General features: G+C 41.1%; 16 protein-coding genes, 3 long non-coding RNA genes and 3 other non-coding genes across 35 annotated transcripts; 11 read left to right on the top strand and 11 right to left on the bottom strand.

Annotated features, from left to right (window-relative positions):
- The first annotated feature begins 10904 nt into the window (after positions 1-10904).
- Positions 10905-50481, top strand: LOC147158468 (pleckstrin homology domain-containing family G member 1). Of its 2 annotated transcripts, none has more exons than XM_086061706.1 (17): positions 10905-11086; positions 26908-27482; positions 32538-32638; positions 33574-33643; positions 38013-38059; positions 41014-41164; positions 41420-41551; positions 42870-43052; positions 43125-43220; positions 43499-43585; positions 43751-43784; positions 43874-43966; positions 44034-44095; positions 44180-44371; positions 45275-45394; positions 45464-47213; positions 47828-50481. In XM_086061706.1, the coding sequence occupies exons 2-17, from the start codon at positions 27057-27059 to the stop codon at positions 48769-48771; spliced, it is 4488 nt and encodes a 1495-aa protein (XP_085917832.1). In that variant the 5' UTR covers positions 10905-11086; positions 26908-27056; the 3' UTR covers positions 48772-50481. The 2 variants fall into 2 exon arrangements, with proteins under 2 accessions (XP_085917832.1, XP_085917831.1); XM_086061705.1 differs by lacking the exon at positions 10905-11086 and adding an exon at positions 15872-16150.
- A 1635-nt stretch (positions 50482-52116) lies between these two features.
- Positions 52117-54470, bottom strand: sod2 (superoxide dismutase 2, mitochondrial). The gene is made up of 5 exons (XM_086060776.1): positions 54307-54470; positions 53559-53755; positions 53268-53384; positions 52602-52781; positions 52117-52524 (listed from the first exon to the last, which is right to left on the bottom strand). The coding sequence occupies exons 1-5, from the start codon at positions 54453-54455 to the stop codon at positions 52379-52381; spliced, it is 789 nt and encodes a 262-aa protein (XP_085916902.1). The 5' UTR covers positions 54456-54470; the 3' UTR covers positions 52117-52378.
- Positions 54471-56219: 1749 nt separating this feature from the next.
- Positions 56220-61620, top strand: wtap (WT1 associated protein). 2 transcript variants are annotated; one of them, XM_086060774.1, is made up of 8 exons: positions 56220-56431; positions 56897-56934; positions 57016-57071; positions 57548-57606; positions 57692-57810; positions 58156-58334; positions 60268-60422; positions 60525-61620. In XM_086060774.1, exons 2-8 carry the CDS (start codon positions 56905-56907, stop codon positions 61139-61141), a joined length of 1215 nt encoding a protein of 404 aa, XP_085916900.1. In that variant the 5' UTR covers positions 56220-56431; positions 56897-56904; the 3' UTR covers positions 61142-61620. The 2 variants fall into 2 exon arrangements, with proteins under 2 accessions (XP_085916900.1, XP_085916901.1); XM_086060775.1 differs by lacking the exon at positions 56220-56431 and adding an exon at positions 56506-56582.
- A 276-nt stretch (positions 61621-61896) lies between these two features.
- acat2 (acetyl-CoA acetyltransferase 2) lies at positions 61897-66032 on the top strand. The gene is made up of 9 exons (XM_086061113.1): positions 61897-62043; positions 62909-63043; positions 63116-63297; positions 63427-63544; positions 63619-63762; positions 64344-64460; positions 64525-64679; positions 65292-65402; positions 65470-66032. Exons 1-9 carry the CDS (start codon positions 61995-61997, stop codon positions 65638-65640), a joined length of 1182 nt encoding a protein of 393 aa, XP_085917239.1. The 5' UTR covers positions 61897-61994; the 3' UTR covers positions 65641-66032.
- A 71-nt stretch (positions 66033-66103) lies between these two features.
- tcp1 (t-complex 1) lies at positions 66104-69990 on the bottom strand. Its single transcript, XM_086061382.1, has 12 exons — positions 69853-69990; positions 69294-69379; positions 69078-69206; positions 68691-68788; positions 68505-68615; positions 68245-68426; positions 67892-68018; positions 67398-67573; positions 67196-67319; positions 66853-67045; positions 66602-66765; positions 66104-66456 (listed from the first exon to the last, which is right to left on the bottom strand). The coding sequence occupies exons 1-12, from the start codon at positions 69923-69925 to the stop codon at positions 66243-66245; spliced, it is 1677 nt and encodes a 558-aa protein (XP_085917508.1). The 5' UTR covers positions 69926-69990; the 3' UTR covers positions 66104-66242.
- LOC147158473 (small nucleolar RNA SNORA29) lies at positions 69504-69637 on the bottom strand. Its single transcript, XR_015091033.1, has one exon. It is a non-coding gene; the product is annotated as a small nucleolar RNA SNORA29 (small nucleolar RNA).
- A 224-nt stretch (positions 69991-70214) lies between the features above and the next one.
- LOC147158474 (uncharacterized) lies at positions 70215-72143 on the top strand. Of its 2 annotated transcripts, none has more exons than XR_015090880.1 (3): positions 70215-70585; positions 70698-70775; positions 70815-72143. It is a non-coding gene; the product is annotated as an uncharacterized LOC147158474 (long non-coding RNA). The 2 variants fall into 2 exon arrangements; XR_015090879.1 differs by having other exon boundaries at positions 70840-72143.
- A 1635-nt stretch (positions 72144-73778) lies between these two features.
- On the bottom strand, positions 73779-76777 carry LOC147158475 (uncharacterized). 7 transcript variants are annotated; one of them, XR_015090878.1, is made up of 6 exons: positions 76697-76777; positions 75618-76085; positions 75391-75511; positions 75222-75309; positions 74465-74764; positions 73779-74361 (listed from the first exon to the last, which is right to left on the bottom strand). It is a non-coding gene; the product is annotated as an uncharacterized LOC147158475 (long non-coding RNA). The 7 variants fall into 7 exon arrangements; XR_015090875.1 differs by lacking the exon at positions 76697-76777 and having other exon boundaries at positions 74465-74615; positions 74690-74764; positions 75618-76587; XR_015090876.1 differs by lacking the exon at positions 76697-76777 and adding an exon at positions 76271-76586.
- Positions 76778-77686: 909 nt separating this feature from the next.
- Positions 77687-82303, bottom strand: cipcb (CLOCK-interacting pacemaker b). Its single transcript, XM_086061690.1, has 4 exons — positions 81934-82303; positions 80882-81062; positions 80640-80806; positions 77687-80513 (listed from the first exon to the last, which is right to left on the bottom strand). The coding sequence occupies exons 2-4, from the start codon at positions 80991-80993 to the stop codon at positions 79743-79745; spliced, it is 1050 nt and encodes a 349-aa protein (XP_085917816.1). The 5' UTR covers positions 80994-81062; positions 81934-82303; the 3' UTR covers positions 77687-79742.
- Positions 82304-83692: 1389 nt separating this feature from the next.
- actr10 (actin related protein 10) lies at positions 83693-88098 on the bottom strand. The gene is made up of 13 exons (XM_086060488.1): positions 87896-88098; positions 87153-87225; positions 86889-86971; positions 86702-86810; positions 86497-86604; positions 86356-86423; positions 86185-86264; positions 85923-85958; positions 85780-85859; positions 85622-85695; positions 84786-84867; positions 84278-84479; positions 83693-84203 (listed from the first exon to the last, which is right to left on the bottom strand). Exons 1-13 carry the CDS (start codon positions 87970-87972, stop codon positions 84022-84024), a joined length of 1254 nt encoding a protein of 417 aa, XP_085916614.1. The 5' UTR covers positions 87973-88098; the 3' UTR covers positions 83693-84021.
- Positions 88099-88471: 373 nt separating this feature from the next.
- On the top strand, positions 88472-95166 carry armh4 (armadillo like helical domain containing 4). Of its 2 annotated transcripts, none has more exons than XM_086060490.1 (9): positions 88472-88660; positions 88692-88779; positions 90060-90557; positions 92010-92258; positions 92440-92556; positions 92624-92758; positions 93335-93366; positions 93445-93594; positions 93736-95166. In XM_086060490.1, the coding sequence occupies exons 3-9, from the start codon at positions 90080-90082 to the stop codon at positions 93808-93810; spliced, it is 1236 nt and encodes a 411-aa protein (XP_085916616.1). In that variant the 5' UTR covers positions 88472-88660; positions 88692-88779; positions 90060-90079; the 3' UTR covers positions 93811-95166. The 2 variants fall into 2 exon arrangements, with proteins under 2 accessions (XP_085916616.1, XP_085916615.1); XM_086060489.1 differs by having other exon boundaries at positions 88476-88660; positions 92007-92258.
- Positions 95139-101959, bottom strand: naa30 (N-alpha-acetyltransferase 30, NatC catalytic subunit). Its single transcript, XM_086060491.1, has 4 exons — positions 101007-101959; positions 98272-98395; positions 98077-98132; positions 95139-97989 (listed from the first exon to the last, which is right to left on the bottom strand). The coding sequence occupies exons 1-4, from the start codon at positions 101721-101723 to the stop codon at positions 97852-97854; spliced, it is 1035 nt and encodes a 344-aa protein (XP_085916617.1). The 5' UTR covers positions 101724-101959; the 3' UTR covers positions 95139-97851.
- Positions 101960-106815: 4856 nt separating this feature from the next.
- LOC147158480 (homeobox protein OTX2-A-like) lies at positions 106816-122011 on the top strand. Of its 2 annotated transcripts, none has more exons than XM_086060492.1 (5): positions 106816-106951; positions 116772-116806; positions 119581-119685; positions 119777-119928; positions 120821-122011. In XM_086060492.1, exons 3-5 carry the CDS (start codon positions 119589-119591, stop codon positions 121481-121483), a joined length of 912 nt encoding a protein of 303 aa, XP_085916618.1. In that variant the 5' UTR covers positions 106816-106951; positions 116772-116806; positions 119581-119588; the 3' UTR covers positions 121484-122011. The 2 variants fall into 2 exon arrangements, with proteins under 2 accessions (XP_085916618.1, XP_085916619.1); XM_086060493.1 differs by having other exon boundaries at positions 106891-106951; positions 116776-116806.
- Positions 122012-135545: 13534 nt separating this feature from the next.
- Positions 135546-137991, bottom strand: LOC147158481 (uncharacterized). Its single transcript, XR_015090677.1, has 3 exons — positions 137876-137991; positions 137550-137622; positions 135546-135670 (listed from the first exon to the last, which is right to left on the bottom strand). It is a non-coding gene; the product is annotated as an uncharacterized LOC147158481 (long non-coding RNA).
- A 285-nt stretch (positions 137992-138276) lies between these two features.
- On the bottom strand, positions 138277-142110 carry LOC147158482 (cytosolic 5'-nucleotidase 1A-like). Its single transcript, XM_086061893.1, has 6 exons — positions 141849-142110; positions 141519-141686; positions 140150-140279; positions 139954-140076; positions 139694-139878; positions 138277-139372 (listed from the first exon to the last, which is right to left on the bottom strand). The coding sequence occupies exons 1-6, from the start codon at positions 141960-141962 to the stop codon at positions 139010-139012; spliced, it is 1083 nt and encodes a 360-aa protein (XP_085918019.1). The 5' UTR covers positions 141963-142110; the 3' UTR covers positions 138277-139009.
- Positions 142111-148911: 6801 nt separating this feature from the next.
- On the top strand, positions 148912-159985 carry LOC147158483 (synaptotagmin-14-like). Its single transcript, XM_086060836.1, has 8 exons — positions 148912-149019; positions 150888-151703; positions 152817-152954; positions 153226-153464; positions 154173-154610; positions 154689-154869; positions 154997-155053; positions 156357-159985. The coding sequence occupies exons 2-8, from the start codon at positions 150926-150928 to the stop codon at positions 156686-156688; spliced, it is 2163 nt and encodes a 720-aa protein (XP_085916962.1). The 5' UTR covers positions 148912-149019; positions 150888-150925; the 3' UTR covers positions 156689-159985.
- Positions 159032-176472, bottom strand: extl3 (exostosin-like glycosyltransferase 3). Its single transcript, XM_086060835.1, has 6 exons — positions 176273-176472; positions 165486-168059; positions 164895-165022; positions 163927-164071; positions 163714-163842; positions 159032-161766 (listed from the first exon to the last, which is right to left on the bottom strand). The coding sequence occupies exons 2-6, from the start codon at positions 167619-167621 to the stop codon at positions 161557-161559; spliced, it is 2748 nt and encodes a 915-aa protein (XP_085916961.1). The 5' UTR covers positions 167622-168059; positions 176273-176472; the 3' UTR covers positions 159032-161556.
- A 258-nt stretch (positions 176473-176730) lies between these two features.
- Positions 176731-176803, top strand: trnak-cuu (transfer RNA lysine (anticodon CUU)). Its single transcript has one exon. It is a non-coding gene; the product is annotated as a tRNA-Lys (tRNA).
- Positions 176804-177764: 961 nt separating this feature from the next.
- On the top strand, positions 177765-177837 carry trnak-cuu (transfer RNA lysine (anticodon CUU)). Its single transcript has one exon. It is a non-coding gene; the product is annotated as a tRNA-Lys (tRNA).
- A 627-nt stretch (positions 177838-178464) lies between these two features.
- On the top strand, positions 178465-183853 carry riox1 (ribosomal oxygenase 1). Its single transcript, XM_086061156.1, has 15 exons — positions 178465-178630; positions 178920-179054; positions 179150-179301; positions 179455-179554; positions 179658-179771; positions 179852-179958; positions 180032-180139; positions 180686-180720; positions 180818-180996; positions 181896-182000; positions 182076-182217; positions 182291-182411; positions 182503-182602; positions 182679-182765; positions 182860-183853. The coding sequence occupies exons 1-15, from the start codon at positions 178544-178546 to the stop codon at positions 182917-182919; spliced, it is 1632 nt and encodes a 543-aa protein (XP_085917282.1). The 5' UTR covers positions 178465-178543; the 3' UTR covers positions 182920-183853.
- On the bottom strand, positions 183851-185065 carry ndufb1 (NADH:ubiquinone oxidoreductase subunit B1). Its single transcript, XM_086061157.1, has 3 exons — positions 184988-185065; positions 184112-184256; positions 183851-184025 (listed from the first exon to the last, which is right to left on the bottom strand). The coding sequence occupies exons 2-3, from the start codon at positions 184249-184251 to the stop codon at positions 183989-183991; spliced, it is 177 nt and encodes a 58-aa protein (XP_085917283.1). The 5' UTR covers positions 184252-184256; positions 184988-185065; the 3' UTR covers positions 183851-183988.
- A 216-nt stretch (positions 185066-185281) lies between these two features.
- Positions 185282-196470, top strand: cpsf2 (cleavage and polyadenylation specific factor 2). Of its 3 annotated transcripts, XM_086061155.1 has the most exons (15): positions 185282-185528; positions 185716-185889; positions 186160-186319; positions 186412-186517; positions 186666-186795; positions 186978-187093; positions 187481-187668; positions 187735-188025; positions 189167-189267; positions 189594-189797; positions 189867-190019; positions 190102-190324; positions 191849-192163; positions 193310-193444; positions 195045-196460. In XM_086061155.1, the coding sequence occupies exons 2-15, from the start codon at positions 185741-185743 to the stop codon at positions 195135-195137; spliced, it is 2364 nt and encodes a 787-aa protein (XP_085917281.1). In that variant the 5' UTR covers positions 185282-185528; positions 185716-185740; the 3' UTR covers positions 195138-196460. The 3 variants fall into 3 exon arrangements, with proteins under 3 accessions (XP_085917281.1, XP_085917279.1, XP_085917280.1); XM_086061153.1 differs by having other exon boundaries at positions 189594-190019; positions 195045-196468; XM_086061154.1 differs by having other exon boundaries at positions 185290-185419; positions 189594-190019; positions 195045-196470.
- Positions 196471-209474: the final 13004 nt, after the last annotated feature.

The following is a 209474-nucleotide window of genomic DNA, read 5'->3' on the forward strand; positions in this document are numbered from 1 at the left end:
AAAATACTATCAATTATATATTGTTAATCATAATTAATATGTTTTAGTCTACATATATTCGTCATTATCATAATTATTATGAATAATGATACTTTTTTTTGGGTGGGGGGGTTGAAAAAAAAAGTATGAATAATGAATGATACATCCTAATACAAGCTAGGAAAATAGATAATAGATGGTCCTTGGGGGCTACCTAGTGCCCATCGTGGGCACCATGTTAGGCTTGAGAGGCTGAAAATGCTCGTCATAATAATAAAAATAATAATATTAAGCGGGTGTTTTTTTTATGGACATTTTGGTCCAAATCTGCATTGTAGCATAAAACTGCACAAAAACGCACATTACAAACATATTTGTTGTTACTTTTTGGGAGGCTATAATCGATTAATGGCCTTTTTCTTGCTATTTTTTGATTAACTTCCTTCGAGCAATTCCCTCTAACTTGCTTTCAGTGAATCAGCCCAACTATGAAGACGGGTCAGTTTTGGGCTTTGGGCCTCAACGTCTTTGTGGTCTTGTCAGTATGTGCGTGGCTTGGCGAGGGGCAGCGGCCTCGCCCTAACAACAAACACAAAAGTAATTTATCTCCCCAGCATAGAAAAAAGAGAAACCCCCCTCCGCCAGCTTCCCTTAACTGCCCCGCCACCAATTCCTTTTTATCCAAGTCTCCCACACAGCAGCTGCTCCTCTCACTTTCCGCACTCCCTCGAACCCTCCCTGCCCTCCCCGCAGCAGCCGCACTATGATGCCTTTGTTTTATTGTTTGGCAGCGTTTTGGCGCCCCCCCCCCCCCCCCCCCCCCCCGTCTGGAGCATGACAGGGGTCCGACTCCCTCAGAGTGCGGATGCTCGGCAATAGCCGTCGGATTAGGAGCAGCGGTTGGCTTCTAAATGAGCTTTTGGGAAGGCGTTACTTTTTGGCTAGCCTTACAGCCACGCTGCCTCGACACCTGTTGATCTGGCGCAATGCTCTTTGTGCTGAGGTTGCACATGTTAATGATTTTTACCCGCAGTTGCGCAACTGCAGTCCATTTTCGGCTGCTCTACAGCAATTAAGTGCTTTAAAACTGAAATATGTCATAGGTTCACCCCTATTATTATTATTATTTATGCTAATTGTTCTATGATTTGCTTGCCCAGAAAAACTCAACAGAAACAAGACTCCGAGATCTGTTATCTTGCCTCCAACTTGTCGAACAACACTAAAATGCAAAATTTCATTTCCTGTTGCCAGATTTGGCGTCTTTTTTTAAATCATGCAGATTTCAGCCCATATTTGTGGCTCTGTAGTTATACATTTGAAGCGGTGGGCTGCTGTGTAAAAATAAATAGCACGCTGGTTTCCTGCACCTCCTTTACGCTTTCCCAACTCTGCGACGTCAACGTCTCGCCTGTGGACATGTTGGGACGATAACAATCAGAGCTGTTTACCCTTCACGGCCACTTTTCCTCATCGGAAATAACTCGGAGTAAATGGACAGAGAGAAGAGAGACAGAGCAAACTGAAATAGAGATAACCGCTTCATGGGGATTTGGCGCCGTATAAATAAATGCCTATTTTTATTTTCAGGACTTTTTTGTTATTTCCGCAGCATTGCTCCATGTGACTTTGAGTTGCTGTGACTGACTGTCAGACTGTCAGGTGGCAGAAGTACCCACACTCTGTACTTAAGTAAATTAGCCTAGTCGTGTTTAAAAAAAGAGTGTTAAAAATAGAAGTGTTGATTTCACGCCTATACTGAAAGGGGCAGTTTGCAATTAAAGGGGAAGTCAACCCCCCCCCCCCCCAACATTTTTTTTTGACAATAATATGTTTTATGCGGCCCAACTAGTCTAAACACAATATTTTGGTCAAAAGGCCAAACCCAGCAGTTTTTATCAATATCAGAAGGCGGCCATTTTGCCACTAGCTGTCGACTGAAAATGACATCACAGTTGCTCAGTTCTCAGGTAACAACCAATCACTGCTCAGCTTCAGAAAACAGGTGAGCTGCGATTGGCCGTTGTTTGAGTCCTGAGCAACTGTGATGTCATCTTCAGTAGACAGCAAGTGGCAAAATGGCCGCCCTCTGAGATGGATGTCTGGATTTTGCTGCATAACTCATATTTCACAAATGCAATATTCATTAGAATGTCATGCTTAGACTAGTGAGGTCACATATAACATATTATTGTCAAGAAATGTTTAAGGTTGACTTCCCCTTTAATTATTTTTGTCATATTTGTTCAAACTGTTATTATGAGCTGATATTGGCACTTAAAATAATTAAAATAATCTATGAAAAAATGTTGCACTGACATGTTATCTTGTTACCCCAGAAAAGCACATTAATCATAAAAATTGAGTGTTACTATATTACCAAAGGCTCTATTTATTTATTTATTGTAACATGTAGCGTATCTCTGCACCGAGGTGGGTTAGACACAGCGATGGTATTTTCACAGACAAGCACCAGCAGTGCCAATTTGGAGATATTTCACATTTTTAGCACCTGGGGGCACACACAACATATTGTAAAGATTTTTTTTTGGGGGGGGGGGGGTTGACCTCCCCTTTCAATTACATTCTCTTATTGAGCATTCACAGGCAAGATGTCATGTAGGTCAAGTCGTATTCAGATCATGTCTCGTGAGTGACACTGTTGTTAAAGTATAAAGGGCTAAATTTAGAATATTACTAACACAATACATGGTTGGCAAACTGATTCCTATTGCTTTTTCAAATTTTTATTATAAAAGCCCAAAGTAAAAGTTTTAGGCATACGCAACGTCCACAAATTTGAACCCACAACTGTGAGGCAGATATGCTCACCAATTTGGCAAATGTAAATTTGCGGATTAAAAAAAAAAACCTGTGATTTTTAAAAAAAAATAATTAAATTATTTAATGTAAAGTCAGAGTCAAATTTGTTTTGTTTTTATTGAATTTGTAAATATCTTCTTCAAATATGTTCATGCTCCCTGGTCCATGATCCTCCTTCTGCCTTAGTTTCAAACGTAGTGGGGTAAAAGTGAAAAGTAACTAATCTATTTCAGGACAGTTGCATCCCACCACTGTTGACTGTGCTACCGGTCTTTCTCGTTGACAGCCTTTCGAGCCATGAAGGTTACAGGCTTGTCCGGCGACTGCTCAACTGACTTCCTTTTGTATTAAAGCTGACGTGAAACAGGCAGGATCTAACGAGCTGTCATCTCTAACACTAAGCAAAATGCCCGACTGTGCCAGAACCCCCTAATGTTTCGTGTATGTGTTACATAGAAAGAATGTCTAACAGGTGGTATCAGCCATTGGAGTTTGCAACTCAGAGGTTGAACAAAAGCTGGGGATATTTTTGAATGCCGGCTTGTGTCTGGCTCCTGTCGTACTCTTTGTGTGTTTTATGTGCGTGTGTGTGTGTGTGTGTGTGTGTGGGGGGTGTGTGTGTGTGTGTGTGTGTGTGTGTGTGTGTGTGTGTGTGTGTGTGTGTGTGTGTGTGTGTGTGTGTCCGTGTGTGGTCAGCTCCGGACTGGCCATTGTGCCCTTGGCCCTCAACAGATGTGGTCTGAACAATGAGTTGGGTAAATAAAAGGAAGTGGTTTATAAATAGCCTCTTATGTCTGCATGAGTGGAGTTCTACTGCAATGCCGTGTATGCGCGTGTTCCTGTTTGTGTTGAATGGATTGTGCTGTAGAAAGTTGCACTGTATTGAGATGTCACAGGTGCAGTTTGTTTGAATATCAAGTAAGGTTTTCCTTTTCCAGAATTTCCAGAAATATGTTAGCTTTGTTGTGGTTGCTTTCGCATCGCACAGCATGACTTGATTTGTTTAGAAATGTCAAATGGACACTTCCTTCTTTTCCCTTAGCAGAGAAAAAAAAATGGCACTCCTAACCAAATCAACAGCACCTACTGAGGTATAGGTTGTTCTTACTGCATACCAGTCCATCTACCACATCATCAATCAAAGCGCTTGCAGCTAATAAGCACGTGTCCTCAAATAGATGCCTGATTGAGTATGTTGCTAACCAAAACAGCAGCACCCACCATGGCATATAAACCACTTCTGATTTGAAGTGTGAAGTATTTCTGGCTGTCACACATTTGGGTCATTTTGCTCAAACCCAGTCCAACTTCTCTATTATTAGAAATCAAAACAGCCCCTGCAGAAAAAGAGGAAGCAGATATGCGCTTGACCTCAAATCGATGCCCGATTAACCACGTTGCTAACCAAAACAGCAGTACTTTCCAATGCACGTCGTAAACAGTCTTTGAGTTAAATTAAAGTGTGGAGTGTAAATGGTTGCCACACATTTGAGTTACTCTGCGGTTTATTAGGACAACTTGCATGATAATACTAACCAAAACAGCAGCACCTGTTGAGGCATGTAAACAATCGCTCAAATTAATTTAAGTTTGGAGTCTTACTGGATGCCGCAGGTTTGGGTTGTTCTGGGGAATTCAGGCCAACTTTGTTTGTATTGTAATTGTATTGACTTGAATAAATGAGTTGCTTCGCCTCAAATAACAAGTCAGTTGCTAACCAAAACAGCAGCACCTCCAGAGGAATTTAAATGGTCTCTCAGATGAAAGTCTTACTGGCCGTCAGATTTCATTGTTGGAAGTGCCAGCCCTATTTTTTTATAGAATCCATCAAAGCATCATGCGCTTGAAAACAAATAAGTGCCTCACCCCAAATAATTGCTAACCAAAACAGCAGCACCTACAGAGACAAGCAAGTAGTTGTGCGAGTCTTACTTGCTGTCATGTTTCATGTACTAAGACATCCCAGCCCTACTTTTACGTTATCCATCATAGCACCATCCATATGAAATGAAGTGCCTCACCTCAAACAGACACCCAATTAACGTGATCGCTAACCATAACAGTAGCACCTTCTGAGCCACAGAAACAGTCTCTCTGATTAATTAAATTGTGGAGTCTGACTGGCTGACCAACACATTTGGGTCATTGTAGGGAATGACAGACCAATGTCGACATTAAAGCCTGTCAGAGCAGTGAAGCTTGAAGCCTCCAATTCAATAATAAAGACACAGGGGAACAATTCTGAAATTAAAGGCAGCCATTTCCTTTTCTATCACACACATTCCTGGAGCCAGGCCACGTGGACTAATGCACATCTTCCCTGGTAAACATGTTGACCTGCGCTCACAAGTATCCGTCCATGCTGTCTGAAAGTGCGCACAGTACCGCTTATCCTGTCTTGAGTGATGGTTTATATTTCACGCCAGTATCTCTCCCGGGCGGGCGTCCTAGATTGTGGGTTCTGTTACAGCTCCACGGAGACGTGTGTCCACGTACAATATGTGTGTGTGTGTCGCAGGTTGGGGGTCCGGGCCGGGCCGTCAGTGAGGCCGCTGATGGACTATATTAACAACACACTTCAGCTGAAATTCAATCGCGGTTAGTGAAGTGGGCAGTTATCTTAAAGACAGATAACAGCACAATGAAAGTACAGTTCGGAATCAGATATCTTGAGCCTGATGACCTTGTATTGGGCCCTATTTTCGTTCCCGGTACAAATCTGGCGCAAAGCGCGGTCTTACTGTATGCGTGGGCGGAGTTTTCTTTCTTTAGGAATTTTCATAGACGTTGTACAGGTAGATTTTGGCTTAACCGGTGCCTTTGCTCCCACCGACCGTTGTGGGATGGGATGTAGCCAAAATGCAAGATCTCCCCTTATGAATGATGTGGTCATGTGACGTGGGCAATTGGAGACTACCTTAACTCATTCACTCCCAGCCATTTTCACTGAAGCAACCTCCTTCGCTCCTGGCTGTTTTACTGTATTTTGACAGATTTCGCAAGGTCCACAGAATATTGTGTTCTATTGCTATAAAAACATGGAACTTACCAAAAGAAAGATTAGAGTCTCTTCTTTCATCATGAAAAAAAGTGTACTGTTTCCGTTTTGCAGCAATTGGCATTAGAATATAGCTAAGTTTTATCATTATCAAAAATCTGTTTAAAACAATGGGGAAAAGAGCTTGTTGTACCATGGTTGATCTCTTATTCTCTGCTGCCACCTGCAAGCCGTTTTTTGTAATAACTACCATTGCTTTAAGCGACCTCTTCAGGTAAGAGGCTGCATTTAAAAAAAACATTAAAAAACGTATACATATGTTTTTGGGACCATAGCAATATTTAAAATAGAAAGTTTTTGTACATTTTGGGGAGCAAATGAGTTAATTGTGTCCACGACAAAATGAAGTTGTTCCCGTTTTTACGCAGAGCCCATTGGCGCCAGTCTACCAAAATAGGGCCCATTCACTTCGTTACGTCAAGCAATTGGCATAGTAGTGGGAAATGTAAGATTCAGGTATAAATAAATAAATAAATAAATTGGACGGCCCTTCCTTCCAGAATTTACAAAGCAAAGTCCATAAAGCCATGCTAGGATGAGTTTGCTGTGAAAGAACTTGAAAGCCATAACCTAAGTAACCTAAAGCTCTTACTTGTTTTGGACTATGTTCACCTCAAAGAATTTCTTCCCTTGATCAGATTGGATTTTTGGGGGGGAGGTGGTCAGGTTTAAAGGGCTCAATGAAGATTTGAAAAGCCTTAGTTGAGGGCTCACCTCTAATTTTGGGCTCGCTGGCAACAAAACCCACCACTTACCTTATTATGCCGGCGGAGACGTGGCTCGGCAGTAAGTGAGGACTGATTGGCGGATAGCGCGAAGGCTGAGAAAAGAGGACGGCGACTGAAAGAAAGGGATTCGAAAAGGGCAAAATAAGGGGAGCATTACGAGGAGACAGACGTCTGACGGGGGAGTTTCTGAGAGGAGCCATTTTCCTTTGCTACTGTAAATAATAGCCCCCGCTTGAGTTGGACGGCCTTCACGGCTTCTTTTGTGCACTGTGACATCTTAGGTTCCCCAAAGAGTGAGAGAGCTGGGCTCGAGCTTGGCATGGGAACCGCAGAGTATTAGCACCATATGAGTATGAGGGAAAGTAAGCCTCCGCAGGTCGACGGGAAGCTGCCAACACACACTCCTGCCTCTTTATCCCACTAAAACCCACACAGGCAGGAGACCAACTAATAATTCACATAGCTGTACTCACCCGTGGCTTTATTAAATTCGGGTTCCAACAGTTCTGCCATCAAATTTGTTCTTAAATCCGTATTATGCACTCTTTCAAAAAAGAAGAAGAAGAAAAGATTGTGGCATTCAACAATGTCAATACAGTGTAGCCGCCAAGGGTGAAGACAATTCGTTCCGCGACGATTATGCTTCTTCTTCTTCTTTTTTTTTTTAATTATCTCTCACTTGTCCATTAGGAAGTTATGGAAACAGACATTAAAAGTTCAAGGGCCTCTATCAGCCCAATAAAAAATGAATTTTTGCCGTCTAAAGCCGTCTATGGCAGTGAATGTGTTAACTGCCGCCCAGAGGTGCCAAATCCATGTCCAGAAAGTAAAAACCCGGCCACAGTTTGGCTTTAGCCTCAGGTGCTAGTTAGCTAGCTAGCTAGCTAGCACACATGGTGCTTGTTTTCCTGCTATGGATCTAGCTAGCCAAACTGTGGCAGGGTTTTTACTTTCTGGACCTGGATTTACCACCTCTGCTGCCGCTATGCAAAAACCTGTCTCAATTTGTCATTGGCATAGATGTTTACAGAATACAGTATCAAACAAACTGCTCTAACTGTGCTAGTAACTAGTAAGCCTTCAATATAAGTCCAAACCTCTTCAGAGAACTTAAGACCTCCAAGTAGTAGAACAACTGCTTCAATTAGTGGCTTTTGATGGAACAACAGAGTGAATCAGTCATAAAATCATAAGCTACGAGTCTTTGTTGGCAGATCTGGAACACACAGAGGAAGGATGTTATGATATGCAAATGATATTTGATGGTGTGGTTTTAAAAGCGGAGCTGACACATGCTCCCCTGCTACGGTGAGTCCGTGTGTTTAATATTAAGATGAAAGCATGACATGAGTCAAGAATAACAAGGAGGCTGCAGTTGGACCACCAAACATGCTCTGGTCAGAGGTAGGTCTATACAGTGCGTTGAATATGCATTGTGCACTAGAACTGACGGACCTTGTATGAGGTCAATCAGACTGTGAGATCTTGAATCATTCGACGCAGTACCTATAAATCAAAGGTTGTTTTGAGGTTTATTACTTTATCGTGGCGAACTCATGACTCATGAAAGGTGGCCGCAGTACAAACAACGGCGACAAGGATCATACCAAGCCAGTAGAACAACAAAAGACGTCAACGTTTCCTGTACTGGTCATCATATGTCCGCAGGACGTCCGAGAAGACGGAAGATACCATCGCTGAAATCAATGTCGATGACGATTCACCTGCCTAATGATCTCGCATCCTGTTTGATAGCTTCATCTGTAAACAACTACATGAGACATGCAGGAAATAGGGTGGAGCGGTGGGGTGATTGTTCTTCCTGTTTTTTGCAGAAACAGTTTGCAGCAGATCATTTGTGTCGCTTGATGCTCCAAAGATTCATTAGTTGAAAGCAGAAACCGTTTTTCATTCATTGAGCAATTTAGAGTTTTTAATCAACCCAAGAAAGGGAAGAAGAAGATGACCCTTGATTGATAAGTTATAGAGAATAAATGCAACGATATGATTGGATGATCGGAGGTACCATTGTCTGCCTTTGTTTCTGTTTAAAAGTGCGAGGTGTTGAGTTACTTTGGCTCTATGTAGCTGTTTGTGGTTTTTCAAGGTTTGGGATAATAGCAGCCTGTCCCTGACCCGCATCTCCTCTGTTTACACTGGTCACTTCTACTCCAGACTGCAGCGGTCGATTGACTTGCTATGCTATGCTAAACTATGCGCTATGCGATTTTTCAGCGGTGTGTTTAAGAGGGCTTCCAGCAGTGAAGTTATCAAAGGTCAAGGTGTGACGCCATCTGCAATTGAGCAGTGAACATGTGTGCTTGTGTTTTTACTTGAAGAGCTGGAGCAAACATTGAGAGAAACTTTATCCGTGTCAGGAAGTTTTGCGTTGGGCGGGAAGGAACAGCAGCCACCGACTCCCATTGAGGGGACTTTCCTTCATCCTGCTCGGTTCAGAACGCAGAACAATGACCAGATGGCTCTCCCTCGCACACTCGCAATCATCACAAGCTTGAAAACACTTGATCACAGCGGGCTGCCTGTGCACCTTTGAGCTGGCTGATTCCTGATCTTTGCTAGCTGATATGACTTGGCTCTAAGCCAAGGTGGCAAAGCCAGGACCAGATAGTAAAAACCCTGCCACAGTTTTTACTTTACAAGATAAACGAGGTTCTTTACCTGCTGGTTAGTAGAACAGTGGCAGGGTTTTTACTTTCTGGATCTGGATTTGCTATGGGACAAAATACACAATATCAACAAAGGTATTGTTAGTCAATTAAATAATCAGGAATTGGACGAGACCCCTTATTGTCCCTTGAAGCTTAATTTGGGACTGTCCATTGACATGCCGGATTATTACATGCGTTTATATTTGTGGGAAACAATATGAGGAGCATCTTTTTCTTGTTTCAAGTCACAGTACTGCATGTTTTAGAAGTTTCCCTACTCTAACATACCTGATTCAAAGGATCTGCTCATCAGCAAGCTCTGCAGAAACCTGATAATGATCCTGATTATTCGATTCAGGAGTGTTGGGGAGCAAAACCTCAAAAACATGCAGGACAACGTCCCTCGAGGACTATTGGTTTAGAGCAATCTGCACAGACTTTGGGATATTTGTGTAATTAGATACTTTGACGAGTGACGAAGACAGAACCAGGTCTGGTGTGAAATATAAAATACTTTTCGGACGACACAGCAGAGTGAAAGAGGTGAGTTTTCTCTATTACAGCTCTTGCCAGGTCGACTTCATGCCCCAGTGATGGTGCCATTTAGTGACTCGGGGGAAAAAAAAGTATTTTGACTGGCAGGTCCTGTTAAAGGGGATAATAGGCCAAATGTCTGAAAGCTACTCTTACTCCTTTGCTTGGTGGTTTGCATGTCTGCCACACAGGAGGTTCGTGGTTTGAATCTGGGCTCCGGCATACGCTGTCCTGGTGACTCTGGCTTCCTCCCATATTCCAAACACATGCATGTTAGTTCTCAGGGCATTGAATTGGACTGTTTTGGTTGTATTGGAAATTGGTTTGCTTCTTCCATTCATACAACAAGGCTCATGTTAGGACAGCACAATCCTAGACTAGAGAGGTTAAACACAACCAGAACACTCCATTTCCGACTGACTCTTTGCCCTGAGATTGAAATGACCTGGATAAATGAGAAAATTCGTAAGATCAAGTTGTAGTGCCCCAAGTTCCCTGCAATTGCCTGGCATTCAGTCCGTGGTATACCTGACCTCTTCCCCAAAATCAAATGGATAGGCTCCTGCTCATCTGTAACCCTATAAGTACCAGTGGGTCTACAGCCAAATGTCATTATATAAGGTGAAAATGCAGGCATTTCAAAATAACACCATTGGTTCTTTAAATTCTTTGTGGGCCAATATCTTATGTACCCTTAAGTTTGCTGTTTCCAACCCCTACATAGTCAATAATCTAGAGTGGATGTCTGCACTCAAGTCAGAAATCAGTTTGGCAGCATGCCCTCCTTTCCTATCCTCTTCCACATGACTTGGAGCCATAAATCTAGACCACGCTCATCACATTTTGGGTCAGCTGTCCACCGCAGTCCGGGCTGCTCCCCGCTTCTTTGCGGCCATGCCCCAAGGGAGGACAGCGCGAAGACCAGTTGGTAAGACGAAGTGAGAGGAACGAATCTCGCAGCAATAATTGGTCAGGAAGTGGGCTGCTCAGATACGCAAGCTTCTCTCGCCCTGTCTCCCCCCGCCCCCTCCTCCGAGTCAGTGGGCAGTCAGTTTGGTTGCTTCGATCTAATCCATCCCCCCAACCATCTCCCTGACTCTCTTACTTTCTCACAGTGCCTCTCACTATAGGAGCTGACCTCATACAGGTGTAGAGCACAGATTGGATTGCCTTGACAAAAACCCCGTTTATTTCAACTTCGGACCCTCAACCCTCGGACATGGGATTAACGTGTAAAGGGATACTGAGGTACCGGCATCAGAGGCAAGGCTAGCCCTGGGAATGTTCACCCGGAGGTGAGTGACAGCTTGTCATTGTCTTTGCGTGTGATTGCGGGCTTACAGCACGAGGAGTGTTGTCCAAGTGCAAAACAACAAACTGGGCTCATCGAGTCAAGTCCAAGTATGATTTTACTTGGCTGATTTCACCAAAGCCACTTAGATTGTGTGTAATTGTGCTGGGAAAACTTTTCATTTTAGTTTAAATGCCACCTCTGCCTGCTCATTTAATTACACAGCTGGCAAAATACCACTTTGGATCTTTAGGTCAATGAGGTAAGACATATCGTCGGAAGACCTGTCTTGCTTTGAAGCTTATTAAAGTAAAAGGGCAATTCTGGTACGAATCGGAGTGCACACACGCCCCAATTTTGGTGAACTGGGGCAGCGAGCAAATGGGACACACACCAAGGGGACAGATTTATTGTGGCCAGCAGTGGTTGACACCATTGTGGCACATAGTTAATTAGAACATTGCATTCAACCACTGTGTTGTCAGTCATTTTTAAGTGAAATAATTGTGTAAATGTGTATTTTAGTGTATGTCACATGTTTCCCCTTGATGGCAAAAAGTCCCTCGCTCCCTGCTCTGCTGGACTCCTTTTCCTGCAGCGGGACCCTCGTCCTGCATTTTTAATCTCAGGCCAAACACAGCTTCCTTTACATATCCGCCACTGTATACTCTCAATAACTCACATGCACTTTTTTTTTTTTTGCCTTTCCTGGGTTGAGCTACATTATATCCATGGTGCCACCCTGCTAGTTATTATACATTATATACACTGTGTCTATTCCACCAGGACGGTTCCTCAATTTGCCGGACATTCTTTTCACTTCTCTTTGCACTCCTATTCTCTTTTAACTGAAACATCTTTGAGGAGGACGGCAAGACTCCCAAATTCCTGAACTTGTCTTGGCACTGTAAGCAGACAGCAGACAACCTTGGGGAATACCAACCGGGAATCCTGCAGCCCCGTAAAATCTGGGAAAAGAAAAATTGATCCGGAACTGAATTCCTTAACTGAACAAATTAACCCTTTATTTATTCTATGAATGGATTGAGTTTTCTAATGTCAACTTCAATTTCAGACAGAGCATGTGAGATTGAGAGAGTTAGTAATGGTTGTCCAGTGTTTACGTTTTAAGGGAGGCGAGTGGGCGAAGACAAGAGAGATTAATTAAAGATGGTGACAACAAAGAGCCCTGTGAGTTTTGTGTGTGCGCGCGTCTATGGCATGAAAACGAGTGTCTGCAGATGATCCATCTGGCCTGTGACAAGCACAGCGAGGGTCTCCAAGGGAGGGGGAAACTGTATATGAATGACCCCCCCCACACACACACACCACCACCACCCGCAAACTCGTGTCATTAGTCACAGTCTCGCTCATTCTTTGCATCCGTTCTTCTTGTGCCCTATTCTGACTCTTATATGTCGTATCGTTGCACACTCTAAAGCGTTCTCAAGAGGCTGCTTTAAGGCTTGTGTTTACTATGCTGTCCAAAGGTAAACACCGCATGTGTGTGCGCTGCAGTAAATGTTGAATAGGCCATGTGTGTGAATCCTGTCCGCTGCTTCAGAGCTAACACTGGGCCAGCGTGATGAGGAACGAAGTCGTTTATTGGCAACAAGCAATTGCTCGCTGTATCCTCACACCATGAAACTTTGCCTTGGGGATGAACGCTTGTTGTCACCATAGTGACCATGCTAGAACGACAGTTTAGCCAAAAAAAAAAAAAAGCCTGAGACTCAGTTCAGTCATTTTGAAATCTCAGTGCACGAAGGCGCCATTTTTTTACTACTTTTCTACTTTTAGGATTTCATTCAAGTTTGTTTTAAAGCCCTCAGTTTAAAAACTGAATAAAACCGAGGGACCATTGTGAATGGATCTTTGCACTTCTGGTGGATTATTTCTAAATTAACCTTTAGGGTTTTGGTAAAAATAGATGAATGAATGGATTAACTTTATTGTGACACAGAGCAACGAAATTGACTTAACACTACAGACTCAAACCTTTCAAGACACATGACAAATAATGACCAACAGAGGGAGACCGGACAGAAATGACAATCGGTACTCGCTTATCAGATCTTAGATAAGAAGGGAAGCCACGAAGGAGAGGGATAAGAAGAAAAAAACTAGCACACGTAGCACATACTGACATTAAAACAAAATCTCAAGACTTGTACGTATAGGGAATGGGGGGATTTATATCTATATCTAGAAATAGACAGTTGATAGTATATACAAGAGTTTAGAAATCTGAAACAACTAAACAAATTCAACTCCCAACAGACATAACCATCCAAAGTGGCATATGATCCTGAATAACTGTCTTTACGCTGAAGTTAGCTTTAGCTAACATGCCTTAGCTCAAGCTAAAATCGATATTAGATGTACACCCAGTTGATCAATTGCAATACGCGAAAAGTTCAATTCCCCAGCATTCACCAATTTGTCTACCTGTTTTTACGTGTTGTGAAGCTGTGAACCCATCTTTCAGGGAGCACATACGGGGCATCAGATAAGGCAGACCGCCGCTGCAATTCTCTGTCATCGGCTGGTCGCGCTTGGCTGAAGCCAGGCGTTCGGACTGTCGCCGCTGTATGTGTTTACCAAAGTTAGAGGTGCCCATTACGCTCGGGGGGGAGGCGTTTGGATTGGGAGAGGAGCTTTAAGGTCTTCGTGGGTCAGCGGACCCTCAGGCCATTAAATAAGGGTCGTGCTTCTTGGGGTACGGTGAATGGTTAAGAGGGGGCTTGATTATTGTATTGGTAGGGAGCTGGCTGGTGGCCCCATGCTGCTGGGACTCTCAGTCTTACCGTCGGTCCGCGTCAACACTTTGGCCTGAGACTATTCTGACACATCAGCTTCTTTTCCTCGCAGATTGCGCTGCTGTTGTCCAGCTGGTGCTGCCTAATACTAGATAGCACAGGTAAGCTAGCACTAGCTAGACTGATAGCTAATGCTAGCATAGTGTCCATATCAATTATGATCCTGATGTCACTCATTAGGCCCAGCCTCCTTTAACGTCACATACAGACACTACTTTTCTATATATGTACCTTTTGTTTACATTTGTTTTAGTGTTTTGTATTTTTGATCGGGTCTCTCATCATGGATGTTCATCTATTGCGAGCAGTTCTGGAACATATCCCCATGTGACAAATAGGAGTCCACTAGATGTTTCTGGAAGTTCCCTTTAATGCTTTTTAGGAACACTAAGGAACATTCAGTTTATGTTGATTATGGCAGCACCATATGGACAAAAGCGGTAATGTTATTTCTGAAGGCAGACCACATTTCCCATGAGGACAATCGCATTGCATTTTTTTATTAGCTCACACCAGCGAGTGAAATCCGGGCCAATGTTGATCCTTGACTGTCCTTCTCCAGGTATCTTCCATTTTTCTTTTTTCTTTTTTGTCTCCTCAGGCAAAACTTTTCAGTTGTTTCGCAGCTTCTGCCAAGAAAGCAGCAATCGTGCGTCGTCATTCAAATTGACTTCCGTCTTTGTAAAGAATGGGGAAAGGGGGAGGTGACGTATGCCATAAAGCAGTCAGCACATTTGTAGTTTTTTGTTTGGCAGTGTTCCTACCATCCTCCTCAAAGTTGCTTAGTGCCAGTAAAAATGATCCATTCAAATAGTTTGAAGTTGATGTTTCATCAGAAGAGTTATGAAAATATTTTATTAAGGTTGAAAAGTTCCTTAGTGCTACTTTAATACTCACTATCAAGATTTTACACTTTGTGGTTGTCTGCTAATACAAAGGTTGTTGGTTTGATCTTCAGTCCTGGTGACTATGTTGAAATATCCATGAGCAAGACTCTGAATGCTAACTGATGGGCGAATGTGATGCAATGTAAAGTGCTTTGAGCACCATATGGTGTAAGTGAAATTCAAACCATTTATCTTTTTTTTTGGTCATATTTTCGTATTTCTGTCTTTTTTAAGTTTGTGGCCATTTTTGCTGTGGGATGCATCTTTTTTTTTAAATTACAATTCAAACAGTACTTGGTCAACTAGACTCTCATAGTCTGTTTGTGATTTCAGTAGTAGAAGTAAGATGAATGAGTGGTTAGCACATCTGCCTCATAGTTCTGAGGTTGAGGGTACAAATCCAAGGTCTAGACATACTGTGCGGAGTTAGCATTTTCTGTCCATGCTTGCACGGATATTCTCCAGGGTCCACCAATTCTGGTCCTCGAGGTTCGGAATCGGTGAACCCTTCTCTTGGCTTTCAACCACATTTCAAAAAGACTTCAATTGGCCAATTGGTGTGAGTGCTTGATTGTCTATACACGTGCTGTGATTGGCTGCCGACCAGATCAGGTGTACCTCGTTACTTGTCCTAAGTCACCTTGATAGACTTCAGTTCACCTGTGACCCCAGTGAGGTTAAACATGGGTCCTCTCTCCTCCCTTCGCCCTAACATTCGTGTACATGATGCGTCTTGGCCTCCCGTGTCTTTTCTAACACGTCTTTGTCCTGGTTGAGTTTTCTTTTGATCTTGCACACACTCAATGCTGAACTTAGAGCTTTTGTTTGAGCCGGACTATTGATCAAGCGCTCCCACACGCAGACACGCCACGTAAAGCGTTAGAGTCTGATTGTACGCGAAGCCTCGAACGTTGAGAGAAAAGATGAGAGAACTTAATGGAGAACTCCTTCTTGTCATTTGTGGCATGGGAGTGCTGGGTGGGGAGGAGTCAGGGGGAGGGGAATGAGCCAGCAGGGAAGGAGCAGAGGCCATTCACGCACACACTCGGGAACACTTTTAGACACACTCGTGCGTGCGGTGGATGTGTTGCCCACGGGAGGGAAGGATGAAGAGCAGAGCGAGGAAGGGATCCCCCCACAGAACTGCACTGACCCAAAGGACACAGTAGCAAGTCGCCGTGTAAACGTTTGAGTGGAAGTGAGCTGAGCAGAGCATTTCCAGAGCGAAGGCATTCACTATGAAAGGAAGAATGTGGGTCATTTGAGGGAATCGACTTCTTGGAATACTCGGACTATGTGATGCAGTGGGGAAATCCTTCACTTGGGCACTTTTGAAACTTTTATTTGTCACCATGCCAACTGGTAAGCATAAAAAAAACACTCAATGCATGCGTTTGTAGATTGATTCCAAAGAAAAAGTTGTCTTCAAACTAAATTCATGCTGAAGAGCTCTGACAACTTTACATGATTAGTGTGTGATGGTGCAGTGTTGGTTTTTGCTGGTGTGTGTGTGTGTGAGATTTAGTCCTCAGTTGACAGTTGTGTGTGAAGTGGCTCCACAGCGTCCGGCCTGTTGTATGAACACGGTCCCTGCGTTTGTTTTCTTACGCAGGGCGTTCTCACAGGTTCAACTCCCGCTGAGTCATTTGGACCTGATGTGGATTTTGATTCCTGATTGAGAATACATTGGATTCGCCACAGGCCAAATATTTAGTTGAGTTTGTTTTTAACGCATTTGTGGTCCACAATTGTAATTGAGAATCTTTTCAGGGGGTATTTCTTTAAGTGAAATTTGTGCAGCTGTAGCGGTTTAAATACACATTTTTACTCCTATACTTTTGTTTTGTTTTGGGGGTGGGGGGGGGGGTGATTTAGGGAATAGTAGATTAGTAATCCAAAAATGTAGTTTCAGTCAGTTTGAGCCTTTTAAAGTCTACTTTGTGTGATTTAGATTTGTAGATGCTGTAAATGTTTGGAGTTTTGTAGTCAACGATTATCTCAGCAAACAAATAATTGTAATTTTTTCACATAAAAAAAAATGTCCATCCTTATTTTAAAAACACGACAATTTCAAACATAAATTATTAATAATAAAATAGGCAAAAATGTTGATCATTGTTTTCTAAAGTAAAAGTATTTTTTTATTTTGGTGCAAAACAAAGATAATCAGTCCGCTTTCTTTAAGAACTACAAAAATCTGAGAATATTCACTGCTGAGTTAAAATTCCAAACATTTGGAATTTTTTTAATTAAAAATGTATCTAAATGATTCATCAATCATCAAAAATGATTAGTGATTAATTTGATAATCAATTAGTTGTCAATTAAACATTTCACCTCTACAATTTAATAATTTTTTGATTTTTTTCATAACAATTATTTCAAAATACCATTTTAAAGAGAAAGTGTGTCGAATCTTTCCAATTTTCAATGTTAATTCATTTTAAAGGGACAGTATGAATTATTTAGCGCCATCTTGTGGTGAACTAACAATTAATTAATTAAAAAACATTCATTTCAATAATGTGCAAAAAATATGTTCTCTCACATCAACGTACAACTTAATCGTAATTCTAGTAATTGCTAATTATATTACATAGGTGGCGTCGCGCCTTACAGGAGGCTGAAATGTTTCGCCGCCATCTTTATGCTACGGATACCTGAAGGAGAAGAACTTCCCGAACGTACTAGTGCGCATGCTTCAAAACGCATGTGCTTCAAACTTGCATTCTATTAGTTCACTACTCGATAACACAAGCTTAAGTTGGGTGAAAATGCTGGTTGCTATGGCAAGAATAGAACCGATAACTCCAGAGAAGATGTGTATTAATGTGGAGGCAGTATTGCAAAAAAAGCAATAGTGTGCTCGCAAAATCAACTGAAATTTCACAAAATGTTTGTAAACCGATTCAATGTTACATGAGTCTCTGGGGGTCTGTAAATGTTGAATCAGGACATAAGTAGCGCCTAGCTTAAGTGATGGTGGGAAAAAGTTGGCTTGAGTGAGTGTAACATTGCAAAGTTCTCTAACCTATTTTTACTCGTATAGCGACAACAACCGCAAATTGCTGTATATGGGGGGTCAATAGGGGGCCCCGGTCCTTTTATGTACATGGGAGAAAGGCTCTCTGTCTAGCACTTTGAAACATAATGAATTTGACTGAGGGGAATAAAAGAGCAAAATCATCTGTTTTTCCAATGTAGTAATCAAAAGCATGACAACAGTTTTATGAGTTTAACGGCTTTCAACTCTGAAAGCCAATACACGCCAGCTTCCTCTCGCTGGGAGTGTTGGGATGCCATTCTGCAGCCTGTGACCCAAATTAGAGCCTTAAGGGTAGCCCAATTGGGGTAGGGAGCAGGGAGGGGGGTCTACAAATGGCAAAGCAAGGAAAAAGAGAAGGGGGGGGGGTGTAATTACTGTTTGAGGCAAAGTGTTTGGTTCTGAGGTGATGGAGACAATAGCGAGCCGTCCGTCCAACCCGCTCCCCCACCCATCTGCCCCCCCCCCCCCCCTCAATACATCAGGCATGAGTGGGTGAAGAACAAGGGTCAAAACGGAGGGCACGTCCCTTTTGGGATCATTTGTTCTAATCAATAAGCCTCCTTTGATGTGTGTGGAAAATGTCAGGCAGTGAGGTGTTCCAGCGGGCTGAAATCCAATCGGGTCAGAGAATGAGACGAGGGTCGCACGGGTGTCCCAAAAGGGCGGCCATCCCTAAAAATAGGCGGTGTAAGTTTGCGCTGGGATGTTTTCCTCACCCAGGGCTGCGGATTTCACCTGCATGTCAAGAACAAAAGTGAAACTTGTTGCAAGCGGATTAGGGAATTTATGAGTCATTGCACTTGTGCATGTTGACCTTTATTGTTCACTGCCAGGAAATTAAAAACAAAAACATTTGCAAATGATTAGCAGTAGAAGCTGTGTGTGTTTATTTTAACCACTTTTTGTGAGGCCGTTAAAACCACAGCACTCTATTGAGTCACACACTAATTATGGTTTTTTGTGCAACTGTATATTATAGTGGTTTTCGTGATTTTAATCTGTTCCAGAAAGTCTGAAAATGAAAGTACTGTCTACTTCCCATAGGACATTGGTTCTCAAATGGTGGGTCAAGGGCCCGAAAGTGGGTCATGGGGCCATTTGGGTTGGGTTGCGCAAAAATCATTTAAAACACCGTTTGAGAATATAATATACTCTGCATGTGTTTCCAGAGTCTATTTTTAAACAAAACAAGTTATTTGTTGCTGTTAACGTCTATAAAAAATAAGTTGAGATTTTGCAACAATTGGCGAATGTGGGTCTGGGTGACAATAGTTCCATTGACAAAAAATAAATTTGATTGAGAATAGCTAGGAATGGTCAATACTTTTTTTTTTTTTTTTCAGATCAATACTAAACTCTTGAGTAGACAGACGTTCCTTACAATTTTGTTTGAGATTTCCATAAAAGGATTACAAAAATAAAAACTTTCCTTAAAATGTTCTTAAAAAATTTGGGGGGGAAAAAACCTTTCCTTAAAACTTCCTTAGCATGGCAGTGTGTATGATAAATTTGTAAACCTATATTAGCATATACTTTATCCCCGTATAGCCTTTTCCTTAAAATTTCCTTAAATATTTCCTTTAAAAAATTAAAATAAAATAACTTTCCTTAAAATGTTCCTTAAAATATTTATATATATTTTTTAAACATAAGATTTCCTTTAAAAATTCCATTTAAAAAAAACTTTACTTATAGTTTCCTTTTATATATATATAAAAAAAAAAAAAAGTACAAACTTTCATTAAAATTACCTTTTAAAATGTACTTAAATAATAAATAAATGTCCTTTGAAATTTGCTTCCAGATACTTTGAAATAAGTCTGGGTATTAGACCGATACGGTTCCTGGTATCGGTTCTCGCCCGTCCCTAAGAACAAATATTTTACATACGAAAAAAATTATGTGTACAATATATATATATATATATATATATATATATGAATGAATAAATAATGGAGTGGATTAATTAATTTTTAACATCACTTTTATCTTTATTGAAGACACCTGATCACATACGGCGGGGAAAAATTACAGAGTGAAGTCTTTTTCATCCTTTGCTACAATTTTTTCATTGAATTCTATCATGTTTCGCGCCTTTTTTGTAATCAAATCTCCAGGAAATTTCTGTTGTTCTGTTGTTGTTGTTGTTGTTGTTGTTGTAAAAAGTAATCAAACGGTAAATATTGCACAATGCAAGCTTTTAGGCAACAACAACTCTCCCGGTCTGCTCGGCAAAACTCAAGCAACTTGGTTCAAAAGTCAGACCTTGTTTATTGATTATGATTCAAATCACAATTGAAACCCAAATATTTTTTGTTGTTTTCTACATAAAAATAAAATGTGTGGATTTATATGCTTTCATTAGAGAATTTCATATGGCTAATAAGCTCACACCATTATGTTAGTTTACAAATCAATTTCTAGGTTTTAAAAGTGGACGCATTTGTGTTCAAATAAAGTCAAAGAAAGTCTTTTTTGTTGTCTTTTGAGACACACAATGTGTGACATGTTTTTTTTATGGACCACCAAAATAAAATCCATTAAGTTGGATCAAGTCGCCGTTTAAACATCAAACCTTGCCAGTGTTCAATGCGCTCTTTCGCCCATCCTCCACAAGAAAACCTGTAACGGATTGCCTAGTCAGCACAGGTCTTTGTTGGGACAGATGATACGTTGGTCCATGTGGCAAACCCCGCCCCCCAAACTACAATCCCACCCTTGGCCTCTCCCACCTCTGGCCTCTCTCCTCTGTAAGGCCTCAGCCCCTGCGCGCCGCTGTGAAATCCTGAGTGACACTTTAAGGTCCTTAGCGTCAGTTGAGATCAAGTTTGCGTCTCTATCACGGGGGGCGTCTTGCTCATGACATCAAATTTGGACTTTGGAGAGTTCCGAAGCTATAAAAGGAGGGCTTGAAATTGCGGGATTGTCACGAGTGGGAGAAAGGAAACATGGGAGGAAAGACGGCAAAGGGAGTGGGTGGCGTTTGACCTTTTGTCCTCCTTTTACGTCTTTTCATCCTACTTTCATTCTTCTGGGCCTCCTCTTCTCCCGCTTGCACATATTCAGCATTTTTGTCATATGACGATATCTTTTCTTGCATGTCATATTTAGACGGTGAGCTCAGTTGGCCTAGAAAAGAGAATACAATGGCCACCAAGGTTGAATTAAACATCTGTGGAATGCACTCAGATCTATTGTTTATTAAAACAACAGTCTGCTGTAATTGAGTTTAATGTAGGCAAGTATTTCCAATCATCAATCTCTTCTTTTTTTTTTCATAGTGCTTTTATAGACAACAAGGCGCTCTAAGTGGCTAGTAGTCCAGCGACAAGCCTCTGTCCACACACTGGCTGTTACATCACAACCCCCCACCCCTACCTACCCACACTGTCTCTTCTTCTCTCTGTGATGTGCATGCACTCATGGCCAACAACAAGGCGCTCTAAGTTGGCCATATCAGCTGTCACTCACGGCTAACAACGAGGCACTCTTAAGTGGCTTATCTGCACCCCAGCTATCATGTCAGATTTTGTTTTTCTTCCCCACTTCCTTCTCTGCATGACATGCGTGAACTCATGGTCAACAACGAGGCGCTCTAAATTGGTCACGTTGAAAAAAATAATAATCCTTGCACCTCGTTTTTTCGTCTTTCTCTATGTAATGTACAGACGTGGCTGACAACGTGACACTCTAGAGAACAATCTGAATGGATGCATTTTGGGGGTGTGGCTAGCTAGCTAACTGCACGTCACATTTGCACCAGATGACCGCAGATACAAATGAAGGCAATCAAGTTCTCATTTAGTGGGGGAGGGGCGGCTCATACCGGACTCCAAAGTGCTGCACCATTTTAGCCACGCCCCCCAAAAATCTGAAAAACTAACCAGCTCTTTTTCCACAATTAAGAACTATGCAGTTCTCAGTCTTTGTACATTCTCAGTAGCTATTTTCAAACATGTATAATGTATTTAGAAACAAATGGTTAGTTTGATGAAAATGTGACTTATTTCCTATGAGGAAATGTGTAAAAATGTGGTTTAGCAGCGTCCCGGAACGGATTGTTTTCATCCCGCAACTTCCCTCTGTGCTCCATAGTTGGGTTTGCTGCCTTTTGATCATGTCTCATGTTCAGCCTTGTTTTATTTGGCTTTTTGTGTGTGTTGTTTTGTACCATATAATATTCAAAGGCAAACGTGGGGAGTGATGTTCTTGGACTGCTTAGCACTGTAGTTTAGCGGTTAGCTCGTGGTATAACATTGTGTCAAGTGCGACGTTTCCAACTTGCACTTGACCAATTTGCCATTCAAGTAGCCAGTGCAGCATCGTATAAAACTCTTTACCTAACTCACATTCGTTTTTGATATTTTCATTTAAAATGTTTCCAGCAGAGGCTTAACTGCTCGTCGCAAGATGCTCACAAACCGTCTGAAAGCGGGGCCGTAAAAAGACAAGGGTGCTCGCAGCTGTTTGCCGGCCACTCTGACAATAACGAGCACTTGCGGGCCGTAAAGCGTGACGTGTGACACAAGCGGATTGACTGGTGGTAAAGCTACGAGAGTCGTCCTCGATTGCAGCTATGCAGCGGAGTTGGCTGCTGACTTTATTGCACGGGGCCACCTGGGTTGAACTCTTGACTAAAATCACACAATGAAGCTCGTATACTTTACGAGAAATGACTGAGGCAGCACGGTGCGCTAGTGTTTGTTACGTCTGCCTCACAGTTCGAAGGTTCAGGGTTCGAATCTCAGCTCAAGTTTTTATGTTTTACCCTCATCTATCTAGAATTCAAATCTGACTTTCGAAAAATAATGTCTACTGTATAATCTAAATGTATGCATCTACATTAGGAAAAAATTGTGTTGGAATTTTCGATATCACCGATACCAAGTACAGATACCACTAGTACTTTTTATACATAAAATATTGCAAAAACAAAAACAATGACAGCTCATTTTAAATAGAGACATTTTTCCCCCAATATAGCATTTTTCTTCAAATTGCATGATCATTTCTAGTTCCTGATCATTAAAGGGCCACAAGAGGGTGTATTGGCCGCCGTCGCAAGTACAGATACCTTGAAATATAAGACCTTAAAGGTGCATTGTGTCGTTTTAAAAGGGTAATATTAAAGCTCTTTGTACTCGCACGCGCACCATGAACGAGCCTGACACAGATCCTGCAGTTACGCTTTGGGCCAGAGGTGGCAGTCGTGAGTATAAAAAAAAAAGTGACAAACTGCACAAAGGTCCTTTAAGGAATGAAGGTCTCTATTTAACAGTTTATGAATTTGTATTAAAAGAATGATTGTCAAAAAGTTGTTTTGTTAATACTCTACAGGCGTCTGTTGTTTTTCCAAATAACCGCCGCGATGTCAAAACAAAACCTAAATAAGCTTTTTTTTTTCTTTTTTTTTTTGTGAAACTCTTCTTTTGTCAATGCAGTGCTGCTTGATCTTCCCTCTTGCCGCTTTGGCTCTACAGGCCTGATGTTAAACATATTAAACTTGGCTGACTCGTCGTCATGACTCCAACCTGCTCCCCAAAACTCCCTCTGCTCTTTGTCTTTGTCAACTTAAATGAAAAGCAGAGATTGAAGCCCGGTTGCTGAGATGATTCACTCTGGTTTTTTTTTTTTTCTGGTGCGTGGTGGGGAACACACCCTCACACACACACACACACAGAGGGGGGAACAGTCCCAACCTGTATGACTTGCAACCTAATTAGAGATCATTTACATGGATCAGGTTGAACATAATCAGGCGAGGAGGTGACCAACGCTTACTTGTGTGTGCGTGCCTTCTTCTGTATGTGTACACGAGCCAGTTCACCCAGGAAACGTGCGGGGTGGGTCCCAAACATGAAGCTGGAAGGTGGGAAAGGAGGGCTTGGACAAACACAAGATGGAGCAATCTCTACTCATGTTTGGGTTTCACTGCAAAAGGAAACGCACGGTGTGTGCGCGCGCCCGTTGCCCACCTGTATCTCGATAGAATAGCTAATGTGAGGGTCATTATGCTTTTAACTCGGTTAGTCTTATCTCCTTGGCGATAAACTAGCTGTTACACGCACACATGCACACGCATGCCTTAGTGGAAGTGCATTGCGTCCAGCGATAAGCGCGAGCGTATTATACGTCTTTTTAAAAGAGCAAAGGAAATGGCCGGTTAGCCATTAATATCACGATTGGTGGCGATGTAGGCCTTTGTGCTTTGTATGCCTGCGTTGCTTATCAGAACGCGCCGTGTGTGTATCTTCATCCCCGCGATTCATTCTTATTGTCGGATGTGTAATTGTTAAAAAGTAGGTCACGCAAACGTTTGGACTGACTCGCGCATTGTTGCCAATCATGTTTTGTTTTGCAAAATACACTTTTATGTGACTGGATGCTCCAATTAACTCTTGTTTTACTTGGCTAGGAGAAAAAGAGAAAAAGATGCAATCAAAGCATATCGATATCCGTTTTGAATTAGGGATGCTTGAACTAGTTGACGTCATTTATAGTTTTCTGGAAACACTAATGCTATAATTCATTGCATTTATAAAGCTTGCCAACGTTTTATAATAGGATGCGGTAACAGAATGTGCAAGTCGACCCAAAAAGAGTTTATTTACAAAGTCTGAACATGGCGTTCTGATTGCATTTGTGAATTAAGCAGCAAAATCCACCCATTTTTATCCATGCCAGGAGCGGCCATTTTGTCACTTACTGTCAACTGAAAATGGCATCACAGTTGTTCAAGTAACAACCAATCACGGCTCACCTGTTTTCTGAGTTTGGTCATGTGACGCTTGCAAGCTTACCTGAGCCCTGAGCCACTGTGATGTCATTTTCAGTTGACAGTCAGTTTAAAAATGGCCGACCCCTGAGATGGATAACAACAAGTGGATTTGGCTGCTTAATTCATATTCCACAAATGAAATATTAACTCATTCATGCCCAGCCATTTTCACTGAAGCAACCCCTTCGCTCCCGGCTATTTTACTGGATTTTGACTGATTTTGCAAAGTTCACAGGACATTCTGTTCTTTTGCTATAAAAACATGGAACCTACCAAAAGAAAGATCAGGAAAAAGCATATTTGTATCCAAAAGTCTTGGTCTAATCTCGGGCTCGATACTCTCTGGTCTCAATATAGTCTTGGTCTCAGTTGTTGTTGTCTCTACTAAACAACACTACAGAAATGTGAAGAAAAGAAAATGCTCTGAATATTTTATACAAAATTCTACAACACTTGTTTGTACTCACTCTGCTCTAATCAAAACAAATGTTGACTCTTAAGACATCGTGCTGTAAAAGAAACCCTTTTGATGCCTCGAGTGATCAACCGATTAATCTACAATGCTGGTTTTAATCAAAAAACTTTGTTAAAAAGTCCTTAATATGCAGTTGATAGTGGAAAATCTGTCTAAAAATATCTGACGCATTTTCCGTAGCAACTTCACAATGTCAGCAGTTTTGCTTCAAGCTTGTCATTTGGCTGAGCAGTAGTTTGAGCAGTTGCTACTATCACTCCAACCCGTGATACTCAGCAAGCAGGACGGTTGCCAGAGCGTGCTTGAAAGAGGTGTCAGTGCGGCACAGAGCCCTGTGAGCTACCTACTAGAAAGGTGAGAGAGTGTGTGTGTGTGTACACTCGGTTTCTTTTGAGGCTGCGCTCCGTTTGCCGTTTGCCGTTTCATGTTTCTTTTCTTTCTTTCTTTCTTTTTTTTTTTTTGAAGGTGACTGTGATCTCGGTGACTTTGATGTGAGAAGCCCTCAGATGCTTGGCAGGTAGAGGGCGGTGCAAAGGGCATCGCATGTTGGTGTGTTACTGGAATATTGGACCTGTGGGGTTGAAGTGAGCCCCAATGTGGAGGAAAATTGGGCATTCTGATTGATGGTTAATTAGTTAGGTAGGTAGTTAAGCGCAGGGTTTCCCGAAGATACGATCAGTTTTCTTCTTCTTTTTTTTGTCATCTAGAATAAGTGGTTCGGAAAATGGATGGATAGAATGAACCCTACAAGGGATTCTTGGTTTGTCATGGTCCCAACATACTATCCGTGGTTTTGAGGTTATGTACTGCAGCCTGTGAACTTGGAAGAATCCATTGGATTTTAATGTGTAGCCAGTAGTTTTGTAGTTCTCGAAATCGGTCTTGGTCTCAAGACAACTTGAGACTACTTGCCTTGGTCTCGACCTCCAAAAGTCTTGGTCTTGTGTCGGTCTCGACCTCCAAGAGGCTCTGCCTTGTCTCGGTCTCGACCTTCAAAAGTCTCGGCCTTGTCTCGGTCTCGACCTCCAAAAGTCTCGGTCTTGTCTCGGTCTCGATAATGTATTGGTCTCAGTTGCTCTGGTCTTGCATGCAGCACTAGTAGCCAGATCTATTTTCACTATCAACATTGTGATCAACTGACACATCATGATTTATCAATCATTGGACATCCCTTCTGTTTTCCACTCAATGCTGACCCTTTCACAGAGAAGGGCCTCATAAAACTTCAGGGAGAACTTTGAAGAGGGGTTGGGGTAGTTGGGGGGGAGGGGGGGGGGGGGCGCTTGATCTGATTCATTTCATGACTGCTTTCACTTGAGCTGGCTTGACTGCGGGACTCTGGCAGTTGGTGATCCCATCTCAACGGCTCCATCCACAGACATGAGGCTGTGAGCCAGTTTGGCACCGTCCTAATGTGAAATCGCCACAAACACAAACCTGCCTGTCCTCGTGGAAAAGGGCCTTCCATTCATTGCCTTGGGCGAGCGCGCAGATTTAGACTGTATCTTAATACATCTCTTCATCTAAATGCTCTACATTCCTTTTAATGAGTGTATTATCTTTCTTGGCACGGTGGTGACTGTTGGCTCGTCCTGATAGAATTCTTTCAGTGGCGTCTCAAGGAAAACCATGACAGTTAGCGCTTCTCGTTTGGCGGCTGCTCAGCTTGCCCGTGGTCAGCTGGAATGTAAGGAATTACCTTGGTAAGCAGATCGCGTCTGTAATGAATATGAACGTGCTTTTGTTTTGGGTTTTAATGTAGTGCAATATTTGAGCTTTCAACTCTTATCACCTGAATGATTCTCATTTTTTCCCTACAGACGACTACAGCTATCTGCCTGATGCGTTGCCACCTGTACCTGAAGTCCCGGACTCTGGCCCAGTCCTGAGCTCCAGCGACATCCCCACCCGTTGCCTCCGCAACACGGCCTTCAGTTACGCCTCCTTGCGCTACTGCTCGGCCCACAGCATGGACTCCTCTCACGACAGCATCGAAAGGCCCGTCAGCTATAGCTCCACTTCTTCCTCCGCTTCCTCCCGGGACAGTCACTGCTCACTGGGCAGCCGCTCCACCCTTGTCCACACACCCCACTGTAACCCCGTGAACTCGGATCAGGACTCCGGGGCTATACGTTTGGAACTGGTTCCCGCCCGGCAACTGGGATGCGGCGAGGACAACCCCAGAGATGATGGAGGGATGGAAACAGGAAGGCAGCCAGGCAGGAAGGGCGCTGAACAGACACCGACGGATCACTCGGAAGCGGAGCTGGGTCTCGACAGGGGCATGCAACGGATCGGTCAGGTGCAAGGACCCAGGACGTATGTGGACCGTGTGGTTCAGGAGATATTGGACACAGAGAGAACCTACGTCCAGGACCTGAGAAGCATTGTGGAGGTAAGAAACACTTACTTCCCTTTTGTATATTGTTTGTAGAGGGTACCTGGTAGTCACACAAGCACGGGGACAACATACAAGCCAAGATTCAAACCCAGCACCTCTCAACTGTGACTTGTTTGAACCTCACTTAGGTCAAGGTAGCTTAAGTTCAAAGTGACGGTTGTAAATGTTTCAGTCCAGTAGGTGGTCGACTTTGTCCTTCTGAAGAGTGGGGGTCTTTGAATCAGCTGATAAGACACACAGACATTGTGCATTTCATCACACACGTGACACACAAATACACACGCCTACACACACATACACATTCTCTGCCACTTGTCTGTCAGAAACTTTCAACATAATAGGGTCACCTGTGCTCGCAGCCTACAGGTTCGGTTGAGTTACACGACACCGGTGCCTTTGTACTACAGGAACAGGCGCACATTGAAATCGTGCCCACACACACACACTGTACACACACATATTTAGACAAATGGGCTATTTTTTTTAAAGTCCCGCTCGGAGCTGAATGGATTTTGTTTGCCTCCTTTCAGAGATTTGGAGACTTTGGTTTGGATAGTCTGTGGTAGTTGGCTCACCTTTCTTGATCCTTCCTCATTTGTTATTGCCCCTTTCCTGCTCTCAAATGTTTTGAACAGATGTGATGCATGTTTTTTTTCATGTCTGTTAACCATTTTTGATTGAAGTGATAGTAGCATTAAATGTTTTGGTAAGCCCTTTTCCCACCTCCATGTCCTCATGGACAACTTCAGTCCTGGGCCAACAATGATTTGTGTTGATATTCTTGATGTGCTGTATGCATCTATATCAAAATCGGGACTGTCCGGAACCAGGATGTCTGGTCTCCCTAGCCAAGTGCCAAACACATCAAAACTGCGGCGTATTAATTTATGGAATCTCAATGATTAAAACAAAGATAACAACTAAAGAACATTCTTCACTTATCTTTTGTGCCTTGGACTGACGCCCTTTACCACAGAGTTGGCCCGTCAGAATCATAAGACAATGACGATTACTTTCAACAAACAGCCCAAGAGAATTGAGTCATGAGATTTAATCTTCACATCCCAATCCCGGTTTTCTATTTCCTGATACCTGATGCCTTGAAATTCCATGGTTAACCTCAACCTCCCATTCTACACTGGTCCCTTTTCACACAGAGAATAGTATGATTTGTGCATGCTGTGCACAAATAAACTGTGAAAATCCTTACCATTGCATCTCAGAAGTTCAGCTGATCGGAATCTGGCAATCGCTTCTCCTCAGAAACGGCAAACAATGTCTGACAAGGCTTGTAATCGATGGGATTTTAAAATGAGTTGATCCTCTCAAAACCAGAAGAGAAACTGTTTTGATTCTCACACTGACAGTGAATGCCCAGTTTTATAGACAGTCCAGTAGGTTGCCTGTTGTCAAAATCTTAACAGGAACTGCCAATTCCCAGAGGACGGGATGCGTAGTGGCATAGAACTTTCGGCGTCACACTTCTGATTGATGTTCCGCCTTCCCGTGCTCCTTCTTCCTTCCCTCCCGTCCTTTTCGGATGCAGAGGTGAGGAAAAGGCACAACTCGACAGGAGGCTAGGAAGAGGGATTTAGCTCTGAGATAAGAGTGTCTACAGCAGGTTAAGAAAACACAGAAGAGGGGCTTAAGAGCTGCAGTTAATCACCCTCTACTGCCTGCAGACCACCACTAGTCCACATTACCGGACCACCCACCCTTGGACTACCACTTTAAATGGCAGTCCATTCTTTAGCGGAACATGCTGTAAGAATATATGCACATTCTTGTCTCTTAAATGACAGTTCCAGTGAGGGCTTAATTGTATCAGTAGCAACACTAACATTCCCTGATGGTCACCAAAGCCTGCATTATTGCAACCCCTCTTCCATAATCCCCGAATCCATGCTGCTTCCTGTAAGCGAAGAGGGTGCGACAGGCTTCAGACAAATATTTACCCAGACTCCCATGGGCTCAGATCTCTCAGCAGGGGTGCGATGGTTATACCCTTGCTGCAAGCAAACTGTCATGTGGGCCTGTAGTTTCCTATCTCACAGTTTCTAAAAAGAAAATATTATGCTTTTGATCAGTATAAGTAAATCTGTTGTTTTTCCACCTTTTCCAGATTCTGATACTACCCCCAAAGCAGGGAACATGCAAGGTCGCCTCCCCACCACATAACAGATAAATTATCAGGCAGCGACAACTGCTTTCAACACAAAATGACAGGGGACGTGCATTTCTGGTTTTAAATGTCACATCCCCATTCTGGTGACTTTGTTTTACACAGGCACCCTCCTGCCTCTGAAACTAACTCCAAAGCAAAAAAAATTACCAGATCTCCTGGCAACAAAACATTGTCACTGAATGATGTTGCTGCCACCAAAGCTTGAGTTGTTGCTAGCTAGCAAAGTTCTTCTCACTTGGTGGAATTACTTAAGGTAAGATCAGAAGGAGCTGATGCAACAGCTAGCTAGGTAAAAAAAAGAGCCTTCCATTGCCTGCAATCAACCGTCTGTTGAGACTCCAAGCTAGGCATTGTTTTAGCATAAGCTTTTTTTCTGCCCTTGCTGGCAAATTGGTCACTTGACTGTAGAATGTGATCATGTCTTTTCGAGTTCACGAGGCCAGTTCCATGGCGCTTGTTTTGGTACCGGTAGTGTTTGGTCTCAGTTGTGCAGTGTGGTATCCATTAGGGATGGGCAAGAGAAGCCATTATGCCTCTTCTGAAACTGAGAAATTGCTGAGTCACCTTCATCCCTGCCATTACATGTACAACCGTTTGCACAGAAAAAAAAAAAAACTACAACCTTTGACTTTGGCAGGTATTATGAATGCATCTTTAGCAAGCAGGATACAATTTTGCCGGGTCAGCACTTCCTCAGCTAACACGATTAGCGTCTGTAATGACGCCAATCAGTCATCCATGATAAACCTATAATAATTTTTTTTATTTTATTTTTTTGCACTATGGCACATAAAACACATTGTGAGGCCTATTGAAGTTTAGAAATCACCTGTGACATTTTCACTGTTTACACTGGGAATTGTTAAGAGTAATGACTTCCTACAGTGCAGAGTAAAGTGTTTGGGTTGGAAACGAGTGTGCACTTGAGCAGGTTAATGGTTAACTCCAGAGAGCATCAAGTTAGTACATGTTGCGTCTGATGCTTTGCAGGGCGTGTACCTTCAGAGAGGTGCACGTGTTTAAGCTGCCCATTCTTGAGCTCAGTCAAGCTGGGGGCGAACGCGTTGAGTGAGGAGGTCAAGCCAGGTCACATCCACAACCCCTTGACTAATAGAGCATCACCTTACACATAACCTCCGACAACGAACAAAATCTTGACATGACTCCCACTGAAGTGACCTCTCGATTGACTTGCATAAACTGGATTTTAGGAATGACAACCTCAAAGCAAAATATTACTAAAATGGTCAAATTTTCTTTTGAAATGTTTAGTTTTTGCTTGGTAAATAGTTATCTTGTGACTGGGAAAGACACCTAGCGGTTTGGCTAAAAAAAAAATCATGATACTGTATATTATACAAGGTGTCCATAAAGTCTGGACAACAAAGAAAAAAGAGAAAAAATAAGAATGTAATTTCATTTATTTTTTTACTTTAGCCTCCCTGTTTTTATGGCGCTGTCTATTTTTAATCATCATGTTTTTAGTTCATACTGTGTTACTACTGACAGTAGTAGCACAAGTAGCTAGCGTCAACGCGGTTCATAAAAAGAGCAACTTTATCCATTGGGTTCATCTAAATGTAACTTCTTTGAGTATCATTATCATACATTGACTTGTAATGAGCAGACTAGTAAAGCCGGTTAATGTTTTTGGTGGACCAACTCGGAATACTCTCAAAATGTGTCCGCTTTAGCATTAGCATCTATGCTAAAGATACTGTTTAAGTTGTGAGTAGTGCTTATGGAAAGTGGTTCACGCTAAAAATATGATTTTATAACTAACATTACCAGCTAAAATTCACTGTCTAATGCAAAAATAAATCAAGGTCTTGATCTGTTAGCATCGCTTGCTAATGCAGTGTTGTTATTTTTGCGCTGAAATCTGCACTAAAATCCCTGTGGACATTGTTTGAACAAATTTTACTGCTTACTGAAATGATCAGTTTAGTTCAAGTCATGATGTTATGAGGATTATTGGCATCTTAATAAACAATTTAGCTCGTTAATGACTTTTCCCTACCTAAAAAAAAATTCAAAAAAGAGCTGCAGGACGTTTTCCTCATTGTGTGTTTGCACGGGTGAATTTGATCTCGTGTTTCAAACATTCTTTCAACATTAACTTTTTTTCTTTTTTTTTTACTTAAATTGCTTGTAGCAACAGATGCAATCAACGCTGAAACCCATCTGTCATTGAGAGCGCGATGAGCAAGAAAGGCAATGTTGCCAAAAGAAGCAGCAGCGCCTGTCAGATTCTGATTTGTATGGACTTTATTTTTATTAACTTTAATTACAGGCTACAGAGGGGAAAACGGCACATAAAGCGTAATGGCAAAACACGGGCTAAGACGGGAAATGAAACACAAAAAAATAAAAACACAGCCGCACTGGGATAGCTTTATTCATCGATTCCCTTGAAGTCTCTCTTTCTGAAACTGGTGTTAAATATCCCTAATTTATTGTGAGACGTCTGTGTTGGGTTGCGTAAGGTTGAAGTGAATGCGAAGGAGGCATGACTGACTTTAAAACTGGGACAAGTGGATGATTAACACCAGATGTGAAAACTTTTACTGCATGAATTTTTAGATTAGGAGTCAGGCGACATTGCAAAATTGATTACTTGGTTCAGATTATTAGGTGGCTGAGAGGAATTCCTAATGTCTTTTAAAGAACAGGGTGGGTCAAAGTAGTGGTTGAAGAAACTTGCCAGTGTAGTGGTTCAGGCCATTTAGCTTTATTTAGTCATCTGTGAATGACTCCTCTTGTGACCCTGAACAAAATTAGCGATACAGAAAATGGTTTAAAAAGAACTTTACTGAACCCGCATAAAAATTTCAAAACTAATCTGTTCCTTCTCTTCTTTGCAGGACTACTTGGAGAGTATTACCAACCAGGCCCGGCTGGGTTTGAGCTCCGAGGATAAAGGCTCTCTGTTCGGCAACATCCAGGACATCTATCACTTCAACAGGTACGGCTTTTTAACATGCACTGTCTTGAATTTTCTTACATTTTATTATCGTAAGAAGAACTATATCAGTAAATAAAAAACATTTTTAATCTGTTTGTAAAATTTGAAATATTTCAAAAATTTTAATTAATTTATTTATTTATAATTTAATTTTAATTTTATTTTGTATTCTTATTTTTAAATTTAAAAAAAATTATTGTTTTAATTATTATTATTATTATTTTATTGTATTTTATTTTTTTCAAATGAGTATATTTAAAGACGTACTCACTGTTATCCTTCAGGTTCAAGTCATCCAAAATCTTAAATCTTAGGAGATTAAATGATATTTCTTGGATCAAATGTCACCTAGGCAGATGTTAAATAGCTTATATCTATCAACAATTGTAGTAACTGATCATGAAACTGGACCGAGCCCCATCGCTGATTTCTGGGAATAGTGACGGACGCCTGCGCGTGTTTCTAGTCCGCCCCAGTCTGCATACTTGCCCCCCTTGTGACACTTCCCTAAACTGTGTTTTTTGTGAGGTTCCAAGGATAGTTGTGCATCATGGTGGTCTTTGGACATAAACATGCTGTCTTTTTTTCCTGCCACCCAGTCATTTGTCAGCTGTCGTGCAGCAAAAAGGGAAAAAAAAGGGCCAGTTAAAGGAAGCTTAAAAGCAGTTTGAAGCCGTGACCTCATGCTTTAGACATGAAACAATAACTTCAGCAGTGGGCCTTTTCCATTAGGGGATGGTTTTGTGAACGCACAGGAGCTGTGGGTTTCAATTCAAGGAAGTTTCTCAAAGGCAGCTGCCCTTAGTCCTAATTCCCGGTGTGACTTGTCAAGTCCGATACAATAGTCAGAAGCAATAAAGAAAAGCATGATTTTACGATTGTGTGATATGGGAACATGCCAGACACGTCAATCAATGGCACATGCTTGTTTTCAGGGATTTGCTTTATGACCTGGAAAAGTGCAATGCAGACCCCGTGGCCATCGCTGAATGCTTCGTATCAAAGGTAAAAATAATTGTGGGAATGCTTCATATGTTGTTGTGATTTTTATAAAAGTTCACGCCCCCCGGGGTATATATTGTATCATTTTACATTGTTTACAGTATTGGCACAATTTAACGTTAAATATCAACTTTTCCCCATTCATTTTCAATGGGACAGGCATTGCAATTTTTCTAAGTGCCCCTTTCCACGCCCACTTCCACACATACAACTTATCATCATTACCACCTGTTGGTGAAATGCATTGTCCAGTAACCAGATTTACCAGGAGGTCGCGGGTTCGAATCCCACCTTCGACTGTGCATTGCAAATATATCCATGGCCATTATGCTAAGTGATATACATGTATACCAACTGACTACCATATCAGGAAATGCATTAAAATGTCACTGAAATGATTAAATGCATGCTAGCTTCCAGCGTCAGATGACACTTTCAAAAATAAATATGCCATTAGCCATGAACAAGTCGAGTAAGCTCAATGGTTCAAATTAGCAATTTTGCAACTACTGTGATGTAGTAATATTATTTTTTTGGACTGGGTATTGTTTCTGTCTTGTTGCAACATTTGTGTTCAAATGTCCAATATATAAATGTATGCCCGCCTAGATGTTATTTGTTAGTTTATGGCGCTTCACTTATGTTAGCATTAAACAACGCTATTTGGCACTGAATAAGTTAATTATTTAAATGATTCTTTAATGAGATCCAAAACAAAAACACATTTTAGGAGGAAAAAAATGTATGAATTAAAAATATTACAGGATCCTTGATAGTGTCATGTGATTTTAAATAAATGCTCTTAATTGTCACAATAAAACATTAACTTTGGGAGCAAGTGTCATGTGCTGTATGATTTGTAACACTGGATTCAGTTTCAGTCAAATTACATCATGCAACTTCCAGTGTATATTCTTAATATTCATGTTGGGGGTGGGGGGGGGGGGCATAGGCTTATGTGTAAGCAAACGTTTCCCCTAATTTCTTTGTGAAAAGTCCAACATAGTTTGCACGTGATGTGTATCTAAGTAGGCGTACAATTTGACCTCAATCCAAATGTGGCTTGTTCTTTCGGTTGAGTGCTGTTCGAGATCGAGTATGTTTCATCACCTTCTCCACCCCCAGACAGACTTTTCCTAACAGGCACACTGTTAAAGTTGCTTGTTGCGGCCTGTTGCAGCACCTGCGTTTTGACACGCTCTCGCACATGTAAACTTTGGACAGATCGCGACAAACAGGCGATTTATGTTCCAGTTATTCCTGTGCCTAAAATGTCCTCAGGAATCTGAAGCATGTCCAACTCTGCTGTTTTTGTTTACGTCTTTCTTGCTTTTATGCGTCTTCCAACTGTTTCCCATAAAATCTCACATTACATCCCATGATGCCACATTCCGGCATTTCCCCCTGAAACGCGCCGTTAAAGACTGCGGCCGTCGCATACGCCGCCGCAGAGCCACCAGTCCGACCGTGGAAGGAGCAACAAGCTTCTTCCCTTTTGCGTCACCGGCTCGGTCCGCAAACATTTTGGCTATTGTTGTCAGGGGCTGGTTTGACTGCAGGCTCGCAGCGCCACTTCCGCCAGAAGTGTAAACAAAGCAACGCGCCCCACATGAGCATGTTTGCATTCACACATCCAGCTACTTTTTGTATATACACTATCTACCGAGGTCTTACGTTTCGAAAACAAATTCATCTCACCGCATGATTTATTTAGAAGTCGCTCTTCGAATGAAGCAGATGGTTGTGAAGATAAACGGCCTCTCTGTGACTAAAGCGTCAAAGTTGAGATAAGCGTGTGCCAAGAAAAATTGTTCAGATGAACTAAAAATCAGCACTTAACGTGACCATGTCTTTATTGGCCGTTAGTGTGTTGTTGTTATGGTGGTCGGACAACATTTGATCACATTTTCAAATCAAAAATAATCCTCACAAATGAAATGACAAAGATCCAAAGTTCAATGCTTTTCAATGAGCAGAGAGCAACGCTTCACCTCACCGAGGAAAAATGCTGCATTCGAGGAAAGTGGGAAATCAGATGAATCCAAATCAGATTGTGTCATTTCCGCCCTCAAAGCGTTCGAGGCAAATGTAAATACAAGACGATGTTCACGTGACACAACGTGATTTGGAATGACTGCTTTATTGTTTACATTTGCCTCAAACGCGTTGAGAGCAGAACTTGGGACGCTCCGAATGTGATAAATCCGACTTCAAACGCAGCACAAGACCGCCATTTTGACCTGTGACGTCATTTTGGAATTGTCAATAAGGAGCAAGTAGACCAACCAGGACACCTTGCGTTAGCGCTAATGCTAACATTCAGAATTGTATGTAGTGCTTGTTGTATAAACTTGTTCAAGACCTGATATGTTTAATGACTTAACTGAACTCATCGTTTTTGTTTGTTATTCCTTACTGTAATTTGGATGCTCTGAAATTGATGATTTAGAGGCTCTTTTTTTTATTTTAGGAGACTATTGTGTTAGCGGAACAACCAGGACAGTTGACATTAGCGCTTGTGCTAATGTTCTGAATTGTGTGCGAGGCTTGTGCAAACGTTTTCAAGACATGTAATGTTTACTGGCTTGTCTGACCGTTTCTTTATTTGTTCCCTGATTCTATGGTAACCCCTAAATCACTGGTCACAGTGAACGAGTAAATCAGCCAGGACCACTTGTGCTAGCACTCGTTCACAATTGTGTACAAGCTTGTTGTTATCTGAAAATGGATGATTCTGAGGCAATTTATTGGGAGAATGGAGTGATTGTTTTTAAAAGGAGGAATGTCTTGATTGTTGCTATGGCAACCCCAGGTTAAGCTAATCTTCAGAGTTGTGAACAAACATATTCACGACACTTTGTTAGCTCTATTGGTCTGACTTTATTAGTTTGTGACTGGCTTACTACAACTTTAAATTTGAATTGAAATGATGTAGCTTTTTGGTACCGCCATTATCCCAATAAGTGTAGGTGTGCTACCTTTTAAAGATGGCTCTCATCATTCAACAAGCTGTCTTTCGACAAAAATAGCTGCAATTAGAATGTTAACCTTTCTGCTGGTTACACAGGGAAAAAAAAACAAAAAAAACAGCTGTCATTCATGTTCGTTTAAAATGTATAGCTATAATTAGTTTTGTTTAACAATCTTAAATAAAGACATAAACACAAAAGTGCGGTTGAATTTAATGGCATGCATGCATGCATGTATGTCTGCATTTTCCCATACGTATGCGCCGCACAAATTAGTACTCTATCAAAACGTTTGTATGTCCTGTGGTCTATTCGCTAAAGCTCAGCAAGTGTGTATTAGCGCTGCGTGTGTGTGTGTGTGTGTGTGTGTGTGTGTGTGTGTGTGTGTGTGTGTGTGTGTGTGTGTGTGTGTGTGTGTGTGTGTGTGTGTGTGTGTGTGTGTGTGTGTGTGTGTGTGTGTGTGTGTGTGTGTGTGTGTGTGTGTGTGTGTGTGTGTGTGTCATCAAACAAAACTGCATGGCGGACACATCTGGTTGTGTTTAGGGCCCGGTCTGTGGTAGCAGACTACTGGAGACGAGGAGGAGACCTCTGCTCTTCAATTTAGCTCCTTTTTCCCATGGAGCATCTCAGGCTGTTCAATTACTGGCTTGAGGTCCTTCAAGTGAACGTGCAGTTCCCTACCAAGACAAAAATACAAGTATACGTAACTGGATGTCCGCAATGTCGTCTGTTTGGACATTGAGTGATATCTGATCATCTTCTGTGTTTATGATGTCGCTTCCTGTTCTCTGGCAGCATCCTGCAGCCTCCCCCCCTACCCCCCTCAGTGTGTCTTATGCAACAGTGGGGGGGTTCATCTCAAGGGCGGCAAGGGAGCGGGATGGGCAGACAAGCCCGTAGGAAACTTGGACAGACGTCCTTCAAGGCCAAACAGCATCTTCATATACCTACCACATGGGATGTTCAATACGATTATGCAGCTAAACTAGTTTAGTCGTGTCGAAAGCATAACCGTTCAGTCGTAAAAAATTTCAAATGCCAAAAGTGAAGCGAGATATTCAGATGAGCTGCCAGGAAAACTGGCGGCAGCTTTTCGATGAAGTCACGCCGTGTCTCACGTGCGTTTGATGTTGACGAAGGCGGCATGGGAGGTGAGAAAGGTCTCAATTAAAGGGGCGGAGAAGTCGAATGGAGAGCTTTTAAATCCTAGCACTCGCGGCTGATTTAAGAGAACCGTCGGCATTTTGAGCGTGAAGTGCCTCGCTCACATTTTTAAGTACAGGCTGATGAGGAAAATTACGCAGACGAGCCAAATTGTTTTAGTAGTAAGTCTCCATTTAAGTATAACTAAGGAACATTGTTTTCCTGTGACATACATCTAATTTTCCCTGTTTCAATTTCAGAGTGAAGAATTCCACATATACACCCAGTACTGCACCAATTACCCAAGGTAAGAATATAGTTTGTGTGAACTTATAATGCAGTGGAACATCTAAGGTTCAATACAATACATTCTGGGTCACACATCAAACTCCATTTTTGTTTGCATATTGAAACTGCATTCCCATTGGAATTATAATAACATAATTAGGTTATTTATTAAAACCCCTTTTTTTCAGACCGATAGCAGAGTGCTCAACTCCTGAGTAGTCATGACACCGATACCAAGTACAAATACCAGTAGTACTTTTGATTAGGTGTGTCAAAATTAGTGCGTTAATTTAAAGTTCCTTTATCGCCACAATTTTTTTTTTTAACGGGCGATTAATGACCGCACCTTACTTGGAAAGCATGTACTGCGGGAATTCCAGTCGCAACGCAGCAAACACGTCACAAAATCTAGCAGTAATAAATTTAATAATAATGCATATATTTGTGGAGACTGGGGTCAAGTTGTATTTTACAATTTTAAAAATGTGCAGAATATCACAAGTTACTTCATGTTAAAGATTAGATAGCGCTTAATATGAAAAGAAAAATGCACTGAGCTGTCACCAATGTCTTACAAATGCAATTATGCCATCTAGTGGCAGAAAAATGAACAACACAAATCAATATCACACTCGGTTTTTTTTTTGAGAACCGCATCTTTCGACACTCACTCCACTGAAACCTCACGTGGCGTCTTGCTTTTACAGCTCACGCTGTGTATTTGTCATCCTTTCTACTCATGATCCCGTTGTCACTGTCGCCCTGATCTCATCTCCGCATTTCTTCCCAGCGTCTCATATAACTCCACCGCATCAATGCGTTAGCTCCTCGCCAAATCCTAGTTGTCTGTTGCGCCTCGGGGTGGCTCCGCCGCACTACCCCCCCCCCCCCCCTCCCGCCTCGTTTTTTTATTTTTTTTATTCTTTCATTCACTGCTTATTGACAGACTTATAGCGCACGTTGCTGACAGAAGGGGGTATTATTGTTGTTATCTTATCAAAATGTTTTATTCTTCTCTGGGCGGGCGGTCCTATGGGGACGCCTGGTGTGAGTAACGTGACAATGTGCGATTGTTTAGTTCGAAACGTGAAGCTGATCTTCATGCCGAGATGCACTCGGGACGCACCTGGCCCTCAGGCTGCAATTTCTCCTGGTTTATGATAATACTTGCAAACAATTAACACACTTATTATTTTGTCTCATTGTGTAGCTTCTGTCTTTTGTGTGTGTGTGGGGTGGGGGGTGGGGGGTGGGGGGGCGTTTCCGCATGTCCACACCACAGCTGGTGACCCCGGTTTAGGACAAGAACACACAGACGTATGGGTGACGGTCACTCGCGGCTGCAGATGTATCGAGGTCATGTCGATCTCCAAGGTCGGGTTTCCTCCAAGAACAATGTGGAGACTGTACGGAGCTACGCTGGAATTTAGACGTGCAGAAATGCTCACACACAAACGGTTTTAGACCACTCGTGAGGGTCTTTCAGTATTTAACCCTCATCGGGCCTTCGTGTATCAGTTACATGTCGATCGATACGCGCACACCAGTGATTGGACACGTTCCATTTTCATTGGTTGGTCACATGCCACATAAATGATTGGAAGGTTTTACCACACAATCTTTTACATTTTGATCAGTAATTAATTGGTTGTTTTTTTTCAATCTTCATTTGGCAGTCTGGAAACGGTGATGGCCCAGTTTAATCCCACAATCCTTATTGATTAATCTGCATGTCAGTCATTGAAGAGATACTTGACACATTGAGTCATTTTTAGCAGTAAAAAGTAGGGGTGTCAGGCGATTAAATTTTTTAATCATAATTAATCGCATGACTTCAATAGTTAACTCGCGATTAATCGCACATTTTATATCTGTTCTAAATGTACAATAAAATATTTTTTTCCTAAGTTTTCATACTTTTGTTATTTTGTATGGTTGCATTTTTTTTAAAATAATTGATACAGTAATTCCATTTCATTCAAATTAAAAATATGTACTGTACTGTCAAAAAAACGAGTGTGATATTGATTTGTGTTGTTCATTTTTCTGCCACTAGATGGCATAATTGCATTTGTAAGACATTGGTGACAGCTCAGTATATTTCTCTTTTCATATCAAGAGCTATCTAATCTTTAACAAAGTAACTTGGGAAGTTCTGCACATTTTTAAAATTGTAAAAAAAAAAAACGTGACCCCAGTCTCCACAAATATATGCATTATTATTAAATGTATTACTGTTAAATTTTGACTTAGACGTGTCTGCTGCGTTGCGACTGGAAATCCCCAAGTACAGACTTTCATTTTTATTTATTTTTTATGCTTTTTGCAAAAAAAAAATTTAATTTTGATTTATTTTTAATATTAGTTTTAGTTTATATACTATATAACTACAAGAATGAATACTCTGGGAGGGAGAAGGAAAGAGGGGTGTCCATTTTTTATTAAATTTTTGGGGGATGTCTGCATTCAAGTTTCATCCCCCCCAAAAATAAAGTTTTATATATATATATATATATATATATATATATATATATATATATATATATATATATATATATATTTATTTATTTATTTATTTTTAAAAAACATTTTTTTTTTCATGGACATAAGTGTTTTTCACATAGCAGCAACAATATCTAGTGTTCAATTTGTTTTAAGCACTCTTGCTTGTTTTTTATCTTGTCACGTTTTTATTTTCCCTTTGTTTTAGTTCTTTCATTTTTGTTAACCATTATGACCTTGATCCTGCCTCCTCCGTCAATCAATGTTTAGTATTTTGTCTTAGAAATCTATTATACACATGCACAAGCACACGCAATTGCAATAAAATTGCAGTACTAATAATATACATCAATTGTGGTGCAGCCGTGATGTGTTCCGGGGCCTCCAACGCTCAGGACGTGCTGTACTGTACACTTGCCTCTGCTGTCAAATGACAGTCGAGTCCATAACAGCTGTGTTTTGACTGGGCAGGTCGGTGGCTGTGCTCACAGAATGCATGAGGAACAAGGCGTTGGCCAAGTTTTTCCGCGAACGCCAAGAATCCCTGCGCCACTCCTTGCCCCTGGGCTCCTACCTGCTGAAGCCGGTGCAGAGGATCCTCAAGTACCATCTGCTGCTTCACGTACGTCCATGTGGCAGAAAATCGGACACATTTCCTTCCAAACCACAAAAGCGGGGTTTCTGATTCTACCGCCAAATGTTGAGACATGTGGTACTCGCTGTGAACGTTCTTGTGGTTGTATGCCGTGCTGTAAATGGAAGAGGATGTAGCAAAATGGTCCATCCGTTTGAATGTGTTTATTTGGGCAAGCATACTGAAGGAGAAAAAAATTCAAGCGCTCACTTTAGCAATATGCACGTTTGTGTTTGTTTGTAGGAGATAGCCAACCATATGGAGAAGGACACGGAGACGTATGAGGTCGTGCAGGAAGCCATAGACACCATGCAGAGAGTGGCTTGGCACATCAACGACATGAAGAGGAAGCACGAGCATGCTGTTAGGTTGCAGGTATAGTAAACAAAAAGATTTTTCAAATGTGGAGCCAGCGCAATGTCCGATTCAAGTATTTCCAATGAGCTGATTTTTTTATTTTTTTGGGGTTCTATTGACTGATGTGAGTTGTGGGTTGGATTGAGCCAAGGCTGTGTTCCGCCCCACGTCTTACGCAAGTCACAGTTTTCCACTGGGCTAATGACGGCCTTGCATAAGGAGGGTACATAAAAGACCTGTTTGTTTCTTCTATCAGCTGGAAGCCAGAAGAGTCAAATGGATTCAGTAATTGAGGGATGCTTTGGGGTATCACGCCAATTTTCTCTCGTGTAGCATTTAGACTATCCAAACTGGCATATGTTGAATATATAGTCCATCTATAACAGGGGTCTGCAACTTGCGGTTGCCTCTTTTGTGGCTCCCTGTGGATCTCTAAAACAAATGAGTAAAAATGGATATATATTTTACATATTTATTTACATTTTTTAAGAAAAAATATTATTAAAATGTTGATTTTGATTTTTTTTTTAAGAATAAAAATTATTTAAATTTTTTTAGATAAAATATTATTCAGATTAAAAATAAAAAATAAATAATAATTTAATATCCCCCAAATGTCAAAAATTTGTCAGAAAATTGAGTGGCAAAAACTATAAAATCCCGAAAATGATCATAAAATGTACTAAAAATTGCCACAAAAAAAAAACTGGCATAAGAGAAAACATTTAAAAAGTAACTATAAAATGTCCAAAATCAAAAGAAGAAATCCTGATTACCATAGAATGTACACAAAATTTCCACCAAAAAAGTCAGAAAATTTATTTAAGAAAAAGCACCATAAAACCATACCAAACCATAAAATGTCCACACACAAAAAGAAGAAATCCCCAAAAATTACCATAAAATGGCCACAAAATTGCCAAAAATGTCAGAAAATTGATGGCAAAAAAGGCAGGGAAAAAGTGGGGGGGAAATAGCCATAAAATGTCCAAACACAAAAGAAGAAATCTCGAAAATGATCATAAAATGTACACAAATTTGCCCAAAAAACTTCTTCTTTTTTTTTTTAAAGGGAACTATGGAACTATGGAATATTTCTCTGTTATAATTTAGATCAAATTAGCTCTTGGGCCCTCAGTATTAACACACAGTTTCGTTCATCATAATGTTTCAAAGTTTTGCAGCTCAAGACAGATTTTTTGCCCAAAATTTTTTCTTTTGACAGTAAAGGTTGCTGACCCCAGATTTATAACCATGGATTTCCTCAACCTGTTCAAGAAACAGGAAAAACAAGACGTGACTTTGGACAAGCAACCATCATCTCCCGTCATTGCAGGAAATCCAAAGCTTGCTGACCAACTGGAAAGGTCCTGATCTGATCGGCTATGGCGAGCTCGTCCTCGAAGGAACGTTCCGTCTGCAGCGAGCCAAGAACGAGAGGACGCTCTTCCTGTTCGACAAGCTTCTGCTTATCACGAAGAAACGAGAAGAAACGTTCACGTACAAGGCTCACATCCTGGTCAGTGGCCGTCTCGTCATGTGACGATTTATGATGACTTTATGGTTTGTTTAACCTGATGACTTCTTGCAGTGTTGCAACCTAATGCTTGTGGAAGTCATCCCTAAAGAGCCACTGAGTTTTAGCGTGTTCCACTACAAGAATCCCAAACTACAACACACTGTCCAGGTACTATTATGTGCATAGTTTGCAGTAATGGCTCATAAACATTGTGGGTGTACTTAAGTTTAAACTTTTGCAATCAAAGACGTAATCCAAAGTGGGATGTTTTGCACAGACATGTCCTTCGAAGCTATTTTTCTTACATAACTCCTGTTTTGCACTAAAGCTAAAAATGTTCATCTATGTTGTGTAAGAAAGCAGAGTTTGTCCCAAACATATCTCCGCGGGATATTTTTTTTAAGGCCATGCATGCTATTATCTTCTCTGTTTGATGTCGCCCGCAGGCCAAGTCCCAGCAAGATAAGCGCATGTGGATCTTACACCTCAAGAGACTCATACTTGAAAATCACCCTGCCAAAATCCCTGCCAAGGTAACCTTATCCCGTGTCTTTCAACCCACCATAATTCAGTTTATCGCCAAGATTCAGTTCTATAAATTCTTTCCATTTTCTGTTATGGTTACAACCTTGGGATTTTAGTGCCACCTAGTGCCCAAGATTATGACTGTCTAACCTATTTAATTTCATCTTTTCTAGGCCAAACAAGCCATCCTGGAAATGGATGCAATGCGTAAGTGCCTGTCAATACAGCTTTTCATTTCATATTCATTTGTCATATGATATTTTTTTACATGAATGTCTGATATCTGTTATTTCCAGACCATCCTGGTTTTCACTACAATCCTGACGGTGACAAGAAAGATTCCCCGCAAACCAAAGAAGGCCCCACACCTCGCAGAGGACGACGAAAAGGTGGGAATTCCTTTGAGCAACTTTTGCAACCACAACAAAAATCTCAATGATTAATTTGTCTTCTCAGAACCGCTATCAAAATTACTGAAGAATGCCAAGCAGAATGCAGCCAACAGCGATGGGGAAAAGGTGAGCCAGAAACAAAGATTATCCATAGTTAAGAAACATGAGAAACCACATACACACACGCAATTTTCATTTCTTTCACCCTAGCGAACAAGTCTGGGCGCAAGCCTGCTCTCTCCGGTGTCCCAGCTGGCTCTGGGCACAATAGGCCGCAGCCGCAGTCTCATCAACCAATCACAGGAGTCTTTGGACCCGGCTGACCACTTCGAGCACAGCGATAGAGAGGAAGGGGAGGAGCCACACCTACAAGATGCGGATGACGAGGACGATAGCGTCCTGGTAAGACTAAATGTAGGGATGTTCAATACCACTTTTTTGATACCGATACTCAAATCTTCATTACTCACCGATACCGATACCAAGTGCCGATACCATTAGTACTTATGATACATAAAAAATTTTGACCTATATATATCAATTATAGCAAATTTCCTTAAAATTGCATGAAATTAATGGCAATTATATATTTTTTATTTGTTCATAAAAATTATTTTGCATAGAGCACACAATAAAATGAATGTAAAAAATAGATACATAAAATGAACAAATAATCCAGTGACCAGGAAGAAAAAAAAAGTCCTAATCAAAATTTGTGATTGTACAACTTCCTTTTAAGGAATACAGTGAAGTGCAAATATTTCAATTCAATATAATAATGTTTCAAGTCATTTAGTCATATCTACCATGTTAAGAATTCCTCAAGCTGTTTAGTCTGTGATGTTTAATTATATCTTGTTTTGAAATCCATACTTTTAATTTGGAAGGCTGCTCTGTATTTCCGTTTCCTGTTTCACATTCTCCATTTGTCATTTATCTCATAGCGGTGCAGTAGTCAATGACTATATACAAGGATCTGTCTGCACTACAGAGCTAATTAAATTGTTGAGTACAACTGAAGGCTTATGTGCTCTCTTACCCGTGGTGGTCAATAAACGCAAAATAACCATTTCAGCCTTTAGTTCCTGACCGAAAAACGGCCACAAGAGGGGGTCGATACCAGTATCGATATCCATCGCGAGTACCGATACCATGAAATGTGTCCAGGTATCGGCCCGATACCGATATCTGGAATTGGTACTCGCCCATCTCTAACTAAATGCTCACAACACTGTTCTGCTCTGTGAAATTAGGGTTATGGCATTTTCTTAGACCTGATACTAAAGCTTATGATTTTCCCTTCAGGGTGGTGGAAAGAGATTGCGAGTCCCAGGCAAAAGCAGTCGGAAGAGGCTGAACCCTCAAGCGTCGGTGGACAGTATAGAACAGTGGAAAACCTTCAACATGAGCGCTTCAGATCTTCAGGTATGGGACTGTTCAAAAACGATCAACTTAGCACCTCCATTGTCTAAATCGTCTTGTCCGTTCATTCAGAGAGCCAGAGAATCCTTTGTAAGAGACGGAAGTCACCACCCGCCACTCCGCAGGACATCTCGCGTGACGGAGGAACCTCCAGAGTCCCCGATCCCATCCGTAGTCGTGACAGATAACGATTCCGTTCGAAACATCTGGGCAGACCACCGCGCTCGTAGGGCCATGTTCCCCACCAGGCAGCGGACCATGCACCCCGATGACGACGACGACGACGACATCTACCAGATGTTTGTTCCCACCGAGCCGAGCGGACCAGAACCGGAGGCAGAGAGATCAGAGGCCCCCTCGTCTCCGAGGACGGCCCGGCCTTGCAGCTGGCACGTGGAGCAGCTCCCCTCTGTCCAGGTCGAACCTCCGTCCAGTGGCAGCAGGGTTTTGCGAAGGGCGAGCAGCGTAGGCGAGAATGCCACAGAGGCTCGGAAAAGTCCAGATGACGGCCAGGCCGGTCACAACTTGGAAGTGATTCATACAGAGTCGTCCAGCAATGACATATCAGGATCCTCATCAGCTGAGCAGCTGACAACGGATGATATCGAAAACGTGTACGACAACATCAGCTTCGAAGACCTCAAGAGAATGGGTCTGATCAGAAGAGATTCGGATGAATGCCAGTCACGGAAAGAACCTTCTGATGCACAGGGTTCTCAGAATCAAGAAGTTGGGGCACCAAATGTTGCAGATGTCATTAAATTAGACAATGGTTCCAGAGAGAACAACCAGTCCTCCACCCAGGAAGGAAGACCAGCCCAGACTCCTGAGCTCAAGATAGTAGAGGAGAACATCTATGACACCATTTGTTTTCGGGATCCTCCATCGATAGGCTCACAGGGAATCAATGCAGCAGCTCCCCAGAGAGACGTTCTAATGGCATCGGAGCAAGACTTAATTGGAAGCTTTAGAGAGTTTGTCTCACGGGAGAACCTCCTGCATCCCGTCCCGTGTTCTTCCGAACCAGACTACTCCTCCTCATCTGCTTCGTTGGCCTCCCAACAATCACCCAAAGTTGATCAAATGTCAGAGCATGTTGACGAGCTCTGGAATGACTTGGAGAACTACATCAGGAACAATGAGAAGAAAGCGGACCGGCTGCCTGCCGCCTTCCCAGTTAGCGCCGGCGAGTCAGCCAAGCAGGTGTCTTCAGTCAAAGGCAGTCCTACAAAAAAGAATCCTGTAGCCAGTCATCCTGCTTGTAATCCTAAACACCCTCCTGTGCACTCGTCGCAATCCTTCAACATCCCGGCCATCAACCTCCCTGACCTTCAAAGGGATGGAACCGCTGAAGTCGAAAATCCAAATCCTGTTCCCACTTCGCAACCCCTTCCCGTCGTGCCCGAGCCCCAGCCAGGCACAGTGAAGAGCATGCGTAACAGACTGGCCCGCCTCAGCAGCGGTAGCTTCCGACTAGAGGACGACGACCTTGTGGAACTTCCTCCAAAAATCCCTCCGCAGAGAGACAATGCCATCAAGGATATCCATAATTTGTTCCCGGCAGGTCTGGACTCGTCACTGGCCTCTTCTTCGCTCCTGCTGGGCGAGTCTGTAGACTTTCCTCTGGAACTTATGGACAAAAACAAGAGTCGTGTATTTTTGATGGCGCGGCAGTATAGCCAGAAGATAAAGAAAGCCAATCAGCTGCTGCGCATGAGGAGCATGGATCCTGGGGACCCTTGTAGTCGAGCAAGAGCTGACAGAAGGCAGAAAGACCTGGCGGCCATCCTGGAAGAAAAAAAGCAAGGGGGAGCTGCTATAGGTAACACAAATCCTTTAATTGCCACAATTAGTGTCTTGTCACCTCAGCATAAAAAGCACAAGGCAGAAGGATTTTTTTTCCATCACTGTTTGTGGGTTGGTTAGTTCCAAAACTTGGATGAGGGTCATTCAATGCCAAATCACCTAAAAAATCAGAAACCAAGCAGATATTGATTTAAATGAAACTTGGTGTACTTGTTGGTAGTGATGGCACAACATTAAATCTCAAATTTCAGGTCAATCTGAGAAAGAGTTTGGGAGCTACGGCCTGCCGAATTTTGACACGAAAATGGCAGTAGTTCCCAAACCCCTTCTTTGATTGACCTGAAATTTGAGATTTAGTCTTACGCCATCAACAAGTACAACAAGTTTAATTTAAATCAAAATCTGCTTGGTGTCTGATTTTTGGGTGAAAATTTCAGGTCAATCAGAGAAGGTGTTTGGGAGCTACGACCCGCCGAATTCTGTCACGAAAATGGCAGTAGTTCCCAAACCCCTTCTCTGATTGACCTGAAATTTGAGATTTAGTCTTGTGCCATCGCTATTAACAAGTACACCAAGTTTCATTAAAAACAAAAATCATCAACTGTCTTCTTCTCCTGTCTTCCGTCTTAGGCGCAAGGATAGCCGAGTATTCCCAGCTTTATGACCAAGTCATGTTCAAGGATTCTTCACACCACGCTCATCCGGGTCTTCCCTCGTCTCCGTCCATGCCTGAGACCTCCCTGGAGGAGGAATGGCTCCACTCCACCTACAGCAACGGCGAGCTCTCCAACTTCATGTCCTCCACCGGCGACTTGCACAAGACGAGGGCCTCGTCCACTCCTCAGCGCAGGCTCGTGTCCTCCTGCTCCATCCCGTCTCTCAAGACCGCCGCGGCCTCGCCGAGCAGCCCGCCATCCCAGAGATGGAGTTCCTGCATATCAGCTCCGAGCGAGAAAGAGGAGCACGTCTACAGTACCATCAAGAGACATCCTTCCTTTAACGCGCCGACTTCCCCATCTAGGAACTGTCAGTCGGCCAGCTCTCTGAATAACCAGCAGGCAGAGAAAAACAACCAGTCAGGACTTAAATGTAACGGATCTACTGTAGAACCGTCCACAGTAAAACTCCACGGTCCCAGTTTGGGCCATACCGGTCGCCAGAGTAGCCTTCCAGAGAGGTCTACCCACGGAGAATCAGACCTCACCTTACACGATGGCCAACACGTGGTGGTCCTGAACCGAGCGTCGGCTCTGAGCATCCTCGCCGCCACCCAGAACTACTTTGCCAACTTTAAGGACAACGGCGACGACGACGACTACGTGGAGATCCGCTCGGAGGACGAAGTGGAACCAGAGCAGGGCGGCTCGGGGGCCGGCTGTACCTACCAAAACCGGGGCCTGGTCCATTCGCGGAGTTTGCCTTGCACGCCCGTGCGCTCCAGTGACACGCTCAGATCTCTGGAGCGTGAGCAACTGGAGAAATATCTATGGAGCGAACCGCAGCAAAGTCAGCCCAACATCGTCCAGTCTCTTCGGGAAAAGTTACAGTGTCTGAGCTCCAGTAGCTTTGCCTGAATTGACCTCGCAACCAAAAGCTAACTATTCATAACATTACAACAAAAGGGATCCTGCTACGATTACTACTATACCAAGAGTTTACCCCACAAACAAAAGGGAATTCTACATAAGCCAAAACAGATCTTTTCTAACACCTAACATTGTAAATATCTATATTTTATGTAAAAGGCTTCAAAGCAAAAGACATAGGTTGTTAATGGTGAACAATGCGCTTTGAATCGTGCTTGCGAGCTGCCTTAGCACTTCAGATCTTCTCATGAAGTAATCAAAAGTATTCCATTACTGATTATTAACAGTCGAACCACGTCAATGGCCAAACCGGACAAGATCTGATGATCTTTGGGAGGATCTTGTCCGGCGAACCTCTTCAAGCTCTGTCTTTTTAATCCGCATTTTCAGCGCCTAGCCTACTGGTACATAGCTAATTTTTGAAAATTGTCCTTACGGCATTAAACACGCTTTACCAATTTGCACGTTTTCAGAATGGCTGTATTCAAGCTAGAATGTCACTTTGCGCATCTTTGCAATAAATGTAACACGAAAAACGCAAAATTAATTACATGTATAAGATTCAAACCTATTCGCCACCAATTATGCTTTAAAACGAGGAAACTTGCTGTTAATTTTCATTATAAATAAGAAACTTAAGGATTCATATTTATTTTGATCATGTGAGCGAAAGGCAACTGTATGTGATATGTAAATATCGCTTTTTTTTTTTTTTAACAAATTATGTTCTGGGACCATAGACTACACTAATGTATAATAGGGATGGGCATAATAATAGAGTAAGAATTGTGTTGACTACCAGTATTATGGAATTGATTGAGTTCTGTTTGAGGACAATATGACATCAGTTACAGCAAGTTAACCATATTTCGTATTCAACGTCCATCCAATACTAATATTTTCAAAATGAACGTTAGTTTCCTCCATAGTCGATGTAATGAGGTGTCCATCCCTACTGTACATGGCGTTATACTTAAATGGAAAGTGTTTGTTTATCATACACATGTATCACACTACTGATTATACATCCAAAGTTGAAGGGAGGTGTTGATTAAAAGTTTTTTTTTTATTAGTATGTTTATTAAGACAGCAGCAACTTTACGACAGACTACACACACACACACCATCTTATTTATTCTAAAGCATCCCTATGATATTTTATGACTATTCATTCAAGGGCAGGTCCATTACAGGTTGTAAATGAAAGACTAATGTATTTATTAAAAAGATTATTCTGATGTTTGGAGATGTTCATTCGCCAAATTCAAGTTAAATACTGTGAATTGGTAGTTTTTCTGTTTTGTTTGTTTTCTCATGCACTGCTTAATGCAAGTTCCAAATGTAAAGTTTAAAAAGCACAACATCATGGTCTACTGTTCCTATCACAACACATGCATCAGAAAATAAGTTAGTAATATGAAGTATGTTGGGGGTTTTTTTCATTGTACACGTTTGTCCTCCGCTTCACTGGTGGGGATTATTGGTCTTCATTGACTTTTTTTTTTTTTTGCACTTTTCTTCAAATGTCTACTTTGTAAACACTTTGTAAAGATGTACATTTTAGGAAAGTTATTCTTGTATGCTTTACACTGCTTTAATGTTTAGGTCAAGTGTACTGTATTTTTTTTTAACGACCTAGTTGTCATTGCTCAACGCAGCAACAACGTATTGGAGGTAATAAATTTCAGTCTAAACTATGTGGCGCTTTTTGTCCTTATTAAATAAAGGAAATTAGTTACTAGGACAATGACCCCCAAAAAACTAATGCCAAACATTCATGGATATTGGGCTATAGGAACCACTCCTGGGTATATGTCCCCAACCGGACACATTTACCGAGGTGAGGTGGGGGGGGGGGGGAACAATCACAGGGAGAACATGCAAACTCCACACAGGAGTTGAGCTGTTGAAACTTTTGACTGTGAGGCAGACGAGGTAACCACTACCTCACGAGCTGTGTAATGCACACATGTGTAATAATATGTTTTTTTCAAAATGGAACCTGCATGATGAGGCAGGAATTACTAGGTATTTTTAATTAATCAATAAAGACAAAATGTACAAATAATTGAAAATTGAATAAGGAAATACCACTAAATAACGACATAAAACGCAAACAAAAATATATAAAATTGAGCCAAATTCATTCATATGTAATTGTTGCGGGTTTTTTTTAAAAAGCTTTTTGTCACGTGGCATCATAGTGAACATAACCAGCAGGTGACGCACTGCCAAATTACTCCGATGAGTCGCCTCCACCAAGAAGCTCCACGAAGAAGAATGGCGCTGCTGGACGCAAATGCCCGGATGTATTAGGGCGTGCCCTGCTTGGATGCTGCAGCCATTCATATTGCGGCGGGGCGTAACCAGCCTTGAACTAGCATGGACTTCATAGCATGTATCCAATATTCCGAGTACATGAGGCAGAAGCGCTTGAACGGCTCCCGTCAGAACCATAAGTCCCATCACTTGTGTTTAAGAATGTTTTTTTTTTTTCATTCAACGCACCTCAAATACAATTGAAGCGCCACATGTACATTACATAAAACTTCGAGATACACAGATAAAAAAAGAAACAAAAAAAGAAAACTGAACAAGGGGCATTGTTACAATTAAATTAATTAAAATTAAACAAATCAGTCATTCAAAAAAAAAAAAAAGCATGGGCATTTTTCTGATCCATAAACCTTGAAGATTTTGCAGAGACAGGTCTCATTCTTCCAGTTAGCCATATTAGGATTAGTTTTGAAAAAACATTTGTGAATAAACTGCTTACCTATTACAAGAATCATTGACACCAAAGTCAATTTCCCTATTGTTAATTAATGTTCATTCCAAATTGTGTATCTTTCATTGACAGCACAGCAAATCGAATACCCTTGTGTTGCAACCAACATTGAAAATCCTTCCAAAATCTCTGAATTATATTACGAGGGGAAAAAAAATGTTCCAAGTCTTAGTTTCCAATTCCACAAAACACACACATCCCTTTTTCCATTTTGAATTTATGTTTGATATTCCTTAGTTGGGTAAATTTTGTTCAAAAATTTAATTGGACTTTATCTTGAATGGGATCAGAAAAAAATCGATTACATCTTATCTCAATTTCATCTTGTGTTAAAAACCTTTCAGAATATAGTTCCTTTTTTTTGTATATGTGTTTACAGTAAATCAGACTTTTGGGGATTGGTGAAGCACAACAAGTCTTCCAGTAGATGGCAGAAGGTACAAACTTTCACGTTTGTTTTCCTTCCATGTGGACAAAGCAATCAAAATTACTTAGCAGGTTAAAAGGAAAGCTGGTGGAGAATCACACACCCAACAACAAACGACTCTTTGATTCCATGAACTGTATTTATCGCAACAGATTCTGACATGTAATGATTGCACCACTTTATGTACAGCCACCACAATTCACGTAAGCAGACAGTTTTTGACATGAAGTCACTTTTTAGACAGGATAACGACCTGTGGTAAATGCAAATTAATGTAGATGCGGAGTGTTCATGATCAAGAGCCTCAAGGGTCTTAATACAAAAGTGCACAAATTATCTGCAATGATTTTATTTTCCCATCCACAATGAGATGGCTGAGTCTATTTCTTGGCCGTCTGCAGACGCTCGCTCACATTCTCCCAGTTCACGACATTCCAGATGGCCTTCACGTAGTCAGGCCGGACATTTTTGTACTGCAGGTAGTAGGCGTGCTCCCATACGTCAACACCAAGTAGAGGGATGAGGCCTGAGGGTGGTCAGAAGGAGTTTATGAAGCATCTGCTAAAAGAATTGAGGAAAAAACGACCGAGCGTGATGACTGACCTGTGGTCGCTTGCAGAGGATCCTGGTTGGCGCAAGCTGCAATGCTAAGTTTTCCGGCCTGTTTGTCGTAGCCGAGCCAGCCCCAGCCGGAACCTTGAACCGCTACCGAGGCGGCAGACATCCTCTCCTTCATGCTCTGGAAGGAGCCAAAGTCTCGCTTGATGGCCTCCATGAGTTCCCCTGACAAATAATGCACCATGAGCTGACTGTTATTCAGGGTTAGGAGTGATCATCTTTCACCACTAGGGGTCAGCAAAGTCTTATTTTCTATTTCCAAGGCAAGGGTTTAGCAGCCCATTACCAACGATGTAAAATAAATAAAAATACAAAAAATGAAATAAAAATACCATGCCAGTTTCAGTGGGGAAATAAATAAATATATATTTTTTTTAAAATGCAAAAACGCACAGATTTTATTTTTTGAAACTTTCTGCCATATTTTTTAACATCAAAAGTCCATTCCAGTAAGTGTACAAAATAATAAACAAATTAAAAAACAATTACAGTGTTTCTGCCAGTGTGGGGCAAGAAAAAATAAAAGTATTTAAAAAATTTGATTAAAAAAACAAAAAAAGTTGAATTATTTTTTCTCTTCTGGGGATTTTATTTTTTTAATACGTGGCAATTTAGTCTTTTTAGGAAGATACACTAGCCAGCTAATGTTACCTTGTGGCTCACCCCCACCGTTGGGAGAGAGATTAGTCCAAAAGATGGTGTGGTTAATGTGACCTCCTCCGTTGAATTTAAGAGCAGGCTGAAGGGCGACCTGTGCCGTTACGTCGCCTAAAACACACAATGACAAAAAAACATTTTTTTTAAAAAATATTTTTTCCCACGAACATTATCCTGCGCTTTAAATTACAAAAGCTGCAAAAATCAACCTGACAACTTGAACTAATCAGCCATAATTACCTCACAGCTTGTAGTTAATTAGCCTAAACTTGAGTAGTTTGCTACCTTTTGAGAGCGCCTCCTTATACTTCTCCTCTGCCACGTTGAGGTTGTTGACATATGTTGCGTGGTGCTTGCTGTGGTGCAGTTGCATGATCTCGGCGTTGATGTGCGGCTCCAGGGCGCCATAGTCATACGCCAGGTCGGGAAGGGTGTGCTTCTGTCTGCACACCTGGGCGGCTTGACTCAAACTAGCAGCGCACCTGAAACAATTACGGTGGCACGTTAGTCCTCAGTGGGCTGAGTTGGAGTGTACTTTTTGGGGGGGGGGGGGGGGGGGGATATTTTATTTATATAGCCTAGTGTCTAGGTAAGTTCAGTCTACATGCTTGAGTTTTTTTCCCCCCTGAAATATGTTTGACAAACACTGCACTAGTCTACCGTGGTACCCCATATTGTATGTTTATCAATAAATTTGCTCATCGATGTGCTTTTTTAGCTTTAAGTGGCTCGTGATAATTCAAAAGTGACTAAATTACAAGTTAGTGGGTTTCATTTGAAATGAATTGGCACCACGTTATCCAGACGGTTGCACAAATGTTATCTGGACACCAAATTATAAGAGCAATATTTGCCAGTTTTGTGCGTCTTTCAAAATGAGTGCGCCACAAACCAACCGAGCAGCCAGCAAGCGCCCAGTGTGTTAGCATACGCTAGGCTAGCTTTGCATAAGAAGCACAGCAGTGTCGAGATCGTGGCTAATTCACGGAAAGTGCACATTCAGAAACTGGCTGGTGGTTTATGTTGGCTTTACCTGCGTATCTGAGCAACTCTGCAGAGCATGTTGGAGACGACGTTAGAGGGACAGAGGCTGATTCCTTTCTGACTGTTTCCAATGTGACTGCCCTTGAACTGAACTGAACTGGGCAAGTTCAATTTGACAGCAGCGTGAGACCGTACCATTGTCACCACGCAGGGGTGTTCATCAAAAATGGTATGAGCGAAAATTGTATAAATAAACACTTATAGTGTGGATTTTTTTCCCCCACGTATTGCATTTGAAAACCCTGTCATTATATTATATCTACAAAACATTTGTCGTATTTGTATTGTGTATTTTGTCGAATTAATAAAATATATGTATGACGTTTATATTTCTAGTTTTAACTTTCACTAATTTAGTAAGAAGAACTAGAAAAAAAGATCATACATATTTTGTTTGCATTTATAAAATACTATAAAACACTATAATAAAATATTTCCGACGCTTAAAAGAGCACAATCACAAAAACTTCAGCACGTCAGACAGAACGTCAAAGATCGTATATATTAGTAGAAGGAACGTCTCTTCTTCAAAACACAAACACGACTAAAAAAAGAAGGCATTTCTGCAGAACCCAACGATGACCTAGTTTAAAACCTTACTTTGAAACCGAAACCATAGTTTGAAACTCCAATTTGAAAATGTAACCCTCGTTTAAAATCCTAATTTGAAACATTAACCCGAGTTTAAAACCCCACTTTAAAACCATAACTCTCATGTGAAACTCTAATTTGAAACCTTAACCTTATTTTGAAACCATAACCATAGTGTCCTACATTTAAAATCCTAATTTAAAATCTTATTCCCATCTTGAAACCCTAGTTTAATAAAACAAATAATTATTCCCTGAAACCTTACTTTGAACCCCTACTGCTAGTTTAAATCAATGACCCTATAGTTTAAACCCCAATTTGAAACGCTAACCCAAATACATATAGAACGTAACTCTACAGTCGTGGCCAAAAGTTTTGAGAATGACACAAAGTACTGGTTTTCACAAAGTTTGCTGCTTCAGTGTTTTTAGATATTTTTGTTAGATGTTACTATGATATACTAAAGTATAATTACAATCATTTCACAAGTGTCAAAGGCTTTTATTGACAATTAAATGACATTTATGCAAAGTGTCAATATTTGCAGTGTTGATCCTTTTTTTCCAAGACCTCTGCAATTTGCCTTGGCATGCTGTCAATTAACTTCTGGGCTACATCCTGACTGATCGCAGCCCATTCTTGCATAATCAATGCTTGGAGTCAGAATTTGTCGGTTTTGTTTGTCCACCCACCTCTTGAGGATTGACCACAAATCCTCAATGGGATTCAGGTCTGGGGAGTGTCCTGTCCATGGACCCAAAATGTTGATTGCACTTTAGGAAACGGTCCTGGGTTTGCTGGACTTTCTTGGGCCTCTTGAAGCCTTCTTCAAAGCAATTGAACCTCTCTCCTTGAAATTCTTGATGATCCGATAAATGGCAAAAAAGGGACTTAGTAAATAATTTCCATTCCTCTGATCAATAACATTCTGGAGTACATGCAAATTGCCGTAATCCAAAATGGGGCAGCGTATAGATTTTGTGAAAATGTATATTTGTGTCATTCTCAAACCTTTGGCCACGATAGTACATTGAGGTCTGAAGTCACACATTATGACGGTTGTATCCAAAACCCTACCCACTGTCATAAATTGTGACCCTACTTTGAAACCCTACATTTACTGACTGCTGACAGAGGTAAACAGTTTGAGTCGGAATGCTTGGAATCGGTGAAGAACTGTAGAGCAAATAGCAATGTTGAATCGTGGGGAAAAGTATACATTTGTGGTAAATAATAAATAAAAAAATGTAGTGTCTAAAATGGTGAACCGTTCATTTTTGTCCTATGAGTGACGCATCGTGTTAGACCGTTATACTCTTTGTGTGACTCGGCAGCAACTCGTTTGGTCGCTCGCTCGCGGAGCCATTCCGCGTCTGTCCTCCCCTCGCACAAAAATATGACGCCCGCCCGCGCGGAGCACCTCGCCTAAATATAACCTCGCCTTCGACGCCACGCCGTGAAGGAATCGTTCCGAACCGAGAAGCCCGGAGACCACCGCCGCAAACGGGAGGTGGGGGGTGCTGGTAAGTGGCGCGCGAAGGCCTTGTTTTGTGCAGTCCGCTAGTTTGAGGAAAAGGAGCGAAAGGGAGGGAGTCGTTTCCTTCACCGCCATTTTGTGATAACAAGGTGCCTGTAACGGAGGCGAGGTTCCAGTGGCTGCTGCTTTTAAATCGGGTGAATGTTGAAGCCACTCGCCGTGTGTTGACATAGTGCGTGCGTTGGAGCGGCGGGGGCGATACAGTGTGCGGTTAGCGGGCGAGCGTTAACGTTAGCTTGGTATGCATGTCGTGCTAACTGCTAGCTGCTACACTCGCGAGGCTATGTATTAGCCACTAGCTTCATCGTCCTTTTACGTCCTGCTTCAGCATTATGCTCCACGCCAAACGATGCTTTTAAAACGAAACATTTCTAGTCGCAAAACTAGTAGCTACTCTCCATATTTGTAAAGCTGTTGTTTAACTAACTGTGTGCTGCCCCCCCCCCCCTAGAGTTCACAATGACCAACGAGGAGCCTTTGCCCAAAAAGGTGAGCTTATTTTGTCCTAATAAGTCATCTACTACATTAATCTTATTCATGTTGACTGTCATTTATTGTCTTTTCGTCCAGGTTCGCCTCAGTGAATCTGATATGAAGACTTTGACTCGAGAGGAGCTGTGCACACGGTATAATATACACACATTGTACAGTGAACCCGTGTTTATCAAGAGGTTATGTTCCAGACCTACTCATCATCGGATGAAAATCCGTGATATAGAAAGGATTCATGTAAAAATAATAGCCCCACTCACACACACATGTTTTGAACCTGGCTGAACATCCATCCATTTTACGAATTAAACCAAAATTGACATTGCAGCGTAGTAGAATGCAATCATCCAGATAAGTTCAGTGCTAAAGTGCAGGTCACGTTTAATGAAACAAAAAGTGATGAAACTACGGATTGCTTTGCATTATTGTAATCTAATACATGACTTCCTAATTTATGTTTACATAACATTATTTAGTTTAAAATACTACAGTGTAAACAAAATGGTCGGACCCACAATATGGCAGGAGTTCACTGTAAAACATCTCTGGTGTGGTGAGATTTGCTCTTGTTGGTTCAACCAGCTCAATGTCACGTGTCTTCTGTTGTTAGGTGGAAACAGCACGAGTCATATATGCAGGTCCTGGAGGCCAAATATGCAGAGCTTTGTTGTAAGTATATGGCCAACATACGTGCGTTGTATATGGCCGAGAATTCTTTGCCTGATGCCTTGGCTTTCTTCTCTTGGACCGCCAGCCAATGATGTGACAGGCCTGAAGGAATCTGAGGAGAAGCTCAAGCATCAGCAGCAGGACTCTGCCCGCCGGGAGAACATCTTGGTGATGCGGCTTGCCACCAAGGAGCAGGAGTGCACAGTATGTACATCTTTCTGTCCTCGTCAATGGAAATGGGGCATCGAGTAGACATTATATGCATTACAAATAGACTACATAAGGGTTAGAGGTGGTAACTTGTGTTTATAGTTTGTGGCTATCTTTGTGCTGTCAACATGCTACACGTAATATGGAGATGAAAGCATGAACAATTACTATTTCTCCAAAGTTCCTACACCAACTGATTTCATTTGTACTTTATTAGCCGGCCAATTATTTGCCTTCAGCCTTTTATTTTATTTATTTTTTTAACGAAGAGAGAGAAAACATCGCACAAGAGGAACCGTCTCCTTTGCGGCTCAGTAACGCTGTTGTCCCTCCCCGCAGACGCACATCCAGTACCTGAAGCAAGCCCAGCAGCCCAGCGCGGCCCAACTGCGCTCGTCCATGGTGGACCCGGCCATCAACTTGTTTTTCCTCAAAATGAAGGCTGAACTGGAACAGACTAAAGACAAACTGGAGCAGGCCCAAAATGAACTGAGTGCCTGGAAATTTACACCTGATAGGTAACGACAATCAAAATAACACCTCCCTCCTCAACCACCACCTTCCCAATAGAAGTCAAGACTTCTGCACGCCCCCACCACCCTCACTCTCACTGCAGGAGCCATGGTGGGGGGAAAAGCTGACTAAAAACCTGTCAAACTACCAAAAGAAAAGAAAAAACAACAACTTTGTTTTGATCTGCACTGTGGCAGCTGCACGTCATTAATTTTATTTAAAAAAGAAAAAGACAGTCTGGTCAGGTGACACTTGTGTCCCCATCCCCCCCCCCCCCCCCCCCCCCACCGCCGTCAAAAGGGCCTGAAGGAGTCCGGACTGTTCCTGAAGACTGTTTACCGCACGGACATGCTCCCCCCTCCCCCCCTTGCCCGCCGCCTCCTCTGCTCAAAGCAGACAGTTGACAGCTAAAATCGGGGGCGGCTAGCCGAGAAAGCACAATTGGAAGCTTTTAAAGACGATTGTTGTAAACCTGAGACTTGTGGGACAGTCTAGATACCGCGCAGTTGCAGCGGCAGAAGGTTAAAGTAAGACTAGAACTGTGGGCGGAGCCACGTCCTCGCCCGCTATGTACTTTTTGGGCCGAGGTGCGCCCCCCTCCCCTCCCCTGCCCCCCTGCTCATGGTAGGGTGTTTCCATGTTTTCTGTTTAATTTTGTGACTTGTTTTCTTCTCATCGGCCTCATTCGTGTGTATTGCGCCGAGCGTCGTGTCTGGGGAAACACGCCGCTCGGCGTGCACGCGCGAGTCCTCTGCACGCTGTCAATGCAAATGTTGAAGGTGATGACCATGTACCGCTTGTATTTCTGTGTTTTGATCTCGCGGCCATTTTGTGTCTCTCCCCGAATTTTAACGTTCTCATTCGGTGACATTAGCTACGGTGCCGCTAGGGTTCAAAACGCCACTTGCTCTGAACACCAAGAGCACTTAAAGGGCAAGTCGACCCGAAACATTTCTTTACAATATGTTGTCCACTAGTCTAAACATGCCATTTTCATTAATATCGTGTTTGTGGAATATGAATTAAGTAGCAAAATCCACCGGGTTTTTATTCATCTCAGCGTGCGGCCATTTTTGCCACCCGCTGTTGACTGGAAATGACATCACAGTTACTCACGGCTCAGCTTGTGAATGTCACATGACCAAACTGTAAAAACATGTGAGCCGTGATTGGTCGTTAACTGACCCACTGTGATGTCATTTACCGTCAACAGCAAGTGGCAAAATGGCCGCTCCCCTGAGAAGGATAAAAGCTGGTGGGTTTTGCTGATTAACTCATATTCCTCAAATGCTATATTAATCAGTGCTATGTTGAGACTAGCGCGGCACATACAACAAACTGTAAAAAAAAAAAAAAAAAAAAATTAATTAACTGCCTCTTTTAAGTGATGTAACAACTCTAAGTTGCTATGAAAGCGTGACGGTAACATCCATTGTTTTCAATTCAAACGCTGGTTGTCTGCTATTACGACAACTAATGCATTTAGGGCCAGTTAATTGAGTGTCTTCAATGTCTGTGGTGCAAGTTTAGCATTTGTTATTGTACACGCAACAGGACTCTTTAGCTTTGTTGGCTTTTTGACTGTTTGTGCTGTTTCGTGTTCAAAGCCGCGACCTCACAAAGCCGCCACTCAGTAATCGGGTTTGATTTTTGGGGGGAATATGTGGACAATTTCACAGGGCCAGATTGCAACATGCTCATGTTGAAGACGTAATGTATTGAGGTGACTTCCATTTCATCACATTTCATCCAAGTGTCTCTGGTAATACTGAGAGTCTTTCCAATACATGAAAAAGTGCTTTCTAACTGACTCGTTTCTATGTCGACATTTGATTGTAGCAAGTCCAGTGATGGTGCCGCCGTCTCTTGGATGTCTCCGCCTCGCCATGTTTTTGTCTCCTGGTTCATCACGTGATGTCAGCCTTGTCTCCCTTGCAGCCAGACGGGGAAGAAGCTGATGGCCAAGTGTCGGATGCTGATCCAGGAAAACCAGGAGCTGGGGAAGCAGCAGTCCCAGGGGCGAATCGCCCAGCTGGAGGCGGAGCTGGCGCTGCAGAAGAAGTACAGCGAGGAGCTGAAGAGCAGCCAAGATGGTGAGAGCGTGACGTCAGCGGGGTTTTTTTTTTTTTTTTTTTAAGGCGCGGTGCTCGTCGTCGTCCTTAACTGTTACGTTGTGATGCCGGTTGCCCTTTTAGAGCTGAATGATTTCATCATCCAGCTGGATGAGGAGGTGGAGGGCATGCAGAGCACCATCCTGGTCCTGCAGCAGCAACTCAAGGACACCCGGCAGCAGGTCAGCCAGCCTCCTCAGGGGGCGTCGGCGGGGCCCAGCAGGACGTCGCCGGGCGCCGAGCCGGCCGCCCAGCCCAAGCAGGCCGCCGCCTCCTCGGGCAAAGACTTCGGGAGGGTGTCCAACGGGCCCAGCAAGGCGGTGACCCAGTCCCAGAAAGGCACCGGCGCTCCCGGCCTGTACCGGGAGGTCAGCAGCACCGACGAAGACGGCGCCATGTCGCCCATGGCGTCCAGCCCCGGAGAAGCCGAGACCAAACTGTCCAACCACTCGGAGGAGGTGTCGGGGAGCCAGGGCGGCGGCAGCCGGGCCGGGGCGCCCGCCACTTTGAGCGCAGGGTACGAGAGCGTGGACTCTCCGACGGGCAGCGAGACCTCATTGACTCAGCACTCGAACGACACGGACTCCACCACCGACCCCCACGAGGACAAGGCTGCTGCCCAGGTCACCAAGGGCACCAGGACTTCACGGCACGCTCAAAACGGCCTGGACTCCACCACAAGCGACGGCGCCGTTTTGTAATGTACCCTTAAAAAAAAATGTATGGTCTTTTCTTTTTCTTTTTATACAGAACAGATGACAAATGCATAGTGTGTAACACAGCACTGCTGTCGGATATTTTGTTTTCGTGCCCTTCCCCTTTTACTTCTTGTGAAACACATTTGGGAGTATGGGAAATGGTTAATGTTAGACACAATTGAGTGGATGTTTGATTTAAAACAAAACAACACTAGTACATTTCATTCTGCTGTTGATTTGAGTTTGTCACTCGCATCCGCTGTTGTAACTCGTCAAGTTCAAGAATTTTGCGGCATAAACATCTCACTTAGCTATTGACCTGTGTTCATATTTTTTAGTTCAATTTTAAATTTTCATTTTAAAAAAAAATAAGTGCAAAAGATTCTGTGAGTAGTTTCTAAGAGATGTTCATATTCTGACTTCAGTCCTTTTCATGTACTGACCAAATACCAATAAAGAATTTTAATACTAAGGAAAAGCCAGTTATTGCTTTTGATCAATATATTAACATGAAACCTGTTACAGTAATCACTTAAAAAAACACCAAAAAAAACAGGGTAAACATGATCAGATAATTATATAATTAGTTGTTTTTGGGTCTCAGCATTTAATCCACATTATCGTTCCAAAGTAATGTAGTTTGCAATATTTTATAACAAAAAAAAAACCCAATAAGAATGTGTTTGGGTCTATAACGAGAGTTCTACCGCCTCCACTACACAAGGTGGCGCTATCGTGCCTTTCCACTCAAGTAACAGCGGCGATGTCAAACAAAACAGGATCTGCCGCAGTTTGCACACAACAGGACAGTCCAGTTCTGTCATAGCAAGAAGCAGCAGACTGGAGCCAACGCAACATGAATAAAGATCCTGTTGTCATCGTCTCTGCTGCACGGACACCAATTGGTAAAGTACACACACTTTTCACACTAGTTTCATTCATTTAAAAGCGTTTTACTTCCTCCATTTGAAGCATTTTTCTGATTGAATTGAGCAACCGTGACTTGTCCTTTCGAATTATTCTTCTGGAAACTGGCGCAAAATATGGTGTAAAAAGTATAAAATTGTGCCAAATTATTGTAAATACGGTATTTTTATCGAGTGGAATTGTTTTGTTTTGTTGTTGTTGTTGTTTTGGGGAAGGCGGGGTAGATATTTTTTTTATTTAACAAATTGAAATCAAAAGCCAAATATGGCAAACATGAAGCAAACAATAACCATCATCACAGTACACAACAATCTTGCAGCTGAATAGAAAGTCCAATCAATAAGTAATTTCGTGACGTTCGATCACGCTGTGTTTCTATTGGCTGCACTCGAGTGTCCGGTCTGGGTCGAAGGCTGTGATTGGTCGATTAGTAATAGGGCCACGGAATGACACTCATATGATTGGTTACTGGCAACATGGGGAGCACATTGGACCAGGATGTGTATCATGTCAAACTTTACCGAGTAGTTGATAACGACTTCATTTTGTGAAACAAAAAAACATAGCTATCATTATTATTTATTGATGTTGTTGTTAATATTATACTAATCACATTATGTGAAATATACGCAGTCTTTTTTTGTTTTATGTATCACTGTTTCTGAAAAATAATGCAAACAAATATAACGTTACTGTTGTTTGAATAAAGTTATCTCATTCTTGAATTAAAAGAAAATCAATATATTTTTAAGATTTACTTGGCATTTGCTCTGTCCTCGTACAAATCAGAATACATTTCCAGTGAGATATGTTGAATTATTGGATGTTCCCTCCTCCACGAAGGGTCCTTGAACGGGTCTCTGTCCACGGTGCCCTTGCATGATCTGTGTTCGGTGGTGATTAAGGATGTCCTGAAGCGGGCTGCAGTGAAGCCGGAAGACGTGTCAGAGGTCATCATGGGACACGTCCTGACGGCAGGTACCACCATGAATAAAACTGGCAACGTGAACGTGCAGCCGCTAATGTTTTGTTTGTTCTTGTGTCTCGTAGGACACGGGCAGAACCCGGCGCGTCAGGCCAGTGTCGCGGCAGGCATCCCCTACTCGGTCCCAGCGTGGAGCTGCCAGATGGTGTGCGGTTCTGGGCTGAAAGCCGTGTGTCTGGGGGCTCAGTCCATCCAAACTGGGGAGTCCACCGTGGTGGTGGCAGGAGGCATGGAGAGTATGAGCAGGGTGAGGATTACAGGAGCTGATGAAAAACTACGCACATTTAATATTAACATAAAATAATGTTAAATGCATCAAAATGTGAAACGGTGAAGGAAATGTGTGACATGACGTGAATTGTTTTCCCCTTTTCAGGCTCCTCACACGCTGCACATGCGGATGGGGTTGAAAATGGGCGACGCCTCCCAGCAGGACTCCATGGTGGCTGATGGTTTGACCGACGCCTTTCACAGCTACCATATGGGCATCACAGGTCTGGTGGTGTTAAAAAAAAAAAAAAACACCCCCCCCTCCTCCTACAATCTATGTGTGTGTTTTCTCCCTCAGCGGAGAATGTGGCCGAACAGTGGGGCGTCAGTCGTGAGGCGCAGGATGTGTTCGCCGTCCGTTCGCAGAACAAGGTGGAAGCGGCGCAGAAAGCGGGATACTTCCTTCAGGAGATCGTCCCAGTTGTGATTCCATCCAGGAAAGGCATGTAGCCAATGGATTATTTGATTGGATAATCGGCTAATATTAGCTCATCTAAAATAAGAAACAATTGGCCAATTTTCCCCCCATTAATTTTAATGTTGTTGGTGTTTTTACATACATTAACATATTACAACATGAGACACAAATAGACTTACACCCCAAAAAAGTAAAAAAAAAACCCTGCTGATTTATTATTATTATTATTTGAATTTTTTCATATTTACACTTTACACCATGAGCCAAAAATAAATACATTCAAACATCATATAGAAGAAGGTCAAACATTCATTTGGGTACAGTATTGTCTACTTTTTCAAGAAATACTTCATTAAAAAACAAAAAACAAAATTAACAATTTTTTGGGGGAAAAAATAAAAACTAAGAAACCTGCGCTAAAAACTATAAATAACGAGCTGAAAAAAAACCCCCACAAGTCTAAACAAAATAAAAACTAACTACAATGAAGAATCCAAAACTATTATAAGCTTGCTGTACATACAGTATGTACATTATGTCATATGAGAAACCCGAAGTAGACGCCATTGTAATGTTCCTGGCGTTTTTCCCCCTCACTTCTACAGGTGCGGTGGAAGTGAAGGCCGACGAGTTCCCTCGTCACGGCAGCCATCTCGAGAGCATGTCCAAGCTCAGGCCGTGCTTCGTTAAAGGCGGTACCGTCACCGCCGGCAACGCCTCAGGTGAGCGTCACATTGCACAAATGAACACTTGAACGGGATGTTTACAAACCTTCTCACGCCGTAGGTATAAACGACGGCGCCGCCGCCGCCGTGCTCATGAGCCAATCGGAAGCCTCCAGGCGGGGCCTCCAGGCCATGGCCAAGATCGTGTCGTGGGCTCAAGCCGGGCTCGACCCGTCCGTTATGGGCACTGGGCCCATACCTGCCATCAGGAAAGCGGTGAGGATTTTGACTAGTAATTTTCACAGCAGATTTGGACGCTTGCAGTGTAATTTCAGCATATCGCAAGATTATTACAGTTAATGAAAATATATTTTTTTAGAATTGATGAAAATAACTAATTTTTGTTAATGAAATAAACTAAAATATTTTAACATGTTTAGAGAACTAAGTATAACAGTGGCCTCTTTTTTTCAAAATATTTTAATTGTTTGGGCCACGTATATTAAAAAATAATAATTCACAGGGGGGTAATATTCCAATTTTTTCTATAAATATTGCCCCCACCCGCTAAAATAAATATATTTAAACGTGGCCCTAATACACCGTCGTTAATTTCAGACTGCTGAATCAGAAAATAATTTTTGGGAATTGGCTGACATTTAAGTAAATATTTTTGACAATTGATTAATCAGGGCATAATTATATTTTGGCATTGCAATTTACATTATTATTAAAATAAAAATAAAAAAACTAAAACCATCAAAAACACAACTAAAATGAAACATAAAAAAAACCAGAATTTAAAAACAAAAGTCAAATAAAAACAGTTATGGAAAAATCCCAAACTATTATAACCCTGACTTAGTGTTAAATGTTTTTCTATTATAGGTTGAGAAGGCAGGGTGGCAACTGGACCAGGTCGATCTCTTCGAGATCAACGAGGCCTTCGCCGCACAGTCCATCGCCGTTGTTAAAGAACTTGGACTGAAAGAAGAAAAGGTACCATTTAAAAAAAAAAAAAAAAAAAAAACTTAAATGTGACCATGAAACACATTTTCCACTCCAGGTGAACGTAAACGGTGGCGCCATCTCACTGGGTCATCCCATCGGGATGTCAGGCTGCAGGGTTCTGGTGACGCTGCTGCACGCGCTCCAGAGGACAGGAGGGAGGACGGGCGTGGCGTCCCTGTGCATCGGAGGTGGGATGGGCATCGCCATGTGTGTGGAGCGGCTCTGATGATCAGTGGAATATCTGCTTAATGCTGGTAAATTTGGAGCTCAGTGTACAGTAGGATGTCAGATATTTACTTTATATATTTGCTCCTTGCTAATAATAAACACCTGCCGTAGTCCAAATAAACATCCCTAGATGAGGAAATATACAAGATGAAAACTACTACTGTAATTACTAACGCTGAAAAGTGTTATGTTCTCTGTAAGATTGGTGTCACTCTCACTGCTCTTCAAACTCACATTCCAAATTAAATGTTCTGTCACACGAAAGGACCCTAGACAAACCCTAATGTGCCATAAGGTCATGAATGCTTGCCTTGAACAGCCACTTGTAAAATAAATAAATACAAATATTGTTGTACTTAGCAATAAATCAGAGCCATAAGACCACTTTTTTTTTTTTTTTTAAACCAACGCTTTTTTCTGCACAAGCAGACCAACCACAAATGATGAACTTGAATCAACAGTCATCTTACATCCATTGGAACTTTATTAAGTGTCCGAAACAAAAGAGCAAATCACTTACAGTCAAAGAGGGTGAGGAGCGGGAACTCAGTAAACAGGCAAAGTGCAAAGCCTACATACACTTGGAGCGACAACGTCAACTTAACCATCCAGCGAGCCGGAGCGCACGGCATCCTGGTACGACTGGCCCCCCTCCTTGGGCTCGGGGAAGAGCTTGATGAGGTCGTCGATGCGCAGGATGGTGATGGCCGCCTCCGTGGCGAATTTCAGGCTCTTGGTCTTCACCATGGTGGGCTCGTAGACGCCTGCCTGCCGGTTGTCCCGGGGCTTGCCGTTCACCAGGTCCAGACCGATCCTGATGCAAACAAACATCGCCACCCACTGGTTAATTGCTGCATTGCCATCCAAATATCTGTTGCTAAAAACCATATCGAAGTGACATTGCCCATAGTGTTTTGCATTGTGTTAGCATTAAGCTAGTAGCCTTTTATAACACTCACCACTTGAGATTCTTGCGTTCGGGATTGACCTGAGCCTCGTTGTGGAAAGCCCTCAGCTTGGCCACCAGGTCCGTCGAGTCCTGCGCCGCGTTAACAGCCAGCGTCTTGGGGATGACGAGCAGCGAGCGAGCAAACTCTGCGATGGCCAACTGCTCTCTGGAACCCTGAGCAAACGTCACACAGGAAAACGGTCACATTCACTGATGAGTTGCGTCGACATGGCGGCCGCATAAAAGCGGAACTTTCCTTACCATGCTGGTGGCGTAATTCTCCAGATAGATTGACAGCGCCGCCTCTACGGCGCCGCCCCCCGGGACCACCGACTTGGACTCCAGCACCCTCTTCACCACGCAGAGCGCGTCGTGCAGGGAGCGCTCCATTTCGTCGCACATGAAATCGTTGGCCCCGCGTAGAATAATGGAGGCCGCCGTGCGCGCTTTGGTGCTAAGAGTTGGGAGACGACAATCATGAATGATGAATTCATGAATTTGTTTGGTCCACAATAATAAAGTTATGAATCACAGGCAGAACTTTCGATACGGCAAAAATCAGGCCCTATCATACAGAACAAACGACTTTTGGGCATTTGTTTACTTCTTGACAAGGATGAGCTCGTCGTCACAGATGCGTTCTTGCACGACCTCCTCGGCTTGACCCAACATGGTGGCCTCAAATGTCTCCTCGCCCTCCAAATTGGTCAGAGACGGGCAAATGGTGGCTGACAAAAGGGACACAAAAATATTTTAAATAAAATCAAGGTCACATGTATAAAAGCCAAGCTGGCTTGTGGCCTTACCACCGGCGGCCTTGGCGATGCGTTTGAGGTCCCGCTTGAGGACTCTCCTCACAGCCATGGCGCCCACGTCCACGAAGTACTTGAGGCACATGTCGTCGATGCCGCCGGTGGTCAGAACCACGTTGGCTCCGGACGCCAGAATCTTCTGGATCCTCTCCTTAGTGATGTCAGACTCCCTGCGACACAGTTTCATGCTCGTGTTGGTGGTTTAGTCTTGGTTGCCAAATGTGATTGTTTCATTTTAAGATGTTAGAAAAGCTTTTTATTTCATCGCAACGCACTGTTTACAAGGAAAATTTATACTCTTTTTAATGGTCTCAACATGAGCGAAAACTCATGAAACTTTGCAAACGTTGCAAGGCCTGACAAAAACAATTCAAGTTCTAATTTTCCTTGTTGTACGGTCCGCCATTATTTTTTTCTTTTCAACACAGGTCTCGGTCAGTTTTGGTTTTAATCTTAGACTTTGTGTGTATGCGTTTATGCTGTTTAACCTTTGTCGGATTTGGTCCAGCTTCTCCGGATCGTTGATGACAACTTGGACGCCCATTTTCATCTTGGTCTTCTGCAGGCTGAAGTCCAGACAGGCAATTTTGGCGTTGACAACTCGCTTGGTCATTCCTGCGGACATCAAGACACTTAGTTTCATTTTATAGAATCAGGACAAGCACATCTTGTATTTTTGTGTCTGGTCAGGAGAGAGTTGTCAAAGGCTACAATCCCGCCTTGACCATATTCTCCCCAAATCCAGGTTGCTGTATCCCACGCGTATCACTGCCTACGTCATGGCAAAAGACACGGCAGCAAACAAAATGGGAACGAGCTTGATATTGGTGGAGCGACGCACCTTGCGAGCCGACGGTGCAGTTGAGCGCGTAGCCGTTGACGAGGAAGCTCTCCTTCTGGCTGCGACCGTGCGCCTTCAGCACGTTGACGGAGTTGATGGGGTATTTGGCCATCCCCTTGGCGTCCACGAACTTCACAGCCAGGGTGGCGTCCACCACCATGTTGGCGAAGAAGTCGGCATCACTGCGGACTCGCGGTTAAGGCGGCAACGGCGCAGAGACTGGCATTTGCTTTGGCGACGTCTCCAAGCGGAAAGGATACACCCCGATGATTTTGGAGGACATGGATGTCTTGGCGGCATTGATCAGGCACTCCCTGCCCAGGTCGTCGGTTCCGATGGTGAGATTCTCATTGATGTAGCGCACCGCCTCCCTGAAGCAAGTCAAATTCCGTCATGCCATCGAGTGGGCAACAAATGACCAACCTTTTTCGGGGACAACAGCTCACTTGCAAGCCAGACTATATCCGCTGATGACAGACGTGGGGTGAATCTTCTGCTTGACCAGTTCATCGGCACTCTTCAACAACTCCGCAGCGAGGATCACCTAGCGTGGCGTTTCAGAACTGACTTAGTCGTTTTTTGCAGTCTATATGCAAATTCATACTATTAAATATCAAGTAATAAAAAGCCATGGTTAATATTTTATTTGTAACATTTCAAAAATCGGCTGTTCCATCTTTTCATTAGAGGCAGCGGAAGTGAGGCCGCATAACCTCTTCAGACATAGATGGGAGTTTCTCTCTCCTGTTAGCATAGCCACACGCCTGTTGCAGTAAGCAGACGTGTGGTACTAGGAACAGGACACCACTCGGACCGGCGATATTTTCACTCACCACGGACGTGGTCCCATCCCCGACCTCCCTGTCCTGCAGTTCAGCCAGTTCACACAGGACCTTGGCGGCCGGGTGCTCCACTTCCAGGAGCTTCAAGATAGTTGCTCCGTCGTTGGTGATGGTCACGTCCTACAGATACATTAGAACAAAATGAATGAATATGTCATACACTTAAAAAAAAATTAAATAAGTAAGAATGCGATCAAGCTAACTTACCCCAATGTCGTCCACCAACATCTTGTCAAGGCCCACTGGTCCAAGGGAGCTCTTGACAATGTTAGCGATGGATGACGCAGCCATGACTAAAATGAGAGACAAAATGCTATGCTAATGCTACACTTTCTATTTTTTAAGTATTTTTTTTCAACTAAGGAATCCAAAGGATAGCAAATTTGACGAAGGCGCAACATGGACAATGTATTTTTATTAATATTATTCTGTCATTTTATTGGGTGAGGAAACACTGAAGCAACCACACCTTCAGACATGACAAAGTTCTTCTTTCCCATTAGCATAGCCATCCATTCATGGTTTAGAGTGGAGGGTACTTACATAGGATTGCAATAAATTATAATGCATCGATAAGAATATGAGCAGTTACGGTGCAGGTATGACTTTGTAAGGCACACAACTGAGCATGACAGCGACTTTTGTGCTAACGTTAGCATATAGCTCCGCACGTGCTACACACGAAGCAAAAGGGCAGCCATTGCGGAGTACAAGAAACACAAATAAGATATCTTTATATGTCGGGAAGTTAAGCACGACGACTCACCATTTTGAGTGCGAACGGACTCGCCACTTGTTCGCTGGCCGAGCACGTTTAACGGACCTTCCAGCAGCGACATTTTGGACCACCACACTACCAAGAAGAAAGAAAGCGGCGACGCAATGCATTATGGGTAAGCCGGCCTTGATGCTTGTCAGAAACTTCGAGAAAAAATAATAATAATAAATTTCCCTTCAATGTTTGAATCGTGTCAATTTAGCAAGCTAATTACAAATGTATATTACACACACACACACACATATATATATATATATGTTAAATAAATGTAAATAAACGGCATTAATGAGTGTTACGGATTACTTTGTAAAAACTACATATCCCAAAAACATAAGAGGGTCGAGCTGCAGGCGGCCTCGCGGCGTCAAAAGTTTATTTAATTATTTATTTATATTTTTTTTAGCGTTGTCAAAACAACCTGTCAAGGACGCAATTTTCCTAAATTGAAATTAAACGTTCTCGCGTACGCATCCGGTTAAGCAAAAACGCCTTCCGTTCACTGTTTGAAAGTTGTAATATGTAACTAGAACTAGTTTACTGCCTAGTACTGTTGTGTGGAGACGAAACGTTCGAGTGCGTACAGTATTTAAAAAAAAAAATCAACTGCCGTTTATATGTGTATGTATGCATACACGACCTGTTAGGATTTTTATAACACTTTAGTTTGTTTATTGTTACTCGCGAGGTCATTGGAAGCTCGCATGCTAATATGTCAACAAAGGTGGGTAGCTAGGCAGCGAGCACGCCCACAAGTAGCACCCAGCTGTCAATCAAAAGTCAATCAAGGAAAGCGCTTGACTTGAATGCTGTTTGGCGTGTTCTTCTCCACACAGAAGCTGATGTCCGCAATGAAAGAGTGATGGCTTCACATGCTACATCGTGCACAACGCCTGACCAACATCTTCTACAAGGTACATGGAAAACGACTGGTTAATTGATTTCTGTTTTAGCTTGGTTTTCTTGTTTGTTGTCCAGAATGGCTAAGGAAGGAAAAGTCTGCCGGAAGTTGTCACCGAGAGCATTTCTCATACTGACCACGAGATGGCGACACCGTGGCGAAGAAAACAAGTAGTCATAAATAAAAAATACTGAAAATTAACAAATGAAAATTAGACATTGCTTTTGAGATGTGGTTCAGCAGCTTTGTTAAAAAAAAAAACAACAACAGGTAAACAAAAAAACAAAAAAAGACTTGAAATAGGCCTGGCCAGAAAATTATGGTTCCCCGAGAAAAGATAATTTGACCATCGGGACATGTTCAACCAAAATGTGTCAATTAGCTTCACAGAATTTGTAAGCGGTCAGTTGGGCAACATGTTCTGGCATATATTCTCCAGTACACCACTTTAACTTTGGTTAATGACTGCATGCTTTGGGTTTGACTTAAAAGTTTGCAGCATGTCAGAAAATGGGTAAAACATTGATGTTCTATTTAGCGAGGTAATTGGGAGAAAAAAAATTAAAAGCAATGTCTGATTTTCGTTGGTTAATTATTATTATTATTATACTCATTAAAAGATGGGTACTAGCATTTTTTGTGTGAAGTTACTGTTTATGGAATTTTGGCTGGAGATGTAACCTGGCCAAAGCTGATGAACATCTTTACTAGCTAAAAATGCATGAAGACCTTCTTGCTGTTCTTCATTCAACAAGGAAACCGTGAGTAATTCTGCGAGAACAGAATTGCAGCATTTGTCCATATTTGGTTTGTTTGTTTTTCCACTTCTTGTTTTTGTCACATCCTGCCCTCTAATACAATCTTGTTTTGTGATTGGTCCGAACCACCACTGGTTCAAATGGGTCAAAATCAGCAGGCAAAATGGATTCTCTGGGTTTTTGAACACTTAAATCCCGCAAGAATTCAGCTTTCAGGAAATGTTAGGATCATACAAAAGACAATATCGTTTTTTAGATGCCACACTGTCGCCATCTTCTAGCCAGTATGAGAAATGCTGTCGGTGAAAACTTCCGGAATCCATCCGTCCATTCAGAACCACTTATCCCTCACAAGGGTCGCGGGGCAGCTGGAATCCGAAACAAAAATGCAAGCCGTTTTACCATATGTGTCTTGTACTATATCCTTTACGTTTTTGAAAATAAAAATTGAAAATAAAACCGTTATTAGGCTTTTACTCGTTCTAGACAACAAACGAGAAAATCAAACTGTATTTCAGTTTTAGTATTTCTATTTCAAAATTATCCCAATGACCAAAATGGAAGCCCATTTCCGCCAGTAAAAAGAAAAGAAAAAATATATTATTATTATTAATATTTTTATAACTGTCAGAGGCTTGTGGGGGAAAAAAAGTTTAGTTTAGTTTCTTTCCATCGTTGGATCATTTCCGCCATTGGGAAAAATAAGTATTATATAATAATATATTATATAATTAATAATATAAAATATATATTAATTATTCCTTGGGCTTGTGCTTTGCCTTTCTTGGTTTGCGACGTCATCTTCAGTAGACTTCTCAATAAAATGAGTGTCCCCTCATTTCCCCCAAATATTCCTATTACCTCTTCCAATCTCGCTACCCTGGCGACATGAGATGAAAAAATAAGATCAAAACATGGTTTTTAATTTTTAATAATCTTTTTTTTTTATCGTGAGTTAACTAGTGAATTCATGCAATTAATTATAATTAAAAAGTTGAATCACCTTACGCACCTAATTTTAATAATCTTTTCTAGTATTTAAAAAATAAAAGATTATTAAAAATTAGGGGCATCAGGCGATTGAAATTTGTCATTGTAATTAATCGCATGACTTCACTAGTTAACTCACGATTTTATATCTGTTCTAAATATACAATAAAGAAAATTCTAGGTTTTCATACTCATGTTAACAAAAGTGGAAAAAAACTAATAAAAAATAGTTAAAATGAATTTTTGACGTATAGGCGTCAAGGGCAGTGAATGAGTTAAGGTGTTTTCATGTATAACAACCTGTTGTCAATGTTTGCTAAAAATGCTTTCCATTTGTCATGTCAGCTTTTCTGTACAATAAATTGTTGAACTTGAATGGGAGTCTTTGTGTTTTATGAGTCAACGTGCCCTCAACTCATTGCAAGCAAACTATTTTTAAGGCTTGAGGTGTGAGTTGCACAGTCGTCACTACTGTGGACACGAGTGTCATGTTACTATTCCTGTTGGTCTCCACATGACTCCAAACTGCATCAGTTGTCAAATTCATGTAGCTTCGGCTGATGTGAGCTCGAAGGGAACAGTGACAGACATGTCCATTGGAGTGACTGATGTGCAACTCTCACCTCAAAACTTAAAAGTGCCTTGACAAAAAAACGATCTACTGCTATGACCGCCCCTAACTCCGCCCAATTCGGACTCCACCAATCACAATGTAGCCCAATTTGCATAACCAATCAGATCACACTAATTTGCATAACAACGCTAATTTCCCACTATCTGACCAATCACAGGCCTTTAAATTTGCATAACCACGCCCACTTTTAAGCACATCCAATCACCGTGCTTCTCATTTGCATAGATATGTCCACATACCGACCAATCACAGCTTTCTACCAGTGCCCACAGCGAATCAATCATTATTCCATCCTCATCACAGCCATTTTCATTTTATTTTATGAAAAAAAGAATTTAGGGTGGGTTAGGGGTCTTTTTGGGGGTCGGGGAGAAATTTAGAAAAAAAAAAAAGTTTAAAAAAAAACCTAGAATTTTAAAAAAAAGTTTTTATATACATTTGTTTGTTTTTTGTGATGTGCTTGAGAAAGACAATTTGAGAGTTGAAGTGTTCTTTGTAATAGAGCTTTATTTCTTTTGCAGAGTAAACATTAAATCACAAAGCAAACAAGCATTACAAGTTGGATGACAGACTGCTCGTCCCTGCGTGGTCGGCCAGGAAGGAATGCGTGAACCTAAGAAAAAAAAAAAAAAAGACAAGTCAAAAATGTTACATCAACTTTTACGGACAGATGTTTTTGGCATGAACCCTACCAAGAAATTGTTTTCTACAAACAGTCTCTGTTCACGCCGCTGATCGAGTGCCATCATCTTCCACTTCTCAGGCTGCCACAAAGTCTGTACCTTGTAAATGTGGAAGCAACTAGAAAACCAAAAGTGTTGCTGGCTTGCGTTTGTAGTTTGACTTTTGGCTGCGAGCAGGTACCGTCGTCCTCCGCACTGGACACGAGCCGTCGTCATTCAACTTGACAATTGAAACGCGCGAGCTGAAATTAAAATGTGCCTTCTCTTACCAGCCGAGTGCTCAACCTGTCGAAGCAGCAGGTCAAGCATGTTGGCGTCGCCTGGAACGGACTGCTGCAGAAACTTCCAAAAAAAACAAGGAACCAGTCAAGATGCCATTTCACATGTTTATTTGCACGTCTTAAGCTTGAAAATGCAGACAGCTTTGGAGCACCAGCTTAAAGTTGATTTAGAAGTTGTCTCTTTTTGTCCAGCACAAGTGGAAGGTCCTTGTTCCGGAAACCCAGACGGACAGCACTTTTGCTGGAAGCTGCGCTGCATGCAGAGTCAAAAGGAAAAGCAGGTGAGTGCGTTTGGTGCCACTTTAAAGTTAAACATAATTTGGCTGTTTGTCTTCATTACACGAGACAATACGTACGTCACTTGTTCCGCATGCGTAGTCGCCCCCGCCACATTCTCGTACACGCCTCCTTAAATCGCTTGTTCCCGAGTTGCTGCTGTCAATCACAGCCAGACCACGCCCAACCCTCTTCCCATTCGCAACCCAACTGTCCTCCAGGCAACACCGCCTTTGAGCGCCGATTTCAAATCTTAGCGAGTTCTCCTTTAAATTGGGAACATGCCAAGTTTGTTTGGAGCTTACGTCATCTGTCAGTATTCATGTTGGACACAAGTTGATCATGACGTCACGTTTCTTGATGGCCTGCACTCGATCCACCTAGAATTTAAAAAAAGAAAAGAAAAAAAAGTAATGAAGAGCTACTTGACAAGTCGAGCAATGGTGCGTGAATCTGGCTCTTAAGCACCACCAGGTGGACAACGGCAGGAAAAACATGCAAGGTGTAAATGAGCGAGAAGGTAAAGCGGCTTCCCCAGTCCTGGTCGTTGGTTTGTGATTTTTCCATCTAACACACCTGATTCTAAGGATCAGGATTGTTATCAGGCTTCGCCGAGCTTGCTGACGAGTGTTTGAGAACCAAAACATCTCAAACCAGGAAATACAGGTAACAAATCATTTTAGCCACAGGTGCTTCTACGAGCTCGTTAACCTGCCAGTTGAGTAGAAGCACCTGTGGCTAAGATTTTACTTTCTGGACCTGGATTCCACAATCCTGCCTAACTGACCGCAGGGTTTCTCATTGAAAATGCAAAAAAAAAAAAAAAAAAAAAAATACCAGTCTTGTTCCATAAAGCTCTGTTGTGACTGCAGACAAAGAAATGGCCCCAACTGGAAAGTCCCACCAGGCCTTCTTACGCTCCTTCCTGGGGTGATACAAGAGGTTCAGCGTGTCATACTGCGGCAGCACAGAATAAAATGATGAGGATACGAGTGTCTGTTCTCACCTGAACCATGATTATATTCACATGCTGAAATTAATTTTTCAAACATTTGTACTCGTGAAAGTTTCACCAGTGAAAAGGAGGGCCGCACTGGACGCCCCTTAGACGTTAGCAGCAGAGTGACCTGAAAGTGACGGCAATGCAAAAGCATGCAACTTTTTTATTTTATTTTATTTTGTCAAACTAGTTGGACTTTTGCTAACATGGTTAGCAAGAGGAGACCTGCTCACCGCTACCACAGATGGGTCAAATGCAGAGAAAGAATTTCGCCCCACTTAGGTGGGCGCGACAATGGTGGTACGTTGACTTAAAAGTCTCATGAAGCCATGCCTCAAAAAGTCAGCCATTTTGGAGCCTGTAGACAAAAGAAGAAGAAAAAACAGACTATTATCCATTTTTCCCCCCCTGTTCAATAATGGATACATTTGATATAAAAATACACGAATTCTGCCATTTGCAATCAATCTGGCCGTTGTTGAAGATGCGAGACAGAAATGAGACCATTTACTTGTGAATCCACATGAAAACGTACAAGAAGTCAGCCATTTTAGGCTCAATTTGAGGATTTTGCCACCTGTTGACAATTAACACGCATGCATACAAATATCAATATGCTTTATTAATTCAGTGTAATTGTGAATATGCCTAAGGTTGGTCTAATTACCTTCGGGAAAACGGCGCTTGCTTTCGTCCAGATACTGTTTAAAAAGGTTAGACAGAAAATAATTGGATGGTTATCGCATACATGTACGCATTATTAAATACTTTTAACAACTACGTTGATGCATTTGGTGCACTTTAACCTCGTAGAAGCCTTGTGCCAACGCTGGCGCAAACACTTTAGCCAGCTAGCATGTTAGCAAGAGGCAAGTAGTGATGCTACCTTTAACACTGAAGCTCCGAACTCGATAGGCGGCTTGTAGTGAAGTTATTTCGTGGATGAGTAAATTGTTGCTTCATGTGTGTAATTTCTGCGCGCACACACGACGTTTCAAGACATCACAAGGACGTAAGGACGGACAAGAATGCATATTGAGAAACCGTGTCACTTTTCTTTTGGATGATAAACCCAAATGCACAATTATCCCTACTGTCTGCCACTAGAGGTCACCCAAGGGTACTAAATGAAGCTTCGGGTAGTGAACCATTTTATGACACAGTAGTTAAAAAATAATAATAATAAGGTTCAGAGCTTCAGAAAGACTCGTTTTGCCATCACAAGGAGTTAAGCACTTCAAAAGTGCTACGTGACATTAAAAGTGAGCAAAAGCAGTGAGTTTTCAAAAGCTATTGAATAGTGAACATTCACCTTGTCAACGTGTTGGGCGCGCTTGTGGAAATGCGTGCGGAGCAGCAGGTGGACGAGGATGACGGGATGCTGTCTGAGGTGATAAAGAATGATTGGCACGTTTGTCCCGTCTTAAATAGGTTTCCGGTGATGACGTCACTTACAGAGGGGGGGGGGGGACACAGACAACGAGACGTGTTACGTTGGAAAAGCGAGAGCGAGATGGTCAAAGTATCATAAGTGACGCTATGCGGGTTCGAACCAAAACAATTTATTTTTTTTAACCTTTGAAAACCCCCTTTTTCTTTTATCGCTCAGTTCCTTAGACCCCAATATTAGATTTGGTAGAGGTATCATTATTTTGTTGAATTACAGTTATAATTATTTTGTAATATATATATATATATATATATATATAATAAGGGGTGTAAATTGTCTTGCTATTTTTTTGCTCCTCTAGATGCCACTCTTGGTTTGAAAGCTAACCTCAAGTAAGATGTTTTGTTGAATATTTCCATTAAAAAATTGATGTTTAAAAATCGATTTTGCCACATATTGAATCGATACGAGAACTGTGCACGGTAATATTGCGATAAATAGTCAAAAACATTTTTTTAACACCCCTAATATATATATATATATATATATACACACACACACACACGTTTCCTCCTGTAACATCATCAAGCATATAATTTATACATTTATTTAAGGCAAGTTGTAAAATATCTCAAGTCCTCTTGTTTATGTTAAACAAATTTAAAACATCATAAATCATGCTGTTTCTACTAAGTACTGTCTCAACTGTTCTCCAATTTCGAAACTGTAAATGTATAGGATTGTATGCCGAGAAAACGTTTTTTGGGAGGAGCAATATGGCGGCCTCGCGGCTTCAAAAGTCTTTCAGTCACATATTCAGATCGGTGGTTCAAATGCGCCTCTTCCGCCTTCGCTCCTCATCCAGGATCACCGTCGCCATCTTGTGACCAAGGACGGACACGACACAGTTGATTTCTCTTTGAACGTAAAACATTTATTACACAAGAAATTAGACGAAAATGCAAAAATAAGGAGACACTAATAATCTCTCATACAGAAATTAAAAGAAACAACAACAATAATAATAATAAAAACCGTTTCAATCCTATTCTACTCGTGCTGATCCCAGAAGAAAATAAAACGTTTGCCTTTTGTAATGGTTGGAAAATAGGAAACAGTCTCTGGTTTACATATTTTTCCAACATTTAAGCATAAATGAACGTGTATGATGACGGTTACTTGCTTTGCTTTACTGTACACAATAACATTGCTACTCACTCTTCTTGTCATTTAAAACGCTAATATGTCAAACTACCAGTAATATAATTACAACTTAAGATAATTAACCTCTGACTTGACTGTGACTGATGGCTTAGTGAAGTACATTGTGTGTTATAACCGACGAGGAGTAAAACCCCTTTCATCCCCGCTGGGCCTTAATAGTAACAATAATGCTACTATTATATTAAGACATATTTGTTCTCTCTCTAAATGTCATCCTTGTGAGGGTTTTGTTGGAACTCAAACACATTCGTTTCAGTCACCAAAAGCAAAACAGATGGTGTCGAGTTAAACTTGCACGGTCTATTGAGCTGCAGGATTAAATATCATACATAAGACACAAGCATTTACACACTCCTTCCCACACAAACGTATTCACTTCCATACTCACAAAAAAAAAAATCATCTGTCACGCAATCATCCACTCAAACTAAAACAAAATTCTCATGTGCCATGCACTCTTAAATTTTCAATAACTTACTCAGATGCAAACGCCACATGCGCTCACGAGCACTCACTCCATCACTATTCACACACTCCCACTTTCGAAAAGAAAAGGCGCAGATAATGCACACCTGGCAGCTTAAAGCCACCCCTTTTAGTTTTCTGTCAAACAAGCTTCAATTATCAACCACATGATCACAAAGTAACATGAGAAGAATAGGTTTTTTTTTTCAAACATTGCCGACAGGTGGCCGAAAGAATGCAGACAATTACAAAGGCAGAAACTAAAACGGGACAGACAGACAAGCCTACAAAGCACAATCACAACCAAGCGGCTTAACGCCCCATTAAGAAGACTTGAGTACAACACATTTGAACCCCCATCAATGAGATTAAGAGCAACTTTACGTTGGTGGAACCCAAACATCTGACATCCTCAGTCACACTGGAAAATATACAGTACACGATCCCACATTTTTGTGAACCATTTCAAGTAAGTACACGATGTTTAAAAGCATAATGGTTGAGGGCGCGATGATTAACTTTAGCTGCCTTGTTTTCATCTGATGAGGATGATGCAAAGTACTCCAACGAACCACAATCATACCCCCCCCCCTGCTAATAACGCCTAGACGCAAAAAAAAGGCCTACATCAAAAATGCCGCAACTGGAAGCAGCAGCTGCGTTAACAGGAAGGCGGAGTTGACGGGTGGCCGTTGCCAACGTCCATTGCATGCAGTGTCAAACAAACAAACAAACAAAAAAAAGACACTTGAGCTACGGTAACCGAAGTCTGCCTGGCGACACCTCAGCCAATCAAAAGTCAGCAACCCATCATGTCGATAAAAAGTTCCCATGTGTCCTTTTTCACACTCCAGGGAATTTGGAGGCCATCGCAGACCCACCCGTGCCATGTCACAGTGGACTAGTGGTTAGCAATGGCGCCTCGCAGCGAGAAGATTCAGGGTTTGAAAATCGTTTTCATCATCTGCTTCTGTCGGCGGGATTTTCTATAAAAGTTTGTAGGGTACAATAAAATCTTTTCTTGACTCGCGCCTTAGTGTAAATGTCAGTATGGTGTTTGTGCGAGCGTAACAAGACCGCAGTGTTGGGCCAACAAAAACTCTCGTGGTGTCAAGGCCTAAAGGCAGTTGGCAGTTGAAAATGTAGGCCAAACTGTGCAAGCGAGGCTTGGAGTGGATGTCTAATGTGGGCCACATTACTCTCGCTCCATCTGTCTGTCCCCGCCCCCCTCCCAAACAAGCCCCGGCCTTGGCCTTCCCAGTCAGGGTCCTAATCCTCCTTAAAGCCGGTGAGCGAGGCCCACCTCCTGCACCTTCTGAAGGCCGGCGTGCAGCTTGAGGCAGATGCCGGCGTCGCCACTGCGCAGCGCCCGCAGGAAGAGATCGGTGTCCTCCTTGAGGCGGTCCACGTCCGTCTGCGTGCGGCGGTTCTGGCGCAGGAGCTCCTTGGTGCGCAGCGTGATGTCCAGGAGGCCCGATTTGCTCAGGATGTTGTACGTGTTGCAAAAGCGCTTCCGCCTCGTGTCGTCGTCGTCGTCCCCGTCGTCGTCCCATTTGTGTTCGGCCGGCGAGGTGTCGTCGGCGGGCGACGGGCTGGTAAGGCGGGAGGAGAAGGACGGGGAGGATTCTGATTGGCTGACGGCCGGCGAAGGCGCCTCGCTGGTGGTTTGAGGGAGTTGGGTCTGCGGCGGTTGCGTGTTGTCGGGGGCTACGGAAACAACCGAGGTCCGGCTCTTCTGCGGCTTCTCTTTTGGAACGTGATCCCGTTGAGACCCTGAAGATGCGGAAGAAGACGAAGAAGCGCAGGACGTGGCGGTTCCCCTCCCCGAGGAGGAACTGTCGCCGGGATGCGGCGCGATCTTGGGGTAGGACTTGAGAATGGGGAGATATTTCTTGGGGCGTCTGTGTCGAGAGGCCCCCTTGGAAGCTTGACGGGAGACGACGGGCTGCAGAAAGACCACCTGAGGCTGCTGGACCACCGGCTGAACCACCTCCACGGCGGGACTGAAGCTCCAGGGCTTCGTGGCCGGGGAGTTGTTGTCTCCAGGTTGCTGAGATCACATTTTTTTTTTTTTACAATTTTATTTCATAACATTTTTGCCAGAGATCGCTCTGGGCGTAGGCGCGGCTTGAACACACGGGCTGATGTGTTATGCGATTGTGCAGTGCGCTTGTACCTGTTTTAGAAGCACATTGTTCATGATGATCATGGGGGACATGCTGGAGTATGACCCCCCTACCACAGCCAGCTGCTTGGAAGCAGAACTCTGGGCGCCCGGCAACGCGGAAGGTCGCGGCGAGTCCTCAGAGTCGGTGTTGGTGCTCGCGTGCTCTGAGCTCGCATCTGAAAACGATGACGTAATTGAATGGACACGCACTCAAAATTCATGTGAAGGCTGATAAAAGTTTTAGGTCATACCTGAGAATCCGGAGTCCCGTTCCGAGTCGGCTCGGGAGTTTCTGTGAGACTTCATGACGTGCGCCCTGTTGGCGGACCGCGCTTGGCTTTCCGCCTTCCGCTTGGTGCTCATCTCGCTTTCTTGTTGCTTACAGACAAAATGGCTTAGCAGCAACTACATCGGCAATTCAAAGAGGTCAATCTGAAAAACAATAGACAAGATCATCTTAAATACCTTTCACGTTCAAGAGCTTATATGCCGAACTACTAGAGCAGGTATAAGATGACCCGACGTGGTGTTTCAATTTAAACAGTAGTTTTTTCATAATGTGCAGTCAGGCATCTTTCACACTCACACCTGAGAACAATTTTGAATCTTCAATGAACCTAGCATGTTTTGGCATATGGGAAGGAAGCCAGAGTACCTGCAGAAATGCTACACGGGCACAGGACGAAACATGCAAACGCCACACAGGAAGGCTGGAAGCCAGATTCGAAACCGCAATGTCATAATCGTAAAGCGAATGCAGTTACCAACTTGTTCAATGTGCTGCCTGAAAAGTAAGTATGTTATGATATACAAGTGTTGTGGAATGATAGTTTGGGGGGGTCTATGGAGTTTGGATAATTAATATGGGAAATATGTTTTGAGAGGTGGGGGCGTATTTTGCTCTAAAACATCTCCACTTGTATAAAGTTCAAACCCAGACGTCTTCTATCACTGTCACTGTAAACTAGTGATAGTATCAAATAAAACAGCGTTTTTGCTATTTTAATTGCTTGTTCACCACCTTCCACGAGAAATACATTAAACAATAACATGTATGAAAACCTCTTCCCTTGTGAATGTATATCGCATTAAAACGGATTTTCAAGGATAGTATACATTTCCAAAATGCTTTGTGGCGACCCACAACAACTCCAAGCAACATATTCAGGATTAGCACTTTTTGTTAGCTACACGCTAATTTGACGACGCACCCACAGCTAACGTTTAACGTTTAGCATTTAGCTTCGGACTGTAAAGTGAAACATACGAAAAAACAGTTATTAAAAAAAAATTAAAAACTTACTTTCTCGCTTCGTTCTGACGAGGGTGAGAGAGAGTCGGAGAAAAATGGAAAGCGTGGCCGGTGAGGTAGCCTGCTCGTCGGGCGGATGCTTTTCCGTCTGTGGAAGGTCGCTGGTGGCCAGCAGCACTCGGCTTTCCACGGTACAGTACACGAGACAGGGCGGTCCCTCCTCCTCCTCCTCCTGTCAGTCACATGCTAAGCACGGTGGCCGCGACCGCAGACAGACGCCATAAACCACCATTTAAAATCCAAAGTCAAACAAAATAAAACATCAATATGTGCTGCCGTTACAGTAATTTTGTCGCTACAAGACGGCGAGAACGCCGCCAAAGCAGGAAACTAGTCCCAGACGCTTTGCCAAATTTGGAAAAAGAGGGCGCGGCCTTGTCTGGAAGTCTTCCTGACGTCACCAACGCGCCGGCCCACACCGTCGCGTTCCGAGCTTCTGATTGGCCAGCGCGGCCAGCAGCTGAAAAACGTGACTACTACCCAATGTGAGGCAGGCTGAGTACATCATGGTCAGGTGACGTACAGTACTGTACACACGCGTACAACACAGGCGTATCTCAATCTCATGTACCCATCAGGGAATCCACTGACGTAGGTTCTCGGATGTAATATTGTGGCGTATTACATAATAACCCAGCTTGTCCCGAAAATGACCTGAGCTCGTATTCTCTGAAGTGGGTGGCGTCATTAAACGCTTGCTGGTTGGGGACAAAACGTCCTCACATGCGCAAATTGCAGCAGTAACACAAAGTAGAAGTCAATGATTAACATATAAGTCACAATAAAATTATGTAAATTCAGTGCAACTTTCAGTATAAACCTGACACTTGTCATTTATACTACCTGTTAAAAAAACTTTTTTTTACATGTCAATAAACGCTAGCCAAGAGGCAAGTGTGTACAAAAATGTCAAAGTTTGGGATCATTTCACTTAAAAAAAAAAGAAAGAAGATAAAGTGAAATGTCTTGAGCAAAAGCCAAACTAGCGTACAGAAAAGCACGTCTACGAGCTGACACAATTACATAAACATAGTTAGCTAATTTAAGATAGCATACCGCAATTTTCCAGTTTTGTAGTAACAAGCCACTTTTATTCTGAAGACATTCTTTCCATGTCACTGTTCTGTATAAACAGAATTGGTGAAACAGACAATTTGAGTGTTATTCCTCACGTTGTGTCCCCCGCAGGGCATCACACATGCTATTTGTCCCACGATGATGTTTTCTTAAAAAATATCACGTGGGACAAATTAAACACAAACACTATCCATGTAAATACACTTCTTAGTTATGATGTTACCTGATAAACCAGTGTGCCAACTAGAAACATGATGCTACAGGTGCAGACAGTCTCAGCTGCGAGTTAACCAAACGGGAAATGGCGCCCTCTGGCGCCCACTACTTGACATAACACGGAGCTTCTCATATTTCATTTTCAATGTACATACGGTGAATAGTTTTTTTTTTATAATTTATTTGGATCCATAATTGGCAAAATAAAAAATAAAATGCAGCTGCAGTCTTTTAATGTTTCCATGGGGCTCAGGATTTTTATGTCTCATTATTAGAAAGGATCTGCTGCATTAATTATGAGCGTCCAGATGCATTTTCAAGGCACGCCGCCTAATCGGGCCGCCGTGTCCCCAAAAACGGCCTATGCTGTCACCATAACAAAGACGGATGAAGGAAGCGCTGTTTGCCTCACTGGTGTTGCACTTTTACACACGCACAAAAAATACAACTTAACTCGTAAGGTTGAAACCACTGATTTATTGAGTTTACATTTGGTGGCGCTAACACAATTTTCTACCATAATATTCTCAATTTTAACCTAAGAATGACTGAGTACACAAGTGTGTGTATGTGTAGGAGGCCTTTATTTAAGGACTTTGACAGACAACATCTGTGCCAATAATAAATAAACAATATTTTTTATACCCCTTTTAAAAAAAGCTAAATAAAGCCTCGTGCTTGTGTCATTTTGCTGGGGCTTCACGTACACATGACCAATGTGGAAATGTTACAAGATATCTGCTGCTGTTCTACAAGGGAGGACAATGTTTTAGCGGCGCTTGTGTTCTACTTCTCTGTGGAGAAGGCTCGCTTCATGAGCGGCGGCGGCGTCTTGCCGGCTTCGTACAGCGACTCGGGCGGCGGCGTGCTGAGGCAGCACCAGTCCGGTATGCGGCCAGTCTGGTTGTAGTAATCACGAGAAACCGACCTGCTGCCCAGGATGTCCTGTAGCCCACCGAAGATGGCGCCTAGCGGAAATGAACCAAGATTAAAGTCAGATTTTCTGTCTTAAAAAATAAGTCAAAATGGGAGCGTTTCCCACCTCCGAGCCAGGCGGTGCAGTTGGGCTTGGCGGGCGGCGAGTGCATGCGGAAGTTCTTGCAGGCCAGCACGTCGCAGTACTTGGGCTTCTCCACCAGCATGCGGATCTCGGCCAACAGCCGGTGAAGGAAGCCCGGCAGCATGGCCGTGCCGCCGATCACCACCAGGTTCTCTGACAGCACTTTGCGAGTGTCAATGGGGCACTGAAACGACATTTTCGACATCTCTCAGCCGTCATGATGCAATTCGCATTTTAACCACTTTTACGGGGACCTTATTTGGCTCCGCAGCAGCACAATTAATTAGTCTAGCCTCCCACGCCGTGACAGAAGTGCTACGGGAAGGACGTGGCCACGTGTCACCATGGAAACCACATTATGAATCCAACCGTTTCCTCCTTTTTACAGTTGGAAGACTCGACACAACCACAAAACGTTGTTGAAGCTCTACGGGGCTAATTAATTAGCTGCAACTGTGCAAATAAAAAAAAAAGTTTTCTCTCTGTGTACCTTAACCAGGGCGTCAAGTATGAGTGAGGCCACGCTCTTTTCCTCGTTGTCCTGTTCAAACATAATCTCCATCAAAGAGTCCCTGCAAAGAAAACGGACCAAGTGAGGTACTAAGTTTGGAAAAAGTTAGCATATCGGCGCAGCTTCATTTTTGCAACTGTGTAAATATTGCCATTGTATATATAGCTACAACGCAGACTGATGGAAAGTGGATGGAGTGAGGTTCCAAGGTTGGAAAAAGTTAGCATATCAACACAGCTTCATCTTTGCAACTATGTGTAAATATTGCCATTGTTTATATAGCTAAAGACAAAATGATGCTAAATGGAAGGAATGAGGTTCCCCAGGTGGCAAAGTTAACATTTCTATACTGCTACAACCCTGCATTACTCTTGCAATATTGACATTAAGTATATAATTAAGACACAAACTAATGGAAAGTGGATGGAGTGAGGTTCCCCAGGCTGACAAAATTAGCATACATCCCCACAACATAATGTAAACATTGACAGTGTATATAGTTTCAAAACAGACAGAGGGAAAACGAATGGTGTTAGGTTCCCCAGTCCAGCAACGTTAGCATGTCAATACCGGTACATCTGCACAACACATTGTAAACATTCGCATGATCTATCAAACTCCAAGTCACATTGATAGAAAGTGATTGGAGTGACATTCCCAAGACTGGAAAAGTTAGCATGTTGATACGGCTACATCTCGACAACTCATTGTAAAGTGTTATAGTGATAGCTCCAAGACAGGCAGGCATAATGTGAATGGTTGCCGGGTTCCCCAGGCTAACGAAGTTAGCATGTCGATATGTCTATTGTCTTCACCTGATTGATCCTTTGATATGCAGGATTTTCTCACCATCCAGAGGGTAGTCAACATCTGGAGGTGGAGCCGGACGCTACGAACACAAAGAGAAGAAGAAGACGTGACGGAGGCACAGTTAATTATGCGTGTTTTTCACGTGCTCTCACATCTTCCTCACCTCAGCGGCACCGTCCATGTTGAACTTGGCCGCCTGGAGCTTGAGGCCTCTCTGCAGGTCGCTGACAAAACATGTCCTCACTGCATAAAAAAATAGTGTTGTATAAGAAAAGTGGGAAATTGGAGACTTTTGTTCTGACCTACCTTTAATGTCCTCCACAGTCTCTTCCGGAATGGTGCCTAAGGTGGAAAATAAATATTAATGACTAAATAAATGACCAGTGTTAATTACAGTGACTTCAATGATAATAAATGTATTAGTATTATTTCCCAACCGCCCAATTATTATTTTTTTATTCCTGTATAAAAGGAAAGCACACAATTTGTTCCACCTTCAGTTGGTTCTGTTTCAGGGAAAAATGTTGGATTTCGGTGTGCAATGGGATATTAAAACAGTCTTTAATACCAATGATGGCGGGTACACTTTGCCCAGTGGTGGTGTCGGTGTCCACGGTGCACTGTTCCACAAGAAGTCCGTCTAACTCTCTAAATTAAACACACACACACACACATGCCATGAAGTCAACTATTTTATAAATGCTTGAGTGTACGATTCAGTCCATTAAAAGTAACTGACTTGTGGATGGCTTTTCCACCCAAAGGCAAAGCCTCCCAAGCGGGCAGGATCAGAGTGCACTCGTAAACCTGATGGTGGAGTTAAGACGTTTCCCATATGTAATTAATTCTCTGTATTACCGGGTTGAAATAAAAAGGATACCGGGAGCACCAGCGTCTCAATGTGGCCACAGTCCATCACAAGAGCCGAGTTGATACCCAAGGTCATGATGGCCATGAGGTGACTGGGTGCAAACAGCACGGAGGGCACCTGCCCAAAAAAAAACACACACAAAAAAAAAACGGTTAAGAGAAACTGACATTTTTGACAAGGTTTGCTGCCACAACTAATTTGAATCGAGCTGTACCTCAAACTGTTTGAAGAAAACCTTGATGAGCGTCTCCCTGAAGTGCGATGGGCAGAGGATGGACTCGATAATGACCACCCTTCTGTCGCGAGGGTTCACCAGCAGATGTCTGATGGTTGGAAACATTTACAAAACGTGTTTCTTTTTCTTTTCTTTTTGTCAATAACAGAAGCACAAAGTGCATTACCTGAAGTACAGTGTGTGGATAAACTCTTTTAGGATGACATAGAGCTCTTCTGTGTTGATGTTGTACTGAACCACTTTGGTCGCCTGAAAGGAAAATAACATACCAGTCAATCACATGAGACTTTTTTTTTTAAACAAACACAAAGAATAATTTAATCTGCAGCACTATAAAACATATATGCGAGTGTGAATGATTCTTTCTTGAACACCTGATGAATGGAAACACTACACAAGATGGATAAATGGAAGAAGATCAACATCTGACCTGCTGCTGTCCCGGCTTGCGGATCTCGCTCGGAATGATGAACCTGGGCCCCGTTTCCCCTGCAAAGCCGCATCTGGAATTCAATTGAAGAAATATGCTAAATTAGGTCACTGGCATAATGCTGTAAAGCAAAAGAAGCAAACAGTTGTGGGACAAAGAGGTCTTTATTTGTTATCTGCTTCATGTGATTTGCCTTCAGCGATTTTGTCATGCTTTATTATCACCAATGGTGACTAAAATATTTTTTAGTAAAACAGTGGTGTTAAATTTGAAGTTAACTTTTTGGATTAGACAGAAGATAGATAGCTGAATGCTTAAATAAAACTCTTTGGAGATATCCATATGATCTCAATGAAGGCAGGGAGCAGTTAGATTAATCCGATTTGAGACGTCTGCTGTCTTTTTTCTCCACCAGATCTTCATTTGCTTTCTACCAGCGTCTTAAATACTTTTTCTTGGCATAACAGTGCAGTGACACACTACAAATTAAATACACAATTGCAAAAATGAAATGGCAAGTAACTGAGATTTTGGTATTCCTATTTACAGCATCTTCATCTATTTAGCGCCACTGACGGGTTAGCGTTGACTTGTTAGCTTTATTTATTAACGTGACTGCTTTACATAGTAACAAAACAAAGATTATATGTGTTCAATATAGCGGACAAAACTCGCAAGTCGCAACATTTGCTACTGTCCCGTTAGCAGGGTCAGCTAGCCGGATGCTAACGATTAACACTCACTTTGTGTATGCCGCTCCCAGATCGATGACGATGGCGGTCTTTTCTGCTCCACTGCCAAGACCGTCAAATAGTGGCATTTTAAGTTTAATATAGTTGCTTCAAATGACGTTGATCTCTTTTCACATGATTTTTCAGATCGATGTTTTTTTTTTTTTACTTCTGGTTTGGGTTGGGGCTTGACATGCGCGATGACGTCACTTAAAGGCGCCTGTTAAAAATACGACAAAAATATTATTAAAAAACAACATTCATTTAGTTGTCAGCTTTCAAAATCTGAACATTGATATAAATATTTATTTTGTAGGCATTTTAACAAATTGTGGCCATTTCAGTGAATTAACAAATTACCATTTGTAGGCTAATTTGCCGAAAAAAGGTGTTTCCCTCATTTTATTTTAATTTAGTTACATACCAGTTATATGACAGTGTGACTATATTACGTCTTTAAATATGTATTTGTATTTTATCTTCTATCGGCGGTTAGCGAACTATCTTACTCACATAGTAACGCCACCTAGTGGACTGGAGGGCAGACTGAGCGCATGTTCAGAAATAAATGCATGGGTGAAATGAATAGCAATTAAAAACATATAATTACTTCACATAGTAAATACTATATAACGGTCGTTTCGGAAGGTGAATCAGCATTAAAGCTAATTACCCCCCAAAAAAGCGTTTTCCATCATTTGTGGCTGATTTACGGCGTCACTCACTGGTGGGCGCACTTGAGGAGAAGCTGGAACAAAAACAACACCGAACCTCCTTCTCTCTCTCTCTCTCTCTCTCTCTCTCTCTCTCTCTCTCTCTCTCTCTCTCTCCATCCATCAGCACACGAACCCCACATTCCTGTCTCATCCTCTGCGATCCATTATGCACTCTGCAAGGTAAATGCACTCTTTTTTTTTGTGTCATTCTTTGTGCTCCAGATACCCCAAAATGCGCATGGATTTATATTTAACGCGTGTAATGCGATTGGAGTGCAGGTTCCCTAGCGCAGTGTGAAGTTGTTTACTCTGCATACGCGGAGCCGTCAGTTGGGGAAAGGGGCTTTTTATTCTGTGTTGTTGTTGTTGTTGTTGACACATTTCAGCATTTGAGCTTGGCAACAGTGACTCAGCTCTGATTTGGTAACCATGACACAGCGCATATATGGGCTTTATCGCGATAAAAAAAAAAAAGCCTCTTGCACGTGTTTGGTTGTATTTTGACGACGTTTTACGTTTATTGTCATTGCAAAAGGGGAGAATAGATGCTATTTTTAGGTGTCTTCATTTCCTTCTGTTTGCTCTAAAAGTCGGCGAAATGCGCTGGCCTCAATATTCAACCTGACACAATTCTAAAGTTTCAGCTCATACGTCACATATAAGCAAGACTTGCATGCCCGCCATGGATATCCCAGTGTTATGCAACATATTGGCATTCATTTTTATATATATTTTAAAACAGAAAAAAATAAAATAAAATAATCTGGCTGACATAACAGAGTGGACTCGGGAAGGTGAACTTAATAAACATTTGCCATCGATATCAGGCACCCTTCCTGTGTTATCACACATTTTAATACTTTTTTTTTTCAAAAATAAAAAACAAAACAAGCAATAATCGTTTTAGAGGCTATTAAGAGATTTGCTAAAGTTTTTTTTTCTATGTAATTTTCGTGATTTTTTTTTCCTCACAATTTTGCAACAGCTTCTCTTCGAGGTGTTTTTTTCCAGCCAGCTTTAGCAAAATAACAAAACATGCAAAATAATAAGCCAAAGAAAAAGCAAAATCATAATGCTTCTGCTATCAAATATTTTTTTAATCGTTTAATGTACTTAGTCCATTGATTTCTTTAGGAACTGTATTAAAATTCATTTGTGATTATTAAACAAAATATTCAACAATACTACTTCAATAACATTTCAACTGTACTTGAAAAAGTAAAAAAAAAATGTGAATACTAAAAAATATACTTAAATTTTTAAATAGCAGTTTGAACAGACTTATGAAAGCCTCAAACTGTAATAAATTATGTCTTGTTTTAAATGTCAATTCTTATTAGTATTTAGTTCAGTAATTGTTTGGCATACCACTAGAGGGAGCCAGCGAACCACTATTGGCACTCATACCACAAACCGGCAATCACTAATGTATCATGAATCTGTTGCTTCTTTATGTGCAGACACTGAGCGCAGACAGAAGATGTTGCCATCTGATGCGCTCCATCGCCTCCTCCTGGCCGGAGTCTACCTGTGCATGTTTGGAAATGCGGTCCAAGACCTCCATAATGAAGCAGTAGGCTCACTCAGATGGAGATTCTTGAAGATGGCGGTGCAAAACAAGGACAGTCTTGATGCAGAATCTGAGCCTGGAGTGCTAAACAAGTTCTGGAGGACTTTTAACCGAGAGAACATACACAAAACTGTCCTGGAGAGGACACCGAGAGACACTATGGATGACATCAGTGAGACGCCGCAGGAAGACGCGAGGTGGTCTTCCTCATCCTCCACGCCGGGCTCTCTCCCCACTCGGACCTCCGCGGCGTCGTCGGGGTGGGAACACGAAGGTCCCGTCATGCCCACGCCGCCGGAACCCTTCTTACCCGAGATGGGTGTGGACACCATGCCCAAAGAGGATGGCGTGGACAGCCTGTGGACGGAGGCACCCAGACCCAGTGGAGGTAAGTCCGTCTTCAATGAGGGGCGTTTTGTAAGCCGTCTCAGATGAGGTCACCAAGTTCTAATGTGACCACAAAAATACTGGCGGGATAAAAAGATTCTATTCGAGAGGCTGAAAAATGCTTTTGGCATGACATACCTCCATCACTGGAAAACAGATTTGGAAAAAGTATTTTTAATGCTCTACTCAAGTAAAAGTATCGAGTAAACTCCTTTAACTTCAAATCCCATGAGAGCGTTGTTATACTGATACCTGCGGAAAGACAAGGTTGTTTAACACTCCCGGCCTGCGGATCAGTATGAGCCGTTTCCCAGACAGGAATAGAAGTTAATTAGAGCGCCGCGGGTCCCTGTCGGGGTTCAAAGCGGAGCGACGGGAAGGCAGACACCATCAAAGGACATCGCTCGACGTGTCACTTGCCTTCTTTGTGTGTGTGTGTGCGCTCCTCACTTTTTCTTTTGAGTTAGCATTGTTTTTGGTTACAGTGTTATCACTCAGTTTTACAAAAGCATATTAGCATATTAATAATTACACAACTAAGATAAAATGTGTAATCTTACGTAGTTTTATATTGTTGAGGTTTTTAAGAATATGTTAATGTTAAAGATCCAAGTTATAATAATGAGTAAAAAAAAAAAAATTGGGGGAGGTCTACTTAGCTTAACTCATTCACTGCCATTGACGGCTAGAGACGTCAAAAATTCATTTGAATTATTTCTATTAGTTTAACTTTTTTTCCCCACTTTTATTAACAAGAGTATGAAAACCTAGCAAAAAATTTTTGTACATTAAGAACAGATATAAAATTTGTGATTAATCGTGAATTAACTATTGAGGTCATGCAACTAATTACAATTTAAAAAATGTAATGCCTGACACGATTTAAAAAAGAAAAAATTATTAAAATTTAGGGGCGTCAGACGATTAAATTTTTTAAATCGTAATTAATCGCATGACTTCACTAGTTAACGCACGATTAATCACACATTTTATATCTGTTCTTAATGTACAATAAAAAAATTGAGGTTTTCATACTCTTGTTAACAAAAGTTGGGGAAAAAAAGTTAAACTAATAGAAATAGTTCAAATGAATTTTTGACGTCTATAGCCGTCAATGGCAGTGAATGAGTTAATGCTAACAAACAATGAAAAACCCCATTGACATGTTAACAGTTCGGATTGACAGCTGCGGTTTTAGAAACTATACATATTTTAACATGACACATAATGTAACAATACTCGCATAGGCACATCTTTTGTTTAATCTTCTACAAAAAAATTATAAATATTATAGCATCTCTGAGTGACCAAAATGGACACATCATTCCCCGCTAAGAAAAAAAAAAGATTCAATAATATGTCAAAAACTATGCATACCATAACTAACTAAACGGTATTATTATTATTATAGATATTAGTAAATATTATGACAATAAATTGTTTCCCACAGCAGACACGGCGGCGCCGCCATCCCAAGACGACACCACGGAGGGCACCATGTCGTCCGAGTCCCTGCCTCTCATCTTTGAGCCTTTGGAAGAATCCGCGGCTCAGGTTCCGCCTGCCGTCATGGCAACCGCCGTCACGCCGCCGTCGGAGGCAGACTCGGAGCAACCGGTCGCCATGGAGACGGACAAGCCTCCACGCACAGCGCCCATGACGACGGCTGACGGCCAGTCGCTGGACGCCGGCGGCCAATCAGGTCGGTTGGGGACTAATTAAAAAGAGATTTCAAAATGGCTGCTTCGAAACAAAATGGCGGAATTTGTGTTCAACTTCCAGCATGGACCGAGCTCTGTGTTGATAGGTGGGAATGTTGGGGGGGGGGTTTACTTTTTCAAAATTTGACTCCGCAACCCCCCATCCCGTTTTATGACATTTAGGCAACACACAGACGTCAGAACTCACCGACACCGTGCAAGCTTCCACCCCGGTTACCACGGCAACCTATCCACCTGTGCCGCAATCCCAGTCGGGCTTAGAAGAGACAGACTCCGAGGGTAAAGCCTAACTTTGCATTTTGAGCTGGCGGTAGTTGAAAAGTGACTTAACTTGCTTGCTTTTCAGACGATGGCGAGAATTCCGAGGAATCGCTGGAGGATGAGGAGAGCGAAGAGGACCCGACGGAGACGTCCTGGACTCAGCCGCCTTACAGCCTCGTCCCTCCGCCTCCTGTCTGGGTGCAACGCAACCAGGGCCTGAGTATGAAACAGCGCCGACACTTTGGGAGGGGATGACAATTTTGTTAGTGTCACGAAAATGTTCAAATAGTCTTTTTTGTGTCAACATTTTTAACTCATTCACTGCCATTGGCGGCGATAGACGCCAACAATTCATTTAAACTATTTCTATTAGTTAAAAAATGTTTCCCCACTTTTGCTAACAGGAGTATGAAAACCTAGAAAAAAAATATTGTAAATTTAAAACCGATATAAAATTTGTGATTAATTGTTAGTTAACTAGTGAAGTCATGTGATTAATTACAATTTCAAAAAAATATCGCCCGACGGGCCTAATTAAAAAATTTATATGAAAAAAAAGGGGCGTTTAATCGTAATTAATCGCATAATTTTATATCTCTTATAAATGTACAATTTAAAAAATCTAGGTTTTCATAAAAAAATGAAATGAAAAAAATGTGAAAACGGGTGATTTTTGCGGCTTTTTTTTTGCAATATTCATCAAAATGCCGTGTTTGAGATTGGAGGGGGCAAATCCAATATATTATTGTGAGGTTTTTGGGTCGACTTCCAATTTAATAAGGACTCTTCCTTGCAGTGCGTAGCTGGGTGGCGATGATCCGAGAAAAGGTGAGACTAAACCCGACCGGCTTGATCCGTCATTGCCTTTCTTTTTTTGTGACCTATTGCGTCTACCCCACGGTGCAGGCGGGCTACGTGTCGGGTATGTTGGCCCCGGTGGCCATCGGCATGGTAGGGGCCCTTCTGCTGGTGGGTGTCCTCTATAGCGTCAGGAGGATCCAGCGGAGGAGGCGGAACAGCTTCAAGCGCCGGCGCAGGAAGGTCCGACCCGCGGAGGTTAGTACGCAAATGTTATTACCTCCGCCAAGGATGTGGCGTTAAAAAAAGCATTATCCTGCTACTAATCAATCATCTAACGACAAGTGCATCATTTTGTCGGAGGTAGTGACGAATTGTTATGAATTCTGTTACCCGTAGCAACCGGGCGAGACATGCACCAGCCGACAGGATCAGGCCATGCTGCTGGCAGACAGCTCAGAGGACGAGTTCTGACCCAAAAGACTGAACCAATCAATGTCGCCATGACAACAGCATCCATATACCATCACCTCAGACAGCTTTATCTCCCCGGACAATCTCGTGTCGGAACTTGTTCAATGTTTAAAAAAAAAAAAAAAGGCTCTGTGAGGTCATGTGATGCACATTTCACTATACCAAGAAAGAATAGATGAAAAGGTAGACAATGTAAATATAGTACAGTGTTTGTACGTGTTAGTGTAAATACAAATTTGTTTCATATCACCTTTACTTCTAAGGAATAGGGCCAAAAAAGAGCAAAATATGATGCCAACGTATAGCAATTATGTTGTTAGCGTAGCGAAACAGCTAGCAAGCGGCACATTCTCACTAAGAACTGTACTTGGGATTAAATTGTTTAAAAATATATATTTACCACCAGTTGCATTATTCAATTTGGAACAAAACCATGCTAGCTGTTTACACATTATGTGAAGCTAACTAAGATGCTAAGAGGACTGATTTCTTAAAAAAAAAACACAAAAAAAAACAATGCATTGATGTGAGGGGTGGGGCGAGCTTGCTGCCTGGGTGCTTTGTATGCTAATTATGTTGCTAGCATCACAACTAGCCTAGCTCTGTTCAAATACAGCACAATTTGTTGCAGTTCAGAAAACTTTTTGATTTTAGCTTTAGCACATAGCTACTTTAAACTATATATTTTAAATTGTTAACGACATTTAGAAACATTACCAGTTTGCGATTATATGACCTTTGGAACACATTCTCCGTTTTATTAGTTTGCTAAGATGCTAACAGTGCTAGCTTCATCAAACCAAGTTAGCGTCTAAATTTCAACAATTTATTTGTATCTTTTCATTCACACTGTTTGCATCCATGTATGGATTAACCGTTTCAAATGTAGCACAGAACACAAAACAATAGACTACGATATATATATATATTTTTTTTCTTTTTTTGTGGCGTTTATCAGGTTTAACTGTCTTGTTTTTTCAGTAAACAAAACGTCACTTCAATCTCAATAATTTGGGAGAGATTGGGAGTTTGTTGACACTTGAAAGCTCATTCAGTCAATATATAGTCACGGGACACATCATTAGATACACCCACGCTTTATCTAACGATATTCAATACATGAGCTAACGTTTTTGGATCATTTGGATTGTTCTGTTTCTCGTCTGTTCATTGTTGAACTGCAGGTGTTAATGCAATAATACTGTTTTAGGGTATATGTGTTAAAAAAGAAAGATGATTTACCTTTTGTGTTTTCTCAAAACAAAAGAATTTCAGAAAATCTAATGTTGTGCGACTCGTGTTCAAAAACAAGTGAGACCAGTCCGGCGTACAGCATTAAAAAAATCAAATAATTTATTTCTGTGTTCTTTTTTGTTTGTTGTCTCTCTCTTCTCCACATTAAATAAAAGCTATCAGACATTTTCCAGATCCAAATCAAAGGGGGGCGGGCGGGCAGATGCCAAGGAAGAAAAAGAAAGGGGGCGGGGTGATTGGCAAAACAATTTTGACATGCAGAGAAACAACAGCAAAGATTTTTGCCTCTTTTTCAACACAGCGTGAATGGCGGAGGATTAATTTCGTGTGGTCCATAGATGGCACCAGTGAGGACAATGGACTTCCAAGTAGGCGGGGTGGCTCATCATTTTCGTTTCTTTAAATGATAAAGACGACAAAGCCCTTCAGTCGGATAAGCTCAGGCTGTAATGCCCTTTAAAAAAAAAGAAAAAAAAAGACGACGGCACTGCCTGGTTCACAGCATTATGACATGTGAGGGGAATAGTCGCGTGCTTCAATGTAAATTTTTTTGTCTAGATCGACGTACGGAAGACGGTTCAAATAGCCCCGTCCCCACGGAAACAACTCACGGAGCGCAGAAGTACACATCTAGTCTGGGGAGGGGCAAATGAAGCTTGGAAAAAATTAACAAGTCAACACTGTTCCGCATAGTGACAAAAAAGCCCGCACACGGAGGATCAATTTGCTTGAAAAATTAAAAAAAATTGTAATTCTGGTTTTTCTCTCTCCCATTGTTCTGACGTCAAATGTGACTTTTGGCAGCATATCGGTGCAATAAAAGCACACAGGGAGGAGTCTATATGCATATTCAGATTGATCGCAAGTTTCTAAGTCAAAACTTTAAGGTCAAATTCTAATTCAGAGGATTTGTCGTTACACCGAGAGAAAAAAAAAAAGTATCAGCAATACATAGTGTTAACAACTGATGTCTTTGAATGGCCAAACTACACAAGAAAAAAACAACATTGAGAAAGCCGTGCAGTTTTATTAACCGAATTTTCAATTTGAATAATTCTCTAGAAACTCTTGGCATTATACTTTACTGACGAAACCGCAATCAAATAGAAAACATAAACAGTGTAAAGTAAGAAATATGTTAAATTATGCAGTCGCAGCCCAGTAATAATAAAAAATGTTCCACCTTCATTCTCATGAAATTTTGATTTGTTTCTTCATATTATTGTGACATTTGTCAGAAAATTTGGACTCACTGAACAAATAACAATGACGACTAAGTCATAACATTATGAGAACGTAGCATTTTACTTTAGTCGGGTGAAATTCAATTTCTTTCTCATATTTAAGTTATTTTTTTAACTGCGACTCGATTCTTATTGTATTAGTGTTTTCTTTTTTTTCCAGTGTAGCACTAATTTGCGAGTAAAATTGTATTTAACAATTAAATTGTTTTCCTTCCAACGAGTGAAAAAAGTTATACTTTTTGTGTGCGAGCTTTTTTTTTATAGTAGAAAAAGATCGAAATAAATCCACTGCGAATTCAAAATAAGACGTACACACAATGCCCAATAAAATGCATCTGACATTTCTTTTTAAGAAAACCACAAAACAAAACAAAGCAGTTTGTTGTAAGAAGTGTGGCGCGGTTTCAAATGTTTTCGTTTTTCAGCTTTGAAATGAACATCAACAGAAAAATGGTAGCACAGTGTGTAACGCGGAATACTGCGGACGAGCTCACCCACATGCCGTTACCTCCGCCAAGGACATTATGTGGTACGTTTGTTCGCTGGAATTGGCCAAACTGACTTAAAGGAACCTTTGTGTAGTGGCCGGGAAACACGACACATTTTGATAAAAATCATATTATTTTCCTGTCATTTTTGGCAATTTTGCAGCAAATATTGCACACATTTTGATGACAATTTTGCATAGTTGTAATTTGATTCAATTTTTACGAATCATATGGCCTTGGCGGAGGTCTACGTGCTTATTGCATGTCGTTCTTGTTGGCGTTATCTCCTTTTTGCCAGTGCATTTGAACGTGGGTAAAGCGGCAGGTATTTGTCAGGAAATCAGGGAAAAGGGTTTTTCCAAATTTGGGCTTCACTGGATTTTTATGAACGACAAAGCTTTTCTAAATAAAAAAAGAGAAAAGTGGAGGTGATATTTGAGGTGCTCGTGGAGTGATTCGGGACACACGCACAATAAAATACGTTTTTGACACAGGCTTCAGTCCTTGGAGGCGCGGGCGGCAGAAACATCACCACCAAGTGGACAAACAGGGAACTGATCAACATGGGGCGCTCAAACACGCACGCACACACACACATACACACACACACACAAATGTTGGCAGCCAATGACGCGCACGCATGTATGAACTGTATGCAGTCATGACCCCTGCGAGGATTTTAAAAAAGAAACACAAAAATAAACTCCACCATTAAGTTTGGGGTCTTTTAGGCCCCTCGCTTACTTGTTTTTCTTGCGTCCGTGCGTCCTCGCCAAAAGTCTGAAGGTCGAACAACGTCAAAGTCATCACAGACCCTCACCCCCCCCACCCCATTCCTCCATCTTTTTCATGACGGGAGAAAAAGGGGTCTTCGTGGAAACATCTGGAGGCCAAGAATAGTGTGTGTGTGTGTGTGTGTGTGTGTGGATAGTATATATGTGCATACTGGTTGCATGTTTGCGTGTGTCTGTATGTCAAGAGTGAAATGAGGCAGGCAGGCTTGATCGTCTGTACCCCCCCTCCCCCCTTCCCGTCCTCCAAATCAGGCTTCCTCCTCAGCGTAGCCACAGTTTGAGCCTCAGCGCGTCCACGCCGTTCAGGTAGTATCTGAAGAGCCGCTTGTCCCGCACAAAGCCTAAATTCTCGTACAGCTTCAACGCCGACTTGTTGGTGATCTCCGTCTCCAGGACCACCTGCGGGGGAAACCGGCGGGAGATTTTTTTTTTGGGGGGGCGCGACGGTAAGCAAAAAATGAATAGATTTTTAGAGGGGGCGATTACCTCGTCGCAGTCGCCCTCCACCATGGCGTAGATGGCCTTCTTCACCAGATTAGTACCTGACAACAAGATGGCGTTAGAGCAGGTTAGCGACTCCGCTGAAGTACAAATTGAGACGAGGAACAGAACTCGATCATAATCCGAGGACTGGCTGCGTGTATTAATAAGACAAAAGAAAGAGCGGCTTGTTTTCCTCACCGATGCTTTTCCTTCTGTGTTTGGAGTCGACGGCCAGCATGGCGATGTACCCGCGCCGGAACATCTTCTTGTGCATGTCCAGCTTACACACGATGGCGCCGACGCACTCCTGCTCCACCATGGCCTGCCCAAACACCATCACGCCGTCAAAGCGAACATGCTTGGACCCACGTTTTTTTTCAACCCGCGGACACGTTTCTGAGGTGAAATGGATTATCTTGGCAAAGGAGAAGTGCTCACTATCACTGATTTAGACTGGTTTGTAAGCAATATTTGAGGGAAATGGTGATATTGTTTATGTGGAAGAAGTTTTAGATCTTTGGGTTAATCTCATAAAAAAATGGGAGTGGACTGGGAAACACAACAGGATCACAGCGTGAAGTCTTCCCTCGTTCCAGTTCAATTAGACAATAATACTACACAAAGTCAGCATTTTAACACAGGTTTTTCCAAAACGGGGGTCCAGGCGAACAAAAGTGTGCCATTTGGGGGACCCTTGAACACCAAGGTTAAGTCTGATAAAAATTATTTTTAATTTGTCACTTTTTAATTCTAGCCAGAGTTGAAAGACTGTATCCGCATTTTAACATTGTTTTGCCATGAAATCAAAGACATATGACCCTTTTTGACGTGCTATGATGTTGCAAAAAAAAAAAAAAAAAAAAAAGAGCCAAATAGCAAACTATTGACCTTGTGCACGTGACGTCGCAGCCCTTCATGGGAACGCCCCCTCCGGGACGCTGGACGGCAAAAGAGCCACTTGCCTGTATTGTAACCATTGAATCTCGTACAGCGTAAAGTCCTGTATCTAATCGATTCTCTTATAAAATGGTCATATCTTGCTGTGCGGTCGGTTGTACAGACAGACAAAGGAGAACACACAGCTTCGTTTTAAAATGTATCTTCTTCAACGACTATTAAGTGCATTTGATTGTTTAATAATGGGGGATTTCGTCTTTGTGCTTGCGGTTTTTCCACGTCGGAGCCGGCCGGAATCGTATTCATGAAACGACCGCATAGCTTGCCACTACGATAGTCATTTGTTCCATGCTCGTCAACATAGTAACATAACATCATCACAGCGTTTCAATATAGATTGGCAAACAGCAGGCAACAGAGGGTAAGGATCTCCAACCGAAGTAAATATCGCGCTCTATGAGTCCCGACTAAATGTGCAACTTCGACTGACAGGCGACCTTCGGCTGAAGTAGTAGATTCCATGGCTCTATGGGCAATAATAACTTTTAATTTGTTCAAATAACAGTCGCTAAGTCACTCCGGGTCACGTCCACTTCCATTCAACAACCATTTCCTTCCGCCGTCCGTCCGTCCGTCACAGGGCAGTCACGTGACCACGTGACGTCGGTGCAAATGGTCAATACCTCGACGTATTCAGAATCTCATTGGCGTCATCACACAAAACTAAAATGTTTAATATCTATAAAATTGTTGCGGCACAAACAGAAATTTTAACTGCACAATCCAGCATAAACGTAGCACAAACAAATGGACCCATTTTGGGTCCGTTTCTCAATAGACGGGGGGAGTGAACGCTGGATGACCTAAAATATAATTATATAAAAAATAAAAACAGTAATAGCACAACCGAAACGTTTTATGGCACAACCAACTTAGAACTAAAACGCATCATGGCGACGTGCGTGCCCCTGGCTTGTTCTAATTATGGCAGAGGGCCTAGGGACGGGCCCTTGGAACTACGATTGCAGAGACCATTTTGTACACAAGGGATGGACAAATGGCAGTGCTTGTCCAATCGTTTTTGAAAATAAAAATGTAACCAAAAAAATAATAAATAATAAAAGTAATAACAGTGTTCACCACTAGATGGCAGACATAGCTTAGGAACGCCTGCAACCCCAAGACTGTACTTCTCCACCACAGAACAACAGAGCGGGTCTGGCAAGCAGCCAGGACCAAATTAGTTTTTTCAATTTAAGAAGACAACAACAAAAAGAACCGTTGACCGTTAGTTTGAAGTACATGAGATTACTTCATTTGTGTCCTCCAAAAACATGGATATATGGTGACGAGAAAGTAAGTGGCGGTTTTGCGGGCTTTTGCCGTTGAGGAGTGGATCGTTCAGATTTTGCATTTGAGCATCAACATAAAATACTCCATATTTGGTTCAATTAAAAAAAAAACAGACATATGCAGCACATATTTTCCCTGGTGTACACACAGTACACAAAAAGTGGCTACATTCATATGCTTATCACATTTTGCGGCAGGCACACGGCCATGTTGTCTGGGACCAGAGAGACCACAAGTTTTGACATTGTGGTCAAACTGGTTGTGTCAAGAGTTCTCGCAATGACATTACAACTGGCGGGCAAGGAGAAACGTAAAGCTTCTATAAGCTGCCATTAAGGGCCACTACTTTCTTCATATTTGAAAATAATATATACAGTCACAACTACTCTTGACATGGAGCTTAAATTCTACGGGAAATATCACATTTTCTTTCCCCTTAGCGTTCCAGTGATGATAAGCTAAAAAGGTCAACAGTAACGATAACCACAGAACTAAAAGTACTAAAGCTCTTGGCAACCACAAAAAAAAGAAAGCATGTTATGGAAGCAGAACCACTACACATTTAGTATCTAATATTGCCAAAAACGTACTTGACACGTCACTTATGAACTATTTTAGTGTATTGTCTAATTATTGCAGTCATGGAAATGCGGTATGAAGAATGGTGGATTTCTGACACTCACCAGGAAGCAGAGTTGCGGCCAGTTGTGGATGAAGTACCTGTACGTGTATATGGAGTAAGGCTCAGACAAGTCCTTGGTGATAAGTCTCATGATCCACGGCATCTGCAGCTCGGACTCGTAGCGTACGTAACAAATGCCGTGGCTGTCCTCCTGCGGCGAGGCGCCCAATTCCAGGCGGGCCAGCTCCTCCGAGGGCGGCTGGGGCTGTTCCGTGTCCCCGGAACTCTCGGAGGCGAGCGGCGCCGCTTGAGTTCTCGTACGGGCCGGCATCCCGTTCATGCTATTGTTAACCAGCGGCGGGTGGCGGCCGTTTTTGGAGCGGGGGCCTTCACGTTGGCAGTGTTCCATGTCGTTGGGGTTGGCCGGGGTCCCGCCGTCGTCGCCGCCGCTGTCACAGTCGTCCACGGGCGGTCTCGGATTGTCAAGGTCTCCCCCAGGCTCCTCCACGGGACTACCGGCCAAGCCATTGAGCTGCTGCTGCTGCTGCTGCTCCACCGCTGGCATTTTGAGGTGCAACGCCGGCGGGCTAGCTCGAGTTAGCATGTTTTTCTGTTTCTTCTTGCCCGGCTGCTTGGCTTCAGCGAGCGGCTTCCCCAACGCGGGGGCCTCCCCGGGTCGACGTGGCCCTCCGTCCTCGCCCCCAGCCCCGGGGAAAGGTGGACTTTCAGCCGGGGATGCGGGCAGTGCGCTACTAGGCCCAGGCGGCACTGTGGCCATCCCACCGCATCAAGGTGGCGATTCGCGCTTGGGAAACGTCGGACACAAGTTCATTCACGACGCCAAGCGGGTATACGACAACGCCGCGGGTGCCACTCCGCCGAAAGTGGCGTAAATCCGCGGATTATTGAGGCGAAAAGGGGTTCGCGAGGCGGCGACGTTATTCGCTTGCTTTCTCCTCGAGCTCTCCCTGCTGCCGTAAAGTGCTGTCGCAGCAAAGGCCATTGCAACACTGCCGTACGGCGACGTTTTACGATAGTGCCGTAAAATGCCTTGACAGCCACTTTATCCTTCAACGGGTCTTTTGAAAGCGAGTTAAATTTGTTTTGTTTTATCGAACATTTATAAATAACTTATCAGGAGCTATTGGGTTTATCCCCCACATATCGTGACAATTAATCAGGCTGGCTGAGGATTTCTTTTAAAAATACTCTCTGCGCCACTTTCTATAGAGATTCCCAACATTATTTTTTATTTTGTTCATGTACCCTTTTAATCAAATTACTGGGTTGTTGGGGCCTTTCAGAAAACATCCTGACCTTATTTAATCAGAGCTTTAGTGTTATTTTTTGTTAGTTTTCCAACCACTATGTCATGACCACATAATAAATCGTTTTAAAGGGAAACGTAATAACTGTGGGCACAACCAGGATTTAAAAATAAACCTGTTACAGTGTAGCATTTTATGATCACTATTAAGTTTGTCATACTGCATGAAGGAGGTTGTCAAGGGGTGTAAAAAAGCAGACCACATCTGCATAAAATCACAGTGGCATCATCAGGCAGAAATAAGAAAACAAGCTGCAGTCAAGCAAATTATTTCTGAGGATTATAATGGTAAATAAGAAAGTTGGCTTTAAAATGCTAAGGATTGGGCAGAGATCTAGAAATTTATCTGAATAAATTATATGCAAAGATGAAGCTGCAGCAATTCAAATTCGAGGGAATGAGATTACAGATTTCCTAAAACTGTGATGCAAAGACAACAGCCGGAAGAGAACGAAGAAGAGCATTTTACGGTATTCTTCACACACAAAAAAAAAAACGGAATTCTTGTGAGAGGCATTACTCTATTTTTAAGAAACAGACACGGCTGGTTTCCACAGAGTAGACCACAATCCTTTGTTGTTCCTCCAGCATGCTGGAGTTTAAGTTTGCAGGAGCTTACAACTTGAAATCTGGCATGTAAAAGAAAAGGAGAATTTGTACCACTATTGTCTCACTCTCACCCTCTTTAATCTTTCAGGACCTCTTTTGTTTGTGTTTAAAATATAGTACAACCAAACAATATATTTTAAATGCAGTAAAATATTAGTAAAAACTATAGTCAAATATATTCAAAGTCAAACGTCTACGGCGAGAGCAGAGAGTAGTTGAAATGCCACAGACGGTTCATTTGAAATGTTAACAGTTAACATACTGACTTTTTGTGTGTGCATAACTACATATACCTAATTCAAATCTTTACATTTGACAGTAACTATGTGATTTAAATTATATTTCAAGCGCTTTGTGGAGAGGTTGAAGAAATGAGAAACAAAGTGTTGTAATTTCCTTAACCTCCAGAAGAGGACGCCAGAGCACGTTTTATTGCATCACTTTTTTGTAGCAATACCACAATTCCACCAAAAGGTGTCGCCGTTTAACTATTTTTTTTAAGCCGTGACACAAGGGCCGTCCAATGTATAGTATGTGATGTCATTTCTTGGCTACAAATCACTTTTTATATACAGTGTATGCATATGTAAATGAAGTACAGTATGTGTATGTATGTCAGTTACCAATAATAAGTTATGGTAATAATAATAGTGTATATGACCCTAGTGAAATTAAGCAGTATAGAATATGGCTGAATAATCACATAAATATTTAATATTAGCAACACTAAATAAATGTGACAATAAAATCAAAATTGATTAAATCCGGCTTTTATCTTGATGAATCATAAATATAAATGCATATTTATTTATAAGTCTACTAATACTAATCATATTTAAAAAAAATTGTGTGCAAATAATATAGTATATACATTATAAAGACTATGTATATAAATATATAACTTTTTCCAATTGTGGGGCTCATGAAGGCCTATTAGAACAGAATATATAACTGATCTAAATTCGTATTTTTTCAAATATGGTGCTAACAGTTCAAGTTCATTGATAAAAAGATAGAAAGATGTAGATCAAAAAATTTTCTTGAACACACTCAAAAGGGGCCTATGTTGCTGTGCCGTGCGGAGCGTGCCTTTGAAAGCGCTCTCTAAGCCTCGAGGTGCTGAGAAATGGTGAAGAGCCGCAATGAGACATGTGCAATCAGTTCCCCCTCTTCAAATCTCCTTTCGGGGCCTATCTACTTGAACAGGCTTCTCTTAATGACTTTCTCCATCACTTCTTGCCAGCTTTTGCTGGGGACTCTCACAGACACTTGGCTGTGTTTAAATACGTTCACTATTCTATTCTGTCCCCGTTGTACCATTCCCCCCGCCCCAGCCCGAAATCCCGCTTTCCAAATATCTCCAGGGTGTCAGTTGTATCATGTGACTGGTGTGCTGGTGATTACAGTGCTCGCTTGGCACTCAAATGAAGCCTAGAACCAAAAATACCGTACAAAAACACAAGCAGTGTAGGTCAAAACGTATCCAAATATCTGGACCCCCACACCCCCTCCTCTCTACACTTTGTCCCTGTGTCCTTCTCCTCGTCTCCCTCTGTCCAGGCCTGGTGCTGCATTTAATTAGTTTCTGTTGGCTTAATTAGGGACTGAAGTGAGGGGGCGGGACCAGAACAAAAAGCGGGTCAGGCTAAATGGATAGAAAGATGCAGGTGCAATGCGGTGGTTGGCAGAAGATGGCCAAAACGGAACGAAACGGACTAGGCTGCATACTCGGGGTTTGACATTTGGTGGTGGGGCGGGGCGGGGGGGGGGGGGGGGGGGCATTTCGGGCAGTGGCCCTCCAGACACTTTTGAGCCCTGGTAGGACAATAAAAGAGAATAAAAAAGTGATCCAAGCAGAAGAATGACAAGGCTGGAGCATAAGGATGACATCGTAGGGATCACTGGTTAGGCAAGAGGGGACTGGATTTGACCTTTTCCGAGAGGGGAACGGGGGCATCTCTGGCATGGCTGGAGGGCCCCTTGAGTGAGTGAGGGGATCCAGGGGCCCTTTAGACAGGCGCCAGCCCGGCGGGGGGAGCCCAGACAATCACGCGGCTTCATATCCAAAAACGGAGGGGCGAAAGACAGAAGGGCTTAAGGTGGAGGACGAAGAAGACCGAGATTTCAGGGGGTCCAGGTGGGAACGGGAAGCGAAGGAGGAGAGGAAGAAAGGGTTGAAGCACGGAGAGATGGCATCCATTCTCCCTCGCACCCCCCCTCCTCTGTTACGGCGTTTATCGCCGTCGCGGATCGTGCCGTATGAACAGCGATCCAAGTCAACCATCTGCTGAGGCTTGATAAGCCTGGGAGAGGCGGCCATTGAGCTGTCACTCACAGGAAGAGAGAGAGGAAAGGAGGGGGAAAACGGGAGAGGAATGGATGGCAAGAAGATCGGCAAGGCATCTGTCTGGTGCGGGGAACGACTTAACGTCAACAAGACGTCCGGCCGCCCAATAATCCCACTCCTCTAATGAGAAGTCGTCTCGTGGCCGATTTACGCTTTTTGGCGCTTTCTTTTTGCTAATCGTGTCGCGCAGACGTTTTCTTTAAATGTCATCAGGACCACTCAGTGTGATTAAGCCATTCCCAAAATACTGGACTTGATGGAACAATTTTCAAAAGAGTGGGGTGTCCCTCGGTGGGGGGTTGTCATAGCGGATGAGACACCTCGAGTTCCCCACATGGAGAATTTCTTCTCAATTAAACTAGCATGCAGTTGATTAAATTCAACCCACTTAAACATGTAAGGCGCTAAAACCACTTAGCACAAAGCTACGTTGTTAGCGTGTGTTGCAGAGTTCAATTCAAGTGTAAAAACTCAGCCGCAGGCACCCGAAATTGGGTGCATAGCTAGCATAGCAGCCATTTTGTTTTGTCGTGGTCATTTTGAACTCCACAATGACATATTTTGACCAGCTTGGTGTGAATAAGGAAAACAACATCCTGTCATACTTAAGATACCTTGTATCAGAGATTAGCCCGAACGAGCCACCTTTGGAAGTACATTTTGTATACAAAACGAGGGTGACCAGATTTTAATGGTACAGTTCTATTTGAGCCTTGTGTCTCGAGTCCCAATGTATTTCGCCAACCTCACTGTGGCCCCTTTTCGGAACTAGAACTACTTCCTGATTCTGTGTCTAAGGATCATGGGAAATGTAGTCCTACTAGCCTAATGCTGTGGTTGTCGGTCTGAGCTTTTCTGGCGGCATATTTCCAGTGTTATAATGCGTGACCGGTGCAGGGTAAAGGTGGGTAATGGTGAGTGCATTGCTTGTTTAGCGCTGTTGAACCGTCAACCAAGATAGCATTTAGCATTAGCTAAAGTAATAATACAACCACCGGTCACCAGATTGACTAGCGATTAAATTTGTTGTAAATAGTTCCTGGTGAGAATTTATTGTATATTTTGCTTTTTAATTTTGAAAATGTGGTCATGATACGCTCAAAACATGGCCAACGCTTTTCTGTCAAACTTTTCAGATGACACCGTCAATGATGAATGATGTCACAGTTTGACGATCATTTTTGAGGATTCGCCATAAAAAGGCAAACTCCAGTTTCACCAATTGAACTGAAATTTGCTGGTCATGTCCAGCCAACCAGGACGCACGAAAAAGTCTCATTGGCCCAATTGAGCAGGAAGTCGGCTAGTCTGGTTTGAAGCAATCATTTGGAGCAAATTCAGATAGCTCCGATTGGATCTTACTTTCTCATCCTCACACATTTTCAATCATAATTTGCTTACTTTTAGTCTTAAAAGCGACATTTGAGCATCATTCAGAGGGCGATACTGTGGCAGTAGTACAGGGGCATGAATTGAGGCTGGGAGGGGGGTCGGGGGGGGGGGGGTTAGCAGGGGATTAGCCGAGGCCAGTTGGATCATTTTACAGCCGCAGGACCCCCTCTCACCCTCGGCAGTCTCCCGGACAATGAGGATTAAACTCCTCTTGTTCCTCAACTCGGAAAAAAACGGCAGGGCGACAAAGGCGCTATTCCTCCCGGGTGCCTGGCTGGTAGCTGGGTAGCTGAGTCGGGGATGGATCCGATGGGAGGGAGGCGAGGAGAAGGTAGGGGGTCCATCATAAAATTAATCCCTTCACAGTTTGCTCTGGTGCAAAGTGAGATATGAGGCAGACATGTCTAATGAAACGGCGCAGTCAACGAAGGGCACGGCGATAAAAGCACGTATCAAGCTCGTCATTAGCGCCGACGCTAAAAGCCCGTCGAGGGGTTGGCGCTCTCCCCGGGTGACTGGCACCGCAGATTAATCACTCCGTGCAAAAAGATACTCCACCTCCCACCCGTATCCTCTTTTATAGAAACATCTCACACTAGGAATCCAGTACAGACCGACTATATTTTTTTGATTCCACTTTCATTCATTTTTAATCACTACAAATAGCAATTTACAATTCAGAGGGGGAAATAGTCAGTTAGCTTTGTTTAGCCTAGTTAGAACTAGCACCCCAAAAACCCTTTTAATTGACTCCTGGCCTTATCCCTTTAATCCCTAAGACTCTAAAATCATTGCATCTACACGGTGCTTATATAATAAAGAACTCAAAAGAGATGTGAAATGCTAACGATAGCAGTTTGAGGATGTTGTCAGGAAGATTTTGGAGCAAGGTGTAGCTGTTTTGCCAAAGCCTTTATGCTATTTGTTTGTGTTTGAACATGAACCGTACATGGAAGTGTAATAATGACTTCCTTTGTGTTCTATTTTTTGTTTTTCTAAGATGTTAAATTGACATCTAATCATTCAAAACCGTAGTCAGATTTTTCGGTGAACAAATACGGGTACAGCTCAGCTTACGGCTAGCATGCGCTTTTAGCAGGATGCTACACTCAATAACGCAATTGAAAGGACATCATAATACAAACATGAACTACATGCATCCATCAAACTTAAGTAAAAATCTATCATCATGGATGTCATTAGCTGAAATTCAAAGTGATATTTTCCATATTTTTTTGTACTAGGCGTGTGGAGTTAGCATGGTCCCCCTGTGTTTGTTTCTGGGTTGTTTGGGATTTTCTAATATAGCTAAAAAAAAAAAAATTCTCGTTTTCTTTTTAAATTCAGTTAACTTTAATTCGTTTTTAGAGCAGGGTTGTTCGTTTTTATATGTTCAAAAACGCTTTATTTTAGTTTAGTTTTAATTCATTTTATTTTTAGTGAAAGCTCATGTATGATATTAATTGACACCCCTTACCAAAAAGTAGTGTACTTTAAGTACATAATATAGAGTATAGATAGATATATTTCCAAGTTTGGTCCTCTATCACCGGACCGGACTTGGGCACCACTGTACTACAGTATGTAAACTTTTTGTATATGTTTTAGTATACTTACATTAGTAGTACACTTAACATTTACTTGGTGCAGTATATTTCCAAAAAGTACAAGAAAAGTAAACTGGAAGTATACTCTCCTAATTTTGAGTATACTTCAAGCATACTTAAATGTACTTCTTTTTGGTACAGACAAAAATGAAGGACATTTTTGCTATAATGACTTAATTAGAGTTAGTTTTATAAGCGTAAGGGATTTCAGTTAGTTTTCGTACACATGCCTGAAACTAATCAGGTTTTAGTGTCACGTCCACTGCTTTGTCATCTCGATCTTGGACACAGGCGTGTTGGAGCCAAGCCTGCCCCGCTTCTAAGCCGCTCTAGGACTCCACCACGTCACCAGACTGACTACATTTATCATCGTGTTTATTGCAACTAGCCACCTAGAAGATTATAAATTTGAATTCCTGACTATTAATCCTGCCTTTTGACTTCGGATCTTGTTTTTTTTTTTCCTGCCTGGACCCTGCATCTCTCTGACCCTAGAACCAACCACGAGCCTTCCCTTCCAGTCAGTCTCTCGTATCTGCAGCTGGGCCCTCTTCACAATCAGTGGGTACTTTGTCAAATTTCCACGAGAAGAGTTACACCAATAAGCCCCAACTGAAAGCAGGCATATCGAGCCCGTCACCTACCCCTCCAACATAATCTCTAATGACTTTAACGTGACAAAAAGTGAGACCGCAATAAAAGTAATATCCGACAATTGAAAGGTGACACAAGGCCTAAATGCGATGGTCGCCTCGGGCCGAAGGGCTTTTAAACGTCCTCTCTAGAGATGGATTTGTTTGCCCTTATTTAGCGTGAACAAAAAGTCGTTGCGTTTCGTATTAAAATAAAACAAAAACAGACCACTGCTTTCTTATTAAAACCCCAGTGGAACAAAAAGAACCGAGCAGCACAGCAGAAACCGTGGGGGAGTGAACGGAGTGGTGGTGTCCTTCATATATAAAAAAAAAAAAAGAAGCCTTTTTTTGTTTTGTTTTTTTACTTTTTGGAAATAAAAAAAAAAGAGCAAAAAGAAAAGCTTCTTCGCGCTGTCAAAGCCAATCAGCATCCGTGCTGGCAGCGCAGCCCGTCTCCCGGGCAGCCTGTCACAATGGAGGCCCGACACACCTCTCACTTCCAATCTGCGTCCTCCGCTGCATGCCTCCAATTGAAACTCTCATTAAATTGTCACCATTTTGATTGTCCAGCAAAAAGCTGCGATCACTTTTATTGACAAAAGCTCATTCATTCATTGGGCCGGGAGATTTCTCGACTTTAAGCCAAATATAAACACGGCGATTACAACAGCAACAATCGCGTCGTGAGCTAATAAACGTGAGCGACAAGGCTTGATCCTGGCGAACCTCAAATACAAAAAAAAAAAAAATCTTGAATAGACAACCCCGCCATTCCAAATCGCATTGTCGCGCAAATCCCGTGATAAAAGGCCTAAGAGTAACTCTGCGTTTAGACTCTTGAAGACTTTGGTTAAGCCAGTGCCTCTGCTATTTTCCAGCCGCGGCATAAATCTGTCTCTCAATGGCGATTGGCTCAAGAGAAGGGGCCATCATTTTCACACGCCCCCCCTCCCCAATCAACCCGCCGTCGACGCCACTTGCATAGTGTGTAGCCGTCACCAGACAATGGCTGGTTACTGGCAATTAAACAGCATTTGCCGAGGAATCCGTGGCACTGGTCTAATGGCATTACCGTTGGATGATTCAATCCCTGAATAGTCAACAGGATTTCGTCTCTCTGCAGGAAAATACTGCTTCATCGAATTACCCGTATTACATAGATTTAGCCAAAGCTTATGATTCAGGGTTCACAGATTACAGCGTCGCTAAAATGCTGATATGCCACAAGAATGGAAATTTACGAGTGAGATTCATCTAACAAAGCACACTTTAGAACTTTTATGATGGAGCAACTTGATATATACAGTATCAGTGCAAATTTTTTTTGCAGACTATAATATCACGACATTTGCTATACATTGGGTCTTTGGTTTACGACGGTCCCGATATATACAACATTTCAATGTTTTGAGGATGATTGTTTTATATCTATGGCCTAGAAGTGCTAATAACACAAGATTATTAGTATGTTGGCAGGTGGATAACTACTGTAATTATGCCTCTACTATTGTGTTAGCATTGGTTAGGGATAGGCTACGCTCCCGTAGGGAATGAAACTTCATCATAAAGCGATGACTCAAGCAGCGCAAGAGATTCAGTACCATGTAAATAAAGAAGGGAAACTTGTAGATAGACAATAAATAAATTAATTAATAAATACATAAATAAACTTGAAATTAGCCACTTAAACATATATTCATTGTGCTAGCAGGAGTAGCGACTAGCATTTTTAAAGTTGTAAAGTTTTTATTCACTTGGAACTAATATAAGGAAAAAACTGAACTGAACTCTAATTATAACTCTACTATTGTGTTAGCATGGGTTAGCGATAGGCTACGCCGCCATTGGAATGAAACTTCATCATAGTGATGACTCATTTGGCGGAAGAGATTCAGTACCATGTAAATAAAGAAGGGAAACTTGTCGATAGACAATAAATAAATAAATATCAAATACATTTGAAATTAGCTACTTAAACATGCATTCATTGTGCTAGCGGGAGTAGTAGTTTTTATTCACTTGGAACTAATATAAGTGAAAAACTGAACTGAACTGTAATTATGACTCTACCAAAGCCGTATATAGAGAGAGTTTGGCCAACTCGGTTTCAGCAGGGTAACAAGATGGTGTCCATATGTCATGTGACCAGGAGTTGCTATGCCTCTACTATTGTGTTAGCATGGGTTAGCGATAGGCTACGCTACCTTTAGAATGAAACTTCATCGTAAACAGTGGACTCCTGTAGCGGAACAGATTCAGTAGCATGTAAATAAAGAACGGAAACTTGAAGTTACACAATAAGCAAATAAATATCAAATAAACTTGACATTAGTAGAGAGAGACTACGCTGACGTTGGAACGAAACTTCATCGTAAAATGTGGACTCCTGCAGCGGAAAAGAATCAGTAGCATGTAAATACGGGAAACTTGTAGATATACAACAAATAAATAAATAAATATCAACTAAACTTGAAATTAGCTACTTAAACATGTATTCATTGTGCTAGCAGGAGTAGCAGATAGTGTTTTTGTTGTTGTTGTTTTACTCTAGTCACTTGGAACTAATATAAATAAGAAAAAGTAAACCTCTATGAATACTTTCCGGATCCTCAGTCCATCAATACCGGACTGCTAGCGATAACGATCGTGATACATTCCAAGATCGATATTTGACCCACCCCCCATTTAACATATATTTGTTTGAAAACCGGCAAGTCTCCTGTCAGATGCCAAGCAGCACATTTGTGCCCTTCAACCTCCTCATGGGCCGAGTCGGAAGAAGCGGGAAGAGGGGCCAAGTCCATTATCTCACAATGACGAGGCTAATTACCGGGCCAGGCAAGCCGCAAATCACACGGCAACAGACCGCCTCGTCTTGTGTCCTCCGCTCACCCGACGTCTTAATTGCTCTTTTATTCTCGCGGCGTGTTTTGCGACTGTGCTGACGCTCCTCAGCCATTTTGCCACATGAAAGCGAGATGCTAATTGCCTGCTATGGAAATATTGGTGGCTGTGATTAGCAAGGGTTTTGGCGTGAGGGAGCATTGAGCCGGCAGTCACAATGTTTAAAAACAAAAAAAAAAAACGGTTTGTCTACGTCCACATTTTGGGTGACGAGGTTGAAAGTGTCGGCGCTGCCATTGTGCGTGGCAATTGTAAGACAGCAGTGCTGGCAAATTGTTGACAGATAATCAGCAAAATTATAGGAAAATTAGCTCAGGCGGCGAATTGTTATCATTAGCATTCATGACCACAAAAAACTCATTTTGTCATAATGTCGCACAAACATGAAGGCTTTCAATTTGGACGACTGTCAAAATGATGAAAAAATAATCCAAGGTGGTGAAACGCACTAAACTTAATTGGGTGGTGACTTGCCCTGGTTTGGATTAATGTTTCCAGACATGGGTCGCCAAAAAATGTACGCAAGTGTCAGTATTGTAACTTTAGAATATGACTCAAGTAGAAGTAGTCCTCCACATAATTACTTGAGTAAGTATGAAAAAAGTACTCAAGTACTGAAGAATTGGTGAGTAACTTTTTAAATAGCACATGGATATCGAATACGCAAAATATCAAATATGAATTACTTATATACTGTAATGATATAATTTACCACTTTGCATTGTATGCATCAAACGCTAATGAACAATAGAGGGGTCTCCCGTCTTTACTTCTCAGCTAACTGTTCTACTTAACCAAAAGGAAGTATGTAGGAATACTGAAAACAGAAAGGGGCTTAGGACGGACTCCTGAGGATCACCACAAAAAAAATGATATTATGTAATTTGCCATTTTCGTCCACGGTTAATAATTGTCGCTTATGCTTTATCCGGAAGTTCAAATATTTGGTCACGACATCTCGGATGATCAGACTCTGACCCAGAGGTTCACCAGAACCCTGGCGCGCCCCTGAAATGCTCTTTCACACACTTAATTGGTTTTTGCCGATACCTCAAAAGAAACGACGAAGGAAGAGAAGCTACTTTTCCCGACGGTTGGAGCCATGAAGGAGTGTTCCAGCAGCGCAGCAATTGGTAAAGGAGGAGGGTAGGGGGGGTAGCAGGTCGGCTGTTCAAAGGCTGGCTTTTTGCATTGTTGGTCAGTTGGGGATTAAAGTCCTTGGTTTGGTGGCCCAATAGGCCCCTCTAATTAAAAAGGATAAAAAGAAGGCAGACGCACACAAAAAAACAGAAGCAAAGAGAAAGAGAGAGAGAGAGAGAGGGGAGAGAGCAAATTTACCCAGAAAAGAAAGAAAACTGTTTTCAGTGTAACAACAGTGGCCATCAATTGAAAATGGATTAACTTTACACTCCAGTCCAGTGGTTCTCAAAGTGGGGTAGGAGGGAACCCAGGGGTCTGTGAGCTGTTGCTCTGGGGGAGGGGCAAAAATAATTTGCAATAAATTTGGTCCTTTCAAAAAAGTGAAAAAAAAATTCCCCTTATTTAGGGTTTAAAACTCTTCATATGAGAGATTATTCTTGAAAATTTAAGATGGCCTGGCATAAGTTTTGTAGTGAGGATTCACGGTACTTTTTTTATTCATACAGGCTTGAAGACATTCTATTCTCTTTTTTTTCATTTTTAACTACACAATCACAGTGTTTGTGGCGCACTGCTTGCCGTCATCAGAATGCGAATAGACGACCGTGTGTGTGCTACGGCCCAGATGCTGGCCGCCAGTAGGTGGGCTGTTTACCGTGCGGATGGCTGGTTGTGTTTTTGTTTGGCCCGCCTCGCCTCCTCCCCGAGCCCAGTGGGGGTTCTTGAGCTCCCGGTGGGGGCTGGTCCCTGCTGACCAGCTCCCAGGTATGAAGCCTCCTTGCTTGGCCTGGACTGAAGAGTGGGGGGTTAACGAGCTACCAGCAGGGACAAGAAATGTGACCCCCCCACCCCCCACCCCCATTGCGTAAACTGCAAATTGGAGAGTGCATATGCAGAAATAAGCAAAAATACTGCAGGTGCAAAGTACATAAATCATTGGCAAATAGTTGGTGATGCCGTGTATCTTCACTTATTTAATTTGTTTGTCATATATCAAAACAATTTTCCCCATTGAAATAAATTGAACTGCCTTTAATTGGTTCCGGGCGCCCAAAAACCACCATATTTTTTCCTACGTGTTTTTATTATAGAGAAATAGCACTGTTTTATACAAAACATAATATAAAACAATGTAAAGAAATAATCTCTTTTGTTAGTGCAATTACTAACACTGACTGTATTTGTGTATGTATTGAATGTCTGCTTTTAAGTTTTTCCTGCGATTTCCCCCAAAAGCCCAATATTCCAATTTTTTTGTGAGTAACTTAACAGAACACTCACTTGAGCAGCAGTGTGTCACATTTTTAACAGATAGCAACAATTAGCATCCATCATCGAGCGCTCAGCATGAGATTATCCCTCACAGTTTGCTAGCATTTTTTTTAGCTGACAACCTCATTAGCGTGGTGTTAGCTTTCGGGATCTATATGTTTATACAAGACAATAACTGGAAACAATTAAAGAATGATGTGGTTTTGGACGAAAATGCAAAATTTGAAAATTAATGGGGGGGGGGGGGCAATAACAGATTCAGTGTAAATATGATAAAAATGCTTATCTGCTTCACGCTAAACAGTCACACAAAGAAGACAATGCTAACATTTTAGCCGCATTCATGTTTTGTAATAAGCTTGAACAAGTAGTGATGGAAGAATACTGTCCTGTTAGCTGCCTAGTCATGCAGTGTAGTCGATTTGGATGCGTTTTTATAATGAACCGGGTCAATTGATTACAGTGATGTCATCTTTAATTGTCACATAGCTTATTAATCGACTGATTATTGATTGGCTGCCGCGTCCGTCGGCACAGACGCTTGCTCCTCGCAAAATTTCCGTGACAAAAAATATGTTTTTGTCAAACACCTGCTGCCATCTAAGAGTCTTTCCAATAACGCAAAACAAGTCAATTCCCCAAAAGGACGCTCGCTTTGCTTCTTTTGCGGCATTATCAATACAGACACACCGCCGTGATGCCTATCAATAAATCCATCAGTGTCACATCTACTGTGCAGATGGCGGCAGAAAACTAACGCGGCATACAGTTATGTGTGTACGTGTAACAGATGGAGACGACCGGCTGGGCCGAGTCATTGATTTGACCTTGAGGTGACACAGGCATCGTCCCGGCCACATCATTAGGTACACTTGAAGTACAGCCACGCTGTCAATTGGCCTTCGGACAGGAGGAGGAGCGCAAATTGCCTCACACATTAACAAGATCATTTACCTTTCTTTGACAAGCGCGGCCGACCGTTTAGCTGATAAATGCTCCCGCGCCAGGGTTGGCTGGGAGATATATATTCGCCGCCTCCATGAATTATATATAATACAGCTGAAGATGAAAGCGCTCAGTGGGGGGGCTGACAAGATGGCTGACGGAGCAGGAGGGAGGACGGCACATTGGTTAGAGCTGCTTTAGGACATGATTCTAGATAAATAATACTTTTTGATTGCGTTAACTCTAATAGCGTCCCTCTGAAAAATGAGAACGATTTAGTTGACTGCTGAGCCCATGTTGTCAAACAAAACAGCAGCACCTACCAAATGGCATGTGCGGAAGCATTGCAAAGTACTTTTTAGTTGTTGTTGTTTTTTATTGCTAAGTTAAATACTTTTCTATGTCAATCATTAGTGTCGTAAGGGAAATATGCGCCCCCTTGTGGAAACTCTGTAGAAGCAACGCATGTTGTGGGGTTTTTGGGGAATTATGATAAATATAACATACACTTATCAGAAACATGGAGTTGACCAGGTCAAAACTAAAAAAAAATTGAAACATTTTTAATCACCTTTGTTTAATAAAATGTTAAATTATCCGTTGCAACGAAAAACAGCAGCACCTACGGTAAAGAATGTTACTAGTCTCGCCGATTAAGAGTACGAAGTCTTACCGTTCTTTTCCTTTCACGAAAACCAGTGTAGCAATCGTTTTTAGTAACCATTATTGAAGATATTTCAGTAAAAGAATACATTGCTAACCAAAACAGCAGCACCTTCACAGCCTCTCGGATGAATTCAAGCATGCAGTCTTACCTCTCTTTTCATCTCATGAAGAAAATAAGTTAGAATGATTTCAGTTACTGTTGTTCATTAAATACATTAAAGTGTCAAATAAACAGTTGCTAACCAAAGCAGGAGCACCCATACGCAAGCATACAAATGTTTTTATCCCACTTATATTAATATTTGAAGGAAAACATTCACGCACAAAGATGCCTTCACCATCTGCAGTTGCGTTTTTTTTTTTAAAGGTACCCTGAAGTTTATCTTTTAAGTTGAGTTTTCTTTAAAAACGGATTCAGAATTACGTACCTCTTTCACCTGCGCAGCATGTTTAGGAGCTTTGCTGTCCTCCTTCAGGCGAGGACGTCATGGAGAAGAAGGAGAGAGGGGCGGGGCATCAAAATTCTGTGAAAAGAAAAAAAAGTTTCAGAATCAATATGACCAGATGTTTTTATTCATCTCAGGGGGCGGCCATTTTGACACGTGCTGTCGATTGACATCACAGTTGCTCATGGCTCAGGTAACTACCAATCACGATAGATGAGCCATGATTGGTCGTTACCTGGGCCCTATATTTGTCAAGGCTTTTTTTTATTATTATTGTATAGTCAATAAGCCATTAATTTCTGTCTTCAAAGTGGACAGCAGTCAATAAGCCTGCAGTGCATCATCATCATCATCATCATCATCATCATCATCATCATCATCATCATCATACTGTCCTGTTCTCTTCTTTCTATTGGCTCCTAAAAGTCTCTCATTCTCCCTCTCTCTCCCTCTCTGCCTCTCTTCTTCTTCTTTTTTTTTTGTATAAATGTGCGCATCACCAACTATCGCCCGCGCTTAAAACTGGAATTGAACAGCCAGCGAGGAGGCCCTTGAACGCATCACCGCTGAGGTAAGTGTAAAAGTTGATTTTGCTGTCATTTGAATGCCGTTGGCTCAGCGGAGGAAGAGGAGGGTGGAGGTACGAAGAGGAAGGCGGGAGCCCACGCGGGGAGTTAATTGAGGAGGCGTGTTTGTTTTGTCTTTTTTTTTTTGCCGAGGAAACTTTGCAGTGTTGACGCCCCTCCAGGCAAAAAGGCATTCAAGCATTTAATTGAGCACAAGTTGAGATAATACTACTTGAATGCGTGCACCAGGATGTCGTGCATGTATATACAACTAATAAGACACAATTGTAGTGATAAATCAGTTCGATTGTAGGAATAGAAGTATAGCAAATTAATATCTTAAAAAAATACAAGGAAGATATTGTGGGCTAATAATACAATTAATTTAGAAAATTCAAAAACATAATACAAACATCAGATTCGTTTTTATTTTATTTGACTAACGTTATAGGGAGTTTTTTTTTAAAATGAGAATAAACAGCAGCTAATATATAACATATGATCCAATAAGGCAGTGTAAAATGAGTGTAAATGGTAAACGTAAATATAGGGGAAAAATACACTAATAGCAAAAATTAATCATATTCAAAACCTTGTAAAATGGCCTATATTGTTATTTCTGTATTAAATGTAATGTTGCTAATTAGGAGTCCCTTTTGTTTTTATCTAAGTGTGTTTTTATTTGACTTGAGTTTTGTTTTGAAATGTTCTCTATAGGTAGTTGGAACTGCAAAATTCATACTAAAAGAACACTTGAGTATTTGTCAACATATTAATAACAATAGTAGTCAAAAAAAAAAATGTTGCATGTGTCGGTTGTTATGGTGCATATTGGGGGTGGTTTTTGTTTGGAGGGGGGTGTTTGGGTGTGTGTGCGTGTGTTCGTGTGTGTCTGGCAGTCAGCTGGTGTGATCGACACAATGCCAGCCTTTGTCATGGGTGTGCTGATGCAAAAATGAGGGAGGCAGACTATTCGGGGAATATAAAAAGTCTACACACCCCTGTTCAAACGACAAGTTACTTCTGATATAAAACACGAGGCCAAGATCGTTTTAAAAATGGAATGTGACTTGTACACGAAAAAAAAAATTGAGTGCGCTACTTGATTGATTGCACAAGTTTTCGCACCCTCTCGTCTAAGTAAGATTAAGTCACATTCAAATTCAAGTTAAAAGGGAATCAACGCACACCTGCAATCAGATCTCAATTGCTTCTCGTTGACTCCAATAAACTTCAGCTGTTCTAGTAGGCTTTTCCTCAATTTCCTGACATTTTTTGCAGTTGCAGGTAAAAAAAAAAAATGTTTTTAAATATGACAAAGTGCATAGACCGAGCCCCCAAGCCCCACCCCCTGCACCGCGTCCCCCTAATCAGGCCAACGCGTGCCAACCAGATTAACTCCTAAAAAAAAAAAATCATCTCTACTCAAGCAAGCCAATAATAATTAAAGACTGGTATTTAGGATGATTATTATTGAACGCATGAGGAGCAACCGGTGGTTTAAGTGGTGGAGGGAGGACGAAGAGAAGGGGGTGCAGTCTGGGAGGGGGCACACTCCAAAAAAGTGACAGATTGCATCGTCCGTTATTGGCTCTATTAAAAAAATTAACGAAATAAAAATAACTAAGTATACATACTGCATGTGTTTGCATGCAGGGAACATCATTTTATTTTTTGCTCAACATTTTTCCCCTTTTACCAAAATAAAAGAAAAACCATACGACGTGCCTATTGTTTTTGGATTTATATGCAGCGACCAACTGCACATTGTGTTTTAACATTTCTTTTTTTTTAATTTGTGATTCTCATTAGGCCTACATCGATCCATATTTGATTATAACATTTTAACAATAAAAATACTGCAATTGCATAAGGCTGACATGTAATCTTTTTTTATTTTATTTTTTTATGATATAAGAGGAATTCGTCTTGTAAATAAGATTGTGGGGAAAAAATATTCCACGGTGCACATTTTCAACCCCCCAAAAAGTGTCAATCTCCTTGTTTGTTTAGATTAAGATTAAGTGCTGCCTCCTAATCAACACTTTGCGATCGTCTCACCTTCCAAATCTAATTACCGGGAGCAATTCATTAGGAGATGAGGGCGAGGGAGTCTGGAGGGGAGTGAGGCGAGGGTGGGTGGGGTTGCTTCCCTCAAGAAGTGCCGATATGATGTCAAAATTAGCCCAGCTTCTTCATTACTGCCCCCAAAGTTGTCCTTCGTATTGTAATTGGCCGCATTTACGGGACTTTTAATGCAAACAAATACCGAAATTGGCGGTTCAGGTGGGGGTGCACTAGGAAGGAGGAGTTGGGGGGGTCATCATTGTATCTGAATGGCGCGGCTCAGTTTGCAGCTTTTGTTTGCAACTTCTTATTGTTATCAGCGTTACTTATCGTCAACAGTAGGCTTTGTCCCCTGCAAATGGCCCCCCAATCAGCTGCCTATTTAGCTGCGGCCTAACCTGTGGGTGTGTATGTTAATGCTTGATGACGAGGGGCGGGAATGAAGGGGGGAGGGGGGCTTTTTTTTTTAACGACAATGTTTTGTTTTTAGGAGAGGAGTGTGTTTTGGGGGACGGACAGACTGACTGAGCACAGGACAGCTGGGAGGGAGGGGAGGGGAAAAAGCTCGGTGGGAGGGGGGGCTAGGGGTTTAAGAGCCCCTGCACACGTTTGGGACCCTCACTTCTTTTGCTGCACTTCTATCATCATCTTCGGATCAGGATTATTAAACTTTTTTGGAGGAGGTTTAATCGATTTTTTTTTTTATTATCAGCCATCATCATGATGTCCTACTTGAAGCAGCCCCCTTACACGGTCAACGGACTCAGTTTGTCCGCCCCTGGGATGGACCTGCTGCATCCTTCCGTGGGATACCAAGGTAAATGTTTAGTAGGCCTCACCAAATAAATAAAATAAAATAAAATAAAACGATCAAATGTATAGTTGTAATCGTACTTGCGTGCATGCAGGCGCACCTCGGAAGCAGCGGCGGGAGAGGACCACCTTCACCAGGGCCCAGCTGGACGTGCTGGAGAACCTGTTCACCAAGACCCGCTACCCGGACATCTTCATGAGGGAGGAGGTAGCCCTCAAGATCAACCTGCCCGAGTCCAGAGTGCAGGTGAGGCAAAAGAAAAAAGAAAAAAAAAAGCGCCAAATATGGCCTAAATATTAATTTATTTCAACAGCACTTAAAAAAGTCTAATGATTTGAAAATTCATGGGTTTTTTTTTTAACTTTGAGAAATATTTCCATCTTCACTTTTTGAATAGATTTAATGAAATAATTACTTGTTCACGATATTCTTTATTGAGATGCACGTATATGTGACACTTGCAGAACTTTAAATAAGTTGAATTGGTGGGGAAAATAGATGAAATGTGTGAAAAATATGAAACAAATGTTTATTATTAACATATGAACATTTTAAATAATTAAATGTTTGCATGGTTGGTTCCTATTAGTTTCTCCACATGCATGGGGACTTTGGCTCAAAAATATTGCAGCAAATTTTAATTAACATTACAAGATCATTTCAGGGTAAATGTTAAGAGTCTTAATTAGTTTTGCAGCACTAGCATTTACACATGTCAACGTGTGGAAAAATAATGCAACAAATGTAGTTTTTTTATTATTACAGGTACATGCATTTGTGGATTAGCTTTTAAATGTAGATTTGCAGGGTGTTTGCTTTTGCACATACGTAGCGGTTTATTTAATTGTAATTGGTTAAGGAAATGTGTCAGATAAATATACCTAAAATATAATGTAACAAATGTTTATGATCATCATCATAATAATATACTATTATTATATTATATTATATTATATATCATATAATATATATAATAATATAATAATAATAATAATAATAATATTTGTTGCATGTTATTTTGTGGGTTTAATGCTTTACCGTTACATGGTTGCCTCTCACCTATTTGCTCTAAATTAAGCATAACAACACAAGGAACCAAAACAAAACAAAAATACATTCATATACGAATGAATTTCAGGTATGGTTCAAAAACCGAAGGGCCAAGCACCGCCAGCAGGCCCAGCAGACCCAAAGCGGAGCACCGAGCAAAGCGTCGAGCACCAGGCCGGTGAAGAAGAAAGCCTCCCCGGTCCGGGAAGTCAGTTCGGACAGCGGGGCGAGCGGCCAGTTCACGCCGCCCTCCAACGCCTCTCTTCCGGCCGTAAGCAGCGCCGCGGCGCCGGTGTCCATCTGGAGCCCGGCGTCCATTTCGCCTCTCTCCGACCCCATGTCCACTTCCTCGGCGCCCTCCTGCATGCAGCGCTCCTACCCGGTGACGTACAGCCAGGCCACGTCGGCCTACAACCAGGGCTACACGGGCTCGTCGTCATACTTCTCCGGCATGGACTGCGGCTCGTACCTCTCGCCGATGCACCACCACCACCAGCTGAGCTCCGCCATGAGCCCCATGAGCGGCGGAGGAGGAGGCGGCGGCAGCGGCGGCGGCGCGGGCGGGGTGTCCAGCCACCTGAGCCCGGCGTCGTCGCTCTCCTCGTCGGCGTACGGCTACGGAGGCACCGCGGACTGCCTGGACTATAATAAGGAGCAGACGCCTTCGTCCACGTGGAAGCTCAACTTCAACGCGGATTGTTTGGATTATAAAGAGCAGCAGGCTGCGGCGTGGAAGTTTCAGGTTTTGTGATCCGGCTTCCAAGCCCCGGAAGAGCGGACCAGGGTGCGGCCGGGGGACTCCTCTTCTACCTCGGGATGGACAACGCGGGACTGCGGTCTCTTTTATCTCTTCTTTTCACCTGAATATTCACACTCTAACGTTGATCAAGGACATGGAACATTTAATAAAAAATAAAGAGTGCAGGAACTTTAATTATTATTATTTTTTTTTTTAGAACTTTTAATAAGCCTCTTATAGCTCCCATGTGATCAAAGTTGGCGTGAGGCCTCTGACTGAATGCACTACTTAATTTATGACAAAAGACAATCAAGCATTCCAACTTTTATGTTTTTTCAATGTCATTCTAGATTCATTTCATTTTTTCTTTTTTTTTTGCAAGGAGCTGTGAATTTCCCCACTGTTTAATGATAAATTATTATAGTTAAAAAGGGGACTATGCAGGTAAAGCTGTACTTAAAGGACACAGACACACACATACACATACATACTCAACAATAAAAAAATAAATAAACATAAGCCAAGTTGCATGTGTACATACATCTGCTGTTTTTGCTTTGTTTGTCACCTCCTATCATTTTGCACATTTATGAATTGTCTACTTCAAATAACAAAATCACATCAGATAAAAAAAAAAGTCATTAAGTTACAACTCAGACTAATACTTGACAAAAGACAATGTTATAAGAATAAAGTTGAACGTGAAGTCACCATTTTACAAGGCATACAGTAAGGGGTAAAGTTTGCAAAGTTAGGACGAAAAATTGTTGAAAGAGAAACGTCTGAGTTATGAGGATAGCTTATAGTTGCAAGATGGCTCCGATGCAGAGGCGGGCTGAGAAAATAATTCATAAATGAGGGGCTTAAATGTTGCTACATAGATTTCTGAGGGTCTAGTCCTCCCTTAGTGTCATCCCTGGCAAGGATAAAAATAGCATACAAGGAAAAAGAGCTTATGTTGCTAAATTAGGAGAAAACAAAGTCATTTCGTTAAAAGGGAAAAAAAAAAGTCACACAGTTCATAAGGTCACGTCATATCGCGAGAGATAAAAAGCAATAAAGTTGTACAATGGCAAAAAAAGGCGAAATGTTAAGTTAGAAAGTTGAAATACTACATGGGTAAAATATAGATTTTGTCCTAATATAGCTACACATAAACAAAATAGTCATAATTAATCATTTTCAAATTCTAAACACCAGCTGGAATGTGAGGTATGAATCCAACTTTTTTTTTTTTAATCATTTTAATTATTGATATAGAAGGCCTGAGTTATGTGACTCAGAATATTAGAACACGTATACCTTAAAAACATTTGAGCAAATACTCACACACATTAATAGACTATAAATTGATGTATTGACTTCAACTTCTCACCCAGAATCTCTTCCAAATCAATCCAAGAGCCGATTCATCGATAAAATGACTTCCATCTGCTGCAGGGATTAAGATTTTTTTTTCTTTCTTTTTTTTTTCATTTGGAGCCGTCTATGTTGCGGATTACAGGCGAAGAGAGGCATGGCGCTATCACTCTAATTAGGACGAGAGGACTGCTTTGTTGTCTGTTTGACCTCCAATTAGCAGCCAATGATATATCAAGGCGAGTCAATCCTTAAACGCAGCAACGTTTGCATCAAATCACAAGTGCAAACGGGTATATGAGAATGTGATATATTTCTGCCTTTGCCAAAGTTTCGGGGCCACATTGGAAAGAGATACATAGCCAAAAACGTTCAAAAGGCAAAATAACCAAATCGCCAGGTTCAAGAGAAAAAGTCGAACTTGTACCGAGAACTAGAAAAAATGACAACAAAATGACAATATTATGAGAATATAGAGCTGTCTTATTCCAACAAAAGTTATGAGAATAGCCAAAATAGTACAAGAAAAAGTTGCAATATTACAAGAAAAAAAATCCCGTCATAAGAATAAAGTTTTAATAAACAAGAAAAAAGTTGCAATATGAGACGTTCATAAATTCTGATCAAAAAGTTGCACTGTGGATTAGAGATAGGAAACAAAACTGATCGGGAATAGTAAGAATCTGCATATAACTGACAAAAAATTGTACAGTTGAAGGTGAAATCTTCAGTTTTATAACTGTTATAACAGTTTTATAAATGCTAGCAAGCCAATATTTGTTACAACATAAAAATCAAAAACTATTTTAACTTTTCCGACCAATTAATGGTATTTAATCGGCCAATATTAGCTTTTTCAAAATTGGTAGATTTATTTGAGGGGGTGGAGGGGGGGGATTTATTCATCTATTTATTTTACACATTATCACATTATAACATAAGGAAAAGATAACAACATTCAAACATCGCCACAGCAAAAACTAAATTGGCAAAAAATGGGCTAATTTTCCAACTTTTCTCTGTGTTGTAAAGTTCAACAAATACTCAGTACAAAATAAAGTAAAACAGTCAAATGTTCTGCCAGTAATTCCTTTCTTTATTGTTGTAAGCATTATTTTTTTTTTTTTTATGACTCGGCCGATTAATCTGTAATCAGAATGATATTCTAGCTAATATTAGAATCGGCCTCACAAAATCAAAAATCAAAAACAAGCCGATGTTAGCCACGGCTGCTACGTTGGTAGCAAGACAAATTGATAAGAAATAGTTACTATTACACTAAACATTCTCAGTGTTAAGTTTGATATCTTTTTGGGAACGTACAGTAGGCCTATAATTAAAAATCTGAAAGAGGTGATAAACTTACCTATCAATTAGAAACGTGGCTAATTCTGCGTATAAATACGCGTATAAAGTGCATGAATCAAAATTGGTAAATAAACATTGCTTGCTAGTTTACTCTAAATCTGTTAGATGGGGTGACTTGATGTGGTTTACTGTTGTCATACAGACATACTGTATACAGCTACCTATGGCTATAACTAAAGGCTTAGGTTCCAATATGTGTTACTGTGTAACTGATAATATTTGTAATATAGCTCTCTTGGGGAAAACTCCAGCAGCCTTCACTGCCCCGATGTAGACATCAAATGACAACATCCAAAATCAACTTCAACAGGTTGCGATAACCAAAATGGCAGCAGAAAGTCATAAGTGGTCCTCGTGTAGCGGGACGAGGGAGAACCCCCCCCACCCGACTTGCCCCGGACCCTCTACCATCCATTGGCTTTTAATTAAGCACAAGCGCCACCAGAGGGGCCATATGGACCCGCCAGACGCGCTTCATTAATCCCTTGCTCGCTTGTGAGCATGGCAAACAATAAAGTAGAAGAGCAAGCCTCGGAAGCTTCTTTTGGCTGCCGCGTTTTTTTTTTTTTTTGCTTTTGTCCCCCGAGGCCAGGCTTTCCCAAGCGGACCCACTTGACCGCGGGTCTGGGAATTGCATGCCGGATTCCCGACGGCGTGGAGGGTCGTCCGCACTCGACAGTCTGACTTATTGGGTCAAAAGTTTGTATGTCGTTTTCAAGAAAAAAAGTATTTCAATGTAAAATCAAATTTTTTACTATGACTGAAATGGACTAAATGGTTACACTTAACTCAATTGCTCCCCAAAACATATAAATACAATCTATTTTTAATATTACCATGCTCCAAAAGACTTTTATATTTTTATGTTTTTTTATGCTAGAGCATACAGAAGGCTTTGATGCAGCCTCTGACTTGAGGAGGTCACTTAAGGCAATGGTAGTTATTACAAAAAATGGCCAGCTGGTGTCAGCAGAGTATAAGAAATCAACCAAGGCCAAGTTGCAAACAAGCCCGTTTACCCATTTGTGAATAATGATGAAACTTAGCTATATTCTAATGCTAATTGCTGCAAAACGGAAACAGATAGAAATATATATATTTTTCCTGATGAAAGAAGAGACTCTAATCTTTCTTTTGATAGGTTCCATGTTTTTATAGCAATAGAACACAATATTCTGTGGGCCTTGCAAAATCCAGTGAGACAGCCGGGAGCGAAGGGGGTTGCTTCTATGAAAATGGCTGGGAGTGAATGAGGTAAACTTCATTGATCCCATTAGCACTAAAAAAAAAAAAAAACCATAGTGTGGAAATTTTTTGATATCGGCTGTTGCAAAAAAATACAATAAAAAAATTATGAAAAGTCGTAAAGTTATAACAAGTCAAAGTAATGACAAGTATAATTTTATGTCAAAAGTAGTGTTGTTCCGATATGATACTAGTATTGGCGGAAGCCCCGATACTGCATTAAAACAGTGGTATCGGTGAGTACTAACAAGTAACATGCCGATACCATTAATTCCAATGCTAACATAACATACAATTTGGATGCAGCATCTTGTGTCTTGCTCATGCACGACATTCACTGATGTGTGACATGCTCACTGCATGCCGAGCTAAGATATCCTATTGGCCCTTGAATTCTCTTAACCAATTGAAGGACAGCTTTTTCAAGTTGAGAAAAAAAAACTAAACGTAGGTATCGGTAAGGTATCGGCATCGGCTGATAATGCAAAGCTGGGTATCGGAATCAGGATCGGGGGCCAAAAACGGTATCAAACCAGATCAAATATTAAATCAGCTATAATTCAGGCAGATTTTCATGCTTACTATAAAACGTGATCCTATAGGACAAGCCAGTTACTATGTCACATAAGCGAAAGGTCAATTAGCGTGTGCGAGTGAGGAAAGGCGCGACACGCCACATCAAGAAACGTTTAAAACGGACAATTCCTGATTAGGAATCCCATTGGGCGGGAGAAAGGGAGTTGGCGGGCGGTGACATAGACTGTTATTATTATTATGAGATCAGCTGTGCGGTGACAGGCGTATGACTTTGTTTTTGTGGCAGAAACAAAAGAAAGGAGCGAAAATAGACCGGGGCAACTGAGCAACTGTCAAGCAGCAGTAGCATTCAAAAGCGAACGTGGGAGCTAAGCGGCCAATTTTCTCAATGAGAACACGACTGTAGACTATTGTTATGCATAAGCATGTGTCCTACATTCTATCACATATCAAGCCGGCGGCGCATACATAATTCGTTTGCAACGCAGACGACGACAACAACAACAACACTGTTGCTACACTCATGGAATCTCATTTGAATGAAGGAGACAATGGCGTTTGTGTGCGGGAGTCGGACGGGCCGTTGAGGAAACACGCTCGGCCGAGACACAAAAACGGCAGCCGCGGAGGTGTGAATTCAATTTGCTGGATAGTTGTAGCGATATTAGCGCATACAGCAGACCACTCCGGAAAATGCCACTCACATATTCAGTCAATTTTTTTTAATTTTTCCTAAAAAAATTAAGGCAATTTTTTAAACATGTAAATATTATAAAAAATAATCCGATTTAAAATTTGTCATTACTGATGCAAAAAAAAAAATGCTAGGTAGTATAAGAGCTAAATATTATTTGCAACAAATTTCTGAAAGTAACAAGATGACAAAAATATAGTAATATTACCGATGATTGTTTGCACGAAAAACGTCACATTGCCCGAGTTTATGGCTCAAACAACAAAAATAATATGATAAAAATGTTGTGATGTGTCAATATCGTACGAAATGCTAATTGGTTTCGCTACTGTCCACATTTTTGAAAGGTCTTATTATAAGGCACTTTTGTGGATTGCTTGTTGTTAGCATGCACTTTAAACTACAAACAAAAATCGGATTACAGGATTCAAGAAAAATCCATTAAATGTAAAAATATGTATACATATTAGTGCTTTTTATAAAGTCAATGCCTAGTTACTGGTTCCTTCTGTCCATTTAGCCTCAAACGTGACATCGGATTATGAGCGTTCCGCCAACAAAGCACTCGTGCCCTTTCAACAAGTGACCATTAGCGGGTGCAAATCATAAATCTCCTTATCAAAGAGCAACAGGGAGATGGTGTAAAAACAGATTACATCAATTTAATCCTCAAAGTCACATCCACGAGATGGGTGTGCCAAACAGATGTCAACGAAGTGACTTTACTATCCCGGGCCCAATCCCTTTATTGTTTTTTTTTTTATAAAGCTTAATTTATTTTCACTCTGAAGAGTTACGTAAATTCGTGAACATATTAGGAATTTCATGACTGATTCCGTCCTGGATTTTTAGATAGGTGATTAAAAAAAAGTACATTTAAATGCATTGAGATTTATTTAGCATCTACTTTAAATATTATTATTTTTTAAGTATCAGAACTGTGAGCCCTAAACCTGCCTGGAATTACTTAGTATCAGAAACATACAAAATCTTGCTCAAACTTTGTTCATGTTAGAGAAAAAAAAATCACCAGAAGACTTTAAGATGATGACACTTTTTTTTTGATGCGCCCCCTTTACAAGTGGTTGTATTGCCACTACTGGTCCTGGATTTCCTTGGTATCTACTCAGTATCAAAATGTGTCCAAATTCAATTGTGTGTTTGGAAAGAAGAGAAAAAAAATGAAGAAAAAAAAATGAAGAAAAAAAAATGAAGAAAAAAAAATGAAGAAAAAAAATGAGGAAAAAAAAAGTTTTTTCTTATGCAATTTGATGATACATTCACTTTAATAATTAAAAACGTATCAGCGTTGGTATTAGTGATACTGACGCAAATTTTTTTTGTATTGAATCAACACCAAATTCTGCCCAAATTCTCTTTTAATTAAACAATAATGGAGAAAAAAAATCAAATGCAATTACTTAAAAATGTCCAGCGATGTTTATGCTAAGCTAGCTCAAGTAAAATTTTGTTTGTTTGACTGAAAAAATACAGTTGACCAACAACTATGAAGAGTCAGAGTCACTCATGTGGGTTTATCTGAGGTCGTGTCGCAGGACCTCCTCAACCGCCAAACTATGCTGTCCGCCTCCATACAATGCAGAGGTCAAAGTTGGGAGGGGCCCCACAGTCTTGTTGCTTAAAGTGAGGCCACGTCGACAAATGCCGCACGCTTGCCTGTTTCGTCCACGTCATGTATTCTTCTGTAGCTTGGACTGTTAACTCCTATTAGGCTTGCTAATTTGCTTCCTGCTCGTTAAGTGCGTCTGGCTGGGAGGCAGACGGAGGCGTCGTACAGTAGACAGATGCCTCGCCACCAGCTCCCGGAGGCGAGCGTGTCTGTTTGAGATGGTGGCATGTAGGGGGCAGGGCTTGTGTGATACATGGAATCGGGGGCACGTGCTCCCCCTTAAGCCCGACGTACACCGAGCGTCACGGCTACATCACCTATCCTCATCTTTGGTGGTTATCGGCGTATTTTTGCATCTAAGATGCCATAAAATGCCCTTTTCAAATACGGGGAGGCACATACCATTTGTTTACTTTGCTTTTTGCTTTGACTTGAGAGCAAAGACTTGACATAAGAGCGCTGTATGGCGCCAGTGACTCATCTCAATTCACCGGCAGCAGTTTGGGGGAAAAAAAGAGCCTTCTAGCTGTTTATTGCTACTTAAATGTAGCGTAAACAACCAGCTAGCCTCTGCTAGCTTAATGCTAACACATAATGGGAAATACTATAGACACGGGATAACGAATAACTACGTGGCGGTGCTATAAAACCTTAAAAGGTAAGTCAGGTCAAAAATGTTCAGTACAGTAATATGTTGAATGTGCCCCCAGTAGTCTAAACACACAATTCTGATTAATATTGCGTTTGTGGTTTATGAATTAAGCAGCAAAATCCACTTGTTTTTATTCGACACAGGGGGCGGCCATTTTGCCACTTGCTGTCGACTGAAAACGACATCGCAGTTACTCAGTACTTGAGTATTCTTTTCAGCAAATACTTTTTTACTTGTACTTGATGGCTTTTTTTGATGACTACTTTTTAGTTTTAATTGAGTAATATTATTTAGAAGTAATTTTTGGCTACTCTACCCACCTCTGATAAGCGTTTATTCTCTGTGAAGAACGACTAATATTAGTGCAGCTTGTTGAAAAATTATTATTATATTGCCTCTTAGGTGAGAGCCACACTAAAGTATATATTATCAATTAAACACCTGTCGTGAATTTTGCAATTCAGCTCCTTGTTAGCGAACAGGAAGTAGTTTAAAAAGTACAAATAACTTCTCCCTATACCATAACTCAACTGTTTATCTCGTCGCGCGTTGTACGTCGGCCTTTAGGCGACCATTCTCCTCGTGAGGTGCGTGTGTTCATTGTTGTGTTGTGTGTATGTGACTCAATTTTGTGTCTGTGTGATGCTGGGAGCGTGTGCCCTGGACGCAGCCCCCGCAGCCGCCACACGCGGGGCCACCTGCTCTGGGATTAGAGAGCCTGCGGATTACACGCGTCACAATGGAGGTATACAAACACAAATATGGACGCGCACACGCAGACACGCGCACAAACCGGACAGGCCTCGCCCGCTCGCTAATAGCATCTTCAGTATTTATGCATGTGCTCCGTTGTAGCGTGGTTATTTCGAGTTCAGGTGCTCACTTGATTTGACGTTATCCTACAGACACCGAGGTTTAATGGGGAAGCCAAGTTTAACAATTTCTTTATAAAAATATGTTCTCACTAGGCTCGCTAGTCTAAACATGGCATGCTAATTAATATTGCGTAATGACCAATCAGGGCTCAACATCACATGGCCAAACTCAGAAAACAGGTGATTCAGGTCAGTCACGTATGAGTCAATAGAAATGATAAGGGGGAAAAAAATGGAAAATAACATTCAAATCCATGACAACGAGTACAATTGGTGATTCTCAAAGCGATAGTGGTACGAAAGAGTCACTAAATGAGGTACAAATAAAATCTAAAACGTGCAATACAATCACACATATTCGAACGATGCTTGAAGCTATCAGTGCATTCTGCTTAAATGTATTTTTACTTTTGACTCATCATTGACATGGAACGCATGTTGTCTGTCTGTTTTTGACAGAATGCTATCACTGATTCTGTTTTTCACACTGAATAGCAAACTTGTTGTCAACTTGTATCAATGTTTATTGTGGTCCATAGACACTAGTACAGTACACACACCCCTCAAACAGCTAACCCACACAACCATTCCCTCCAAAAAACCTCCCTACCCCCCCGTCCAAGTCCCCACGGGGTTGCCGGGTTTGTTTTGCTAATGACCCCATCCCGTTATGACCTCATTCAAGTTGCGCTGGGTAATTGGTGGCACACTGACACACTGTGGTGGTTTGACAGGGGGTGGGACGGGGGGGTGGGCTACGTCCCATTGTAAACACTCCTCCCTGACAAATAAGGTATTGTTATTGATGATTAACGGCAATGGAGTGACTGACTGTGTGAGGCAAAGAAAAAAGAAAATAAGAACAATGATGGAGTAGAAGTGATTAATAATTGTGATTAATGAAGTGTACCATACATTAACCCTCGAGCACTGTAGTAATGATTTTGATGTGTTTACCGTTTTAAAGTAAATTCATTCACTAGTTTAAATGTATGTACTGATACCATGCCGGTATCGGTACTGATAATGCCACGACACTAATACCACTTTACCAGCTTGACATTACTATTCTTTTATTGACACGCCCAATTAATGTAAAAGTAACATGATAAATAAGAACTCCATTTGTATATTCAATCCAAAACATACTGTAGCTTCGTCTTGCGAACAACTGCTAGCTTAAAGCTAACACATGGTGTGAAACGCCACAAGCATGGGCAAATGAATTAGCATCTATGTTGCGGTATAAACCTTTAAATAATGAAAAACCACAAACAGTGCCGCAACATATAGAAAGACTGCTTGTAAATATTATGTGAAAAAAGAATAAATGATATGAATAAATAAATAAATACTGCATTACTGCAGATAGGTTGTGTCATCTTGTGGTTTTTCAGATCCACGTATTATTTGCATGCTGCACCACACTGCCCCCTGGAGGACATGAAATCAAAATTATTTGCATTTTTTAAAATTCATTTATTATCCACTCTCTGAAGAATTGATACTAATAATCATCTTTGGATATACTGTCAGCATTCTTTTATTTGACGTCATTGGTTAATCATAAATACAATTTAAAGTGAGAACAAATTACGATGTCATTAATATATGCTATGTTACACACAAATTTTAACTTTTTAAAAACAATTAAAAGGTATAATGATTTTTTTTTTAATAAAATGAACTATTGTACACACACTGAAATGTTGGATTTTTTTCTCTTCATCCACAAATGACCTGGCCCATTGTCCATTTTAAAAATCATATTAAACATGTACAGTCATTTATAAAATCATGAAAATAAATGATTACAATTTACAGTATATTTAACAATGTATTTTTTTCTGGCTCATCTGTCCGTTTAAAATAATAATGATAATAATGTGTCCCTTGAGCACAAACATTTGCCTATCCTTGATTTATATGTCACTGATGGCGCCCCCCCCCCCCCCCCCCCCCCAGCATGTAACTAAATGATACCCTTGAGATGTGAGCATGCGGTTGTGTGTGCGCATCTTAAGTGGCTACAAGTCTCTTGTGAAAAAGCGCCTGAGGTCGTCTGTGGTTTGTCCTATGTCTGCTGATGATTCATTATTCAAATGAATTCAAGTGTGTGCGCATGCATCAATAATAATAATCAAAACTGCCTGCGGATGGTTATCGGCGTTCATTAATGTGTTTAGTGTGTAATTACCACCACTTGCCGCTCATTAATCAGATGGTTTCTAAATTAATTACCATAAACAGTTTTCACTGAAGTGTGCGTTTTGCCGTGTTCGGAATCTGTTGGAAGTAAATCAAAGCCCCCTGTAATTCTACTTTGATTGTTTTCTAAGGAAAACTGATTCAAAATCCAAATAAACAGAAGGCGGGAACGGGCTTCCTTCAATGCAACTTTCTCGGGTCCACCTGACTTTACGTTTCGACCAAAATCGTACGAAATACGTGACAGGCTCCTTCTCTATAAAAGCTTGCAATTATAATTTTTTCCCGTGGTGGCAGCCGCAATAAAAAGCACCCCCCCCCCCCCACACACACACACACACACACACACCGCACTTCTCCCAATCAACCTCATCCCACTATCACAGCGGACAGGGTTTACTTCCAGAGAGACCGAGCGAGGGTATTACGGAGGGGAGAGAGAAAAGAGAGGCAGACAGGGTATTATAAGCGAGCGGGATGAGAGCAGTGAAGGCATTTGGAGTCTTTATTCGCCTTGCTAAGCCACGGGCTGCGCTCCCAATCCGATTGGTCGATAGGGCCAGCCATGTAAATGAAATGCAAAGCGGAAGACAGACCCCTGACTTTGCCAATTTGCCAGGGCCCTGCCTCCTCGTCGTCTTTATCTGGCCGTCTTCCTCGCCACGTGGCGTCTTTTCTTCCTCGTCGGTATCACACTCCGCAGCCTCTGATTCGTACCCGCCGCTCGATAACCATTTGGCTTCTGTCTAGGAGATGAACTTGGCACTTCTCTAACGTTGTGATTTAATCCACTCAAGCTTTTCCTGGGGAAACTCCATTGGTGATTAAGCACATGTATGCTCTTTCCCTCTTTGCTAGCGCAATTGCTAAAGGTTGCGTTCAAGGACCTCTCTGGTGGCTTGCTCAAGCATCAAGATTGCCTTGAAAGGCGGCACAAAAACAGTCAAAACGAGAATCACGTAATGAGTTTAGTCCAGGGAACATCTTGGATAAGGTTAGGCAATATGGCTCATGGAGCACATTCTGGCCCATTGTGTTCTTTAATCGGGCCACCATTATCGCCATTTAAATATTTTGTTGCATTCATTTAGTTGGTTTAAATCTATCTTTTTCGATTGCATGTATTTTTCTCATTCATTTATTGATGGCAATTAAGTCATTCACTGCCTATGACGTTTGTGTTCGTCAACTGGAATTGTTTTTCAGATAGTTAAGAGGGTCTCAACCAACTTGTCTGTGAAATTCAGGTTTTGAAACCACTGCAATAATGAACAGATTCCTGTCGAGCATTTGAGGAGAGGCGAAAGATTAGGCAGTGAATATTGATTTAGTAAAGAAGCCACTCACTCAGGGAACTGCTTTAAAAAAACGGCAGGTCGCGAATGAGTTCATTTAACTTAAGTTACAATTTTAATAACTGTTATGAATGTGAAATAGTCAAAACATCACCTGTGCAATGAATAAAAGTTAGCAATGTTCGACTCGCTGTATATAAACTCCTGACAACATTTCCTCCATACAGTAAGGAGACCCTCCGCCAGGCCCCCGCAAGGAGCTTTTGCTGACACTAAACTCCTCCCTGGGGGTCATGTAGCAGTAATGGGGTCTCTGGCTGCGAAAAGCCCTTGCTGGGAGATTTAAGTTGCACTTTATTTATTTTTTATTTAGGAGTCTAATCAGCTCCAGCTGTGTTGTTTTTTTTAGTGACAATTTTAAGTGCAGACAAAATGCAACAATCTGTCCCAGATTAAAAGATGCCGCCGTAATCCCCGTAGTGCTGCCAAATTGGTATTTCCCCTGAGTGCTGCTTTGAGTGCTCCCTGGACCATGGCTGAGCTACATGTTAGCATTTGACCAATTGGTACAACTGTGTGTCCTCTAATCGAGCCTCATCATCGCTGTAAGTAAATGATAATAGCCCATCAATTGGTCAATAAGAATCATGATGATGATGATGAGGATGACTTCCGGTGGAAACTTTCGATTTGTAAGAATTTCTACAATTTTACAAGCCTACCAACTTGTTACTCATGACACCAATGGGAGGGAAAGTGGACGTGGACTGAAGACTGATGCTAAAATTATAAGAATTGATCACAAACTTCTTATTCATTGTAAACTATTTTGCAAATACAGCACAGTCTTTATTTCATACAAAACGACAATAAACCAATTAGGATCACTATTTTGTCAAAAGACGAAAAAAGGTGCAGGTGCGACCAACCTTCTCAGTGGGTCGCGACCAACTCTCAATTGGTCTCAATTCTCAGTTGGTCGCAGGTGCGGCCAACTTTCTCAACTGGTCACACCTGCACTTGATTTGGTCACACCCTTGGTTCTCACATTCTCAGTTGGTCGCACCTGCACATGATTTGGTCACACCATTTGTACTTTTTCAGTTGGTTGCAGGTGCGACCAACTTTCTCAACTGGTCGCACTTGCACCTGAATTTGGTCACACCCTTGGTTTTCACTCTTAGTTGGTCGCACCTGCACATTATTTGGTCACACCATTTTCCCTTTTTCAGTTGGTCGCAGGTGCGGCCAACTTTCTCAACTGGTCACACCTGCACTTGATTTGGTCACACCCTTGGTTTTCACTCTCAGTTGGTCGCAGGTGCAATCAACTATCTTGGTTGGTTGCACGTGCACTTGATTTGGTCGCAACCTTTGTTCTCAAATTCTCAGTTGGTCGCAGGTGCAACCAACATTCTCAATTGATCGCACTTGCACTTGATTTGGTCGCAACCATTGTTTTTTCTGTCTTTTGATAAAAACGAGTTGTCTTAATTGGTGCATTATAGTTTCGTATGAAGTAAAAATTGTATTGGCAAAATAGTTTGTGACTTTGGGCAAGAGGCAGAGTATAACCTGCACTGATTGCTAACCAATGGCAGGACAACACACAAGAATTGGGAGGAATGAAGTCACAATTGTCAAAGTTCCTACTTAGTCACTTCAAAACACGAGGAAGCCGTGAGCGTCATGATGGCTCACGTCACAAGTCGTACTGGAGTGTAGGTTACACAACAGCTACATGACAAGAAGGAAGGAGTCTGTCATATACTGTATATATATACATGCACACACTGCAAAAAACAACAACCTCACACCTCTTCATCATCCTCTCCTTCTATGACCCCCCCCCCCTCCTTACAAAACACACACCCGCCAAGCTGACAGCTCCAAGCTCCGTGGAGAATGAGTCTCGCTTGCATTACAATCGTGCGGGACAGATTCCATTAGCGCTATCTGAAATTGAGCACGGCGAGCGGAGGAGCGGCAGGCAGGCGGGAAGGCGAGAAGGCAGGAAGGCTTCGGCATTTGCGCTCTTATCAGAGCGGCGAGGGTGAGCGCTGACGCCGACGTCACTAATCCGGACGGTCGGGATTGAGTGTGCGCTGTTGAAAAGTTGGTGCAGGAGAGGAGAGACGTCAAGACTTCTGTGAAAGTACGCTTTTAGTCTGTTTCTGGGCAGAAGTCTTGATGTTTTTTTTGTGTGAAGGTTTCCCAGTATTCCCTGACCTAAAAGTGATTTTTGTGCACATTGAAAATTGTCATTCTTTTTCTGTCAGTTCAGTGGCGCGCGAAGCTCGGTAGATGCCCGCCGCGAACTGCCGTGCTTTAGACACCTGAAAAATATTGTGTTAGGCACTGTGATGTTATTTTCAGTTGACAGCAAGTGTCAAAATGGCCACCCACTGAGATGGATAAAAACGGGTGGGTTTTGCTGCTTAATTCATATTTCACAAACGTAATATTAATCAGATTACCATGTTTAGACTAGTGGGGGTAGATATAACATATTATTGTAAAGAAATGTTTTCAACATTCTGACTGTAGCTAAAACTTTTTTATATATGAGCATTATCCGTTGTAAAAAAACAAACAAAAAACAACAACAACAAAAAAGAGTCACTTAAATTAGTTGAGTGAAGCTCTTCTTTGTTCGTCAGCATGACTGTATTATATTGGCCCCTGGTGGCTAAGGTGGGAATATCAGAAGGTACAGCTCAAGGAATTGAAGCATTAAATCAGCAAATCACTTAACCTAAATAAAGCTGACTCTACGCAAAGCTATTCAACTCAAGACTAGAAATATCAAAATAAAACTCACTCGAACAATTAACCTCATGTTGACACAATAACTTTCATTAGTTTTTTATGCTGCATTAACAGTCAATATGTTTTGAAAGTCACATTTTTGTATGCTGAATGGTTATTTTAGTACATTTGGTACAATTATAATGTGTTGCCTAAATAGTGCAGCAAAAAAATAAAAAAATAAACTACCTCAAGCGTTATGTTTTTGTTTGTCACTTTGTAATTCTTCCGTCTCTACCCACCCAGCACCACATGTCTTTTGGACGTTTAATTTTGGGCTAAATCAGGTCCGTCTTAGCCTTGATTTAGACCAAAAATAGACGTTGAAAACTGGGTTGTATTTAGCCTATCGAATGTGGTCAAAATTTAGCCCCAAAATGATGTTGTTTGTCCAATGAGGTCCAAATTTACTTCAAAAATTGTTGAAGCTATATCTTATTTAAAGACAGATAATGAGAAATGGAATTCCTGCTGGGATCACGTGAGATAAATGGGTACAGGATTGCTGGTAGGCTGGAGAGCTCATACAATTTTCCAAATAGCCTCTTTGAAGCCGATCATGACTTGTTGCATTGTCTCCCACGGCAGGCGTTTTTGCATAATTAATTATCATAACATATCAGTCCATGGTATGGTATGCGCAGTAATACGTTTAGTGGACCGTTGTCTCTCTCCGGTTCCACTTTGTATGTCATAATGTATTATATTTATTTATTTATTGATGTCTTTTCCCCTTTCACTTTTCAACCAAATTCAGACGTCTTTTGGACGGACACCAGTGGCTTTTCAACGTAATTTCAACCAATTTTTGCTGGGTGGGTACTACCTGCTCTTCAGGATTGAGGCTATTGCAGGACAGTAAAGCGGGAGCGCCCTCTTGTGGTTTGGTCTTTCATGTACATGTAAAATGGGCATTATGGAAAAGTAAATCACGTTGTGAAATGCTAAATTGTTTAAAATGAAATATATATATTTTTTATTTGCTAACTGCTGCAACATTCATTAGTTAACATTTTATTTCAAATTGTTTTCAAACTGGCAAATGTCATAATATTAAAACACTCCACAAGGACATATTTAAACTTAATTATTTGCTACTTTTTAAAGTATGAATCATGTCATTAAGCTTTTCTTTCTTTGATTAAATGTGTAAATTAAATAGTTCAATTAACACGACAGGAAGACTGAATTCTCATCTGAAACATTGGCAACGTCACACATTACAAATATGCAGAAACCGTATTTTTCTATAAAAATAAATAAATGAAGTAGTAATCTGTGTTGATTTGTAAATGGCCAATTGTTATGAGACTATATTTGAGTTATTTTAAAAAGGGTACCAAAAAAACATTTTCACCTTTTTGATAGAATGACCCAACATTTGACTGTTTTTGGAGAGCTTCTGACCTGGTGATGGTGGCTTGCATTATATTATTTCTTGTGAGAGCTGCATGGACTGTTGGTTAATTTTCCACGGCCCCTGTGAAAAAGATAAGACAGTAGTTACAGTCACACAACGTTGTTAAATTCTCAGTTTCAGGTTTAAAAAAAGACCAGGGAAAATAGACCATCGATGTTATGTTTAATATTCAAACTTTTAAGTACCAGTAGAGGGTGCTAACAGACTAATTTTTAGCTCCTAGCAAAACTTCAGCATGTATTCATTGCTGCCCGTACAAAACACAGAAGCGATGTTAAACAGTTACTCACAAGGGAGGCAACTTAAAACTTACTTTAGAATAAGGATTTCACTGTCAATAAAGGGTTATCCTCCATCGTTATCGTCCATTTTAGTACGTATAGTTAAAAAAAAAGAAAAGAAAAAAAGTATTCCGTCTTCTTCACGGACGATTCCTCTCCTGTTGAAAGTGGGATTACAACATTTAGTGGTACATAGCGCCCACTACTGTACAGGAAGTATAGAGCGGTCTATGGGTTACATGGTGGAGCACATCATTAACAAGTAACGTAAAATAAGGAAATGTTAAGCATCGGTAACGAAGTAAAGATAAGTAATGCCACGTTAGTAACAAAATGAAAGCAGAATGTACGTAAAGTCAAAAGAATAGGAAGTGCAATGTTAAGAACAAGTATTAATAAAATAATTATATAAAGTAAAATAAAAATATTGAAATTAAAGAGTGATTGAGGCCTTTATTTAAAATGTGACACCAAACAAGGTAAATACCATATACAATATCTGAAAATTCCACTTTAAGTGCCGACAGGAAGTAACAGTTAAACTCTTGAAGTAACTCTCGCACAAAAACAACAACACATTCATGCTAGAATAGAGCGAAAAGTTGTAAACAACTCACAGAGTCTGACTCTGGCAGTTATGAGTGTGCTTCTACAGCAAAGGCAGTAACGACAAAAGACGGGATCAGTGTTTCAAAGTTCATCCATCCATCCATTTTCACTAACGTGTATCGTCATAAGGTGAGCTGGAGCCAATCTAGGCTGACTTTGGGCGAGAGGTAAATTACACCCTGGACAGGTTGCCAGCCAATCGCAGGGCGGGCAAAATTATTGCCAAACAGCTGACATGGGTATTTTCAAAAATGTTTTAAAAAAACGCTTTACCGTTGTGTGCCTCCATTCAAAACGCAGCAAAACGGCAACAAAAATAAATGGACTTTTTGAGTATGATACAGTATAAACTTAAGTGAAAGTGTGTGTTGGCTGGTGAAGCACTCACTTTAAAAATACACAGTAATGCTATTTTCAAAAGTTATATTAAAAACTAGAAAATATAAAATCCCTGTTCGTTAGCAAAAGTCTCCAGCAAACTGTAAAATTAGCGCAGTGTGGTATTACAGAAAGTATATTTTGATTTATTTATAAAAGTGTAAAACAAATTAATTTATTCACTCTTTTTTCGGCTGCTCGATAAGTTTTCCCTTGTGGTACTTCTGTCCGATCCCGTAGGGGACATGAGCGGAGATGGTGCCCAGTTCCTTCGCCCCCTCGATGTGGAACATCTGGTCGTCGAAGTAGATGTGTGGCTTTATCTTCTGCAGCAGGGGACCTTTTGGGGCTCCGGCCAGGAAGAGCGCCTCGTCGATCTCCAGGCCCCAACTGCGAAGGGTCTTCAGCACGCGACTGCCCGAGCTGGCAGCGCTCCGGGCCGTAACCAGGAAAGTTCTTATGGGGCAATTCAAACGCTCGTTTTTGGCGTAGAATTTTCTCTGGAGCTTCCCCAAAGATTCCAGGAAGCATTTCAAGGGGCCCTAAAAACATTGACATGATGTAGACATCATATCAGTATTAATTGTTGACCCACCAATATGCTGATTCTGATATTTGGCATAATAAAATTCAGATGACAAATTAATTGGTTGATTAATTTAAAAAATATATAAAATTAAAATTTTTGGTCCCATAAAACTTACAACAATAAAGATATAGGCACAACATTTGACTGTTGTACAGTCCTTTATTATTTGTTACATTTTTGGTGATGAATAAATCAATTAACGCTTTAACTTTGACAGCACTACTAATAACATGCGAAAAACACTAAGTTGTCCTTAAAGGACTAGAGAAGGTACCTGAGCAAGTGGTTTGTTCTCAAACTTCTTCTCGTGCTCAAAAAAGCTGTCCAGGCCGCTTTGCTTAACGATGATCTCCGACTCATCCGAGAAGAGGACGGCGTCGCCATCGAAAGCCACCCTCAGCTGATTGTCGCACAGCTCGTTCTCAGTCTCAGGCATGAACATTGTGGCCGCGGCAATGCCTGAAGCAAAAGCGTTAAAAAAAAAAAATTATTATATCAAAAAAATAAGCGATGTCATATCGTGGCATCACATGCCTTCATCAATGGCCTCTGTGACCTTCTCGGCATCCTTGGAGAGATACAGATTGGTCATGTACGCTTTCAGGTAGCCGATTGGACTTTGCCCTCCAGTCATACAAAATCTCTCAATGGTCAAATCTGAAAGAAAGTCCCATTGAAGAGTTGTTAGCAGACCAATGCTCTTATACAAGGAAACAAAAAGTAAGCATACCATAATGATTGATGCTGTTGATGAGGCGCACTCCAACTTGAGCGTGATTGTTAGTCATGAGCACAATGTCGAACAACTCCTCGCTCTCCGGGTAAAGATCCCTCAGCCGAGAGTTCACCGTCATCAGTGCCTGCGTGTTGAGGGAGCATGATGAATTGTTTTTCATTTATTTATTTTAAAGTTTATGTGCTGATAGGTTAAATATATATATATATATATATATATATATATATATATATATATATATATATATATATATATATATATATATATATATATTGAGACACCATATGATTTTCTAAAATTGTTTAACTTGCATTATATTTTAACTTAATAAAACACATTGTAAACAACATATTTCAACAAAGAAAAAAAAAGAAAAAAAATATTGTACGTCTTGGTTTTTTTTGTGTGTTAAGGGGCTGCTGACTTTGTTTGCACTTACATTAAGCTATTTGTCACTCCCAGTTGATGTTAACTTTAAAACTGACCAAAACTTAATGTTGAAATTCCACTATCTTAATGCTAGCATATAATGTGAAACACCATATATGGGCTTAATGGAAACTAGCATACATGTTACAGTAATTATAACACTTCAAAGAACGGCTACTTTATACACAAAAGGAGCAGCTACATATAAAAAGAGATTCTCTCTGCTATTACTGCACCTCGGTTGGGGACCTTCTCTGCCTCTTCTTCTTGCTTTCAATTATGCTGCATCTACATCTAATAGGCCAGTCAGACATTGTTATGTGTCCGGTGTGCTTTGTTGAATACGCCACACATTATAAGGGGACGTCCACGTTTTAAAACGGCACTGAGCACGATTGCTCTATTCTACATGCAACTTCCTGATGTTACACAAACAAGACATTTCAAAAATGTGCTTTGGAAAGAGAACAAACATCGAGTCGCAGAAAAGTCTCTGATTAGCACCATTATTTTAACACTCATCAAATATGTAGAGACACTCACGCCTCATTCTAAACACCGATATGTGATATTTTGATGACAGTGGTGGACCTTGAATTTCAGGTTGACATGAGTTGGATGGAAACCTGTGGTTGAATTTTTGTGACTGAACCTTCCCGGCAAACTGATTCACCTCTTAGTCAGTCCTCGGGCCGCGTCCTGTCATTTGGGAACGCAACGTTGTGGTTGATTTGTTACAACTTAACATGGTACACATTTCGTAATGTAATTGAGTTAAGTCGACCAACATCACAAAGTGGATTCAAATTTGGAAGGTCCTGGTCCTACACAGTGTGTCAACAAGCCTTGAGACCAAGTGAAGTATTTCAAACACCACACCCTGCAACGCAAGTACCCTGCAGAGGCTTGCTGTCAAATATGCTTGCCAGCTCACCTTGACGAATGGGAAAGCAGCTCCCGGCTTCAGGGGCTCATTCTCGTGTTCGACCTGATAGGCCACGTAGTTTTCCACTCCTTCCTTTTCGTAGATGAGCCTCTCCGCCACCATGTTGAAGAGGGTCCGGGAAGACACGGCGATGGTGACGGCATACCTGGGTTTAGGCTGGGGAGGCACGGACACCAGTAAAAATCAAATCAAATAAAAAATAATGATGATATATATATTCCAAAACAAAATGGACACTTACTTCGGTTTCGGATTTATAAGCTCTAATATAACAAACACACGATGTTAAAACTCTAGCATCCAAATTATTATACTTACCGGTCTCGGTTTGTTTGTTTTGAGTTGTTCAAAAAACGCTTTGGCCGCCGCCCAGTCGTTCTCTTCCGTGTTGTCCTCCACTTGATTTGACTCGTTTATCTTTATGTCGCTCATTTTCAAAAAATAGTTAAAATATATATTTGCTTTGCTAGAGAGCGTGGAGGAAAAGTCCGACCAAAGAGGAGTAACTGGGAGGAAAAGAAAAAAACAACAACCGAAAGTTGGCGGAAGTGTAACAAAAGTGGAGTGGGTGTGTCGACGTGCTGACGTCAGCAGGCTGCGCATTCTTGTGCCAACGGAAGTGGACGCCCCCTTCTTATGGACTTCAACATATATATTTAGTTTACTGTATTTTAAAATATGTCCAGAAGACCGAATGATAGAACACCCACTGACAATCTTGTAACTATTTAAATATACAATTGACTAAAATATCTCACTGTCCAAACATTTGTCCAGTATTTTATTATTATATTCTTGGTTATATTATATTATATTATATTATAGTCTTAGTTTTTACGTGCCTTAAAGTCAAGTATTGGAACAGTTAAGGTACTGTCAAATTATTGTTGTTTATCAAAATATAAATATGAAAGTAGAGATCAACATTTCACTGGTAATAACCAAGGAACAGACATTGAATGGGTAAATCAAGGAAAACAAAGTGTCCAAAATATTTTCAGAAATATAGCGGAAAAAGAGGGAAAAAAATGGCAAACTGCAAATATGCAGTGGTCGACTATTAAAATTTTGAGTGTGTAGATTTTTATGAAAAATCTACAAAATTGAGTTCACACACTTTCCTTTATTTTTATATTTTTATTTTATTTTTTACAAGAGAGCCCTTTGCACCGGAGGGAAAAAAAAATACAATATGGTTAGAAGTGCATGTGGTCCCACTAGAAGTAGGCTACTGCAGAAAAATTGCTCCCAAAGACCCCCTCCCAAGCCAGCATTGAAGTTGCCCATCCCGGCATGGTCTACTTTATCAGTACAGTGGTCTGGTGCAGTGCATTTATCATATTGCACAATATAAGACAGTGTGTATGTATCTCACGCATGAATGACCTCCGTGTTTACAAGAAGACCAACACGTCCCCCCCCCTCCCCTCCCTCACACTTGGTAGAGTCCGACCGGGACGGAGCATCATGGCGGTGGACGGTAAGCATTCGCTCTCAGGTGTTCTGTTGGGGGGGTGGCGACGGGGGCGGGGGAGACTCGTGAAACTTTACTGCGGGTCGCAGTGACGTCCCCGTTTGAAGGCACATTAATGGTGTTGTTGTTGTTTTTAAAACAGGGGTGGATCGTTTTGGGGAGGGTGGTGGATTTCGCGAGGTGCTGCATGGTGCTGATGAATGTTACGATCCCATCACGGGATGCGCTCGCAAGTCACGATGGAGTGGTGCGTTCAGGTGGATCCAGTCACGTTTGTAACAAAAAACGGAACGAAGGCACACTTTAAACCGATTCATGTTGATTATTGTATACACTTGAGCCCAAATTGACGTGGGTTTAAGGCGTGCTGCACTATCACGCGTCGAACACTTTTGTTTTACTGCTACTATGTTGATTAGCGGATGAAAATAGGGATTGTGGACGAGTTGTTTTCGTCGCTGAATTGTACGTACATAGGACGTGACCCACATGATGAGTTCACGCCGCGGTCCTCTTAAAAAAAAAGAAGAAGAAGCTTCAATGGGATGAGTGGAGTGGCACGTGCCTTCCACTATCCCATTGTGGACATGGCGTCACGTGTTATGTGTGCAGCATGAATGTTTACACCTGAACAAGATGTACACGTTCACTATTTGTATGTGATATGCACAGATCTTGTTATTTGATTTTATGTTATGTATATTGAAGAATAAAAGCTGTTTTAAAAACAAAACAAAAACACGTATGGACAAAAAACATTCTGTAGCCTACATTATGTTCTATGTGCAAACTAGTCTAAACACGGCATTCTGATTAATATCGCGTTTGTGGAATATGAATTAGGCAGTAGAATCGACCCGTTCTCTGGGGGCGGCCATTTTGTCACTTGCTGTCGCTCAGGTAACGACCAATCACGGCTCGCCTGTTTTCTGAGTTTGGTCATGTGATGTTCGCAAGCTGAGCAAACTGGATAGCAAATGACATTTGATACTGCTTGAAAATAGGAAATACACAATACATATTTTACATAATGAATGTACATAACTTTAGATGATATTTAATACCGAACATGTTTACAACATGCAACATGTCTTCGTGCTTTAATTCATCTGAGTTGTTGAGCTTCAGTACTGCTGTTGTTGTGTTTGGCAACAAATGGTTCAGCAGTTAATTTTCGTGTGTGTGTAAACGATCTGGACAGCAGTAATTACAGTAACTGCCCATATTTCTGCCAATGGGAAAGTGAGGTGTTTTGACTGCGAGTGTATTAATACATATTTAAAACATACCGTAGCTCAATTGGCTTGACTACCTACCCCTAATGTAAATGCTGCGATAAGCACAATTCATAATCATTCATTGTAATATGGCCTTAGAATGAAAATACATATAGAAATGCTAACATTCTATAAAGATGTAGAAACAGAACTGAGTTCACTGTTGCATCATATTACTTCCGTGGCTAATCTCTCCATCATCCATTTTGTACAAGCCTGCGTGAAAATGATTGCCTCTCATAAGACGCGTGACTTAAAAGTGGTGCTTTGCGTTTTGCTGATTGCGACACTTTTTTTGGCGTCTGCAAGCTTTTGGCCTGTGGATGAACTGCCTGCAGAGAGTTTTAAGTGATTGGGTCTGAGTGATTCTGTCAACTGTGCGACAAAAAAACAAATCGGCTTCTATTTGTTCTGATTCATCTCCTCACAACGCTTCCGCTAAATGTGAGGCTGTGGTGTTCGCTTGGGGTTCATTCAAAAGCAAACTCCTTTTAAGCCCTAACACCACTCGTCATTACCATGTAATCATTTGAAATGTGTTTTCTTGAATATGATCAGGGCACCCCAAAAATCAGTATGATACGAAATGACTATGTACCTTTTCTCACAGCTAGAGAGCGTTCTTGTGCCTGTGTAGGCGCTAAAGTCAGGGGTCATCAACGTGAAGCCTCCAAGGAACACCTAAGGAGCCTGTTCTAAAAAGAAATAAATTAATATACACAGGAGTATAAAAAAATAAAATAATAATAAAATAAAAAATGTAAAAATATTCTGAGATAAATGTAGTCATTTCATTATTTATCACTACAACATTTAATACGAGAGTAATAGGCTAGTATTGAGAATTAAGGTGTAATTTTTTCTAGCTTAATAGGAAGGTCAGAATTTAGAGAGAAAAGGTTGAAATATTTACTTATGACAAAGTAATTTTAGGAGAAGAATGTTGAACATTTTGCAATTAAAGAGACAGTGTGAAGGTTACATTTTTCAATCTTCATTCATTTTAAAAACCCACTATTAACTCATTCACTGCCATTGACGGCTATAGACGTCAAAAAATTATTTTAACTATTTCTATTAGTTTAATTTTTTCCCCACTTTTGTTAACAAGAGTATGAAAACGTTTTTTATTTATTTATTGTACATTAAGAACAGATATAATATTTGTGATTAATCGTGAGTTAACTAGTGAAGTCATGTGATTAATTACAATAAAACTATTTAATTGCACGACGCCCCTAATTTTTAATCTTTTCTTTTTTTAAATCGTGTCAGGCAATTAACTTTTTTAATTCTAATTAATCACATGACTTCAATAGTAAAAACATGTTAAACTAATAGAAATAGTTAAAATAATTTTTTTTGTCTATAGCCGTCAACGGCAGTCAATGAGTTAATTTCAATAATACATTGTCGAAAAAATATGTTCTATCAAATCAACATACATAAAAAAAAATTAATAGTAGGTCTCGTAATCCCTACCCAAAGGAGAACAACTTCACAAATGGAAATTGGTGGTAGGCTTGTGAAGTGTGGTCTCTCTGAGGAACTGTAGTGCGCATGCTTCAAAATGCACACGTTTGGAACTTAGGTCATTGCATTCTATTAGTTCACCACTTGATGGCACTAAGTTCTACACACTGTCCCTTTGAAAAAAAAAGTTTAAAACTTTGTGAATGAAGTTGGACATTCGCGATAAAATGCAAACTGACACATTGAAATTACATTGTGTCAATATTTAACATCAACAAGGAATGTATAAAAGAGTAAAACACATTTACTTCCTTAATCCCTTTTATGGGTTGTTCAAAGCACAAACTAATTTCCAGTTCATCACTTTCATGCAAGGTGGCATGAACATTTGTCAGGTCCGCTAATTTAACTCATTCACTGCCATTGACGTCAAAAATTAATTTGAACTATTTCTATTAGTTACATTTTTTTTCCACTTTTGTTAACAAGAGTATGAAAACCTCGATTTTTTTATTGTACATTTAGAACAGATATAAAATGTATGATTAATCCTGAGTTAACTATTGAAGTCATGCGATTAATTACAATTAAACATTTTAATCGGCTGACGCGATTAAAGAAAAGAAAAGATTATTAAAAATTAGGAGCGTCAGGCGATTAAATTTTTTAATCGTAATTAATTGCACGACTTCATGAGTTAACTCACAATTAATCACACATTTTATATCTGTTCTAAATGTACAATAAAAAAATATAGGTTTTCATACTCTTGTTAACAAAAATGAAAAAAAAATGTTAAACTAATAGAAATAGTTAAAATTAATATTTGACGTCTATAACCGTCAATGGCAGTGAATGAGTTAAGCATGAACGTATGCTTGGACTGCATATGCGATCCCAATTCTTATTTTCTTCCACCAGGGGGCGGGAGGAACTGCGGTGTGCACGAGCTCATCTGCGCACGACGAGGTAACGCCAAGTCAATATGTTCCTCTGTGTTGGCACACTTTTGATTTTGCAGTTTGTTCCTTTGACATGTTGCTGAATTATGAACGACGCATCAAGTTTACGTTCACTCCAGCAAAAGAAGGCGGCAACGTGTTCATGGTTTATTCAGAGTGGAGCTTTTTGTATCTGAGGGCCATGTGTAAGCAAGCATGACCTCCTTTTTAAACAAGCACGTCTTATTTGAATGCACCTTTGAATAAAAAAATTGAATATTAATCAAGTTGGCAGAAATTGTGTGGGAATTTTTACAATCACTCATTGAAAATACAACTTTATTCTCATAAGACAATATGACTTTTTCTCCATAAAAATATTTATGGTATATTTTTTACGAAACACTATATCAATAAATACAAATTTATATATATATATATATATATATATATATAAATTTGCCTACTGTCCGACCGAAATGAAGCATTGTTTTCTCCTTTGACAAATTGCAGCCTTTTAGCAATATCAGTTTTAATTTAATTCATTGTTCATCCCTGGCTATTATACAACTTATATTGGATATTAAATTGTCTAAGAAAGAAGTTTTGTCTTTGTTACAAATAATAAGTGTTACATCAAAAAAAGAAAGAAAAGATTGGTAGTTTCCAAGTTTGGCTCCCTCCACATCTCCACTTTCCAGTGCCAAGAGGTCACCTTACCTCAGGGCTTTAAATTATTCAGCCATTGTTGACATTTGCAGAGCGTTGCCATATACGATATGACTACGAGCTTGCGACATGTTTACACTATATTTCCTTTAATAGATAGAGAGGTCGGCTGTTCTAGCATTTCCCCAAAAAAGAAGAACTTTCTTTGTCCTTTACTATCTCGTACAGCAGACTGGAGGAGCTTGTTAGGAAATTGTGACTTGAAAGAGGATATTCAGATGGTAAGACGACAGCAGCAGAGGCGTCTTTATCTCTTTGGATTTCAACTTCTGACACGTGTGCAAATATGTCAAGAGAAAATGCACTTTAAATGTATCAAATTTGGACATAATAATGCATGATGCGGCATGGTGAGCTAGTGATTAGCACGTCTGCCTCAGTGGAGAGATTCTGGGTTTGAATTTTGGTTCATCCAACCTTTCTTCCCCTTTCCCAAAAATGTGTATGATAGATTAATGGAAGGCACTATGTGTCTATATGTGTGAATGTTTTTTTTCTTACTGTGTATGTGAGCTGGCTGGCGACCAATCAAGGGTGTCTTTGAATGTCTCACGATTCGATTCAAATCAGATTTTTGGGCCTGCGATTCGATTCAGAATCGATTTTCGATTAGGAACATTTTTTTTTTTGACAATGATTTTTGCTTCAATCTGTAGATGTGCAAGAAATTGTAATGATCTACTCCAGTCTGACTCGCTAATGCTAATTAGCGCGCTACTCGCAGCACTTTTATCACTCAAAAGAACGGCTCAAACAAACTTTTATTGGAAACCCTTGATCGTGACTTTTTCCTTCTACTCTCTAATGTGGCTACAACTTAGCAGTGTATTAGACCGGGTGGAACCACACTGCCCCCCAGTGGCCAAACCGGGTACATCATGAACAGCGCTCCAAATAAAGGCGCACGCAGACAAAGGCAAGACAGTATAAAATAATTTAAATAAAATCGATTTTGGGACATTTAAAATCGATTCTGAATCGTACTAAATGAAAATCGCGATTCTTATGAAAATCTATTTTTTGCCACACCCCGAGTGTCCCCTGCCTCTGGTCTGCAGTCGGCTGGGATGAGCTCCAGCTCAAGTGCTGTCGAAAAACGGACGGCTGGATGGGATTTGAATTGTATTAACCTTTGTATGACTTTGTACTAAACGTGTGAGAAGCAGGCTGATTAACGAAGGCGTACTGCGGTGCTCGAGAGTTAACTAGGTCTACAATGCAGTCAGGCTCTCATAAAAATAGCACAGGCATGATTGCATGCACCGCGACTGGCCTACATACAGAGCTGCTGCGCCTTAGAAGGGGAGAGAACACCGATTGCTGCGGCAGTCCTGACTAGGACGTTTGCCTTTATTATTTACATGTTGTAAACTTGCTCATTAAGCCCTTAAATAAATCGCACATTGTTCCTTCCCATTTGTCCCCTTTGTGCTTTATCTCCTCCTCAGTGTCTCCCGAGCTTGTGGGTGTCCTGTCCTCCATCGCTGCCTTCATGGCACTGATGGCTCTGTTTTTTCTTTACCTCAGCAACAAACTGTCAGTGGACACTCCTGACACGGTGCCGCATCTTAGTGCTTATCAGAACAACGACACAGGTAACACACAGCAGTGCCTGCACCGCAACGGCCGCATTTTCACATTCGAGACACATTTGGATGATTGATTTCGTACTGTGGTTGGTTGAAAGATAAGTCGATACACGGTTGCTTCCTTCCTTATAATCTCTGTTGTAGTTTATCCTAAAGGTGTTTGATTTAATTGAGAGGAATAAAAAAACTATAAAACTGAAATTGAAAATGCTTTTAGAAAAAGAAGAAGAAGAAAACTAAAACTAATTTAAACTAACTATAAATAACAGCAAAAACGGCCTTTGTTTTCTTCTTTGTCAATTTATATCATACATGAGTTTTCTGAGTTCATTAAAAAAAAATCAAAATCAGTTTTGCTGTATGTCCGTAGAGGTCAAAACAGTTGTTGGAGAATTGTACTTCACTTCAAATTATTACAAAATGCTATTATATTTGAATTACCACTTGATTAATACTCCATGTATTTAAAAAAAGAAGAAGCTAAAACTAATAACTAAACTAAAACAAACAAAACTGCTTTCAAAACTAATCATAACTAACTGAATTTTAGAAAAACAAAAGTCAAAACTAAAAATATAAACTAAAAATAAACTAAAAACGAACTATAATGAAAAATCCAAAACTATTATAACCTAACCAGTGCATATCGAAGCTACAGTATATACAGTGATACCTCAACTTTCCAGATACAAACAGTCAATTGATAATTTTTTCCCCTTGAGTTGTGAGGAAAAAAATGTGTTACGAGCATTAGATGGTGTCAGTAAACTTTACAACAAGCAGCAAATTGGCAGATTGAAATTTTTTTCTTCAAAAAAGCAGCCAAATTCTTGCTTCAAGCTGCTGTGTGTTTAAACAAATCACATAACTTTTGTCTTACAAAGGTCTTAATGCTAACACACAATACAAAATGTCATAAGATGGCTAGCAAAACTAGCATTGATGTTTGGTAACCTTAAACAACTTACATTTGAAAACAAGCTGTGGACGGAGCATACAATAATACTCGTAGGCATGTATTCTTCTTTAGCTCATGGGAAAAAAATATAAATGCTTCTTCATCATTATACTGCCCCCGGTGGCCAAGTCGCAAATACTCTCAGGAGCAGCACATTGCCCATTGAACGATCATGATGCGAATACTGTTGACTTCCTTACATTATATTTCACGTTTTAAGGTATTTTTTTTCTTTTTTCTTCTTAAAGACATGTTCGATTAACCATTTCAATGGATAATGATGATTTGAGATACAGAGGTTTTGATTTGGACTGGATCAAATAAAATTTGTAAGTCAAGGCACCACTTTAATACTGTGTATATAAGTTTCACTATTTGAATTGAACTACTGAAATAATTATATACAATTTATTGAAATGCACCTACAACAGTCATTGTCCAAGAACCTAACTCATTCACTGCCATTGACGGCTAGAGACGTCAAAAATTCATTTGAACAATTTCTTATAGTTTAAATATTTTTTCCACTTTTGTTAACAAGAGTATGAAAATTTAATTAATAATCATGTGATTAAATACAATTAAAAAAAAATCGCCCAACGGCCCTAATTTTAAGTCATCTTTTTTAAATCACGTCAGGCGATTAAAGTTTTTAATTGTAATTAATCGCATGACTTCAATAGTTAACTCACGATTAATCACAAATTTTACATCTGTTATAAATGTACAATAAAAACATTTTTTCTAGGTTTTCATACTTTTGGTAACAAAAGTGGAAAAAATGTCAAACTAATTTTTTACCTTTTTTTAGCCGTCAATGGCACTAAGTTTCTTAGTGCACATAAGAGGTGAGAGGTCATGGTGCGTCCCATGTCGCTGCCGCTACCTCCATCTAACAACCGCTTGTCCGTGTCAGTGCCCGTGATGAGCTAACCTGGGGACCCCTGCGGCAAGATGGCCTTCTTCAAGAGCTTCCAGCAGAACCTCCCGTCCGTCAACATTTCCTCCATCTTGGACTCGGTCAGCAGCAAAGTGGACGACCTGGCCAACGCCGTCAGCGACGTCACGTACGCCGTCAGCGACCAGCTGACCGAGCAGGTCAACACCATCATCAACAAGGTCCAGGAGGACGAGGACGGAGAGCAGGAGTCGGCGCAGACGTCCGACGCGCAGGACGGGAAAACTGGGGGTCGAAGCGTGCGGCCGGAAACGACGAGTTCAAGCTCAAAACATAAACAAAGTAGCAACGCGGCTGAGGCGGACTGCGTGCAAAGCCAGCTGGAGTGGGAATGGAGGGACGGATGCTGGCGGGTGAAAAAGACGGAAGCCGAGTTAGCGGTGGAAGAGAGGAGGAAGAAGGAAGAGAAAGATCTGTTGGAGGAGAGGGAGCAGAGGAGGAAAGAGAGAAGGGAGAAGCGCTTGGAGAAAGCTGCCTTGACTCCGAAACACGAGGAAGGACAGGAAGAGGACTCAGAAGCCGAGGAATTTAAAAAAGAAGCGCCCGACGAACCTCCTCCATCATCGGACCCTGAAAATGAAAGAAGGTTATCTGAACAGGAGGATGAAAAGAACGAGCAAGATGAAGAGAGAGAAGGCGATGACGAGGAGATGCCGGATACCTCCAAAGCTAAAGTGAAAAAGAAGAAGAAGGAGAAAGCAGCTAAGAAAGCAGAGAAAGAATCAAAGCAGGAGAAAGGCAAAAAGCGCAAGAAGAAAGACAAAAGCAAACAAGGTTAGATGGTGTGCTGCTTGGTTGCTTTCAACCTTCCGTCCTTTAACTTCACTTTACTGGACTGGATGTGGTCACTCTATGACGTTTCGATCACTTCTTGACTCTCGGTGGTGGTCTTTCATTTTGAGGGTCAGGGCCTGCGAGGCTTTCTCTGCTGTCTCTTCTCTTCATTTTGTAGCGTTTCGCTTGCCTCCGCTGCTTCAACATGTTTTTGTGGATGTTTAGACTTTTCGCCCAATCAGAGTTCACCTTATAATGTGTGTTCCACGTCAATCTAATCTGCTCAGGCCTTTCAGAGTCAGAAGTGCTGGTTTAACTCGAGCTATATTGGCAAATGTTACCGTATCTTTAACCAATCAGATCTCAAAATCATCCTCAAATTGCAACATTTTTCTGTCCACTGATTGGTTGGAACTTGGAAGCCAAGTTCGACTAGATAAATATTGATTCTGAACTGCTCTGGGTGATGTATTTCATTTGTGTATAGTACTGAGTAGGGATGGAACAATATTCTAACATCACAATGCGATAATAATCATGATATTGTGGGGATGTTGGTAATATATTTGGAAAAAAGCTCACTAAATTGTTAAAAAAGATCTTATTGTGAAAAATAAAAAAATCACAATTTGTTTTGTACATAATACCAGCAGTGACAAAGAAATATGCTTGGCCAATGGTCAGTCATTATATTGTCATGTGCTCCTCCTATTGGCTCAGCGGCGCAAAGTATCATGGTCTATGTAGTTTAGAATCTTGTGTTTGGCTAAAGCAGGCGAAAAGTAATGTTTTTTTAATGGAAATTTTGAAGAATATTTTCTGGTATGACTGATTTATGGGAGTGATAACCACCGTAGACAAAACATGCCTAATTCAAATTAAAGAGGGTGGTAGAACTTCACAAATAGAATCCATTCTGCTTTTAATATCGTGACATGACAACGACAATATCGTGGAAATATTTATATCTCAATATCGGGATATTGCTGGTATTGTTACACACCTAGTATTTCGACAGTTCCCATGATTGCATAACGATGGTGGTGAACACTGACCCTACATTGATCATGAGACAAGGATTCTTTTTTTTTTGTTGCCTGTGTGTTTTAACAGAGGCGGTTTTGACAGACAGCGAGGAGGACAGAGACCCAGAACCTGTTGTCCAGTCCAACGTGACCACAGTGTGCAGCATTGCAAACAAGGAGGTGACAGGACAGGAAGGCTACAGCAGTGAGGCCTCAAGTGAATATGGTGAGTGTCCCTTTAACATGTATGTTATGTTGTTTATGTTGTAACCAGCAAGACTTTTCAAAATTGAAGGTTGGCTCTTAACGGGGAACTGTGATACAATATACAGATGCTAGGAAAAATATATTTCAGCATAAGGCTGAAAAGAACAAGCAAATTCCATGCAAGTACATATTAGTTAAAACCCCATTGCCTGAATTTTGGTGAAACAGTTGAGTGTGGAATGACAGGTCACTCACCTCACTTTGACATCTCTATGTGTTGGTGATGAAAGCAGCCAGCAGCATCCAGAAGATAAAGAAAGCGCCTTCGCTCACGGAGGGCCAGCCTCCTCCCTACCAGGACCGGGTCTCGGTGGCCCGCGTGTCCTCCTCCCGCTCTCGAGTCCGCCGGGGGTCGTCCACTCAGCGCTGCTCCAGTGAGGCCAGCGTGGACCAGGACACGGAGAACTACCTCAATAAAGGTTGCGAGGAGGACATACCTAGTGACAGCACCGCTGTGGTGGGGCCTGAGGTGAGCGGAAGGTTCCCAGTCAGGCAACTAGCTAGCTCCCTAGCAGGTAAACGAGCACCATGGGAGCTAGATAGAGAGCTAGCTAGCTAGCACCTGGGGCTAAAGCCAAACTGTGATTTTTCTTTCTGGACCTGGATTTGCCACCTCTGAAGGTTCCTTTGAAAAAGCTCATGGCACATTTTAATGTAATAATAATAATAATTTTTTAAAATATAAATTGCTGTAATTCTCCATCCTGAATGTTATTTTTAGGACAGCTCTGGCCCACTGCTCCCTAACAGGTAAACGAGCACCATTGGAGCTAGCTAGCTAGCACCTGGGGCTAAAGCCAAATTGTGGCAGGGTTTTTCTTTCTGGATCTGGATTTGCCACCTCTGAAGGTTCCTTTGAAAAAGCACATGGCACATTTTAATGTAATAATAATAATAATTTTTTAAAATATAAATTGCTGTAATTCTCCATCCTGAATGTTATTTTTAGGACAGCTCTGGCCCACTGCTCCCTAACAGGTAAACGAGCACCATTGGAGCTAGCTAGCTAGCACCTGGGGCTAAAGCCAAATTGTGGCAGGGTTTTTCTTTCTGGATCTGGATTTGCCACCTCTGAAGGTTCCTTTGAAAAAGCACATGGCACATTTTAATGTAATAATAATAATAATTTTTTAAAATATAAATTGATGTAATTCTCCATCCTGAATGTTATTTTTAGGACAGCTCTGGTCCACTGCTCCCGTCAGCCTACGAGCCGGAGCCCCTTGCCAAGTACGGCACGCTGGACGTGGCCTTCGAGTACGACTCTAACGAGCAGTGGCTTGCCGTCACGGTTACCGCGGCGACGGACATCCCCGCCCTCAAACAGACGGGCAACATCTCGTGGCAGGTCCACCTTGTCCTGCTTCCCACCAAGAAGCAGCGGGCCAAGACGGGTGTCCAGAAGGGCCCGTGTCCGGTCTTCACCGAGACGTTCAAGTTCTCCAGAGTGGAACAGGAGGCGCTGAGCGACTGCGCCGTTCGATTCCGCCTGTACAGCATCAGGAGGATGAAAAAGGAGAAGGTCCTGGGTGAGAAGGTGTTCCACCTCACAAAGCTCAACCTGCAGGGGAAAATCGCTTTGCCTGTCACCCTGGAGCCTGGCTCGGAACTTACAGTGAGTTCATATGAGCCCATTTTGTCCGAAAGGAAAGCTGTTTGATCATTTTTTTTAATCTTTCCATATCTTCGTCAGGGTTGCGGCTCGGTGGTGAGCGTGTCCCGCAGCGCGGGGGCCGTGTCCTATCGCTCCACCGAAGACTCGTCCTCGCCGGAGATTCTCCTGGGGCTCGTGTACAACTCGGCCACGGGACATCTGTCGGCGGAAGTGATCCAAGGGAGCCACTTTAAAAGCACGCCGTCCGACAAACCCGTCAGTAAGTAAAGCAGCTTCTCGTGCTTGGATTGTTGACGTGACATTCTTTGAAACGCTTGCAACCTTTTTGACTCTGTGTGCTACTTTTCACCTCTGCCTTTCCTTGTTTCCAATCTTGCGTGCCATAGATGGTCTGTTTTGTTGTATAAAGCATTTCGTGGGGGGTCAGCTTTATATCATGAGAGGTAAGAACCTATGTGATTAATATCTACCATTATTGAGTAATGGCTGTACAGACTAGTTTTTTTATTATACAAGCTGAAATTACTTGGCTCATTGAGCCATTTTCAGCTGTAAAAAGTTAATAATTTGTCCAGCATGAATGTGATAACTTCATGATTTTCATAAACAATTTATACCTTTCAAATAAAAAATGTCCACTTGCTGTCGAGTGAAGATGACATCACCTGTGCTGAGGAAGTGGGTAACTCCGAACCCCTCAAGAAAGAAAAAAAAAAAGAAAAAAAAAGAAGAAAAAAAAAGGAAGTGGGTAACGACCAATCATGGCTCAGTTTGCTGACCAAACCCAGAAAACAGGTGAGCCATGATCGGTCCTTACCTACTTCCTCAGCACAGGTGATGTCATCTTCAGACGACAGCAAGTGGAAACATGTGTTTTTAAAAGTATTAATTGTACAAGATAAATAATGACGTTATCAAATTCATTCTGGACAAAATATTAACTTTTTACTGCTGAAAATGGCTCAATGAGTCATGTATCCCTTTAACATCGACTAAACACGGTTACCTGTCAATAAATTAAAATATGATAGAATTAGAAACTGATTGATTTCAGTAGTTTAACTTAAAAAAAAAAGGTCAACTAATTCCAAATATCTCCAATACGTGAAGTAGTCAGCTTTATTTTTTACATTTATTATAAATATTTTAAGGCAAAACACTTTATACACTTTTCTCAGAGGCATTTACATCATGTTCTTTTGTATAAACAGGTTCACTATTGTTAAAAAAAAAAGAAAAAAGTTGTGTGCAAAATTGCTGTAAAAAAAGAAAAGAAAAAAAAAAGGCTCCAGCGACACTTGTGAGGACTAAGCGGTTAAGAAAATGGATGGATGGATAGATGAAAATTACTTTCATGCAATTTTATGGAAAATGCAAAATTAAGATCTAAACATCTTTCTTAAAAATTATTTGTCAGCTTATTTTTTTAATGTATCAAAAGTACTAGTGATATCGGCACTTGGTATCAGAGACTCAAGAGTTACTCATACTGGTATCGGCCTGAAAAAAGTGGTATCAAACGTCTCTAGAAAAATACATGGGAAGAGCTTGAAAAAAAGAATTGTGATTTAATATGGAATCACAATTGCAATATTAGCGGATTTTTTCTTCTTCAATTCGATTCTTTTTCCTTAGAAGAAACTGTAATGGTTGTAAAATTCCAAGCACTTTGCTGCAGTGTGTGAATCTCACTGCCATACTCACTTTCCACCACTTGATGGCTCTCTCCCAACATCCTCCTTGCAGACACTTACGTGACAGTGACCATGCTGGACTCCAAGGGCAAAGAGATGTCCAAGTTCAAGACGGCCGTGTGCCGCGGGCAGCCCAGCCCCGCCTACAAAGAAACCTTCGTCTTCCAGGTGGCTCTTTTCCAGCTGTCCGACGTGTCTCTGGTGCTGTCCGTGTTCTGCCGCCGCAGCAGCATGAGGCCTCGGGAGCGCCTGGGCTGGGTCTCCTTGGGCCACAGCAGCACCGGCGAGGAGCAACTGGCCCACTGGACTGAGATGAAGGAGGCTGAGGGCCAGCAGGTGTGTCACTGGCACACGCTCACCGACGCAAAGGGCCTGATATACTGAAGCCAGCGGAAAGCGGCGCAAACTTGATTGCTCACGCTAACAGATGTGGAAGCTGAGCTGCTAACACGCCAAATTGCAGCACATTCCATTTTAGAGGAGGAAATGCGTAGGTTTTTTTTTTTTTTTTTAATAAATGGGCAATGTGATTTATCAAAACTCAGAAAAATTGCGTTGGAGAAGCAGGTGTAAACCTGCACAGCTGTGCAAGAGAACTGCGGTTATTGTGGCGCGAGGAGGCGGCATAGAGAAAATCCAACTCACATTTTTTATTTATAGGACATATTTACCAATAACAGGGTTGACTGTAGTGTTGTAAAATTCATTTAAATAACCTTTAAAGTGAATTCAGAGATTTTGAAAAGATTGAGAAATATGTAGTATGTTTCTGAAATGCCAGAAACAAAAATTATTGTGATATATTGCCTGCCTATAAAGCAATGCAGTTTTCAAGTTTCTTAATAAGGGCATACTGAGCCAATCTCAAGAAGGAGTCATGCCATATAATCTAGGACAAAACTCCTTTCAACTGCATTTCCTTGCATTGTGGTCATTTTAGCTCACTGTGACAATTGGTTTTGGATTCTGCCAGAGCAGTTTCCCGGGTCCAATCTGTTCGAGTGAGCACGCTATTTAGCGCCTGCTATTTGGGATCTCAGTAAATCAGGCCCACAATGTGGGAAAAGACGGGTCAGGATACCTGCAGCATTCCATGGACGCTACCTTGTAGGTGGAAGTTTTGAGATCCTGAAGCAACCAGGAAGAAGGAACGTGACTACTTTTACAATGGATATAAAGCTTGAACACACCCCTGTTAAAAGACAAGATTTTGGGGAGAAAAAGACTATACTATTTGAATGATTCTGGGAAAAACCTTGTCTTTTTACTGGGCCATGTGTACCCTTCAATAGTCCACCATCATGCCTGCAGTAATTTGCATGCAGCCTGCAGCAACCGTTTACAATGTGAACAGCCTTTCCACGCAGCATAAAAAGGTATTTTTTCTCTCTCTGTACCTTTCGGACCAAAGAGCTCGGGGCGAACGGGCTCCTCCTTTTGCAACCACCAGCATAGCAGACACTTCACGGGTCACAGCCATCGACAAGCAAAAACACATGGACTGTTAAAAAAGAAGAAAAAAAAAAGGGCCTATACCACATGCTGCAACTACACTCACAAGCTGTGCTTTTTGTACAGTTTGTTGACATGCATTATGCAAAATCATCCTTTTTTTAATCAGTCAAGAGGTTTACCAGATTTGAAAAACCAACGGGACATAACTGGCTATATGTGATGTGAGGGTGTGGAGTCAAACCACATTCCTGCAGTCTTCCTAAAGGATTGGGCACAGCAGCTCGTCTGAGCCTCTTTCACCAGTCAGCCTTCTGACAAAGTGGGCCGAGTCCATTCATGCACAAACGCGGCACTTTCTGCGGAGAGATATGCAAACTGCCATGTCGGCGGCTTCGTTATTGGAACAAAACTCCGACGCCCATTCATCGCGAGAGATTTAGGCTAAAAAGTAGGGGTGGGAAAACTTCTGTGCTCAAGTAGCCACATTATATTTTTTAAAGTGGACAAAAATGAAGTAAAAATATGCATTTAAAAGGTGTAATATTGTTTGCTTAAAATATTTCACTATAATTTGATAAACATTTAATACAGTGAAAATGCAATGTATCAATGTACATTTATTTTACAATTTTTTTTTTTCCCTCGCAATTTTCACAAACTCGAGATACAAGCACTGTTTGGTGGCATAATTAGCATTTACAATTAGTAATATTCATTAAAAAGAGGCTTCAACTTGTTTATTGCCACTCCCTGCTTAGGGTTACTGTCAAACTAAACATAAAGAGAATGAACCATTATGTATTTAAAACAACCACTTAGCCTCGGTTACCTTAATGCTAAAATACAAGGGGAAGTTCCATAGGCACCCAGCCTGACATTGTTAGCTTACTTGTACATATACCTGAAGACAAATATAACAGCACTCCCTGGCATATACTGTATATCTATTCTTTATCCTCCACATAGAACTTATATTACTGCCGTAATGAGAATCCAAAGGAGGAGCTGAGTCTCCAGTACAGTATATCCATTTCTGTCTAAGACTGACCCGATGTGGCTAAGGCACATTGTGCATTGTAGAGTTTCCACTATAGGGGGAAAAAAAACATATCAAACCTGTAGAAGAGCATTTTCACATCTTGTGGGCTTAGATAAAAATGTTTGCCTCTTCCAGCATGGAATATCTCAAAAACATGCAGAAGAAATTATTTCACAACAATGACATTAATCAATAACACACAATGGAAAACATGACTCACGAGACAACAGAAGTCAAGATGATGTTAATGTTTTCTTTCTTTTTTATTTCCATTCACCTGCCTCCTGCTGGTTCAGAATAATGAGCCTCTTTTCCCACGCACTCGAGGACAAGACTCACTTGGCGCACCTTGCAGAATGACTGCAGCATTCCCCAGATTTTTTTGTTCCCCGCTCCGAGCCATGGAAAACCAGCTGTGCCACAAAACCCCATCCCGTGGGCGGGTTAAAAAATACCAGCCGAACCGTTTAGTGCCTCAGATGGGGTTGTAGAGTTAGAAAGCCCCTGATGTCTTCAAATAAAAGTGAAGAGGGGCATTGCAGGCAGGCAGACAGAATATTGTGTTTGGAGCTTTAAGGGGAAAAACTGCCTCCTAAATTTGTTCCTACCTTGACTCCCGTCGAACCGTTTGGACACGAGAAAGCCCTCCGAAAGGAAAATGGCACACGCTAGTTTTCCTTGGCCCTCCATCTTTGCGATCAGAGACTCCAATGTCCTGTCATTTTATTGCATGTGTCATTCAATAAAAAAAAAAAAAAAAAGAAGTCAATAATGTATTCAATAAATATACAAGAACCATGGACTCGCACGTGTTTCTTAAAAAGCATCCCGACATAACAACGGGATCCAGTTTGTTTCTTTAGAAGACTTTGGAATCACATACATGATGCTGAAATGAATCACGTCACTTGCGGGCGTACCGGACTGCATCGTTCGTACCTGGTTGGCAAAGAAAACATTTATGGAGCAATTACGTTCTTAAAAAATAAAAGTGAAACCAATATGGCGACACTGTAAAGTGACATTTAAACATCTGTCTTTTGAGTTCTGTACAAGTGGGACATACACGGTGGGACATATCGAATTGCAGTCATACAGTGTACTGTTGTGCACCTACATCACTTAACCTTAATCATAACAGTTTTACGTCACTAAGGTGAAAAAAATAATAATTGCGGGGCATTTGGCAGCTGAGATTGTGCATGTCACAACAGGACAATAGAACCACCACCCACGTTCTGAAAGGTGGACATTGTTACAAATGACAAAGGAGCATGAGGGCTACATTGAGGAAAAACGTACGGTATCAGGTTTTTTTTTTTTTCAAGTTGTGTTAGGACAGTTGGTGAGAAGTTTTAATTGTGTAGAAATGATGCCAATTGCCAATATGAGCACAAAGCCATCAATTCTTTTTTTCTTTTCTTGTTACATCTTTGTATTATCACTGTATCTCTTTATTTCCCAGTGTCAATATAGTGCATTAACGAATGGATTAAAGAGTAGTGGTGCTAATTTACATTTCACCTCTGAACCACCAAACAAAAAGTCACGAGGTTGGTTTATCATCGCTTATTTTGACATTTATTTTTTTGGGAGTAAAACATTATTTTTTTTTTTTTTACAGTTCTTGTTTTCTTTTCTGCAGAAATTACTAAGTAGTAAGCAAGCACCATTAATTTGCAGTCTGGACACATGCTGTGGAGGGAGTCTCCACAAAAACGTTCTAGATTTTTGTTGCTTATCACTTCTTTTTTTTGGGGTGAAAATTGTGACTTTTCTCATCCATTTTCTATTATTTTGGTCCTCATAAGGGTCGGCTGATTTGGCAAGAGGCTGGGCACACCCTTACCTAATCGTCAGCCAATCCCAGGACATCAGTTGGTCTGAATAGTTTAGAAATATTTCAACGTTTTCCAAAAACGCCACAAAAAGTTGCTAGATGTGTTTCTCAGCTCTTTAAAAAATATAATTTGTATAAATTACTTCTCGTCCATCCAACCATTTCATATACTGCTTGTCCTGATTAGGGCCAGCCAATCACAGGACTGCTCTTGTTAGGACTTGACTTTTGTAATATTTTGACTTTTCCGTGTGACCCTAATGCTCCTATATAAACAAAATTATAATAAAAAAAATGGTAGGTTAAAAAGCAGGCCACAAAAGACTGCAGCATCTGGACACGCATACATACATACATACACACACACACACACACACAAGAAAACATTTGTTGGCTGGTTTCAATGACAAAATTGAGGCATTATGGTGACTTGTTGAACTCAACATGACTGAGCCCAAACTTTCTGTCAATGTCCTAAGTCAGGTGTCTATGGGATGAAAACAATAGCCATTTGCACATAATAATCATAAAAAAGAAAATCTCAATAAAATACTTTTGACAATCAGTGCTTCTGTTACGTACACGTACTAGAAGTACAGTTCATTACTTTGAAATCAAACTAACCAGAGGCAATGGAGCTGTCTGCGGGTCAACGTTTGTGACCAAGTCGTTTCCATCTTTACGAAGAGTTTATCCTCATTTCTGTACACTCTGTACGACCGCTTTCAGGAGTATAAAACATCTGTAGTGGTTCACGACGAAGCTTGATGAGAAGGGCACGAAAAGCGGGATCATGATCCACTTGATGGGCTTTTTCTTGAGGTTGGCAGTTGGGCCCTTTTTTTCAGCATCGTCTCCCTATGCTTCCATCCAACTTGGTCGTCATTTCCTTTCGTGCTTTGGCTCCTCGGCCCTCCACTAAATGAACTTGAAGCATTTAGTCTTGTCGTGCGGCAGGCGCGTTTTGAAAAGCACCGAGTCCACGCGGAACTGCGTGTACAGCAGCGGCATGTAGCCGTACACCTTGACGAAGAAGTTGATGCACTTGTGGCGCTCGTGGAAATGCGAGTCGTCGTGCGACAGCGCCTGAGGGCAACCGGGGCAGCGGAAGGTCCAGCGAGACGTTACCTGAGGAAGGCGAGAGAGGCCATGTCAATTTATATTCTAGGTGATAAATTGGTAAAACAGAAGAGCTCGTCATCTAAGATGGCTGAAATTTGCTATCAAATGTACAGAGGTACCTTGTCTTACAATGTTACATTATTTATTCCATGACCAAGCTCATAGTTTAATTTACCCTTTACTGCATATCTAATAAATTTTCCCCATGCAAATGAATTTAAATGACATGAGTTAAAAGGAACCCAAAAAAATAAACAACAAATATCTTACATGTTTTTCACTCATTCACTCCCAGCCATTTTCACTGAAGCAACCTCCTTTGCTCCCGGCTGTTTTACTGGATTTTGACAGATTTCGCAAGGTCCACAGAATATTGTGTTTAATTGCTATAAAAACATGGAACCTACCAAAAGAAAGATGTGTCTCTTCTTTCATCAGGAAAAAAGTATATTGTATCTGTGTCCGTTTTGCAGCAATTAGCATTAGAATATAGCTAAGTTTCATCATTATTCACAAATGTGTTTAAAACACTGGGGGAAAGAGCTTTTTTGCAACATGGCCCTGGTTGATCTCTTATACTCTGCTGCCGCCTGCTGGTCGTTTTTTGTAATAACTACCATTGCTTTTAGCAACCTCTTCAGGTCAGAGGGTGCATCAAAGCCTTCTGTAGGACAATGTTTATTTTTTTTTTTATAAACGTATAAATATGTTTTTGGGACCAGGGCAATACTTAAAATAGAAAGTTTTTATACGTTTTGGGGAGCAAATGAGTTAAAAACAACAACAAACAAAAAGCATTTTATTGTATAATGAGACAGAATGCAAAGTCATTACTGTACGTACTGCACTGCGGGATGCATTAATCATTCACTGCGGTGGACGTTTATATTCTTCAACTGGTATCCAACAGTTCACTGTCATCGACAAATCTATTCGTCAAGTACATAAAAAAAATAATATATAGGGGTGGAAGAGGGTCTCGCCCAGCTCGCCTGCGAAATTCAGGCTTGCAAACCACTGCAATGACTAATAGAAACCTGTAGATGGCAGTGTTGCATTGCTTTGGATTTGAGATCAGCACAGTTTTTTTTGTAGATCAAGATTAGATGACTCTCTTTGCTACGTCTGTTATGAAGAAGAGAAATTCCAACATGGTGGAAAAGCTGAACCGTTTAATAGATTGAAGGAAGAACACCATGTACGATGAAGCCATGCATCAAAGTCAATGTTCTACTCGACACGTTACTTTTTCACTAAAATCTTAATTACTCCGCTCGTTCTTTATCCTTTGTGCATTTTGACCAAAGAGAGAACTTTTACTAAGACACCTGAGAACCGTTTTCAATCATGACAAAAATGGTATAAAATGTCTCCTAGCTCACTCTAGCTAAGCTAGGACAACTACCAGGCATTACTGACCAGCTTTGGCAGGATATCCGCACAATCTACAGAGTGATCCTGTTCTCCTCTGAAACGTTCAAAATCAAACAACTCGAATGATGCAATGATTCCCAGTTCCCACTGGCTTCCCGTCTCCTGCGTCCAGGAAATTAAATATACTCACAAAAATGTTCTGATTTGATCTTCCTTTGCGAGTTATCTTTGTGGGGGATATTAGATGTGTCAGTTTGAGTAATAGTGAGACTGAGAGGACAGAAACTGCGTAGAACTTCCACAGTTGAACAACACATGTTGAGGAGGGAAATTATGACTCAAAAGACAAACAGCAAGGATGACGCCACGCAAAAAATACATTTTCCTTTCTGATAATCTGTAGTTGTGGTGCTTTAGAGCGCCTTGTTGTTGGCCATGAGCAAGTAGGGCTGACATCCACCGTGTGGACTGGGGCTCAGGGCTCGTGTGGCTGTTTTAGAACGCCCCGTTGTCGGCAGTGAGTATGTGCAGGGCCTTTGGGGGGCAGGGATACACGGCTTACTGCCCGCCATCACTGACCTTGATTGGCGGTTTGCGGGTAATGTGCGAAACCAGGAAGTTCATGGCGATGTCCTCACAGTTGATGTACTCATCCACCATGTCTCTAATGGCCTGGGGCATCACGTACGAGTACAAGTAGGCGTAATACTGGTGGGGAAATATAGAGAGAGATACTGTTAGATACATCCTGTGAGGTGGGATGGCGTTTTTCTCCAAGGTGGGGATGCAAACCTTGTGGAAGAAAGCCGCTCCTGTCAGTACCATGGAGAGCTCACAGGAGTAATTGGAGTTGTAGAGCCAGGACTGATGGTTGATATCCCAGGCGTGATATCTCCCAGGGAAACCGACGATACGATCTCTGGCCTCTCGCCACACTCTGAGATAAGGAAAACAAACAGGAGTATGTGTGAAAAGACGCAACTGGAAGGCGGTGAAAGTCAAGTCGTCGTGGCTTTGGCTCGTGGCTGCTTTCGACCAACCCAACGTCAGACCAAGGAAGTACAATTTGATAAAACATAATTAGATATTTCCTAAGGATCACAGTACACAATATTCACCGAGACACAACTTGGGTACAACACAGCTCAAATATTTAACACCTTGAGCTCCCTTGGCAAGCAGACACTACAAATCGTTCCTCTCCCGGGCTCGAGTAGAGCTGGGGGCACATTCCAGAGTAATTCTGGAACACTTTGCAGTCATTTTCCCACAAATGACCTTGTGCACATACACACACGTGTACACACAAGTCTGGACAAGATGCTCCTACAGTGAGTTGTAGACATATTTGGAAGGCAAGGAGGAGCAGGTTTACACAAATAATTTATTTTGATCATTTTGCCACAGGTTTATATTTACTGTATAACTAGTCGAGATGCCAACATTTTTATCTCGGTACTTTTTACTTCATTATGTGGTTATCGCCTTGGCTTTTTTTAGGAATACAGTTCTTCTGCATTTTTTGTGACTTAACCACAATTTGTTTCTTTAAAATTTTATTTTTTATTTTTATTAATTCTTATTATTATATATTATTTTATTTTTAACAAATGAAAAGAGGTAATAAAAGGCAGCCAAATGAATAACATTGATCTCTCCTTAAAAAAATAAATAAAACAAATAACCAAAAATGTTTCTGAACTCATCAGCAAAAAAAAAAAAGGGTATTTGATTGTTTGAATTGAGTCAACATAACAGACCTGAACCCAAACATGATCTCGTCATGACGTAGGTGGGCGTCGTCGTCAATCGAGAGGATGGCCTCGGTCTCCACAACATCCCAGGGAAGGAAACGGTTGTTGAGGCTGTTCTTCTCGGTACGGACGACCTGTAGGTGAAAAATGGCTTTTAGGTAGAAAAGTGCTGAATCTATAAAAGAGGTCCTCGGCTAACAACGATTCACAATGAACTATGGTAGCACGATACACCGTTACTGGTACTGATAAAAAATGTAATGATACCATGTTCTTCAGTAGTACTGTTAAATTTTTTAAGCGCATGGACAGCTTTATTTATATGTTCCTATCGTGACGTTTGGATATATGTAGTTACATTCATAGTTACTGGTTCGGTCCGTAAACATTAGAACCTTATCGTTGATTTTTATCTGAGGAAACTTAATAATAAAGGGCAGCAAATAGGCAAACCACTAGCTTGGTCAGAATAATATCAGCGAAAACAAGGGTTTCCTTTTTTGTTTTTTTTGTTCTTTGGATTTAGTTTGCTATTGATATATTGTTCAAAGGGGCTCAAACTATAACTACTGAACTGTTTGCTGGCCCGAAACTCACCACAATGGGAAGCCCAATGTCAGGCCACAGCAGGTCATCAGAAGGAGGCTTGGGTGAATTCCACACCACCACTACCTTGTTGAGATATGGCAGTCCGTTCAGCCTTTCCAAGGAGTTCATCAGCACTTCCTCTCTCTCATACGTCAGCATGACTACAGTAAATTGTTCTCTGGGAACGTTCCCACCTAAAGATGCCTGGAACTCCTTCCCGGATCCTCCTGTGCCTCCGCCGATGGGCCTGAAACCTGTACCCGAACCCAGGAATTTGGCTTCAGACGGCAGAACGGGGTCCAGTGGAGTATGGGGAAACAAATGAAAAGGGCCCGGAGCACGGTTCCATGTTTGGTATAAGTCCACTGCTGTATACGTGAAGTTGCGGAGAAAGCGCGGTGAGGCGTATGGAGGCTCCGTCTCTACAGGACCCAAATCAAGATCGCCATTGTCTGCCAAGTTGGCATCAGTCCCTGCTAGTTTACCTGCTTTATGGGGGATTTCTTGTGCAGGCTCTTCATTAATGGGTGCAGCAGGAACCTGAATCCGTGTGCGAATGTTGGCCAGGATAGTATTAAGTATGTTCTCTGATGTGGAAAAGTAGGTTTCCCACAGAAAGTGACCCTGTCGTCTCATAGCTAACATGTCATTGTCCGAAAGGCTACGCAGCAGGAAATGTAGTTCTGTCACACGCGGCTTGGGGACCATAATGGCAGCTTCGCTCCATCGAATAAACTGGTGGTAGGGTAGTTTGGAGTGGTCCCCAAGGACGACGGGGATGGCTCCAACCTCAAGAGCCTCAAAAAGTCTCATCCCACAGCCTGCCGAGGCAACCAGCTGCCCATTTCCTGGAGCAATGACCAAGGCAAAAGTAGATGCCTTAAGTACCTCCAGCCTGTCCTCTCGCTCTCCGCAAAGCGACCACTCAGTTGGCAAACTCGGTTTGGGGTTTTTACAGGTGAACTCTATGAGCACCTGGTCCAACTGACTATCCTGTACTGCTTTTAACGTGCCAATGATGCGATCGTCGTAGTCAGCTGGTGGATCTCCGTCCATCTCTTCCTCAAATGACTGAGGAGCCTCTCGCAAGCTGCTTCTCAGCGACTCAACCCTCTCCCCCTGGAAGGTGAAGAGGTATTTCCTTTTCACTGGTACCTGAGGAGGCACTTGCAAAAAGTTGGGTTCAGAGAGGGCATGAACCAGTGGGGATGTAACCAAGTCAAATCCTTCACGATACTGCTGCTCCAGGTAGGTGGACTGAACTACTGCTGCTCGCCCTGTGCTTACATTATACAGGAAATTTTGTGTCATGGACTTTCTCGAAAGATGTACCAGTACATGGTTGTGTCCATCTGATCTCCAGTAAGGAAGAGCTTTAAGTTGCTTCTCCAAATCCGACGGATTTGGCGGTAAGGAAGTAGGAGACTCCTGTAGCTCCCCGACTAATACCAAATAAAGACAAGCAACGCTGGGGTTATTAGTTACATAAATATTATTTTTAACCGACAAGGCAAACGCCTGCTTAACCAGTGGATCAATATATTCCCCCCATGGATAGGAGCCTGTGTCATAAACATAAACAGGAAATCCCGATGTTAGTGGGCAGCGGGCATAATCAAAGCAGGTGTGCAGGCGGCAGGATCGGGAAGATTTAGGTGGTGGGAGCCCGGGGTCTTCCTTGTCGGGAAGCAATCTGACAGGCAAAGACAACTTTGGCTGGTTTTGGGCCATTAGTTCCTTATAGGAATGCTCCGTCTGACTGATGACATTCTTCAGTTGCAGTAGGTCCTGCTTGGCACTGTCGATGCTCCGCTTACAGGCCTCGATGCGCAGGTTGAGCCTGGCGATCTCACCGTTGAGTTCCTGCCTCTTGGCCTCCAGCTGCAGCAGCTCTTCGCTGACGGACTCACGTATGCGGCACAGATCTTGCACATGTTTGGCCTCGCACATTTCGCCGCCGGGCCGGGGCCCAAAGATCCGCTTATCGGGACTGCCGGCTTCATCAATGGTCGTGAGGTAGTAGTGGGCAATGAGTGGGAAGAAAACCAGAATGAAGAAAAGCATGAAACTGAGCCAGGTGAGACGCACACGCCTTAGCACCCATGGCTGTCCACCACCGCCTAGTCCGCCACCGTTGCGCTGCATTTTTAACTCAGTCCGCCCCTTGTCTCACCAAGAAATCAATGTTATGGGGTTCTGCAGCAGCCATGATTCGACCTTGTCAGGCAGAGGGGATGAGTATTATATCATCAAAGCTTTGTTAAAGTGTTGTCCTTCAAAAAAAGAAGAAAAAAAAAGAAGCAGTGTTTGCCTCTTCTGGGTCCGAAGGACCCAGCTTCACCTGTAAAATAATATGTACCCTAGTGTGTGATAGCCTAAAAAAGCTTAGGCCATTTTATGCAATGCATTTTTTCCAAATCAAGTCAGGAAAGAGTTCCACTTCTGGGGACGGGCACCCCTCAATGGGTGATGAGGGGTGGGCATGGTGGCTCAAAGACAGGTAAAACTGGGTGGCCCCGTTGCTTCCATCTGGAGTCTAACCACTTTTGAACCCCAGGGAAATTCTCTTCTCACTCAGGAAACCTGAGAAAGAACAGAACAAGACAAATAGTTATCTTGAGCTTATCCAAAATCAGATTAGGGCTGGGCGATATAAACGGTATATTCAATACAAGGTACACATTTTGCCGAAGGTAGAGATTTTGACGCTACCGTCTTACCGCGGTAGCCCATGTTGGTGACGTCATCACATTAGGGCTGAGCTAAAATACGTCGGCGCGCACAACATACCGTTGACTTTGAGTGCCCCTCCCCTATCCACCATCCCCCCACGACTACAAGGCGCACCTGATAAGCCACGCTAGCTAAATTTGGGGAAAACTACACACATAAGCCGCAGGTCTTTTTAATGTTACTGCACCGGGTTCCCACTACTTTATTTTCCATAATGAGGGTGAAAATAGTCTCGCTCTCGTTCTGTCTCTCCAACTGTATTTGGGCTCACTTGGTTTGTTTGCGCTTTATAGTGCACCCCATTGTGCTCTGATGGATAAGCCGCACCTTTGTATTAGCCGCAGGGTTGAATGCAAGTGAAAAAAGTAGCGGCTTGTAGTCCAGAAATTACTGTACCCGATTATTCGCTAGAATTTTCGGTAGGATATCTGAATACCAAAATATTTGATAGCTGCAACCCTAATAATATAATTTTTTTGTTTGTTTTGTGCCATGCACACGAGTTCCTTCACCACGGCCCCTTGATTGCAAGTAATTTGATTCTGGTGTAGTTAGTCCAAAAAGATCCCCGCGCATGTGACCTTAAGAATATTGCTTGGCATCCTGCTGCTCAGTCATGAGTGTGTGTGGCAAACAGGCGGGCTGATTACTTGTAGCACGAGTACAGTGACACAGGGGTAATGGCAGACAGATGTTGGCAAATGTTTCTACTGCTCGGCCTAATCTGTGGCCTAAAACCCACTGAGAAATTCGAATCTCAATCCCTCCGGTTGCAGCATGGCCATCAGGATACTGTATCTTCTTGCCACAAAGGTCATCTTCGATTTGCATTGATTGCCCTGTACTTACTCTGTGTGGATCATTAATAATGCCACATTACCTACTGTACCTCTGAGCTGTGAGACAGCTAATGATATAACAGAGTTCTGTTGTAGCAATTGACACGCGCCTTCACCTTAATCATTAAAGTCTAAAATATCAAGATGATGGATTTTTTATTTCGTTAATGATGAAACTATTTTCTAAAATCGAGGAGTAGTATTATTCATTTGTAACATTACACTTCTATTAACTCATTTACTGCCAGTCATGTTAAAATTGATTTTCTACGTGAATAGCCGTCAGTGAATGTGAAAGTTAAATGTGACTCATAGCAATAATGACTTGAAAACTAGCATTCAACGCTAAACTCATTATTAGATTAGCATTTCCTTTTAAATACAGCTTTCTTTTTGTTAGAATTATTCCCCCTAAATGATCAGGCATCCATCGTGTGACAGGAAAACACATAACCGAGGTGATGGGGAGATTATTTCGTCACTTTTTCATGGTTATTCGGTGTGGTACAAAATGTTTTATAGCTCAGGGCTGATCCACAGACTGATTTAATGTCTCACAAAAAAATAATGCAATATGAAATATGGGCCCAGGAGGTGACCTGCCTAAAACACAAAATGTCATTCTGTCTGCTGGGACTCCAAACGACCCTCATGAATTTGTGTCCTCGCTGGCTCATTGCTCTCGCAGAATACCCTTGTCGTTATTAACTGTGATAGAGGATATGGAGACTGAGGAGAAAATATGGAGGCAGCTGCTGGGGAAGGGCGGAGTTACAAAGGACACAGACGGGCGAAGGGGAGCAGCTGTTGAAGCCGTGACTCAACAATTTGCTCTTTGTACCAACGGCCTATTACAAGAATCCTCATAAGGTGACATTATGCAAGGCTAAGGAGGAATAACAATTGTGGTTACCATGTTGTCCAAGTATTATTTTGGGGTTTTAAACAGAAACATTCTCATTTTGCATTTGCTATATGTTGCCATGGAGAGATTTTGAATTTGGTCTTTGACTCAACGCATTTGTCAGTGATTGTATTTGTCTTCATTGTTAAAACCAAAATTTGTCAGACTATAGACATTCCTCAACAAAAGCTGCCCTCTTCAGGAAGACACAACAGACAACAATGTCAGACTTCAAAGTTAAGTGTGACATCAGATTAGCGCTGATGCTTTTAGCCAGTGGGCTGAATATTTCTACAGATTCTTTGGCAAAGTAGGCTTCTATAAATTGTGACTACCATTTGATTATTAAACAAATCAATTAAATCAATGGATTAGTCAAAATTAGATTTGCAGACAACATCCCTCAAATGTACTAAGCATCACATGATGGTTATTAAAACTGCTTGCAAATCCCTGTACGAGTAGGAGCAGTTGTCCCTTGGCTTTCATGAAATCATTTACCTCTTCATTGGCCCAGGTTATCTTATGCCGAAAGCGAATTCTGAAAAATAAATGGTTTTATCCTGCCCTGGCAGCAACAGACGTGCAGAATCCTCTTGAGAGGCTCTGCTCGCCAAACAAACCAGACCATAAAAGTTTTGACTACGGCCCGACAACGGCTGCCAGAACCCCCGGAAGCCTCATCTTCCAGTACACTGATGGATTGTGGGAGAGGAGCCAGGGTGATTAGTTCTTGACATGACCGAGTTATAAACTGAATCCTTGTCAACTGGCTCTAACTTTACTGCCTGTGTCTGTGCACTCAGTTGTATGCCACAAGAGCCCTCCATTTTTTTTTTGTGTCCCATGCGAGTAAGATGGTTAATCTTTTTCTTAATACTTTGTTTGTGGATGATTGACTCACAGATTCTCCAGGGTGCTTGGTTCTATTCAGGCCTTAATGGGTTATTAACCAAGGTTCCCGCATACACAATTTCTTTAATCTAGGGGTGCACCGATCGATCGGCCTGCCAATTTATCTGCCCTGATTTCCTTAATTTTGGAAAATGATCGACCGATCCCATAGAAATAAACTGATAGGATTTACTTTTCATTTTTTAAAGAACTAATTCAGGTGCAGTTAAAACAACCCATTTGTATTATTTTACCGATATTGTTCAATGTTTTCCAATAAAACAAGATTGGAACATTGAAGGTATATGTTGCTTGTAATGAAAAAAAAAATCGGTATTAGCAAAAATCAGGTCAGGATCAGGTCCGACTTTTTAAAAGATCGGTGATCGGCCAGAAAATTGTGATCGGTGCACCCCTACTTTAATCAATAATTATTTAAAAATACATCTCACTGAACATGTTGACTTCCTGCTTTGATGACTGATTCTGTACATTGAGCAGAATAATAGTGGCAAAGAACAAGTCTGGATGGAAGTAACCTAATTTCCCATTGCCGACATCATGTCGCCCTTCTGTAGACAGTAAACAAGTTGTTGAATGAGTCAGCAGTGCCGTTGCTGGTTGGAGCCAAGTAGAAAATTATGTTTTGTCTCAGTTGCGTCAATCAACCAATCAATCAATCAATCCACAAAATGGACACAATTCTTAGTCATCTCTACCAAGTAGCCAAGAACCAGTGGGTTAAGGGTTATTTCTCTTTTGTGCAGATTCTATATATCTAGATCCTTTTTGTAACTTTTACTTGGAAGGTTGTGTAAGCACTTGGATGGGTTTTGTTGGGTGGTAGACCTTTCAAAAATCCTGGGCAACATTTGCCATTACCTGGAAATTAGATCAGATTAATGACCACAGTTCAAATTGACTGGCTTTTCATCTAGTTTGCATGTGACTATGCTAAGAATAGCAAAGCTGTTCTTAACATACTCTGGGGAAGCAAGAAAAGACACAAAATTGCATTATTACTCGCTTTGGTGACCTCCTTAATTTGAGCCTTAAGCGTTATAACTGCTGGTGAAAAAATATAGCCGAGTGGAAAAGGCATCATGTGACAAATCTTGCAACTTGACCAGCAGGCGTGGTGTCGTGAGGAGATGGCGTTTACTCACAATGTCAAAAAATCAAGCATGTCATGCCGCTTTCCTTTGCTCGTTTCGGCTCACGCACTTTATTGGACCTAACAACTGTTGGCGTCAGAAATGATCATTATGAAACAACTCGCTGCTGTTCTGACACAGATGACGCGGAACAGACTGCCCAGAGAAGTCTCCAATGTCTGAAAGCAGATGTTTGTTTAAACAGGAAGAGAGTTCAGCGACGATTCTGTGGTTTGTGAGGGCAAGGCCATGCAAGGAGGCGGCAGTTGCATTTGGTGAATCAGTCAGAGCTGATGACGGCAGGCGGCAAAAATCATATCATGTCTGTTTTCTGCTACAGCGGGCAACATTCTGGTTCTATCCGTGCGGCGCGTGATGATTGAAAACCTATGCAAATTGACTTGTCCCCCCCCCCCCCCCCCGACACTAACGGTGACTGCTGTGTCCTCATTTATCAGTCTGTGTTTTTCAACCTGCACAGACCTTTTTTTTTTGGCACATTGACAAAAAGCTAAATAAAATCATAAAACAGAAGATCTGGCAGGCAGACCATCAATCTCTTTATTTGCCAATGAAAGAGAAAAGTCAGTCCAGGTCAACTAAATGAAAAGCATATTTGATATTTGGGTTTATTTTCATCTTCACATTTTGTTCTAACTAACAAGCGATACTAGGCTATATTAAAATAGCTAACGTTACCTTACATGATAAGGTATAAGGTATAAGGATGCTAAGATACACAATGAACTCTAAAAAAAAAATGTTGTGGACATTTAAATTCATCTCTTATTTTTAATGCGATTATGAAGGCCTATGGAATTTGTTCTTTTCCTCCAGATCCAATGACAAGCACCCGTGTTCATGATAACTATAATGGAAGATTACGATAGGATCACCGAGTGCTGATGCTGCCATTGTTCTCCACTGTGGCAAAAGAGAGATCGATTTGGAACAACAGACAATGTCAATCGGGACCTTGAGAAAAATCTATAGCGTTTTTCACAGTGGAGTACGACTTATAAAACTGTGAGCTTGAACAGTTCAGGGAGTTCTTGACTAGAAAACGGTTGCAGATATTTGATTATCTGTGAAGTAAGTCAGAAGAAAATTGCAACCATTGAGGGGGCGGTGTGGTGGTGGTGGGGAGGGGGGGTCAATTCTCTCACTGACCTCAGTCATCATTCTTATGTCACATGCCATTCATAACTAACAGCCTTTGTGATTTGACAGATTCTGAGTAAAGAACTTAACTCCTACAAGGCCAATAAGGTCAGTTTCATTCCTGTAGCTTAGCGGCTTTTGTCATATTCTATGTAAGCGAAGCTGAGGAGTCATTTGTAAATGTGTTCACTTCAGTACAAATCTAGCACGTTTCCTTAAAATTGCATGAAATTGGCTCATTCAACATGCAACATGGCCGTGATTGATCTCTTATACTCTGCTGCCACCTGCTGGCCGTTTTATTTGTAATAACTACCATTGCTTTAAACTATCTCTTCAGGTCAAGAGGCTGCATCAAAGCTCCAGCTCTAGCATTAAAAAAAACCCGTATACATACATATTTATTTAAAATAGACTGTTTTTATATGTTTTTGGGAGCAAATGATTTAATGGCAATTTTCTATTTTTCTCATTTCTATTTTCTGATTGTAAAATAGCCACCTGTCGTTGCGAGTACCAATACCTTGAAATAGGGCCAGGTATTGAAAATCGTTTCAATAGCAATACTGGTATCGGTAGTCGCCCATTCCTCGCGAAGGGCGTTACTTGTGATTGTTCTCTATTTACGGCAGGGTTTGAAATAGTGGGGGATTAATAACTGTATCAATCAGCTGTTATCATATTAAATCCCAGGTTTCAATCTCTGTACTGTCGAGTGTGTCCTCCTTGTTCTTGTTGTGGTTTTTAATGGGTTAGCATTACACTACTGTAGGTTGTACTTCCACATTCCAAAAACTAGAATGGCCTGTGGGTTAATTGTTGCTGTTGGTTTTTTTTCCCCTTCCCGTCTGACTCCGAATTGTCTTGACTGCAACATTACATAAGAGTTTTGCAAAAGCTTAATCGAGGCAACCGGATTGTTCTTATTTTTTGAAGATGCTTCACCTTTAATATAAAAAGCTTCTAAATTGTTCAATTTTAACAAACAAAACCAGTCCACTTGCCTCGGTTCAACCTTTGCGGATCGCCATGACCTGGATCACTGAGAAACAGACACATCAATTTCACAATCGTCATTACACGCTCCAAATCAAACAGCATCAGCGAACAGCTTTTCCCACTTGGGAGACAGACATAAAAGCTTACAAATGCACCAACATGACCACAAACCTCCAATAATCCTTAATTAAGAGTGTAAAATGATGCTTCCGCAATACAATCACATGAGCAGTTAGCTTTTCCTGCTGGGCAAGCACATTGTGTTTTAGCCAAGGTCTGAGGAGGGCACACCATATGGCTGACGTTTCTGAATGATGGGGTTTTATGTAACCGCTAACATCCTGCAGTGAATTGTACACAGTGCGTGTTATTTCTCAACGGACAGTAACAACCTTTCTAAACGGGTTACGCTTCTCAACGGCTTTCATTCTGCCAAGGTCACATCCGATCGATAGAGCCCTGCCACAATAGTGCCAAAGGTGTTCTCCAGAGATGCAGCCAAGTACACAAACTTCAGTTTCTCACCATGTTATTTTTTTAACAACCACTCTCTTTTTAATTGTGATCATAAATCACTACGCTGCCAAATAGAGGAGTGAGTATATTTTGGACTTCCACAATCATTATTAGTTATGCTGACGTGATGTCCATGTGTGACTGCGTTGATTAACTCACATTTCCAAACAGGGTGCCACAGGAAATTATCACATTTCACTGAATTTGTCTGAAAAATTCAGGTACTATTTACATGTGAATCCACCAGTTGCAATTACTACAACAGAATAAGTCAGAGCTTCGGTCACAGATTTCATACTGACCCTGTCCATAAATCGAGACAACATCAGCATTACATCAGTATTCATATTTTTTTTACTACATTGTTGTTTAGTGGTGCGCCATGAGAGAAAATTGGTGTCCACACACCCATGGGAGTGGTTAATTGGTATGTGGCAACTCCCTAATTTCTATTTGTGTGACTTAAACTTCTTGGACGATCATCTCACTTGAATTCAGTTTCTAGTGTGTTTAGGTATTTCATAGCCACTCCCACTACACAGCAGTAACACTGCCCGGCTCAATACCCCTGTTTCGTACTGTCCAAAAAAAAACGTTACATATCCCATTATAAGATTTCCTTTCAAAATGCATGAAATTAATGGCAATTTTCCATTCTTCGAAATCCTAATTTCAAACTCCTAAAAGGTAAAAAGATGGCGGGTATTGGTACCGTTAACCTTGCTCTGCATGCTGAATTCTCGCAGTATTTATGAGTTCACAAACACCGGAGAATACATCTTGTACCGAGCCCATTGATTTCCACCGATCCGAACCACTGGTGGTTCGAATCAATCACAGAGCGACATAGAACAAGATGCCTCATCGTCCAATCAGCTCGAAGTATTCTACAGAATGTCCCGCCTTTCCGAAGCAAATCACTATGGAGCGGTCCCATATTGATATTGTGGAGAAGTCTCTTGTGTGAATCCCAATTATTAATCTGGCCATTGCCAGGTTAGGCCGATGTTGCCAATACCTTGAAATCGGTCCAATCACGATACCTGGTATCGGTACTCGGCCAACCCGAGTTACCAGGATGTAAAATTACATGTTGGCATACACAATTGTGTCCATTTCAACCAGGAATACTGTAACACAACCTCAATAATTAACAAAATATGATTTCTTAGTTATCATGTTTACCAGCAAAGAAATGTAAGTGGTTTATATGGAATTGTTTAGTGCACTAAAACAGACATGATGCTCAAACAAAAACAGATAATAGATAAATGAATAGATCGTTTGTTTGCAAAATCCACATGAATATCATCATCACATCGACTCGGTTCGGTTGATGTGTGCCTTCGGTCCAAACACACACGATTTGGCTGCATAATACGATCAGCCTTCCGTGTTAGCATCCGATAAACCCCCCATCGTTTAACGGGACCAGGAAGAATCTACGTACATTAAATTTTAAGGCAGAGGCAAAACATAAAGTCTCATCTGGCCACTTTAGCTAGCCTGTTATAACCTGAGTGGTCACAACATACTGCATGCTCTATCCTCTTTGCTGGCCCAGTAATGAGAATGTTAGCTTCAGTTGCTACTCACCCCTCACAAGATCCTTTAGGTTCAGCGGGTTGACCAACAAAATAAACCACAGCCGCTACGAAGTTTTGCCAACTCGTAAATTCCCCTGTTGTGTCAATTTGGAACGAATGGATGTTAAGAACAGTGCAGCGGAGGAGCTCACAGCATCATCATTAAAAACTGCATTGTTGCTGCTACCGCAGCACAAACAGCGGCGACACTGTGCCGCTCGGCATTGTGGGAAATCGGTAATGTAGCGCCGCGTACAAAATATAAACTGTGAAAATATGGCATCTGCTGGTTATAAATGGTACTGCAAGTGTAAAGGGACATTAAATAAACAATTACATGTAATTAATAGCTACTAAACCTACAGATTTTTTGTTTGAGTTAAGTAATAATTATTTAGAATTTTAATGACTGTTAAAACTGAATTATGTAACTGTTATTTAAAATCAATGGACTCGCTGAAATATATCGCCCGGCTAGCTCAGTCGGTAGAGCATGAGACTCTTAATCTCAGGGTCGTGGGTTCGAGCCCCACGTTGGGCGACTTTCTTTTCCTACCCTCCGTTCATTAAATTACACATTATCTAACATGCCAATGGCGTTATATATTTGTATTTTGGCATGAAAAAGCGACGTGACGTCGTGACGTTACCATGACGAATGAGAGCAGGCGCAATTTGCATTAATAACAATTTCTGGTTGTGAGAGCCAATCGCGTTTTGAGCTGTTGCCAAACTTTTTCATTAATCATGCAATCAATATGCTACATTCTGCCCATATTTAAGGATACACAAATGTGTTCTTTCTGGATAAGCCAATCAAACTGCCTTCAGGGCGGTGGACGGCGGCCGTTTTATCACTCCCATCTCGCGAGCAGACTATAAACTATACGTATACGTACAAATTAGACATATACAGCTCGTAGGCTCTTAGTATATAAATCATGCTGTTTCTACTAAGTATCGTCTCAAATGTTCTCCAATTTTGATACTGTAAATGTATAGGATCGTATGCCGAGAACGTTTCTTGGGAGTGGTAATATGGCGGCATCGTGGCATCAAAGCGAAGCAACTTTCTGTGCAAACGTAAAAGTAAAGCTAAATTAAATAAAGTATATTTCAAATGTTCTATTTTTAGTAAGTTTTGCATGACCAAATATACATTGCATTGCATTGCACATATTTTTTAAATTAAAGTTCCATTAAAGAGTTAAAAAAATAAACATATTTTAATTCAATAAACAACATAATCAATCCATTAAAAAGTTGAAAGTACAAGCTGTGGTTTGATACTGTGTTAATAGGTGTTCATGTTAATAGATGTTCGACAGTACTATACTTAATTACAGTATATTTCTGTTATTTGTAGACAAAAGTTAAATTCAAGCATAAGCAAATATTTGTCTTCTTACATCAAAGTTTCTTCAAAACTAGAATTATAGTTTTATCTGCATTTGCTCCCACTTATTCAGCCTAATATATCCCAGCTCTGTGTTACCGCCATCGCCCGGCTAGCTCAGTCGGTAGAGCATGAGACTCTTAATCTCAGGGTCGTGGGTTCGAGCCCCACGTTGGGCGACTTTCTTTTCCCACCCTCCCTTCATTAAAATACATATTATCTAACATGCCAATGGCGTTATATATTTGTATTTTGGCATGAAAGAGCGACGTGACGCCGTAATGTTACCGTGACGAATGCACATTAATAGTGTCCGGTTTATGAGGTTTATGTTTGAATGGAAAATGTGGAACACAGTGGTGAGTGCAGGCGCAATTTGCATTAATAAAAATGTCTGGTTGTGAGAGCCAATCGCGTTTTGAGCTGTTGCCAATCTTTTTCAAGAATCATCCAATCAATATGCTGCATTATGCCCAGATTTAGGCTAAGTGTTCTTTCTGGATTGTCCCTTTAGAATCTCAAGCGACAATTCGGGGGGGGGGGGGGCTGATGGCAGTTAGGGGTGCACATTGTGGTTATATATAATTGGCGTTAGGATTATGAGCGGTGTCCTCGGAATCAAATCTCCTTTGTAAATGATTCACACAGTTTGAGAAACATTGCTTACATGCTGTTCTTATGGTAATCGATCAGCATAACACTGTCTATTCACATAGATTGAATTATAAATTATGAAAAAGAGGAATTTTACATGTACAGTTTACTATTTGTTTAATGCCAATGAGGACGCTAGGGAGTCTGTCGACGTGCATATTTACATAATATTAGCCGAAGAAGACACGAAGTGAGTCGCTCTTTGATGACGTCCGCACTCACGGTGAGAAAATGGAGAAAAAACACATGTCGGCTTTCTCCTTGTATCAAACGCTGCAACCGGAATTGCAATCTTCTCCTAAGAAGCGTCCATTGCAGGTAAAAGCGCTGATTTATTTTTTTTTATAGGTGGTTTAGGTTTTTATATATCAGCCATTGGACTCTTCTAACAATGCACGAGGTTGTGAATGTGATGATGGCAACGTCTGCATGGCAGTAAAACATTCCAATGTAGCCAAATGCTTCATTCTTTTTATTTTCTGGAGAGTGATGACAGGCCCTATTTGCTTACTATTGTATCCCAGAATGTATTTATTTAAATGCTCCCATCTTTTTTACTTTCTTTTTTTTTGGCATGTCCTGTTTTCAATCTGGTTTAATTGTCCAGGTGGCATCTAAGAAAAAGAAAAGAGAGACCGACATTGCAAACGTGAATAATGTTAATGCTGCAACACAAAGGAAAAAGAAGAAAATGAAAGCCAAGAATCATGCAGCAGAGGTGTCAATACAGGAAATGGCTGAAGTAAGTTTGTTAAATGACTCAAACCTAAATTCATCCAGGATGTATTATAGTCTTTGTAATATATGTTTTAAAGAGTTGTTATGTTTCAAACACAGCCGGAGTGTGTAAACACGGAGTGTGTAAACACGGGCGAGCAGGCACTAAATGTGTTACTGGCTGAGTTGTCGCAAATGAACAACAGTAAGGAGCGTGCTAGCACACTTTTCCAGTGGCTGATCGACCCTATTCCAACCAAGGCCTTTTTCAGGTAGATAGACAAAAAGAGTGTGGTCAAATTTGATCATCATTTGTACTATGGCTAGGTGATATAGCATTAACACGTTTTTTTGCCCGTACACTTAAAGAAAATAGCAAACAGCAAGATAGTTCTAAACAAGTGTTGCTCTTTTTCATCTCCAAGGGAAACATGGGAAAAGAAACCTGTTCTTGTTCAGCGTAAAAAGCCAGATTACTACAAGGGATTATTTTCCACAGAAGAGTTTGATCGCATTCTTCGACAGGTAAGAATAAAAAAATATTCCTGTCAAATTTTTAATTCTCAAGATCGAACTCGTGAACCACATTCATGCGGTGTTGCTATTTTCCTTTTTATTTCAAATAAAGGAGGATGTTCAGTATGGCGTGAATCTCGACGTCACAAGCTACACAAATGGCAAGAGGCAAACACACAACCCCCCTGGTAGAGCTCTGCCGTACACTGTGTGGGACTTTTATGAGGTATGTTAATCCATTTTAATTGACATTTTTTGGAAATATTCCATCTTAACTTCAAATGCTAAAACATTGCTGTTTCCCAGAGTGGCTGCTCTCTCCGTATGCTGAATCCTCAGGCGTTCTCCACCACCATGTGGAATGTGCTGTCCATCCTGCAGGAGTATTTTGGCAGCATGGCAGGCGCCAATGTGTGAGTATAGGACGTCTACTCGGGTCACGGCGGTCGATTAGGTTTTCATCCGAATTATGTTTTGTTAACTCAGCTACCTGACGCCGCCCGGAACACAAGGATTCGCCCCGCATTATGATGACATTGAGGCATTTGTGATTCAGCTGGAGGGAAAGAAGCACTGGAGGGTCTACAACCCAAGGTGAGATGATGCAAGGAAGCTTACTAAAAAAAAATACAAATTCCAACGGGAAGTCAACCTTTAACATTTCTTGACAATATTATGTCATATATGACCTCACTAGTTTTAAACATGGTGTTCTGATTAATATTACATTTGCGGAATATGAGTGAATCTAGCCGTTTAATCCATCTGAGGGGCGGCCATTTTGCCACTTGCTGTCGACAGAAGAAGATGACATCACAGTCGCTCAGGGCTCAGGCAACGACCAATCACAGCTCACCTATTTTCGGAAGCTGAGCTGTGATTGGTTGTTGAGACCTGAGCAACTCTGATGTCATTTTTAGTCGATAGCAAGTGGCAAAATGGCCGTCTTCTGATATTGATAAAAACTGCTGGGTTTTGTTGCCCAACTCATATTCCACTAACACATTGTATTAAAAGAGGTACAGTAGTTATGATTCCAATCAATTTGGAATAACAAAACCACAATATTACATGAAGTTATTATACATTGGGGATGCTTGTTCATTGCACGATAAATGTTTTGTTCTAACGTTCCTTTAGGTCAGACGATGAAGCCTTGCCTGTGCTTTCAAGCCGTAAGTACAACAATAACAAAAATGCATGATCGTAAAAAGCTATTTATCTGACTTGGTTGGTTTGTATTTGTAACACTCAAGTGATTTGTATTTCCAGCTAACTTTGACCAAGCAGAGATTGGGAAGCCCATTTTGGAAGTGTTGCTGGAGGCAGGAGATCTGCTCTACTTTCCCCGAGGGTTCATCCACCAGGGCGTCTGCCTCCCGGATGCGCACTCCCTGCATATTACCGTCTCCTCCTACCAGAAAAACAGCTGGGGAGATTTACTCCAGAAGGTATGTGAATGTACTTGCATCTCTGTTCAGAGAATGGCTACAAAAAGTTATTTCAAAATCTCAAGGTGTGGCACACAGAATTAGAGATAGACCGATATGCATTTTTTTTTTCAAGGCCGATACGATACCAATTTTCGGTAGTCAGGGAGGCCGATACCGTTATTTGAAGCCGATATACATTTGCAGAAAAAAAAAAGTTGGAGTCAATTTTTTTTATAATAATAAAAACTCCAGCACTTGACTGCTTAAATGCCTTCAAGGACATGTTTATTAAACAGATTTTATGATTTGCCACATGTTAAAGGTTTTTTGTTTGCCATCAGCTTTTGCACCAACTATAATGTAGCTTCCGCACGCGAACTCCCACGTAGTCGCTAAAAACGTCTATTAGGTTAGCTCGCGAGCTAACCTAATAGCCGTTAATTCACGAGCTAGCCTGTTATCTCGCAGGCTAATAGCAGCTAATTCGCGAGCTAGCCTGTTAGCCCGCGGGCTAACCGTTCACCCGCACGCCAACTCACAAATAGCCGCTAATTTGCGAGCTAACAGTTAGCTCGCGGGTTAACCGTTCTTCCACACGCTAACCCCGGGATAACTCCCAAATAGCCGCTAAAGAACGGCTATTAGGCTAATTGCCGCTTATTGGCTGTTAGCACTGCACGAGCAACAATCAGATGCTGCAGGGAGTCAACAGCCGCTGACTCGGAGCAGACGGAGGAGAAAAGCGCCCGTCGGAGCAAAAAATACGTTTTTAATATACCGGCCATCAAAACAAAAAAAGATGTCGATATTCATAAAATTCTGAATATCGGCCGGGTGGATTATCGGTCTATCCCTACTTTGGTCCATTCTGTAATGGACCAAATTTTCAAGCACTTTGGTTCGGGTTCTGTTTCCAGCTGGTTCCTACTGCTCTTGAAATCGCAGTGGAGGAGGATGTCGAGTTCAGACAGGGTTTACCTCTAGACTACCTCTCATACATGGGTGTCCAAAACTCCGACAAGGTGTGCGTCTTCATCCGCCAACATTTCCCTGCACTTTTTTTCCCCCCTACTTACCCTTTGTTTACTCTTCTGTAGGATGATCCACGGAGGGCTACATTCTTCTCCAAAATTGATAACCTAATGAACAAGCTTCGGAATTTTGTTGCATTGGACGCAGCTGTGGATGTTAAAGCCAGAGACTTCCTTCATGACTGCTTGCCCCCGAAGCTCACTGCGGGTGGGAGTCCTTTGAAAGAAGTGAAAGCCCGTTTCTGAGCATGTACTGACCCCAGCTCTGCTTGAACTTGCAGAGGAAGCAGCCGGCAGTGTGCACGGAGCACCTGCTAGGTGGGAGGACGGGAGTGTAAGGGATGCAGGTGCATGTATCACAAGCCAGACTCGAGTCGGACTCCTCCGAGCAGGATGTGCCAGGTAATTTGACTTGTAGAACATAATGTAATTAATCAAACAAGTGCTTTTTTTTTTTGCTCAGTATTTTCTGGTACATTTCTTATTCTTCAAGGCTATGCAGCGATGGAGATGCCGTCCATCTTTACTACACCACCGACAACTCCAGAGTTTATCACAAAGAGGAGCTGAAAAGCTTTGAAATAAAAGCTGAGGTAGACATGGGACTATTTTTAATTTTGACTTTCTTTCTTAAAGTCTTCTAAAAAAAAAAAACTTTCCTTCCTCCAGTACACAGATGCAGTTGAGTTTCTGATCCACTCATATCCCAAATTTGTGAGTGTAGGAAGTTTCCCATGTGATTCTGCACAGGAAAAGGTGCGTTTTTCTTGCAACTAAAGCGTACATTTTTGTGTATAGAGAATGGATGGGCGGATGTTGCTCATGTGCACGTGCTTCTTTTCCTCACCAGATCTCTTTGGCCAAGCTACTTTTTAAGAAGGGGGTCATCCAGAAGGAGTCACTTTTGTAGTGGCATCAACTTTTTTTTTTTCTCTAGAAAACATAATTTGAAGAACTTAAAAATGGTATCGTGTGAAAGCAAAAATACACACTCGCCAAAGATGAATATCCAAATGTATTCCGAGTTAATGTTATCACAAATTGTAGTTGCTTTTGTATTAAGGAAAACTAACTCATTCAGTGTCATTGATGGATATTGACGTCAAAAATTCATTTGAACTATTTCTATTTAACATATTTTTCCACTTTTGTTAACAAGAATATGAAAACCTAGAAGAAAAACATTTTCATTTAGAACAGAACGTGAGTTAACTATTAGTCATACGATTAATTACATTAAGTTAGGAGCGTCGAGCAATTAAAATCGTAATTAATTGCATGACTGCGAGTTAACTCACGATTAATCACAAATTTTATATCTGTTCTAAATGTACAATAAAAAAAAATCTAGGTTTTCAATACTCTTGTTAAAAGTGGAAAAAAATGTTAAACTAATAGAAATAGTTCAAATGAATATTTGACGTCTGTAACCGTCAATGGCAGTGAATGAGTTGAGGGCGCACTGAAAAATGAGTCAAAACATTACGGTAAAAATTGGGAGTTTACTGCAAATGAGCGGATGCAGTTTATCCCACTCAAGTTTTAGACCACCAGCTCATCAGGTAATATCAGATTTTTATATGCATTTACGCTCACTTTTTATGTTACTCTTATAGCTTTCGTTTTTCAATGGAGCTTGAATGCTCCATTGTGCTTTATCTTAGTAATTTAGTTTGATATGTGTGAGAAAAAAAAATTCAAAAATAAATAGAAAATGCACCATTTCAAACCTGATTGACCTGATCTGCACATCTGAAGCTCAGCTTAATTGCCGAAACTGAGCAACTATCTTGTACAGTATCCATGTGTTTGTTTGTTTTTAAATAAAAAGAAAACGAGTGTGATGGGAAAGTACATTTATTGTTGGTTGATACAACTAAAAAATACAGACACAAGTCTTTTTAAATATTCTTATTTCAGCACCACCCATCAACCATTCACACTGCAGACATAGTGGACAAACACTGAGGTTAGGGAGTCTACTTCCAAGTCACTTCCTCGCCAGGCTTCAGCTCCCTGCAGAGAAGAGGAATAAGCAGACGACATGTTTTCTCTTGGAGTCGACCTCAGAAAATATCGTAGAATCCAACAAAATTGCAAACCTGCTGTATAATACACTTTTGTTCCTGAAAGCAGTCAGCTTCGCGTCCTGTTGCTTGTCAAGGTACCATCCGATCACAAAGCCCATGGGCACCAGCAACTGCATCCAGTGCTCACGGGCGAAAGCTGCAACGTTGACCATGTTTTCTGCAAATAAATAGAAGCAAGTATGACTTTAAAGGATATCAAGATTTTTTTCTCCATAAAATATCATGACATTCTTCAGTCAAAATACATAAAGGATGATGAGTTTACAGCATATACTTAGGCTCAAATCACACAATTTTGAGAGGTGGTTCTGTCTTATTCAGAGATGGGAATAAAAAATATTTTTACTTGCACTGGATTGCTTGGTAGGCCCTCCAGAGTACATTTTACACATTTCCCCAAGACCTTACACTAACGCTGTATTCGGTAAATATGCAGCTGTAATATAGTGATTTGCTGAAGTTTGGTTACATAAACCGGTGACTGTAGATTTATGTGATTATACCCCTACACAAACTGTAGTACTCATAATAAATGGCATTGTAGCAATCACTTCTGCACGACCGATGGTGACTATCATTTTACCCTTCACACACCCATTAACGGTGATTTCAAGAAGAATGAAGAGTAGATAAATCTCACTTAGCGCACATTTTATAAGGGCTACAATACCGACCATTAAACATTTTTTGTTTATAAACAATCTTACCATTTTACTGATAGCACCACACTAGCTAATCACCTAGCCTAGCTATCATACCAGCACTGTGAAATACTTATTCCATATTTATTCAGAGTATAACAATAATCAAAACAAAGTTGTGACCGCAAGCCTGTAAAGAGGTTAATAGTCTTAGAGTAGAAATACATCATTTCAAATAAAAAGTTACCTTTTGTTTACAGAAAGCTTCGTACGGCCTTCTGCTATTCACTCAGCATAGTATACAGAGGACATTGGAACATACCATCTGCGCCGACAAGAGTGGGTGGTCAAAGCAATAAACAGACATCAAAATAATATATTTAACAGTATGAAGCAACTATACAGTTTTAATTTGTGAATATAGATAATCTAAGAGACGTAAAATAACTTTATGGAAACGAAATAAATTAGTTATTGATTTTAATGCCAGTCTGTATTTGATGCCGAGTTAGTAGGCTCCCATGCACTTTGACACATGACACAGCGGCAAACATGGCTGCTTGTGGTGATGCTACGACGCTAGCAAAAATGTCCGAAAAGCGAAATTAACAAATAATAATCTTCTTATTTGTTTGTTGAATCACCCCGATTCAATATTTCTACGTTATCTAAATGAATGGTACGTTTAGAATTCCAAGGTTATGTTAATTAGCGCTAGCAGAAGCGTAAATGCAGCTAGTTAGTAGGCTTACCGGGTAGTTGTTGAAGCCTGACCCGCCATTGATTGTGTGAGTATGTTTTTATAAAAAATTGCTAACAAATTAGCTGCTAAAGTTGCATGATTTGCAATTACCGCATGGACCGATACAGTTTTAGAAAACGATCGCTCCCCTTTTTGTCTTTCCAGACACACTGGGCCAGTGTAACTCGTAATTCTGTTTTTGAGGTTGGTTGTATTCTTACATGTTCTTACAGCGTGAAGACAAGTGAATGAGCCACGATGACGTCCATTATCAAGCTGACAGCTTTGTCAGGAGTTCAGGAGGAGTCTGCCCTCTGCTACCTTCTCCAGGTGGATGAATTCCGCTTCCTTTTGGACTGTGGCTGGGACGAGAACTTCTCAGCGGACATCATTGATGCCATAAAGCGGTAATTGGGATATTTGTCTTTTATGTAGGAGGAGTTTAGAAAGAGTAGAGATGGGGAAGGTGCAGGCTTTCAAGTACTTGGGGAGCAACTGTTCAAAGTGATGGACAGTGTGAAAGAGAACAGGCAGGATGGAGCTGGTGATGAAAGTTTCAGGTGGGATCTGTGGCAGAATAGAATAAGTGACACTGGATATTGCTAGAAGTGATGCTGGATATTGTCACATCCTTTACAATGGCGTAATCTTTGTGATGGTTATAATTGTTCTTGCAGGCATGTTCACCAGGTTGACGCCGTGCTTCTCTCCCATCCTGATCCTATACATCTTGGAGCTCTGCCGTATGCTGTGGGGAAATTGGGTCTGAATTGTACCATATATGCAACAATACCGGTCTACAAAATGGGTCAAATGTTCATGTATGATCTTTACCAGGTGAGAAGGAATAACGGATGCATATTACACAGTACGGCAAGAGCTTAGCTTTGCACACAGTATTAATTCGTATCATCCGTTTTCGTCTGTAGTCTCGAAACAACAGTGAAGATTTCACTTTGTTCACCCTTGATGATGTCGACAGTGCTTTTGATAAGATTCAGCAGTTGAAGTATTCGCAGATTGTCAATCTGAAAGGTGAGTTAAAATGTGTTGACCTTGCCTACAGTTAATATAAATAACTCAATGCACCCCTGCTCAAATGCTCGGTTTTTGTGATATAAACATTTGACCTTAGAATATAAATTAATTTACCTTTTAATCATCATTTCATCCGTTCTGATAGGAAAAGGACATGGTCTTTCAATTACACCACTTCCTGCCGGTCACATGATTGGTGGGACCATTTGGAAGATTGTGAAAGATGGCGAGGAGGAGATTGTTTATGCTGTGGACTTCAACCACAAAAGAGAAATGTAAGAATGGATAAACATTGAAAATGAAGACCCTAACTTGCTCAGATGTGAATGGTTGCTGATAAAGTACGTGCCCTGCAGTTGAACTGGCAACCAGTTCAGGTTGTGCAGCGCCTCTCGCCTCAGCTCAAACATATAGTTATTCTCTTCCTGTACTGATTTTGGTTGTGTTTCTGTTCTAGCCACCTGAACGGCTGTACTATGGAGAGCATCAGCCGACCTTCCTTGCTTATTACTGACTCCTTCAATGCAGCATATGTACAACCGCGTCGCAAACAAAGAGATGAACAGCTACTTAGTAAGTAATCATTACAGGTAGCAACTGTTGTATTGTAAAACGCTCCTTTTTTTTGTCCCCGCATGATATAGTTCTGTGTCATTATGACACATAGATACATTATTGGTAGTAAATCAATATTTTTTTTGACCAACTAAGTTAAATGACCCTGCAGCTAATGACGGCACGGCACATTAATGTGCCATAGCACACTGGTTGGGAACATTTCACTCTGTCAACCAAAATTGAACGATTCCATTTGTAATAGCAGGATAAGCCCTCCCTGTCTGGTATAAAAAAAAATTACACTAACTAACGTGATACACTGACAAATGCTAACATTCTAAGCAAGGCGTTTTTAATGTGTTTTTCCCTAATCTCTGTCCTTTTTCTTACCTCCCTGCTCAGCCAACGTAATGGAGACCCTCCGTGGGGATGGTAATGTGCTTATCGCCGTGGATACAGCCGGGCGGGTGTTGGAGCTGGCTCAGCTCCTGGACCAGATTTGGAGGACAAAAGATGCCGGGCTCGGCGCTTACCCGCTCGCCCTACTTAACAATGTCAGCTACAATGTTGTCGAGTTCTCGAAGTCTCAGGTATCAGGCTCGCCTTCAGTTTCCTGCATGTGCAACAACACAAGTTTACGCACAATTTCCCCGTAGGTGGAGTGGATGAGCGACAAGCTCATGAGGTGTTTCGAGGATAAGAGGAATAACCCCTTCCAGTTCCGCCATTTGACCCTCTGCCACAGTTTGGCCGACCTGGCTCGGGTCCCCAACCCTAAAGTGGTGCTGTGCAGCCAGCCGGACCTCGAGTCTGGCTTTTCTCGAGAACTCTTTATCAAGTGGTGTGAAGACAGCAAGCACTCGGTCATCCTGACTTATCGCACCACTCCTGGAACACTGGCCCGCTACCTCATTGACCACCCGGAGGAGAAGATGCTTGATCTGGAGGTAAAAATGAACATGACAAATCAAGTGCCTTGCAAAAGTGTTAGCCCCCCTTGAACTTTTGACCTATTACCACATTTCAGGGTTCAGACATGAGGATATAAAATTGGGAGAAAAATACATTTATGGGGGGTGAAAAATCAACACCAAGTGGCACACAATCAATACAATATTTTATTTATTATCATTATTATTATTATTATTATTATTATCACAAATAAGAAACTGAATAAATTATTCACCCCCGTTTATCTCAGTGCAGCCTACTGACTCTAGAAGTTCCTAGATTTTTTTCCCCCTCAATAATCCAATGTTCACCTGGAGATTTCCATTTGTCCCTGTAGAGTTTTTAATTGCTGCTGTAAACTATTGTATATAGTAGTGGCTAGGGTCAGCTCTAAATCAGTCAGTTTTGCAATTCAGAAACATCAGGCATCAGTGGGAACGGTGCATGTTAATAGACAACAGCAACATGTATCTGTATGAGTGTAATGAAAATAGTAGTGAATATGAGGATGAATTATTATGGTGTATGCCTATGAATTACATGTCCTACCTACTCCCTTTTGAACATGTAAACTCTTTTCTTTCTTCCTATTCTTGTTTTTTTTTTTTACTTCAACTTATATTTTATACTTGCAATGTGTTTAATGTTTTTCCATGTTCATATGTTCAGTAAACCAACAAGAGGTTAAGAATGGTCTCCTGTATGAAGATTTTCACATTACTAGGGTTGTGTAATTGGTCAAAATTCAATTACAATTTCAATTATTACTCTCCACAATGCCAAAATCGCCATCATTGGAAATAAAAATAAAAGATTATTAATACAAATTTTCAGTTGTTTAAATTTTGATTTTTTTGTTTTATTTTTTTATTCTAAAATGGGTAATTTTAATTGTTTGCTCCAAAAGGAACTTGCATAATTATCGTATTGCAAAGAAATGTATTTGTCTTAATATTTTTTACAGGTTTAAACATTTTCTTGTTTTTTTTTTAAATATATTTTTTTACCAAAAAACAAAACAAATTATTGTCCTAATCGTGATTAATATTTTCATCATAATTGAGCAGCCCTTCGTGTTACTGTTGAACACTTTTTTTTAGATATAACTGCTAAAACAATTCATTGTTGTCCTGACAGGTGAGAAAAAGAGTCAAGCTTGAAGGCAAAGATCTTGAAGACTACCTTGAAAATGACAAAATAAAGAAAGAAGTGGCAAAGAAACTGGAACAAGCAAAAGAGTAAGTGAAGTTGACAGTAAAATGATTTTACACAGCAAAAATAAGGTCCAAAATGAATTCATTTCTTCCAGCTGAGTGTAAACTTGAAGGCTTCAATGTGTGTGAATTTAATTTAAAAACATGAACAGTTAACACTTCAACATGGAGCTAATCAAATAATGAATGAACAAGATTGGAAAATCAGCAAATAAGCCACATCTATGTTAAAATGAAGATCTGACCTTTATGGAAAAATTAAAAGATAAACTAACAGTGTGTCGAAGTGGTAAATATGAAACAAAAGTGCGAAATGACAAAGTGGACATTTTACGCCGGCGCTCCTGCAGGGTTGATGTGGACTCCAGCGACGAGAGTGACATGGACGACGACATAGATCAGCCGACCGTGCCAAAAACCAAACACCACGACTTGATGATGAAAGGCGAGGGAAACCGTAAAGGCAGTTTCTTCAAACAAGCCAAGAAGTCTTACCCGATGTTCCCGACACACGAGGACAGGATCAAATGGGACGAGTACGGGGAGATCATCAGGTACCCCGTTGAAGAGATTGCTGCACCCTTTGATAAAAAGTCAGTCCAAATAACCCTTTTTGGTTGCAGGATTGAAGATTTTCTGGTTCCTGAGCTGCAAGCTGCGGAAGAGGAGAAAAGCAAACTGGAATCCGGCTTGACCAATGGCGACGAGCCGATGGACCAGGACCTCTCTGTTGTTCCCACCAAATGTGTTTCTAGTATTGAGAATCTTGAAATCAAGTGAGTGATCACCAACTGGAACGCTACAGATTCAAATTCAAGAAACATGAGTGAGTCCGATTCTTCTGCTTCCTCCTCGCAGAGCCAGAATAACATACATAGACTACGAAGGTCGCTCCGACGGGGATTCCATCAAGAAGATCATCAACCAGATGAAGCCCAGGCAGCTGGTGATTGTCCACGGGCCGCCGGAGGCCAGTCTGGACCTGGCTGAGTCTTGCAAGGCTTTCAGCAAGGATCTCAAAGTGTACACGCCCAAACTGCAGGAGACCGTGGACGCCACCAGCGAGACGCACATCTACCAGGTCAGCTTGTTTGCACGCAGTTGATCTTTTTCTCCAGCTCGTGATGGGCCTAATAAGGCAACTTATTGAATCTGGGCCAGTAAGGATTTTGCCAGTTACCTGCAATTTCATCGATCTCTCACTGGTTATGTTGCATAATGACATATTTAGGGTGTAATGGATTTACTCTTAGCAACCAGCAGAGGGCACCATTAATTAAAATGCTAGCTCAACAGGCTGTTTCCGATCACTGATTATTAACCGATGACTGTTGTTTATTTGCTATTATTTAATGATTCAACAAAATCAAATATACAGTACTCACCAACCTATTTGGAACTGGGAGTTACAATTACAGGTAGTGTTGTTCCGACACCGTTTTTTGGCCCCCGGTACTGATTCCGATACCTAAGTCGTTGGTTTTTTTCTCAACATGAAAAAGCTGTCCTGCCATTGGTTCAGAGCATTCAAGGGCCAATAGGATATCTTAGCTCGGCATGCAGTGAACATGTCATACATCAGTGAATGTCAATGCAAGACACAAGATGCTGCATCCAAAATCCTATATTAGCGTCAGAATTAATGGTATCGGCATGTTACTTGTTAGTACTCACCGATATCACTGTTTTAATGCAGTATCAGGGCCTCTGCCGATACCAGTATCGGTATCGGAACAACACTTATTACAGCTTATGTAAATGCTGTGCAATTAATCGAAATTCAATTACAATCTTAATTATTACACTCCACAATTACAAAATCAGCATCATCGTAAAAAAAGATTATTAATTCAAATTTTTGAGTTGTTCAAATTTATACATTTGCACCTTTTTAATTTTTTTAAACTAATTTAATAAATTTTGTTTCATCCAAAAAGACCTCGCATTATTTGAGTGTTTCAAAGAATTGTATTTGTTTTAATATTTTTTATTTGTTTTAGTTACATTTAAACATTTTCTTATTTTGTACCCAAAAAATCGCACAGTGCACATGCTGCACTCCAACTTCCAGTTTTTCCAACATAAATAATCAAATATATATTATTATAAATATATATTATCATTATTCAGTTTGGTCCAAAAGGAACTTGCATAATTAGAGTGTTTTACTGTTGAGAGGCTGAAATGAGAGAATTTAGATTTTTGACTACATATTGAAAAACAACAGCGGCTATAAGCTATTAATCGATTATCAAATTAGTTGTCGATTAATGGTCGATCAATCAATTAATTTTGACACCTGGCTATATATTATATACAAATCGTGTAATTATTTTAATTATTATTTTTTAAATAATTATGTAAATAATTTTTCCTTAAATATTTTAATAATTTTATTGTGTATTGTTTGTGTGTTTATTTTAATTTTTATCATGAATCTGCTGAATAAAGTTGACTGATTGATAGTGAAGTTGTTTTTGTGGGGGTGGAATGAATTAATAGCATTTCCATTCAATTAATGGAGGGGGGGGGGGGATTATTTGAGATACAAGTGTTTTGTGTTTCAATTATAATAAGTTTACCAATATTTTATTTTTCGGTGAAGGTGCGCTTGAAGGACTTCCTGGTGAGCTCCCTGCAGTTCTGCAAGGCCAAAGACACCGAGTTGGCCTGGATTGACGGCGTGTTGGACATGCGAGTGGTAAAGGTAGACACAGGCGTGATGCTCGAGGAGGGCGTCAAAGAGGAGCTCGAGGACGGCGAGCTCGCCATGGACACCGCCCCCGACCTCGATATTGATCACAGTGCTGCAATGGCGGCGGCTCAGCGGGCTATGAAGAACCTATTTGGAGAGGACGAGAAGGAGCCGTCTGAGGAGAGTGATGTCATTCCCACATTGGAGCCGCTGCCATCACACGAGGTGAGAAAACTGATTTTTATTTTTATAGGTGCTGGAGTCTTGATTCTCAATTTCGCCCCCCCCCCCCCCCCCCCTTATTTGAATATTTGTGTTATTTAATAATGAAGTGGTCGGTTAGTTTGAATTAGTTTTTAGAGCAAGTATTTATTTTTTTATTCACTCATTTATTTTTCAGTTTAGTTTTTATTGTTTTTAGTAATATTTTTTTAATATATAGAGTATTTTTTTTATGCAAAGGGGGGAGAGTACCTTTTAAAACTCATTCACTGCTATAAATTCATTTTTAAAAAAGATGATAAAAATTTTGGGGCAAAAGGCGATTACATTTTTTTTATTGTAATTAATCTTCACTAGTTAACTCATGATTAATCACAAATTTTATATCTGTTCTAAATGTCCAATAAAAAAATGTCTAGGTTTTCATACTGTTGTTAACAAAAGTGGAAAAAAAATGTTCAACTAATTGAAATGGGTCAAATGAATTTTTGGCGTTTATAACCGTCAATGGCAGTGAATAAGTTAATGGATAATTTTTTTTTTTTTAAAGGATTCTGTTAAACAACAATTCCAAAGCAATGTCTATTTTTCATCAGCTAATTTTTTAGTGATCTTCTCTGGGCGTCGTCCACTTTGCCCTCCAGATCAAACTAACCTCATTTCAATGGATGTTGCTTTTCATGCAAATTAACCTCAACCCGAGGAGAAACTCCAAGCAGCAGATGACTTTTTGGTCTCGCCTGCAAAAAGGTCTCATGTTAATGACTTAAAATTCCTCCCCTAACAATGCACTCTTGTGTGCTTAACTTGATGTTTTGTCCTAGTCACACACACATTTTTGTCCTAGTCGCACGCACGCACGCACGCACACATTTCCATTATAAAAGAATGAGTACCTTCAAGTTACATAGTGCAGTTATGTCACTTAGTTACATGACAGTCCAAATCTTTGATGCATTACAGCAGACTAAAACTCAACATTATATTCTGTGCCTGTCCCGAGGTCTTGGTGCTATAAATTATTATATTGACTTGAGATGTTTTTTTATTAGTATTAAGGTAATGCATTCACAAGGGCATAAACCCCATCCAGCCTGTCCTTGGAATTAAATGTCCAACCCGTATACCACGGCCGTGTGCTCCGTCCAGGCGCCCGGACATCAGTCGGTGTTCATCAACGAGCCCCGCCTGTCCGACTTTAAACAGGTCCTCCTCAGGGAGGGCATCCAGGCCGAGTTTGTGGGAGGAGTGCTGGTGTGCAACAACCTGGTGGCTGTCCGCAGAGTGAGTATTTTATTTTTCTATCACCGTTTTTTTATTTCATTGGATTCAACTAAAGCTGCCAAAATGAATCGATTAATCGATGATCAAATTAATCGACAACTATTTTAACTCATTTAAACCCAACAACGTGTAAAAAACGTTTGTTATACAAGAGCAAACAGAAGGCTTTGATGCAGCTTCTGACATGAAGAGGTATCTTAAAGCAGTGGTTGTTATTTAAAAAGAAAAAACACCAGGTGGCAGCAGAGTATAAGAGATTAGCCAGGGCCATGTTGCACTTGTTCTTTTTCCCAGTGTTTCCAACAGGAATGTGAATATTGACAAAACTTTATTCCAATGCGAATTGCTGCAAATATGATATCTTCTGTGTATAATTAAAATAAGACATTTGCAAACATCTGTTTTTAATTTGGGAAAACAAATGACCGAACTGGTAACATAACACCCCCCCCACCCCTTTTATTTTAAACACCATACGAATATGAAGTACAAAATAAACACCAATCACTGGTTGATAAACAGTAATCAGGGAAAAATGCTTTTGTAATACACTTTTATCCAACATTTTAATTAATCTGATTAATAATTTGAATGATCGGTAGATCAAAAAATTCAAGTGACAGCACTGGATTCTAATGAGACATGTTTAGCAGTTATTAACTAATTTGTTCCCCAAAATGTATAAATACGTTCTATTTTATATGATTTAAGTGTCCCAAAGACGTGTTTTTTTATGTTTTTTTTTAATGCTAGAGCATACAGAAGGCTTTGATGCAGCCTCTCTCTCAACTGCAAAGAGCGGTTGAAGAAATGGTAGTTATTACACAAACGGCCAGCAGGTGGCAGCAGAGCAAAAAAGATCAACCAGGGCCATGTTGAAAAAAAAAACCCTCAATCACTCACAATTCTAAATAGATTTGTGAATAATGATGAAACTTAACTATATTCGAATGCTAATTGCTGCGAAACGGAAACAAATAGAAATATATTTTTTTCCCTGATGAAAGAAGAGACTGTAATCTTTCTTTTGGTAGGTTCCATGTTTTTATAGCAATAGAACACAATGGGAGTGAAGGGGATTGCTTGAGTAAAAATGGCTGGGAGTGAATGATAAAATAATGATAAATACTGAGATGATTTTGATGTTTGATAAAAAAAAAAAAGAATCCTAGCCAGTCCAGAACTAACAGTTTTCATTAACGAAACATTAAGCCTAAACAAAAAGCACAGCTTGCCAAAGTAGGGCAGAAAACCCAGAGGCTTATGAAGAGTCTCGCCTGAGGAAAAAAACAAAACAAAAAAACAACCACCCCGAGTGAAACTTAACAAGTCAAATAAAAAGAAAAGCAGGAGCAAACCAGGACGTCAACATGAAAATGTATAATTGACAAGAACTGAAAATAGATGCAAGCGAGAACATGAACTCAAAGAGACACTCGGAGCAGTCGGCGTCAGTGCAATGAAAGCGGAGGAAACTTGAAGCGTCTGATGCTTTGATGTCAAACCGGCGAACATTTCTTTCCGTTTTTTTTTTTTTTGGGGAACGTTTGTGTTGTAAAAGGTGAAATGGAGGTCTTACGTCTTTGTGTTCTTCGTCCAGACGGAGGCGGGACGCATCGGCCTGGAAGGCTGCTTGTGCGACGACTACTATAAGATCCGGGAGCTGCTGTATCAGCAGTATGCTGTCGTATAGCACCAGCGGACACCACAGAGGCCGTCCCACAACACCCTTGGGTATCTCCAGCTGTGTCCCCACGACACCCGTTGTACAGTTTCACTTTTTTTTTTTTTTATACAATTTTCTACTGCTAGGTGACCTTTGTTGGGGGGGGGGGGATTATACTAAGACTGATCTCTGTATGAGACAAGACAAGAGATACCTCTCCTCTGTATTTTGACATTAAAAATACAATCCTGATCTGAATTTCTGTATTTGTATATTAGATCAGTGGTTCTTAGCAAAACATGTCTCTAAAACCTACGGGTGACTTCTCGAATCTCCCGCTTGAAGTAAATAAGCGGCGACCTCATTTTCTGGTTGTTAGCGCCTTTGATGCATTCAATGCAGCATCATTCCAAGTTTCCTGTGGTACGATTTTGGAGTGGAAAACATGCACCGAGCCAAGCTGTGGAGTGGAAAAGTGGAATTAAAGCGCCACCGAACCCAGACGGTGAAACGATCTCAAATTTGGGGCACGTTACATTCAGCTAGAACAGCTAGGGTCTTTATTTTCTCTCAAATTCAACAAGTGTATATTTGACAGATAATAGTGGGCTGTTTAGTTTTTGAAATATTTTTAAAAATTTGTTGTTGTTTTTCTAATGCAGCGGCCCCTTTCACCCAAATTTGATTTCAAGTGGGCCGGAACTCTATGTGACCCAATAAGTTATAAATAACAACAGATCAAAAATATTTCCTGTATTTTTTTCTGCAAACAATTACAAGCACATTCTGAATACATTTCCATTTAATTATCTTATTGAAGTGTAATCGACAATGAGTGCAAAATTTTTGGTATCTAATCATGAGTACCAGTACTGTAACTATAGATATCTATAAATCCGCGCTGCTGGCCAATGGAATCAAATGTCCGCACGGGGCGGCCATCTTGCCACAGTCACCTCGCTCCGCCCATCTCATTCATTACTATGTGTTTTTAATCCTACATGTTCTTTTAACCCATTAAGGCCGGGAGCGTGTGAAGTTTAATGATGCAATAAAGTCATATGAAGTGAATTTTTAAAACAAAGTAATCTTATCTATTACCACCCCTTTCCGCCCCACCAACATTATTCACGCAATAATGTCAGATTTAAGTGACGATGCATCAAAATCACACGAGAGCTTTTAATTAGCCCAAAGCTAATTTAGGGAGAAGTAATTGCTCTGTTATGTTTGTTTTATTGGCGTGACAGTCCCCGTAGGTAAAATAACAAGATCATTTATTGCAACTAATTTTGCGGACCCCAAGCTACGACCCCAGTTTGAGAAGCACTGTCGACTGAGATGGCCAGTATGAAAGTGCAGCGTTTTTCTTTCTGTCTGTCTGTCCTTTCTTTCTTTTTTCTTTTTCTTTTTTCTTCCTTTCTTTTTTTCGTTTTTCTTCCTTTCTTTTTTTGTTTTTCTTTCTTTCTTTTTTCGTCTTTCTTTCTTTTTTCGTTTTTCTTCCTTTCAATTTTTCTTTTTTCCCTCTTTTTTCTTTTGTCTTTTGTCTTTCTTTCTGTCCTTTCTTTCTATTTTCATTTTTTTCTGTCTTTCTAAAAACATTTTTAATAACTTTACTCATTTAAACACATTTGAACTCAATAAAATAAACTTACTAAAACACGCTTTTTAATGTATTCCTTAGCTCCTGTTTACATTCTCACCGTCATGTAACATCACTTTGAGGAAACGAAAATAACCTCTCGCTTGCACAAATCTCAAAATAAATAAGTTGTTTGCTTCAAACTGTTTATATTTAAACACCAAAATGTCCAACCAAATCTTACAATTTCATTGAACGAAAGCCTGCTAGCTTAGTGCTAACGTATAATGTGAAATGCCATAGACTGGCTAGAGAAAGTTAACATTGATGTTGCCGTAATCTTCAAGCAACTGCTACTTTTAATATATGGAGTAGCAACACATATAAACACAATACTCACTCATTAGACCTGCTCCATACTGGCTGTAAAGTGACCCGAGACCACTTTCTTTTGTGATTTGGCGCCAGACTTGCTTGTATGCTGTCAAAACCCAAACCGCATCCTCTCCCTGCTGCAGTAACAGCAGATGGAGACATTTCCATCTCTTTCTTGCAGTCCCAAACTAACAGCATCAAGCATGCTCACGCAGCAGGCTGGTGAACCGCAGTAACGATATGACATTGTCCCCCGAAGTGATAAGTGGACTGGAAAAGACCCCGCGGCCGCTGCGGTGCGATGAGCTGGGATTAGCCCTCTCGTTTATCGTTTTGGGATTGCCGCAGCCAAAACAGATTTCAGCTCGCTTTCCTTATCTATTTTTGGACACGGCGGTGTATTAAAAAGATGGGCGATAAGAGGGGATTGTTGGTGGCGTGAGGACGGGAACGGTGATGTGTCAGCTGGCAGCCGCGGTGGCACATTGACTCGGTTGATTAGAGCCACGGCACCGTGTGAATCCTCAGCATGGATCTCTAGCACAAGGCAAGGCGGTTGTGCGATGGGACTTTTACACATTCAGTGAATGGACTCACATTTATTGCAGGTAAAATGTGATATCCAGAGACAATATAAAAATCAATAGAATACAAATGTTATATCTGTTTTAAATGTACAATAAAAAATTCTAGGTTTTCATACACTAGTTGACAAAAGTGGGGAAAAAATGTTAGACTAATAGAAATAGTTCAAATGATTTTTTTACGTTTAGAGCCGTCAATGGCAGTGAATGAATAAAAAAAAGAAGAAGCTTTTAATCTTAATTAATCGCATGTTTATAACCGTCAATGGCAGTGAATGAGTTAATTTTGTAAAAATTAAAGGGGAAGTCAACCTGAATCTTTGACGTCTATAGCCGTCATTGGCAGTGAATGAGTTAATCACCACCAATTCTCACTAACCTTGCACGTGCCTCGAGTGTGACGACGAGGGAGACGCTCCAAACAGGACAACGAAAATGAGCAGGGTTAGGGAGGGAGAGAGAGTGTGTGTGCGTGTGTGTGTGTGTGTGTGTGATCATCCACATGGTTGGAGGACTTCGACTCCAGCACGGATGACTGGCTGTCGTGCAAGCGTGTTTTTTTTACGCAGTTGCATAACATACAGTTTTGCACTTTAGACACATTAAAATTTAAATGCTCTGTTTTAATCCGTGGCTCACACAGGCACAAAAAAAAAGAAAGAAAAACCTCACGCAGAAACGCACCAATTATGCATTTTCAGTTATTTATTTATTTATCCACACCGCTGTGAAGAATACCAAGAGGCCAGAGTGGGAATGGAGGGAAAAAAGAGCAGCTCTTCATTGTCGCAGAGCACGCCAGCCCTTTGCCAATGCCGTCACTGCTTTTCATTTCGATAATTGACCAGCCACGCCAGAAATGTCCATCAGCTAATCCTCTTAGCTTTCATAATGCTGACTCTTGTCACAGAAGTCCCCTGTTTTAATGTAACGAGCAGCTAAACCCGGCAGGCAGGCAGGCCGCGGAGGCCTTGGGGCTCACTCTGCCCCCTAGAGACCGTTTTTAAACTACACGACCTGTCGGAGCGATCACAAAATCTATAGCGTGGCTCCATACTGGCTCGCCCTCGGCTGGGAAACGATTCTTAAATACAACCGGGAAAGGTAGTCATCTCATCGGAGCATCTGCGTAGGGAATAGTCGTTCCTTTTGTGTGGCGGATAGATGGAATATAATCCCTTTTCTCCTCACTAAGCAGACCACTTTATGCCGCTGACATAATCATGCGAAAGTGGATGCGTTTTTATAAAGTCACAAAACATTCAAACATAACATAAGGCACAAAAATCCCGCTCTTATAATAATAGGAGAGCAGCTTGTAAATCTGCCCAAATGTTAATCGTGTGGAAAGTTCTCATGTTTGGTTATTCCTCTTTTATGCTTCAGCACCCTAATCCCCACAAAAAAAAATTGACACCGTGTAGCCACTAGGGGTGTGAATTGCCTAGTACCCGGCGATTCGATTCGTATAACGATTCACAGGTCCCGATTCGATTCGATACGATTAATCCCGATATGAATCTATAAATTGATAAGTGGGATTTTTTTTTAAACTCAAATTTAGAAAATCAGTAAACTTGTACATGTACACTTTAAGATTTGTATAACTGAGCCACTGCATTTAACAAACAGGTTGCAGTCTGTTTCAAGAATCAAATATTAAGGCTTAATGTTCCATTAATATAACATTCTTCCATGCTTAATGTGAGAATCCTAAGACGTTTTGTTGAATATTTCCATAAAAAATTTATGTTTTTAAAAATCGACTCGGCCGCATAATGAATCGATTCGAGATTTGCGTGCTGTAATATCGCGATATATTGCCGAATCGATTTTTTTTTTAAATAAAAAGTAATTTTAGTTGTATTTTTTGTTTTTAATAATCTTTTTTTCCTCTTTTTTTTTTTAAAAGAAAAGATTATTAAAAATTAGGGGCATCAGGCGATGATTTTTTAAAATCATAATTATCGCATAACTTCACTAGTTAACTCACAATTAATCACACATTTTACATCTGTTCTAAATGTACAATAAAATATTCTAGGTTTTCATACTCTTGTTAACAAAGATGGGGGGGGGGAACTAATAGAAATAGTCCAAATTATTTGTTGACGTCTATAGCCGTCAATGGCAGTGAATGAGTAAATTTTTACTAAATTAAAGGGTAAGTAATTTTCCTCACACATTCACACTCCACAGTTGTAGTGCATAATTAATGCTAGTTAAAGAGCTCCTTTTTTTGAGCCATGAAGTGAGGGTGACACAGTTTTTTTTTCTTTTTTTTTTAAGGCCAGATCATGTGAAACTATTTTACTTGGCACATTACATTCTTCTCCCTCTGAGAGCAAAACAAACCTAAGCAGCTCCTTGCATTTTGAGGTTAAGACTTCCTTGTGTCCCACCTCTGACAAACACATGCATGTCACTCGCGCGCACTTCCAGAAGGTCAGCAGAACACAACCTGTCCGGAGCCCCCCCGAACACCCCCCCACCCCCCACCCCCCACCCACCCACGCTCTTTACGCTCGGCCCATCACACGGACCCGACCGTATGTGATGTGACATGACTGACACAACCTTGAGAGATGCGAGGAGACCCCGCCGATGATTAATTCAAAAGCCGGAGAGCACAGCGAGGATTAGCTGTGTGTATGTGCGTGTTTACGCCCGCAGACCACTGTTGCATGCCACAAGGCCGCGTTGGAGGGCTGAATCATTGCCGCTGAATGATGTCCGTGTGAGAATGACAGGAGCCCAAACAGAGGAGCGTTAATCCATACCGGCTAGTCAGCGTTTGTCTGCGTCCGTGCGTGCCTGCGTGCGTGCTTCTGGTCTGCAAGTCGGAATCAGATTTGCAAGGCAAAGCATTAGGTACACTTGCACAGCGACAAGCACCGGATATTTCCGTCGAATAATCGATGAATTTGTTGATTGTTTTGATGAATTGTATTTTTTTTTTTAACATTTTAATTTCCATTAAAAAAATATTTTTTTTTTTCAAAAACAGGACATTATTTAAACAATGCAGAAAATTAAGAAACATAAATTAATTATGATTCAGTTGTTGGTTTGGGCCGTAAAATATAACAAAATAGTCAAAAATATTGATCATCATTTTCCAAAGTAAGAGCAAATATCTTATTTTGATTCAACAGAAAAAGGATTGGATAATATTTACTACAGAGAAGCTGAATTTCTGATCATTTGGATGATTTTAAAATAAAAAAAGAAATGATTAATTGATTATCAAGAAATAAATTATATGTATGTATATATATATATATATATATATATATATACATATATATATATATATACATATATATATATATATTAGAGGTGTCAGGCGGTTAACATTTTATATCAGAATTAATCGTATGACTTTAATAGTGTTAACCCATACGATTAATCACAAATTTGATATTTGAAAATGTACACACCAAAAAAAAAAAAAATATATATATATATATATATATATGTGTGTGTATATATATATAGAAGTTTTCATGCTCTTGCTAACATAAAAGTGGGGAAAATGTTAAACTAATAGAAATATGGCTGCATCTTTTAGTCATTGATACGGTTATTTTATAATAATTCATAAGATTGTTAAAAATAAAAATATGTCTGTAAAAAAAAATTGTGTGATATTGATTTGTGTTGGTCATTTTTCTGCCACTAGATGGCATAATTGCATTTGTAAGACGGTGACATTTTTTTTCATACGAAGAGCTATCGAATCTTTAACATAAACAAACTTGTGATATATATATTTATTTTTTATTTTTTTGGGGTACAGCACATATATTTTTAATTGTACAAGGTCATTGACTGTGGAGGAGTTCACTCACTTGACTTCCAGTCAGAGCTGGTTCAGTTCCCACTTAGTGGTGAAGTGAGTATGAATAACTTTTCACCTTAATTTGTGCCCTGTGATTGACTGGTGACCAGTTCAGTCCAGTCTTTCACCTGAAGTCAGCTGGGATAGTCTCCACTCCACCTCCGTATTACCCTCAGCAGAATAGAAAATGGATGGAAAACTGTATAGGTGTTCCTAATGTTATGGCTTATGTGTATTTGATGTGAGGCAACAAATGGATTTTTTTTGTTTTTCATAGTAAATCTGGCCTATACTAATGAATATTATGCTGCAGGTTCGATGCCTTGAAAAACAAATGTTGCCATCTTAAAGAGTGGACATCTTGAGAAATCAAAGACGTGAGCTCCTTCTTAAATAGATTGGGATCAATACATAGAAGGGTTAATGCACTCTTTGCACTTATAGCAGCGGAGCCCGTTTATTGTTAGGCATAGTGTAGCTGTCATGGCGTATTGCAGACAGAGTACATATAATGCAACTGGAGCGCTGTTGCAAATGCTCTCGTTTTCGGTCACCGGTTTGTATTTTTATAGTATTGTAATAGAGCTGTTAGATAAATGCAGATTCTGTCATGTTACAGGGATGAGCATCATTTATTAATTGAGGGTTCAAACTGAATTTCAAATTAAATTAAAAGATGTCATTGCCGTCACTGCTTTAGATTTAGAAGATGAGCCGGGCTTGAATGCAGCAAAATGGAGTGACTGATACAGAAGACAAATGGATGGATTGCATCAGAAAAGGGTATCCATTAAAAAATTATAATATGACAAACATGTCATGCACGCAACTTTCTGCACTGTAAAGAACCAATTTGGGTAAAAAAAGAAAAAAAAGAAAAGGAACTGACCCCTCATTTTTTGCATTCGTTTTGTACGAAACGACCTACCTAGCGGTAAACGAATGAGTCACAGTTTAGTTGTGTTTCACTTTAAGCCCTGTGGGCAGTATTTTATTTTGAAATGGCTTGGTCAGAACCATCAAAAAGCCCAAAACGGGTCACAATACCGCCTAGGTGTTAATTAAAGTTCAATACATTTTAAGATACTTAAGATTAAAAAAAAAAAAAAGTTCAATACATTTGCATTTAATCTTTTAAGAACATTTTGTTTTTAAACTTTTATTTCATCATTTTCAAGTACAAGTGAATCATTACTTAGGTATGTTTTTCCTAAAAATTGATCACATTTGCTTGTAACATTTTGTTTATTCCTATAAAATTACATATATATATTTTTTTATTTCGACTTTGTCATTTTTATGTAATGTAACGACGTTACTGTTTTATTTTGTGTTTGTCTTTTACTTGTAATGTATTTTCTTTTTAGTATTAGGCCATTAGTCTCGGATCTTTTTTTCCCCTCATATTTGACTTTAAAAACTTGATGTGTTATAATTAAAATATAATTATTTTTTTACTCATAATAGTTTGACTTTATTCATGTATAATTAGGAGTTTTAACTCATTCACTGCCATTGACGACTATAAACGTAAAAAATTCATTACTATAACTATTTTAGTTTCAAATGTATTGTACATTTAGAACAGATATAAAATTCCTGATTAATCTTGAGCTAACTAGTGAAGTCATGTGATTAATTACAATAAAAAAAAATAAAAAATCACCTGATGCTGCTAATTAAAATAAGAAGAAAAGATTATTAAAAATTAGGGGCGTCAGACGATTACATTTTTTAATTGTTATTAATCGCATGACTTCAATAGTTAACTCATGATTAATCACAAATTGTATACCTGTCTCTTGTTAACAAAAGTGGCAAAAAAATGTGAAACTAATAGAAATAGTTCAAATGAATTTTTGACGTCTATAGCCGTCAATGGCAGTGAATGAGTTAATTTTTATTATTTTAACAAGTTACGTTTTTCTTGTGATATTACACATTTAGGAATATAGTCTCTCTAAGTAATGCAATAAAAAATGGTTATTATAATATACATAATATATATAAAACATTTTTAGATGATACTTGGTGTTGAAATTTTGCCACCGCTTAGCATCTGCTATCACCACAATAAGAACAAACAAACTTCAATTCAAACAAATTCATGAGCCTGTTTGAAAAAGCCCCGTTCAAGACTCGCTTATGAGTAATAACATGTTGACATGAACAGTTCCTCGCGCATGGAGGTTGCGCAGGCCTCTCAAATCGCAAAGTAGGGAATTCTGTCGGCTCATTGGCTTTACTACGAGTCCCTCCTATGCCCGTTGTGAGCCGAAGCAATAATAACTAAAAAATAAGTTTTTTTGCAAAATGTTGCCTGGCTTGGATGTTTTTTGGTGTAAAATAAGCCCATAGCTCAGATATATAAAGAAGACTACAGAGCCAGTACTTGACAGAAATTTCTGCAACTCCCTTAATGTTGCCGTCGGCAGAATCCCTGGCCAGTTTTCTTTTAGACTTTGCAGAAACCTCCAAACTTTAATGTTTTTTTTTCCAGAGCAGTGCGATATGTCAAACTAAAATCTACCAAACAAGCTTTTGAAAACAAAAAAAAAATCTGTCAAAAAGTTAAACAACTAAATTGATCAAATAAGCTGTCAAACTGCATAGTCCGATGGGTCGCTGCCCAGTTTACCCGTCACACCTGAGCAGGCATACAGATATATCCACGCGGACACAGTGCTCAACACTCACGATGAATATTTAATTTTTTTTTGCCCTGCCGTTAACTGAGAAGTCTTTCCAAGGAGCAAAAATCCTCAGCTCTCCGGAGAATGCTAAGCCGTTGGCCGGAGAGGGGCTTGATAAAAAGTAGACAGGTTGTGTGGGGAGAATAAAGAGATCGCCGTGCCTCCATCTGTCTACTCGATTCATTAGTAAAACATTGAATGCAATGCCAGCTCCGCATAACGCAAGGTGTTATACTTGTTTTTTTTGGGGGGGCCATGTGTCATTTGGTCAGCTATCCATATCAGACACACGCCCCAGCACAATCAGCTTATATACACGGTTAGAGGACGTACTATATTTCAGCTGCCCTTCTTGTCCACTTGCATAAACACTGAAGCAAACACACTCGGAAGTCACACCAAGGACATAATGTATTGTGTCATGTACAGTGGCTACTTCCATTAGACCCATTAGATTTTATTTTCTATATATATATATATATATATATATATATATATATATAGAGAGAGAGAGAGAGAGAGAGAGAGAGAGAGAGAGAGAGAGAAAGAGAGAGAGAGAGAGAGAGAGAGAGAGAGAGAGAGAGAGAGAGAGAGAGAGAGAGAGAGAGAGAGAGCGCTTATAATGACCATATATCAATACAGTTGTCATCAACAGACATATACTGGTCACGTTTCCATCTTGTGCTGCTTTCCTCTCCTGTCATAGGCTAAAACATGTGACAATGTGATAGTCATGTTAGCAAGGGCGACCTTTCCATCGAAGGTAATGCAAAAGCATGGATGTCAGCTTAGCATTGCCGTTAGCACAGAATTCCTATTTATAGATTGCTGCTTTTTACTCAGGTGCACGTCCCTTGAGCTTGATATTTTTGGTATAATACTCTACAGTTGTTTTTGTAACGCTTTCATCTCTATTATGGAATCGGAATGTTCTTTTTTTTAACAATGATATTCTGGTCCTGTATACTTGTGATGATAATGTTGTCAGTTACTATGCAGTTGCTATGTTCCTTGTGGCGATGATGTTGTCAGTTGCTATGCAGTTGTTATGGTCATGTCCGGCATTTGTCCCTTGTGATGGCGATGCTGTCAGTTACTATGCATGTATGTCTCTTGTGGTGATGGTGTTGTCAGTTGCTATGTAATTGCTATGGTCATGTCCTGTATTTGTTCATCCTGTATTTGTCCCTTTTGATGATGTTGACCATTACTATGGAGTTGCTATGTCCTTTGTGGTGATGGTGTTGTCAGTTGCTATGCAGTTGCTATGGTCCTGTCCCATTTGTCCCTTGCGATGATGACATTGTCAGTTACTATGCAGTTGCAATATCCCTTTTGATGATGACGATGTTGTCAGTAGCTATGCCGTTCCTAGGTCCTCTATTTAGGTCCTGTGTTTGTCACTCTTATTGTTGTCATATAAACCTTTATTCTGTCATATAGATTTGAGCATGGCCCTAGCAGGACTTGCTCATTGACACTTTTGTCAGTTCGTCGAGGTTTCTTCGTTTGTCAGCACACTGAGGTTTCTTAGCCGACATTTCTCTGGATCAATCCCGCTCGAGGTTTTTAGTTTAGGTTTCTGAATCCAGTCCTGCTCTCTGTTGTTACTTTGTATTTTGTCTATAAAGTTTTCCGTTTTCAAACTTCTGTGTCTTGCCTGCTTTTAAGTCCAAATTCCGCACCTCACGTTAGAATTTAGTCCGCTAACTCTAGCGTCTACTATATCGCCATAATTGTTCCATAGCTCTCAAATACCGACCTAAAAGGTTGACTCTTGATCACAGCATCAAAGCGAATCATGGATTTGGAATGTGAAATGAGCAACTCGGAGTCGAGTGGCAATTGTTGTGCACTACTTGCCGTTAACACCCTTGACATCAAGCCATTAGTTTGACGTGCGGTGCGAAGATGTGACTCACGCTTGGCATTTAAACCAAACAACACATTTACACCGACTTACTACTCCTTTTCTAAATCATCCCACGTTGAAACACCCCCACTGGACCAAAGCGGCAAATCAGCGTCCACTCGCAAGGTGCAGCATGGAAGCGAGGGAGGCCTCGTGTGTATGTTTGACCGAAACGTGTAAAGTCGTGGCTAAATCTCTGTAAGCAGGCCCTGGCATTGGTCCCCAATTGCCTGCCTGCTGTGTGGGCAAGGGCCCGGAAGGGACTTAATCCCCTGGCATGGATGGACTCACACATGTTGATGGGCATGTGTGTGTATATACAGTATGTGCATGCAGAGGCTGAAGGATAAAGGCAAGACTTGCTGAGACATCCAAAAAAAGTCCTGATGTGAAATCGTGCTTAATAGGAACCTTAGCAGAATGTCTTGCATGCTTCTTGGAGATGGTGTGTGCTGTATTTTTTTTTTTTTTTTTTTTGGGGAGGTCTGCCTGATACCATCCTGACAGGGCCGATCTCGAGCTTATGTAACCTTTTCGTCTGCCGGAGGTTGCACTACACAGCCTTTTTTTACCTTTCCCGCTGCTCTGTTTTTAAGTGGGCAGAAGTGGAGGTGGCAGAGTTGACATGTTGGCTCAGCCTTGACAAGCTCTCAGTGCAGACGGCTACCGGGAAGGCACATCTCCAGTTCTCATCTTGACAGTTAAGGTGACCTCAGTCGACACCACCAAGTCCCCCAAAATGCTGTTTTTCTGTAATATTTATAAGGATACAAAATGTTATGCAGAGGTGTACTTAGAAACAATTAATTAGACAAATGATACGATTGATGGCTTGCGCGAAATATTTTCTTCTTCCTTGGGGACCGTAAAAAGAAAATAATAATTGGGAACCACATTCAATTCATTGCCTCCACTTTTGGAGCTTGTAAATGACTGTTAATGTCTTCCTGCATGGGTTTATGGGAAGGTTGATTCGCTCTAATGTGTGCTCTCGTTTAGCGAGCAAGCTAATAGCTTAGGGAACTATGAGAATATGAAATCTATTACATCAAACTGGATGTCCTGTTGCTGTCCACCTTCATTGAAGATTAATATTCACACATGGCCCTTGATGCTAGACACACATAAAGTAGCTAATTTAAAGTCTGAAAAGATAATAGTGTTTACTCTCAGTAGGCTATTCATTACCAAAAAACACTGCTATTAGCTTAGTTTGGCATGGAGTTGAATTATATAGCTTTAATCTGCAACACATATCATGTAACTAATTAAGGTAAGCTAAATATTAGCAAGAGCTCATCGTATGTTTCAGTGCACTACTACACTTCTGTAAAATCCCCCAAAAATTAACTAAGGCGTTCCACAAGGCTTAGTACTTAGCCCCCTTTTCATCACTTCGACTTAACTTTCAATCTTAAATTGTGTACTTTTCATTCCGTCTTTCTTGCAAGGCTTCGCGTCATAAAACGTTCGCCGAGAATGCGGAAGCACTCGGCAAAAGGTGGGCATCGTCATTGATGGGAGTTGGCGATTGACAGAAGTGGCCGCCGCCTCTGGTTTTTACAGCCCAAGACTTTTGACTACCATGTGGTGTCTGTCACCAAATCCCAAAGCATTGTCTGACTTCAGACCTGCCTCACCCCCTGCTTTTGTTTGGGGTATTCTAGAAATACCTTGAACAAATCAAAAGCCTCGCAATGAGGGTCCCCATCAACATCAAATCTTGGCAATTCGTCACCCATATCCACATCCATTCCGGTAAAACTACAAAATCCACATCCACCAAATAAAACCTTCAGATCTTTGCTTTGTCCATGCACTTTCCAATGCCCCAGAGCAGACTGCCAGTGTTGTGAATCCCCACCCTTTAGAATTCTGTGCCTGTTGAATCCTCAATGCAATATCTGACTGTACTCTGTAAACATAAAAAAAAAACCTTTTCAAACCCCATCTGTTTACCAAATATATCTCATTTACTTTCTTTAATGTTTCTTTTGAACTATTGAACTATTCAGGTGTCGGTCGGAAGGGACGTATGCAGTGCTCATCCATAGATTGAGGAGGGGGCGTAATACTTTCCATGCCCAGGGCACTGGTAACGCGTGCTATGCCACTGGAGGAAGAAATTACCTTCTGGTGGTTGGCTGAGGGTCTCTGACCTCCTTTATTGAGCCTGATATCAAAAATGCGGATGACAGGTGACTCGAAGGCCATTTATTAGTTATTGGTAGATGAACTCAGGACCTGGGAATTATTGGCTTTGCTTTCATAACACAGTATTGAACATTTTGTTTCTCACATGCAGTGGCGATTGTGAATTAGGGGCAGGCGGGTGTGGGAGTAGATTCAGAAGTTAATTCTGTGTGTATTTTTTTTTCAATATGAGTCCATTATGAAGCCCATTCGTGCAGACCTGCAGAAGTGACTGTATTACGCATACAAGACGTAAAGAAATCCCTCCTGGTCTTCACACATCTATACTGTATATGAATTTAATGAAATATGAAGGTGAGTGTTTTTCAGTCAGACAAAAAAAAATGTCACATGTTAAAACATACATGACAGCTACTTACTTTTACAAAAGTGGTGAAATGTATATTTAAAAAAAAAAGTTGGCACATACTGTACAGTAGCTAGCCTTGTTAGCTTAGCTGACTATGCCTGCTCGCGCTACTGATATTAAATAAAACAAAAAACCCTCTATGGAAAAGTTTAATCATAACTGCCATTCTCACATTCTATAAAACATCAAACCAAAAAAATTTTTTTAAAGTCACACTAACTCTATTTTGAATTGGGCTACGTTAGCTCATTTACAGTGCTAATTGTAGCTTAGTATTGCTAGTTTTGCTATTTTGTTGTAGTTGGACAGCGTTCTATGACTACTGTATTTATCATGATCATATGTGAAGTGAGGCCACATCAAAATCTTGGTAGCAGTTTAAGTCTGCATACTACCCATAAATACAATTTAGTTGTACTGTATTTAATTACAATACAGGGCTATGGGGGTGCTGGCGTTATTTTATATCTCAGCCCCAAAACACACCGGTCAAGCCTAAAAAAACAAGGATAGGAACCGACCCAGACACCATAGCTAAAAATACGCTAATAGCTGACACTCCTTACGTTATAATAGCTACAGCTAGGTAAAAAAAACAAATAAATTCACATTTCTTTTGACCTAAAAGAAAATCTCTGCTATTTAATTTTCTGATTTTTAATTTTCATGATTATTTCCTGCGATTAGTGGGGGTTCACTTTATTTTAGGTGGTACTTGGTTAAAAAAAAAAAAAAAAAAAAAAAAAGACAACCACTGTATGCACTTTTTAAGTATTTCTAAAGCTTCCAGCCAATTAGTATAGTCCTATATCGG

Source organism: Leptonotus elevatus, chromosome 18, assembly GCF_054856555.1.
Source record: "Leptonotus elevatus isolate MCC_2025b chromosome 18, RoL_Lele_1.0, whole genome shotgun sequence".
NCBI lineage: Eukaryota > Metazoa > Chordata > Actinopteri > Syngnathiformes > Syngnathidae > Leptonotus > Leptonotus elevatus.

Bases quoted from the DNA above. Each gene is read 5' to 3' on its own strand.
- LOC147158468 (XM_086061705.1), top strand. The intron at 33,644-38,012 runs GTAAAAATAATT...TTTCAATTTCAG, and splicing joins CTGAATGCTTCGTATCAAAG to AGTGAAGAATTCCACATATA. The intron at 43,967-44,033 runs GTGGGAATTCCT...TTGTCTTCTCAG, and splicing joins TCGCAGAGGACGACGAAAAG to AACCGCTATCAAAATTACTG.
- sod2 (XM_086060776.1), bottom strand. From the start codon at position 54,455: ATGGTACGGTCTCACGCTGCTGTCAAATTGAACTTGCCCAGTTCAGTT. The intron at 52,782-53,267 runs GTAACATTAGCT...ATTATTTGTCAG, and splicing joins CGGTGGGGGTGAGCCACAAG to GGGAACTCATGGAGGCCATC. The intron at 52,525-52,601 runs GTCAGTCATCAC...GACCACCCTCAG, and splicing joins TCCTCTGCAAGCGACCACAG to GCCTCATCCCTCTACTTGGT.
- wtap (XM_086060774.1), top strand. From the start codon at position 56,905: ATGACCAACGAGGAGCCTTTGCCCAAAAAG. The intron at 57,607-57,691 runs GTAAGTATATGG...TTGGACCGCCAG, and splicing joins CAAATATGCAGAGCTTTGTT to CCAATGATGTGACAGGCCTG. The intron at 58,335-60,267 runs GTAACGACAATC...TCTCCCTTGCAG, and splicing joins TGGAAATTTACACCTGATAG to CCAGACGGGGAAGAAGCTGA.
- acat2 (XM_086061113.1), top strand. From the start codon at position 61,995: ATGAATAAAGATCCTGTTGTCATCGTCTCTGCTGCACGGACACCAATT. The intron at 64,461-64,524 runs GTGAGCGTCACA...CTCACGCCGTAG, and splicing joins CACCGCCGGCAACGCCTCAG to GTATAAACGACGGCGCCGCC. The intron at 65,403-65,469 runs GTACCATTTAAA...TTTCCACTCCAG, and splicing joins TTGGACTGAAAGAAGAAAAG to GTGAACGTAAACGGTGGCGC.
- tcp1 (XM_086061382.1), bottom strand. From the start codon at position 69,925: ATGTCGCTGCTGGAAGGTCCGTTAAACGTGCTCGGCCAGCGAACAAGT. The intron at 69,380-69,852 runs GTGAGTCGTCGT...CTCTCATTTTAG, and splicing joins GTCCGTTCGCACTCAAAATG to TCATGGCTGCGTCATCCATC. The intron at 67,320-67,397 runs GTAAGGCCACAA...CCCTTTTGTCAG, and splicing joins CATCGCCAAGGCCGCCGGTG to CCACCATTTGCCCGTCTCTG.
- cipcb (XM_086061690.1), bottom strand. From the start codon at position 80,993: ATGAGCACCAAGCGGAAGGCGGAAAGCCAAGCGCGGTCCGCCAACAGG. The intron at 80,807-80,881 runs GTATGACCTAAA...CATCGTTTTCAG, and splicing joins ACGGGACTCCGGATTCTCAG to ATGCGAGCTCAGAGCACGCG. The intron at 80,514-80,639 runs GTACAAGCGCAC...ATGTGATCTCAG, and splicing joins ACAATGTGCTTCTAAAACAG to CAACCTGGAGACAACAACTC.
- actr10 (XM_086060488.1), bottom strand. From the start codon at position 87,972: ATGCCACTATTTGACGGTCTTGGCAGTGGAGCAGAAAAGACCGCCATC. The intron at 85,860-85,922 runs GTAGGTCAGAAC...TTTTTTATGCAG, and splicing joins GACTGTGGAGGACATTAAAG to TGAGGACATGTTTTGTCAGC. The intron at 84,868-85,621 runs GTGAAGACAATA...TTTTCTTTGCAG, and splicing joins CATATCAAAGGATCAATCAG to GGACTCTTTGATGGAGATTA.
- armh4 (XM_086060489.1), top strand. From the start codon at position 90,080: ATGTTGCCATCTGATGCGCTCCATCGCCTCCTCCTGGCCGGAGTCTAC. The intron at 90,558-92,006 runs GTAAGTCCGTCT...TGTTTCCCACAG, and splicing joins GGCACCCAGACCCAGTGGAG to CAGACACGGCGGCGCCGCCA. The intron at 93,595-93,735 runs GTTAGTACGCAA...TGTTACCCGTAG, and splicing joins GGAAGGTCCGACCCGCGGAG to CAACCGGGCGAGACATGCAC.
- naa30 (XM_086060491.1), bottom strand. From the start codon at position 101,723: ATGGCCACAGTGCCGCCTGGGCCTAGTAGCGCACTGCCCGCATCCCCG. The intron at 98,396-101,006 runs GTGAGTGTCAGA...GTGTTTGGGCAG, and splicing joins GGCCGCAACTCTGCTTCCTG to GCCATGGTGGAGCAGGAGTG. The intron at 98,133-98,271 runs GTGAGGAAAACA...TCTTGTTGTCAG, and splicing joins ACACAGAAGGAAAAGCATCG to GTACTAATCTGGTGAAGAAG.
- LOC147158480 (XM_086060492.1), top strand. From the start codon at position 119,589: ATGATGTCCTACTTGAAGCAGCCCCCTTACACGGTCAACGGACTCAGT. The intron at 119,686-119,776 runs GTAAATGTTTAG...GCGTGCATGCAG, and splicing joins TCCTTCCGTGGGATACCAAG to GCGCACCTCGGAAGCAGCGG. The intron at 119,929-120,820 runs GTGAGGCAAAAG...AATGAATTTCAG, and splicing joins TGCCCGAGTCCAGAGTGCAG to GTATGGTTCAAAAACCGAAG.
- LOC147158482 (XM_086061893.1), bottom strand. From the start codon at position 141,962: ATGAGCGACATAAAGATAAACGAGTCAAATCAAGTGGAGGACAACACG. The intron at 141,687-141,848 runs GTAAGTATAATA...GTGCCTCCCCAG, and splicing joins AAACAAACAAACCGAGACCG to CCTAAACCCAGGTATGCCGT. The intron at 139,879-139,953 runs GCATGTGATGCC...CTTTTGCTTCAG, and splicing joins CACAGAGGCCATTGATGAAG to GCATTGCCGCGGCCACAATG.
- LOC147158483 (XM_086060836.1), top strand. From the start codon at position 150,926: ATGGCCTTCTTCAAGAGCTTCCAGCAGAACCTCCCGTCCGTCAACATT. The intron at 154,611-154,688 runs GTGAGTTCATAT...TATCTTCGTCAG, and splicing joins AGCCTGGCTCGGAACTTACA to GGTTGCGGCTCGGTGGTGAG. The intron at 155,054-156,356 runs GTAAGAACCTAT...TCCTCCTTGCAG, and splicing joins TCAGCTTTATATCATGAGAG to ACACTTACGTGACAGTGACC.
- extl3 (XM_086060835.1), bottom strand. From the start codon at position 167,621: ATGCAGCGCAACGGTGGCGGACTAGGCGGTGGTGGACAGCCATGGGTG. The intron at 165,023-165,485 runs GTGAGTTTCGGG...TTTCACCTACAG, and splicing joins ACATTGGGCTTCCCATTGTG to GTCGTCCGTACCGAGAAGAA. The intron at 161,767-163,713 runs GTCAGTGATGGC...CGCCTTCCTCAG, and splicing joins CCCGCAAACCGCCAATCAAG to GTAACGTCTCGCTGGACCTT.
- riox1 (XM_086061156.1), top strand. From the start codon at position 178,544: ATGGAGAAAAAACACATGTCGGCTTTCTCCTTGTATCAAACGCTGCAA. The intron at 180,721-180,817 runs GTAAGTACAACA...TTGTATTTCCAG, and splicing joins CTTGCCTGTGCTTTCAAGCC to CTAACTTTGACCAAGCAGAG. The intron at 182,603-182,678 runs GTAGACATGGGA...TCCTTCCTCCAG, and splicing joins GCTTTGAAATAAAAGCTGAG to TACACAGATGCAGTTGAGTT.
- ndufb1 (XM_086061157.1), bottom strand. From the start codon at position 184,251: ATGGTCAACGTTGCAGCTTTCGCCCGTGAGCACTGGATGCAGTTGCTG. The intron at 184,026-184,111 runs GTTTGCAATTTT...TCTTCTCTGCAG, and splicing joins AAAAGTGTATTATACAGCAG to GGAGCTGAAGCCTGGCGAGG.
- cpsf2 (XM_086061153.1), top strand. From the start codon at position 185,741: ATGACGTCCATTATCAAGCTGACAGCTTTGTCAGGAGTTCAGGAGGAG. The intron at 186,796-186,977 runs GTAAGAATGGAT...TTTCTGTTCTAG, and splicing joins TTCAACCACAAAAGAGAAAT to CCACCTGAACGGCTGTACTA. The intron at 193,445-195,044 runs GTGAGTATTTTA...TTCTTCGTCCAG, and splicing joins ACCTGGTGGCTGTCCGCAGA to ACGGAGGCGGGACGCATCGG.